This window comes from Sminthopsis crassicaudata, chromosome 4, assembly GCF_048593235.1.
Source record: "Sminthopsis crassicaudata isolate SCR6 chromosome 4, ASM4859323v1, whole genome shotgun sequence".
In the NCBI taxonomy this organism is placed as follows: domain Eukaryota; kingdom Metazoa; phylum Chordata; class Mammalia; order Dasyuromorphia; family Dasyuridae; genus Sminthopsis; species Sminthopsis crassicaudata.
This window is the reverse complement of record NC_133620.1, coordinates 12,597,424-12,854,554: the sequence shown is the minus strand read 5'-3', so window position 1 is coordinate 12,854,554 and position 257,131 is coordinate 12,597,424. Positions and strand designations below refer to the sequence as shown.

The window sequence follows — 257,131 nt, the reverse complement described above, 5'->3', positions numbered from 1 at the left end:
CTTCCTTCCTTCCTTCCTTCCTTCCTTCCCTTCCTTCCTTCCCTTCCTTCCTCTCCCTTGGTTCTACTTTCCTTCTTCCTCTCCAGCTTAGGTGGCCTGGGAGGCCGGCCGCGTGCAGCCCGCAGTCAACCCAGCCCCTCCGAACGTCTGGTCTGTTCATTCTTTTGTTGCTGAGCCGACCGACTCTGCCTTTCCCGGGTGAATGGGGGTTTTGTAAAATGGGACAGATAAAAATGAGCAACATCATATTGTTTGACAGAATGATCCAAGATGATAAAGTGGCGGCTCCGGAGGGGGGTGAAGATAGTGAATTCCTAAAAAACAAGCCCTCTGCTCCGTCTCTAGCCTGGAGGGATGCTGTGAAAGCCCATTCGATGCAAGACTGGGTCCAAAACACCCGGGCTTTCATTTCTGAGGCCGGATCCAGCTCAGGACCTTTCTCTTTGAGGATGAAAAGAACAATTTTCTAGAGAAAGGCTCGTTTTGATTAAATCTGACATGCTGCTGATAACTCCATGCTAATGTGAAATAATTAACATAATAGCCATAATTAAAAGCACGCTAACAATGCCATAAATTTATCACACAATTTTACTAGCTTTCTGCCCCTAACTGCTCTCTCATCGTTAATTAAACGTGTTGCCTTTTACAGAATGGATGTTTTATACATTTCCAATATAAATAAATCCAAAACTGTTCCCCTCTCTTTCCTTCTTTTTTCTCTCTTTCTTCTTCTTCTTCTTCTTCTTCTCTTCTTCTTCTTCTTCTTCTTCTTCTTCTTCTTCTTCTTCTTCTTCTTCTTCTTCTTCTTCTTCTTCTTCTTCTTCTTCTTCTTCTTCTTCTTCTTCTTCTTCTTTTTCTTCTTCTTCTTTTCTTTTTCTCTCTTTCTTCTTCTTCTCTTTCTTTCTTTCATCTTCCTTCTTTCTCCCCCTCCTCCTCTTCTTCCCTCTCGTTTTCATCCTGTGGTGGCCTCCTGATTTTATAGGCAGCGAATTGCAGGAAGGTGGGGGGAGATTTAGAAAACAAATGATATTTTTTAGATGCAGATCCACAAACAAGAACATAAAACCAGCTCTATTCCTACAAGGTGAGAGGGAAGCAGGAGAGAGGGAGGAGGATGGGAGAAACTGAGAGGGAGGGGGCCCTTAAGGTCCCACCCACTATGTGTGGGGAGGGGGGAAATGAGGTGGGTGGATTTGGGGATCTCCTACCATCTTGTCCTTTCCACTCTTGTCAGCTGCAGCAATTCTCCAGAAAGTGGTAGAAAACTATATATATATGGTTGTTTACGATTCACAAGCACACATTGTATATTTAATTGTATATTGTATATACGTGTGTATTTAAAGATTAGAAAGGAAGAAAGGACATAACAGCCCCAGAGTTTTTATAAAGGAATTTTGGTTAATAAATGTTTATTATATACATGCACATATATTTATGTGTATATAAAAATACATACACATATATAAATACATATATACATAGACATATTATATACATATATAAATATATATACATATATATACATACATATATATACATATACATATATATATACATACATATATATATACATATACATATATATATATATAAAATCTTGGGGATGATTGGAGATGGAGGTAGGGAAAGGCAACATCCAGACCCACCTGTAATTTTTCCAGCTCTGCGTCTGATTTCCCCCCTTTCATGAGAAATTGACCCACACCCACACGTTCATAAAGCGGACTGTCCCCCGGATCAGCGCCACGAATTCTCGAAGTCTTTGCAAAGGCAGCTGCTCACAGGAGAGGCAAAGAGAACACTGGCTCCCGCTCCGCTCCCTTCTTTGCCCAGCTTTCCAGCCGCTGGGAAGCCCGCCTGCAGCACCTCTGCCCTCCACCAAAAAACCCACGGTTGCTGATTTCGAATTAAATTGAACTGTAATTAATTTCTCTTTCCCCATCATAAGTTGTACCATCTACTTTTCTCCCCCCCCCTACACACACACATAAACAGTAACAACGACACTCTTGTGCCTAGAAGACATCTCAATTCCCTTTCTATCGATCTTTACTACAGTTTACTTTCTTCTCCGGTTGTTTGAATCTCTGTACTTGAAACCTCCCCACTCTCCTAAAGTGCTCCCCTCTTTTCTTTCTTCCTTTCTATGGCCCAGGTGGGTTCCCCTGGCTTCCATTTCAATGGATTCCATGACTGCACGGGGGGCAAGGAAGGAATTCATTCTTTTTTAGTCCATTTCCCCCACTTTCCACTTCTCCCACCAGTGCTACCCCTCATCTAGGGGAGAGATGCTTAAAAAACCAAAACTAAAACTTCAGCAGATAAGTGGCGGATGCCACCTCTATCCAAACCATCCTGTCAAGTTTGCCTATTAGAAAAAAAAAATAATCTTTCTCTCTCTCTCTCTCTCTCTCTCTCTCTCTCTCTCTCTCTCTCTCTCTCTCTCTCTCTCTCTCTCTCTCTCTCTCTCTCTCTTCTTTCCTCCTTTTCTTCTCTTACATTCTTTTTTCTTTCACTCTCTTCTCTCTTCTCTTCCCTTCCTTTCTTTTTTTCCTTTCTCTCTTCTCCTCCTCCTTCCCTTTCCTCTTCTCTCCCTCCTCCTTTTCTTTTTTTACAAGCTATAATAATAATAACAATAATAATGAATCGAATGTTGTGTTCACTGAAGACACGAGGGGGTTTAGTAGGCAACTCCAAAGAGACTTCAAACAGATTCTAGTGAACACTCAAATTCGATGTGGAAGCTAGCAGCCCCCAAATAACCGTTTTTACATCTAGGTTTCCCCCTTCTCTTGGCTGCTATTTTCTAAAACAAGGAGCACTTCTAAGGGGAAGGAAGTGATCCAGTGCCAACCTTCCCCCCCACCCCCGACCCCAAATGAGAGAGCGCCAGAGGCAGAGGCAGAGAGCTGATTTCTCCCCCTCTGTGCAGGTGAAGCGAGCCCCGGGAGCCGAGATCCGGGACGAGTGAGGACTCCGGCAGGCTGCAGCCGAAGCCGGGTCCGCGGAGCAGAGCGTGTCCGATTGGCAGCCACCTCCCTTTGATCTAAATCGATTTTAAACAGGCGGGCAGGCAGAGGAGCCGGCGTCAGGGCTGCGGCGCAGTGGGTCCGGCACGTCTAATAATTTAGCTAATCGAGTCGAAAAGTTTCTGCCAGGGGCCGGTCCGCGCATCAGATGGTAACACTGATTGAACAAGAGATTAGCACAATAGATCTCTAATCGAGGGGAAGCGTTGCTTTTCACGCTAAAGACCGTAATTAATGGTATGAATCAATTAATTTGACTTTTATTGTGTCGAAGGAAAAAGCGCAACAAATGAAAACCCCGGCTAGGAGTTGATCATTCTCCCTCCCCCTCGCCCCCCCCCCCTTTTCCCCGGGAGATTTCAGAGAGACACTGGAGAAGAGAACAGGATCATCTTTCCCCAGTGGAAAGGAGAGAGCGAGCGAGCGAGAGGAGCTGATGGAGATGCGTGCTCCCGGGGAGCGGGCGCCGTTCTCCCCGCGCCCCGCAAATCCACCGCCCTCCAAATAGAGATTAGAAGCGTTCGGAAGGGACTTGGAGAAGCCGGCGGCCGGCGATCGCTAAGCGCGCGCACCCCCACGCCCCGCACCTGCCCGTAGCGCCCCGGCGCTGGCCTGCACCCCGCGCGGGAGGGCCGGGCAGCCAGGAACCGGGGCTGGGCCGGGGCCGCACCCCGCTCTCTGGCGCTTGGCAATCGTCTCGAGGATGTGTTTGTGGGGGTGAGCGGGGAGGGGACAGGGATTGGGGAATAGCTCTCCAGGCTTCGCCCCACAATGTTCCTCCAGGCTGCTGCGGGTCAGGGGCCGCCCTAAAAGCTCTGCTCTCCACAAAGCCCCCCATTCTCTGATTGCTGAAAGGTTGTTTTGTTCCCTCCACCCCACCCCCTGCCCAGCGTGCACACACTCCACACCTTACAAATAGCGTTTTGAAACGGTTTGGAGCAAGGAGAGTTGAGTGCTGCTGCAGCTGCGAAAATCCAGCCCCTGGCGCATTTCCTTGGCTCAGCTGCCCCCCGGAGCTTGACTCGGGACAGAGATAAATCCTAGAAATGAGTGGCAGCCTCCGGGAGCGGAGCGCTGGCCTCCTCCGCCCCATCTCGGCCACCCCACCCCGCCCTGAGCCCGACTCCCATCTTCCGGCCAAGAAAACCCCGCGAGTCTCGGGGGGAATCAGCCGCCCGGGGGCCCAGGCTCCCTTTAAGAGCACGAGTGTATAGACAACCCCTATGGAAGCAAGTTTGGGCAGACTTCCTTGGCGGAGTTTCTAGGCTAAAAGGCTGAGAGAGAGAGAGAGGCGGGAGCCTGGATGGGGGGGAGGAGGGAGCGTGGGGGGATGGGGGTAACAGCCCCAGCCCAGTACCCGACCCTGAAATAAATCAATCCTTTTGCTCAGCTTCTTCACTCCCAGATTCCTCCCGGTCTCTTAGTTCTTGCCCTTTCCCCTGCCCAAGCCCAGCTCTAGCCGCCAGGGCTGGGTGGGGGCGTGGGGGACGACGGGAGCCCCACTTGTGCTTCCTCCTCCAGCGTCCGCGGCCGGAGATGGGGTTCGAGCGGAGGCAGCGGGCTCGGGGCTTGTGACAGCCCACCGCATCCTCGTCCTAAGTGCTTGGAGAAAAGGGGGCAAGAGAAGAATCATTGGCTCCCACTGGCAATCGTTGAGCTCTATGTTCCTGTGCCGCAAAAGGTAAAAAAAAAAAAAAAAAAAAAAAAAAAGCCCTGCCAACGGAAACGCGGTCCAAGTGGTCCTGGAGTGGTCCGACTTCTTTTTCCATACCTATTCAGCCCATGCGGAGAGTCAGGATTTTATATAAGGCTTCCATTCCAAAAGAAATGTCATTTGCATTTACGACCTGCATCTGCGGGCAGCAAACAGACATCCTCCTTCTGTCGATCGTTTCTATTTATAGCTTGGATTTTGCAGTCCCCCTCCCCCCCGAAAAGCCCAGAATACACACGGCAACGCAGGCAGGTAAGAATCCACATAGATCAGACCCCCCACCCAAAGCCAGGGAGGAAAACAACGGAGCGAAGCCGCTTCCGACCTTGCCTTCCCAGCTGGGTTATTCTTAGTTTGAACAAGGCCCTTGGCTCCAGGAGCACGGAATTAGTCGACAAGTTGCAGCATCCTTTCCAGGGACCGCTCTTACCTTGGGCCGGCTGAATAGAGTCTTCACATTCCCACTCCCCTCATTTCCTACTTTTTCGTATGCTAACTCTGCCAATGATTAAGTCGTTAACACCTCGGAGGAGCCGCTTAAGGCTTCCTTATTTACAGTTTCTCTTTGTTATTTTACGTCTTTTTATTTCTCTCGGCGACTAATCTAATAGATTAATCAATAGTCATTTTCGGATCTTCCTAACCCAGCTGATGCTACCATGGGGAGGGGTGGACACATGTACATGTGTGTGTGTGTAGAACACCCACACGTGTATACATGCATGCACACACACACAGAAATGTCTGCAGGGCCAAAGTTGCTATTTTAGTTGCCTCTCCCCGACCCCCCCCTTCTTTCTCCCCCTAAGCTGGGCTGCAGCATCCGCTGAGGGCGCATTCGGGGCAGAAGGGATGGATCCTGCCCGTGCCGCCCGCCGGACTTGGGAACGTCTTCCTCGCTCAGGCTTTGATCGCCTTTTGAAAACGCAGAGCGATGAACTTTTCTGGGGCGGGGAGAAAAAGCTGAAGGGGGAAAAACTGGGCTCGTGGTTAACTGCTCGGCGACTCCCAGCTCTATAACTGTTGGGAAAGGGAAAATGGAGGAGGGGGGGAAGGGGAAGAAAGAGGGAAGGAAGGGGGAGAGGGGGAAAACACGCGCGCGCGCGCGCACCCACAGCCCTTCGGCTTCCACTGTAATGAAATGAACCGCCTGGAATGTGTAATCTTTAGGTAAAGGCAGACTAATGGGCTTCCCATTGATAGAGTCCCCAGCTAGCGTGAAGGAAGGCTGTGGGCTGAAATGATGCTTGCATGTGATGATAAGTTGTGCTACTCTTGTCTCTTTGTTGACAATTCCATGAAACAACTTGAGTTTTGCATGGCTTAGCAGTGGGGCCCCTGACGTCACGGGCAGTCACGTGGCCCCGCCTCCTGCTATATCTTTAAGTGGAAAGTAATCTATCAGCCCAGTCTTTAAAACAGGACTTTCAACTAAGGGGGCTTTGGAGTCCCTGTGACACCCCCCTCCCCCTTCGGCTCTCCCCCCCCTTCTCTCGCCTTCTGCAGCCACTTGGAGATCACCATCCCACACCCCTCGGTCGCCAGCCAGCACCTCTCCTCCTCCTCCTCCTCCCCCCCCCCCACATCCAGGGGGAGAGAGGGAGAGAGAGAAGGAGAGGGAGGAAGACAGGAAGAGAGAGAAGTAAAGGGGCAAAATCTGGACGCCACCGAGAGCCGAGGGAGACCGAGGGAGCCCCTTCCAAAGAGAGCCGAGCCGAGGACGAGAAGCGGACCGAGTCACCTGCGGCTGCTCACATGAGAAGCGCCGAAAGCCGGGGAGTTTGAGCCCAAGGCAGCCGGGGAGCCACCTGCAGCCCCCTCCTCCCGTCTCCCCTTTCCTCCCTCCGCTTCCCCCTCCGTCCTCCCCACCCCCAGCCCTCGCCTCTCCTTGCCCCCCTCCCCCGATTCGCCCACCTTTCGGGCCCGAGAAGAGCCCCCCTCCGCCGCCCGTGGCCAGCCCAGCCCCGCCGGCCCCCTAACTTGCCCCGCGCTGCCCCCGCCTCCCTCCCTGCTTTCCTCCCCGCCGCCGCCGCCACCACTCCCTCCCCAGCGCCGCCGCGGCCGCCGCCGCCGCCGCCGCTAAACTCGGGGAAGGTATGACCCTCTCCGGCAGCGGCAGCGCCAGCGACATGTCCGGCCAGACCGTGCTGACGGCCGAGGACGTGGATATCGATGTGGTGGGCGAGGGGGACGAGGGGCTCGAGGAGAAGGACAGCGACGGCTGCGGCTGCGAGAGCCCCGCGGGGCCCCCCGAACTGCGCCTGGACGAGGCGGACGAGCAGCCGGCCCCGGCGCAGCAGCCCCAGCAGCCCCAGCCCCTGTGCCTCCCCAAGGAGGCGGCCCCGGCGGCGGGGGGGGACCCGAGCGGCGGCAGTCCGGCCGAGGCGGACGGCAGAGGCGGAGGGGGAGGAGGCGGGGGCGGAGGAGGTGGGGACGAGAGCGGCGGCGGCGGCGGGGGCGGCGGCGGCGGCCCGGCCGCGGGCCTGGCCCCCAGCAAGCCCAAGAACAGCCTGGTGAAGCCGCCCTACTCGTACATCGCGCTCATCACCATGGCCATCCTGCAGAGCCCGCAGAAGAAGCTGACCCTGAGCGGCATCTGCGAGTTCATCAGCAACCGCTTCCCCTACTACCGGGAGAAGTTCCCCGCGTGGCAGAACAGCATCCGCCACAACCTCTCGCTCAACGACTGCTTCGTCAAGATCCCCCGGGAGCCCGGCAACCCGGGCAAGGGCAACTACTGGACGCTGGACCCGCAGTCCGAGGACATGTTCGACAACGGCAGCTTCCTGCGGCGGAGGAAGCGCTTCAAGCGGCACCAGCAGGAGCACCTGCGCGAGCAGACGGCGCTCATGATGCAGAGCTTCGGCGCCTACAGCCTGGCCGCGGCCGCCGGGCCCTACGGCCGCCCCTACGGGCTGCCCCCGGCCAGCGCCTACCCGCACCCGGCGGCCGCGGCGGCGGCGGCGGCCGCCGCGGCGCTGCAGTACCCCTACATCCCGCCCGTGGGGCCCATGCTGCCGCCCGCCGTGCCGCTGCTGCCCTCGGGGGAGCTGGGCCGCAAGACGGCCGCGTTCGGCGGCTCACCGCTCAGCCCGGGCCTGCAGCTGCAGCTCAACAGCCTGGGCGCCGCGGCCGCCGCCGCCGCCGCCACCTCGTCGCTCATCAAGGCCGAGCCCAGCAGCCGGCCCTCCTTCAGCATCGAGAACATCATCGGCGTGTCGGCCGCGGCCGGGGGCTCGGCGGGCGGCGGCAGCCCGGGGGGCGGCCCGGGCGGGGGCGCGGGGGCCGCGGCGGCCGGGGGCGGCCCGGGCGCCGGGGCGGCCGGAGGCGTCGCGGCGGCGGCGGCGGCGGCGGCGCAGACTTTCCTGCGGCCGCCGGTCTCGGTCCAGTCGGCGGCTCTCATGGCCACGCACCAGCCGCTCTCCCTGAGCCGGACCACGGCGGCCATCGCGCCCATCCTCAGCGTGCCCCTCTCCGGACAGTTCCTGCAGCCCGCGGCCTCGGCGGCGGCCGCCGGACAGGCCAAGTGGCCGGCTCAATAGTAGCCCCCGCCGCCCCCCGCCCCTGACCCTCCCGGGCCGGCCCCCGGGGCCCGAGAACTTGAGCTCCGGCTCGGGCCTCCCCTGCCCCGCCCCGCCTCCCCCTGCCAGGCGCTCTCCGACCCCACTCGCCCGCCCAGCGGGCCCCCCACCCCGAGCGGAGCCCCCTTTCCCCGAGGCCCCTTCTCCGGACCGGCGCACCCCGAGGCCCCCACCCTGAGCCGCGCAACCCCTGTTACATGGGCAGCCGAGGGAGCCTGACCTCGCTCCCCCCCCCCCCACTCCCGGCACCCACAGACACACTCGGGGCGAGCAAATAGGAAGGAAGCTGGCAGAAGTGCATTCTGTACAGGTAAAAAGCTACTCAGAACCACCCAAAGGCCCGAAGGCGACAGCACCCAGTACCGCGGGGAGGAATCATTTGTACATATTTGTATAAAAATTATTGACTTTCCTTTTGGGGTTTTTATTTTTTTAAGAAAAACAAATCCGGTAGATTTAGAGCTCTGAACTTTCATTTTTTGGAAGGTTCACTCTCCGCAGTTTTATCTGAGAAAAAAAAAAAGTGTATAAAATCGTTGGGAAATTTTAAATATAAAAAAAATTTTCAAAAAGGCGAAAAAAGTGTCATTCTATTATAGAAGTCTGTTTATATATGAATGAATATATGTTATTCTAAATGTTATTCCATCGTGTCGTACATAACTTTGTAAATAAATTTTTAAAATGCTGACCCCAGTGTTTTATTTAGTTGCCTGACCCACACGACGGGATTTTAAAATAGCGTTTATATTTTAGTTTTCTCATAAATTCGGATTGTTTCAAGTAACAACCTTTTCTAACGTTGTTATTTTTAATTTGCTTTGCAAGAGAAATTTAAATCTGGGGAAGTATAAATAGAGACATCGAGATTTTTTTGGGTCCCGTCTGGATGGTTCATTTCGGCCCGTAAAATCTAAATGGCTGAGAGTTCGCTAGATTAATTCAATTTTTTTTTTTTTAACCCATCTCGGTTTAAAACAATAGGTCACTCGTGTTTTTTGTTTTTTTGTTTTTTTTGGTTTTTTAGATCAGCTTTGTTTTTCCAAACGAGAACTCGAGAGTTTTTAATCATTCCGAATGACCCTTTCAAGTGAATATAAATTTCTTCGTCATTTTAGACTCTGATATTTTTAAAAATTATTTTGGATACCTTATCTTGTCCCATCTGTGTCGGAGTGATAAGTATAGCTGGTAAATAAATCACTCTCCAATTACCTTACTGCATTTAAAAAGAGTTGTAATTAATTTTGCAGTGGAACTGAAATGATTCTCCAGCTCATCAGATTTCCTATCAACTCTAAATAAGGTCATCTGCGAATCCACAAAATGACCAGATTTCCGAAGGCTTTCTATAATTGCCTCCTCCCCTCCTTCTACTTTAAGGTTGTTTAAAGCACGGCTCATTACAGCAGAGCTTTAATAACCTTTTAAAGACAAGAGGCAATGAGACCTATTTTTAAAAATCTTTTGTTCTTTGTATGTGGAGTGGCGGAACAGAGGGGAAAGAGTTGTACGTCAGGGCTGCGGCATCTTGTCAAAATCAGCTTGACAATTTCCCAAAATGTCAATTTCATTGTTTTTGACCAAAAAAAAAAAAAAAAAAATGCCGGAAATATAAAGGTAGAAGGAATAAGCTGAGGGCGTCTCGGGCCACAATCATTTTCTCCGAGTTTTCCACCCAGCTTCCAAAGGTAGCATTTTCTCATCCCAATTATTTTGGGTCTAGCTGGAGGTGTCGAGAGGATGTTTGGGGAAGGGAGGGCTGGGGATTCCCTCGAAAACGGTAAAGTTCGAAAGGTACCATAGGTGATGTCCCTATCCGGGGTCTTGTCCAGTTTGCAAAAGGCGGTAAATTCACCGGGTTAAGGCCATCGCCGCCCCGGATTATTCCAGCTTTCCCGAGTGACTTCTACTCCAGCGCCTCGGCAGCTCATTTCTGGGCTTTCAGAAGTCGACAGCGTTCGGCTGCTTTAAAAGCAACGTCCTGCCCTCCACGTTACATTTGTTTTCCCGGGAAACAGTAAATATTATTGCGTCCTAAGTAAACATTTAGAGCTGGGGATCCAGCTCTACGAAAATAAAACAAGCTGCCTGGCGGAGAGGGTTTGACCTTGATAAATAAGGAGCAGATAATCATCAGACACGAAAGGGGGCAAGAGTCACCTTAAGCAAGGAGAGATTCTGTCTCCTTAGGTTTCCACGCGGGTCCCTAAACGAAGCCCTTTCTAATCTCCTTTTCCAAGGAAAACTAAAGGGCTCTCGATTTGGTTTGCGGGTTGCAGCTATAAAAGTAACAAGTCGTTTCACAGTTGTGTCTAGCTAATCGCTTTTTACACAACAGCAAATGGTACATGATTTGTGCAAACACACAGAGGTTATTTCTATATTTAGCTGATACCCCTGGGAAAAGGGAAAGGAAGACCTTCTTGAATTCACTTTTAGGCTCAAGAAGCTGCTGATCCAAGGCTTCTAAATGACATCGGATAACAGGGGCCTCATTCCAGCCCTGATCCTTTGTTACTTATAAAATTACTCGCTCATATTTCCGTACATAGCAGCCATACCTTACAGCCTTGCCGCCGCCGCCGCCGCCGCCGCTGCCGGGGCCGCTGCTCCCGGCCGCTCGCGCTCCCCGGATTTGGGTCTTGCTATTTATTAAACAGCGGGGTGTGGAGGCCAGATCCCCCCGAGACTTGCTTGCCAACTATCTCGCGCCCTAGAAATCAAGGCCTCCGACCTGAGTTTGCCTGGCTTTCGTTGGGTGGGGGGCCGGGGTCCCCCGAAATCACTCCGCCGCGGGTGTTTAAAGTTTTGGGGGGTGTTTGTAGCCCCGCTGGAGAGCTCTTATGGGGGGGTTCGGCATCTTTGTCTGTATTTATGGGGAATGGGGGAATAGGGAGCTACAATATGAGAATAAGTGGGAGCACAAATCTGTTTCTCCCGAACGCAGCCACACACAAGCAGGGGCACTGAAACCAAGCGGAGAAACGAGATTTGTACTGCAACGAGATCAGGTTTGGCTTTCAATAAGGGGAGAAAGTGGGAAAGATCGGAAGGAAAGGACTTTAGTTTTCTTCTACCCATTCTCCTACAATTCAGACTTTAAAAAAAAAGAAAAAACAAAACAAAACAAAAAACATTTTCTCCTTTTTCTGTTTTTATTAAAAAAAAAAAAAAAAAAAAAAAAAAAAGTCATTCCCTCTTCCCGGACCTGCACTGAATCAAGAAAGAGACCCAGCTCGGCGGTTCTTCTCCATTTAATTAGAATAGACGGAGATGGAGACTGGTAGGGGCCATTAAGTGAAATAAGAACGAAATGGGAGGCAAAGCAAACGGAGGAGCAGATTGGGTCCCACTTGGGGGCTCCGAGGAGGCTCTAATCGTCATGACGGATAGGGACCTGCAGGGGGCGATAGGTATATAGTTCTTTACTCGGTTTGTCATTGGGATAGCCAGGTTTAGACCCTTAGCCTCCTCTCCTTCTCCAGTCCGTTTTCCTCTGGGGGGTTGGGGATGGGGGGTGGGGGATGGGGTGTCCTACTCCCTCTCCTTCTGGAGCTCCCCTAGGAGCACACCGTGGGAGTGAGTGTCCTTTTCCCAGGCCTGTCCCTTGGGAGCGAGCAGAACTCCCCAGAGAGCAGTGGCTAGAGATGGGGAGGCAATAAAGTTGAGTGATGAGAAAACATTGACTCGGAGGCAATTAGTGGTTATATTTGAGGTCATTTATTTTACATAGTTTAGAGGAAGAGCTTTCGTGTAATTGGGGAAAACACCAAAAGCCTGCTGAGCCTTTTTCTCCTAGGTCTGCCTCTGGGAACCGGAAGGCAACTGCATTATCTCTGCTGTCTGTACAGTACGCTGAAGCCTGGCGATCCAGTGTACACTGCGATGTAGACGGGATGAATCCGGATCTACCCGGAGAAATGACCCAACGAATTGACTCTGCGTCCATGAAAGGGAGTGGAATCATCCCTCCGAGGGGCCACCCTAGGGTGCTCGGGGACGTTCTTAAACTCGTGGCCATTCCGGACTCTTGGGGGAAGGTCTGTCCGGATGTCCCTGAAATCTAGGCTGAAGAGAGATTCAGAACAAAGCAAAGTCGATTCTGAAAAATCCGCTTCGGAAAAGGAAGACACGAGTTTTAGAGGAACAGCCAGTGCCTACCTAAGACACTCCTGGTCCACATCCCCCTTGAGGACTGAGCGCAATTCAGGGGTTCCGCTGGAGAGAGGGAGCAGCAGAATTATGAAGCAACTCTAGCCCCTCTCTTAGGCCATCCCCCAGCTCCTGGACTGGCAGGAGATGGTTCTCTCCCACCTGCTTCTCTGCACCCTCCATAGTCATTCCAAGAGCTCTGAACAGCATTTTTCTGAGGGTGGCTTAACCACAGTAGAAAAGACTGATTTGCTGTTTTTTTTCCCCCCTTTGCTTCTACGCAGTATTCAACGCATGTGGGAGAACCTGACACCCTTGTTGACAGATGCCTATTAGTGTAAGACATTGCCTGACGGCCTCTGGGGTGTATTAAAGGTAACCAGATCTGTAACATTGGTAAAATGACCATATCTCAACTGCTCCTCAAACAGTTGGCACATTTATACTGGAGTCAACTTTCCTTCTCCCCCCCCCCCCCCTTCATTCGGTGTTTCTTCTATTTGGAAGTGATGTTTCTCAAAGATTCTTCATTTCCTCCTTCTAAAAATTAGAGGGGGGGGAGTCTGGCCAGAATTACAATTACCACTGGAGTCAACTTTTCTTCCTTCCCCCCCTTCCTCATTTGGTGTTTCTTCTATTTGGAAGTGATGTTTCTCAAAGACTGTTCATTTCCTCCTTCTAAAAATTAGGGGGGAGGCCTGGACAGAATTACAATTACCACTGGAGTCAACTTTCCTCCCTCCCTTTGGTGTTTCTTCGATTTGGAAGTGTTTTTTCTCAAAGATTCTTCATTTTCTTCTAAAAATTAGAGGGGACTCTGGACAGAATTACAATTACCACTCGGAAAGCTTTTTAATAACCTCAAGTTATTTGTCAGGGAGAAAAATGATCTTTTTTTGGAGGGGGGAGGTAGATTTGTCTTTGATAAAACTTTTTTTTTTTTTTTTTTTTTTTTTTTTTTGCAAAAAGAAAAAGGAAAAAAAAAAAAAAGAAACGAAGGAGGAAATCTCTAGCATGTTAATATAAAGTAAATGCTCAAACCAACCTTCTTTTCCACAAGTCATTGTTCACCTCTAAGACTAGTTCTTTTTAATTCAGTGAGGAAATGTGACATTACCCCTGCTTCCTACACAACTCATAAAATAAATGTAAAAAACTACCTTCTGATGTCCACAGCAGCAGAAGGAACAACTGCAACCAAAGTATTCTCAATGCCTTTAAGGTACAAAAGGGAATTTTACACACACACACACACACACACACTCTTCTGATTTTACTAGGAGGAAAAGGAAGCATGCCTTAGATGGAGTAAGGATGGAAAAAAAGGGAGAAAGGGAAAGGAGAGACGACAGACAAACCGGAAGATAAAAGGCTCCAGATGGAGGGTAATCCTTGGACAAATTGTTTGGGCTTGGGTATTGAGACTTGCTGAGGAAGAAAGTTCTTTGTTTATTTGTTTTTCCTCCTGTCCTTGAGGCACTGAGACTTCAATATTTTCATTCCTAATAAAAATAGCAGCCTCCTTATTTCAGACCCTAGGGATTGAACTGATCATCATTGAATTGTCACATAGGGAGTACTTTGGGGAAAGGGGGAGGAAGGGTAAACTCTCTCCAGCCTCACCATACACCCCGAATTTGTATCTAACTGTACCAAATGTTGTGTGTGGGAGGGATCCCCTAATGAGAATCGCTCTCCTGTCCCTTCTCTTTCAAAGGGACTGCTTTTCCCAATCAAAAGCTCCCTGCCCCTCCCTTTCCTTTCTCTCCCTTCCCATCTCCCCATCTTTAGCCTTAAGTGAAGGAGAGTTCTGAAGGTCAGATAGAGGAAGATCCAGTTGGGATGGGAAATGTTAACGATCGTGGGTAGGAAGTTGAACCTAGGAGACGAGAAGCAGATGGAGAGGGAGATGGGCAAAGCGAACCCCCAAGTACAGGTTACTACCTACAACCAAGACACCCTCTGATGCTTCTCTTTTTCTGTGTCTCAAGAGGGAAGATCAAGACTGGGAATAAATCGCCTGTGAATAAAATATAGGCTGCCTAAACACATTTATCCGTTTAACTGCAAGCAAACAATTAGTAAGTTTGTTACGCTCATTAGAGTTAGACAACAGTAGGGAAAGTGTTGCACTCAAGAGAGCTCCCTCCCTCCCTTCGTACAGACTTGTCTTCTGAATTTCCACCCCCAACTTATACCCTGGGCCCAGGCTGCCTGAGGAAAGGTCGGCGAGCGTCTGACTGGAAGGGAAGAATTCACCTCCTGTCATTCATTCCGGGACACAGCCGCTCCCATTTTAATAAGGTCATGTATTTTTTATCAGTTTTTTCCTGTGACTACTAGCAATGAGAAAGAACCACAGTGCCCATCAGACTTAAGAACAGGATCCCCACCCATCCCCGCCTCATTTTCTCCAAAAGATTAATGGAAATGAGGCACGGTTTTGTCCATAAGAGAATTTGAAATTTCACATGAAATCCTCTCCCCCAGAACAGTTTTTTTTGGCAAATGTTTTCTTAAAACGATTTTTTGGGTTCTGGAACTGGAACCCAATTTATCCAGAAGTCCCTAGTCATTGACCTTTATTCTACTTTTTCTCTTCCTAAAATCCTGAGGAAATGAGTATCAGCAATTGAAATGGTGGGAATGGAATGGCTTTGCCCATGAAGACCATAACTACAGCACCTTTCTCCTTCCTTCTTTCCTTCCTTCCTTCCTTTTTCCTTCCTTCCTTCCTTCCTTCCTTCTTTCCTTCCTTCCTTCTTTCCTTCCTTCCTTCTTTTCCTTCCTTCCTTCCTTCCTTCCTTCCTTCCTTCCTTCCTTCCTTCCTTCCTTCCTTCCTTCCTTCCTTCCTTCCTTCCTTCCTTCCTTCCTTCCTTCCTTCCTTCCTTCCTTCTTCCTTCCTTCCTTCTTTCCTTTCTTCCTTCTTTCCCTCCCTCCTTCCTTCCACTCCTTTTTCTCATTTCTGTCCTTCTTTTAGCTTCCTTCTTACTCTTTCTCTTTTTCTTCCTTTACTTTTCTTTCTTTCCCTTCCTTCCCTTAATTTCTTATTTCCTTTCTCTCTTATTTTCTATCTTTCCCTTTTCTTTCTTTTTCTATTCTTTCCTCATTTTCTACCTTCTTTATCTTTCTTTCTTCTTTCAATTTACCTTTTTCTGCTCTTTTTTGTTCCTTTCCATCTTTTTCCTTACTTTGTTTTCTTATACCTTCTTTTTTTCTTTCTTTCTTTTTTGTCTTCTTTCCTTCCTTCCTCTCTCTCCTCTCTTCCTTCCTTTCCTTTTTAATTCTTCTTTTTTTCTTTGTTTCTTTCTCTTTCTTTCTTCCTATCTCCCTTTCTTTCTTTTTTCCTCCTTTCTCTCCCTCTCTTCTTCTTCTTTTTCTCCTCTTCCTCCTCCTCCTCCTCCTTCTTCTTCTTCTTCTTCTCCTCTCTCTCTCTCTCTCTCTCTCTCTCTCTCTCTCTCTCTCTCTCTCTCTCTCTCTCTCTCTCTCTCTCTCTCTCTCTCTCTCTCTCTCCCCTTTCCTTCCTTCTTTTTTTTCCCCAGGTTCCTGACTTCTAGAGATTCACAAGTTACTAGATCTAAAGTCAATTTGAAGTGGTTGATCCTAATTCACCCTGAAGTCTTTTTTATGTGAATTAGAGAATGTTAAAAAAAAAAAAAAAAAAAAAAAGTCTCCTAAAGTCTTGAAAAAATGTTCTCGTTTTAAAATTCCTTTGTGCAAATTTGAACTTCAAGGAATACCAGAAGCTATTTGGGTCTTCTAGATATCATCAAAACAAAACAAAACAAAACAAACCATTTCCACCTTGTATTGACTAAGCCAACTCTAACTCTTTAGAAAAATGCCCTATATTTGAATCATAAAATCTTAGGTTCTCAAAGGATTTTAGAGGTCATCTAGTTTAATATCACACATTTGCTCTAGGATCCCTCCCAACATACACACACACACACACACACACACACAGAGAGAGAGAGAGAGAGAGAGAGAGAGAGAGAGAGATCGCTAGTGTACAATTAGGGATTCATTTGCAGCTCCTCTTTTAAAATGCAAATGCCTCCTTTTGCAGTTGGTTAACCCTCACAACCTCAGGGTGAATTACTTTAGCCAGATTATCAGAATGCTTTGTGCCTCTTACCTAGTAGAGCTAGCTCTCTGAGGGAATGGGAAATTGGATTGGGAGAAAAGTAAGCTTTTAAAGAAGGCCAGGATCCATTTTGCCATGACTTAAAAGAAGACTTCAGTTTAGCCAGCGTGCCAAAATTCTTCTTTTCTTTCAGTATTTGACTCTAGAAGGACCCCTCCTTTATGATCTCCCTCAAATTTTTCTAGAGCATTATATCTGGATCTCTCTTTTACTTGATTCCACTCTTCCTTCTTCTATTAAGCCTGTCTGTAAACAGGCTATAAATCCCTCAAAGGAAAGGACAATGTCCTTTTTTTGGATCTTTGTATTCCAAGCACCTAGCACAATTCTTTGCCCAGTTTGTCGAAGTGAATTGGTTAATCATCTGGGTTGTGTGATTATAGGCAGTCAATCAACTTCTCTTGTCTCCATCCAAAAGTACGGGTCAGACTTTCCTGGAAAGGAAATTGTGTCCTGACAGAAAGGAAATAGTTCTGCCAGATCTAGGGGCACCCAAACCTCAGTTTTTCGTCCACCCCTATTCCTTTTCCTTGAACTCTTGTGTGTGTGTGTGTGTGTGTGTGTGTGTGTGTGTGTGTGTGTGTGTGTGTTTTCAGAAAAGCAGGATTGCCATTTTCTGAAGCCTAATAGATCAGTTGATCTCTCTCAGCACTTTGCCTAGTGTTCTGGCATGGAAAAACATTGCCCAGCCTTCCCAGACGAAGTGGCTTTATCAGTTACAGAACATAATGAGTGAGTGCTTGGAAATCTTCAGAGAAAGGTGCTGTCCAAAATATGCTTAGGTAGACTCCACTGATATTACATATAAAAAAGGGGGAAAAAAAGCCAGAGCCTTTCATGATTTTACTCAGTTTTAAAGGCAAGATAATGCTCTTTTATGGTATATATTTAAACATATATTTTTGTGACCTATTCTCAGGCAATTAGAGTCAGAGTTGGTACTAAAGGCACAGGCAAGGCAGGCAAGCATCTTCAGGACCACAAACAAGGTACTAAATGAAGGAATATATAAAACAAATAAATGATCACTTTTTAAAATGCAATTCCCAAAGTTTAATAGCATAACTATGAAGGACATCTCTCTAGGATCTAAGACAAAATTGCATAGATTAAACAATTCTACAGATTCAGAACTACTGTGTTAGTGTTTTAACCTAAGTAAAAGTCTTCTTTTAAAATTGTTTTACATTTAATGCTAAGAAAACCTAAAGCAGACAGATGCTTTGTCCTGGCTCTTGCTAAAATATTGGTGCAAATGAATAAGAGCAAAGAAGTTCAACTCCCAAGTCCTAAATATTTGGGTCTCCTCTTTTTATAAACAGAGATTTTACCTTCAAGCCCTCTCTTCAGTTGTATCATACCACAGATATAAGTGTTGGTCATGAGGAAACAAGGATGATAGATGGTGAATGACTCAGTATAAATAGCACCACTAACATAAATGCAAATCCTATGAGTATGTCTTAGAAATGGTTCATCTATCTTTGCACAAAAATACCAGGAATTGGGAAATTGGGAAAAACATGGAAAGATACAAAGGGATACAGAACAAGGAGTTGTACCGTATACAACCACACTTATGTAAATGAAAACAGAGCCAAAAAAGGGGGGGGGGGCTCAGATTAAATGTAATGATCAATAGTAATATTGGTAATTTTGCTCAATTTTTTTAATCTATGGTGAGTAAAGACCACTTCTGAGGAATTAATAAAAAATTAAACTTCTGGTGGCTTAAAGAAAAAAAATGGGAATAATTTCTAACATTTCTATGTTTTTAAGACATTTGATACTTTTGAATAATCCACTAAAATCTTTTGCATTTTTCCTTTACTTCCCACTCTTCTTTGCTTTGCAAATTTTATCCAACTAATCTGTTACTCAAAGCTCATCTTTCCCAGGCAGCTTTCTTAGACTTTAATATGTGCACTGGATTCAATTCATCCTCCATTAAATTCCCCATTATGTTGTTATGTAATTGCTCTTATACTCTTATGGCTTCTATATGTTTTTACCCTATAGCTAGACCATGTTCTTCAAAGGGTAGAAATGTTGTCTGATACTGTATCTTCCCCACAACATAGTCTCACAGAGAGAACCCTGCATTTGGCATCTGTGGATGTCAAGTTCAAATCCCAGCTTGGCTAATTATTATCATGAGACTTGGGCAAGGTCTTTCATCTCTTGGGTCTTATTGTCCCCATCTATAAAATGAGACAGTGGAGTAGACAATGTATATGATATTTTCCATCTCTACAAAACAGCCTTCGTTTCTATGACTATCATAGATCGCTCTTCAGTTGGTCACTCCCCCAAATCTTGAATTAACCTAAGAATAGGTTGGGAATGATTAGATTATCACAACATTTCTCATGCTGTAAGAGTTGGCTACGTCCTTGTGGAAGCTAAAAATTATTACATTAAAATTCAAACTTCTTAGCTTGATATTCAAGAGCCCTTCAGACTATTTACTTACACTATTTATATTTGTACCCCTTCTCCCTCTGTTCTCCTACACAATCTGAATAAACTATATTTCAGTTAATTTTTTATTTTAAAAAGTATTTTATTAATGCCTTTTCTTTTTAGTTCACATTCAGGTCTTCTTCTTCTTGTCCCTCTATTGTTCCCCTCTTCCCCTCCCTTTCTCGATGAGTTTTCCCACATATTAAGGGGGAAGTTGCTACACAGAATCCAATGGATACATGCACTGAGTCTTACAGCATATGCAACATTCTGCAGCCATAATCTTCCACCTCTCCAATGCAATTAAGTAGATGCATTTCCTCATCTCTTCTCCAGGGACCAAGAATGGTTATTACAATCACACAATGTTAAGCTTCTATTGTTCTTTTTGTTTCCAGACAATGTTTCTGAAACAAATGACATACATTCCCACCTTCAGACCTTTGCCTTTCTCATGTCTTTCAGTAGTACCATCTTTCTTTTAAATATCACTTTACTCCTAAAGACTTTTTTGCTTATTCCAAATAAAACTGATATTCCATCCTCTGAATTCTAATACCTATATAGCCCCTTCAGCATTTAGCATGTCACTGTGTATTATTAATTTGTACAAATGTCTCTGATTTTATTATAAGTTTTCTTGAAGAAAGACCCTTCTTCTAGTATCCCCAGTGCCTGGTGGAGTCTCTGCTATAGAGCAGTCACTTCAGATCTGTTGACCATGATGCTTAAGTCACTTGGGGCAGACTAGAGTGTAGAACTAACTGCCTATTATGTGCCAGGCACTGGAGACATAAAGAGGTTACTCTCACTTGAGGGAGAAAGCATGCATGTCATATGGACATATAAGAAAGAAACACAAGGTTTTGATGTGCAGGGTACATGTTATCTAAATTCACCCAATACTTAGTCCAGAATTCCCTCTGTGATCTGTTCAATTCTATTGTTCAGTCACTAATGAGAGTGCTTGGGGTGAAAAGGAAAGTAACCTTTCTTCATATACTAGTAGTTTGCACATTTTAGATAGGAAAAAAGTTTCTAAAACCACTGCCCTTTTTCTTGCTTGAGTTTTCTCTGTTCTTGCAACTTAAATGTGAAACAATTTACTCCTCATTGACACCTGGTAAATCAATTTTTAGCTTATAGTGAATTTTTCAGTCCTATGATGAAAGGCCCTGACAATCATCATTAAGAATATGTTAGAGCTTTCATGGGAATACGAATGCTAATCTCAGTAGCTCTTTGTGAGGGTCTGTTCCCGAGCTTATCATTATTATATATAAATATATATTATTATTTGGACTTCCTAAATTCTTCTTATAATTCCACTTGGAGAAGTAATTGACAATCAATCAATGGATCAATAATTAACTGCCTATTGTGTGCCAGACATTGGAGACAGAAAGAGGTTACTCTCACTTGAGGGAGAAAGCATGCATGTCATATGGATATATAAGAAAGAAACATCAGGTTTTGATGTGCAGGGTACATGTTACCTAAATTTACCCAATACTTAGTTCTGAACTCCCTCAGTGATCTGGTCAGTTCTGTTGTGCAGTCACTAATGAGAGTGTTTGAGGATAAGGGAGTTTGATCCTGCAGCAAAATAAAAAAGATTTGAACTTGGAAAATAGGGAAGAAAGGAAACAAGCATTTATTAAGCACTTACTATGTACCATGCAGTACACTAATCACTTTACACATATTATCTCATTTGATCAGCAGTCATGAGAAGTAGGTGCTGTTGTTATTATTATTAATTTTACAATTATTATTTACTTTACAGTTAATATTATTATTTATTACTATTAATAATATAGTTAGTAAATACAGTTACTACTACTATTATTATTATTAACTTTACAATTGAGGAAACTGAAGCAGAGAGAGGCTAAATGATCTAGCCCATGATCTCTAGACCAGGCTTTTCAAGGATGAAATAACTATAAGATTGGGCAAGTCACTTAGTGCATTTGAGTTTCCTTTCCTTACTTATAAAATGAGGCAATAACGTCCGCCCTACCTACCCCCTGTAGGATTGGTATCATAACCAAATAAAATGCAAAATGATTTGTAAACTGCTAGACAACTGTTAGCTAATATCTGTTTAAAGGACATAGGAGGAACATAACTGTTGTTTGTTCTTGAATTTGGCTGAGATGTGATTTCCAGTGGAGCAATGGAGATTCCAGATTTAATAGTGTCACTTAGATAAGAAAGTTCTCTTGATCCTCTCAATTCTCCCTGGAAGGAGACAGAATGCTTTCTGTATAATGTAGCAATCCGGGGGTTTTGAGGAAGGGATATTATCAGTGCTTTATTTTATTTTGGCAGCTTTGCTATTCTATTGTTTTTCAACTGTCCTACTTTGTATGACCCATGTGCAGAAAAACTGGAGTGGTTTTCCATTCTTTCTCCAGCTCATTTTATAGATGAAGAAACGGAGGCAAGTAGAGTGAAGTGACTTGCCCAGGATCAGAGCTAGTCAGTTTCTGAGACCAGGTTTGAACTCACTTAGGAGGACTCATCCCGACTCTAAGCACTCTATGCACTACAGCACCACCTAGCTGCCCCACTCTGGCAGCTAGCCCAAACTGAATCCATATGCCTTATTTTTTAAAATAAATATTTCCAAGTGTATTTTGCCTCTTCCTTCTCCTCTAAAAAAAAAAAAAAAAAAAAAGTTAATTCATTGATTGCTTTATCATGAGTCATCTACTGGTTCAATCCTTATAAAACTCAAATACTTTGCTCCTTCCCTTTCACCTCATCTTCCACTTTTGACTGCTGTTAAAACTTGGAGAGATGTAGAATTTCTCTATGCCATATATATTTGTATGACAAATTTAATCAACTTAAACAGAAAAGAAAGAACCTAGTTAATGTTAAACTCCGGTTTACCCCTTCTTTTCTGATTTTTGTTCATGTATATATGGATGTTTCTATTAATAATATGATCAGTCAAGTAATAATATTAATTCTATTAATAATAATATTAATTCTATTAATAATATAGTCAATTAATAAGCATTTATTAAGCATCTACATTATTCCAATTTCTGGAGATATGAAGAGAAGCAAAAACCAGTCCCTGGTCTTAAAAGAACTCATGTTCTAAAGGAGGGAGACAACACATAAACAGCTATGGACAACCTAGTTCTATTTGGGAGAAATTGAAGTAATCAACAGAGCAAAGACATCAGAATCAAGGGAGATCATGGAAGATTTCTTTAGCCAGGACTACTCTTGTCGTTGTTTAACTTTTTTTTTCATGTAAACATTTCTCTTAAGGTGATTTCTAGAAGCATTTTCAAGGAGGCAAGATTCCTGATTATTCTAACCCTTTTCTGAACTCCCTAATAATAATAATAATAATAATAATAACAAAAAACAATAGTAAAACACATACTTGGATTGTGTAGATTTGTTTACAGAAATGGGGATGGAAGAATTATGATAGCAGCATAAGACCTAGTCCTTATTAATTGATAGAGATTTTGCAATGGTTATTGGAAACTGTGGGTCACTTACTAGCTATGTGACTCTAGGCAAGTTCCTTAATCCTGTTTGACTCAGTTTCTTCATCTGTCAAATGAACTAAAGAAGGAAATAGAAAACTGTTCCGGTATCTTTGCCAAGAAAAATACAAATGAGGGTTACAAAGAGTCAGACAAAATTGAAAAAGAAACTGAGAAACAATTACACATAACTTCAAATTGCAAAACTTTCACATATACTGAATCCCTAAGGCATGATCACATGACCAGAATGAGATATCAGGTGTGTAAAGTAACAGAGGACAAATCCTCATTCTACAAACATCAACTCCAAAAATATCCTTGTAAATTCAACAAATAACCCCCTAGAGGGCATTATCAAAGACAAAACTGTTGTCCATAATCTCGTGGGCCATAATCCTGGCCAAAAGAAAAATCAAGAACATTTTAAATTGAATTTTGTGTACTTAACACTCATAACCAATCTACATGGAATGAAAAGCTCTTAAAATATAGAGACTGAACTGAAGAAATCAAAATCATTGATGCTGATGCTGAAGGACCTACCCTTTCCTTCAAACTGTCCCCAAGATACCTTCAGTGTATCTGCAGAAGGTAAGCTCATACCCAATACTTTATTCAGCTGTGGAAATAAATAACTTTATCCACCTTCTCAATAGTCTATTGATAATTAAACATAAAAGGATGATAGTGACTTATCCAGGATCATTTCTGTCTGAATTCCACCAATTATAAGATAAGAACATATCTTTTGCCTTTTTATTATTCTATAATTGTTTCATGTGCTGATCTTTTCTTTCTAAGTAGATAAGAATTCCTTTGAGATCAGAGATAACATCTTATAATCTCATATTTTCCCATAGTTTCTTGAATGGTACTGAAAACAGAGTGAATATTGAATAAAAATTTGTTAATCAATAGAAGGGACTTAGTTTTCACAGTCTCCATGGCAAATTTCTATTTTGTTAAAATCTACCTTTTAAAATTAATTTTATTTATCTATCTATTTATTTTGCTGAGGCAGTTGAGGTTAAGTGACTTGCCCAGGGTCACACAGACAGGAAGTATTAAGTATCTGAGGCCAGATTTGAACTCAGGTCCTCCTGACTTCAGGATTGATGCTCTATCCACCGCAACAGATGGATAACTGAAAGAGTCTCCAAAAAAGTAATGAGTTCCCCATTTCTAAATTCATTCAAACAGAGGATAATTAATATAGGTAATATTGCTAAGGGTATTCATGCATAACACTTATTGTGGAGGCCTCAAGTAGGGTAGCAGGTAATTTCTGTACCAGTAAGTCCCAGAAGTACAGAACTGAATAGCTGGGAAAGCAGGGAAGGTTGGAATAATGGACAATTATCAGAAACACACCAGGTTAAGAACTCCCGTAGGATGTTTAGAAGAGCAGAGAAAAGGCAGATAGTTGGTGTAGTGCATAGAGCACCAACTCTGAAATCAGGAGGACCTGAGTTCAAATCTAGATCAGACACTTGACACTTCCTGGCTGTGTGACCCTGGGCAAGTCACTTAATCCCAATTGCCTCAGGGGGGGAAAAAAAAAGAAGAAGAGCAGAGAAGATAGATATGCTGATAGATGCTTGTCATCTCTACTACTGAAGAGACTGAGCCTAGTGGATTATTTGTGTTCTTCAGTTCTTAGCTGCTGCTCTAGAACTAGAGACAATTGGGTGTCTTCCCTAAGAAAAACAAAACGGATCGAATCTTTTCTTCCAATAGTATTGGGGTTTGGTTTTCTATACTTCCATCCTGGATGAGATAGGATAGCCCAATCTCTAAAATAAAATAGAATAAAATAAATCAAAATTCAGAGGAAATGCTTTGCCTCCCTCTGCATTGCTTGATCTTTAAGAATTCAACTTTGCAATCATGATTCTCAGCATGTTTTCTCTTCCTGAATGGCTGCCTGCCAGGCCGCAATCCTGGAAGAAATGGAAGTGTCTGATCACAACAGCAGCCTGGGGTGAAAAGTTGCTGTCAGAATAAGGAAAAGGCCACTGAGGGACTGACTTGTCCTCTGGCTTCCATCTACATTGGGCATAAGTGGGGAGGAGATGTGGAGAAGGGAGCTAACCATGGGGTTGAACCTCTGAATCCCTGGGTGTCAGCCAGCTGACCTAGCAGGAAGTAGAGTCACTAACCTGAGACTAGGAGCTGAATGCTGTTCCTACAAGAGTTGCAAGATAAGGGCTAACTGGAGAGCAGGGGACGATTTCCCTAGTCCTTAATGCATTGATACTGGCCAGAAGGCTTGAAGAAACTTCCTTGCAAAGGTCTTTGGCTTGTTAGTTTCTCTCTTTCCTGTGAGACCTAAGAGGCAGGACCTGGAATAGGGTGAAGGAATCCAGGTGATCAAGAAGCAGCGGGGGCCACTCTCACGACTGGGCGATCATACTTTACTTTTACTTCAGTTTTCAGTGTACTCAAATCCATTTAAATCTAAATAACCATCAAGTGGATTTCAGTGAACTTGGTGGGAATGGGGAGAATGAGCTAAGTGAGTTATTATTAGGAGAGCCACACCCCCAGATTGGAACCTTGGAGCAAAAGAGCACAGAAGCAGGTTTGGATGTCTGGTACTGTGCATTCGAGCTGGCAGCTAAAGGCTGGGGGCTGCCAAGTGCATTCAGACATGCCCATTTGAGTAAGCTGGTGCAGCTTGAGCTTGGAGCGCCACCTGGTGGTTCATCCAGGTATGATATGCTGACCAGGGGCTCCAAGCAGACCACCCCCCCCCCCAAATAATATTGTATGTAATCCCATACGTGTGAAGGCAAGAGTGTCTACCAAGGAGTTTAGATTAGAGGATTTCTAAATTCCTTTTTGATTCTAGAATTCCACAACTCTTCAAAATGTTTAATTTGGGCTGAGATGAGCTGTACCCCTAAATCAAGGTGATCACCTTGGGCTTTAAGCTCTGCTTCTCCCATAGGGAGAGTCTCCATGAACCAACTTAATAAATATTTATGGAGCCACTGATATGTGTTACTCACTGGGGAGAAAAAACAAAAACAAAATAATCCTTATCTTCAGGGAGCTTTGGGAAAAGAAAGCAAATAGGGGCAGCTGGGTGGTGCAGTGGATAGCGCATCAGCCTTGAAGTCAGGAGGACTTGAGTTCAAATTTTACCTCAGACACTTAACACTTCCTGGCTGTGTGACGCTGGGCAAGTCACTTAATCCCAATTTCTCAGCAAAAAATAAAGAAAGAGAACAAAATCTGCAAACTGGTGGCCAATGAGCTTGACTTCAGCTCCAGGAAAAATTCATTTGTTGATGAAAATATAAAAGTAAAGCAATAGTTACCAAGAGCCAATTTGGCTTTACCCCAAACCAGCCAGGCCAGACTAATTCCATTCTCCTTTTTGAAAGCATGACTAAACTGAGAGATAAGAGCAACACTGTAGAAAGCAAAGCTTTTAATCAAATGTCTCATGTTCTTCCTGTAGAGAAGATAGATGTACTGCAGTAGAAGAAAAAATCAGACAGATTCAGGTTGGTCACAACATATGTTCAAAAAGTAGTTAGTCATAGTTGTCGATATCAACCAATCTTCAACAAAAGAAGCCTCAGGGATCTGTGTTGGTTAACATTGTTGTTGAAGACTTGGATAGTCACAGATGGTGTGCTCATCATATGTGCAGATCACATAAATAGCTAAGGGACGTGGAGGACAGAGTTAGGGTCCAATATCACCTTGAACTGTTAGCACATTGGGCTAGAGCTAATAGGATCAAATGTAATGTGAAATCACATTTGGGAATAAAAAATCAACTTCCAAGTATAGCTATAGTTAGACGCCAGCTGTTCTGAACAAGATCTGAAGGTTTTAGTGGACCACAAGCTCAATCATAGTCAGCAGAGTAATGTGGTAGCCAAAAAAAACTAATGCAATCTGGAGCTTCATTAAAACAGGAATAGCTTCCAGGAATGAAGAAATGATAGTCCTTGTTAGGTTTCATCTGGAATATTCTGATTTAAGGACATACTTATTGAGTATGTTGTAGTAGGGATTCCAGGTATGTTTGGTTTGGACGAAATGGCTATTGGGGTTATTTCCAACTCGTAAATTCTGGGAAATGATATACCTGCAAACCAGGTACTAATGGAATTTTTTATTTTGATATTTTTGGCATCAGATGTATTCTCACACGATTGCACAGTGACGAGGTACAAACACTCGCCTTTCAAGTTCCGTTCCCCAATCCGCTCTTCGCCCTTCCACATGGACACCTCTGCTTACATTTTATACTCTTTTTTTACATTTTGTATTCCGTTGCTTATTTATTCCCTTTGGAGGTTTGTGAAGATTCTACTTTCTATGAAATAATCTCTGTGATTACTGTCATCCACCCTTTGAACGAGGCTCATTTTTGCTGCCTTTTGCTTCCCCCTTTCTTGTTCTTTTCTTTCCTTCTTCCCGACACAGTACGGCACCCAAAGGTGGAGGAGGGAGAATGGAGGATGGAAGTGAAAAATTATTCATCCAGTTCCCCTTTTCTTCACAGATTAAGATTTGGATATTTACACACAGTGTAGACATTTAGAGAGGCAATAGCATTGGGGAGTGGATAGAGAGCTGGCCATGGATTCACAAAAAACTTGAATTATAATCTTACCTCTGATTCCTATGAGCTGTGACATCCTAGATACACCATATCACCTCTCAGTACCCCCCGAAAACTCTTTAAGATTGAAAGTTGCAAAACATATAGATTTATGCTGATAGAAAGAGGGAAAGGAATAAGCAATTATTAAGCACCTACTATGTTCCAGCACTATGTTAAGCTCATTAGTGATATTATTTCATTAGTCTATGAAGTAAGCACTTATTACTTCCATTTTACAACTGAGGAAACTGAGGCAGACAGAAGTTAATGGCTTGCCACGGTCACAAGGTAATAAATATTGGAGGTTAGCTCTGAATTCAGGTCTTCTTTCTGTCAAGTCAACCTTCTATCTACTATACCACCTAGCTTGAATTTTCTAAAAGAGATTTCTTTACTGGAAGTTCCTAATGTCAATGAAATCAAAGGTCCAGCCACCCTGAAATTATACCCAGCCATTTAGGAAATGGATGGTTTGTAATCTGTATCACTGGAAGTAGCAATAATCATCACCAATCATTATTAATATAGTTACCATATATATGGCACTTTAAAGTTTGTAAAACATGTTATATACTTTGTTTCATCTGATCCTCCCCACAACCTTGAGAAGTAGGTGCTCGCTCTTAATATTTTCATTTTACAAATGAGGGTGATTGAGGTTAAGTGACACACACAGTTAATAAGTATCTGAGTCAAGATTAGAATTCCTCCAATTTTTTGACTCCAGTCTAGTTTTCTTTCCTTTAAAATACCTACCTGCCCTATAGAGGTGATCATGGACTCATTCAGAGTATAAGGTTCTTTGAGCTCATCAAGGTGGATGTTCTCTCCTTAGGTTCAATTTACTTTTTTAAAAAGCCTTTTATTTTCAAAACATTATGCATAGATAATTTTCAACATTCAACATTTGTGTTCCAAATTTTTTTCTTCTTCCCTTTCCCCCACTCTCTCTCCTAGATGGCAAGTAATCCAATATATGTTAAGATTGTTCAATTCTTCCATCCACATTTCCACAATTATCATGCTGCACAAGAAAAAATTAGATAAAAAAAGGAATAAAATAAGAAAGAAAATAAAATGCGAGCAAACAATGAAAAAAAGTTAAAATACTCTGATGTGATCCACACTCAACCCCCACAGTCCTTTCTCGGGGTGCACATGGCTCTCTCCTTCACAAGACCATTAGAGTTGGCCTGAATCACCTCGCTGTTGGAGAGTCATGTCCATCAGAACTGATCATTGTATAATCTTGTTGTTATTGTGTACAATGTTCTGGTTCTACTCACTTCACTCAGCATGTTACTGTAAGTCTCTCTAAGCCTTTCTAAAATCATCCTGCTGATGATTTCTCATAAAACAATAATATTAGGGGCAGCTAGGTGGCGCAGTGGATAGAGCATCAGCCCTGAAGTCAGAAGGACCTGTGTTCAAATCTAATCTCAGACACTTAACACTTCCTAGCTATGTGACCTTAGGCAAGTCACTTAACCCCAATTGCCTCAGCAAAAAAAGTAAAATAAAATAAGACAAGAATATTCCATGACATTCATATACTTAGATTCAATTTCTAACTTATCCACTCAATCAGCTTATCTATGTTATTCTAAAAAGAGAATGTCTTATTCTAAAAGTTTTTTTTTTTTTTTTTTTTCCTTTTGTGGATTCCAGTGCGGCCCTGTGGCCTTCTATCCATTGCCTTACTTCTTCATCTACTAAAGACTATTCTGCTGTCTTAGCTTCGTATTGGGAGTGACTTTGGGTACTGAAAGGCTATAACAGCTGATGGTGCAAAGCAGAATTCATGCCATGCAGGGTCTATCAAACTGGAATGACCTGAATAAGCTGGATGATGTACTGTGCACATTCAGAGAAGCTCATTATTAAAGAATAGACCAAAAAAAATTTTTTTAACTATAGCAACTCATGAAATAAAGATGTGGAGGGGTTTTGATCATTATCATAGTTATAATCAATCCATGTCAAATGAAATCCAGGAACCTTAAAGGATTGAAGAAAAAACTCATGTCTATTTGTGGTATTGTTATTTTTTATTATATTTTTAAAATTAATTTTATAATTATAATTTTTGACAGTACATATGCATGGATAATTTTTTACAACATTATTCCTTGCACTCACTTCTGTTCTGAATTTTCCCCTCCTTCCCTACACCCCCTCCCCTAGATGGCAGGCAGTCCCATACATGTTAAATGTGTTATAATTTATCCTAGATACAATATATGTGTGCAGTGTGAATTTCTTGTTGCACTGGAAGAATTGGTAAGGTAAAAATAACCTGGGAAGAAAGACAAAAATGCAGACAATTTACATTCATTTCCCAGTGTTCCTTCTCTAGGTGTAGCTGATTCTGTCCATCATTGATTAATTGGAACTGAATTAGATCTTCTCTTTGTTGAAGATATTGTGGTATTTTTTTAAAAAGTAAACATTCATTGAGGCTCCTGAGATGCTTAAAATGAGGTGGTTACACTTTTTAAAATGGATTTTATATAGATTAAAATAAATGAAGACTGGAATGTCCTTGATATGTCTATGATTCTTTGCATCAACATTTAAAAAATAAAATGTAGATATATTTACTGATTATGTCATTCATTGAGAACATAGTATTGCATAAAGGAGGATATGAAATCTCTTGATGGCACAAAAAGAATGTTGAGAATTGGCTTTTTAGTTTATTTGTATCACACTCTCTATTTAAGCTCTAATAGTGATTATCTTTTGTTTTTCCACTCCCATTTCCCTTGCAAAATAAAAACACCACCCCCCCTTCAAATTTTTAAGTAAAAAAATATGTCGAAATAGAAGCATCTCATAAAAGTAGGAGTTGCCTAAAATTGCCAAGAGATTGAGAAGTAAAACTTCTATTTTTGTTCAGTGAAGCCCATCAAACCAAAGCATACTCATTCTAGTGCCCCATAATCCTGACAGCAAGCTGTGCCGATCAAACAACGGCACTTTAACTAATTATGGGTCCTGTGTTGGTATACCTCAGACTTCTGACCTTATTTTCTGAAGGACCTTTTTTTTTTTTTTTTCAAATCTTGTCACCCATAGTGCACGTGTGTTTATGGAGCAAATGATAGATGTTATGGTATAAATATGAACATTATATTTTTCTTAAGGGACAACACCCATTCTGGAGACTTTTATTGAGTTACATTTTACTAGTCCTAAAACATTTAGCATTATGTACTTAAAAGATACAGAGCATAGGTATTACATCCACAGAAAGTATTTTAGTCAGTGAATGTTCAATGTAGCAGGTAGAGATGAACTTAACACGTCTCCTAGACTGAACTGGGAACAGACTCTTCAGCCATAAAATGCACTTAACAGTCTATTTAATAGTGGTGAGGTCCTTGAAAATGCAATATCCATGCTAATCTCGCCTTTTTTCTAAATCACAGATGAAAAATAGGTCAGTAAGGTAGTGCCTTCCCTTTCTATTGAAAGTGTAACATTTAATCTAGTTAAGCAACTACCAAAACTTTATTAATTCAATGTGAAGACTGAACTTTGAGTGAGTGGGGAACTTTATTAAGAACACAAACCTTTCCAAAATCTGCGATGGACACCTTGGATCTTCAGTAAAACTTCGACTTGGGATTTAGGCCAAATGGAGAAAGAGAGCCAGAGCAAAGCAGTCTAGAAAGCGATTAAGTTCCACAACACTGCAAGGCTAAAGGAAATGAGATTTGTATTGTGGGAATGAGCAGGGAAGGAGACACTGGTTGCTAGAGGTCTACTTTAGGATGTTACAGGGAACATTAAGATGAACAGCGGGCATCATGGCCTTTCCCTGCTTTGTCTAGAACACCCTGCTGAGAACAAACCACCAAGTTGAGCTGAAGTCTCTTCCCAGGTCTTAGGGGATTTTGCCCAAATCATAATAATGGCTACTTGCTTGAAAGAAATGTCGGAAGTCTGTGAAATGAATGACTACTATCTTTAAAATTGCTTTGGCATTTTCAATTTTTCTCATTTTAAAAGAACTTAATGTTTTCTGATTTTACCTTTCTTCCACACAGATGTTCTTAACTTGGGATCTTTAGAGATCTGTGAATTTGGATGGGGGGAAAAAAAAAAAAAAATATATATATATATATGTATATTTATTAAAAACATGTTTATACTACATATACAATTATATTTATATATTTAATATATATTTATTGTATTACAATTATAATATATTTATACAATATGTATATATAATTACATTTATATATTATATATATTTATTATACAAACAATGTGTATATACAATATATATATTTACTCTATACTCTATATATTTACTCTACTATATAAACATGATTTCCAGAAAGGAACCAGAGACTTCAGCAGCCCCAGGGATCAGGACACAAAAAAGATTAAACCCTTCTGGCATAATGTATAATTAGGTTAGTACAAAGGTGTTTTTTCTCTCCTAAAAGAAAAAAAAAAAAAGACACCATGGTACAGACAAAAAGAAAAAAGATCTTGTTGGAGTCAGAGGCTCCCAGTTCTTACCTTGCTCTCCATCTTACCCTCACTGCCTGTATGACCTTGAGTTAAGCATCTCTTTCTAGTTTCTTTATCGATGGAGAAATCCATGATCCTAAGGAATATGAGGCCATGTGACAATTGAAAAGCAAATGTAACCTATCGGTATTATTGATTTTTAGTCATTTTCATTTATGTCCAACTTCATTTGGAGCTTTCTTGGCAAAAATACTGGAATGGTTTGCCGTTTCCTTCTCCAGATCAATTTGCAGATAAGGAAACTGGGGTCAACAGGGTGAAGTGACTTGCCCAGAGTCACACAGCTAGTGTCTGAGGCCGAGTTTGAACTCAGGAAGATGAATCTATCCATTGTGCCACTTGACTCTCCAATCTATTGGTTCTACAGCTAAAAGATCTTTTGAAAATTTCTCTCATTTTCTATTCTTTATGTCCCCCTTCTCATGCTCAGCACTTTTATGGTTTCAGTAAATCATCTCTCTGATTAACTTTTTTGTATGTACATAATTGAAGTGACAGAATTAAAATCATGCTTCCCCACTCCTTCCCTCCCCCCATCAAAAAAGGGAAGAATCTCTACTTGAAAAAAATCTGATAACTTCGTTATTTCCCTTACTTAGATGTGTCTATTGCTAAAATCTGATCTAGAAATCACCCGTCTCTTCATCCCCTCTGATGTTCTTTTTTCATTCTGTGAATTTTTCTGTAACTAGGTGTTTTGTATCATTGGGTATATATTAGTTGCAGGCTTCTAATGGCTAACTCAAGATGGATGTAAAAAAATTGTGAGATTATACTTCATTCCCTTTTATTCTCTGGTCTGCTTCTTCCTAGTTAAAAATAAAAGAAAATCCCATCTCTCCAGTTTGTAACCCACTGCTTTTCCTAATCAAAGCCCTTTATAAGGGACTGAACAAAGAATTCCCACTCTAGGTGATACAATTAGTTATTCAAACTGATGGTCTTGTGAGTAAAGAAAGGCTCTGAAATCTACCTCTATGAAATCTGGGAAGTACAGTCCCAGATAGGCTTGTTTCTCTTATCTCACCAAAAGAAGAGAAATCCATGTGGGAGCACTATCTGCAACAGATTGTAAGCCCCTCGTAGACAGAGACTTTCGGTTGTTTGACACTTTTTATATTTTCAGAATTTAGCCAGTTGCTTTGAGCTTAATAAGTGGTCACTGATTGGTTGAAATAAATCTGGTTAGCAAATCAGTTCCAATTGAGCAGTAATGAACCAGCTACACCCAGCGAAAGAACTCTGGGATTTGACTGTGAACCACTACATAGAATTCCCAATCCCTCTATTTTTGTCTGTCTATATGTTTTATTTCCTTCATAGGCTAATGGTACACTGTTTCAAGTCCAATTCTTCTTGTGCAGCAAAATAACTGTTTGAATGTGTATACATATATTGTATTTAACTTATACTTTAACATATTTAACATGTATTAGTCAACCAGCCATCTGGGGGAAGGGGTGAGGGGAAGGAGGGGAAAGGTTGGAACAAAAGGTGTTGCAATTGTCAATGCTGAAAAATTACCTATGCATAAAATTTTTGTAAAAATTAATTAATTAATTAAAATTTAAAAAAAGAAATACATCTGGTTAGGAAGAAGAGTCAAAGTGAATCAGAAACAAGTAGTGCAGTTTGAGTTTGAGCTTAGAGTGGGGGAAAAGCAGTAATGGTAATTGGTGAGAGAGAAAGAAGATCCTATAGCTAAATGATGTGAACACAGAGATGAAAGTCTGGACAGTGCAGGCATCTGCTTATTAGAACACCAATTGGGTGGGCAGAATGGACTAAGGATGCTGGTTGTTTCTTCTGAGGATCAAGGAAAGGACAGAATTTAATTCTCCTTACTATTTTCCTTGTATCAAGCAGGCACTTTTAAAACATTTTTCTCTCTTTAGGCTATTTTTAATTTATAATTTGTCTCACAAAAACCTGATTAGTCATAATCTCTTTTAGCTCTAGTCTATTAACTGTGCTTTGGGGATTACAATGGAGAAAGTCAGGGGATAGTTTGTGGTATAGAAATAGAGACATTGAGGATGAATCACACTGTTGGGATAGATGGAAAAGGAATCCTCCTTCCCACCCTCTTCATTAGAGCTGGGCCAAATAAAAAAATATTAACTTATTAATTTTTGTTAGTAAACCAAATTTATGAATTTAAGGTGATGTATGAACTCTGAATGAGTAAGGAACTTAATATTTTAAAATCTGATATAGTCACTTTGTATGTTTACTCAGTAAAACTTCTACTTGGGATTCAAGCCAAATGGAGTAAAAATGGTCAGATCAAAGCATTGGGAAAGCAATTAAGTCCCATGATATGGAAAGATTTGTTCTAAAAGCTACACTAATAATCCCTCCAATAGCAGAGATAGACATATCACATGATTAGAAACATTAACCTCAAGGCAATGCTTCCATTTGTAACCTGGATTCAATGGTTTAGAGTCAGGGATAATTCAATGAAGTTTTCAGCCTCCAAAGTGAAGGGCAGAGTAAAGGCCAAGTATTTAGAGCAAGATAAAATGACTCCTTGGGAGAAGGAAAGTGTAACCTGGGAAGAGAGGTCTCTAGTTAGAATCTAGGATAAGGGGGAAGACTATCAAGGGGGCTGAAAGGGAATAGAGGAAGTTGAGGGGAGAAGTTCCCTAAACTGACTTCCAAACCTTGCTAGATAGTGCCACCTTCTGGTTACCATTAAAAAACAAGAGAAAAGAGGTCTTTTCCATGGCTTTGCCCACTGATCTTTAAAGTTGATTTTATTCTTTAGCTATAAATAACATGGATCTCAAATACTCAGAGGGGTCTGTGACATGATTGAGTCAGGAGTTCCCTCAGAAAAGGCACACCATGATCTCTCCATTCCTACCAGTCTTGTGTGGCTCTTGTCCAGAAGGATGCTGGAGCTGGTTTGCTTGAGGAATCCTTAAATTTTCAGTATGGACATTTACAATTCAGAAATCAGCAAACAAATTAGGGCTGCTGGATTTGATTGGTTGCTCTGCTGATTGTCCAGACTTAAGGAAATAATGGAGAAAAAGTTAAAGTAGTAAGGGTTATCCCCCTTATATACCCTGGGAGTGTGGGCGTTGCCTTAAGGGAGGAAGAATGGGCAATTCCATTTTATTCTCTCTCCCACCCTTCTCCCAGGAAATCTTTACTTCCTGCTGGGAGGGTAAGCAGGAGATTGGGGCCAGTACCTTGAAGCTGTTATCTCTGCTCTGCACCTGGGAGAAAAGGGGAAACCAAGCAAGAATTCTTTTTTTTCTGAGCCCTTAAATATTATTAGTCTTGGGGGTGTGATTTTTCAAATTCAAGCTAAACTCTTGATCATTGTTCATTACTGGGAAAAAGAGGAATCCAAGATTTATATCTAAAGCTTGACTCCCCACAAAATATCAGTTCCACAATGAACACAGTCATAGCAGGGAGCCAAGAAACCTATTTATCCAAGTTAGTAGCAAAAGAGACATCAGAGAAAATAAAAATAGAATGTAAACCAGCCAATACAGAGTGAAGTAGCTCTCTCCTTGGGAGTGAGATAATTTAGCTCAACAGAAAGAGAGAGTGTGTGTGTCCTAGAACTCACTCAAGGCAAAGTTCCTCCAAGTTTCTAGGGTAGCAATCTGGGGAGAGCGACATGATGAACACTGCTAACTCCTTTTGTGTTGACTTTTTCCCAGAGTATTATTTTCTACTCAGCAACTTCAATTGAGGTAAGGATCATCCATCTTCCCTCTGAAAGCTGGAAGCCAGAAGTACTTGAAGCCAAGGAACTTGAAGAGAATCCAAAGAGAGACAGGGGCTCTCCTGAAGCTCTCCTCAACTCCGTGCCGCCCTTCACGCCAATGCATGGCATTGATCTTCACCAGTGAGCAGAGAGTCCCACACCAATGGACTTTGGGAGTCAGCTTACATTGATAATGCAGATTAAATTTAATAGCACTGGGCATTTCAGACACTTAAACATTTCCCGGCACATCCCTACAATTATCCATGTTCTCTCAAAAATTCACTCTAGGGAAACCATTGGGTATTCAGAAGGCTTTCTTACTTTCTCCCAATGCTGTGATGGTCAAGAGTGAAGCACTATATGCTGATGGAAGTGGATTTCTTCAACATAGAGAAGAGCTAATCCAATTCCAATTGATTAATGATGGACAGAACCAGCTACATCCAGAAAAGGACTGGGAAATGAATGTAAACTGTTATTTTTACCTTCTGAATCCAATTCTTCCTGTGCAACAAAAAATTCGGTTCTACACACATATATTGTATCTAAATTATACTGTAATATATTTAACATATATAAGACTGCTTGCCATCAGGGGGAGGGGGTTGGGGGAGGAAGGGAAAAAATCTGAATAGAAGTAAGTGCAAGGGATAATGTTGTAAAAAAAATTACCCATGCATATGTACTGTCAAAAAAATGTTATAATTATAAAATAAAATAAAAAATTAAAAAAAAAAAAAAAAAAAAAAAAGAGTGAAGCACTATGCTTGTTCACCTGGCATCTTACCCTGAGCCAGATTCATCTTCTTTTCCATTATACAATTCCTTGATGACTTCCTTGTGATTAAAGGGCATCATCAATAGAATTAATAGTAAATAAAAGTCTACGTAATCCATAATCTAATAAAGGTCTGTTTTTGTAAAAAATTAAATAGCAGGGAAAATAATTTCCTAGAACGGAAATTGTACACTGATATGACAATCCCATAAACATTTTAGGGGCCTTTTATATGCCAGAAGACAGAAAAGAAAGCATAGCAGATGGTGTGCCAGCCTTGGAGGAAGAAGATAATTGTTCAAGTCTTTAAGTGACTATAGGCAAGTCAATCTTTCAGTAACTTTTTTAACTCTCTAAGAAAAATAACAAAATGAGTTGCCAACCTGAATCAGTGAAGGGATTTTGCACATTGGGATATCTTCACAAAAACCAAACCAAAACTGAAAAGTATAAGGCATAGTGCAAACTGCTGCCCTATTTTTAGTTTTGATTTTGTTTATGGACTACACAAATAATATTGAATATGGGGCCTTTTTTTCTGGTGGAAGGGGAGACAGAGAGAGAAAGAAAAAAAGATAGAAACAGAGAGAGATAGAATTTTTTGTCATTTCCTTTGGGAAGAGATTTTTGGCCACAGAATTGCTCTTATTAGCAGGGTGCTTCTTTTATATTTAAACCAAATACTCATTTTCAAAGACCATTTTCAACAAGTACAATGATATTGCTAAGCCATAGGATCTGCATGACACATAATGGAGTGTGACAATCCACTCAATTGTGAAAGACACAGGAGATAAAGTAGGAAAGGCAGCATTTGTATGATCACATTGGTTTTAAGACTCTTCAGGAAAGAAAATTGACCTAACAATGCAAACTCTTTGTAAATTATTCATGTTTAGAAAGTTTCCAACCAGGATATACTAGCTTACGAGAGAAATGATGTATTTAACTTAAAACTCAAAATCTTAAATGGAGAGAGATGGATTTCTGGCACTCCCTGAAGGTTTTTAGGTCCATGAACCTATGAATAGATTATATTGCTACATTAAAGTAGTCTTTTTCTCCCTCTAAAGATATAAGCACCACTCTATATTTTAAATAACTTTTAAAAATACAGCATTAAAGTCTCAGAATTTTATAGGGAATTTGATTTCTATATCTCACTAAGTCTATTGGGTTTTATTAGAACAACTTTTTGCCTTGTTTATATCTTTCTGAAAATCATTAAAAAGAAATGAGTACACTGTAGTAGACCGTATTCCAGTCTGGAGATTCCTTCTAGATATTGCTGAAATAACAATACTGGAACATTTCATGGCAGGGACATGGAGTAGTTAGTTTACAATTCACACCAATATAATTATTTATTTCATATATTAAGATAGACTAGTGATCAGACCTGTGATTTGGTTGGTATAGAGAACTCTGAGAAGAGGAAAATCCTTCTATAGATGAAGATTAAGACTGTTTTTCCTGCTGCCATTTAAAGTCTAAGATAATTTTGCCAAGAGATTAAAGGACTATCAGCTAGAATATATAGAAAGTGTGATTTGAACCCAGGATTTTCTGGCTTCACATTCTGTTAATCAATGAATTGTTTTAAAAATTATATTTGGATTAGAAAATATTATTAGAAGAGATAGCGACATATAACATTAAAACTGCACAGAGAAGTACGATTATTCTAGGATCTCAAATTGCTAAATAAACAAAGTTGGATTAAATGTATTTAACCATAGGAGCAGTTTTTCAATTATCTAAAAATATGACTGAGAACATGTATAGATTTCACCAGGTTTTCGTCTATTACCAAATAAGATTAAGAACTCTTGATTTTATAACATATATAGCTTAGATTCTACTGGATTACAAGCTCTTTAAAGATACTTTGTGTTATTCGCTTTAATCCTTCCCCTTCCCCATCTCTGCATAGCTCTTACTATAATATATTCTCTATTTTAGACAGCCAATTAAGCTTAAGCTAAAAAAAAATGACTTTGTTAAAGGCAAATTTAACACCAGCTTCTGACTAATGTAGAAAAGTGTTCTGAGACATCTTTGAATGTCCCACCACAGATAAAAGTAGTCCTAAGTTTTTGAGCCTTGACTCTTCTGCTTTTCACTAAGAAAATTCTCTCTGCTTTCACTAAGAATGGATAGAAAGCCTGGATTCTATTAAAATATATTGACTATTGATTCCATATCCTGTACTAGTTCAGCTGTGTGAAAACAGAGGCAGACAATGTAGAAGAAACATGAGAAGACATCACAATAGATGGTAAATGTTTAACAACTGGCTCTCTGAGGAAAGTATTCTAAATGACCATTTTATTTTCAATCTGCATCATTAATATTATGTCCATTACTTTCTTAAGTCTAAACAATTGACAAGACAATCATTTGAACCCTGATTTGTAAGACTGGCCAATTTAAAAAGTGTAAATGTTCACACTAAATAAACGTTTAACAATTGGCTCAGTTTGAGCTAATTTCAGCATAAAGGCAAAAGCCAATATGCTTGAGGCCTTCAGAGACAGGAGCCTCTGGATTACCACTTTACCTCCTTCCCAAATTTGCTTATTATTTGTCCTTCATGAAGCCTTTCCCATCCCCATCCAATAGATTTACTTACTCCATTCACCTTAGCATCAGTATACCACTATGTAATACACTCTTAATATGTCTCCATACTTCCCGAAGCTGAAAGGCACCCTAAAGATCAATTAGTCTACTCCCCTTCTGTCATTTTATACATATTTTTGTTAGAGAGGAAAGAGCTTTACATTGGGAGTAAGGAGATCTGGATTCGAATCTTATTTGCCAGTACTTGGCATGACCTTAGGTAAGTCCCTTAATTTGTTTTCTCTTTTGAAGATCTTATCAAATCCCTTTGGTTCAACTGGTATCTCTATATAGATGACTCCAGCCCATTTTCTCTCCTGAGCTTTAGTCACATGGCAGCATCTGCTTCTTGGATATCTCCAACTGGCTGTCCTCTATGCACCCCAAGCTTAGCATGTTTGAAGGAGAATCTTCTGTTGTTTTTTTGCCTTTTCCTCTTCCCAAGCTCCTTATTTCTCTTGATGGCGCCATAATTTTTCTAGTAATACAAATTCACAACCTCTATTCTTTCTTCTTCTTCTTCACATATCACATCCAATCGGTTACCAGGTCTTAGTGATCCTACCTCCATAATAGAACTCCAATCAACTTTTCTTTTTCTCTATTCACATGGTCATCAACTAAATGTAGGAGCTCTTATCATCTCTCACTTGGACTATTATAATAACCACTTAATTGGTCTCCCTGAATCCAGTTTCTCTTGTCTCCAATGCGTCTCTTTAGAGCTGTCAAATTAATATTTCTAAAACTGATTGACTATCCCACCTCCCTGTACAAGGAGATTCTTTTTTGACATTGTTTTTGTTGTCATTATTATTATACGGGGGTTCTGAAAAGGGTGAGTTCGAGTTAGAACCATCAGGAATCTTGCTTCTCTGAGAATGCCTCTAGAGCAGTGGTCCTCAAACTTTTTAAGTATTGTCCCTCAGACTGTTGGAGGATCGGACTATAGTAAAAACAAAAGCTCACACTCTGTTTCCACCCCTCAGCCCATTTGCCATAACCCGGCAAGCCGAGTAAACGTCCTCAGCAGCCCGTGGCCGTAGTTTGAGAACCCCTGCTCTAGAATAAAAAACACACACTCCTCTGTTTTAATGAGTAGGATTTCATTTTTTTTTAAATTTTTTTTTATTATATATATATATATTTTTTTATAATATTATCCCTTGTATTCATTTTTCCAAATTACCCCCCCTCCCTCTATTCCCTCCCCCCGATGACAGGCAATCCCATACATTTTACATGTGTTACAATATAGTCTAGGTACAATACATGTGTGTGAATATCATTTTCTTGTTACACAATAAACATTAGAATCCGAAGGTACATGCAACCTGGGCAGACAGATATTAGTGCTAACAATTTACATTCCCCTCCCAGTGTTTCTTCTCTGGGTGTAGCTACCTCTGTCCATCATTGTTCAACTGGAAGTGAGTTGGATCTTCTTTATGTTGAAGTTTTCTACTTCCATCAGCATACATCCTCATACAGTATTGTTGTTGAAGTGTACAGTGATCTTCTGGTTCTGCTCATTTCACTCAGCATCAGTTGATGTAAGTCTCTCCAGGCCTCTCTGTATTCCTCCTGCTGGTCATTTCTTACAGAGCAATAATATTCCATAACCTTCATATACCACAATTTACCCAACCATTCTCCAACTGATGGACATCCATTCATCTTCCAGTTTCTAGCTACAACAAAAAGAGCTGCCACAAACATTTTGGCACACACAGGTCCCTTTCCGCTCTTTAGTATTTCTTTGGGATATAATCCCAGTAGTAGCGCTGCTGGGTCAAAGGGTATGCACAGTTTGATAACTTTTTGGGCATAATTCCAGATTGCTCTCCAGAATGGCTGGATTCTTTCACAACTCCACCAACAATGCATTAGTCTCCCAGTTTTCCCACATCCCCTCCAACATTCATCATTATTTGTTCCTGTCATCTTAGCCAATCTAACAGGTGTGTAGTGGTATCTTAGAGTTATCTTAATTTGCATTTCTCTGATCAGTAGTGATTTGGAACACTCTTTCATGTGAGTGGATATAGTTTCAATTTCTCCCTCTGAGAATTGTCTGTTCATATCCTTTGACCATTTATCAATTGGAGAATGGTTCGGTTTCTTATAAATTATGGTCAGTTCTCTATATATTTTGGAAATGAGACCTTTGTCAGAACCTTTGTTTTTAAAAATATTTTCCCAATTTGTTACTTCCCTTCTAATCTTGTTTGCATTAGTATTATTTGTACAGAAACTTTTTAGTTTGATGTAATCAAAATCTTCTATTTTGTGATCAATAATGATCTCTAGTTCTCCTCTGGTCATAAATTCCTTCCTCCTCCACAAGTCTGAGAGGTAGATTATCCTCTGTTCCTCTAATCTATTTATTATCTCCCTCTTTATTCCTAAATCATGGATCCATTTTGATCTTATCTTGGTATATGGTGTTAAGTGTGGATCCATATCTAATTTCTGCCATACTAATTTCCAGTTTTCCCAACAGTTTTTTCCGAATAATGAATTTTTATCCCTAATGTTGGAATCTTTGGGTTTGTCAAAGATTAGATTGCTATAGATGTACCCTTTTTTGTCCTTTGTATCTAATCTGTTCCACTGATCTACCGGTCTATTTCTTAGCCAATACCAAATGGTTTTGGTGACTGCTGCTATATAATATAGCTTTAGATCAGGTACACTTAGACCACCTTCCTCTGAGTTTTTTTTCATTAGTTCCCTTGCAATTCTCGACCTTTTATTCTTCCATATGAATTTTGTTGTTATTTTTTCTAGGTCATTGAAATAGTTTCTTGGGAGTCTGATTGGTATAGCACTAAATAAATAGATTAGTTTGGGGAGTATTGTCATCTTTATTATATTCGCTCGGCCTATCCAAGAGCACTGAATGTCTTTCCAATTATTTAAATCTGATTTTATTTTTGTGGCAAGTGTTTTGTAATTTTTCTCATATAATTCCTGACTTTTCTTTGGTAGATGGATTCCCAAATATTTTATACTCTCAACATTTGTTTGGAATGGAATTTCTCTTTGTATCTCTTGCTGTTGCATTTTGTTAGTGATATATAAAAATGCCGAGGATTTATGTGGATTTATTTTGTATCCTGCCACTTTGCTGAAATTTTGAATTATTTCTAGTAGCTTTTTAGCAGAGTCTTTGGGGTTCTCTAAGTATACCATCATGTCATCTGCAAAAAGTGACAGTTTAATTTCCTCATTTCCTACTCTAATTCCTTGAATCTCTTTCTCGGCTCTTATTGCCGAGGCTAGCGTTTCTAGTACTATATTGAATAGTAATGGTGATAGTGGGCAGCCTTGTTTCTCTCCTGATCTTACTGGGAAAGGTTGCAGTTTATTTCTATTGCATATTATGCTTACTGACGGTCTTAAATATATACTCCTGATTTTTCTAAGGAATAATCCATTTATTCCTATACTCTCAAGAGTTTTTAGTAGGAATGGATGTTGGATTTTGTCAAATGCTTTTTCTGCATCTATTGAGATGATCATATGGTTCTTATTAATTTGATTATTAATATGGTCAATTATATTAATAGTTTTCCTAATATTAAACCAGCCCTGCATTCCTGGAATAAATCCTACTTGATCATAGTGTATTATCTTGGAGATGATTTTCTGAAGTCTTTTTGCTAATATCTTATTTAAGATTTTAGCATCAATATTCATTAAGGAGATTGGTCTATAATTTTCTTTCTCAGTTTTCGATCTACCTGGTTTAGGTATCAGTACCATGTCTGTGTCATAAAAGGAGTTTGGTAGGACTCCTTCATCCCCTATTTTTTCAAATAATTTATATAACATTGGGGCTAATTGTTCTTTAAATGTTTGGTAGAATTCACATGTGAATCCATCTGGCCCTGGGGATTTTTTCCTGGGGAGTTGATTAATAGCTTGTTCTATTTCTTTTTCTGAAATGGGACTATTTAAGCAATTTATCTCCTCCTCTGTTAATCTAGGGAGCCTATATTTTTGGAGGAAGTCATCCATTTCACTTAAGTTATCAAATTTATTGGCATAAAGTTGGGCAAAGTAACTCATTATTTCTCTAATTTCCTCTTCATTGGTGGAAAGATCCCCCTTTTCATTTGTAAGACTATCAATTTGATTTTCCTCTTTCTTTTTTTTGATCAAATTTACCAAAGGTTTATCTATTTTATTGGCTTTTTCATAAAACCAACTCTTGGTTTTATTTATTAATTCAATAGTTTTTTTACTTTCAATTTTATTGATTTCTCCTTTTAATTTTTGTATTTCAAGTTTAATTTTTGGTTGGGGGAATGAGTAGGATTTCAAAAGGTCATGTTAGAAATAATAATAATGAGTAGATTTTATAAAGAGCATCAAAGTTTGCAAAGTACTTTACACTCTCTTATTATCCTCAAAAACAACCCTGAAAAGTAGGTAAAATGATTATCTCCTTTTTACAGAAAAGGCAACTGAGGTAGGCAGAGGTTAAGTGACTTTCCAGGATCATGAATGAAAATAATAATAATAATAATGGTAAGTGCCCAAAGCAGGACCACAAGTCTTCTTGATTATTTACTACACCAGCAGCTCCCTGATTTTATGAATTTGAAGGAGAAAGTTGGGCACAAGAATTCCATGTGTTAATCAATAGAGGAAAAAAGGCACCATTTCCACTTCATGTGAAGGCTCTCATAATTTGATACCTTTCTTTATCTTCCAAAGTTCAATATCAACAGAATCTCCAAGCCACGAAATTTGAAAAAAAAATGGGACGAGCAATCAGTCCATAATGATTGTAACATAAAGCTGACTTGCTTGTGAAGATCATTGAGATTTATGGACATGTGCTCATATAATTTAAAAGAAATCAGGTATAAACTACTGATCCCGAAGATTGTATTCTATTAAAACATGTTGACTATTGATTCCATATCCTGTGTGAAAATAGAAGCAGACAATGTAGAAGAAACATGAGAAAACATCCTAATAGATATTTTTAAGCCCATGAGGATAAAACAGTCCTTTTGGGAAAAGATTTCCACATATGAAATAATCAGCAAATAGTCAATGCCAGAATATTAAGCTATTGCTAAGATGTAGGATGACACGAAGACATAGGAAAAGTAAGGGCAGTTGGAAAGATATGGATGAATACACCAATTTGGGTGAGCTGAAGGTATCGGGCAAAATTTGACAGAGGTGCTAGTAGGCTCCACAGTATACAGAAAGCATGACCTGGAGTCAGGCCTAGAAACTCATTAGTTGTGTGACCCTGAGCAAGTCACTTAACCCGTTTGCCTCAGTTTTCTCCTGTGTAAAATGGAGATAATAATATCTACCTTTCAAGGTAGTTATGAGAATCAAATGAAACCATAATTTCAAAGTGCTAAGCACAATACCTAGCACACAGTAGGCTCTTAATAAATGTTTATTCTTTTCCTTCCAACAGAGGAGGTCATATTTGAGTTGGGTATTGAAGTTGGATAGGATAGACATTTTCTGATTGATGAAAGACAATAAAAGAAAGGACATTTCAGTAAAGAGGAATAGGGTAAGTGTAGGCATGGAAGTGGACTCGTACTAAGGTATTGACAGAGCAACCAAGAAGGAGATCAGCCTATTTGGAATGGAATATTGTCAATTGTTTAGTTGGTTGGTTGTTGTCCTTCATCCTTGAAGACCAAAATGACATCACTATGTTAGAGTCAATGTCCAATTGGGGCCGATCAGACCAACATGAGCTTGGAGTGCTTGGCTACAGGTCGGATATATAGTCCATATGAGCATTTGGGGTGGCTTCTCTTTGTCCATATGGACAATATGAGCATTTGGGGTGGCTTCTTGTGCTTTTTCTGGACTAATTCAATTCTGCTTTGCTCACCAGAGCAGAGCCCCTTCTCTGGGGAGGGCATGCCATGCTGGCTGGTCCTGGGCCAGTGTCTCCCATGTCATAGATCGATTCTCAAGTTCTTCAGAGAGACCTTGAGAATGTCTTTGTGTCACTTTTTCTGACCACCTGGGAGCACTTGCCCTGTGTGAGCTCTCTCTCTCTCTCTCTCTCTTTTTTTTTTTTTTTTTGCCAAGCATATATTTGGCATTCGAACCATGTGGCCAGCCCGCTAGAGTTATGCCCTTTGCAGGAAAGTTGGAATGCTCGGCAGTTTAATTCAAAAAGAATCTCAGTATCTGGTGTCTTAACCTGTCAGGTGATCTTCAGAATCTTCCTAAGATAATTCAAATGGAAGCCATTCAGTCTCCTGGCATGGTGCTGACAGACTGTCCAGGTTTCACAGCATAGAACAAAATGATCAGACCTTCAGTTTGGTAGTCAGTCTATATATCTCCACTTTCCTTCAGTCTCCCAAACACTGAACTAGTTCAGGCAATGCAGCTGTCAACCTCATTATCAATGAACAATTAACACCAAGAAAACACAGTTACTCTATCAGCCAGCACCACACCTTGGAACCATCAGTTATAGCAAATGGAGAAGTTTTGAATGCTGTGGATAAGTTCACTGACCTTGGCAGTATACTCTCAGGGATGTACATATTGAATATTATAGACAGGGAGTCATGGAATAATTTATTTTAGATGAGATTGTAAGAAAGACAATCTGAAGTTAGGATCTTATTTTATAGCCATTTGTGAACTATTTGTAAACAGGGGGATGAAATGATTTGGCCTAAGGCATACAAGACCAGAATTTCAGACCCAGGATTTATCCTGGGTGCTTATCCTGATTCTTCTTCTGTATAACTTTTACCTAGTCATCTCATTTCTATGGGCCTTGATTCAAGTTCTAGCATTTTAGATGAAGGAATAATAATAATAATTCCTTTTTATTATTTTTAATTACTTTTAAAAATTATTTTTGGGGAATGATTACTTTTAAATAGTATTATATTTTTCCAAATACATGCAAAAATAGCTTTCAACAATCACCTTTGCAAAACCTTGCGTTACAATTTTTTCTCCCTCTGTCCCTCCTCTTTCCCCCTTTAAACAGCAATCTGATATAGGTTAAACATGTACAAGTCTTCTAAACATAGATCTATATTCATTAAGCTGCATAAGAAAAATCAGATCAAAAGGGGAAAAACCACAAGAAAGAAAAGTATATATGTATGTATAGTACAATGTAAATTACAACTATTTTATATGTAATATATGTATATATAACATGTATATACATATATAATAAAATAAAATGTAGATTACAAATATTTTATATGTAATATATGTATATAGATATACACAGAGAGATATGTATACTTGTATATATATATATACATATATATATATATATATATATACACACACACACATATATATATATATGTATGTATATATACTTCTACCCTAATGCCTCTCTTGAAGATGAGTAGAACACCCAGCAAAATCCTTCTCCTATTCTACTTTAAAAAAAGATCAAACAACAACAAAAATAGTGAGAATACTATGTATGCTTTGCTCCACATTCAGTCTCCATAGTTTTCTCTCTGGATGTGGCTGGCTCTTTCCATCAAAAGTCTATTGGAATTGCCTTGAATCACCTCATTATTAAAAAGAGCAAAGTCTATCACAGTTGATCTAGAAGAAGGAATTATGAAAGTGACATCTCAGGAAAAATAACCTACCAGAAACATGGAAAATGGCTTAGAATCAGAGCGATCATTTGGATGAAACTGTAAGACCTCCCTCTCTATGAAAGAGAAATCAAAGTCAAAATTACTATGAGGTTTCACCCACATTGTTGGCAAAAATGACAAAATATGACAAGAGTCGATGTTGGAAGGACTCACCGTGGTGGAACTATAAATAAAGGAAGTGGTTACAATGGACTTTGAACCCGGATACCATACTGAGACACACACACACACACACACACACACACACACACACACACATATATACACATAAATATATATATATATATATATATATATATATATGAAATATACACACACATATATTATACTGGTGTGTGCTAAAGTCAGCTCAAACTAGCTTGGGAGATGTAATGATGAAATTATCCATAAGAGCATGAGCATCTACAAATCAGAGCTTAAATTGCTGTTTTGTTGATTGTTTAGACATAAGAAAACGATGGAGAAAATGTTAATAAGGAATTTGATGTTCCTTGAAACTTCAAATATTGCTATGTGTACACGTTGGGTTTTGTTGTTGAAGTTGTTTTGGAGGGCCCGTTTTAAGCATTTACCAGCATTTTCATTGTTCAGTCACTTTCAGTCATGTCCAACTCTCTGTAACCCCATGTGAGGTTTTCTTGGCAAAGATACTGGGCTGGTTCGCCATTTCCTTTTCTAGCATTAACCCGCATACCTCAGCATATATCCCAAGAGGGTTATGAACAAAAAGAAAGGTTCTATATGCACCAAAATATTTATGGCAACACTTTGTGTGGGAGCAAGAGCTAGAAACAACGGAGATGTCCATGAGGAAAAGCTAAACAATTTGTAGTACATGAATGTAACAGAATATTACTGTGATATAAGAAGCAAACATAAAGAGTCCCGAGACACAGGGGAAAATTTATATGAAGTGATTCAAAGGTAAGTAAAAAGAGCCGGGAAAACGTTTCACACATTGAGGACGACAATATAAATGGAAAACACAAGCACAAAACAATAGAAAATGAAGGTTACAAAATTATCAAGAGCGAGAATGTCCTCAAAGAAAAGACAGAAGATATCTCCCTCCACTTCTCAGCAGAAGTGTGTGTCTGTTAGGGTGAGAGGATGTGTGTGTGGAGGGTCCACAAGGGTGGAACACATATGTAATGTCAAAATTTCTTAAACATATTGATCAGTTCTGCCCGTTTTTTCCTTTTTCCTTTTTAAAATTATTTGTTATAAGTGGTGATTTTCTAGGAGGGGGATAAGATACAAAAAGAAAAATAAGCAACGTAAAACAAATCAATAAAAACGTATTTTAGATAAAATAAATGTAATGTCCTTGCTCCCACAGAGTTTAATGGTTCCCTGAAAGAAAACTTTGTGACCTTGGGTACATGGAAAGAGACATGACTCCAAATTGGCTGAAAGATCACTGAATTCATAACTTTCCATATGGTGTATGGGAAGGAGAGTGACATAGAAGAGAGCAGAGTTCAAGAAAGACAGGACAAGAGAAAGAGTGCAAACCTGACTGTCTCATGGGAGTCCTCAGAGCCATGGGCATGTGGAGTAAGTAGATCCCCTAATACATCCCTTGATTAGCAGTGACTGCACTCCAGAGATTGTTAGAGCAGTTTAAGAGTGGACTTTTCTAGACTGATGAACTCATTCTTTCCCTCTCATTGGTTTAGCTGAGATAGATGATACAGGGGATATGATTACAGACCTGAAGTTGGGGAAGACTTATTTTCCTGAGTTTAAATCTGGCCTCAGATATTTCCCAGCTATGTGACCCTGGATAAGTCCCTTGATCTTGTTTGTCTCAGTTTCCCCATTTGTAAAATGAGTTAAAGAAGGAAATAGTAAACTACTCCAGGATCTCTATCAAGAAAACCCCAAATGGGATCACAAAGAGCTGGACACAATTGAATTAACAATTCTGTTTTCTACCCCAAATTATATAGCTCCCCCAATTTCTATTTCCTAATTACTTTAATAAATATATTTGCTTACTATCTTCAATCATATTTGAGCAAATAAGCATTTACTTGGTGGGAGGGAGCTAAGAAATGATAGGAAAATTGGATTTTTATCTTGAACCCCTAAAAGGGCATCCCATAAATTACAAGTATATATGTATGTATAGTACAATGTAAATTACAACTATTTTATATGTAATATATGTATATATAACATGTATATACATATATAATAAAATAAAATGTAGATTACCAATATTTTATATGTAATATATGTATATAGATATACACAGAGAGATATGTATATTTGTATATATATATGTATATATATATATATATACACACACACATATATATATGTATACATATATGTATAGCTACTTCTACCCTAATGCCTCTCTTGAAGATGAGTAGAATACCCAGCAAAATCCTTCTCCTATTCTACCTTAAAGCAGAAATAACAGTCTCTCTCAGAGACATGGAATGGGGATGTTCTAGATCTTATTTATGTAAATCTAGCCCTACAACAAGGGCTACCCTGGGGCCCTGTGACACACTAGAATCTATTATAAAGTTATTGATGTTCAGGCATCTTATGTATTATTCCTCCCTGTGGCCATCTTATACATTATTTTCAAATGAAAATCATTGAATGTCCAAGTGGGAAGGAATTTGAGGAAGAGCCTAAATGCAATCCCTTGAGTATTTTCTTGGGAAATAAATCAGAAGAGGAGCCTCTTTCTTCAAGTCTCAGACAGAGAAGTGACAGTGTTAGTAGTTCCCCCACTGGGAACCAAAGACGGAACAGGTAGTTGAGAATGTGTCTGCCCACATTCTGCCCAAGGAGTCGCCTTGCTGAGCTTGAAGGGGGCCATCATCTAAAGGTTGGCCACCAGATAATATTTCTTTCTTATAGGATCAACAATTTGAAAATACCAGGAGATGGCGACTACATTTACCATTTCTGGAGGGGAACTTATACTGGGGGAAAAAATCATAATTTTTTTTTAAATGCAGTTATATAAAGTTGCAAATTCAACTTTATATAAAGATTTCTGAAAAAAATCTGCATTCCAAAAAGCCACCAATGTTAACTTTACTGTAGTATGTGCAATCTCTCTCTCCACCAAGGCCTTCTCCCCCCAAAATAGTCCCCCCCAAAATACCTGCCCCCGTCATGTCTTTGAGCCACGTACCCATCCATTCACTTCCCTCCATGGTCGTGGCCCAGCTCCTGCCTCTTTCCCCCTTCCTCCTTCCCACAGCCTCTGGCAAATCCAAAATCCACTTTGAGATGGGCAGAATAGGCCACCAAAGTAAGGTGGGAAGTGTCTGCTTGGGTATTTAGTGGAGCAAGATCATCTGGGGCAAACCATTTCTTTTCAGTTTTTGCTCATAATCTGTAAAAGGGAGCCCCCCTAAAACAGAGCATCAAATAGAAATGGAAACTGGAGAAGCTTCTTGGGGCACTTTCCTGCCTCTTGTCTACTAAAATGTTCTGCTTTTGTTACTCCTCCTAAGTCCTGTGGATTTCCCTTTGGGATGGCAGCCGGCCGGTTCTTCTCTCCTCACTCTTTGCCAGCGGTTGAATTCAGAGCTCTATCCGCACAATCTGCAATCATTGCACCATTACCTGATCTCTCTCCCTCTGATATCTCCCCAGTGCAATCCATCCTGCCTCCTGCTGCCAGAGTGTCTTCATATAACACGGCCCTCCCTGGGAGCCTGTGACTCTGCTCCTGTCACCTTATTTATTAAGAACCGACCATGTCTCTCCCTAAATCTAAATTTCTTGGCCTGACTTTCTCTAATCTGGCTAAACCTTTTCAGCTTTGTCTATATGAGTCCCACACTCCTATCCAGCTGGATCAATTGCTCTTCCACAGACCAAGCTTGCACTTTGACTAACTTAATATTTTTATAAAAAGACCTTCCCTTATGATTACCTGGCCACCTCCGGGTGCAGTGGGTAAAGCCCAGATCTGCAATTAAAAAGATCTGAATTCAAATCTAGTCTCAGATACTTGTTAGCTGCTTGACTATGAAAAAGTCACTTAATCTCCACCTGCCTCAGTTTTCTCAGCTGTAAAATGGGAATGATATTAATACCTAGCTTCTCTAGTTGTTGTGAGGATCAACTGAGAATATTTGTAGAGGCTTAGTTGATAATATGTGTAGAATGCTTTGCAGATCTTAAAGTACAATGGAAAAATCAGGTGTGAACATTATTCCAAATAGCTCCTCTTTTGAAATCTTATTCAGCGTTTAAGGCTCAACAGAAACTCCACCGGGGCTGCTGGATTCTTCTGCTGTCGCTTCGGCCAGAAACAAGCTAGCTTGGAGCTTGGTTAGAAGGCACTTCACACCTGGCTGCGTCTCCTGGGGATGTCCAGGTGCCCGCTGGGTAGTTCTTCCTGAGAATTCTACGGGCTCCTCAACATGGCCTAAACTGGCCTTTTCCCTGGTTCTAATGCGGCTCCTGTCTGGTAACAGGGCCCCCCCTGCAGCCTGACATACAGGAAAGAACCTCCGCTTCAGTCAGTCAGTCCCTGAGCACTACTGATTCGTGTGTGTGTGCGCGCGCACACACACACGCGCGAGTGCTGCGGTCACCCTTTCCTAGCATCTCTGCCACAGAACCCCAAATCCTTCCTTTCCCATCCCCTCATTCACACAAGCTCTCTGGTTTGTTTAGTTAAATGCTTTACAAAAAAAACCCACTCATTTGTTTTCACAAATATCCCACGTGACCCTATTTGTCCCCACGACAACCCTGTATGCTCTTCTGGTTCCCATTTTACAGGTGAGGAAACCGAGCCAGACCTATCCAAGGTCTCACAGCTACGGATTGATAGTCTGAGGAAGAATTTGCACTCAGGAGTTTCTGCCTTTCCAAAGAGCCGGGAGCAGCTTCCGCTTCCGGGTCAGACTCATCATCGCAGACAAGTTACAGGCTACCTGGGCCGACACTTTGGGCCTTTCTAGTTCAGTCGCGGAACGTTTTCTCCTAAAAGCTTTTCCCAAAACCTTCACCGAGGGATACAGGGCCAAGGAGCGAGGGTCTAGAGAGCAACGAGGTGACACAGCGGACAGGGGAATCCAGCCTCAGCCGCTTCCTGGCCGTGCGATCCTGGGCAAGTGGCTGCCTGCCTCAGTTTCCCCATCTGTAAGATGACAGTGGTCAAAGCCCGGAGCTCCTGCGATGTCACGTGGTAAAAGGAGACCCCGGCTCTTGGGGGATAGTCTGGGATACAATGTAGCAGCCTACAAAAGCTTGTGGATACAAAATAACCAGGGACACGCCCTCTCGCGCCAGATGCTCCGGAGTCGGACACTTTAGGCCTGGGAGAATTCTCCGGGCATTGAATGCCGCTCTCAGCGGCCGTGCTCGGGGCCAGGGGATTCCCGGGTCACCGCTGGCCAGCCCCATTTAGGAATTCGAAGCCGCTCCTCAGGCCTTGGCGGGACTCCCGCGAAAGACGAGCCGGGGGATTTCCACCTGCCCCGGGGCTCACCCCGCGGCCTCCTCGTATTCCGTGCCCCGCCCTCCGCGTCCAGGCTCGGCTCCCAATCCAGGCCCCGCCCTCCTCTCGGTTTCTCTCTTCCTCTCCCCCGCCCGCTCCGAACTGACGTCCAGCGTGCTCGTCCCTGCGCGTGCGCGTTGAGGGCGGGGCCGAGTACTCGGCTGGGCCGGCGCGCAGGCGCTCTCGAGGAAGGCGGCGGGCGGGAAGCCCAAGGGCCGGTGGGGACTGTGAGCAGCGGGGTAAGAGTTTGGACTGGGGAAGAGGGAGGCCGGGTCGCGAGGCCGGCCCGGCCCCAGACGTGCAAGAAGGGGAAGAAGAGCGGGGGCAGCGCACCCTCTTTGTCTGCCTTGGGCATAAGGGATGTCGTGGCCTCCCGCCGCCGCGGGGGTGGGGAGGGAGGCGGGGCCTTTCAGGGCGCATGCGCGGTGCGCTTCTTCCCACCTCCGAGCCTCTGTCGCTGGCGTCCTCCGCGCCTTCTGTTCCCAAAACCTCTGCCCCAGACCTTCCTGCAGAGCAGGGCCCCTGGCTGGGAGGGACTGGCCCCTGCTCCCATTTTGCAGAGGGGAACACGGAGACTCTCAGCCGTCCCTTCTTCTGGCAATGCAACAAACATCCAGCAGCCCGAGCATTTTCCTTCGGGAGCAAGAGAGAATGGCCTTGGATCCTTGTCAGCGAGGAAGATGAGGGAACTGCGGTCCGGCGGCGCCGGGACCTTTCACGGCAGCATTGACAGCGCCGGTGTCCGGGAGGGCGCGCGCTTGTTATCCCCATTTTACGTAGAAGGAAACTGAGGCGGGCAGGTTAAATGGCCAGGGTCACAGACTTCAAGTCAGCCCCACCTGTGCTGCGGCCGAGCCTCCATCCGGCCTCTCACCTCGCTGAGAGAGGAAGGATTGGCCAGGACGTTTTTGAAGTTACGCGCTTTTTCACCCCTCTCCAAACCTGCCCCAAACCGTGTAACAATTAGGAAGGCTCCGTGGTCGGTCCCCCCGGGTCACCTTGTCACTGTCAGGAGGGGAACCACATGGAGTCTTCTGGAGGCTGTGGGAGACGCGCGGGGGAGCGGCGGAGGCTGCTCCGCCCTTGTCCCCGAGGTCTCCGGCAGTGCGCGGAAACCAGCCCTCTCACTTCCCACAACGCCTTCACTACCGCTCCGCCAGCTCCTGACTGATTAACATCACTTGTGTTTGCATTTATTTGGACAACAAAGTGACTGCAAAGTGTGTGTGTGTCTGTGTGTGTGTGAGTGTGTCTATGTGAGTGTGTGAGTGTGTGTATGTGTGAGTGTGTCTATGTGAGTGTGTGAGTGTGTGTATGTGTGAGTGTGTCTGTGTGAGTGTCAGAGTGTGTGTATGTGAGTGTGAGTGTGTGTCTGTGTGAGTGTGAGAGTGTGTGTGTGTCTGTGTGTATGTGTATGTGAGTGTGTGAGTGTATGAGTATGTGTGTGTGAGTGTGTGTCTGTGTGTATGTGTATGTGAGTGTGTGTGTCTGTGTGAGTGTGAGAGTGTGTGTGTGTCTGTGTGTATGTGTATGTGAGTGTGTGAGTGTATGAGTATGTGTGTGTGAGTGTGTGTGTCTGTGTGAGTGTGAGAGTGTGTGATGTGAGTGTGAGTGTGTGTATGTTTGTGTGTGAGTGTGTGTGTGTGCGCGTGTGAGTGTGTGTGAGTGTATGTTTGAATGTGAGTGTGTGTGTGTCTGTGTGAGTGTGTGAGTGTATGAGTATGTGTGTGTGAGTGTGTGTCTGTGTGTATGTGTATGTGAGTGTGTGTCTGTGTGAGTGTGAGAGTGTGTGTGTGTCTGTGTGTATGTGTATGTGAGTGTGTGAGTGTATGAGTATGTGTGTGTGAGTGTGTGTCTGTGTGTATGTGTATGTGAGTGTGTGTGTCTGTGTGAGTGTGAGAGTGTGTGTATGTGTGTGTGAGTGTGTATATGTTTGTGTGTGAGTGTGTGTGTGTGCGCGTGTGTGTGTGAGTGTATGTTTGAATGTGAGTGTGTGTGTGTCTGTGTGAGTGTGTGAGTGTCAGAGTGTGTATGTGTGTGTGAGTGTGTATGTGTGTCTGTGAGTGTGTGTATGTGAGTGTGTATATGTGTGTGTCAGAGTGTGTGTATGTGTGTGTGAGTGTGTATATGTTTGTGTGTGAATGTGTGTGTGCGCGAGTGAGTGTGTGTGCATGTGAGTGTGTGTGTGAGTGAGTGTATGTTTGAATGCGAGTGTGTGTGTGTGTCTGTGTGTGTATGTGTGAGTGTGTCTGTGTGAGTGTCAGAGTGTGTGTACGTGTGTGTGAGTGTGTATGTGTGTGAGTGTGTCTGTGTGAGTGTGTGAGTGTCAGAGTGTGTGTACGTGTGTGTGAGTGTGTATGTGTGTGTCTGTGTGAGTGTGTCTGTGTGAGTGTGTGCGAGTGAGTGAGTGTATGTTTGAATGTGAGTGTGTGTGTGTGTCTGTCTTTGATCTCTTTGGGAGAAAGGCCTGACGGAGGACTCAGTGGCTGATCCTGCCCTGATGAGCTGCAAACTTCTGCCTAAGCCTTCCTCCTCCCTTCCCTCTTAAGCCCTTCTTCCTTCTCCCTGAACTCCCTGTTTCCCGGATGGTTTCCCACGTGTGTATTCAGCCATTCTTGGTTCAGTTCCGAGGAAAATGAGGTTCATGTGATACTTCCTCCATCTCTTCACGTGTGTACATTTTTTCTCTTGCCCCAGATAACTCACATAAGCCTTGCCAGTTTTCCCTCTTTCTTCCCTAGTTTTTCCTTTTTCCTTTGCTTTTCTGTCTTCACTTAAAAGAATGAAAGCAGAGCAAAACCACCCTTAGGTCCGACCCTGGAAGATACGAGGGTTCTGAAGCGTGGCTCATTTCTTCTTCCTCCTTACGCTATAGATACTTGTCATCTTTGTAGGGAGCTAGGTGGATCAGTGGAGAGAGTGTCTGGCCTTTGGTCAGGAAGATTCATTTTCCTGACACGAGTAGAGGCCAGACCCTTGTTTGCCTCAGCTCCCAGTCTATAAAATGGTTTCGAGAAGGAAACAGCCAGCCACTCCAGGGCCTTTGCCAAGAAACCCAAAATGGGGTCGCTGAAGAGTTGAACACAACTGTCTGACCCTACAACAGCAGTCTTTTCTCTGTCATCCCTTCCAGTTGCTCCAATGTGTTTACCTTCCTAGATTTCAGCTGACTCTTTGCCTTTGCATTTTGAGGATTTATTCTCTAAGCAATTTTAAAATTTCATTAAAGATCCATTTGTCCTCTACGGGATTATATTTAGCTTTGCCAGGCAAGTTATTCCTGGTTTTAAACTTTCATCCTTTGCCTTTTGGAAGATCATATTCCTAGTTTTCCTATTATTTCTCATGCTAGGTGCCAAGTCTTGTGGGATCTTAATTCTGGCTCTTTAGTATTTGAATTCTTTCACTTGTTGCCTTTTTGTTTATTTTTTGTTTTTTAAATCAGAAGCTTTGGGTTAAAGAGTGGCATTTCTGAGAGTTTTCATTTAGAGTTTCTTTTTGGAAATAAATGATAGATTTTCTTTATTTTCACCTTGCCCTCTGATTCTAATAAATCTAGGCAGTTTTCATTTATAATTTGTTTTATTATGCTATTGAGGTTTTTTTTTTTTTTTTAATTAGTTTTCTGGTAGTGTTAATGAGTCTTATATTATCTCCTTGATCCATTTTCTGCATCATTTGTTTTCAATAAGATAATTTAACTTTTTTTTAAGTATTCCAATTTTGTTGTAATATTTCTTGTTTCATAGAATCCTTAATTTTATTTGTACATTCTAATTATCAGGAACCCATTTATTTGTGTAAAATTTCACACTCTCTGTGCTAAACCTTTTTTTTTTTTTTTTAAGTTCTTTTCCTTAAGAGTCCTCATTTCATTTATAATATCCTTTTTAAAAAATCTCTTCCAGAAATTTTAATAGACATTGTGGACAAACCATACTTTTTAATGTATGGATCAGTCTGTAGTCACTATGAAATTATTTGTTTCCCCTTAGGATAGCAACACAGCGTGTTAATAATGTCAATGGATAAACCAGAAGGATTGGGAAAGAGTTAACTTTTTCTTGGGACATTCCTCATCCTACAGGCTCCTCTCCTCAATGCTCATAGACTCAAAGACTCTGCTCCATATTTCCCTTCTTTAATAGAATTTAGAGGGAACCTTTTGCACCATACTTGATCTAGTCTCTCAAGTCCAGATTCTCTATTAGAATCTCTTCTCCCAATTCTGAAGTTGCTTCTTCCTTTTAAATAAAAGGCTGTGACACCCTCCTCTTCCCCATGTAAACAGTTTATTTACTTTAAATTCAGTATGGATGAGAGTAGGACCAGGGAACATAAAAGAAAGGATAATATTGAGAAGAGAATAGGCACCAGCAAAACAAACATCCTGAACCTGAAAGGAGAATTTTAAGAGAAGAAAAGTATAATAGACATAAGGGAAAAAAAAAGAAATTATTTGTTTCCTTGGAGCTTGGCAGCTCTTGCACATTCAGGTGGGGTTACAGGCTCCACTTTGATCTCCATTGTCTTCTTGTTGGCCCCCTAATTTCTGCTGAGAACAAGGTGCTCCAGGTGCCAGGCTCTGGTCATGCTCCTGAGCACAATGTTGAGCTCCTTGAAGTTGGCAGGGGCCCTGGGGCTTGCTGACAGATAAGTGCCTTCTCGGTAGAGGATTTGCCATCTTTCCTCTCAGTCTGCCTTGCCCTGGTGCTTTTGGTGTGGAAGCTCAAAGGCTGCTTCTTTCCTGCTCCTTTGGCTGGGCCCCCTCCTTAGTGACTCCAGCCACTGGGCTATCCCCTTTGGGTGATTCAGGCTGAATGAAGGTGCTCCCTGTAATCTCTCCCTTTTTTGGCTAATCACTAATTGCTCTGGTTCTCGTTTGCTTGATCTTTTCTGGAGGACTTGTGTGGGAACTGGTTTGTTCTGCTCCATTCCTCCTGCTATCTGGGCCAGCAAATGGATCGTGGCCTCACAGACAGGGCAGGACTGATTGCTGATGTGGCATTTGTGTCGGAACCAGCTGCTTTTGCACCTGTGGGAGATGACCACTAACAATTAGATGGATGCTGCTTCCCACCTTGGGCCAGACATCCGTTCAAGGCCCCATCCAGCTCAGAATCTATGATTCTTGAATGCAAGGCTAAAAACCAGTATCAAAACAAGCAAGGATAAAGATGAGAAGACTGGAAACAGCTTTAACAACATCCACCTGACCTGACCTGACTTTAACGTTCTGTCTACTGAGATCTAAATTTTTCCCATGATTGATGAGACCGCTGCCTTCGGGAGTGAAGCTTTGCTTTTGTTCATTTCCTTCTCAAACCCCAGTTTGGAAAAGGACTGAGAAAGTGAGACTCGGCAATAACTATGTAAGTTTACTGCTCTTCTGTGGTTTTCCCTGGATGAAGCTCTGTATTGTTGAAGCATTCTGGGACCATTCTCTGAGCTCCTCATCAGACTTTACCAACATGAAATAGAGTGAAGAAGAAGAAAGAGAAAACCAGAAGTCAAGAAAGTAATTTCCAGGGACTGCTCTGGGGAATTCAATAGCTGCAAGTCTTCATTTCTTCTTAGTACCCAACGATCCTCATCCAGAATTAAGTCTGAGGTTGAGTTCTGCTTGGGTAAAGAAACATCTTTGTAATTAATTGTGCTTTGTGATTTTGTTGCCCAGTTGTCTCAGTCACGTCCAACTCTTTGTGATGTCTTTTGGGGTTTTCTCAGCAAAAACACTGGAGTAATTTGCCATTTCCTTCTCTAGCTTATTTTGCAAATGAGGAGACTGAGGCAAATAGTGTTAAATGACTTGCTCAGAATCACATGGCTGGAAAAACATCTGATAATGAATTTGAACTCAGGCCTTCCTGAGTCCAGGCCTGGCTTTCTGCGTTTTACACCATCCAGCTGCCCCGGAAAATGTGCTTTGGGCTGCATTAATTATCTTTTTTATCCCCTTGTTCTCTAATTCTAATATCAGACATCCCCCGAATTGATCACACTCTTTCGTTGCTGACATTCTTGCCATGCTAGCCATCTCTTCTGTGTTCTGGTTGAAATTTGAGAAGAGAATTGTACATATAGTTCATATTTAGGCTGTGGGATTTAGAGCAGGCTGTCTCCTTTATTTATAAACGAGGAAACTTGGCCCACATAAGTTAGGTGGCTTGTCCAGGGTCACACAGATGGTAATGAGCAGAGCTGCACTTCTCATGGTTCCTTCCCTCATCCCCATTTCCGAAGTCAGGGACTAATCTGATGGCTTAACCCTTGTTAGGCAGAGAAAGCTGAAAGTCTTTGATGTTCAAAGTCATTGAATTGATTTTTGTTTTCTTTTCTTAGACTCTTGCATTGATGTAACAGATAAGCCCTCCTGATTCTGCACATAGAAGCGGCCAGCCCTTGAAATTGGCTGAAATTCTCCACTGCAGACAAGCCATCACCCTTGACTATCGACATTTTTCCCTGGCCAGGAAAAGAGGTGAGGGAAGTGCACCTCTCTCAAAGTACCGAGTGGACATTTGCAAATGTGTCTCGGGCCTGTTCCTTCTTTGTGATCCAAGCTAAGAACCACAATGAAAGAATGGCCCTCGATGACCGTTGCCGTCCTCGTGGGACTCACAGTCCGCTGGGCAGTCTCTCTGAACTCTTACTCAGGTAAGGTGTGCTGACGGCTGTAAAAATGTAAAATGCTCTCTTCTTAATCTCTTTGGTAACAGTTTGCAAATTCAGAGAATAGGACACAAAACATTTAGGTCTCACTGATAAAGTAAAAAAATCGTTCCTGAATTTTCTTTGGACCATTTAATGGGATCCTGCTTCCTCTTTTTGGCTGAGCCCTTAATTGGGTATAAAGCAGATCCGTGTTGCGTGGTGCCAGGGAGGTGCAGTGGGCTGTGGTGGTGAGGGCGGTACTTCCCCTGGGCGGACCCTGGCCCCTGAACCATAAGTACAGGACGGGCTGTCTCAGGACAGCGCCCTGTACCACCTGTGTCACATCACCGCCTGGGGATGTGTTTCTTACTCTGTCAGATAAGAGACTGAACCACAGGTTCTATGCTCCCCTCCAGCTCAAAACCTGTAAGTTGATGCATTAGCCAGAGCCAGGCTGAGCATGAGGGTTCACTGGCAGAATGAATAAGCAGGAGTTGGGCAGCAGTGATCACAGGCAGAGCAGGATCCTGGCCTGGGTGCCCGTCCCCTTCCCTCTAGCTTGTGTGTGCCCCAGTCTTTGCTGTCTGAGCGTCTGAAGGGGTGGGGACGCCCCTCCCCTCTGGGAGCTCTTTATTGCTACACAAGCTGCTCCTGTATTGCTCATTGCTTCCTGTCCACCCACTTTGGGGCAACCCTTTGGGTGTCCCCCAAAGTCCCTCTTTTTAGCTTCTGCAGCCTCAGCCGGAATGTGCCTGGCTGCCCACGTGGTGGGGAGCCATTCTATAGGGATGGACTTTCCCTACCAGGTGAGAGAGCTCAAGGGGCTTCCTCATTTCCTCTGGTCGTCCATTGGTCCCTTTCTGGTGCTTCGTCCTTCTGTGGTTTCATTTGAACTCTTCACAAATGTCCATGGAGTCAAGAACTTAAAGCAACCTCAGGTCCTGGCCTGCCATGGGCGTTTGATCAGTTGTAAGAAAGGAAGAAAAATGAATGAGCAGAGTAGAAGATGTTGCCAACAGCAGCTCCTGTGCCTCTGACCCGCCTCTTTACCTCAGTATCACCTTTAAAATTCTCCAGCTGGTCCTTGGCAGTGAGCTCATATTCTCCTGACCTGCCAATAGTGTCAGTCTCTGCCTGAGGAGGGATGGGCAGTTCCTGGTGGCCTTCTTAGCTTCATGTTATCAGAGCTGAGTGGGCTGCGGCAGGGGGTTCAGGGTAGGGGTTGAAATTTCACTTAGTTATGTCTGTGGCCCATGGAATGAAGGCCCGAGTGGAAGCTGGCTGTGAGGGAGATAGACTATGTACTTTTCCCCTGTGTCCTCCCATAGAAAGGACTGGTTTCTCTCCGATCTTCTGGGTTCTCAGGGCAGTTTCTTAGCTGCCTTAGGGTACTGGATTTCCCTACAGTTTTTCCATTTTGCTGCCCCAGAAGGATACGGCTACTGCTTGTCTTTCCTGTTGGAGTTCATCACAACGCAAAGGGGCGTTTTATTGCGTCCCAGTATTTTGCTTTATGCGGATCTAACGCCTAGTATTCCATAACACTTTTTCACTGTCATTGTCTGATGCGTTTTAACTTCAAAACCTCTGGGAAGTCTGGATACCTGCTTTTCTTGGTTCTTAGTCATTTCATTGACTTGACGCGAGTCTCCATGTTTGACAGAAAAGCATTTATTCTGTCATATTAAGAATCTGCTTGTGAGTTGATAAGGACTTTTTAATAATTAATGAGCAATCATGAGGTCAGCGATCTTTTTCTTATGGGCGCTTATGATATGTAGCATGGTAAGGCTACTCTTTGCCCACTCTGAATTAAAGCCCACCTTTTTTAATTACTATCATGTATTTCCTTAATGCTTGCTTTCATTTACTTTGTCATGTTTTCAGACGACGATTGGGAAGCTTGTGGGTTAAATTTCCTTGGAAACTCCTTTCTTGTCCAAAAATCAAGTATGATGGCAGAGAGAAGAAAACCTCTCATTTATATTATCTTTCTAATTTACTCTCTTCCATTTTTGATTTCAATATGCCATCTGTGGTTACCCTCTGTTCTCTCTGAACTGTCTGAATTTTTCAGATTACCTGTTGAGTAATCATTTCTTTTGACCCTTGTCACAAATAGCCAGCAGATAAAAGTTCCAAAAGTAGTAGTCTGGTGGGTCCTGGCATCTTGTAGGGTCCTGGAGCCTCAATGACAGGGTCACAAGCCACTAAAGTTGATTACATAGTTATAATCTCTCCTAATTATTTCAATTCCTGTATTTTACATAATGGCCACTGGTTAGTGCTTACCATTTAAAACATTTTGGGAAAGAAGCAAGCATAGATTAAGCAACTGTTGTATACCAGGCACAGTGCTAAGGACTTTATAAATTGAATTTCATTTGATCCTTGTAACAGTTTTGTGAGGTACATTTTACAAATGAAGACTGAGGCAAACAGGTTGAATGACTTGACCAGGATTACACAACTGGTGCCTGAGGCTGGATTTGAACTCAGATCTTCCTGATTTCAGGCCTGGCAGTCTTTCCTGTGCCTTGTAGCTTCCTTTAGAATAATTTGTGTTACAGGTATGATAGGCAGTGCTCAGTTGATTATTAATTTCCCTCCATTTATGTTTACAGTATTTCCACTCTCCCTAAAGGTATTAGATTTTATTGCAGATGTTTTTAAGCCAAATTCTGCTCTGTGAGAATGTAAGATTTTCCTTTTTAAGCCATTATCATATGTTATATTTGCAGCCAAGGCAAGTTCTTGTCTCTTCAATTTTAACATAATTCTGCATAACACAATAATCAAAATATGAAATAAATATTAAATGTGCCAAAAACAGCTTTTTTTTTGAGAATAAGACTAGATACAAAGCTGAAGCTATAGAGATACCCAGTACTCTATTTTCTTTGTCTAATTCTGAATTGAGTGTAAATGAATTTGTGGAGTTGATCACAGCGGTAGGAATCCTTTTTGCCCTTCCCAAGGGAAGCTCCCTTAGGTACAGTTCGGTTGTCCTTCTGGGTTGGTTTAAGGGCACTTTAGCAGTTTAAAAAAACTTAAGTACTAATTTCATAGCCAGTGTCAGCTGAATTTATTGAACTAGGTCAGACTCTGGATAGAAACTTGTTTCTCAAGCCTAAAGAGAGTCATTAGCCATTCTTCTATTTGGTAGAGAATGGTGATAAATTCCTCCACATTGGCCGCAAGTCTAGAGCAATTTGGGAAAATCTGGATACTTGGATTTTGGGGGTCTGGGAGATTGTGTAAGATCCATTTTGACCTTAGGTCCTCAACAAGCTGAGAGCTGCAGAAAAGGGATATAGCCTTCTTAAATGATAGAAAGATTATAGAAAAATGTTGATAATAATGGATAATTTTATTTCTGTATAAGAAATGTAATATAAAATTACCATCTGTCACTTATTTCAGGAATAATGTCATTTGTGACTAGTCTGTTTTTTGTTTCTCCTTCAGATTCAGTTTGGTTTTGAAAATATTTTTTTCAGTGTGCATTAATCTATAGTATTTATAAATTATAAAATTATAAAATACAGAATGGTGAAGAAACTTTTAGTTTTGTCGAGATGATGAAACTTATGTGAAATAGCTCAAAGAAAATCCAAAACAGCCTAAGGACCAAAGTGTGTGTTAGAGACAAACGCTGTTGTGAGTTGTGAGTAAATGGGACCAGTTGCTGTTGGTTATTGTCATCAGGCTGGTATACATTAGGGAGGCCATAAAGAAGCCAGAAGGATTTGGGCACTTTCCACTTGCTTTTCTCAAAACTCAACTCCAAATTTCTTTTGGGAGAAGGCTGAGCTCAGGAGATGAAGCTACAACTTTTTCAGCTTCTTTTGTCCTCCTCCCCCCAGCCTTCCAAAACAGTTTCCCAGAAGTAAAAGTCACATTTTTAAGGAGACAGCAAGGGCTCGAGTCTTTTGTTTTCAGCAGCCCTGGAAGCACACGCCTGGCAGGAGGTAATCTACAGGATGCTGCCCTTGCTGGAAGCACCCGTCCAGCTCTTCCTCTGTCTTGCCCTTCTGCTGCCAGCACACCTTTCCGACTAGAACACCAGAGGCCCTGCTGCTCCCCCTCTCCTTTGTACCCATGGCTCCCAAGAACTGTGGTCGGAGAAGCACTGCTATTGTCTCAGACTGGGGACCTCCTTCGGGAGTGCCCATCACCCCTGGATGTGGATGTGAGCTCTCCCAGGGAAGGAGCAGTTTCCTTTTTTGTGCTTGTGTGCCTGTGCTTAGCATAAGCTGGGCACATTCTCTTGTTTTGCAGTTGTCTGACTCTGTCACCCTGTTTGGGGCCATCTCCTTCTCTAGCTCATTTTACAGAAAAGGAAACTAAAGCAAACAGGGTGAAGGGACTACCCAGGGTCACACAGCTAGTAACCGAGGCCAGATTGGAACTCATGAGTAGGAGTCTTGGCTCCAGGATGGGCTCTGTTCTACTGCCCTCTCCCTGCCCAGGTTCGGCATACAGTAAGTGCCAAAGCATTTATTCAGTGCTGTGTGCCAGGGGCCATGTGGAGCCCTGGGGATGAGAGCCCTGCCTTTGAGGAGCTGACATTGTGATGGAGATGGCCCACCTCAGAGGGAAGGGACAGGAGTGGCTGGGGATCCTTTCTAGGAGTGATACTGTCGCTGTGGTCGAGGCTGCTCACGTGGGCAGGAACATCGAGGTCACGCTCAGAGTCTCCCTGTGTCTGCTCGGTGATTGCCACTTAGGGCAAAGAGTATGTGTGTGTATATTAGAGAGAAAGATGTCTGAAGATTGGAAAGATGGCAAGTGAAGGACTGGGGAATTCTGGGTTATGAAAGATTTTGAATGAAAGAGAAAATGTTATAATTGTCCTGGAAGTGATTGGGAGAACTGGAATTTATTGAGAGAAGGAGGAAGGGAAAAAACCCACTTTGACCATTTAATGGCCAGGGAGAGACTAACATACAGTAATGTAGGTGTGCCCTAGCGTGGCGGCAGCAGCAGGAGAGAAGGGAGCAAAGATTAGTGATGTTATAAAGGTAAATTTAACAAGATTTGGCAACAAATTAGATATGGAGAATGAGATAGTAAGGAGTGAAAGACAGCACTGTGGTTGTGAGCCAGGAGTACTGGGAGGGCATTCAGTTCTGGTAGGGAAGTCTGGAAGGTTTAGGGGAAAGAGAATGACTTCAGTTTTGGACATTTTGAGCTTAAGGTCTCTACTGGGCATCCATTTCAAAATATCTGAAAGGCAGTTGGAAATCAGCAGAGAACTTAGGGCTGGATCTGTAGATTTGAGAATCATTAGCATAGACATGATAATTGAATTGATGGGAAATGAGGAAATCACCCAAGTGAAATTATGTAGAAGGAGAAGAGAAGATGGCCCAGGAGAGACCTTGATGAAAATATTACAGAGGGAGATTGGTTGGATAAATTGGGGGAGAGCCAGGAAAGAACATATCCTAAAAACCCAAAGAAGCAAGAGTGTACAGCGATGTCAGAGGCTACAGAGAGAGAGGTCGATGAGAACCGAGATCATTGGTAGCTTCAATGGAATATGAGGTTGGAAGCTAGACTCTAAGAGTTAGGAGAATGAGAAAAGAATTGGAAGCACATAGTAGGTACTTTATGAATGTGGATTGGTTGATTCATGTGGTGCCCCTGAATAATAACACTCAAGTGGTCTGTGGATCATCTAGACATTCAAAGAATCCAAAACCCCCCACGTGCCTAGAGTTTTGTAGCCACTATTCGGCGTTAACTACCTTTAGAAGCAAAAGCTCATGACATAGGATTTCCCACGGGTATCAAAGTAAAGAAATCAGAAGGTCGGTCGAAGTGGTCGTAGTCATTAGCGTGAGAAGGTCCTGTCTGTTCCTTCTAAGTCAGAAGAAATCGATAAAGATGGTGGAGATTGTTTCTTTTCCTAGGTCTCAATAAAACAATGCATCAGTGCTTCAGCCTTTCATTTAATTTTATAGAAATGAAGATATAATTCTCTGTGTCACAGAAATGAGCACTCTCCGCTTCAGATTTGTTCTGTTAGTGCCAGAGGGAAGAACTAAAATAGTAGTTAGGGTAGTGACAATGAGACAAATTCAGGATTGAGTTCTCCCCAAACGCCATCCCTCCCTGGGGGGGCTGAACCCCCCAAACTAAAGGCTTCTAAGCCATAACTATCAGAGCAGGTTGGTGGGTTAGATGGCTCTGAGGACCTTTCCAACTCAGAAATCTTGGGAGTCTCAGGAGGAGGACGAGGCAAATGAAAAGAAATACATCTGTTAGTTTTTCTAATGAAGAAAAGTATATCTTAGGGGGAAGGCATGAGAGAGGGCCCTAAAGAATCTGTAGGCAGTTCCCCATTTTCAAAGTTTGCATTCTGGTTTATAAATTCTTGATAAAAGATGTGATCAAAGAAATGAGTAAAAAAGTGGATGGAAGAATTATTTGGGTGTATTGAGGTCTAACAAGATGGTAGCTTGTATGGCCTATCACTGGTGGTGAAGTGGATACAACGCTGGGTGTAGAGTCAGGAAAACGTAAGTTCAAATTTAGGATACAAGTGGTGTGACTCTTTCTGTCTCAGTTTCTTCAACTGTAAAATAAGGGTAATAATAGTTACCCCACAGGATTGTTGTGAAGATCAAATGGTATAATATTTGCAAAGTGCACATGATGGGAATTTAGTAAATGCTTGTTCCTTCCTTTCTTCCTTCAAGAGAAAGGGTCCAAATGCATGTTGGGTGAAAGGTCAATGAATGAGCCCCACAGAATTCTTGACGGGAACACCCACATTGACAATCATAGATCCAGTATTTGAGGCTTGGAGTCACGGGCTTTGCAGTCCAGTGCCCAATTCTAGTGTGCTTTTGTCAGTCTGGGAGAGTAGTAATAAAAACAGCTCCTCAAGATAAAGGATTAAAGGAAAGATTATGCAAATAAAACTCAATTGCAGATGTGTTCAAACGCCATTTCCCTTTTTTTTCCTCCATTTTCTCTCCAGGTGCTGGAAAACCTCCCATGTTTGGAGATTATGAAGCCCAGAGACACTGGCAAGAAATTACTTTTAATTTACCAGTCAAGCAGTGGTATGGATAATTTAACTTAATCCTATTGTTTGTAGTTCTCCTGTAAGCATTTTCAAAATGAGGAAGAATAACCAGATAAATGAAAAATCTCTCCACTATTGAAAAAAATTGTTTTCTGGACTGTTCCCTGGCATGGGGATCTTCTTCTGGGTGAATGAGTAGACTGCATCGCAAAGATGAGGAAGACTCGACATGTCTGACTACAGCAGAGAAGGAACCGCCACCTAAGAGGAGACCAAAGTGGGGTGATTGATAGGACCATCTGCTAGAGGACCATGTGGGGGGGATCAAGGGCACATGAAGAGGGATTGGCTCAGAAAGGATGAGGGCTACCTCCTCATCAGGTTCCTGGAGGAGCCAGGAGGAGTCAGGGTTGATGCCGTCATGGGGTCCTCAGGCTGAGCAGCTGGGGAGACCTGAGAGGTGAGATTTGGAGATGCTGCCATGGGGAAAGAGTTGGAGAGAGTCAGGGAAGAGGAAGGCCTGCTGTGCCGCAGTGAGGGCTGTGTGGGTGGGAGAGGAGACCCATTTCCTCAGCTTGTCCTAAGCCCTTTGCTTAAACTTCTCCATCGGATCCATCTCCCTGTCTTTCATCTGCCAGGTGTGCAGAGCGGAAATTCCCTGACCAGCCCTAACCCACATTAATGGGTATATGTGCGGGCCAGTGTTTTCTCTTGTAATAGGTGCAAAGTGCAAATTTGGGTTAAAACTAATAGACTAACCCTAAGTGTGACAGGAGGAGGAGCTGGCCTTCTCTAGTCTTGGAGAGCAGGCTGGTGCTTCATCCTCATGGCCGTCCCAGAGGGAAAGCAGCACTGCTCCAGGCTGGGAGGGAGGGGTGTATCTCACCAAGGCCCACCAGGGCACTGATGGCAGCCCATTCACGCCTGCTCGTCCAGTGAGATCCTTATGAAGCCGCTTGGCTCATGCGAGACCATGTGGCCAGTAAAGCCTTAGTTCTAGTGAGGAAACTCACAAGCTCAGAGCCGCCCCGCCATGTGACTGAGACTTTGTCTTGACATCGCCTGGCCTCCTTGCAGCTTCTCCCCATTGTTCTGGGCTCCAGGCTCTGCCCTCACCTCATTGCCACCAACACACACGTAAGCCAAGAAGCCCAGAATGGTCCCTTAGAGCATTGGCCCAGCTTTGCTTGTGACCCTCCCAGCCCTAATCCTGGGTTGTAAGTCCTCAGACCAGTTGCTTACTGGGCACCACAGAGGGGGCAGACTGGCAGCGCAACACTTAGGGGACATGGAAGGTGACATGTGTTAGGCAGGGCACACTAACATCCACCTCTGACCCAGGAGGAGGCAGTTCAAAGTCAGCGACCCCCGATAAGATGGCACCCCAGACCACAAGCCCTGTTGGCAGCCCCTATCATTATCAGGGAGAAAGGGGAATGACATCCTTTCCCCAACCAGCTGCCAGGTGTGGGCGGGGATCCCCAAGATCTACAGGAATATAATGGCACCCTATCAGGCCGCTGCCATGCTACAGAAAGAACCCTAATGCCTTAAAAGTTGCCATAATCCTTGTACCACTCACCCCCTTTCCCACTAGCCATAGCGACTAATGTTCTGGAAAAGAAATCCCCTTCCCCCTCCCAAGTCCTTGGCTCCGTGAAGTGGTTCAGCATTGCAGATAAATGGGATTTTCTCAGTGGAAATAACATTGCAGAAAATGCATCTGCATCGTCTTTCCTGTGCAGTAGTTCTTCCTATCTCTCTGGCATCTGGACCCTTCTAAGCAAATGGTCTCCCCTGGTAGAACTGCTTGAGGCCAGGCTTCTTTTTGTCTACCTAGGACTTAGCACCATGCTCGGCACATAGGAAACCCTTTGCTTTTCATTCATCCTTTGTTCATCTCACCATCCCATGTTGTTTCAAGGTCATGGGCCCAAAGGAGGTTTTCCTGAGTGATAGCCTCTGCTGCTGTTTAAACTGTGGCCATTTTGACCACTTGATACTAGCAACTAGAATGGTCATAGTAAAGTAAAAGGAGTCTTATGAGGGATTTGCAGAATATTCAGGTACAGTTAAAAGAATAAATAGCATCAGCACGAACAGTTTTGAATGGTGAGCTCAGGAATAGAGATGCAGCTCAAAGAAATAAGATTTATTATCAGTTGTTCATAAGATACTTTAGGCAGCTTATGAGGAATCCAAGAAATATCATTTATTGTAATAAATGTCAAAAATTTTCTGCCTCTGAGTGGATAGCCTGGAAAAGCCAAGAACATGCCTCTGGCAATTATGAAAGACTAGTCAGTTTGTTCCAGAGTCTTATTTAAAGGGTCTTATGTCTTATTTTTTAACTTATTTTCTTGAAATAGAGTCCTTTTTCTAGCAGAGAAGGTTTTATCTTAGATGCTCAAAATTATCCTGAAGAAATTCCTTTTCCCTTTGTTTTTGGTATTGTGTTTTATGAGGAGAGTGTTGATGCTGTGAACGTGTCTCATCTTACATTTGTAGGTATCAAGTTTTGCTAATTCATTTAAAATAGTAAAAAAAAAAAAAAAAAAAAAAAAAAGGTTACTTACTTAGTGGCTATTATACATTGATAGGTTAAAAAAGGGAAAGCTCTTTTTAGTTCACTAAGCTTTAGCCTCCCAGTGGGTAATTACTGCAGAGGGCATCACCATTCTCCCAGTGCATCAGGTTCCCAGTCTGGGACTTCTCACTATCTCTCCCTCCTCATATCCAGTATGCCAAAGTCTGTCAGTTTCACCTCTGTAGCATCTCTAGTCAATTTCCCCTTTGCAGCATCTCTGGTCAGTTTCCCCTCTGCAGCATCTCTGGTCAGTTTCCCCTCTGCAGCATCTCTGGTCAGTTTCCCCTCTGCAGCATCTCTGGTCAGTTTCCCCTAACGTCTCTCCACTGTCCCCTTCTCTCTGACTCGCTGCCTTACCCTGGTTCACTTACACCTCACCTCATGATGATCATGGCAGTAGCTTTTGGAGGGTGAGAGGGGCTTTCTCTGCCTTAAGGCTCCCGTCCCTCCAGTTCATTCTCTATTCAGCCACTTAGGTGCTTTTCCTTAAGCTCAGATCTGATAATGTCACCTACTAAATAAACCCCAGTGGCTTCCTACTGCCTCAAGGATCAAATGCAAACGCCTCAGTTTGGCATTCAAAGCCCTGTCTGTATCATCTGGCCTCTCTTCTTGTCCCAGACAATTATGAAAGACTAGTCAGTTTGTTCCAGAGTCTTATTTAAAGGGTCTTATGTCTTATTTTTATAACTTATTTTCTTGAAATGGCCAACCACTCTGGTATCTTTGCCAAGAAAGCCCAAAATGAGTCACAAAAAATTGAACATGACTAAAATGACTGAAAAACCAGCACCTATTACAGTTCTTGACATAAAATAGGTGCTTAATAAATGTTTATTGATTGATTGGGACATTCTTTTCCCAGTCTATTTTGTTATACAGAGTTTGGGGAAATAACCCTTCTTTCTTAATCTACTAACAGTAGTCATATATTATGTATATTATATGAATTATAATATCTGTATTATGTATTATTATATACATTCTTCCTTGAGTACCTATTGCTAGCACATGTTTAAGATGAATTTTACACACCTTTGGGGAAAAAAAGAGGTGGGGTAGACTAAAATGCTTAGTGACAAACTCATTTATGTTATGTAGCATAATTTAGCAGTTTGCTTTATTTGAAATGAAATAAAATGAGATGAGATATTGAATTCTTGGTAAATTTCTTTTTTGTGAACTCGGGCTAATAGAACATATTTTCTTGTTTTTCAGGTACTTCAATAGCAGTGATAACAATTTACAGTACTGGGGACTAGACTATCCACCTCTTACAGCCTACCACAGTCTTTTATGTGCCTACGTGTAAGTTATTCATCTTGAACGTCTTTTTTTCTTCATTTGCTGTCCCGTGCTGCCAGAGTGGGCACACCCACCCATGGGCCTCCTGGCAAAGAAGGCACACGTTGAATCCTTGAGTCTGGCCTTTGGGCCTCTCTCCACACTCGTCTCCCACTTCTCCCTTTCACATACTCTAGCCAAGAGATGAATGTGGCTCAGAGGCCTCCTCACGCCAAACCCAGCTCTTGGTCTGCAGTGCTTCTTGGGGCGGGGCTGTATGCTCTCTAGGGAACCCCCTCCCACCCTGCCCTTTGTGGGGCTCAGCAAGTGCTTTTGGGGACAGCCTCAGCAAGGGCTTTTCAGGCCCTGTGGCGACTCTAGGCCACCCTTCTTCACAGCATGATGGTCTCACAGATCTTCAGTCAAAGCCAAAGGTCTCTCGTGATCATGTTGCCTCAGAACAAACGTGGCTTATTCTCAGCATAAGCTTAGATGTCCTTATTGTGGACGGCACTGATGGCGAAGAGATCAGAGGACATCAGGACTCAAGCACCTCCGTGTTTTCTTTTACAGAGCAGAGTTTATCAATCCAGACTGGATTGCTCTACACACATCCCGGGGCTACGAGAGCGATCAGCATAAGTTATTCATGCGTTCCACAGGTAGGAGAGCATAGTGGTTTGAATTTAAGGAGAGAAGGAGAAGGGAAGAAGCATTTGTGTAGTGCCAACTGTGTGCCGGGCACTGTACCAAGCACTCACAGATATTATCTCCTTTGATCCTGAGAACAGTCCTTAAGGCTAGTTAATGGTGACTAGGTGTTTTTTACAATTGAGGAAACTGAGGCAAACAGGTGAAGTAACTTGCTCAGTCACACAACTAGTAAGTGTCTGGGGTTGGATTTGAACTCAAGTCTTTTTAACTCCTTGTTTTAACTCCTAGTACTATACTCCTTGTATTACCTTGTTGCCAACATAACTCAAGACATTTTAGTTTCCTCATTTTAGAAGCATTAATGAAGGTAAATTATTCTCTCACTTTAATTGTTTGTTTTTTAAATGATAGAGTCACATCTTTTGTAGAGGCTAAATTTTAAAGTTAGTGGAAGGAGAAAATTATCTGTAGTCAAAATTACCTTTGGATATTTCTTCATTTACCTACAAGGTACAAGATAGTACAATGTATAAACTAGACCTACACCTGAAGAAAAAAGGTTAATGTTTCTTTAAGACAGAAATTCTTGACCTTTCTTGTGTCCTGGACTCCTTTGGCAGGCTGGCTGAACCTTAGGCAGCCCTTCTAGCCTTCTCTAAATAATATTTTTCAGTGTATTAAGAGTAATTTATAGGACCATAAAGGGAACCGATTATGTTTAACTTGTTGCTAATTTTTTTTTAAAAAAAGAATTTATGGATCTTAGGTTAAGAATCTGTCCTAAAAGCAGATATCTGTATTAGAGAACAAATGAATCTCATGTGGTCATGATGGAAGCATTTGATATAAATTTTACTTTTAACTCTATCCAGCTAAGCTTTGACCAGGAGAAAGTCAGGAGCCAGGACTTCTACTCGAATAGAAGAAGAAAAAACAGATCAGTACAGGAATGGCAGGAAAACTGAGGATTAAGGCGGTCTGTACTCTCAAAGGGACGTCAGTCAGGTGCTTCCATGGCCACAAAACACTTCCTTCTTCCTGCTTTACTGGGAGATCAGAGAGAGCCCAGCAGGGACGTTCTGGCTGACCAGGAAGGCCAGCTCAGTCCGTGTCTCCCAGTAGTTCTTTCTGCTCAAGGAGAATGACTAGATTCTAGGTGGGTATGCTTCAAGGGGCCCACTCAGCTTATCAAAAAGCTCATGGTACGCAGGGCACTGAGCACTGGAGAAGGCCGAAGCCTGGTCACACCTCCCAGTTTGGCTCTGTCCTGCTTAAAGGATTTATATAATTCTCATTGTTGTAAGTTAAATACAGGGGGAGATAGTGCCACTGAATTATGCCAGTATGATGGTACTATTGGTCTTAAAAGAATTGGTATTAAATCTGATTAGATTAAATAGAAAGGAAAATGGTCATCTTTTTCAAGAGATCAGTGCTTCTGTATAGGTCAGCATTTCTGAATGAATGATGGTTATGTAAACAGTTCTCTAGTCTGCTTGGATAATGGTTCTTATTTTAATTTCAAATGATTTTTATTCTACAAAGTAGGACTCTGTGTTCTTTTTTTTTTTTTCAAGTTAGTTAATTTAAAAATAATTGTAATTTATTTAACATGCATTTTTAAAAATGTTGAATTCCCAATTCTTCCTCCCCCTAGACTCTTTCCCACTTTATTGAGAAGGCAAGCAGTATACTAATAATACATGTGAAATCCTACTAAACATTCTCATATAAGCCTTGCTGCCAAAAAAAAAAAAAAAAAAAGAGCAAGACATTTTAGTAAAAAAAATTACGTTCAATCATCAGTATTCATCGTGGGTCCTTTGGAATTGTCTTAATCCGGGAAGCGGAGTCATTCACAGTTGATCATTCTAATATTGCTCTTACTGTGTCCTGGTTCGGCTCAGTTCACTTCACTTCAGTTCATATAAGTCTTCCCAGGTGTTTCTGAGAACATCCCGCTTGTCATGTCTTAGAGCCCAATAGCATATCACGATATAAACCCAACTTGTTCGGCCATTTCCCAATTGCTAGGCATCCCTTCACCTCCCCGTTCTTCGTCAGCATTAAAAGAGCAACTATCAGCATTTTGTACACAAAGTCCTTTTTTTCTTTTCTTTGATTTCTTGATAGTGCTAAGTCAGAGGGTGTGTACAATTTTGGGTCCTTTGGACAGAGTTTCAAATTGTTCTCCTCAATGCTTGAGCCAACTGCATTAGTGCCCCAGTTTTTCCATCTCCGACAATTGTCATTTTCCCCTTCCGTCATCTGAGAGGGGTGAGGTGGTCCCTCAAAATTGTTTTAGTCGGCATTTCTCTAATCAGTAGTTATTCAGAGCAGCTTTTCGTAGGATTGTAGATAGCTTTGGTTTCATTTGAAGAATAAAGTTAGGCTGTTTATAAGCCAGAAGCAGCAGCTGAGCTGTAAGGCCCAAGGTGGTTTTTGCCCTCTGTTCTCTCTGTGTTGCTTTTGAAGAAGGACTTGGAAGTCCGTGGATCCATCTAGCTTGTTCTGTGTGTCCATCTGATCACTTAGGACGAAGGGAGGTGCCTCTTAGTGGTGGGCAAGAAGCTTTGGCACACCTCCCGAGGGGAAGGCACCTGGAAAGATGGGGGGGCGGGGCTGGCCCGTTGCAGACCCCAAAGGGATGTTCACGGATGGTGTTTTTTGTCTTGCAGTATTGATTGCCGATTTGATGATTTATGTACCTGCAGTCGTTTTATACTGTTGTTATTTAAAAGAAACTTCAACCAAAAAGAAGGCAAGTATCCAAAGAATTTAGTTTACATTTCTCTTCTCATGGAAATCCTTTTCTTGTTAACTTCAAAATGAATGAAGCTGAAGAACAGATTGTATTAGTTCCACGGAGCCATGCTACTTGTTGGAGGACAGTCTATCTTCTATTAAAGATTTTCAGTTAGAAAAACTTATTTTACAGCAGTTGTTTTAATGCCTTCTATAACAATAGCAAGATGAATTCTGGAGGATTTGTGCTCCTTTTGTATTTATTGCTAGGGGAGTGATTATACTGCACCTGAGGATGGTCTCTGGGATTTGCAGAGATTTGGAAAGGGGCTGCCAAGGAGATAAGTTTCTGTGTCCCTCTTTCTCTTTCAGAGACTTTCTTTCCTAAGACAGCCAGGTCTGAGGGGTGACTCTGAGAGTCTCCCCCATTCTTCTCAGCCTTTTTGCTGGTGGCTGCTCTTCTAGAGCTCTGCCCTTTCCATTGGAGGAGAGTGCAGTACTTGGCGGCCCTTTTAAGTCAGGGAGTTAGATGTTTAAGCAGAAAAAGAAACTTTCAGTAGCTGGGGAGAAAATAGCCCCTGAAGGCCCAGTCCTCCAGCTTAGGGGCCATTCTGCTTCATTGGGTGCAGTCACTTTTCCCTGTGCACTGTTTCTCTTTAGATTGCAAACGTCCTTTGCATACTGCTGTATCCGGGCCTGCTTCTGATCGACTACGGACATTTTCAGTATCCTTTCCAAACTTAGAATAAAGCCTTTGGGTGTTCTGAACTCCAGGCTTAGGGAGCTGCTGGGGCTGTGTAGATAATGATTGAATTTCTGTTTTGAGAGAGTACTTGCTTTGAGGCATTTGTCCTATTCACCAAAAACAGGATTTCCCAAAAGTCTTGCCATTCTGGGGTTCAGATGAATTGTGTGTTTTCACGCCTGGCTGGCCTGGAAGGAAAATGGTGGCAAGTATTCAGCTTCCTGTGGGAAGCTGAGGAAAAGTGCGGTTGCTGTATATGTGGGTGTGTGCCCAGGTGCTGGAGAACCGTGCCCTGCGTCGGGCTCCGGGAGTTGTGGGAGGCAGCCGGCATGTCCACGGTCTCCTTTCCTCCCTGGAGGAGCCTCAAAAAACTGACATTCAACCCGAAAACTGCAGGAAGTCACTTCTGAGGCACGAGCCTGGTTCCCATTGTCCCCATCTGTCCCAGAGAAGAAGCCATAATGCACAGCAACGTGATTGCTTCATTAACAGCTTTTTTGTTTTTAATTTTTTAGTTTTTACACATAAAAACGAGTTGGTGGAAGACAAAGTGCCATGAAAATAGGATGCATTTTGGTTACGACAACTGGTAGTGTTTTAATATAGCAGGTTTTTTTCTGGTGATTGAACACACGTAGGAGAAATCAGGGGTTCTTTGTACCTGAACATGTGCCCATTGGGTATGCTTTTTGTTTTCAAGATTTGAATGCACTGAACATTCATTGACTCGGTTGCTTCCTTGCTCCATTATATGAGGAGAAATTTCAGTGTAGAGCTTTTAATCCCGAACAGATCTGGGTTTCCTTACCTTTTTATCACCAGTACTGCTTCAGTGATTCATTTCTATTTGTTTCTATCTTTTAAAGAATATTCGAAGTTTTCTAGAGTACTTTATTCCACCTGAGAAATTGTGCAGTCCTGGATAGGCTTTTTGGCCTCCGGTGGATATTTTCCTTGATATAGAAACATATATAACTGTGTGAGCCTCGGCTTAGCTTTGTGGGCTGTTCTTGGAGTGTCTCACGACTGGGATGTCCCAGGGTCATTGGCATTCTGCCTGGCATTAAATTACAAACAGATGGAACTTTACCATTCTCTGCCATTCTTTTGCTTTTTGCTGGGCAAATGCTTGAAGAAGGGCCTGAGAGGAAAGGGGTGAGTATCAAGAAAATGGCTCCAGGGATACATTTGGTGCCCTCCAAGTTGAGCATCCTTCATTTCCCATGGTCCCACGGTCAGTCGTGCCTGGGGTCTCCACGGCCTCCTGGCTCCCCTTCTGATTTCATTCCCTTGTCACAGGCCACCCCCGGATGTGTGCAGTTTGCATTGTTAAAGTTTGGTCACCGAGTTCTTCCCAGAATGCAGTAAATCTGTTTTGATCTTCCTATAGCAAGAGGGAAATCTGACTGGGTCAACCCTGTCATCCTCCACTCGGTTAATTCCAGTGGCTCCTCTGTCCCCCACCCCAGGATCCAGGATGGAGGGCTCAGAGCCCCCTCCCCTGATGCATGTCTGTCCCTCGCTGCCTCCTCCAGCCTTCCTTGGTTTTCTTCGAGTCCCAGCTGTGTTCCTCCTTATTCTCTTCTTCCTTTCTCACCTCTGGTCACCACGCCTTGGAGCATTATGCCGTATTGTCTGCCTCAGCCTGGAACAGCGGCCTTGATGTTTTGTCCTCGGCCTCCAGGTTCATTATCCAGTTGGCAGACTTGGTTCAGTCAGCTCACTTGGGACTAGTTCTTGCTAGTGTCTGAATCATTCTGGCTTTTAACGGGTTAAATCCTGAGATGGACACTTTAGAGGAGACAGAGAAATGGTTTTCTAGGAAGAGGGGCTAGGTCTTTGAACTGAGGTTCATACAGTAAAAAGAGGGAGTTTGGGGTAAAGGAATCTGAATGATGAGTGGAACCAAGGCATGGAAATGGGGGCCGCAGGGAGGGAAACAACCATTTATTATGGGCCTACTATGCGCCAAATACAGTCTCATTTGGTAACAAAAGGGGATAAGATTAGAGGTGCAGAAGGAGAGATTGGATTGAGTGTTGGGGGGCAGTTGTAGGAACCCTATCAAGTATCTTAGTACATTAGAGGCTAGAGCCTCTCCTGCATGTATAGTTGGGGTGTTAGGAGCGGGGCTTGGAGCACAAGGCAGGGGAACAGAAGAGAACTTCTGAGCAGCAGGGAGGTCCATCCAGTGCAGGTGACTTATCAGGTCATCTCAGGGAAGTGCTGCAGCCTGCAGACCCCAGGGGAGAAGGTCCATCTCCTCAGGGACCACACTCAGTATTTTTATCCTGCTGATGGAGTCACATGATTTCTTAATTCTGATGGCTTCATTTTCTCTGCCCAGTTTTTCCTTTTTCAGACTGAAGCTCAGAACAATTGTTTTCCATATTATTTCCTCTACCTATTGAGAGAATATTGTCCAAAACCCAAAGATTTGCTCATCTGCAGCCACTCTAAGTCGCCAGTTTTGTGATCCATGGTGGGAAGGTATTAGTCATGTCCTCCATCTGCTGGGCTGTCCTTAGTGTAGTCCTTTGACATTCTTCTTTCCTCTCCTCTGCCTTATGGAGCTCTGCTCCCCCCTTTCTGTGAGATGTTTCCTTTAAGCGAGGTTTGCCCCGCGCTCCCATTTTTCCTTCCTGAATTCCACTTGTGAAATGCCCAAAGTACATTTGAAATGTTGGGACATTCTGTGCATCGCTATACGGCCATCCCAATCTCAAAGCTCTCCTTCCGGGCCTTTGCAGGTGTCATCTTTGGGGAATTCTGGAGCCTTGCACTCACCGTTCTGTTATCTATTTTTCTTCTGTTCAGCTTTTTTTTTTTAAATTTTTATAATTTTCATTTACCAGATATATGCATAGATAATTTTACAGCAATGGCAATTGCCAAACCTTTTGTTCTAATTTTTCACCTCCTTCTCTCCCCCCCCTCCCCCCCGATGGGAGGTTGGCCAATACACGTTAAATATGTTAAAGTATAAGTTAAATACATTATATGTCTACATGTCCAAACAGTTGTTTTGCTGTACAAAAAGAATCGGACTTTGAAATGGTGTACAATTAGCCTGTGAAGGAAATCCAAAATGCAGGCGGTGGGACGCTTGGTTTTACAGTTAGAGCTGGGCCATTTTCTTCCCCAGAGCTTCCCAAGCCCCTCTGAGACCATGCTGAATGTTGCTGCATCGTTTTATTGATAGCATTGTTTGAGTGTGAGACAGTGACTGGGGTTTAGTGGATTGAGAGCCAGTCACAAAGCCAGGAAGATCCAAGTTCAGTTCTCTCCTTTGACCCCCACTGGCTACGGGCCCCTGAGTTCTAGCAAGCTCTCCAAGAGTTTAGGGAGATGCTAACCTGTGTTGGTGGAGGGAATTTTCTCCTTGGAGATCCCCATCCCAATTAAAGGAATTAATTAAATCAATTAAAATTAAAGTCCAGTCTCTATGCCCCGTTGTTTGTTTTTTGTTTTTGCTGAGGCAATTGGGGTTAAGTGAGTTGCCCAGGGTCACAGCTAGGAAGGGTTAAGTGTTTGAGGCTGGATTTGAACTAGTGTCCTCCTGACTTCAGGGCTGGCACTCTATCCACTGCCCCATTTAGCTGCCCCTGCCCTCTTATTTGAATTTAAATTTGAGAAATTGTTTTTAAATTGGTTATGCTATTTTTTTCTTCCTGCTACAGTTAAATGGTAGACAGGGAGAACATGTCCTTTGTCTTTGGACCTGGAGATTACATTTTCATCAGATGGGAATTTTTTTGATTGTGTTTTAGATGGGTTACTTCCCCCAGAACCCTTCTCCTCTCCCTCCCTCTCCTGGCCAGCCTCTGGGTGTGATAATATCACTGATCCTCTGCCCTTTTACATTTTGTCCCTTGGCTTTCCATGCGAAGGGAGGGAAGGAAGCAGGAGGGTCTTCTCTAGGATTAACCACCTCCCCCACCCTGTTTGTCTTTCTGCCCCAGGTTGCTGCTGCTCCTTAAACTCACGGCTACCGTGGTTGCCACCTTTGCTGTCTGCTGGCTGCCATTCTGTACAGAAGGGGAGCAGACCCTGCAGGTGCTAAAAAGACTCTTCCCAGTTGGCCGAGGACTCTTTGAGGCAGGTTTGCTGACTTTCCTTGAGCAGCCTCCTCCGTGACTTTAGGGGTTTCATGGGGAAGACCCACAAGGGGTGTAACTGGAGCTGAGCCCTCCCATCCGCCCTCTTTGCCAGTTCCTTAATCCGGGATTTAACCCCGAGCTCCGCTGGCACCTTCTAGGACAGTATATGAGGAGCTGATAGCGGTGCCCTCGTCAGATGCATATCTCGGCCTATGGGAGATGCATCCCCTAGTAAATGGCCGTGTCAGAAGAGGTGGCTCCGAAGGCCGCGGCCCTTGGGAGAGAGGTTAGCCAGCCTCCTGTTTCTTCCTTCAGGCCAAGAAATCACCTGGAAAACCTCAGAAACAATCAGGGCAGTTTTATTGGCGCTCGTTTTTAACTGAAAATTTTGAATCCCATCCCAATTTTATCAGTCTTCTTGATGCATGACAAAAATCGGTGTACATTAAAGTCAGTCATTAGCTAACCTGACCCCCAGCCAGCACGGGGAGATTCCTTCTCTGAAGGAGCACTAGCAGAAGCCAGAGGCGACATGTCCTTCGGGCCTCTGACCCTGAAGATCTGGCCCGTTTTGTGCGGAAAAGAGAAGTTTTAAAGGAATTCTGGTGAAAGATCCAGCTTCTTTATTTCGACTTTTTAGAAAAATAAAAATCTCTCTCCTATTTTAAGTTAATTTTTAGCTCTGTCTGCCCAGGATTTATGAGGAACCCAAGAAGGTGGGAGTTCATGTGGAGGCATGCGTGTTTATGTTATTTTTACCTGTAATTGGCTCAGATGAGTTTTATGGGAGCAGAAATCTATTTCCTTGGCCGTTCGTTGAAATAAATCAGACGAGCTCTTGTCAGCAGAGCCGGGTCCGGGCAGGATCGTGTGGCTCTCGCACGTCGTCTGACTCGGCTTCCATTTCAGAAATGGTAACAAGTGCTGATGGTCAGAACATTTCTCTCTGGCATCTTAAGTGTTTGCTGGCCGGCGTGCCAGGCCCCCGTCCTCCTGATCCCCGGGCAGCAGGAAGACCATCTCCTCGCTGCTCGCACAGGACGGTGGGAGGGCGGCGGCTGCTCTCTCGCTCTCGGCCTTCACAGCTGTGACTGAAGCAGCTGTGGAGAGGGCGGCTTTCAGGCGCGGGAGAGCCGGGGTACAGATTGAATTTTGAAAGTGATCCTAGCACAACTGCGAATGTCCTTAAACCTCCTGATTTATGGGTGGTTAACTCTGTCATTGCCGGCAGCAAGTTAGGCTGTTTTCAGTCAATTCAGGTACGGAATAATAATAATAAATAACAGCATGTGGGGGAACAGCCTTTTCTGAACATTTCCAAAGAAAGTGATTTAGAGGATTATGTTTTACATTTTTTTGCTGCCATCCACAGCCTTGGGAGGCAAAGCAAGGAATCTTGGCTATTTTGGGCATAAAAACTCTCATTAAAAACTGTACCTCAAAAGGCTGGACGTTATCTGCTCCCCTGTACCTTAGGGTAGAATATATGGAAAGGTGGGCTTTCTCAAATTTTGGAAATGATCCCTAAAATAACAGTATCTTAACAACAATCTGTTAATGTAACAAAATCTAAAATGACGATTCTCTTTTAAGGACAAAGTAGCCAACTTTTGGTGTAGTCTCAATGTCCTTCTGAAGATAAAGAGCCTTCTGTCCTCTCACACTCAGCTGCTGCTCAGGTAGGAGTTCTCGCTGCTGAGTGTCCCCATGCGGCCCGGGCTCCTCGTTGCCGGACGAGGGATTGTGCAGCTCACCTAGGGCCCGCCTGGCTGTGGCTGGGCCAGCCCTTTGGATGAGAGCGCTCAAGTGGACTGTTTGCCTTTAAAAAAAAAAAAAAAAGAAGGAAGGGAGGGAGGGAAAGAAGGGAGGAAGGAGGGAGGGGAGGAGAGAGAGAGCACAGACCTGAATTGCCCATTGATGTGTCTTGGGCTGTGTCTTACCTGGTGCCTGGCCCCAGGAGAAGGTGACACCCCAACACTAAAGGGGAGCCCCCCCCAGGAATGAGCACTTCCCCTCCCCCCCACTCTCTGCTTTGGGGGGGTCTAGTCTAGGCTCCCCTTGGAGGTCGGGAGATGGGCCGGGGTGGGCGTGGGGGCTGGGCTCTGGTAATGAGACTGACAATAATAGCAGCCAATAGCTGGCACTGATGTAGCACCGCACCTTATAATGATCACCTCGGGGGATTCTCTGGCCCGGCTCCGAGGTAGGAGCTGCTCCTGTTTCCATTTCAGTTAAGGAACCGGAAGCAGGGTTGGTGACAGGTCCAGGGTCTTGCAGCTGAGCCTCAGTTTGGTGTAGGGCCTTCCTGCCCCGAGGCCCAGCGTGTTTCCCCTGCCTCCCAACTGCCTCTGTCACCTTTGTTGTTATCAGGATGTCCGTAATTTATCTGCTCATCTGCCAAAACTTAAATTTGCTTCCCGAGTTGAAAAATCTGTTTACAATAAAAACTGAGGGATGGATTGTGGGAGTACCAGCCCAGAGACAGGGACTGCTGGGGGCTTGGTCCCGGGGATACCTAAATATGTAAATGCAGTGTCAAGATGGGAGGGGGGCAGGGGGCAGGGGCCAGGCCAAGGCCCAGGCCTCGGTGGGGGAAGGAGTAGGTCGCCATCGTGGGCAGTGGAGATCCTGGCCAACCAGGCCTTTCACCCACAGCTTTGCCCTGACCCTCCTGAGCCTACTTCCTGCGTGTGTCAAACTGACCCTTCAGCCCAGTCTGAGGCGCTTCCGATACAGCCTGGTAAGTCCGCTCTCCGGGCCCAGAGGTCAGCCTCGTCCTCCTGTAAGGAGGCTCTTGGGGGTCTCTGTGGGGGTCGTGCGGGAACAGCCTTTCTCCTGAAAGGGAGTGTATTTTGTGCAAACAGCGCAGCCTAGTGGGGCTGGGTGGGAACTGCAGCCTCGGCTGTGTGGTGCAGGACAGCTCCTGGCTGCTTGTAACCTCCTGCGCCCTTCCTCCGGGGCTCGGCTTTGTGAGGGTCCGTTTGGGGAGTGACAGCTGCGGAGGGGTGTGCGCTTCAGGAATGGCGGGAAGGGTTTGCCAAGTTCCCGCGATAATTCTGTTGTCTGGAACGGGCATTAGATGTAGGGATGGAGAGTGACCAGGGGAGCAGAATTCCGGCTTTGGACAGCAGCATATTGGCCAAGGCCGGGTTAGAAAGCAGGAGTCCCGGGAGTAGGGGAGACGGCGGGGCCCCATTAGGCCTCTCCTGTCATTTTTAGTCCCACTCTTCGTGACCTGGGACACGGGGGGGGGGGGGGTGTTCTTGGCAAAGATGTCGGAGCGGTTTGCCGTCCTCCAGCTGAGGAAACTGAGGCAGCTGAGGTTAAGTGACGGGGCCAGGCTCACAGCTGGGAAGTGACTGAGGCAGGATTTGAACTCGGGTCCTCCTGTGTAAGTCAAACCCAGGCCTGGTGCTTTGTGTGCTGTGGCGCCCCCTAGCAGCCACTGAGGGTCTTAGAGGCCCTTAGCTCAGCTGCTCCCCCCCAACCCTTAAAGAGCTTCTGTTCCCAGTCCTAATTGAGACTGTCCAAGTGTTGTGGTCACCGTCTTCCCCTTCCCCCTCCTCAGGAGGCGCCCGCTGCTTCCCAGATTTCCCAGCGGTCGTTCCATCCTTTCACTTATGGGGTGTTTTCCTTTATTCCGCCCCTGTTGATGTGTTTCCCAAGCATTCTGATGTTCTTACTGCCAACTTGTTTCACGCTAATGTTCTCTAGAATCACTGACATTTATTATTTAGAAGTGGAACTTTATCCACTAGTTTGAGTCCATGTGATCCAGTTTTTAAGTGTCTCCGTGGGGGACTCCCAGCACCCATTTGTTTTCTTAAACTTGAAAAACCAAATTATGAACTTAACCATCTTACTCAGTTTATAAAGAAAGTAGATGTGAGGGATTGCAGCTAATGGTGACCGTATTACTCACCCATACTAAATTTTGCCATCTCCACCCTGAAGGGGAGGCTTTTGTGCTATTGTTTCTCTCCAAGATCTCAGAGGCTTTGCTTCTTACGAATGAGTGCATCGTGAGTAGTTCTGTGTCTCTTCTTTATAATAATGTTGCCTCTAAGTGTTTAGTGCAAATGCCGGAATTGATCTCAGTGAGTTTTATTCAGATCAGATCACGCATATCTTATCAAAGGAATCACTCTTAAATTACCATGTCGATTTTCTACATATTGACTTTATGTCCCATTTTCCTTTTTTTCTTCCCATAAAGGTTGCCTGCGCTTTGTCATTCTTCCTGTTCTCCTTCCAAGTACATGAGAAATCCATCCTTTTGGTCTCTTTGTAAGTAAAATCTTGTAACATAACAAAAGCCATACTTTATAGATGGAAATGTATCCCATAATTTGCACATTAGCATGCCTGGGAAGTACAGTAAGTAAGACAGACAAGTGCGCTTGAGTCCCCCAGATGCGGCCTACTGGTGTTTGATAAACTTTGAAGAACGGAGTGAACAATGAGCAAGGTTGATTAACCTCTAATGGCTGATAAGGTTCTAGATTGGAAGCCGGAGAAGTCCAGGGGTACCGTGTCTGACTTCCTTTTACCCCTCCCTTCCCGGATTTCTCTCTTTTGGGCACCGAATGCCCAGCCGGCTTCAGAGGGGGCACTGCCAGTCTCTGAGTGACTGGTGTCTCCTATTCTTCCTTGGAAGTGACCTCGGTCTGAGTGTTTCCAGAACAGGGAAGCCAGAAGTGCTGAAATCCAGCTGACTGGGGAGGGTAAAAGAAGGAATAATAGCGGATGTTTGAGTTTAAAATCCAGCTGTTTCCTTTCTCCCTTCCATGCTCATGTGGACATTTATCCTGGTGGGCCCAGTTCAGACCGGCTCACAAGACAGTGGGTAGCAAATCGGCAAGCTACCAGTTGGGGCCTGGCATGCCGTTGGCTGCTTGTCTAAACCCGGGGAGGCGATGGAGAAGTGCCAGAAAAGCACCTCAAAGCTGCAATCACGAGAAAGTCCTTCCTGCTTAGGCTTCCTTGCCAGTGGCAGCACAGGCAAACTCCCATACCAGATGAGGAGCCATCTTTGATGACTTACCGGGGAATAGAGAAAGGGTCCAGATGAAGGGAAAATACAGACATGGCTTGTCCTGGCATTGTCTGGGGGAAGCCCTAAATCCCTGGGGGCACATGACAGGCTCATCACCCTTGGATCCTTGGGGGCCACATGACAAGTTCATCACCTCTTCTCATGAGGGGCCTGAGCACAGTCCCAAGTCTGTGGAGTCTCTGTTGTAGCCTTCCTGGGCTTAGCTGTCTCTCTAAAAGGTGCCTTCCATGAGCAGGAGGGAGGGGTGCTTAGAAGATATTTTCTGGGTAATGAAAAACTGCCTTCAGCACTAGCAGAAGCCCAGGCAGCTTATGGGGAGCCGGAGTCTCCCCCATTGGAGAAAAGGAGCTGTGTAGCGCATTAGCTCATGTGCAGTGTTCTGTGTCTCAGGTTAGTGAGAACAAATCAGGGAGGTGGAATCTTGTGATGTTCAGGCTTAAAAGCAAAAGTCGGAAATGCAGTTCTGTTTAGTCAGTACGTTAAAATATTTTTCTTTCTCATTTTAGACCTGTCTGCTTAATTCTAAATGAAGTTCCCCTTATGTCCACATGGTTTTTGATCGTCTCGACTTTCAGGTGAGTCAGACCTTTGTGTGAATAAATGAAACCTTTGGCTTTGGGGCGTTCATCCCTGTTCTACTTCCCTGAGGCTCACCTCCCGGGCCTGGGCCTGGCTTTTCCTTCCCAGCATGCTTCCTCTTCTCCTGAAAGATCAGCTGGTGCTGGCCTCTGTTGTGACCACGCTGGGGTTCTCCATAGCTTGTCTGGCTTCCTTTTCGATATTTGAAAATGTCTCTGAAGAAGAACTGCAGTTAAAGGCTTTTTCCATGTATGTTCGGCGGCACGTTCCTGGTTTCAAGATTCCTGTTAAGATGCTACAAACGTGGGTAAGTCGCTTGGTTACTAGGATTGTCACATTGCCCGTGTCTCTCTGTAGAGGCAGCAAGCCTCTCCTGATCATTACAAGGTATCCCATGGCCCCAGGTGCACCCCTGCCCAAGGATGGAGGCTTGGGCGTCAAGAAAAAACTGAGCTGCCTAATGGTGTGGCTTTGCGTCTGCCCTGAGAGCCACCAGGAGCATTACCGAGGGTCTCTGGGTGCTGAGCATGTTGGGAAAGCCTCCTGGGAGCTGGTCATAATATTGAAAGTGGTTTTCCTCTGGGTCGTTGATGGAGAATCGAGGAAAGCAGGAGCCAAGGGAAGGCGTGTGAAGCTTTTGGCTCCATGAATAAGCCACTTGTTCGATGCATTTTACATATTTCCTTATTACAGACTGGAGCTTTTCAAAATGAGAGCATTGTTTGCATAATATAAGAAACCCCGGCATCGCCCTAAATCATCTGACTATTGCAGACAAGACCATGTCCTCAGAGGCTTTCCTCCGCAGAGTTTGAAGAATATTTTTTCTAGCCCAGAATTTTGTTTTTTCTTTCATTCTCCCCCTGTTCCCAAGGGTCGTTCATTGGACAGTTCTCTTTTGAGCACCCACTGCTTTAAGGGCCTGGTGCAGGGTGAGGGAGGGTCGCAGACCTGCCCTCAGTTTTACCATATCATGTGTCAAGAGCCGCGATAACCGTGCACCTTGAAACAACCCTAAGTTCTGGAAAAGCAGAGTTCTGCTCGCCTCACCACAGCCTTGAGAGGAAGGTAGCGCAAAGGTGGTGATCCCCACTTTATAATTGGACTGACCTCTGGCCCTGGGCAGAGCCAGAACTCATGAGTCCATTCCACTGCCCCTTGGAGCCTTCCCAGCAAATGAAAAAGGTCACTTGGTGCACACTTTCCCTCAAAAGGACAGATTCATCTTGAGCCATGTGGTTTGGGGAAACTCCCTGAGCAGCCCAAGAAGGCTGAGCGCTCGGGCTCTGGGGACTCTTCCTCTTGTAAGTAGGTTTTTTGGGGGCCCTTATTGAACATTCTCCATGTCTGACCTGATATTTATTGCTAAAGGGTTGAAACCCGCTAGCTAGCGGAGAGGGGAGCAGCTGGTGGTTCAGCCCAGCATTCTGATTATTGAGGTGATGCTTCTCAGAGCAGATGCCCCGCCAAGTGGTAACTGCTACCTATGATCTGAAGGCACTGACCGAGTGCCCCCCAGGAAGAAACTCTTTTGGCCTCAGAAGAGGCTGCGCAGTCTTGCCTCGGGCATTCTGGAAGGCAGCTCGTTTTGGGGGGCTGGGTCTGTGCCCCCCTCACTCTCCCTTCCCTTCCTTGGGGTCCTCACCGCATATGCTCACACAGGCCGGATTTCTTGCCTATGTTCCCCACAGCAGCAGGCTGCGGGAAGGTCCAGATACTTCTATTTGTGAATCGGTAACAAGCGTTCTAACTGCTGCCCAGCCTGGACATGGGGACATTGGATGGCCTCTCTATCATGTCCCAGCCAGCCTGGAAACTCGCCGGGGGATTGGGGGAAGGACACGAGCCAGGAAACCTGGATTGGATCCACCTTGTGTCACTCCTAGCAGAGGCCTATGGCCGTTGCTGCCCCGTCTGTCCCACAGGCCCCTCTCCTCAGACCTTTTCTTCTCGTTGCAGTTTGTGGTCTCCGTGGCGACAATGAGCCTGCTGAGCCTCGGGAGCATCACCATGGAGCCCCCCCGCCGGCTGCCGGACCTCTTCCCCGTGCTGGTGTGTCTCTTGTCCTGCTTGCACTTTCTCTTTTTCTTGATCTACTTTAATGTTCTAATTTTATGGGATCACAGAAATGGAAAAAATCAGAAGAAAGTGAACTAGCTGCCCTCAAATGCAGCAGAGCCAGATAACCTTTTAAATGTGACTGTGGCTGAACTTGAATTAACTGGACTATCCAAAAGGGAGAATCAAAACTAGGGACCATGGGTGGAGAGACAGGGAGCCACGTCCACCACTGCCTTCAGCCGAGTGACCCGACTCCTCTTGCACTCCCAGGCACAACCAGCTCCTTACCCTAATGAAATCACAGGCTTGGGTCCAAGTCCCCCCACAGAGGGACCAGAGTGCCACTGAGCTTCTGTTTTCTTAGTTATGCCTTGGCCGGGGAAGGGAGGATCTCCTAACGTTGATCCTGGGAAAGGGGAAGGCGAGCTTCCTGATGACTCCTGAATTGCTGTGCTCTTGGCGTGGTCACCTAGGGCCTGGAGCTTGATGGGATAACGTGTGACCTTCTTTCCAAGAGGACACTCTTTGAGATACCGAAATTCAGATAAAGACTTGCTTGAGTTGTGGCTATCCCAAAAGAGCATGTGCTAACTTTTCTACAAATTTAATTGGTTTCATCAAGCTTTTAAATAATCTGGGAAAATCAGGCATTGGGGGATTTTTTACAAATTAGACAAGAGAAAGTTGTTTGAAGTTTGTCAGGTCTTCAGTCAGTCTCATTTGGACATAGGTGTAATGGGCCCACAGTTATTTTTACAAGGCTGCAAGACTTTTAGAATGCTCATTTATACAACTAGAAATTCGTTTTTCCCAAGTCAAAGGGGTACCTAAGTGCAGGCTCCCTTACTTGAATTCCTCATGGTTCTGTCTCTTTTCATTGGTTTCTCCCCCTTCTGGGGTCATCCACGGTATTTCAGGCTCTGGATCTTCTTGTCATGTGACCAACAAAGACTGCCAAGGCTACTCAGTATCATACTTCATGTTAACATGACCCCTTAATAAGGGAGAATGAGTCTCTACTTGCCAAAGCCCATTCCTACCAAGGAATCCCAGTATGAATGTGCTATCTTTTCCTCATCTTAACCTCTGCCATAATTTCCTGTTGGATTTTGTTTAAAAAAATAAATAAATAAAATAAAGCAAATCATGTCATTTCTAGATCACCAAGAATTAATTTTTTAAAAATATGTTGGTACAGAGCTTCCCGGTCACCCCTGATAGCACTTTCAAGGGTGGCTCTGGAGAATGGCCAGCTGAGAGCGGCGTGCGTGTGGGAAGCGTGTGTGGGCAAGTCAGAAATCTTGCAGTGTTTCTTTCTCAGAGCAAGCACACACAAAGACTCACAGGGCGAGTCAGCACAGCAAGCAGCCTTGAATCCTTGCCGCATCAGCAGGATCCCCGTTCCCCTTCCATGGTCGCTATCCGTAATCACCGGGCCTGCATGTCAACAGCGGGGCTGGTGGGGAGAGCCTTCCAGCCATGGCTTCAGCACCACGTTTGCATTTAATACTGAGAGGGATTGGCACAAGATCCACAAGACCATCAGTGTTTTAAGAAATTTCAAGTTTTATTTGTAAAGGCTTTCATATAAATTGGATAGAAAAATAAACATTTCCATTATTGAAATGGAAAATAATTCCATTACTAAAATGAAAAATAGTTCCATTATTAGCTAAATGAGTAAATAAAAAGGCAGACACCTCTCAGAAAGTTTTCGCATGTCTCTCATGAATTTTTTAACTTGTCTAGAATAATTAACATAGGTTTTTACCTTTGAAAAGTGAAAAATTGATGCAATGATCTGAATAATTCAAGTTGAAAGCAGTTTTCCCTTAACTCTGGATATTTCAGGTCCAGGTAATTGAAAGCAGTTTGATTCTCACGTATGAGCCGTTTGCAAGCTTTGCATCAGGCACCGTGTGAGGTACAAGAGGGATGTGGAGACAAAGGCTGCCAGCGGGTGCAAGCTTGATAACTCGGAATACTGAAATTTCTTCTTTTAAGTGGTTTCTGTGGAATGGATGCAAGGCATGTTTACCTTGAATCCCATCTGAAAGACTTGATTGGGGTTCTGCGCCACAGGAGGGTCAGAAAATGGAAACTCTGATACAGTCCCACAGGATGGATCAGAGTTCCTAAGGAATTACTAGTGCGGAGATTTGCACCATTTCGTTCCTTGGCGTAAAGGGTAGTAAATGAGTGTTTGCTCCGACGTCTGATGGTTCCCCTCTGGGGCATCAGATTGCCGTCATCTTCATCCCAGTAAAGTTGGTTGTGGGCTTATAACGAGGGTGGGGGGGGGGATACCTATGTGTCAGTTACAGGTACAGATGTAAGCCATAGTCCTTTGAGGTAATGGGGAAGAGCTCAATGGCTCGCTCTGTCCAAGTGACAGCCACAAGCCAGGAGTGGGCTGTGCAGGCCCTGCTTGAGGGGCGGTGGTGGGAGACGGAGCCGGGCGCCTTGGTGATGACTGAGCACAATGGCTTCCAACGGCTTCGAGTCTGTCTCGGTTTCTCTGAGAGTCGCTGAGAGACCAGGGCCACGTGCTTCTTGCCATATGAAAACATTATGTTTTGTGTGGGGATATTTTTGTTTTTGCCCTTCATGTGGCCTCCAGGGGTGATAAAGTGAGAGCCACCCGATCCACGCTGGGCCCGACTGGGGAATGGAGCTTGGCCTCCCAGCTGCTCTGAAGCCAAGGCTCAGGATGCCACAAGGTCACCTGGACAGCGAGCACATGCAATAGCTTGAAGCAAGGTAACTTAACCCCTTGTTTCCTGTTGCAGGCAGGCCGCCTTGCGTGTGGGGCCTGAGAGACCAAAGCTGGTCTTGATGCAGAAACTTCACTCGAGGCTGTGCCAGTTTAATGTTTTATGGCAGTCTTCTTAACATTTGGGAAACTACCTAAAATCTAGAGAAAAGTCATTTGGCGCTAGAACAGGTCCTTGAATGTTCACTTGTCTTCTGTAGGGCTGGGGGCCCCAGCTTTTTGCACTTGGCTCCTTTGTGACTAGTCTTTCCACTCCCCCCTTTATACACTGCTTCCCTATGAGAATATAAGCTTCCTGAGGGTAGGGATGACCTCAGTTGCTTATATTTGTGTCCCTAGTGGACTAGTTGTCCTTTTTAAAATACAACATGCTTTTGTCAAACAATTCTAGAGCAGTCAGGCTCAAGGAGAATCCTAGAATCCAACGAAGACAGTCCTTGCCCTGAAAGTTCAGTCTTAGGATCCCAGCTGTGATCAATAATATTCCAGCCTTGAGACTCAAAGCTGTGTGACGGCTTGCACCCCCAACCCCAAATCATCCTCAGCCAAGACCACAGCTTACGACAGTCTTGTGTGAGGGACTCAAGGTCCTTCCCGAGTCCCTTCTGTAATGTTCTTCTCTAGTATATAATGTTCTTTGGGAGCAGGTTTCTTGGGGGGCTTCTGGAGGCAGTTTCAATTCAGTGTAATAATCACCTCAAATGCAGCCAGGAGTTAAAGTCCAAATCTTTTATTTTCTCTTTCCTTCCCTTGGGGCTGGGCTAGCTTTTCTGTAGGCCTTCCAGATCTTGATTTCATTGTTTTCTACAGGACAGCCTACCATCACTTCTCTGTCTTCCTCAGTTCTGCCCAACTGAATCCTGGCTTCTCAATCTCCCAGAGTCCCCTTTGGCTCTGAGAGCTTCTTGCTTATATGCTCTACACTGAGTACACACCAATCATTTCATCACTAGGAAACCATTATTTGTTGTAGGATTAAATCGACGCTAAACTAGATTTAACCATTGTCTCCTCAATTCCACTCAGTACCTTGTTTCAAGTTCGGGCCCATAACTTCTCCTTGTAGGGTCAGATCCATCATACTGAATCATGCTAAATTAGATAATTATCAATTCCACTGTCTTAGTACCTTGTAAGAATCTTAACACCTTCGGTTCACTCATGTCCAGGAGGGTAAACAAAGGCTAGACTGAGCTTTGATCAGGACAGAGCGGGAAACCTTGTTCTGGAAACCACTGTGGTGCAGTCCGAGATTACTCTGGTTTGAGATTTTGTTTTGTGGTGGTCACAGATTATTGCTGCTTCATACTGAGCTTGCAGTCCACTGAAACTCTTGAGATCTTTAAAAGTGTGTATATACATTCTATGTGTTTTATAGATTTCAATAATATAATAGTGAATCACTCAGCACAGTGCTTGGCACACAGTAGGAACCATACTCATTCCCTTACTCACATACACATAGAAAAATTTAAGAAAGACAGAAAGCATGATTGACCAGCAATTCCTGATAATAACATATGGGTTAAGTTAAAAAAAAAAAAAAAAAAAGATGGCTTTTGATACATTAAACAGGAAAGTTGGTGATCCCCGCTGGCCCTGTCCCCCTCAAAAACAAACATGAGTTTGATATCATCTGTTTATTAATCTAGAAATCAGATTTAATTTGTGATAGTCACTTAGTTCTCTAAAACTGGAAAATTCCACCAAGTAGACCATTATGTGTTTTATTAAACCTCCATATAAGGAAACTCCACTTAGTATAAAAAATTGTGCTACAGAATAATAAATCAGGATCCCCTTACATACAAGCTTTCATAAAAGAGTCATGAAGAAATGTATTATTTACATTGAGATTATCTGCTGGTGTGTGTAGTAAAGTTTAAATTAGATGCAAGAAATTTTATCTCGAAGTGCACCTGCCTGGTTCCGTGAGCCATCCTCAACTGGTATTTGCTAGGCAGATTGGTTTACAAACATTTCTTCTGTCCCTTTAAGTAAAACAGATGTCGAATTTGGTGTTCATACTGAATGCATTTCTTCCTAATGCCTGTGGGATATAAAAGATGATTAAGTCATCAGACGCTGGGCACTAAATTAACATATGCATACCACACTTGAGCTAAGAAATGATGGAGCAGCCATTTCCAGATATTAAAAATAGCGTTTACAAGCCGGCAGGAGTACTTCAAAGATGGCTTTGGCAACCCGACATTTTTCTCATACCTCGGAAAATTCAATTCTGGCCAGATCCTCACTTATATTTTGCTTATATTTATTTGTATTTTTTGTTTGTTTGTTTGCTTGCTTATATTTGAGTCAGCTCAAAGATTTGGGAATGCAATCACAAAATACTTTTGCTTAATTAGGATGGTCAATGTTTTTCTTACGATTGGCCCTCTTCACCTTATGCTGATGGGAAAAAAAGCCTGAACAAACATGGATCTTGAAGCGAAAGCCTGTCTCAATCCCCGAGTCCCCGACTAAGAACACCAACCCCATGAGTCCCCTAAGTGGAAGCAAGGAGACTCCAGCAGATGTATTAGCTGAGGCTGTGTGGTCACTCCAGTTTTTCCAAGTCACTGTGTGTCCCACCAGGAGTTCTGCTGGGCAGAGGGCTTTTTGGGGACGCAGCACTAAAGTGCACAGCACCCAGAGAGCCTGCAACTCAAGACGACCTTGAACAAAGGCGATGATGGAATGTGGTCAAAGGAGGATAAACTGTTCTCCAAAAGATGACAAACTATTAACTTTCTGAAAGACTGGTCCAGATTACCGGTGAGAGAAACACAAATCAAAACAAGACTGAAGTGCATGTGAAACGATCAAGGACAAAAAGAGATGGGAAAGAGCATTCTGAAATTATGTTAATGAATAGAGATGCTGCCGCTAAGGCAAACATCTAGGGGAGATCAAAGACAGAAAAAAAGGGTCCATATTCACCAAATATACTCATTACAGCACCTTTTATGGTTGCAAAAATTGGAAACAAAGGTAGGGATCCACTGACCGAGGAACAGCTAAACAAGCCAGATTACAGGAAGGTCACAGCTTAAGGAACCAGCATAATTGTGGCATCAAGATTGGTGAGTACAAGCAATTCAGAGAAACCCAGAGAGAGATCCCTAAAGTAATGCAGAGAGAAGCCAGTCAGCCGGCATCCATTAAGCCACTGTATTAGTGCCAGGTAAGTGTTGCGCACTGTCGGGGATCAGAGTCCATGGAGGGAGAGGTGGGTGTGAGGAGGCCGGAACAAGGAACAGGCCAGGTTATGGAGGGCCCTAAGGCCAAATACAGGAATTTATATTTGATGATGGAAGTAACTGAAAGGAGCAAAACCAGGAGAGCATAGGGAGCTAAAGGGAAGTAGGAGGAACAACAATTATGGTGACCAAGATTGGCCCAAAAGAGTGGAGAACATGGTGTTCTTTCCTTCCTGTCTTGACTTTGCAGCACTTCTTCAAGTTCTCAAAAAATCAAACAAAATCAACAGGACGGGGCCACAAAAGGAGTCTCCTTGTCAGCTCCCTCTTTGAGAACTAGTCACATGATCTGGAGGAGTTGGGAGGACCCTGAGCGTGAGGGCAGAAGTGTCAGCACAGTCCCGGCCCCTCAGCTGCCCACTCCAAAGAGGAAAGGGGAAGATGGCAAGAAGCTCGACAATGAGAATGGTCCCGCCATTTTGGCTTCCTGTGTTGTGTCAGCAGGTTTGGTGAGAGGTGCATGGGAAGACTTCCCTTCACTCCGACCTTTCTTTGGGGCTCATTCATTCAGTCCATGTGGACCATCCAGTGAAAGTTCGGGGAGATGCGATCTGCTGACCTGCAGGCACTCTTCCCTCAAACACGACTTCAATGTTTGCCTCGGTCTTTCCCCTCCTTCCCTCATGCAAGGAGACGACTTCCCCATGCGCACCTATTCTCCTGTGCACCCTGACCTCCATTCCCACTCCTCCCAACACACACACGAGGGTCCTGATGTGGGCAGCACTCACCAACGCTCCCTTTCCACCTTCCCTTAGCTGATCACACCCTGTCATCCTCTTGTCCTTCCCCGCTCTCATTGTGACCTCCAATCCCTCGACCCCTTAGTTCTCTCTCTGGTTATCACTCACTAGCCCCACTCTCGCTTTCCCCATCTTTTATTCTTGATGAACCAGCTCTAGTATAGAGTGTTGTCATTTCTTGGGTCCCTTATCCCCTTATGGCTGAACCTTGTCTGCCTAAGCTTCTGCCTTGGATCACCATCATGATTTTGAAAATCATGAAACTGGATTAGATCCACAATAAATTTCTTACAGAACCTCAAATGGGCCCTCATTATCTCAAGGCAGTCTTTTGACACTACTTCCCTAATCAACTTTCCCACTCAAACCAGGTTTTCCAGATCTTTTTATCCCCAGAGTTGTCTCTCTCCTTCCACCCTCTCAGCTGAGAACCTTGTTCCCCATTTCACTGAAAAGGTGCCGGCTGTTCATCAAGAGCTTTCTCCTTCCTGCCTGCCTGTCACCCAGTTGCTACAATTTCCTCCTTCACTTCTGTCTCGGATGAAGAGACGAGCCTCTCTTGGCAAAGCTAAGCCTGCTACGTGCATGTGATCCCACTCCACGCCATCTCTTCCAGCAGACTGTTACCCACCCTTTCAATTATCTTCAATTTCTCCCTGCTCACTAGCCATTCCCGTCTCTAACAAAACCCATCATTTGCTCCTTCCATCTCTGCTAATGCTCCTCTCTTTGGTGCCTGAACTCTAGGAAGGTTGTCTACAATATGAATCTCCACTTCCTTTCCCTTCACTTAATGCTCCACACTTTGGCTTCTTAGCTCATTATTCTTTCCCCAAAATTGTTACCATGGTCGCCAGTGGTCTTTTCTCCATCTCCATTCTCCTTGACCTCCCTGCTGCCTTTGACGCTGTCAATCACTGTCCGGATAGCGCTCTTCTCGCAGTTTTTGGGTCCACCTATCCTGGGCCTCCCCCTTCTTGGTCTCCTTGGCTGGACCTTCTTCCTGGGCCCTCCTGTCTTTTCCTCCTGTCCTTTCCATTTCCCATCTCTATGTTGCTAGTTCTCTAATCTCTCTATCCAGCTCTAAGCTCTCCCCTGTCTCCAGCTGCCAGTTAGACATCGTGAAGTGGATATCCTGTAGACATCCTAACGAAACTTATCTTTCCTTCTAAACCCTCTGCTCTTGGCTAACTTCCATGCTACTGACAAGGCTCAAACTTGAAATAAAATCACATGTGCTTCAAGTTCCACTTACGATCCCACCTTGTACACACTGTTTCTCCCCATCTCTCTTGATGCTAGCATGGGCAACATCTGTGGCCAGAGTGTGGTCCCCCCTCCCCCGTTAGATTGCGAGTTCTGTTTGCCTTTTTTTGCATCCCCTGTGCTTAGCACACTGGCTGACATATAGTAAGTATGAAAAAACGCTTCTTGTTTCTGGCAGTGGGTCCAACAGGCTTTCATTTGGGTCTGATAACCTGAAGTCATTTCGGGCAAACCTCCAGTTTGCCCAGTTCCATCAACAGGTCATCTAGACTCAGCTGCAGACTTCAGCAGAACCCTGATAAAGATGGGGGGAAGCATGGGTTGACAGCAGTTGGATGAAAAGGATTTGGGGCATGAGCAGATCATGATCTGGAGATACGTCAGAAAGTTAACGCCATCTTGGGCCGCATCCCACAAGTGACGGGGTCACAGAGATCATGGTTCCAAGCAGGCTTCCTCATCTTGGAGCAAAGCGTTCCAATCTAGGTGCCCCATTTTAGAGTGTAAACTGAAAACAGTGAGTGAGCGTAGGACGGCAATGGAGCCTGGGACCTGTCACACAGGAGACGTTCAGCCCACAGAAGAGAAGCCTGAGGTGGGGAAGAGAGAGCGGGCCCCCAGGACCTGAAGGGCAGTCAGGCAGAAGAGGGACCAGACAAGTCAGAGGCCACATGGCACAGAGAATTAGCCACGGGTAAAGATCCTGATTTCTTAGTGTTAGGAAAAGGGGTTGCCTCCAGGAACACTCCCGGTGAGGATGGCCATCAGTTCAGTGCTTGATTCTGGGACACTTGGAACAGAACTGGTGAGAAAGACTCCATGGAACCCTCACAACCCACTAAGACAAAGAACCAGCATGGCATAAGGCAAAGAACCTGGCTTCGGGAAGACACAGGTTCAGGTCCTGTCCCTGACTGTCCAGCCTGGTTGGGCAGCTCCCCCCCCCCCCAAGGCCCCTCTGGCAGAGAATGACCTGAACCTGCCCTGGTGAGGGTCACTTCCTTCCTAAAGGCTGTTTCTCCCACCAGAAGTCCCTGTCCCCACAGGAAAACAATCCTCCCTGAAGACAAGGTGGTGACAGAGTCCAGCCCTCTCAGGCCAGACCAAGGAGCAGGCGCCCCCCCATCCCCCCAGCCACTACTGCCATGGGCCTGACTGAGTATGGCGCTTGGCTGGCCACCATGGTTATCTGACCCTGACTAAACTTTTTCTTTTCTCCCCTAGAGGGTCTGTGTAGTCAGGGCTTGGTTAAGTGCCCCTGATGGGGAGTGACTGAATTTGGGCCCAGCAGAACAGACGTTCCTCTACATCAACGGTTTTTAGTCTGGCATCCATGAACTTTTTTTTTTTTTTTTTAAGCATTTTGATATCTATTCCAATGTAACTGTTTTCATTTGTAATTCTATGGATTGTATTTTATTCATTTAAAGACAGTATTTTGAGGAAGGGTCCATATATATCACTAAGCTTCCAGAAGGGTCTGGGACACAAGAAAAGGGATGAGAACCCCAGCTAAACATGAAAGTCATAGAAATTACTTTCTAAGAACGTTTCCATTTCCTGTAATTTGCTTTACAAACATTTTAAGTGACATTTGTCTTTCTACTGAGGGACAGATATTTCCACACCGCATTAACAAACATTGCTGAATCCTGCCTCAAGCCTGGATTGGAAGTCAGACAGATCTGTAGTAGGCAGAACTGAAACTTGGCCCTCACATCTACTGCCGATGTATTATATAGGCTTTATGGCCTTTAGGTAAAAATAAAGCACCAATCAGAACCCAGCTTCAAAGAAGTTATTCATTAGTCAAAAAAAAAATTAATTATAGACTGAAGCCAAGTGAATAGCTTTTGGGAGCTGAGCTTCGATAAACTCCTTTGCTTAATCTCCTTGCTGTTTCTTATAGGACATTACAATGTAACCTTAGACCCATTTCTGCCAGCCTGATTTGACTGAGAGCTCACACCCAACAAGTAACCTGGCAATTCAGGGCTAGCAGCTCACAACTCAGATTTTTGTTACAATTCCAGTATCCCTTTATAATTATTCATGAGAAAATTGCCATCTCTGAAACTGGTGGTGTTTCTCAAGGATATTCTTTCTCTCTCTGCTTGAGACTTGTTCCTACCATAATTTCTTACACAGACCTCAACAGAATAGCATTAGCTCAATTAAAAGACAATACCTGTATTTTCTGATAAAATAAAAATAATATAAACAATTTTCCCACTTAAACCAAAGACAAGAAAAATTTTCAGAATTCAGCCAAAAAAGCAAAATGTTACCTCAGTTAATAATGGACTTGAGGAATTCATAGCTGTTGAGATGACCAAAATCTGTGGGGAGAAAGAATTTTAAGTGATTTAAAAATGAGAAGTAAATATTTCCAATTAAATCAAATGACAATTAAAATAAAGAACCTACAGCACTAAGTTTGCTAAAGGTATCTGATAAATGTGAACTCCAAAGTAGTAGTAATGATAGGATACAGCTTCTAGGGGAAATATAGCAGTAATCCCGAGGTTCTCTGACCTTATTGAAGTCTATTGTTCTAACAATCTATCAATAATCCTAAAATTTCCTGGCCTTAGGAATCTAATAATACAATTATGTATTTCTTTCCCTAGACTTTAGGGAAGATATAGCAGTAATCCTGAGGTCCCCTGACCTTAAAGTGCTCTTGTTCTAATAATCTGTCTGGCAATGATCCTAAAATTTCCTAGCCTTAGGATAGTCCTGTTAATATTGCTGACTGTCAGATAATCTGTAGGTCATTGATAACCAAGTTCCTGAGACAATAGTGAATAGACCACTCCACAAACCTACCTGTAAGCCATAAAATTAGCATATCAGTGACTCAAAGAATCAGATTTCTCGGTCTTTTCCTTTAAATTTATCTTCTTGCTAAATCCTTTTGGAACTTGTCTGCTTCCATTGGTATTACAATCACAATAAACTTTGTTCCTTGCTTAGAAGATGGGTTCAAGCCTGCAAATTCTCTTGGAACATTTTGCAACATCAATCTGTGACCCCAACCTTTTGGTTTGCCCTTCTGAACCCCAACATTATGGCAATTAATAAGCTTTTATTAAGTGCCTCCTAAGTTCCACACACTTTGGTAAGTGTTGGGGATACAAGGAAGGCTCAAACCATCTCTGCCTTAAAGAGGAGCTGAAGTGGGTTGTTTACATTTTAGCCTGCAAGCTAAAATGCTACTTAAGGCAGCTTCTGTTCCATAAATGATATTCCACAGTCACTTTAAAATATGACAAAAATCAGTGTTTGGTTGCACTTTCACCTTTTGGGAGGTTAAGATTTTAATTCACACTTAAAATGAGAAAAGATGCCTTTTTAAGTAATGGTATGAAACAACTTTGGACTGATTTAGCATCATAGAGGAAGATCTTAGTTCAATGATTTAATAAATCTTGTCTCAGCTTACTTACTAATTGAACCATGGCAGGAATAACTGATCGGTATGGCTAAGCCTGCCTAAACAGAGTTTTGTAATGGGAACTGATAGCTAAACAAATGCAGCTTTGCATAGCCACAACAAAGTTGTTTAGAAATTTTAATGTTGGTGAAGGCAAATGATGCCTTTGGAAAGCTAGGCTTAACAATGCCAAAAATACAGCCATTCTCTGTTGTGTCTCTACTTTTTACTGTTATCATAGTTGAATTTAATCTAAAAGTGATGGATGTGAAAATTCTGATTTTCCTTTGGGATGTTTTCCCTCCTCCTTCCTCCCCTGCTGCCTTATGATTTGAATAAAACCAAAAATTTTCCCTCAATGTGAGGCCAGAAATCAATCTAGTGGATTCTCCATTTCTCTCCCTACTATTAATTACTATGCAAGCCACCAGTTTAATTATGTTCCTTTCACAGATATATAAACCACCTATTCCAAAAACTTGTCTAACCTTTTAAAGTTTTTTTTGGGGGGGAGGGGGGAGAACAGAAGGTGGGGACAGAGAGAGGGCAAGTTCTAGTACTCTATAACATTTACAGAGCTAAAACAGGAAAAAAAATGTTCACCTGTCGAGTGATATAAAACCAATCTTCTCCTAAATGTAGCAGAATAATTTTCTCCACCTCAAGCACAGTTAAAGCCTTTGGTCTATTCATTACTGTCTTTTTATAGTATTTTTATTTAATAAAACCTATTAAGACTACCATACAAATCTCTTTACTTATGCTTTTATCTTTTAACTGATCAATTTTTATATTGCTGACATCCCTTCCTGCCCGTCTGCTCATTTAAACATTCATAGTATGTGAGATATGTCTCTGGAGAAAATGTCGGTAAAATTTGTTAGAGCTGGCAAATGTGTGTGAGTCAGTGATAGCACATGACGAAATGCTTCTCCCAGAATCAAATTTGTTTCTGTAGTAAGCAGAACTGTTTAAATGTTATTTATTTTTATGTTTCAAAGAAAATATATTGTGAAGTGCTGCATTGATTTAATACGCAACAATGTCTGTGTACACGCTGGAGAAGGAGAATTTATGAAACCTTTGCACAAGTCCTTTAATTGAATTTTCCAAATCTCTCACCACACACAAATAATCAATACCTTCTGCAGAGAAAACCAGTCAGAATTATTACAGTCTTTCTTTTCCATTTCGTTGTCATCAGCACATACAGAGCACCTGGATATCTGCAATGTCTGCGGAGTACTTTGTTTAGGCCTCTCCTGCACGTAATTGTTGCTAAGTGATTCTAATCCAATGCTACTTCTAAAAATTATTTACTCATTATTTAAATGATCAAATGACGTTCCTTTTAGAGCAATTATTGACCAGAAATTATTGAGGAGCGCCTGAATATTAATGTAAATTTAAATATTTCATTAAAACCCTGGGCAAGTGGAAAGTAGTCATTTTTTAAATAATCTGTACATCTGTTACAAAAACATTGGTAAACAGAGTACACGAGTTGGAAGCCGAACCATCGCCCCGGGAGTCAGATTCAGGCCAGCAGATGTGCATGAATGTATACTGAAATACTGAAGGGTCGGAAAAAGAAGACTTTCATTTCTCTTCTCCAAGAACACTGACTATAATGGTATTAGAGTAGGCCTTTTTTTTTTTTTTTGTGGTTACTTCCCCAAAATTCATCTTGAAAACTTCAAAACAAGGCTTTTTTCAACTGAAGCACATCTTTGGAAAAAGATGTAGACTAATGTACACATAAAAAAGAAACAAAGAGTCATCTTATGGGAATAAAAGTGTAGCTTGGAGGCTGATTTTTTTCCCTGAAGGCTCTGAGTGGGAGAGAGTCACACATTTTTAAGTTAAAGGGGGTAAAAAAAAAAACCTATTCCAGTGGGTGGTGGAAAGAAAAGGGAATATTCAATCTACAGTATAGCTGGAGAATAATGGAATAATTTGGTCATTTAAAAATCCTTCAACCAACTAAGCCTCTCTTTACAATGTAAAAAGAACAAAGTCAAATGTAAAAAACAAAAATAAGACATTTAGGTTCTGACAAATTTTTTTTCAAACTGAGATTTAGAAATTCTAAAATGTTTTCTGTAATAAACAGCTGAAGCAGTTTTTTTGTTTTTTTTTTTAAAGAATACTGTTTGTTCTCAGCACACAAAGTTTGGCCTTCCATTTTCATTTAAGATATGCATATCCTAACCTACACATTTCTTCTCAGAACAGATAAAATGTGTTTTGGACTGAAGCTCATGGTCTAGATTTCATCTCTTGGCAAATGCTGTGCAATGTGCTTACACTCTCATCAAAAACATTTTGTTTACTCTAAGTGCTAGTCATGGACAAACAATGAAGCCCTTTTTTATGTCCTTAAAAAAATGAATATATCCAGGCAGAAAAATGCTGCCCATTGACTAAGGAATGTTTTGTATGGAGTTGTTTTAAGTAGAGGCTGTTTATGTAAAGTAAATAAATTTCATGCCTTACCATGTGATGATAATGTGACATTCCATCTGTAGCAACCCACAGAATAGGCCTAGGTTTTAAATCTTCAGCATAACTAATTAAAAATAATTATGAAAATCCACATCCAAATCCAACAGTCAAAGGACCTTTCATTCCTCTGTTTACCAAATAGCCACAAAGTTAACATTCTTAGGGAATATGGAGTCAGGAGTACTTCCTACTGTACTTGGCAAAAACAAAGAAATGATCCTTCTTTGATAACAGTTTCTATTTGAAAATGAAATCCATTCTGTGCACTCCACATGCAATTCTCACGAAACTGAATTCATTTGATTATATTTCTTCACACCACTTAGAAGATTCACATTTCCTCTGCCCAATTATACACACTTTGTTCATATGAACTAAGAAGTATCAACTTCTCTGAAACATAATTTCATAATTTTTTTCTTACTGCTCATATAGGAATTGCAACTCTCACTGAACAAAAAAAAAAAATCAGTAATGAAATGGATAAGTAAATAAATGACATGAAAACTCAAAGTTGAGGGCCAGGGGTAGGAATTCTCCTGATGCTGGTAATTCCATAAATGTTTTACAAGTATCCATAAATCTGTGAAAACTCTACCCTTGTCGGATTGTCTCTGAACAGTGAAAATAACCATGTGTTTATTTGGGGCTTCACAATTATGTTAAATGGCAAAACCCAATATGTCTTGCGAGGCTAATTTTTATCATTCCCAGTACTAGTAAGTCTTCCAAAAAACAAGCTGGTATTTCTTCATATAATCCTTGAAATCTTTAATGGTATTATACAGAAAAGAGATATCAAAGGAAAAAATATATGTAAAAGAAAAAGTTGGAAGCTGATGCTTTCTGAATCTGGGTTAAAACTCACTTAAAAGAAAACTCTGTGTTTCTTTTCTTCAGGTCTGCTGATGTCTGACTGAGAACACAGGTAAACATTGTGACTCCTTCACTAACAATGCTCAGAAAAGCATAAACTCCTTGTATCCCCACTGGCCAGAGCACCGGCACGGTAAGTCAGAAAGACTTCCAAAGCATTTAATTAACTGCATTACCTCAGATATAACCCATTGAACAAAACAAAGCTGACCCCTCAGGGGGAAACATTTTCAAAACTATCTGAAAACTGAGAGGCTGAATATTTCAATGCAGGCAAAAGGAGGTTCTCCTCTCTTAGAATCCTAAAGGTTCTGAAGTAGAGGCCTGTAGGATGAGATCTCGATACGGTGGCTCATTGTGAGCACACGCCAAATCCATGCTGAGAAGTTTTTAATTACATCCCAGCTCACCAGATCTTTGTATAGTGTTTGAGGGGTGAAAGTGGGTGAGGGGTAGTTATTTTATGTGTAAAAATGCCCTCCACAAATGCAGGCAGTTTTAGATTAAAAATTCAGAGGTTTAACTTGCCTTTGGTCACAAAACCTGCAACAACTAGGTGAGATCTGAACTCAGGACTTCCTGGGTCAAAGGCCAGCATATTGGCAAGTGAACAAATAGGGCAGCTCTGTCTAAAGTTTAAGTGAGTGATATCATCACTTAATACACTAGCAAACAGGCTCAAGTTAACTGGAAATGGGCCTCATTCATCAAAGATATTGATCCACCAAAAAACAAAAACAAAAAAACAACCCAAACCAGAAAAATCATTGGAGATTATGTGAGATCACAGGGGATAGACACTAGCCAGGAAAACTCACATTTGTGCCTCAGCCTGGGCACGGCACATGGGCAGGAGCACTCCGCGGATGGAATGTCAGTAAGGACTTTTAAATTTCCCAATACTGGTTACAAGTAACTTTGTGGCTCCCCTCTCTGCTAGCAATGCCCATCAAATGCCAATGGCCTGCTGGGTGGCCCAACCGACATTACAAACATGACCTAAGAGGGTTGTCTGAGAGGGACACAGAATCTCTACGGTGTCTCATATGAAGTTCAGTCTTTCCCAAGAATCCCGCTCCAAAGGACTCTGGGGAATGACTATTCCCTCTGCATTTCAGGGATGCTACCATACAGGAGAAAGGACAAGTACTCTTACCTCTTGGTAATGTCTTCTTTCCCAGTTGGTCCCATTTTCTTGCTTTTATCACTGAAAAAAAAAAAATCATCTTTCCAAGTTAATATCCACCAGCTCTCATGCAGCCTTACACAGAAAGAGTAGCTTTTTCAGAGGAAAAAAAAAAAGAAATCATGGAGAATCACATAAGATCTAAGATGCAGAACTTTAATACACATAATTTCTAGGATTTGGTTAGGTCCCAGACCTCTGGGGCTTAGAACACAATAACATGGGAGATAAGGTCTGAGGGATTGGTGCTTTAAGAATCCTCCTTGGAAAAAGAAGAGCTCCAAATTCTTTCAAACACCAAGAGGAAATTAAGGCTATGGGGACATTGAGAAACTGATTAAACAACTATTTCTATTAACTGTATATTTGACATTTCAAACAGAAAAAAACATCACCAGCACTGAAATTCTTTCATGGAACCTAATGCACAGGATGATGACATTAAGGGGCAAAGCACCTTAAGGTTTGCAGTCTGATTTCTAGTCCTTATTTTCTTTAATCCTCAGAACATGCCATGAGACAGGTCTCACACTACCAATATCTCAAACAGGGAGAGTGAGTCTCACGGATCTTCTGTGACCCAAGGACAGCATCAAGGGCTCCTCCAATGCTCTTTGTTAACACTTTTGTGATTGTACCCACTCCACAAGAAATGGCCTTCACAATCTACAAATCTAAGGCCGGTTTTTTCCATTGCACTCTCTGGAAATGCCATATCTCTCCTGAAGAAGTAGTTAAGCATCTCCCTCTCATTTTAACTGGAGCCACCATATTCTTGCTGTCATTGAGAATTATACCAATGGCATCAAGACACATTTGGACATATTTAAGAATTTTATGAGATTAGAAAATAAGAAATCCTTCCCCAGATGGCTAATTAGAGAAGGATTATCTCCCTTTGCACAAACTGTGAAGCTTAAGAAACAATCTGGAAAAATGAAGAAAGTGGATCCCCTCTACTTCTGCTCATGAAAATTCCATAATGATCATTTACTCAATTCTCTCGTCTTCTGCAATTCGCTTCTCAAGTCCAATGACGTACAGGAAACGCCGATGAGATTTTCCAGCTCTGGCTGGCCCATCAAAGTCTAAAAAAAAAAGGGAGAAGATGGCAAAATTCCGTTACTAAGAGCGCCTGCTTATCACTATTACATCTGATGAACATTTTACAGTGTTCTCTCTGCCCAAACAAAATATCCCATGGTCATTTTCTTCATATGAATTTGTAAACTCTTCAGTGTTAAGGAAGGAGCCATCCAAAGAGCTGATAATGTCCCATGCACAGCAGTGCTTTAGGAGGAATCCACTGACTGCTGATGGAGAGCTTTTGCACTGGAGGAGGCAGGGCCTCCCTGGAGCTCACAGCACTGACAGAATAACAGAGCTGCTTTAAAAAGCACTTAATATTGCTAAGTTCAAGGGGACATATAAAGTTAGTTATTATGGTATCTGTCCATACGGTGCTTACTAGACACAATACACATACAAATAACTCTAATTGGAAAATGTATTATTACAATTGAATAAAAGAAAGACAAAGGTCAGGAGAAGGAAAGATCAGAAAACCTAAAAATAGGTAAATTCAAGTTATCAAAAAGTCAATTTTTGGGGGAAAATCCCAGGAAATAAAAATGTTAAGTTTAATAGAATTGTTTACAAATCAAGTTAAAATAAAATACAGTTGTCATCAAATATCATGATATGTACTCTCATCCTCAAAACTCTTTGCTAGTTTAGTTCTCTTTTATGATATCATGCAAGAAAAAATTCTGCTCTTAGTATCAGGATCAAAATAAAACATGAGGGAATGATAAGCAATAAAAAGACAAACCTGTAAGTGTTTTAAACTTTGCCATGTTTCCGTGAATTTTCCTAAGGATTTGTCAATTGTATAGAGTAATATCATGATGCTAGAAAAGGGAAAAACAAAAACAAAAAATTATTCCAAGTAGGGTTATATATTTAAACATCAAGTCGTTTTCACATCTCTTAACATTTCTTTAGAAATGACATGAGATTTAGCTTCCTAGCTTTTCTGCAACTTCCCCCAAATTCAAATTTCTTTACTCCTCAGCACCCATCCTTTTTTGGAGAACCCAGGCAAAAGGCTGCTAGTTTATAATGTGCCGATTTTAGGGGATGGTACAATGGGGAGGGAGTTGGAACTGGAGTGAGGAAGACCTGAGTTCAAATTCAGCCCCAGATACTTACCTTTCTCTTTCCTAATAGATTGTCATTCTATCACCTCACCTCTTTTTCTTAGCAGACCACCCCTCTCTCATCTCTTTTTGCTAGCAGACCACCCTTCTATCCTCTCTTTTCTTAAGGCGGCCCTGCCTTTGAATGGGGGACACAACAAGCAAAAACCTACACACACAAGCCACAAACAGGATAAAAAGCATATAATTAGTACAGGCAGGCCCCCTGGAATGAGGAATGATGCTTGCTCTACCAGGCTGGCGCACAAGAGACCCTCAATTTGTGCCTGTGGACAGAAACTGACATTTTCTGATGACACAATACAAGCATCAGCCTTGGTTAGAGACAGGAAAGATTGCAAAGGGAGACCGAGGACCTGGGCCTTTCAAAGGGCCTCTGAACATCCGAGGGGGAGGGAGGTTCTCCCTTTCTGATTCTGTGCCCTAAGGTGTCAATGAGGGCACCCCTGGGATTCCCCTCCACCTTATGGCACATCTGTCCCACCACCACCCCTGTTCTGGTCAATCTCCTTCCTCAGGGCATCTTTACAACACAACGATGCTATTCCCTCACATTTTGTCTATTAACGTACAAAACCGAGATGAATCTTGGCCAGTGATTACATATCGGACATAAATATATTACCTACCTATGTAAAATGGATTACGTAACTAATACATTCCCACCAAGGTTTATGTGTTTTGTCAGAAAAGCAGTATCTTTTTTTAGATGACAAAAGGACCTTGATCTCACCAGAAATAAGGATTTAAAAATGAGTCTTTTGGAAAATGCAAAGTCACCATGATTATGTTTTCTGCAGCAGCAGATGGTACCAGCGGAGGAAATGCCAACGGTAGTGTATTATATAGTTTCCTCTCAGAACATAAAGTGTATGGAAGATCACATAAAATATTAGTGTGTAGGTGTTTGTTTATAAATGTGCTTTATTGGCGTGTAACTAAAGGCTTGCCTTTGGAAAAATTTTTAAAAATACAGTGCATGATACCAGACTTTTCTGGGAAGAGAATCCCGACAATCTTGTTCTTTAGATTGTTACTCACTTGGAAACACCACATTTTCAGAACACAAGCATAGCTACAAGGATCAACTGGTTTTTGTTTACAGTAAAGTGATAATCATTCAGTTTTTCTATGAGGACATGGAGATTTGAGAGAATCTGATAATTCAAGTTAAAAAAAAAAAAGGTTGCATTGGATATCTGAGGAGAAAGTAGATTATTTTGGGACTAAATTACCTAGATAATTATATTTGAAATAAATAAATGCATCTCAGAAAAAGAGCCATTATTGGCCAGTTAAACTTCCTCAGGCCTTTCTTTTCTTTTCTTTTTCTTTCTTTTTTTTTTTGCTGAGGAAATTGAAGTTAAGTGACTTGCCTAGGGTCACACAGCTAGAAAGTATTAAGTGTCTGAGGACACATTTGAACTCAGGTCCTCCTGACTCCAGGACTGGTGCTCTATCTACTATACCATCTAGATGCCTCAGGCCTTCATTTTCTTACGTACAAAATGAGGATAAAAATATTTTTGACCTTCTACTATTTATATATGGCCACTAGTAAGTGTTAGAAAGATGTGACATAATTCTTCCTTAAGAACTATATTTAATGTGTTCAAAGACAAAAAAAAAATATTAATTGGGGAGGGGGGTGCATAAATCAACTTGACACAATTTTCCTTCAGATCCTTCAGAGCTTAGAGATCCCAATGCTCCTATCCCAGGATCCCAAGCCATCATCCTGGGAAACACAGGAATAGCCATTGCTCCTGCAGGGGCTACAGCCACACCAACTGCAGACCTACAACACAAAAGTTTAAGCCGCTGAAATCGCTGGCCCGGTCCAGTGATTCGACTCCCACGATTTTCATCAGAGGAAATGACATGAGACAAGAGGCTGGACCATCTGCTCTGCTGCCAGACACTGAGGACCACAAATCCTTCCTTTCCCTTTGACTTGCAACTGAAACCTTCCTCTGCCATCGTCTCCCTTGTGAGAGCAAGGACTGTCTTTACTTTTCTATTTGTCTCCCCAGCACTGGGCACAGTATTTTATACACAGCAAGAACTTAATCAGTGTTTACTTCATCCATTCACTCATTCATGTGGAATATTTATCTTCTTGCCTTGGGAAAGGTGGAGATTCAAGCATCAAACAAGAAAATAAATGTGAAAGTTCTTTATAAAAGACTAGAAAATGTAAACAAGCCACAGCATTGAAATCTAGGGTTAAGAAATCTCAAAATTATACTACTCCAGAAGGTAGGATAAGAGAAAATAAAAACAGAATTCAATTAGCTAGCATATAAGTAAAGAGAATACAATCATAATATTTTTCTTCTCAGAGTTAAATTTTATTAAGAAAATAGATATTGCCATTTAACGTGGTTTAATAGTAATTCTCCCTATTAGGAAATTAATTCTATTAAATTATCATTTCAATAATAACGTTCAGTTCTTCCCAGAGAAAGAGATAAATGACATGACTTACTCATCTTTGTCTTCTGCTCGAGGCTGCCCTCTCCTGGGGACTGTGTGGCGCTGATCAGCTTTCACTTGCTCTTTGGGACAATGTAGAAATAAAAAGACACATTTAAGGGAAAATGTAAGATAAGGTGGAAGTTTCAAAACCTTTCTTAAAGAAGCTGGAATTTCCTATACGAAGAAGGCATAGAGTCAATAACTTCTCTGATTGTCATTTGCTTTTTATTCGTGCTCCAAATTGATTTTTTTTTTTCTTCAATAGATCCGCAGGATCTTTCCTATGAAATATCCACTGGAATATATACATTAAATACAAAAGTCAAACAGACTTATGAGGAACGCACTCATACTGACCAGGATTTAGACAACATTGATTTTCCAGAACAGGAAGATCTCCAGATTAGCAACAGAGGAGGCCTAAGATTTCCTCGAACTACCTTCTCTCATTTTGCCAAACAAGGCCCAGGAAAGTTCAAAGATTCATATAAAGACAAATAAGACATAAATGGTCCAGCTGGGATCTCACGCTCTTCCTGAAGCAAGAGCCATAATAAGCCTACTTAGAAAATACAGGAAGCCCTCTTCTCAAATCCCATTTTTCTCTTAAAGAACAACATGGTTGGGATGAAATTATTTTTAATTTTCAAAAGAGAAATTTGTAATTAAGAGACATACCTAATGAATGGATGTCAAGATTAACCACAGTACAATAACAGATCAAAGGTCAAGCTGCTAGTAAATCTTTATTTACTGTATTTTGAAAATTATAATTTTTTACTTTTTTTAAAATGGCCTCAGGATATAAATAAAATATAATATTTATTAGAGTATTTCTTCTCAGATAACAATACTTGTAACAGAAAATAAATCATTTTAACTTCCTTTTAGAAAGGAAAACAAGCCTCTCCCTGTCTTTTTAGCAGTGCAGACAAATGAATCCTAGAGACAAAGGCCCCAATTCCTGCTTCACAAAATAGTAACAAGGAAGCCATCTTTAGGGATGTGCCGATCCCTCTTACCTGCTGGGAGGAGTCACAGGGCTACAAGTGACTCCCTAAGGTAACTTGGACCCATGGCCACTAGGAAGCCCCCATCTGCCTAACAAAGGAATTTCTGGCTGTGAACCAACCCAGGGCCCTGAAAGTTTCTTAAAAATAAATCTTAAATTTGTCTGGAAAAAACCTCTTAAGAGTTAGAGATCCTGCTAAACAATAGGAGTCATGCCGCACTCCCAACATCTCTCTGGGCAATAACAAGCCCGTAACTGCCCATGCTACCCCATACACCTCAAAACCCCCTGGCATCTCATCCACGGTTCCCATAAACACATCCAGGAGCTCTGCCCTGTCCCCAGAGACCCCATAACCGCTCCTGCCCTCCCAGGACACTGGCATTCTGCCTCCCTGCCTGGCCTTTGCCCTCCCCACAGGGCCAGCAGGTCCTCTTTGGCTATAGGGTCTGCTGAGGACATCTTTTGCTCCTGGGCTTCATAACTCCTCATTTGTCAGACTGTCATTCCTGAAACAAATCATTATCTGTGTGACAGTAACTCTCGGTTCTTTGGAGAGTGTACTCCATGACCCGGAGGCCCAGAACAGTGGCGGAACACTGGGATTAGGAAGCTGGCCCTTTGTTTCTGGGGCCATTAGAGCAGCCTTGTAATTGCATCCTATCTACTTCTTTCTCCTGCTTAATAATGATCTGATGTGTCTATCTTCCAAGGTGTGCATTGCAGCAAGAGCCCAACTCAGAGCCAGCATTCTGCCCACTTGAATGCCAAAATCTGGGCACCAGACACTATCTACTAGATCTTCCTGTGTGATAACTGGGCCAAGCTTTCGGAGAACCCAACAGATCTCTTCTTGAGGAAAGAGCATCAATCCAGGCTTAATGCACCCAGCCCAAGCCCAGCCACAAAAAGGAGCCTCTGGAGGTCCTTGTCTGATCAGAGAACAGTTCTTCCCTATCGATCTTGGCTATCCCAGCAACTAGAACCCCTCTGCCAAGATGTGCTTCACCAAGAACTCATTGTCCTTTCCTCTTTAGGGCTGAAGGTCATCTGAGGCAGCTGGGCTTTCCCAGACAGCCCTGTGGGCGCTGCTCCCCACCTGCACAATGCTAAAGGTATGTCCAAGAAGAATTAGCCAAACTGTTAACATGGCAAGACCCATTCTCTCAAATAATCTTCAAACTTTTTAGTGAAGATTAGTATCAGGAATAGCATTTTCACTATTTCTTTACAAAGACTATTCTACTCCAGAAAAGGAGTTTAACCCTTTTTGTAGATCTTGGCCCCTTTTTACAGGTTAGTGAAGCCTAAAAAGGAGCCTTGCTCAGAAGAACTTTTCTAAATATAAAATTAAACTATGTAGGATTCAAATGTAGTTATTCAAAAATGTAAAAGCAAGATCTTGATACCTGGGTAAGATCCCTGGTTTCTAAGATCTGTTGGCTTATGTTTTTCCTTCAGTTCATCCTTCCGACTTGCTCTTCCTATAAGGAGACAAAACAAGACAGCTGCTTTTAATGCAGGATCACCATCTCCTTGTGGACAGTTTGCTTCTGTTCAATCAAGCTACAAAATGTCAACAATAACATACATGACCTTGTTGCATGCTGTGAAAAGCTACAGCCTACACATGCTCCTATAACCTTTTAAATCCAGCCTATATTTAAACTTTCTGGCAGGACTCCAGGCCTATAATCTTTTTTTGTTGTTGTTGAAGAGCATTTTATTTTATTTTATTTTTTTGAAAACAAAGTCACTTTATTATAAAATTTTTCCACAGTACATATGCATGAGTAATTTTTTTTTATAACATTATCCCTTGTAATCATTTTTCTAAATTATCCCCTCCCTCCCTCCACTCCCTCCCCTTGATGACAGGCAATCCCATACATGTTACATGTGTTACAGTATAACCTAGATACAATATATGTGTGTAAATCCCATTTTCTTGTTGCACATTAAGTATTAGCTTCCGAAGGTATAAGTAATCTGGGTAGAAAGACAGTAGTGCTAACAATTTACATTCACTTCTCAGTGTTCCTTCTCTGGGTGTAGTTGTTTCTGTCCATCATTGATCAGCTGGAAGTGAGTTGGATCTTCTTTATGTTGAAGATTTCCACTTCCATCAGAATACATCCTCATACAGTATTGTTGTTGAAGTGTACAGCGATCTTCTGGTTCTGCTCATTTCACTCAGCATCAGTTGATGTAAGTCTCTCCAGGCCTCTCTGTATTCCGCCTGCTGGTCATTTCTTACAGAACCTTCATATACCATAATTTACCCAACCATTCTCCAAAGGATGGACATCCATTCATCTTCCAGTTTCTAGCCACTACGAAAAGAGCTGCCACAAACATTTTGGCATATACAGGTCCCTTTCCCCTCCTCAGTATTTCTTTGGGATATAATCCCAATAACAGCAATGCTGGATCAAAGAAGTATGCACAGTTTGATAACTTTTTGGGCATAATTCCAAATTGCTCTCCAGAATGGCTGGATTCTTTCACAACTCCACCAACAATGTATTAGTATCCCAGTTTTCCCACATCCCCTCCAACATTCATCATTATTTGTTCCTGTCATCTTAGCCAATCTGACAGGTGTGTAGTGGTATCTTAGAGTTGTCTTAATTTGCATTTCTCTGATCAGTAGTGATTTGGAACACTCTTTCATATGAGTGGATATAATTTCAATTTCATCATCTGAGAATTGTCTGTTCATATCCTTAGACCATTTATCAACTGGAGAATGGTTTGATTTCTTATAAATTAGGGTCAGTTCTCTATATATTTTGGAAATGAGACCTTTATCAGAACATTTAACTGTAAAAATATTTTCCCAATTTGTTACTTCCCTTCTAATCTTGTTTGCATTAGTTTTGTTTGTACAGAAACTTTTTAGTTTGATGTAATCAAAATCTTCTTTTTTGTGATCAATAATGATCTCTAGTTCTCCTCTGGTCATAAATTCCTTCCTCCTCCACAAGTCTGAGAGGTAGACTATTCTCTGTTCCTCTAATCTATTTATGATCTCATTCTTTATGCCAGGCCTATAATCTTGATTTTTACCCTCAGCTGAATTCAGTAGTGTAATAGAGTGGTTAGTTGAATCAATCAATCAGCAAGTTTATTTGGACCTATTTCTTTGCTTGTTGTCTCCCCGTTAGACTGAAATCTCCTTGAAGGCAGGATCTTTTGTCTCTTTTTTGCTTCCCAGCATCTTAACACAATACTTGGCACATGGGAGGTGCTTATAAACATTTACTAAGTCAAGGTACCACATGAAGATTACATGTTACTGTCTTAAGTGTGACCGATACATAAATTACATTCTAGGCTATTAAAACAACTACAGACTTAAGAGTTGAATATTCTCCTAAGGGATCTAACCTCTCCCTAAAGACCTCCATCAAGATACTGGAGGCAATCTAAACTACTTTTAGACAGCTCTGTGATACAATTTTTTCTTATCAATCCCAAATCTACCTCCACCATTTCCTCCCATGCTCTCAGTGATGTCTGCTGGGGCCCAGAATACTGCACCCCTCTTTCATAAGCTAGTCTTTCAAATCTTTATGGCTTACCAACAAAATACACATTAGTGTTTTAAAATATAGACAACTGTTCTACACTCATTTCAACAAACTATTTCTGTTCTCTCAAGATGTTAAAATATCTTGAGATATTCATCTGCACTATTAAATAAAAAGCCTAATTTAAAGAAGTCTTTTCTGGGGAAGAAGGCAGGAGATTTCACTTTCCCTCAAAAGTAGTAAGAACTCCCTGGGTGATGGAGATATGGCACACACACACTGCGGAACTGGTCCCTATGCTACCTCATCGAGTTACTAGGTCAGGGATCCTTGGCCAACACTGAATCTGAGCAAAGAGACTAATGAAAGGGATTGGAAGTTCTTCTTTCTTCTGTAACCAGAAAAAGCAGGATATAATTGGGTTTAAGATTAAGTGTTCTACTCATATTAATGGTACACACAAACAAAGCAGTAAGCTTTTAGGAGATTAACAAACCATAAATAATCAAACTATTAATGTTTGTCCAATTTGTAAAAATTAACAGAAGTAAAATTAAATAAAAGAAAATTCTATTTCCCAGAGCCTAGTTAATAGGTTTAGAATGTTGAAGATTAAAATCATAAGTTTTAGAATGTAAGCTAGTTTCTTAAATGTTCAGTGCCTCAGCCATTGTAGATGCTCAATATATATTTTCAGATGCTCTATTTCTTAGTAGCATTTACCTAATGATGAGTGATAAAAATAATCAACTTTTCTAAAATACTATGCCTGTCTCATTTCAAAGAAAACATAATCAGTATCAATTTGTGATGATTAGAGTATTCAATAACGGCCCACTGTATGTAGAGTTTACTTCTGATACCCAAAAATTGGATACGGAAAGTTTAGATGTGCAGTCATTAACCACATAGTACCAAATTGTGCTTGTTACACAATCTGGAATCCAAGGCAAGCCTGCTTTTGGGTCTAGCAGGAGAGGGAGTAAATAGATGAGACTAATGAAATTCCTTTATTTTTACCACTATTCAAGGAATATTCAAGGAATTAAGAATGAGACTCAAACTCAAATTTCTTGACTACATTCATTACTCTTTCTACTAATCATACTGCATCTCAATTCTTAATGTTAAATGAACTCTAAGTTTAAAAAGTTTGGTACCATCTCATACCTATCAAGTTGGTTAAGATGACAGGAAAAGAATTACAAATGTTGGAGGGGATGTGGGAAAACAGGGACAGTAAACATTGTTGGTGGGGTTATGAACTGATCCGGCCATTCAGGAGAACAATTTGGAACTAAGTCCAAAGGGCTAAAAACTGCATACTCTTTGATCCAGTAGTGCTCTGTATCCCAAAAAAGATCACAAAAGAGAGAAAAGGACTCACATGGGCAAAAATGTTTATAGCAATTTTTTTTTATGATCACAAGGAATTGGAAATTAAGTGGATGCCCATCAATTGGGGAAAGGCTGAATAAGTTATGAAATATGAATATAATGGATTATTGTTCTATAAGAAATGATAATCAGGTTGATATCAGGAAAGCCTGGAAAGACTTAACGTGAATTGATACTAAATGAGGTTAGCAGAATCAGGAGAATACCACACTCAGTAACCACAAGATTGTGTGATGATCAACTATGATAGACTTAGCTCTTCTCAGAAACACAGGGATCCAAGAAAATTCCCACAGATTTGTGTTGGAAAATGCCATCCACATCCAGGGAAACAACTATGGAGACTAAAAGCATATCAAAGCACATATATTTCACTTTTTTACTTGCTTTTTTCTTTCTTGTGGTTTTCTTTTGTTCTGATTTTTCTTTCACAACATGAATAATATGGAAATATGTGTAAAATGATTGTACCCTTCCATATCAGATTGCTTCCTGTCTTGGAGAGGAGGAACCTTACTAAGTATTCTTTCTAGTTCAACAGGTGAATTGTCATATATACAACATATATTAAATCAGTTCAAATAAACAAAATCACTGTTTGTTGAAGCATATCTCTCTCTCTCTGTCTCTGTCTCTCTCTCTGTCTCTGTCTGTCTCTGTCTCTGTCTCTCTTTCTCTCTCTCTCTTTCTCTTTCTCTCTCTGTCTCTGTCTCTCTCTCTGTCTCTCTCTGTCTCTCTCTCTCTTTCTCTAATTCTTTATCATATGTCCTTCAGAGTAATTATGGATGAGTGTACTGCTGAGAATAGCAAAGTCATTTACATCCCAGAACATTGCTATTACTTTGTATATAGTTACATTTTACTTTGCTTGAGGTCATGAAAGACTTTCTAGTTTTTGTTTTTTTCTGAGAGCATCCTGCTCATCATTTCCCATAGAATAAAATGACAATAACACGCCACAATTATCCTCTTAATTTCTAAATTTTTACCCTGAGAAGAGATTTTCTATAAATGTTTGTACATATAGGTCCTTTTCCTTTTAAAAATATCTCTTTTGGTATTTGTGCCTATTAGTGATATTGTTAGGTCAAAGGATATATATGAATGTATAGTCCTTTGGACATAGTTCATATCTTTTGATCATTTATCAATTGGGGCATGGCTCTTACTTTTTGTAAATCTGACTCAGTTTTCTTTATGTTTGAGAAATAAGGCCTTACTAGGGAAACTTGCTGCAAAATTCTTTTTACAATTACTGTTGCCAACTGTATTTCCCCCTATTAGTTGTATTCATAATCTCTTTTCATCCTGTTTGTCCTCAAAAGTGTTTTGCTACTGTTCACTCCCTCCCTCAATATGTTTTCTTTTTATCACCGTTTTCCTTTCCCATAGCCCATTCCCTTCCTATTTTCCTGCTGAGATTTCTTTTTTTTTTTCCAGGTAAAAAGAGAAAAAATTTATTTAATCCCTGCAGGGAGAGCCCAGTCACACCTGGGAGCCATCCCAACTCCCGCCATGTGCCCTTGAACCTCCCTGAAGAGATTTCTATACCTATATTGAGGGTGGTATGTTATTTCCTCTTTTAGCCAATTTCCTTTCCTCGCCCTTTTCCCATACACTATAAAAGCTTTTTTCTTGACTCTTTTTATGGCCAATAACTTACACCATTCCATTTCTCCCTTTTCCCTTTCTCCCAGGACATTCCTCTCTTAATTCCTTAATTTCATCACTTTTTAAAAGGATATTATTCCTTCATATTCAACTACCTGTGCCCTCTATATAATACTCCTTCAAACTGCTAAAATGAGAAAGTTCTAATGAGTTACAAGTATCCTCCTCCCATGTAGGAATATAAATAAATAAACCTTATTAAGTCTCTAATGATATAAGTGATATCTTTTTATGGTTCTCCCCAGTCCTGTATTTGAAAATCAAAATTTCTATTCAGCTCTGATCTTTTCATCACAAATGCTTGAAAATTATCTATTTTATTGAATGGATTATATTCAGTTTTGCTGGGTAGGTGATTCTTTGTTGTAATCCTAGCTCTGCTTCTATCCAGAATATCATTTTTCCAAGCCCCCTGATCCTTTAATGTAGAATCTGCTAAATCTTGTGTTATCCTGAATGTGGCTCCACTATACATGAACTGTTTCTTTCTGGATGTCTGCAATATTTTCTCCTTGACCCAGAAGTTCCAGAATTTGGCTATAATATTCCTGGGAGTTTTCATTTGGGGATCTTTTTCAGGAGGAGATCAGTGGATTTTTTTCAATTTCTGTTTTACCCTCTGTTCTAGAATATCAGGACAGTTTTCCTTGATAATTTTTTGAAAGATGATCTGTCCAAGTTATTTTTTTGATCGAGACTTTCAGGTGGACCAATAATTTTAAATTATCTCTCCTCAATCCATTTTCCAAGTTAATTGCTTTTCCAATGAGATATTTCACTTTTTTCATATTTTAAAAATTTATTTGATTTTGCGTTATTGTATCTTGATTTATCATGAAGTCTTTCGCTTCCACTTACTCAATTCTAATTTTTATTTTCCTCAATAAGCTTTTGTACCCAATCAGCCAATTTTTGCATTCTTCTCTTCATTAGCTTTTTATATTTTCTTTTGTACTACTCTCAATTCTTTTCTTAATTTTCCCTCTATCTCTCTTACTTGGTTTTCAAAATTGTAATGAACAAAATTAGAAATTAGGAAAAGTTGGACTGGTGAATTACAAAGGACAAATCCATGGTTTAGTAAAGAATCAAAGTCACCATTTTGTTTCGTATGACTTTAGGAAAAGGGCTCAACACTACGTGTTGGAATAATTATCTACCTAAATGTCAAATGTGAGCATGGGACCAGTCTTTTTATAGTAAAAAGAATGCTCCTTTCAGTTCATATGTAATCTTAGTGAGAAAATACAGCACTCATGCCCTTCAAAGCTATTCCCAGCTCAGCATATGTATATATAATCTACATATTCAGTCTATAAGGTATTCATGTTTATTTTTTGCATGATTATCAGGTGCACACATAATATGATAGAATTATAGGTTGTTTTTTTTAAATGTATAATCCATTATGTGTCTGTGATCATAATCCTAATCAAAATAGCTATAGGATAAAAATGACACTGGGCTAGACTCAACTACCCTCCCCCCCCAAAAAATCCCTACGTTAACTGCCCATTTGCCTCATAGCTGAGCAGTTTAAACAAAAGTTTGGCAAACAGGGATATATCTGCATTTTTGTGTAGTTCCTTGTGAATGTATGTTTATTGTATAAGATATGCTAAACAATAGAATATGAATTAGGCTTACCATATGTAAAAGAGATTTTATTAAATGAACTTATTTAACATATATATTATAAAAATTGGACAACTGAATGGCTCAAAAGATAGAGAGACATGCCCAGAGTCAGGAAGACTCATCTTCATGAGTTCAAATCTGGCTTCCGACAGTACCTGTGCAACCCTTGCATGTTAACCATGTTTGCATCTATTTCTTCATCTTTAAAATGAACCAGAGAAAGAAATGGCAAATCACTCCAGTATCTTTGCCAAGAAAACTTAAAATGGGGTAATGAAGATCTGGATATAACTGAACAATAAATTATAAAAGCTATCAGACATATTACAGATTGACAGTCATTAAAAGTGTCACAATTTAAATAATCCATGAAATCTATAGAGCTGCCTAGATCTTTCTAAATAGATTAACAATATATTACAAAGAAACAACAAAAACTATGTGTAATCTAGTCATACCAGATCTAAAACTATTTTATAAAATGATAATTGTCAAAATAATCTGGTACTGACTAAGAAATAAAGTGGAATAGATTAGGATCAAATTATGTTCTAGTAAATAACCATAGTAATCTGGTATATGAAAAACCCAAAGATCCAAGCTTTTGGAACAAAAACTCATTTCCCACAAACTGCTTAAAAAACTAAAAAACAGTATGGTAGAAACTAGTTATAGATCAATACCTCACATTGCATACCAAGATAAGGTCAAAATTAGTACATGATTTACATATAAAGCAAATTAGAAGAGCATGGAATGGTATATTTGTCAAAAATATGGAGAAGAGAAGAATTTAGAACCAAACAAGAAGTAGAGAGTATTACAAAATGTATTATAAAATAGATAATTCTGATTATATAAAATTAAAGTTTCAGCTCAAAACAAAACCAATACAACCAAAATTATAAGAAAAACATAAAACTGGGGAAAAAACTTCTGCAACAAGTATGTCTGATAAAGGTCTCATTTCTCAAATATTTCCTAGAGAACTGAGTCAAATTTATGAAAATAAAGCTATTCCCCAAATGATAAATGGTCAAAGGATATGAAGACAGTTTTCAAAGAAATCAAAGCTATCTATCGTCATATGAAAATGTTCTAAATTACTACCAACTAAAGAAATGAAAATCAAAATAACTCTGAGGTAAGACCTCACAGACTAACTATCACTATCAGATTGACTAATATGACAAAAAAGGAATATGTTGGATGCTGAAGGGGATATGGGACAATGGGACGGTAATGCATTGTTGGAGTTGTGAACTGATCCAACCATTCCGGAAAGCAATTTAGAACCATGCTTAAAGGGCTATAAAAGTACATAACCTTGGACCTAGCAACACAATTGCTAGGTCTATATTCCAAAGACATCTAAAAAAAATAGTACAAAAAATATTTATGGCAACTATTTTTGTAGTCGCTAAGAATTAGAAATTAAAGGCATGATCATCATTTAGGGAATAGCTAAACATGCTAAAGTATATTAATGTGCTAGAATATTATTGTGCCATAAGAAATGACAAGCCGGATAATTTCAGAAAAACCTGTAAAGACTTACATGAATTAATGCAAAGTGAAGTGAATAGAACCAAAATAATGTTATAACACAATAATACTTATATTGTATGATGACCAATTCTGAATGACTTAGCTATTCTTTGTAATATAATGATCAAAGAAAATCCCAAAGAACTGATGAAGCATACTAACTCCAGAGAAAGAACTGATATTGTTTGAATATGGGCTCAAGCATGCATGCTGTTTCCCACTTTTTTTCATTCATTTTTTAAAAAATTTGAGTCTTCCTGGAAAAAATGACTAATATAGAAAAGTATGACATGATTGCACATGTATAAGCTATTTTTGATTGCTTATTGTCTCAGTGAAAAGAGAGAAGAAGGAGGTAGGAAAGGAAAGAATCTGGAACTCAAAACAAAAAAAAAGTTTAAAATATTGTTTAATTGGGGGAAAATAACATATTAACAAACTAAATCTAAGTAAAATCAAGTTCAAAGTGTTAAATCAAAACATTTTCATATTAATAGACAAGTCTTTCTTTGGTAAATACATAAATCAATTTAAAACCATCCACTTTCAGAATTATAAATATACAGAACATGTTATAGGTTAGGAGGAGTTACTTTGTCAGTGGCTTTTGCTTACATTTTTCTTTGTTAGAAGGGAGAATTTACAAGGGAAAGGTGAATATGAGGATTGATTTGAACATTCATAAATGGGCATAAGTTACAAAAAAGCAAAAAGAAAGTTAAATGAAAAGAGACAATAACAACAATAGCTACCTTTGGATAGCTTATATTATGTGTCAAGCACTGCACTATGTTAAGTGCTTTTGAGCCATTATCTGATCTAATACTTACAACAACTCTGGGAGATAGGTAGTATTATCATCACCATTTACAGATAGGGAAACTGAGGCAGGGTAGCTAAGTGATTTGCCCTGGGTCATAAAGCTAAGTAAATGTATGAGGCCGGATTTGAACTGAGGCCTTCTTGTTCAAGTAACGTAAATGATACTAAGTGTCAAAGAAACAAATATTTAGAAATATTCTAAAACTATGAGCAATAATGTTTGGATCTAGGCTTCCTTCAATGTGTGATTAATAGCTTATTAATTTAAGCACGCTCATCAGTTGGTAGATACATAACTTCTACTTAATAAATCTGATGGTAAAAGGAACCAGTGTTGTGATCGTTGTTTTAATATAAGTGTTCTGAAAGCTTATGTTGGTGACAAAACTGTTTTAATGCATTTTCTCCATGTCTAAATTCTTGTACAAAAACTTTTTAACTTAATATAATCAAAATTATCTGTGTTATGATTAATAATGTTTTCTAGTTCTTCTGGTCACAAATTCCTTCCTTCTCCACAAATCTGAGAGATAAACTACCTGTGTTCTTCTAATTTGTTTATAATCTCATTCTTTACATCTAGATCATGAACCCATTTCGACCTTATCTTGGTGTTACGTGTGGGTCTGTGACTCCTTTTTGCCATACTAGTTAGTAATTTTCCCAGAAGTTTTTATCAAATAGTGAATTCTTATCCCCAAAGCTGGAGTCTTTGAATTTATCAAATATTAGATTGTTATAGTCATTGGCTATTTTGTTGTGTGAACCTAACCTATTTCACTGATCAACCTCTCTATTTCTTAGCCAGTACCAAATGGTTTTGATCCATGTCTAAATTCTTTAAATCAAAGAGAGGAGAGAGAAAATCAGGGTCAATGTGATCCATACATCATATATTCAAATTCTTGATTTAACCAATAACTAGAAAAATTTTACAGTAAATGGAAAAGAATGCTTAACTAACCATTTGATGGTCCATTTCTGAGCTCTCGTCCATTATGACTTCTGGGAGATGAATACGGGCTGATCTGACGAGTTCCTGTTGTTGGTGAGTAAGATGCTATAAGCTGTCCTCTGGATTGCCTAGATTTAGGGGACTATAGCAAATAACAGTTTTCAGAGAAATTTTGAGATAAGATGAAGTAACTTTATATATTTTCCATTGCATGGTAAAATTCATCCCAAGTTACTAATCAAAACAGATTCTACTTTGCTATTTTCAGATTTTAAACACTCATCTGCTCTCTTCAAAGCTAACAAAGACATTTTTACATTTCAGATCAGCTCAATAATTTTAAGATGCCCACTTTCCATCAGAGTACCCCCAAATTGGACGAATAGGCAAGTAAAGGGCAACCTTAGATTTTGATTTGGGCTGAACACAATGCGTGACTGTAATCCTAGAAACTGGACCACTCCATTTACAAACAAAATGCTTCTCCAGGAACAAGATAGAATGCCTGTTTCTAAACAACTGCCTCCTGAAATAATAGCTAACATTTTGTGTCGCTCATTAAAATCTGCAAAGCACTTGACAATTATTATGGCATTTGATTCTTACAAAAGCTCCAGAAGGAGGTGCTGTGATGATTGTTTCCTGAGGTCCCTAGACAGTGTCACAGGGCACAGCATCAGGAATACCTGAGTTCAAATACAGCCTCAGACACTTATTAGCTGGGTGATCCTGGGCAAGTCACATCACCTCTCAGTCTTCTCATCTGTAAAATGGGGATATTATAAGCATTTCTTTCCCAGAGTCATTGTGAGGATCAACTGAGATAATTGTAAAGCACTAAGTATGGTGCCTGACACTTAGCTTCATGAGTGCTCGTTATCATCATCATCATCGTTATTATTTAACAAAAGGCAGCTTTGGATACTGTGGCCTTTTTGTTTTAAATTGGACAGAAAAAATGAACCAGATGATGACATTTCCTGGCTATTTCACTTGTACTTGCAAATCAATTAGCCTTCCAAAACTTTAGTGAAGATTACTTGATTCTTTCCTCATTGCCTTTTATTCATTATCATGAAATCTTCAAGGTTGCCATTTAGAATTGTAATTTTCAAGACCCTTATTCTGCCTGAGTTACTTTCCCTCCACATTTCTGGTCTTCCTAGGAAAAAGTGAGATGGTTTCCATGGCAAACATTAAGAAATGTTTAATCAGTAAAGTCACTGTCTAAAAACTATGTGGACAAAATCTTGTACAAAGAGGCTCTCTAAACATACTGAAGAGTCACCAAGTATTACCATATCACCCTGAAGAGTCACATTCTCATTTTCCAATGAAGCTCATTGGTTTGACAATGGGCATTCTGGACAGCAAGCTCGCGATTGTGACTTCTGTACTACACAAAAAGAATGAACTCTAAAACGCAGTTCTTTTCAGTTCAAATCATTTTGTTCCTATATCCCAAAGAGAGCTTTGGGGCAGGAAAGAACTGCATTTAATTTCTGGCTGGACTACTCATCTCCCAAATCCTCCCCTGCCTCAAGAAACAGATGCAGAATTACAGTCACAGCTGCATGCTGAACCCAACAAGTTGGATAATGGTCCACTAAACTGCTAATTAAACTGCTAATGATTTTTTTAGTGCCATTGCAGTGTTTTGCCACCTTTGTTTAAATAAAAGAAAAGTATCTTGGAGATTTTAAAAATTTCAAGTTTCTGTTTTGCTAAATACCAGAGAGACAGCCAAAGAGGAATTATACATAAACACATTTCTCTAAAATGACATTGCCATATGGGAAAGAGGGGAAGCTCATTTACTGACCAGGCTTTTGTTTTAATATACTTTCACATGAAATGACTTCCCTCTCATCTTGCTATCTCTATGAATGTCCCAGTATTAGGGTTTGAAGCAACACCCACTGTGGAGCTGAGAACATAATAAATTGACATATGTCCTGACATGCTGACACTAAGAATGTACTAACTAGGTTTACAAAAAGGGATTGCAACAGGACAATACTATTTTATTGTGATAACAATGGTGAAATTTATTACAGTATTGCTATTGTATTGTTTAATCAAACCAGGCTAGCTGGTAGAGATAATTAGACATCAAAATGTGTTGCATTTGTACAATAATCTACACAATGTGTATGTTAAAGTATTCTTATGATTCCATAGTTATTTATGCCTTTTTGTGCCAGAACATTGACTCCTACAATACACTAATTTATAATACAGTATTTCAGAGGTTTGTAATTCACATTTGCCTCCTGAGTAATCTAGATATTAACAAGACTGATCAATAATTTTTCTTTATTTATAAAAAAATAACATTATAAAAATAACAGCCAATATGAGATAAGGATTTATCAAAAAACCCAACTCATTTCAGTAAGTTATTTCCCTTGCTTGGTGATCATGCTTTTAAATAAATGGAATTTTAAAAATTCTAATCCATATAATTTTCCCACATATAATAAGAATACACAGTTAGATACTTACATTTTCCTGTAATAAGACATCCAACTTCAGGGATCTTTTAACACTGTAAACAAAATATTTAAAGAGATCTTAAATTTTACAAGCCTCAAGTAATCACATTTTCATAGGCAATATGCACAAGCAAAGGTTTTAGAGTCAATTTTGCAACTCAATTTCATGTATTTTAAAAAACTGGAAGATGATATATATTAGGAAGAACAACTCTCAGAGGGCAGTCGAGTATACCTTGTTTTGTGTTTTAATAATACACGAAAGACAGTATACCTTCAGAAATGATATATCTATAAATATCTCTATTTTGAAAACACATTTATAGATATGACATCATGCTAATCATACAAGCATTATTAAATACACACAACTTCAAAACATCCTCTACTTGTTACCTTCCCAGAAAATTATCCCCAATCAATAACTCTTCACAAGAGTCCAGTCATTTACATACCTTTAGGGTGGGTATTGAAAGTAACTTGTCATTAGTAGAAATAATGCATTTAGCATTAAAAATACTGGGAGAGTCAAGGTGAAAAAAACAAAGTTGTTCATCCCATCCTTTGAGCTCTTAACATGATTCAGTGCTATCAGACTATGGCTTAACTGGGGAACAGATGCTCCATGTCTTTACAAGTCCCCAACCCATAAGAAACTATTTTTTTTGTCTTCTTTACTAAACTGAATCAGGCACATGCCCAGCTTTCCATGTGCAAAATCTGTTCTGCTGAAGTGGATGCCCAGCTGTTCATGGAAATACTCAGAAAGGAAAAGCAGAATATTTATAAGACTTTATTTCGTGCAGCTGTCTTCTAAAGAGCAGTCATCAAAATTTTATTGAATGCAGACTAAATACTCCAAGGAGAAAAAGGTCAACATAAATTAGGTCTAGTTTTCTCAGTGACAAATACAGTTTTAGAAATACCTTTTTGGTCCTTGAAAAAGAGAAATTAAACTAATTACATTAAAATTAAAGCAGAAAAAAGTCAGAAACATTGTGAAAGTTCATAAAGCATAGTTTTAGGGGGGAAAAAACCTCTATTTCAAACCCAAAAGAAAACTACTAAAAAACTCATCCTTGTCTACTGATTGTCTTATCTAGTGATTTGTTGGCAACCACTAGAAAAGGATCCAAGACAATGGTGCTTTGGACAAAAACAAATTCCTTAATAAACAAGAGAGATACCAAAATTGAAGCTTTATCAAACTACAATACACTGTTACTGTAATGTTATCTTAGTTCACAAAATTATTTTAACATTCAAAATAAACTTTTAAAAATATCTCTCACAAATCTATTTAAAATCAAATGACTATATATTCTTAACCAAGCATGGAGAAAATCATGCTATGAATAACTCAAAATGGGAAATGATTTTTTAAAATCCTGTTTACATTTGGTTTAAAATAAATATTACTCTACATTATATAGTTCCAAAAGTTAATAATCTTCACAATTTTTTCAATTAAGTTCAATTAATCAGAGTTCTTTAATGCCAGCTATATGCAAGACACTACATCAGGCCAAGAGAATATAGAAGTAAGGTTCAGATCCTGACCTCAACCAATGCCATCCTAAAGGGAAAGTGATTGTAGTAAAGAAGAGTTCCAGAGTCTGTGAGGGTAAAAGAAGAGATCCCTTCTTCGAAGTGGTAGGAAATGTTTTATAGGGAAGAGGATACTTGAGGCAAGCCCTTAAGGAAGAGAAGCATTGTAACAGGCAGAAATGGAAGGCAGCAGGGGGGCCTCCAGCCTTGAGACATTAGGAAGAATGGCACCCAAAGTCCAGGGCATGGCTAAGGAAAGCAGGCCAGACTCTGGAGGAACAGAAAGGAGATCCTGGCCTTAATGAAATAAAGTGATATTAGGAAGTAGTTAGAAAATAATGTGGGACAGGTTAAGGATTTTGGAATTCTTACATATTTAAAAGTTCTGGTTTTCCTCACATTTACTAAGGTTGGAGAGGTTGGGAAGGGAAACACCAGTGGAGACACACCAAGGTCATAGTTGTCAAGGGGCTTACAGTTGGCTGTCCGTGGGGTATACTACAAGAGAGGTTATTTTTCAGATAGAACTCCAATGCAGTCTCTTGCAAGCTGAAATAGCAAGATTCTACAAAGTATTTGCTACAGGAGATCAGAGAAGATCCTACAATCAAAAAAAGTCAAATAAGGAACAAAAGTCTTCAGATGGACCTTCTAAGCCTAAATATAAGTTGATTTTTGAAAAGGAAAAAACTTTAGATAATACATGGTGCAAAGATAGATGGCTTGCCAGGTGATGAGAACAGGGAGATCCTGGCCTTAATGAAATAGAGTTATATTAGGAAGTAGTTAGAAAATAATGTGAGGTAGGTTAAGTGGGGTAAGATTTTGGAATTCTTACATATTTAAAAGTTCTGGTTTGTTTATGAATACAACAGAATTACATTAAGAATGAACATCACCAATTTTGCCCTTATCTGGTATGTAGTAGGTACTTAATACGTGTTAAGTGATATTAATAATATTTTCTGTCAGATTCTGGTTTATTTTGTTTGAAATCTGATTCATTAGCTCACAAATATCAAGTGAGGCTGCTGTTAAATGCTTCTAGTAGTGAAAAACTTCAATTAGTTAATTCCCAACAAATAAAAATAATGGTCGTCTTAGCTTGAGCTCTCCCTGACATTTTCTGGACACTTCCCAAGCTACTCAATATGAGGTATGGACGCCACCCAGAGGCTTATGAAAAGAATGTGCATAGAGGCGAATGAGGGCAGAAGCCTGGACCAGTATTCTAAACATGTGAAAACTAAAGGCTTCGTCATGGAATTTCTAAAATCAGGGACTGAACATGGAATAGAATATCAGGGGTGACGGTGGTGAGAAGAAGAAATGCAGGCATGTGAATACAACTTTGGGAGCCTTGATGCCGTGCCAAATTCTTCCCTCAAGGTTGGGCAAATCACATAATCTCACTAAGCTTCATAGAGTTGATAATAACACCAGCCTGTAAAGTACTATGAAATCTCTGAATGGAAGATAAAAGTATCACTTAGTATCTCTATCCTTGCATTTATTCTCCACTGTAATGGAGATGATAATATTGCCAGCCACCAACTGCACAGGGATGTTTAGAGGATTACTGAGTGTGCTTGTGAGATGATTAGAAATTCTCTGATGAAAGGCAATGACCAAATTCATATCCCATGTGACTCTTTGTACATAAATCGAGATGTTAAAAATGATTTATTTTCCATCCTACACTAGGAGACGAGCAAAGAAGAAAGGAGGGGCTCTCTCACCCCTTTTATATTATCCCTTTCATTCTTTCACACACCCCTTTGACACAGGCATGTAAAGCACAGAATACATGTGAGTGCCATGTAAAGAGATGCTAGCTCTCTCAGCATTCAGTGGGATTACTCATTTTCAGTTCATGATGGCAAAAGCAGCAACAATTATCATGATCACAAGATGTTTACTGTGTGCTATAGCTTTGAAAATTTGTCCAAAGGCTACCAAAGAAGTACAATTTGTAGGCAGGCACACTATGGATGTGGACATGTTTAGGAAAAGACATTCTAAAGGATAGGAGATTTAATTTAAATACTTAAGGGACAAGTAAAATCATTAATATAAATTATTTCAATCTTAAAGTATCCTCCTAGTTGTAAACATACTTTAATTTTTCAATAGCATTTTATTTTTCCAATTATACGGATAGTTTTCAACATTTATTTTTTAAGACTTTGTGATCCAAAATTTTATCCTTCCCTTACCTCTATGTGCATTTCTTTTAATCATATTTCCAAATTTTTCATGTTGTGCAAGAAAAATCACATCAAAAAGGGAAAAAAAAGCCATGAGAAAGAAAAAACAAGCAAAGAAACAAACTAAGGTGAAAATACTGTACTTCAATCCACAGTCTCCAAAGTTCTTCTCTAGATGCAGATAGTATCCCCCCCCCCCCAAAGTCTATTGGAATTGCTTTGAATCACCTTATTGTTGAAAAGAGCTAATTTCATCACAATTGATCATCACATTAATCTTGTTCCTCTGTAAAATGTTTTCTTGGTTCTACTCACTTCACTCGGCAACAATTTATGTAAGTTTCTCCAGGCTTTTCTGAAATCATCCTGCTAATCGTTTCTTATAGAATAATAATATTCCATTACATTCATACACCATAACTTATTCTGCCATTTTCCAACTGAAGAGCAGCCACTCAAGTTTCTAGTTCCTTGCTACTACTAATAGGGCTGTGAAAAACATTTTTGCATATATGGATCTCTTTCCCTTTTTTATGATATAGACCCAAGAGAGATACTGCTGACTCAAAAGATATATATCCAGTTTAATAGCCCTTTGGGTATAGTTTGGCATTACTCTCCAGAATGATTGGATCAATTCACAACTCCACCAACAATGCATTACTATCAGTTTCCCCCCATCCTTTTCAATATTTATTATTATCTTTTCTGCCATTTTAGCCAATCTGAGAGTTGATTTTCATCCTTTATTTTTTCCTCTCTTGACCACTCCCTACCTCCATCCAAAAAATAAAGTAGTGAGAAGGGATGTGACCAACATGGTGATCTGTAATTGAAGTGATCCGCTGCCACTGTGCTCCTCTCTACCCTCCCCAGACCACATTTCAGGTTCTAACACCTTCTTCTTTGTTTTTAAGACTCTGTATTCTCTCCTTGACCCTATCCCCTCTTCAACTGTTGTCCCCTTTCCCTAACCTGAATGTTTCCCTGTTAAGTTTAAGTTTTACCCTACCAAATTCATACATATGTATGTTCGTATATGTGCATGAGTGTTTTCAATCCTCCTTTGTGGTCCAGGTTGAGAGCACAGTTCACATGATGACTGGTGTCCTCAGCCCTTGCCTCCATTTTTGTATTCTCTTCTCATGTACTCCAATAAAAAGAAATAATATTTTTTCTTCTAATGAATCTCTTTTTCTTTTCCTTTTCTTTCTTCCCAAGCCACCAAAATGGAGTAAATTCACCTTCATTTACCTTATTTAATTCTTTCTGTAAACTCCTGAAATCATGACATGCTGAAGAAAAACTTAGTTTTTCTATTATCTTTCTAGAATTCTCTTACATGTGTTTGCATTTCAAAGTATCTACTAAGCTCTGATCTTTTCATTGTAACTACTTTAAAGTCGTTATTCCACTAATGGCCCATTTATTTCCTTGTAGAATTATGTCTTGCAGGGTATTTTATTCTAGTTATATGATTTTATTTTTTAATAAATTATGTTTCTAGATTATTTCCTTTAGAGTGGTGGTTGTCAGGTTTTGTGTGAAACTGATTTGGCTCCTTAGTTCATGAACATTTTCTTTTTGGTTGCTTCTAGCATTTTTTATTTGATCTGTAAACTTCAGATTTTGGCTATGCCATTGCTGGTTATTTTCAAGTCATAGTTTTGTTTTGTTTTTCCCAAGAAGTGACTGGTGGATTTTATTTTCATTTGGGCCCCTGAGAAATTTTATTTCTTGACACATGGCTTTTCTAGGAATTGGTGGGGGAGATCATAGTTCTTATTAGGGAATCCAAAAATTCTCTCTTCTGGGCTTGTTTTCTATATCAATTGTCTTTGAAAGTAGATATTTTCCATTCATTTTCTTCAATTTCTTAAATATTTGAGTTTTATATCTTGTATCTCTAGTACTTAACACTGTACCTCATATATACTAAGTGTTTAATAAATAGATTATTTGGATTTTCTAGGTAAGTACACTCTTTTAACTTTGCCGTTACATCATTCTAGAAGTTTAGTTATGGGTTTCAAAAAGATCTCATAAGGTGGCTCCTCTTGAAAGACAGTCCTTATGGTTTGATTGATGGGGTAGAAGCTGCAGAGAAATGAGAACTGCCCAAAAGAGGAATCAGCTATTTTCGAAGGTAGTGAGTCTCCTAGAAGAAGCTAGAAGATCAACTGTCAACTAGGTTTAGTTGAACTCCTTTCAGGCACAGGTTCAATTAGATAGCCACTAAGGTCCCTTCCATCTCTGAAATTCTTTAATTCTGAGACTCTACTATAGCATGTCCATTTATTTTTTTCATACTTATATCAAGATAATACACATGCCCAAGCAATCTTTAAAAGCAAAGAAATGAACAAAAGTGTTGGTGATTTAAAGGAACCGTTTGGATAATGGGAATACCACAATTTAACCAGTAAATGTTACTAAGTCCAAAGACCAGAGCATCCCAATAAGCAAAGTTCTCTGCATAGAGTCTGTATGATAAACAATGGCTTGGAAAAAGGAAACACAGAAATTGACTGGAGTAAACTATTTAAAAAATAAATTTGGTGAAATGAAAAAATTTATATATTGAATAAAACAACTTCTTAAAAATTAGAACTGGCAAAATGGAAAAAAAAATCCACCAAACAAAACAACTTCTTTAAAAGTATAATTGGCCAGATACAAAGGATGTTAAAAAAAAAAAAAAAAAAAGCTAACAAGAAAACAATTCACTAAAATTTTGATTGGACTTAATGAGGTATCAAGAATCAGACAAACAAAACCAAAAAATGAAAAAATAAATTAGAAGAAAATGTAAATGTAAAATACCTCATTGGAAAAACAACTGGCCTGGAAAAAAGATCCAGGAGATACAATCTAATAATTATTGGACTACCTGAAAGCCATGGTAGAAAAACAAAACAAAATTGGACAATATCTTATATGAGATCATCAAGGAGAACTGCCCTGATATTCTAGAGCCATAGATTAAAACAGTCATTGAAAGAATCCATTGATCATCCTGAAAGAGATACCAAAATGAAAACTCCAACAAATATTGTAGCTAAATTCTACAATTTATCAGATCAAGGAGAAAATACAGCAAGCAGCCAAAATAAATAAATAAATAAAATAAAACAAAACAAAACAAAAAACAAAAACCATTCAATAATTGAGGATCCATAATCAAGATTATCCAGGATCTTCCACATTAAAGGATCAGAGGGCCTGGAATGACATTCCAGAAGGCAAAGGAACTTGGACTATAACCAGAATCAATTACTCAGCAAAATTAAGCATTATCTTTCTGGAGAAAAGATGGACATTCAATAAAATAGAGGATTTTCAATTATTCCTGGCTTTTCCAATGAGGTATTTTATATTTACATTTTCTTCTAATTTTTTTTTTTCATTTTTTGGTTTTGTTTGACTGATTCTTGATACTTCATTAAGTCCAATTCAATATATATATATATATATATATATATATATATATATATATATATATATATATATATATATATATATATATATATATATATATATATATATATATATATATATATACACACACACACACACACACACACATATATGAAAGGTCCCACATGTGCAAAAATTATTGTGATGAGGCTAGTATCAGAGAGTTATTAAAATCCCTTTGGATTTTAATAACTCTCTGATACTAGCAGAGGTTTTTCATGAAAAAATTCATGAAACCCAAAATATTAACTGGCAAAAATGAAAGTTTGTTGTTGGGCAGGAAGCCAGTTCTGCTAAGAGACTGACTTCTACAGTGGAAAAGTCTTATTAGGGAAATGGAGGCTGACACTGAGAAGAGAATGCCTTCTCAGCGGGCTGGGTCCTAGCAGCTGCTTTAGACCTTCTGCAATGAGTGAGTTTAGAAACTGCCCTTTAAAAGGAGTCTTGAGGCTTTAAAAAGCCAAGGTTCCCAGGCCTAGATGCTTAGTGGTATCCAGCCTAGATCTCCTATTGGAATTAAGAACCCTTCAAAGGGGTGCTTTTTGGCCAAGATTTCTAATTTAATCAAAGGGTCTGGGATCCCCCAAAGATAACTTATCTGGGGGGAGACTCACAGATCAAAAGGGAACACAGTTTCAGAGAGATCATCTTAAGGGAACATAGTTTCAGTAAAGGGAACCAGTTTCCTTCCCCTTCAATTGTAGCCGTCTTTTTGTAGTGGCAAAGAACTGGAAATTCAGTGGATACCCATCTGTTGAGAAATGGCTGAATAAGTTATAATATGTGAATATAATGGAATACGATGAGCAGGTGGAAAGACTTACAAGGATTGATACCGAGTGAAATGAGAAGACCCAGGAGATCACTATAGACTACATGATGATCAACTGTGATGGGCTTGGCTCTTTACAACAATGCCGTGATCTGGGACAGTTCTAACAGATGTGAGATGGAAAGTGCCCTCCGCATTCAGAGAGAACCAAGGAGACTAAACGTGGCTGGAAGCGTAGTATTCTCAGCTTTTTGTTGTTTGTGTTTTCTTGTGCTTTTTCCCCTTTTGATCAGATTTTTTTGTGCAACATGATGGATATGGAAATAAGTTTAGAACTGTACATATATCAGATCGCTGGCTGTCTTGGGGAGGGAGAAAGGAAAAGGAGAGGAGATTTGGAATGGGAATACAAATGTTCTTCCGGCAGCTGGGAAAACAAGGCTGAGCCAGGAGGGAGACGGAGAAAGGCCGATGCCATTACTCCCCAGGAGTGCAAGCACAGGCTATGGAGTCAGCCTCCATCGCCACGTGGGGAAACCTCACGTTCCGCACCAGCAGAACCTCCAGCCCCGCCCGGGGGATGGCTATGGACACCGGAGAGGGGCCCTGCCCGCTCATCCCCTGAGACACTCGGACCTCACAGGCCAGGCTTTCTGGGCTGTTTCAACATCTGTAAAAGGGGATGGGACGGGCGTGGTCTAAACAGTTTCCAAGGTAACTTGGATTTATCCCGGCCTCTGGGATGACTGTGGGCCTCAGTTTCCCCTTGGGAAAGAAGTAGGCCTGTGGCAGAGTGACGCCCCGCCCACCCCAACAAGGCCGCGCCATTCCCTCCCTCCCTCCTCCCCGGGATACTTACGGCATCTCGCGCTACCGGAACCGGAACAGCCGCCAACTCCTCCGAGACGCTCCCGCTCCGCCCCACGCCGGGGCGCTGTTTCTTGACTCTTCGCCGGCCGGAAACCCGGAGCATGCGCATGCGCCTTCGACTCCTTACGCTACTGATAATAACAGCGCTTGCGCAGACTCACGCCTGGGCCGTCCCCCGCCCCCTCGCCACTTCCTACTTCCGGTGGCGACTGTTGCCAGGGTAACGAGAAGACTGAGGTGTTGGAGTCCGGGAAGCAGCTCGAGACCCTGAAGTGAAGAGACTCGGCGGAGGCGCCTTTTCTTCACAGGGGACGCAGGGCGAGGTAGGAAGCCGGTCGCGGCGCCCCCCGCTCGCCCTGCTTCGGGCTTCTCCCTGAGGAGGGGGGCCGGCTAGGAGTCCCAGAGGTGGAAGGGGAGGAGAGCTCCCCACGAGAATAACCATGGTGACCCCACGTGCAGCCGAGGCCCGGGAGAGACGACCGCAGGCCCCACCCCCCCAAACACAGCACGTCAAACACTTGGCGGGGATTTCGCATCCGCAGAGTGCGGGCCGGGTGTGCTGCCTACTCACTGTGTGCGGCCTTTGCAGACCTACTGTGTGTGGGGTGGGGGAGGGCCTGCTTTCTGTGGCCTGTGTAGATTTAGTTAGATTATGTGCTGTGGGGGAGAGGGGGGTTGTATGTGCGGCCTCTGCAGGCCTACTGTGTGTCAGGGCTAGGTGTGTGCGGCCTACCTACTGTGAGCGGCCCGTACAGGCCTTCTCTGTGTGGGGGCCTACTGCGTGCGGGCCTACTGCGTGCAGGTGGGATGCCAGTCAGTACTCTCCACCCTCCTCCTCCTCCTGCTTGTCAGAGGCCTTGTTGCCCTCTTTGCTCCATCCTTCTCCTTCTCCTGAGAAGTAAAGCGCCCCCTGCAGGGAGGACTCTGCTCCGGCCGCCGGCTGTCATGGAAAGGCCCCTCTTAGGGTTGATTCCCAGTCCTGATCACTCCCAGTACTTTTCACCCGAGCAAGGCCGGGCAGGCCCGGGGGCGGGGAAAGGCTTCGGGCGCCTCGGTTCCTCATCTTCTCCATCCCTGGGATGGGGGCAGGGACGTCAGAGCAGTGGGGGGCACCCCCGCTCCCCCTGGGCCCGCACAGCCCACACAGCACCAGTAGGGGGCACCAGCAGCCTCTCCCGCCAGGTTCTCTGACGCTCCGCCCGGTGGTCACAGGCCTCTGTCCTCTGTCCCAGGTGGTTCTCCTTGCTCCCAGCCGCTGCCCTGGGCCCAGGTCCGGCCCCTCCGTCTGTAGGCGGCCTTTTAATTCAGTTTCCGGGGCCCCTTCTGGTGTGGGCTTCTGCCCCCTCCCCCTCCCCCTCACGCCCTGCTGTGCGCCTTCCTCACTAGTCCAGAGGAAGCCCCTTGCGGGCAGGGACTGGCCTTCACCCTCCTTGCAGCCTCAGCCCATTCTCTCGGGAGCTCTCCTCGCCAGTCTCAAGGGGGAGAGGCGGCCTTTCTGAGCTCCCAGAACCCCTCGTCTTCCGCAGTGATTGGGCCCCTCCTCCCCTGGGAGAGTCCCTCTGCTGTCACCCCAGTGACAGGGCCCTGGGCCGAGGGCTGGGCCCCAGGGAGCCCGGGAAAGGCGGCCGCCTCGGGGAGTTCGGCCTCTGCCTCCTGCCCCTCACGCCCCCCCCCCCGCCCCCTGCTGCCCGTGATGACGTCACTGTCTCTCTCCTCCCCCTTCCCCCCAAGCTGCTCCCGCTTTGACATCCAGTCCTCAGCCTCCCTTTGGTTCCAGATCATTCCCCGGTCCTCCCCCCGACTGACTGACTGTGTGCGTTCTCTGCCCATGGCAGCCAAGCCTTTCTCACCCCCCCAGCCCCCTTCGGCTGATCCCGGGGAGCCCTGTCGCTTGTTGCTGCGCCGTCTCCCCCTTTGCCTTTCTTTGTAACCCTGGCACTTGGAGGTTCCCGACACACAGTAGGGCTTAAGAGGGTCCACCCAGAACAAGCTGTTTTCAAAGACAAGTGGGGGTGACTGGGAGAGAGCATGGATGGAGAGTCCTCCCTGACCGGAAGAGGCCTTTGGGATCCCCCCCGGGGAGTTCCTCCAGGTCAAAGGTGGCAGCATGTCCGTTAAGTGGGCGGGGTGGGGGAGCTGCGCAGGTGGGGGCTGGGTCGTGCTGCCGCCTTTGCTGGAGGAGCTCTGGTCCAGTACTCTCCACCACGAGAGACGGCCGGTCTCCTGTTGTGGTCAGGCTTCCTTTCCTGTGTGGGCTGCACCAGGGGCGTCCGAGGGCCCTTCCCGCTTTCCATTTCTGTGCTTTCCCTCCGCCCGAGTGCCGGGTTCACGGGCTCCCTGCCCTCAGGGGCCTGAGGGGGACGTCCAAGCGCACGGACCCGCTCCAGGTTAAGGGGAGCCGGCGCCAGCCTCGAGTCTCTTGTGAAGATCACTGTTGGGGAATGAACATTTGTTTTCTCTCTCCTCCTTGATATTAATAGCTTCTTGTCACCATTTATAAGCCTCTGTGTTTAAAGCGCCGGTTCTTAATTAGAGTGACCCCAATTTGCAGTAACCAGACTGTGACACCACATCCCTGTGGGGTCCTTCTAAATCTGGCCTAATAGGAAAGTGTCAGCCGCGCGGCCTGGCTATTATAAATAGGGTACTTCAGCCGGAGAAGTGATGATTATCTTCCTTTCCCAAGTGTAAAAGGCCAGTGTGCCTCAAGAAGGTGCAAATCATTTAGGCCCCCCGGAAGTCCCAATGAGTCCTGAAGGGGGCCCCACCACTTGGATTGCCTTGTTGTTGAACTTGAAATATCCAATTTATTAGGTTGAATATATTTTCCGAAGTCAACACTGAGTAAAATAATGTTGGGAGCTGTTAGAGCAACAGCAGGATTTAGTGTCCCGCCGCGATGGCCGCCGAAAGCCTCCGTCAGGAAGGATGAAGACACGAACCCGGCCGGCGGACGGGCCTTTCACCCCGAGTAATAACATCGGATTTCTCTACGTCCCTCCTGGGCGGCTCAGAACCCTTCCCACGGCTTGTTGTGGCCTCTTCCCGAAGGACAAATATTCCAGGCCCATGTTCTAGAGGAGCAAACAGAGAGTTTCTTAGCCGCCAAGGGGAGGAAAGCAGCCCAGAGCGGCTGCGCCCTTGGTTGTAAGCAGCCGAGCAGGCACTGGCACCAGCTTCCCCAGGCTCCCGAGACCAAATGCAGGGGACCGGCCGTCCACTCCGCTTAGCGTGCCATCTAAACCGGGTCTCCCGCTCCCTCCACTTCCTTGCAGCTCCGAAGCTTTCCTTGGACTTAAATCATTTGTTAAATAAAATTTTCAATAAAAAGCAAACATAGGAACTGGAAGATGGTTCAATGCCTATTTAACTCTGCAGTCTTTTCCCATCCTTTAGTGGACAACTGTTTTATAAATTTGAAGTTTGTGTACGTTACTCTTCACTCATCTGCCTTAGTCTAGGCCTCCTGTTATTTCTCTGCAGCCCAACTTGATCATTCTTTATGGCAATCATTAAAGGCACTCCCTTGTTAAGTAAGTCTTGGGGACATAGAGGCAAAAACAAAACGTTCTCTCGGAGACAGCACGTCCTCCACATGTGACTGAATGAACTCCAGGTGCTTTGGAAGGGGAGGGGGCCCTGCGGCAGCTGGCATCTTGGGAAGGCTGAATGTGGCCTCTGAACCAGGCTGTGAAGGAAGCCACGTTCTCCCAAGCAGAGGAGCCTGAACGAGGCAAGGGGACGGGCAATGGGGTCATTTATGAAGAGGCATCCAGGGTACTGCACAGGGACCGAGGATAAAAACACAGGCGAGCACACATCTGGGCCTGACGCCTCCCCCTCTGCCTCAGCTCTTCCCCTTCTCTCCTCTGACACCGCCCCTCATCACCTCCTGTGGGGAGAAGCTCTGTCTGCCTTATCTCCCCTGCAGTTCTGACCATGTTACCCCCTCCTCAATAAACTCCTCTGGCTCCCTTCTCAACTTGGGCCATTTTCTGTGGCTGTCCCCCAGGCTCAGAGTGCTTTTCTGCTGGCTTCCCCCATTAGATGGTGAGCTCCTGAGGGCAGCCATTGCCTGTTGCCCCTGTCTCCCTGTCCTTTAGTCCAAGGTCCAGCACAGGGTGGATGAGCGCTTTATAAACCAAGACAGGCTGACTGAGTAGAGGTGACCATTGAGTCCCTGGGCCATGGCAAGATGAGACTGGGGAGGCTCGGGTATTAGAGTGTGGAGCCTTAAGGTTCAGGGACATCCCAAAGTTTTAGGGGGAAAAGTGAAGATGGTGATCTGAACAGAGGAAGTGAGCAGTTTGTACTTAAATGTAAAGGTCACAGGGAGCTTGAAGTTGTTCACTGGGGAATGAGCCGGGCCTGGACTATGGCAGCTTCCCTGAGGATGACAGGAGGGGTAGGGCCTGGAGGGAGGGAGGGAGGGAGGCTCCCACAGGTAAGAAGGGGAGGAGGGTCTAAAGGAGAAATTGGGACTCACCCACAGCTTGTGAACCCAGATCCTCAGAAGAAGGGGGTGGGGCCTTGACCGGAATCGGGAAGTGTGTAGTGGGTTCAGCAGACTTATCCTGTAAAGGACCAAGTAGTAGATATTGTAGGCTTTATAGGCTAAGAGACAAAACATGACCATGGAAACCTTCCTTTTGTTTTAATGGGTTGACATGACAGATACGTGCTGGTAATAAAATTAAACTGCACTATGATGAAAAGCATGGCATTCAAAATATGTCCAATTCTAATTGCCTCACTGCAATTGGTAGCATGCCTGAACACAAGAGGAAGCAGTGTGCGCCACACAACCACCTCTGGCTCTTCCTCAACGCCATGGGTATACCTGGAAAGCAGCCAGACAATACACAAACCACAAGCTTTACTGAAAGGACACAGAAAGGTGAATATCACATAATTCTCATTTCAATGAAGATTACTCTTAATTTGGTCTTTTTTCAAGTATTAAAAATGCAAAAACGGATCTTATTCCTTAGATCTTGGGTAGGAGGGGGCATTTAGCCCTTAGTATACTGGTTAGTGGGATAGAGTCAATCATGTGGTATTCACTTTTGGATCTACCTGGATCTTCTCCTGCCTTCAGCCACTTGGGACTTGTCTAGTCTTTCATTACTGAAGATAGTGACACTATAATACAAATAGGTCTTTTTTTTTTCTCCTTAATTATTTAGTTCCTTGGGAAATATTCTCAGCGGTAGGATTACCAAGTCAAAGGTTATGAGACCTGAGTTTTTGAAAAAGGAAAGACTTCTGCCTTTGAGTTGCATCATGTATTATCTTACAATATTATGTCTACATTATAAAATCAGTGATGATTTTTGTTAAAGCCCAAACAATTACTTTCCTTCTCTCAAGGATATAATTTAGAATCTAGAATTCTTGATGAATTTGTCTATTTAAATCTTAAATTTGAAAATGTGCCTTTTTAAAAAAACGTGCCTTTTAAAAAAAAAATCACTGATTTCTCATTTGTTTCATGTTTAATTGACATTGTTTGGTCTTAAAATATAACAATGAAATTTTGAGCAAAGCAGGAAAGTTTTTGTGTGGCTCTAAAATATCCTTTCTTTTTTGGTGAACATCTTAGTGGCTAACATTTTGAATATCCCTTTTGAACAGTATAGTAATTAAAAATAATCCAGAGAAATGCTGGAATAACACAAATGAAGAAATACACAGAGACCCATTTAGCTGTTTACTATTCATAATGTTGAGACTTTCCTCAGTACTTTGTTTCTCAAAAAACTTTCTCTATTTCTCATTGCAATCAGGGATTATTGCATAATTGAGGGCTCTTTATTAGAAGAGAAGAGAAACACCAGCAAAAGGTTTATTTTGTTCTTGCCATTCCTGTGACCCATAAGATTTTTTTCTTCATGCAAATGTGTTGTCATTAATATGAAAATACAAATGAAAGAAATATACACATACATTTTAATATATTGCTTTGGGGTTTTTTCCCTTTGACTTGAGAAGCAAAATGGAGATTATTTTTAGATTATTAAGGAATCCAACCATGACAATCTTTGCATTTTTTTATAGAATGGCCAGTGGTCCAGGAGGTCATGCATCTCTCTCCAATCAGAAATCGACACCTTGGGAATGTTCTCGAACAAAGAAATTACAGGTCACTGAAGAGGAGCTGTTTTATATGAATTGTAGAGCTGCCTATCTAACTGTTTTTAAAAGCAGTTTAGAAAATATTATGTCAAGAGATCAACTCTGCATAGGTAAATATTCTTTTACTTTTCAGCACATGCGTTTATTTTTTCTGATAAATTGAGAAAAGCAAAAAAAAAAATAAGATTTAGTATTTTAATCCTAAATTATTTTCATTTCTTAATAAAGGTTGACTAATAAAATCATAGTCTTTTTATATGATCATATGCTACAAAATTAAACTCCAAAATTATTAAATAAAATATTGAATTAAATGTCACATTTTAAACCTTAAAGTTTTTGTTTTACTTTGAGTATATTTTCAGCCATCATTATCTAAGGATTAGTGGTTTACATTGATAGGTAAGAGCTTTACATTCTGAGTAAGCTTGAATTTGACTAATGAATGAAAAAGAATTGATTAGTTCTGACCATGAGACACTTAGCAGCATGCTGAGCAAACTCAAAAGAATGGTCTCCAGGAAGTGAATTCAGTCTGAGAAGTAATGGGAATAGTGACCTGATGTATTGGGCAGCCAGCCAGATGGAAGGGGAAGGATGGTCTGGCTTGAGGCCTGAGGTCAGCCACATAGAGTGGGCCACCCCAGTTTGCACTCCTCTCAGTCACCAATGAAAGTAAGTCCAGAGATGAGTGAAATTCCCTAAGAACATAGATTCTGGAGTCCGGTGCAGAAGATGGTGCTCCAGATGGGAAGAAGCAATTCAGTGATAAGGTGGGTTAGGTGGACAAATGGGTAGGAAATCTGTTCAGGATCTGGGGCCAGCAGAAATAGTGGATGAGGTAAATTTGAAACTCCATAGTCACAGTCAAAATGGCTGAGGCCCAGGTTGAGGAAGAAAAAGAGAGAATGTTTGAGTTTTGTCATTGGGTAAAGATTTGAAGAGAGGAAAAGAGAACAGAATGAAAAGACAAGAAGGAAAGAGAGAAGAAAGAGTAGTTTATTTTCGTTGTTGTTATCCCTTTCCTTTGTCGTTTATTACATGGCCCCTAAGGACATGGTCAGCCCCATAAATGTTAAAAAGAAAAAAGACAGCCCTCTAGTCCATTTGTGATGATCAGTAATGTTGGGACTGTCTACAGATATGGCTTCCGGTAGTTTGGGCCTTAAGGCCAGCGATGAACACAGGACCCAATGACTTGACAAGTCATTTCTTTAAAACAGGGCAGTGGTATGGTGCTTGAGTTGCAGAAGGGACTTCTGTTTATGGGGCCATAGGGATTGGGAATTCCTGATGCAGTTCTTCAGTGCCCCCTCTGTGTATCCCAGGGATGAAGAATCTTTCCCTTTCCTCAGAGCTGACATTCAGTCAGGATCATGCCAGAGTCATACTGAAGACCCCCAAGGAGTCAGGCCCCTTTCTCTTTTGGACCCTCTTCCTGATTAGAAAATGTCCCAAGGGGTGGGGGATGAAAAGCTGTGCAGCTCGTGCTGAAGAGGAATGAAGGCACTTTAGGCACAGTGGCCAAGAGGAATGTGAGCCCTCTGCCATCAAGGTGCCCAGGGCCGGAGCCAGCAGGAGGCCGCCATGATCCAGGGCTCGTGGGCAAATCACTGCAGTCCTGAGACCTGAGAGATGGACCAGTGTACCAAGAGAGCCATTGAGGCAGGGAGAGGGCAGCCTGGGGCAGGCCCTCATCACCTGCAGCCTGTTTGGTCATTATTCTTATTGATACCAATAATAGTCAGCATTTACCGGGCTCTTTCAGATGGGCAAAGGACTTTACAGGAAGCATCTCTGATTCTCACAACAGCTCTGAGAGAGAGGGGCTATTGTTATCCCCATCTTACAGATGAGGAAACAGGCAAAGTAAGTTTAAATGGCTTGCCCAGAGTCACACAGCTAGTAAATTTCTGAACCAGAAATTGAGCCTAGATCCTCTTTCCTGCAGGACCCAGGTGTCCACTGGGCCGCCACCTGCATAACCTCCCAATCATTTCCTATATCATCTCCCGTATTACCTCCTAAATTATCTCCCATGCCATCTCCTGTACCAACCTCCCATGTCATCTCCTGCATCACCTCCCATGCCATCCCCTGCATCACCTCCCCTACTATCTCCTATGTCACCTCCTGTACCACCTCCCGTGCCATCAGTGCCACCCTGCTCCCTTCTAATTGCTCTCCTTCATATCTCTTCTCCAGTTCATCCTCCACTTTCTGCCAGATGATTTTCTTAAGACCTAGGTCTCACTGTGCTGGGCTCACCTTAACTTAGCGCTTGTGAACGTGGGCTCCATGAATTCAGAACTTGTTGACCTCTGGTTGCTGCATTTCCATATAAGTGATGTCCTTTGGGATCCTGTGCATTTCATTTTGTGCATTTAAAATCCTGCTTTGGAGAAAAGGCCCCTGGACTTCTCTGGCTTCCCCGACCTGAGCCAGAGGGGTCGGACACAAAAAAAGCTGTCCTGGTCTGAGTTCTCATGCTTTCAAGTTCTGCCCCTTGCCCATTGGCCTTCTCTCTGTGCCCCGTGACACCTGCAATTCTGATGAAGCTGTCAGCCATGCCTTTTATCCAAGCCATTGAGAAGAGCCCGGGAGACCTCCAAGGCCTCTTAACTCCTGAAGCCTACCACAGCTTTATTCAGTTCTGAGAGGGAGATAAGCCCCTGGCATAGGATTGTACCCACCCAGAACATTGTGAGCCGTCCTTTGGGAAGCCTGAGCTGCTTTGGGGCTTGCCTCCCTCACTCTATCTCCCAGGAGATAGATATCTTGGAGAGAACTCCACCAGAAGATGAAGCTGCATTCGCCACCTACCAAATCTTGTTGTCTTTCCCTTTTAAAAAACTGAGGACCTTGTTTCCTTTCTCCTCCTGTGTGGTCTCTCCTGTCCCCCTGCCCCATCGGCCTGTAATCTGGGCTAGACTCTTCAGGGTCTCTGAGTGAGTTCCCCATCTTCTTATCTCGGATATCACCTACTTTTGTCCTGGCCTTTTCTGCCCCGCAACAAAAGAGGGAGTAAAGCACAAATTCAGGCCTCCCCTTGGTCTCCTGCCCTGCCCCAGGTCCTCCCCTGCTCCCCGAGGCTGCTTGAACAGCTCAGTCATCAGGAGCTCTCCTCTCCTGAGCCACTCAGCCGCCCAGGCCACGCTCGGGCTCCTCGGCTTCTTGCTCCTGCTCTCTCGGCCCATCCGGGGCAGCTGCTGAGTTACTCGAGTGGCCATTCGGCTCCTTTCTCACTTTCAGAGTTGCTTTTTTGTCTTCTGAATTCCATTCATGAGAGTTCCTTATCCCTCCTAGGCTAACTTCTAGAGAATTTCCATCATCTCCCCATCTCGCTCTGAGCCCTTGGAAATCCGGGCTTCCAGATCTGAGGTACATTTCAGACAACAGGGGAGTTGCAGTTTACTTACACACATTCATCTAGGCGAGCTTGGGCAGCAGGAAGGAACGGACACATGCAGGAGACAGAGAGAATGAGAGAGAACAGTTTACAGAATGTAGGAGTCTCCCTTGCCATTTTATGTTCTGCTGGTCCCAGTTCCCAAGTGCCTCTTGTAGAGTAGCCATCTTGCGGCCAAGTTTGAGTCTAGATTCTTCTCTTTATCATGTCCACAGGCAGTCTATTCATTTCCTTTAAGCACACTGAACTAAGGTTCATTCTTCATTGGAACTTCTATGGTTCCTGCCCAGTCAGCTGGAAAGCCCCTGCTGGGTTCTTCCCCTTTGACTTCCTGGAGAGGCAAAGAAGAAATGGTTCTGGGCTTTTAATGCAGGCACACTTGGGTGGGAAGCCCTATCAAGACTATTTTGTCCCTAATCAATGATTTTTCTGCTAGCTAAGCCTTAGCTGTTTTTATTTGCTTCCATTTAAAAAGGATTCAAGCCTCCTTCCTCATCAATAGCTTAGTTAAGTATGGAGACTCCAAGCAAATTCATTCTAAGGCTATGCTTTCTTCATTCTGTCTCTATTCAGGAACCTCTTATTAAACTGCGGTCCAGAAATCCCAATCACTATCACAGACAGCTTTTCAGCTTGTAAGTCACTTCCCAGGTCTATTGTTGTCTTTGTGTCCTTTGTCTTTTGTCAATGTTATATGTATATATATGTATGTATGTATATATATATATATATATATATGTGTGTATGTATATGTGTGTGAATATATATGTATATATACATACATATGTCATCTGTTTCCTTTACACTTCAATTTCTTGCTCAGATTTTTTAATCTTTGGCAATGGTTTTAGCGCTCTTTGGAACTGATTTCAGTGACCAGAAATTGATAGTATCTGGTCAACAGAAAGATGCCTCTAGTACAAGCACCACTACCCATGCACTTCCCAGCAAAGTGAATACAAAACACATAAAAGTCACTGGGAATGGAGGCAGAGTCGGCTTATTCTAGGAGGTGGTGCCTGACATGAACTTCAGGGGAAACTGATGACTCTAGAAAAGGGGGTGAGGACCCCAGGCATGGGAGAGGCTCTGCAGAGGGAAGAAGAGGCTCATACAGGATGGGAAGAAAAACTGATTTGACCAGTTCCTTTCATCTTGAATTGTTAAATATTGAAGTGCTAGAAACTGTTCTAAAAAGTCGTATGACCCACAGCAAAGGTGGTGGGTGATCTCTCAGAAAATAGGCTCGCCAAAAGGAAGTCATCAGATGGCTTTGGAAAAGGCTGTAGGACAACTTTTTATTTATTTCCTCAGCTGTATAAGAAATGTTTCAGATTCAAGGACTCATCAGCGTGTCTCATCACCTACTTGACCATAGCACAATTAACTCTTCATATTTCCTTTGCTCTCCTGGGAGGCAAAGACCACTTTGGGGTGCTCTTGAGCAGATATTGCCCAGCTACCTTGGCTCTGCACTCTCTGAGCAACTCATAAAGTCTGTATCTTTGGGCCAGACATGACTGCAGGTTCAGGGTGATCCCCTCAGTGTTCACCTTCTTTGAATGATGGTGTGCTCTTGGGAAGCACCTCCCACCAGGAGCAAGCACCAAGTCAGGTACCTCAGCACTAGGGCTCAAAGGTGACCTCCAAGGATAGAAATGTTTCCCCCTGGCAGAGGCAGCCCTCGAGGTCCGGATCTCAAGTTCACCTTTTCTTCTGCTCTGTGCTTTTAGCCAGGCAGTGGTGAAGGAAATCCCACCCCTACTCCCACAGAAGTCTGAAGCAGAACTGATGGAGGCCCAAAATGTGCTCTCGAATATACTCTCTTTAATGAGCACACAGTAGGCACTCAGTAAATGTTTATTGACTGACTTATCCAGTCTTTTCCTACCTCAGTCATCAGTGATTTTTGACGCAGCCCTCCAGTTGCAGGTGCCATTGAAGTGTTGCTTCACCATACCAAAGTTCACATCTCCTAGGAAGGGGCCATTCCTAATTCAATAAGAAGGCCCTTGCTCAGCAGATGACGACCCCATTCCAACTGGACTGTTTCAACACTGAGTTATTTATAGATCTTAAATGCATTCATTGTATCAAATAAATACGTGCGTATTGATATAACTTCTGACATGTTATTACTGAGCTTCCTTTTGCTGTTATCACCAATCCAAATAAGTTTATAGTTTATACTTTTCCCTTATTGAGGCATTTACTTTAGAAACCAATTGAATATGTATTATGAAGATACTAATTTTACAGACTTATCTGGAAAAATGAAAAAGTTAGCATTCTTCTTCCATCAATTCTTGGTGCTAAATGGAGCCCCCTTTATGACATGCCAGTGATTAATTTCAAATAATCTGAGTGTAAACATAGGCGCAGTGGGAACAAGTGTGAGAATGTTGGCTTTCTTCTGTATCCAGGTACCACAAATATATACCAAAGGTACATGCATCTCTATTTTGGGACTGGATGGACCACAATTATCAAAGCTTGACACGAACATGTTAACAGGAAAATAACAGTTACTATAGGTTCATATCAAAATTTCAGGTATACCTGGCCAAGAGATTAGGTGTGTGGAGTCAGTCTTGAAGTGTCTAGAGTTACATTATGTTAGTACTGTTAGCTACCCTCCGCGGTTCATTCAATACTTATTCATGACAATAGACTCTAATGAATTATTACAAAAGATTTTTAAAACAGTTTCTAACAGTTCATAGAAATAGGAATGCCGAAATAGAGAATCTATCTATCTATCCATCCATATATCTATCTATCTATAATCTATCCATCCATCCATCCATCCATCTATATATCTATCCATACATCATCTGTCTATCTACCTATATTGCCATCCATTCATCCATCTAGCTAGCTAGCTAGCTATCTATATGCATATTTTATGGAGAGAGAGGGGAGGAAGAGACAGAATTCACTTTTGTGAATTGTTTGTTTTCCTTTCTATATACTGTAATTCTAACCTTCAAAAAGGGAAAGTACACAACATTATTTTTTAAAATGTATACTAAAAATAGCAATTCAATTACTTGTTGTTCAGTCTCATCTGACTCTTGGTGACCTCATTTGGTTTTTCTTTGCAAAGAAACCGAAGGATTTGTCTTCTCTGACTCACAGATGAAGAAGCTGAATTAAGTGACTTCATGGGGTCACATAGCTAGTAAATGTCTGAGGCAGTTTTGAACTCGGGAAGATGAGGTATCCTGACTCCAGGCCAGGTGCTCTGTCCACTGTACCACCTAATTGTTTACTTACTTGCTAGATACTTGTTCCCTAGAGTGACCTTGCGAAGGTCCAAGATTGTATTAACAACTGCCCCTGCTTTTAGGGGATGTTTAAGAGAAGAGAATGTCAGCTATTACAATTAAAAGTTCCCTCTTTTCCCAAAGCATCTCTAACCCCGCCCAAAAAATATCTGGCTGTTTCAAAAAAGCTTTTAGTTGGATGCATTAGAGGTGGCAAGTACATTTTTAGAGAAGAGGGAGATTGACCTTGTAATATGGACTCATGAAAAAAAGTAGAAATCTTAACAGTAAGTAGTTTGAGAACTGGGCTTGTGGAGGACTATTTCTTTCATCTTTGTGTTCCTCTGAAAGTAGAATAGTGATATGCCAAGTTCCAATAGGAATAATTTCTTTTTCCTTTCTCTCCAGAAGTCCATTTTTATCCAACTTGATTCTGCTCCAAATTAAATGACTGTGTATATCTGGGTTCCCCATAATCAGCTACCCAGTTTACTTGTCCATTGGTCCTCGACATCTCTGAATAAATAAATAAATGATGAATTAGTCAGATATTTCTTTTCTGGTGTGACTGTTCATAATAACCTTCCATCTAGGCAACACAGACAAGAACCTACACATTTCTGTAAGAATGTATTAAGTTTTTATGTGGGTATTTGTTTTGTCTTTCTTTTTTAGGTTTTTTCCTTCTAGTAAATAACTGGGTTTTTCTATTTTCTAATATTTCCCCAAAGCATTTAGTAAAATATTTTGCACAATGGGTGAAGACTTAAATGTTTTATGATATAAATGATTTATAAGGTCTAAGTGTGCTTCCCTGGATCTAGTTAGTGTATTTGTTGTGCCAAAAACATCTCTTGAGATGGCACATCACTTGAAGTTTATTCACTCAGAGAAAATCATGAAATTAACTATCCAGATCATTTTTCTGAGGTTCTGAGAATATACAGGTAATCCTGTGAAATCTCATTTAATTTGGCTAGTATGTTTTTTTGTTTTGTTTTTCATTTTTCTGTCTTCAGTGCCTGGCATAGTGTTCTGTATATAGGGGTGATTATTAAGGGATGGATTGCAACTGAAATGCAATTCAGTTGGATATGAGATTTCATATGAGACATGAGAATCCCAAATTAGAGCAACTATGCACTTTATTTTTGTGACTTTAAGGGGAATGACCAAGATATTACATGTACTAGATAATGAATATTTTTAACAATCAGACATATGTATGTTCAGCAGCATTTCCCTTTGGGGCTTATGTTATGTGGCCATTATGCAAAAATCTGGCCAGCCTCAATGAAAAGGTCAGCTTGCCCCATTATAGAAAATATTTAAGATTATTTAGAGTCATAGTTAGCAGTATTTCAAAGCGTTTCAGCTCTTGACTTGTCTTTGACTTCAAATGGTTTTTAAATTTGAATAGGCTATCCAGACTTTAGACTTAGATGACTTCTAATCCCAAAATTCTATGATTCTAAAAACAAACACATTTCTGTTTATAGGTTATAATGTAACATACAACTAAAGACCTTGAAAATGCTCATGGCCAACAATAATTAGAAAACAATTTATTCCTTAATTTAACTGTTACTCTTAACCTAATGATTTTTAAATTTAATTCCTTATTTGGCATTTTAAATGTATCAAGGGTATTTGTTGAACCTGGCAAAAGGGTAATTTTTGATGTTTACTTTTTTGTTCCAAGGTCTCAATTGCTTTTGATATTCTGAGTTCTTAATTAATGAACAAGTTTTAGAAAACCATCAAGTTGTGAACTGAAGTGTCAAAATTAATTTTTTTTAATTAATGGACGAGCTTGTTTTTTGAAAAAAAAATTGAATACACAAGAATAACATTTAGTTGTTAGCATTAAAATTATATGTATGTATGTGTTCTCACAATTTTGTAAAAAAAAAAATAACTTGGAGAGGGGAATTATATAATTCAGGACCTAATATAAAGTTAATAAAATTTGAAAAAAAAATTTTTTTTTTACTTGGCAGCACTTCAGAAGGCAGGAAGAAATCCTTCGCAAAAGACAATTGATAAGTACTGGACTCCTCAAACTGCTAAGCTGAATTTTGATGATTTTTGTGCGATTTTAAAAAAAGAAAAGCCTACTTCAAAATCAGAACTATTAAAGGCATTTAAGAAAATAGATGTAAATAATGATGGCTATATTTTACACACTGACCTTTACAAAATTCTTACAAAGGTAAGCCCTGTGAGAAATATTTTTTTCCTAATCTATTTCAGGAGAAATAGGCCTATTTCTGCTATAAAATTGTTTTGGAACTCTGCTTTATCAACCATTTGCATTGGTACCAGAACTAACTGTACTTGAATGGTAAGAGAAATGACTGACAGAATCTTAGATATTGTCATAAAGTGCTTCTGGATCCTTCTAAAGGAAAGGTGTTTTGTAAATGAAAGCTAAAAGAGTCGCTTGGGACCATATCACCATTCCTTTGTGCCTCTGAGTAAGTCTTTGCTGAGCAACTCTTTGTAAGTCAGTGATCGATCTATGTGCAAAGGAAAAACTGTATATATAAATTGGGAGAAGTCACTTTGTTTTTGGCTGTAGGAAGTATCATTACTCTAGTTGCAATGTTGTATTTTATTTAATCTATAATATTCAGTTGTAATTTGTAAACAGAAATTGAATACAACTGCCAAGAATTTGATAGTGTTGCAAAGGAAGTAATAACAGAAACAGCTCTTTTATTCAGAGGGTTAGTGGCTTCCAACCTTTGACAAACATGAGTTTCCAAAATTTTTCATTGCTCTTCTTTGCATGGCTAATTATAAAAATGTTATTCATTTAAAAATTGATATATTTTAAACTATCTCTTAAAATAAACATTGTAGACATTTAAAAATCTAATTTGTTTTCACAGAGAGGGGATAAAATGACACCAGAGGAATTGAGTGCTATACTCAATTTGGCTGATGTAAATGTGGACGGCAAGCTTGACTACAATAAGGTGTGTGTTAAATCAACTCTTGTACATGTGACCTTGTAATATTGGTGAGGAAGGAATATTGTGATAGCATAGGTATCCTTTCGAAAGTCTGCAACAACTTACTCGTTAATATTAACTGATTTATTTTAAATTGAACATGTTTTCAGTTTCAGATTATTTCATATCCTGCTCTGGTACAATAATTGTATTTTTTAAATAACAAGTTCTGGAAACCTACAGAAACTTATCAGAAATGCAGCTTTTCAAGAAAATAAAACCATAAAAATTATTTAGAACAAACCCAAGTCTGTACATGTCTTATAAAAAAATAATAAATCACCTCTCAGGGTGAACCACATTTTATTTTCACTCAGTGTGACCTCCTCATTGAATCATGGCTGCATTTCACCTGGTCACTTGAGAGTGGTCAATCTGATCCAAGAAAATAAAATGAGTAACTCAGTTCCATTGAAAATGTCTTCCATCTATCAGTCTATCCCTTACCTACTAATGCACATTTCTCCCTCCCCTTTCTAAAATGTATGACTGAACATTTTCCCCACTGGATTACTTTTTTATTTTCTATAGTTTTGTAAATTATATGTGACAACCAATGAGCAGTGTCTCAAGACTGCACTAGAAAAACTGGAAATTGATAGTAAAATGAGGCTTCAGCAATTAGGAAGTCACCTGGAAGGATCTCCTGAGAGTGCCATATCACCAATAGCAAAACCGTCCCTGAGAATTCCAAGGAATATTGATCAGGAAACCATGCTCAATAGAGGTATTTACTTTTTTGGCTAATAATTTTCTCTAAAGAAAAAGGCTCAACTTCAAATACGTTTTTTTTAAAATCAGTAATTCTCTTTTCAACTTGAACAAGATTCTTTGTTATTGCTACCATTTATAGACTCTTTTAGTCATAATCCAAATTCTATAAAAGTAAAGTTTATGATGAAACTTAATTAAGGTTTTAGTATTTTCTCTGAGAATCAAATATTTTACCACAGAGTAATAGTCTAGCAAAGGTGTATATTAATATTACAAAATTATCCAGGGAAACCAGCTGTGTAGACAGTTGTATAATTGCTGAGGAAGTCACTTAGCCTTTGTACGCCTCATTTTTACATCTGTAATGTGAAGGAGTTGTCCATTGTGGCCTCTCCACTCCTTTCCAGCCCAATCCCTGATCCTGTGACTCCACAGTAAATACGTCACTTTTGCCTTATTTCCCATAGGGATATACAGAGAGAAGGATCGATTGCCCAAATGGGTCATTTATATTATTGGATGTTAGAGACAAGATTCATATTGATAACCATTAAATAATATGGTGAAATAACAGAATTTAACAGTTAATGAAAATTTGTTGCAGGTGATGGCCGAAATTCTTCTCTACCATTACCAGCTCGAAAGTATAAAACATCTGTTTCTTTTAATATCAGCATGGGGGCTAACAGCTGTAGAAACTCAAAGCTACTTGAGCCAAACTCACTCAAGGTATGGTATTTTAAATCAGAAATTGGGGGATATTTTTTCATATTATCTTAACAATTTTTAGCATTTATAGTATTTCATTAAGGTCTACAAAGGAATCCTTTGACATTTTTTTAGAGGCATCAACACTTGCAGTCTGTATTTAAAACGACTTTTTCTGGTTTTAAAGTAGAAATGGTAAATAATATCTTGATGAGAACTTGAATGGTAATGTGATTTATTTTGAATCGTTTTACCTGATTATCTAAATTAATGCATCATTAGCCCTAAAATAGCTAATTTTATTTAACAAATAATTTATCTAAGTCTTTTCTTTTAAATAAATCACTCATTCGATATCAGTTCCTATGGGGAAAAGATAACAAAGTCACTTTGCTAAGTCAATATTTGTAGAGTGTTAATATTGATCTTTTTCCTTTGTTTTCCCTTTCTTGACTCAACCTTTACTAGTTTTCTTTCAACAGAAAATAATAGCCACAGAAATATAAAACATTAACTGGAAACTGCTAGGATACATTAAAAATGTGCACCTTGAGACCTCTGTTAAAGGGGGAAAAATGGTTATGACCACATAGTATAACTGCTGTTAGAAAACTGAACTGATTGTTCTCATGAGCTACATTTTGTTTCAAATAACAACTCTGTATTTGTTATTGAACTCTGAAGTCCCCTATATCTTTAAATTGCTAGACAGTGACATTTGTTCTATATGAAAATTTTAAAACATCATCTCCAGGGAATTGTTTTCATTCTGTTTTGGAATCCATACCCCCCAAGCAATTTAGTGTGCATGCTCACCATGTTCAAACATAATATTTAGTGTCCAGCAATGTGATTTTCCATCATTAAAGCCTTCTTTTGCTTCCCAAACATGAAATATTTTTTTAAAAATTCCTAATATTTTCAAAGATGTCCTGTGTGTAATAAATAACCAAATGTATAATTACTCACAGGATAGAAATGAAAAAAAAATCTGTACAGAATATCTTTTGTAAATACTAATAAGAATTTTCTCTCTATATCATATTGTTGTCTTCAAAATAATTTATCCCACACCATTGTCAACCTATTGCCTTTAAAAGAGGATTTTACATTGTAAATAGTAAGGATTTAAACCTAATATTCATAACCATTATTTGCAATCATTTTTGTTCCAGAGATACAGGAAAGAGATGTTTGGGTCTGTTTTCCAGTGACATAATTGAAGTTGTAATACTGAATACTGAAGTTAGGCCAAGGCTTCTCTTAAGACGAGGAAAAATCAAGATTATATTAAATTCTACAACATTGCAGGTTGTCCTGTGGTGAAGCTACCCAGATCCATTCAACAAATTACTATATTTATTGATTTGTTTGAATACTTGTGAGAAAATGCCAAAAGAACACAAGTTGTGATGTCAGTCTTTGTTGAGTGATTGCTTAAAGTAGTGGTCTTCAATCTTTTTAAATAGGGGGCCAGTTCACTGTCCCTCAGACTGTTGGAGGGCTGGACTATAGCAAAAACAAAACCTCACACTGTCTTCGCCCCTCAGCCCATTTGCCATAATCGAGCGGGCCACATAAACTTCTCAGTGGGTCGCATCTGGCCCACAGGCCGTAGTTTGAGAACCCCTGGTTTAGAGGGATGAAAAAAGATAGAAATGGTAAGTCCTTACCCTCCACCCCAAAATTAATATACTTCAATCTTGTTAGAATCAACTGATTTTTCAGCTGGGAGATACTTTAAAGTAGAATCATAACATCCGAGTTGAGAATCATTCAAGTATGGTTTCCTATAAAACTTCTCTGGCAGGTCATTATAACTCCTTCAATTAAAGAGCTGAAGTGTTATGCAAGTGCTACAAGCTAGGACAATGCAGCTCGCTTTTGAATAACTCATAATTGCTAGGAATGCCTTCTTTACATTGAGAAGAACTTATCCATTACTCAAAAATTTTCATTCTGGAGTTAAAAGAGTAATTTTTCTACAAGAAATCCTTTTAAAAATTTGAAGACAAATCTCTTGGCTTACTCTCTCCACTTGGTTTTGCCATTCTGGCTTTCTAATACCATTAAGTTTGTTTCAATCTACAAATGGATTCCAAAAATGGAGTCACCCGAGAAGAGGACAAGAAAACCCTCATCTCTTTTCCCATGGACTTTATACCTTTTGGGGGTCTCCAAGCACATGAGCTTTGTTGGATATTCCCTTCTCCTAACAGTGGACTTCTATTGCCTTTTTTACATAACTACTATGTATTTGTACTTCTCCTTTCCTACATTATGTAATTTTTTTCTTTAACTCAAGGAGAGGAATTCTTTTCTATTTCCTTTTCTCTTGTTTTTCCACCTTTCAAGATCAGTTTTAGATCTTGACTTTTTCAATTACATACTAATTATCCTGTCTAGTCTCATTTGGAAGTAGAAAAGAATTCCTGGGAGAGCTCTAGGTACAAGAGTGAGGATCTTAAAAGAATCTTAACAGATGAAAACCTTGGGCTAAATCTGAGGAGATGAGTTGTAGAAGGAATAAACCTGAGGGCTGGCATTGGGATTCAAAAATCATTCCCACAAGTATAAGATGGAGGAGAGATGCAGATTGGCTGGCAGCATGGCCTCCAAGAGCTCTGGGGAGCTTCTGTGGTGGCAAACTCATTATTAGTCATGTAGGTTGTTGGAATAAAGGCCCTTCCTTGCTGGGGCTGGCCTAAGGATCAAAAGTGTTAGAGCAGGGCTATTATAGCAAACAGCCCCACATCCAAACCCAACCAAACAGGTGCACCTGCGTTAAGAGGCGTAACTTCCGAGTCCTCCTCTCCTCTGCCTCCATCAGACCTCATCTAGAGTTTTGTGCCTAGTTTGGAGTCACAGGAGAATTTTAACAAAGGGTGATCCAAGGTAGCTCGCCACACAAGGCAGCATTTAATAGAGGGTCACACTGCCTGTCAGCAAACATGTCCATGGCAAAGCCTCTGGACAAAAGGGCTGTTGCCCTTATCCAGGTATTAGGGCATATAGAGTAGGTGATATAGGATGGGCAACGTGACTGGTTTGGTAAATTTGGTAATTGGAGCTAGCAATGATCCCTCTCCTTTCCCCCCACCCCTGTTTTCTCATGAGACAAAGAAGTGCCCGTTGTCTGAATGCAGGTGTGAGATCATGGGTCAAAGGTTTGGACAGCAAACTAGATATTCTTGAAGGGTAGGCTGGTGGAGGAAAAATATCGGGCCCAGATCCTTTTATTCACACACATTTGACAAAGTTAGCAAAATTTCTTGAGGCTACAATAGATGGAGTTTTAAATTTAACCCATTACAGACCAGCTGAACTCTGAACTCAGTTCAGAGACAAAGAACCATGACTTAAGCAGTTACAGGTAAAATCAATTAATTGTAAATGGGGTCAACAAGAAAATGATGGAGGATCAATTTCAGTCTTCTCACTGGCTTAAAAGGGAGAGGGATAAAGTGGAGAGTGAGTATCCGAGGCAGGCCACTAGGTTGGTGAAAGGCCTGAGCTGGTAGCTTAGAAGGATCTCCAAGAAGACTTTGGAGGATTCAAGAGCTCTGCTGGGTATTGTGCAGATTCCTTTTGTATAGGGCAGAGTTTTGTCTAGCGCCTTTTGAGGCCTTTCCAACTCTCAGGTTCCGTGATTCTGTGACTAAGGGACAAGGGAAGAAGCCATGTCTACTCAAAGGAAAAAAGGATGTCTGGAGAAAAGACGCAGAGGCTGATTGAGCCTGATCTGACCTCCTTTGTGTCACTGGTCTGTGCACCTGTGCAGGTAATCCTGGGATTCCTGCCCTTCAAGGAGCATGCCAGACAAGGTGCACTCAGCAGCGAGGGCCGCCTCTCACAGCCCACTTCCATCCATCATTTGTATTTCTCTTGCCCTCTGAGCCACTGGCCTTTGGGATTCCCCGGAGAGCCCCACATTGATTGCCTGTCTCACCATAGTGCACAGTGATCTTTTACTTACCCTGTGGTTACAACAGAGGGACAAATGCTTCCATTCCAGCAGAGGGAGCAAAGGCTGCTGGGTGCCTGTGGGCTTCCGTGTCTACACGAGGGGTCTGCCAGATTCCCAGAAGGTGTTAGCATGCCCAGTTGGCCTGTTTGTGGGTGACCTGGCTAGTGCTGAGCTGTATTTGACAGCATCCTTCCCTCTCTTAAAAATGGGTGAGCAGGTCTCCTTGCCTCTGTCTCTTTCTGTTTCTCGTCTTCATCCCTGCTTGCTGCTTTCTCTGTCTAGTTCTAGCTCTACTTCCCTCCCTTCTCTCTGTCTCTTTCTCTGTTCCTCTTGTCTCTATCCCTGCTTGCCACTTTCTCTGTCCTGTTCTCTGTCTTTACTTCCTTCCCTTCTCTCTGTCTGTCCCTGTTTTGAGGATCACCCCCCTCATTAAGGAAGATAAAAGCAAAGTTGTACTTTATCTTTATCATCATTGGTTCTTTTTTTCTCTCTCTTCCCAACTTCCCCCAGTCCTCTGTTGTTTTCAGAATTTTTTACCAGCCTGAGTTCATGCTGGGCCTTAGCCTTCCTGACTGCCTTACAGCTTGGTACTAGGTTGGGGTTGTGGGGGGGATGGGGGACTTGCCATTAGTTACTCTGTCTTTGAGCATGGCCCTTTAAAATCTGAAATAAGTGGAAAGCTTTCTATGTAGCTAAATCCATTTTTTATCAGCATTTTACCCTTTTATTTCTCATCTGGCTCATTTTATTTATAGCTTCATCCTCTCTCTTAAGATGGGTCTCCCATTAGTCTCAGACTGTGGGTCTACATAAGGCTATTCCCAATACAACCCTCCTGTTTTTTTAATCATTGGGCTCAGAAAGATGAAGGAACTTGAGTATATAAATACTTGGGGAATAAATTAATCACATTAAACTTTCTGGAGGGCATGAAGGACACGTACTAACCCAGAGCTCGATCAGTCAACAAACTTTTGCTAAGTGCTTACACTGTACTGGGCCTGGTCTAAGCACTAGAGATGCAGAGACAAAGGTGGGGACAGACTGGGTCAGGGACTTAGAGCATCCAGATGCAGATACTGAGGCTCCCAGAAGCTCTCTGGTTTGTCCAGAATCACACAGTGGTAAATAGCAGAACTGTGACTGGAATGTTGGTCCCTGTAACTCAAATCCAGTGGATCTTTCAACTAGGTCATCTAAGAGTACAAAGGAGTGTAGCTATTTGTCATTGAGTCATTTTCAATCATGTCCAGCTTTTGTGACCCCATTTGGGGTTTTCTTGGCAAATATCCTGGGATGGCTTGCCATGTCCTTCTTTAGCTCATTTTACAGATGAGGAAATTGAAACAAACAGGGGGAAATGACTAATCTAGGGTTCCACAGCTAGAAAGTGTTTGAGGTGGGATTTGAACTCAGGAAGATGAATCATATTGATCTCTGGGTCTGGCATTCTATCCATCACACTACTTTGATGCCCTGTAACTGTATTAGGTAGAATATTATTTGATTTAAATATTATTAATGTTTCAATTCTCTGTAGCTTTCACATAAACTTCATAAACTTCATTTTATTCTGAAGTGTTTGATCTTGCACTTCTGACCTAAGTTCTCATTTCACTTCATTTCCTTCTCACTGTCTTTATTTTATTAGCTCCAAACTGTTTGACCCTTTTTATATTTGTAAAGGAAAGGATTTTTTTTCCCCCCTGAGGCTGGGGTTAAGTGACTTGCCCAGGATCACACAGTAGGAAGTGTTAAGTGTCTGAGGTGGGATTTGAACTCGGGTCCTTCTGAATTCAAGGCTGGTGCTCTATCCACTGTGCCACCTAGCTGCCCCCAAGGAAAGGATTTTTTAAAAAAAATCTTCCAAGTAAGTTAATAAAGAGAATATATTATTTTATGTTTGTAATGTATTTTAAAATGCGTTAGTTCTCCTTCCAGCTGTATGGATTGCATTATTATATCTTGTCCATTTTACTAAGACAAAACTGAGATAAAGAGAAGTGAGTTCCATAGCACCAAGCAGTTCTTGAGTTAGAGGGTATCTGGTCCCACTTGCTGCCATCGCATAGAGACTGCTCCTTCGCAACTGCCAACAAATTATCATAATCAGAGTATTCTGAAATGGATGGAAAGTCTTTATGACTTATGACTTTATGACTTTATGACTTCTCAATAACATCGTATTTTACAATAACTTTACAAAATGGTTTCTCTTCTATTCCCTGCAAGAATCCAAATTTTATCCCTGTTTTAAAGTCTACAACAAGGCCCAGCTAATGGAAGCATGTAATACATGGGTGTTGATTGGTTGGTTGGACTCAAACAGCTATTGCTGAGGCAAGAAAAGGAATTAAGAGAGAAAATGGCCTTTTAGGGACTACAAAATGGCTTGAATGGCAGAACATGGACCAGATGACTGATATTAAGGCAGACCAGATGGTTAGACTGGCCCCCATCAGTTGGTTGCTGGAGGATCTATGAAGCACATACTTTGTGCAAGGTACCGTGCTATGCGTGGGGGACACCGGGCAGTACAACAGGGTGGTCTCTCCTCTCCAGAAGCTTACAGCTAAAGGGGAGGTAGAAGGATGATGGAGAGAGCTGATTCTAATCACTATGATGATCATTATACCCTCAGATAAGGAGCACAGCCAGGGGCTCTCTCTTTAAGGGATACTTCACCAGGCCTGAGGTGCCTGTCCTTGGCTCTGCCTCCAAACCCAAAGTGCCCAGCGTCTGAGCACATGGAAGTTCAGTCAGATGGATCACAAGCTTCTTTCTGTACTGTGCTAGGCCCAGAGAAAGGGCTTGGTGAAGCTAAAAAACCACTGGGGTTAAACTAAGCAGAGTCTGTCTCCTTAGCCACCCCATTAGGATGGGCCTGATCAGGGTGATTTCTAGAGCAGAGTTAGCAGTTTTATTTCTAACTTAAGAAGATGAACATAACATTTGCTTCCCAGATGGTATTCTTGGGCTCTCAGGCATGTTGCGGGGTCCTGCTATGGTGAATATGTTGAAAAACGTAGTCATTTAGCAAGGGCAAACATGAGAAGGAGTGGCTGACAATACCTGCCATGATTTAAACACAGAACTCTGGGACTACTCCATAATTAGCCAGCAGAGTACTGTAAATGATTTTGATACAGGAACTTTTTGCTTGCCAATCAGGATAAGGAATTTGCTACTTTCCCCAATTTTAAGTCATAGAATCAGAGAACTTTGAGCTGGGAAGGACCTTAAATATAGTCATGCTGGCCCTTCCACTTATATGTGACTAAACTGAGGCACTTATATGAGACAAAACTAGTTACAGGGCACATAGCAAGCTTGCTTGTAGAATCTAGACCTGCTGACTCCCAACCCATGTCTTCATACTATGCTTAAGCTCTATGGAGAAACATCTAACTCTTTTCTTTCCTTATTTTTATGTTCGTTCTTTCTTTAAATTCACAAATAATATGGCATTGTTTCAGGGACCTACAAACAACTTCCACAGGTGCGCATATGTTTAGATTCCTTTTTTAAATCCAGAGTACATATTATTAATATGTGTAGTTCTTGTTCTAGGATCTTACTTTTCTGATAATTGTAAATTTGATTTCCAAAAGAACAATCTTTTTTTAAATTAATATTTCCCTAATACTAAAAAAGCATTTTCATTGAAAACTTTAAATATATTGGGAGTTAAAATGTGAAGTTTACTGTTTTTGCAATTTCTTCTTTTCAAATTGCCTTCTAAATTATGACCAATAACAGATTTGTATCTTATATATAATAGCATAATGCTTCTTTTTTAGGTTTACATACTTCACCTGATTTGATAGTGTATAGCACCACCTTATGCCCTCTCTAAGGAAAAACAAGCTCCTGTTTTTTTCCTTTATATTGATTAAAAAATAACTAACTTGACACAAAAGTTTCTTACTGTTAACACTTCAGACAAAAAATTCTTCAATGCTGTCCTAGTTTACTTGCTATAACATTCTGGCTCATTGTCTGATCCAGAATTAGATTCTATTATTCTCATTTCAATTGAAATATGCAGCAAAATGTATATAATTATACAAATTATGTCATTTGAGCCTCAAAAATTTACTTGCATTATTTTAAATTTTATTAGATCATTTAATTTATGACTTAATTTTATTTTGTTACAAAGATACTGAAGCTTGACCAGTGCTCCAACTTAAAAAAAATCATCTAAATGGCATTTGATACTGTGGGGAGAGCTGAACTTTTTATTAGGATGTTCTCATCTAGTCAGAGCTGCCTCTGGATTCTTTGAAATGTGGTTGATGTTACTCTGCCCCTTCTCTTCCTCCTAGTTTGAAATTGCTGCTTTTTTCTACCATTCTCCAACCACATTAAATCATGCTTCCAGACTTCACAGATTTACTTGCATTTTTTTTTCTACTCCGCAGAATTCTCCTCCTCAAAAGCTATCCCTGTTTTAGCAAAGAATAAAAACAAAATCAGCAAAGCTAACCACCTCCTGAAAATGTCTTGATGTCACATGTAGTCTTCTACACTCATAGCTACAAATATTATTTCATATTAACTATCCCTACTATAGAGAACCCTTCTTTTGCAGGGGCACAGATTGAGGGACTTGCGCAGGGTCACACAACTAGTAAGTGTCAACTTTCTAAGGCAGGATTTGAATTCCTATCCTCCTGGTGCTCAATTCACTGTACCATCTAGCTGCCCCATGAGTGTACTTTAAACTTGTTTTATCTCCATTGCTTCTCTGTGTTTTACAGGGTATTTCTGCTCATAATTGTCTATCATTCTTCTTTGTACCATTTTACAGGCAACTTTATATTCTAATTCTATTAACTTTATATTAATTCTAATAACTTTATATTCTAATATAGGATTCCCTGTGTTTGTTTTCTCTTTCTGATCGACATTTTAAGATGCTTATGAAATGAGGTGGTTTGGGGGCTCCTTATTGTGGCAATGAATTGATATGTTAGACTGCCTGATGAAATTATCATAGTCCATGTTGATATGATTTCTTTTATCTATGTCATCTTTTATTTTTAGTTCCTTGTTTAAAGAGTTGAGGCTTAAGTTCCCTCGATTGTATTGCATACCCTTTTCTCATTATTATTCTTTCCTCCTCTACCCCGCCATTAAATATGATCTTAGCTCTGATGAAGTTAAAGTGAGTCTAAAATAGATAGATGTCCATCTCAGTAATACATCCCATATCAATGACAAGTCTTTTCCAGTCTGTTAAAATATTTTCAGTTTTCATTCTTTCTGGTGTTATTTGGCGTTTGTCATAGCCATTATTTGTCATTTTTTTTTTCTCAAAAAAAGTACTCATGATATAAAGATACAAGGTTTCATTGTGATTAGTAAGGCTTTATCCTTTCTCATTTATTTATTTTAGTAGCATTTTATTTGTCCAAATATATACTAAGATGGTTTTCAGCATTGACCTTTGCAAAACTTGTGTTCCAGTTTTTTTCTCCCTCTCTTTTTTTCCCCTCCACTCCGATACAGCAAGTAATCTGATATAGGTTAAACAGGTGTAGCTCTTTTAAACATATTTCCATATTCATCATGCTTCACAAGAAAAATCAGATCAAAAAGGTGTAATGTTCTCTGGGCATTTCCTTGAGAGTCTCTGGGAGCAGCCTTTGTTTCAGTTCAGTAATCATCACAAGAGTAGCCAGGGGTTAAAGTCCAAATCCTTTATTGTCTCCTTAAGTCTTGTCTCCTTTCCTGGGGCCCGCTTAGCTTTCATAGAGGCCTACCTCTCTCCTTGGTTCCAAGAGCTTGAGCTCCCGCCTGCTTCTCTGCCCTCTGAATCTCTCCCGAATCCAAAGGTTTGTGCTTCAGCCTCCAGCCACCAGAAAAGTTGATGTTGGAATGAATCTGTCTCAGCCTGTGAGAGCTTCTATGCCCTTGTCTTTTCTGGCCCTGAGAGCTTCTAACTTATATGCTCTACACTGAGTACACACCAATCATTATATCACTAGGAACCATTATTTGTTGTAGAATTAAATCAATCATACCGAACCATGCTAAACTAGATAACTATTATCTCTATCAATTCCACTGACTTAGTATCTTGTAAGAATCCTGTTTCAAGTTCAGAATTTCTGTCCCATAACAAAAAAGAATAAAAAAAAACACAAGAAAATAAACAGCACCAAAAGTGAAAATACTATAATTTAATCTATGTTCAGTCTCCATAGTTCTCTCTTTAAAGTTTTCTCTTTTGGGTGGAGATGGCTCTTTCCATAATAAATCTATTGGAAGTGTCTTGAACATCTCACTGTTGAAAAGCGCTATATCCATCACAGTTGATCATCACACAGTCTTGTTATTGTGTACAGTGTCCTCTTGCTTCTGTTCACTTTTCTCAGCATCAGTCTTCCCAGGCTTTTCTGAAATCATCCTCCATAATATTCCATTACATTTGTCTGTCATAACTTATTCAGCCATTCCCCGATTGATAGGCAGCCACTAAATTTCTCCTTGTTACCACAGAAAGGACTGCTACAAATATTTTTGTCCTCTTTTATGATCTCTTTGGGATATAGGCCCAATAGAGCTTTTCTTTCATAATTTAGTCTGTTTCTGTAAAAGGGACCAGATGCTTAAACGTGACCTTATCCTAGCTGACTATCTGCCTGGCATAGCTCTCATCCAGCTGCCAGATCTTCCCATTTTCACCTCCACAGCCCATCTCTACTCACACTACCTGTCTTCTTAGTGCAGACCCTGATACCTCCCTGTTAGATTATTACAGTATTGTTAAAGTCCTACTATGTGCCCACCTCTGCCAGGCCCTGCTAGGTGGCTGCCTTTATGAAACTTCCTATTTGGCAGGGAGCCCCTCCACAGATATACAGTTCTGTCTGTCTGTAATGCAGAATAGAACAGACTGACATGATGGAAGCAAAGTGCATATGGGGCATAAGTAGGTAATGATCAGTGACCACCCATACTGGGGAAAGGGAGAGCTCCTTCATCTGGAATGACATTAGGAGATGGAACTCCTCAGATGAGGAGTTTCCTTCTGTTGATGGAACGAGATTAAGTGTCTTGTCTAGGGCCATTTAACCAATGTGTCTAAAGTGAACCTTGACCCAAGTCAAGGACAATTCTTTGTCCCCTACATAACCAGGGCTCTCTTATTCACAAATATATTCGCATATTCATATCTGCTCTTAAAAGTATTTAATTAGTATTTAATAGAAAACCATGCAAGTCTCAAGTGGTCTTCAATTTCATAAAGAGCTAAACCTTTATGGGAGAGATTGTAGACAATATAGTTATCACCTAAAAACTAATTGCAATAAATTGTAAATTGTATTTTGCAATATTTGCCTTTGGTTGATAGTGACAGATAAAGCAGAGAAAGAAAAATACAATTATCTGTCCATTTGGAAACATGTTCCATTTGGATACAAGATCTAATAGAATATGTCTAAATAGAGAGATGATTTTATCTTTCTCTACTTTATCAGTCATCCTCATCCAAGGATTCTATTAAGGCCAGTTGTGTTTGAGTTATGTCATCATCTTCTGTTAGTCCATTTCAAATTCGAATCTAGGAGGGAAGCCATCTGAAATTATGGTGTATTCTTTTTTTGCCATTGAACTTGAACTCTGTGTTTACGCCTTTTTTTTCCTGGTCTTATGAAACCTAGTTGGGTTTTGTTGTTGTTGTTGTTGTTCCCTAACTGTATTTTCTTTATGATTAAATGGAAATAGTACTTTTCTAGGAGTGTTGGAATCTAGTCTTAATTCCTTTCTCACCTCCTTATAAAACTTTGAACCCATTCACTGGTGTTTATGTTAGTTTTTTTTTTTTAATTAAAGTAATTAATATTATCTTTCTCTCCATACCTTATAGGAATGTTGCAAAATTGCTAAAATTATATATCTGAAAGTATTTTGAGTTCTTTGGAGAATTTTGAAAACTAAGGACTTCCTTCTTTGCAAGATCTGGCTATGAAGTAATGAGACTGATTTCCTTCTCTGGCTTATGAGAAAAGGTACTCATTACTTTCTAGTCCTATCTTGTTTAGTGAGCAATATGGTGTGGGGATTGAGCAACAGGAGAAAAGGCATCCTCTCAAGTTAGAGAGCCCAGATTCACCCCCTCCATCTATGCAAATTATTTGATCTCTCTGGGACTCTCTAAAATGAGATAGTTGGATGAAATGGCCATTTTAGCTCTAGAACATTGTTATTAGGAACTTAAAGTTGCCCTCTGAATTATTTCTATCTTTAATTTCTACATATTTAAAATATAAATTTTCCTTCCTTTTATAAAATGGTATAGATCACTGAAAACTAACTACTTTTAAACCTTTTTGCTCATTTTAAAATTCAATTCTTTTCAGGCAAAGTGAGATGGTACACATTTTAAAAAAAATTTTCTATTGAAGAATTTATTTTTAAGCATAAGATGGAAAGCTTTGCCCTTGATAATTTGAAGGTGAATTTATCCTCAACTAGATGATGTCTTCCCTTCCTTTTTCTGAACCAAAGTAAATAACAATATTGAATGAACGAGGTTTTCCTGGTGTTGTGGTACACCCATTATCTATCTCTTTCAATAGGTATTAGAAGAGCACTAAAAACTCTATGTAGTGGGAATTCAGATATCCCCACAGAACATTTTTGCAGAAAGCAACCAATTACAATTGCTTTACGAAGGTAAAGCCAATAACAAAGCCTTCTTACTCTTCTTACTCTTACTCTTAGAGACCATTTGCCAGTTGGACAGAAATATGCACATGTCTTACAAAAGTGCTGAATCAAAGGCTCTTTGTGTTCACCTCCCCAATTCCACATTTCTCTTAAGCAACAAGCTGTTTAGTTTCTGCTCATGTCCATGGTCCTATCTCCATGCTGGAGAAAGCTTTGTTCTGAATTAACAGGCACAAAAATTCCCATTGGGGACTCAGGTTTGATGTCTCCAGGTCATTGTGACTGTTTCCTCTCCTTTTCCCACTATCTTGTAACAGCCATCAGCTTCCCCTGGTTTTTTCCATTCCAAGGAATATCCATTCCTTCTTTCTGTTCCTTCTGTGGCCACAGCCAAACACCCCGCTCCCTCCATCCTTTTTTCCCCTTTATCATCCAGTCTCAGTGGGCTTCCTCTTGTCCTCTCCAGGGATGCCTCCTTCTCCAGGGCTTTCCCTTTGATATTTCCTGCTCAGAAAGAGCCTACCAAGTCAGCCCCATGCTCCACAGTCTGCCCTTGGCAACTCCTCACGGGCTGGTCCCCATCCTGCCAATTCTGCCGAAAGCCCCAGAATAAGGAAGCTTATGGTCTAGCAAGACTCATTTCTTTCTTATCTTTTAAAAAATTTTCCCCAAACATCCCATGTGTCTTCAGTCAAGGATTCTGTTAAGAATGTTCCCTCTGGGAAAAAAAAAATACTGTTCCCTCTGTTGTTCCCTGCATTCTTCCTTCCTGCTAATTTCTGCCCGTCCTCTAGCATCTGGCTCAAACATAACTTCTTTTCTCATTTTCAGGAATGGCAATGTGCTCAGTCAAAGGGCTGTTTCTTCTTGGAAGAAAATGGTGAAATTATTAGTCATCAATACAAGGTCCACTTGTCCCAGCGGTCCTCAGTTTATCTTACTATTAGACCACTGAACCTGAGTCAAGAAGAAGGCAAGTTTGTAGTTTCTATCTTTTCTTTTAGAAAGTTGGTGAACAGATGTCAAGTGTCTGAAGCATATTCCATGTTCCTATTTCAGGAAGAAACTGCTCCTATAGTAGTAAGAGTGTATGAATCTCTGGAGTTTCAAAGTCTTGGTACCAATAATATAATTGCTTTAGGTATCTTATTAAAATATGGATTTTTTTTTCATTTTGAATCTATAAAAGCAGGGGGAAAGCTGATGCCTTTTGTTAATTGGTAATTTTTTTTTGGTTTTAATAAGCTTGAAAAAAATGGGAAGCATTGAAAATCCTACTCTCCCCTCAAATTAAGTGATTCTGGAATGATAAATATTGGGTAATATATTTTTTCAAAGTTCAAGAAACCACAAAGTAATGAAATTACCATTATTTTGGACTCTAAAATCTTATGTCAGACTGATTAGTCATAAATGATCCTGCTCCATTATTGTTATACATAAGCAAAGGATTTTATTAAACAATATGTGCTACATGTGCTTTGCATTGCTTGTTCATTTCTTGTTAGGAAACTTTCAACAGCTTGGGATGTAAATATTTCTATGTAAGGAGTCTTCTAATTGCTCTATTATATACACACATATTGTAGCAACATGACACTGGTGTGCATGTATATATGTATATACACATATAAACATATCATATCAATATAACACTGGTGTGTATATATACATACATACACATGAACACACTTTTTTAGTGGACCGTTTTATTCATGAAGAGAGCCCTTCATGTAAAAACTCTTCATTACTGAAAAATGGCAACTTCCCTATAACTTTGGCTGTTTCTTGTGTCTGAGAGCTGCCCAGGGATTCAGAGCAGTCACCTGGGCTTGTTCTTCCTGCCTCTTCCCCATGTGCCCATTTCCTCCCAACCTTGGACCTAAAATGGTCACTATGAAGTGTTTTCGTGGTCCATTAATGGTTCATTAATGTTTTTGTCATGCACGGCACATTTTAGTGGTCTGTGGCAACTTAATAGTTTTGGTCTTTCAGCAAAAATTTCAGGCTGTTACCTTTTTCTCTCCCTACCCTAGAGAGATAGAGGAAAAAATTCTAGTTTCCCCTACTCTCCATTTTTATGGATTTTTTATTTTAATCATAGGGTATGAATTTTATTAAACAAAAAATAATAGATAATGCGAGTAACTAGCATTTATGTTTAGTAACTCATTAAACATTAAGTACCTGCTCTGTGCCAGAGAGTGTGCTAAGTAGGGGGGATACCAAGAAGAAAATGAAAGAAATGAAAGGAGCTTAGAGTCTAGTGGGGAGATGGACAACACACAAAGGGAAGCCAAAAGAGACGTGGGGAGGAGGTGCTGATGAAAAGTACCGAGAGCTCTTATCAGTTATGCTCTCATGGGATCTTCCCAACAGCCCTGGGGGAAGAGTTATCATTATCCCATTTTACAAACGAGGCAACTGAGGTAAATAGATAATTTAGGCAGCTGGGTAACACCTAGATCAGCAGCCCTGGAATCCTGAAGACCTAAGTTCTTTCAGACATGGACAGGTTGTGTGACCCTGGCTAGGTCCATCTGCTCCCCCTTTCCTCATCTATGAAATGGAAGTAACAAGCCCCTCTGTTCCAGGTCTCTGTGAGGCTACAATGAGATGATAATTATAAAGCACTGCGCAGACCTCAAAGCAACGGATTTAGTCTCAATGTACACAAAAGGTTTGATTTGCCACCAAATCAAAAATTATTAAATTGTGATATAGGATTGAGTAGATTCATATAGAAAATAAATTCCTATCTTCTACTTATGACCCTGAGAAGATAATTAACATGGACCTTCTTCCCCACTGTATTATGTATATACCTATGTTTTTATGTCAAATAAAAGGTGGAGTAGACAGTTTTTGTGAGTTTAAACAAATTTCGGTGGGAGAGAACAAGGGTATATTTGCTGACTTGCAGTTACTCAAGCAAAAAACTAACTTGTTGTTTAAAGGAAGGATTTTTTGGTTTGTTTATAGGATTACCATCTCCTTGGTTGTCAGTGGATACTGCTTTGTATCTCTTCAAGGAAAACGAAGGCCAAGCGAACCTACAGCTCATGTGTTTTACCGAATTGCGGAATAGAGAAGTACCCATTTTTCTTTACGTTTCTTATATTAATTTTTAAAATGCCATATGTCCAAAGGTGAGGAAAGTTCAGATGTGAGGTAGAGGGGACGTATTCCATGCATGCTGCGAATTCTCAAACTGCTTGTGGAAAATTTTGTTGAAGGGTGAGCGATGGTCAATTTGGGTTGTGGTCCCAAATGTGCCCACTGGACTAGCTTTGGGGCCATGAACAAGTCACTTACCTTCCTGTGCCTTGGTTTCCTCATTTATTAAAACGAAGATTTGGATCCATAATTCCTAAGACAAATATTGAGTATCTCTGCTCTATGAACGACTATGTGAGATGCTTGGAGAAATATAAACCGTTATTATTCAGTTGCTTCCCATAAGGAGCTTATGTTCTAATGGAGGAAACTGTAAATACAGAATGATTTTTTGGCTGGGCACAACACTAAAGACTTGTTTCTGAGACAGCCCTGAAGCTGAGCCTTCAAGGAAATTGTTGCTTCTGAGTTGCTGACACTGGGGGCAGGGGAACTCCTGCCTTTGTTAAAAGGGATGGGGTGGCTGCAGGTGGGCCAAACTGCCTGAAATGGGGGCTCTGTGGAGGGGGAATGTAGGGAAGAGGCAGAGCCCAAGAGCTCCACGTTCTAGGTCATAGCATTTCCATTTTATTCTAGCACTATGCCTTGGGAAATGGCTCTATAGCTATACCCATTTTACAGCTGAGGAAACTGAGCCTAGCATTCAGTGATTTGTCTGGTGTTGACTCTCAAGCCCAGTACTCCCTTCTCTACATATGGCTGTATACCCAATGTGACTTCTTAAATGACAGCACCTCTACCATGTCTTTAATTATGGGGTTTAGCCTAGTTGAGGAATATAGCATCATACCATATCTATTTTGGCATTTAATGAATTATTACTGAATAAAAGTAAAGGTTCTCTGTAGAGCATCCTGTATACCAGGAGTACTTTTTATTTATTTTTTAGCCTCTGCCCTTTCAATCTCATAGGAATCTAATCTAATATTGGTATATTAGATTGTGTTATGAAATTTTAATCAGTACGAATTTTGCTCAGTATAGCAGCACTACTAAAATATTCTCACACGGACAAAGTTTAGTGTTTTCATGATTGATCATAGTGGCCTTTTTTCCTAAATGAAAAGCAGCTAAGGCTTTGGAAAAGTTAGTTCAGCTGGTTTTCTCAATTATCTGACTAAAAAAGAGAAAAATATCGTGTTCACTTTCTTGACGCTTGATTTATATTTGCAAGCTCCAACAATATCCTGATATGACAGAACGGTTTTTAAAAAACCTCTGTTTTACCCATGGAATTGTTCTGATTTTTTCTAATTATATATTTACTCAGAGGCCAAATATGTGAAGCAGATACATAAATGTGGCCATTTGTTTTATGAGAACTACAAAATACATCTGCTACATACCCGAAATAATACTATTCAAGGACTTACTGCAATCTCATATTTAATCTTTATATAGGCCCAACGACACAAATATTTCCCTGATGTAATGTTATATAAAAGTCTTTATTGTAGGCCTCCTAACAGACAAGTGTAGTTATAGGCAAGGAAATATTAAATGACAGAAGTTAATGTTTTGGCCGAACTCTTCTTCAGAGCTGACTACTAAGTTAAGTTCCAGATAAAGCATTGTCCAAAAACAATAGCTGTTCCCATTTTGTTTTAGGTAGAATGACTTTCATATGAGATTTCTTCTCTGTAAAATGTTAGTCCATCAGAAAGCCTGTAATAAAGTTGGAATGAGATTCTACTTGCCCTTTTATTATACACATTTCTGTTTGTGTGAAGGAGGTATAATTTGTCATATTTACAAAGAATTTTTATTTTTAGTTTCAGAATTACTTTCTTTATAGAGAGTTTAGTAACTGTGAAAGTTGATTTTTTTTTTCTTTTTGCCTTCTACAAGATATTCAGGGTCAGGATGACTTTGGGTACAGAGGAAAACCTTAGGAAGCCAAGGATCAGGGGGGCAGCCCCAAGACTTTCCTTCTATGGCTGACTGCCCCTAAGCCCCCATCCAGACAGACCGAGCCAGCCTTGGTGGGATGCCCCCGGTGATGCTGAATACCTGAGTTGGCTCCAGAGTGATGGTGGAGCCTCTGTCTTTGTGAGAGAGGCTGGACTGGGTCAGAAGGGGTCAGGCTCATATCCTTGCCTGCCTGTGGTCTCTGGGAGGAAGCAGGTGGCTCCCCTGGCTTCTCTAGGCCTCAGTGGGCAGCCCAGAGGAGAGCATGCTGGGCCTGAAGATCCGAGTTCAAATGTGACCTGTGTGACCCTGAATAGATTTCTTGATGTCTTTCTGCTTCAGCTGAAGAATACCTGCCAGGCTGCTCGGGGGGAGATCCTTCTTGTGGAGTGCTTAGTCCAGGCAGAGGACAGGCTTGGCCTTCCCACCAAGAGCCTGGGGATCTGCAGTCCTGCCCTCCCATGGTCACGGCTCTGCCGTCAATCATTTCAAAGCTTACGCTGTTTGGGCCTGGGAAGGTAACATGGAAATGGGCCCCTTTGTGCCAGAGCCCTCAATGGAGGAGCTTTCCGGCCTCACAGAAAGCCATTTTCAGAGGCAGATTGCACTAAGTGAGCCCACTGAAGACACATGGACAGACATGGGCCACATTAGTGACCGATGCAGCTAAACGGCCATGGTGACATCATCAGCCCCGTCAGCCACTACACAGGCTAGAGACTTGGTATGTGACGTAAAGTGAGTTCTTCCTCGATGGGTCCATGAGGATTAGCTCATACCTCCTGCTGGACTTAACCTCTTGTTCTAAAACATGACTGCCCCAATGAAGGCTCACCTACTTCTCATTAACCTGGTTCACCAAACAGGGTGTTCTTTTAAAGACTATTCTTGTAATTCTAATCATTTTACTCATCATAGTTGAAACTCTTTAATTTATTGCATTCTGCTTTGTCTTCATTACATTTTTATCATAACAGGAAATTGCAGCTTTCCTTTAAGAGCAATGCTTCTTATAGAATAACACTCATTTTTAATTAGACATATTTCCATAAAAAAAGGCATTGAACTAGATGATCTCCAATATCCCTTCCAGTTCTAAATCAATATAATATCAAATGGCATTTAAGTCAATGTGAGAGTGTATGGGGTTTTTCCACTGTGACAAAATACCTGTTTGGGGTCAGAATTTATCCCCTGCTAGCCAGCATTCTGCCAGTCAGCCTTTTTTGTAGCTGGGCAGATACAGAGCCTTTTCCCCTTAGTATGGAAGGGTTCAGGACCTCAGGTCTGCCTCCTCGAGACTTCAGGGACCATGGATGGGACGCTGGTGGGTTATGCTAATAACCATTTCAGACCTTCACCTAACACAAGAAGAAGCCGATAATTCACCACTGAGTCATTTGGTTTTTTTTCCTTGAATTCAGCATAGATTATTAGTGAAGTAAAATTCAGACTTTTTGTTTAAGAATTTCGGCAAATGCATGAAAAGGGCAACTCATGCTCCTTACTTCACTGTTTAGCAGCACAAACATTACCGAACATTTTAACTTCTGCTTTGCCACAGGGGAAAGGGGAACAAGCATTTCCGAAGCACCTGCCCTGTGTCAGGCACTGTGCTAAACCCTTTATGAAGATCTTGTTTGATCTTCACAACAGTCGAGCCATGACAATGGGTCTCCAGAATGAGTGGTGATTCCTAATGGAGGGAAACATCCTCCATTCCGCTTGTCCTCTCCCTCACTATGGACCTCGGCATCTTGAAAGCTGTTGCCACATGAAGCAGCTCCAGCAGGAAGTATCTGCAAAGAATAGGAGATCGTGTAAGGATCGGCCTTAACAAATGCAGAGAAGGGCCATTGGAGAAGACTGGATACAACACTAAGAGATATCAGTTATTCTTTTTAGCCACTAAACAGTGGCTCATGGAGCTCAGGAACCTTTGAATCCTGCCTTTCCCACTATGCTTCCTGTATGTTTGGGGGCATGTCACTTCTCCAGCTTGTGCCTCAGTTTCCTCAGCTGTAAAATAAGGGGTTTGGGCTTTATGACTTCTAAAATCTATGCTGTTTCTAACTCTCCTATAAAGTCATCAGTTCCTATGAGGGGTGAATATTGGTTTGAAGCAAACCTAAAGTTAATATTTGTAAAGACTTACAGAATTCCCTTTTATTCTTTTGAAATTAGATGTATGGATGGAGTGGTGAATTAGGATCAGGACTTTATTATTTAATTCCATTCACAACTGGCTGTTGGCTGAAGAAGGAAAAGAAACACATTGCGGAGGAAGCCATGCTTGTGTGCAGAGGCGAAAAGGGAGAGTTGTTTCTTACAAAGAAGTTTAGGTAAGCCTTGTTTCTGGTGCCCCTTTGCCCAACTCCACAGGATAGCCCCACCTGTCAGACCAAGAAAATGGCCTGCCCATGAAGCTGGCACTCAGCTTCTGCCATGTGGCCATTCCCTGCAACAGCACCCACCCGTACTCACCTGTGGGGCTCCCATGTCTGCCCCTGCACAGGAAGCCCTACTCCCATGCCAGAGACATTCCCACGCTCTAGACAGATGTCACGTGTGGATGCCCGGGGCTCTAGCCTGCATTCTTTGGGGACCGTGGGCAGCATGACTTTTACATCTTTGAGTGATTCCCTTCTTGTGATACCCACTCTGTATCTCTACATTTCCCTCCGGGTGATCTTCACTTCTGGTTGATAAGATACCTGAGGATTTCAACCCTTGGACGTAAGGGTATTAAACCCTGTGCCTTTGTTGCAAGGAGAAGCTTGGGGTCATTAAAAGAATCATGCAGTTTTTTTCCAAAGGCAATCCTGGCCTTTCTCTTCCTCCTGCTTCTGTACTAAGCATTGTTAGGTAATAGACCCATTTTTAAATCTTAAATGCTTTATTAATGTTTTTAAAAACTTTTTTTTGGGGGGGCTGGTAACTGTCATTTCCCAATAATCCCTTTCACACTATTGCCTTGTAATGATAAATACAGACAAATAAATCAATATACTGACCATGTTTGAAAACATTTGCCGCCTCCTCCACATGAATGGGGAATGTTCGCTATCTCTTTATCATAAGAAAGGAGCCATAATTCATCATTCAGTCTTCAGAAGTCATCCATTATTGGTCATTGCAATGATTATAGAGTCCTGAAGCCTCTCATTGCTTCCTTTACATTATTATTGGGTTTTTTTTTTCACTCTACAAATGTTTATCTAAATCTTCCCAGAGCCTATTGGGAGAGATTGGCCAGCACCCTTTCTGCCCGAGACAGTCATTACCCTAGACACAGAAAGCACAAAAAGTGTTTAACATTCTCTGAGGAAGCCGGTGGCCCAAAGCCAGCCGCAGACACCCTTCCTCTCCTGGGCAGCCAAACCACTGGTCAGGGAGGCTCTGGAAAGGCTCAGTAGATGGGCCTCTAATAACATTCCAAAGCCACTTTAAATAATATTGTCTTTTTTTCTTTTCTTTTCTTTTTTTATTCTTCTCCTTTCTTTTAACATTGATAAATGAGTCTGTGGCACTTGTAACCCGGCTAACCTTAATGCTCCTCAGCTGCTATATATCTGTATAGACAAAATGTGTCTGCTTTCCTAGGTCACCCAGTGAGCTCTGAGGCTCCTTCTAATTCTAGGGGCTTGTGCATCTCAGTTTGTGTGATTGGGAACTAATGAAAACTGCTTGGTTATAAAACCAACACATTTTTATGTTTTAGGAATAAGACATTATGCTGTTCTTTTTTTTCTTTTTGTATATTTGTTTTAGATCAGCTTTGTCAGACATATTTGATATAATTGATTTAGATGGAAATGATCTTCTTAGCCTTGATGAATATAACTTTTTTGAACTGAGGACAAGTGGTGAGAAATGTGATGAAGACGCTTGGGCTATCTGCAAAGGTAAATACACTTTTGCTTTGTAAAATAGAATGTCAATATAGATAAAATCATGAGGTCATTTTTCTCTTTGTTCCATAGTAATATGACAAGGAATGTCTTTTAAAACTTAGTTGATTTACTGTTTTTCTTATTTTTGTGGTATAGACTGAAAGGGTCTCCAACTGGAAAGGGAGGTTAAAAAGATGTTTGGGGCAATTCCAGTTTTTAGGCCTCTGCCTTAATGTACAAACTAATCAATGCCCATTTATTTATTATTATTGTGCCTTCTGTCAGGTGAGAGTTCATGGAGCTGTAGAACTATATAGAGAATGGATGTATAAAGAATAAAGATGGGGGTGGAGAGGAGGCAATGCATCCCAGATCCAAGGGAGATGAGTGAGCCCACTCGAGATAGATTGGTTGAAGGGCCCTGTCTGAGGGCCTGTGGATAGGGGAGTCCTGGAGAAGCATAAGATAACAGGGAGGATAGAATTGGGGCCAGTCATGAAGAGAGCCAATTACCAAATGGAAAAGGTGATATTTGATTTTGGTGGTAATGGGGAACATGCTGGGGAGCTCCTCGTGTGTTTATACCTGTGCTTGAGGAAAATCACTTTGGCAGATGAATAAAGAATGAATTGGGATAGGGAGAGGCCTAAGGCAGTTAGAAATCTTTTAAAATAGTTCAGGCAAGAAGCAATCAGGATCTGAGTTAGAATTATGGCTATGTGAGTAGAGAGAGGGGAATTTGGACATTTTGGATATAATGAGTTTCCAATGTGTCTAGAAAATCCAATTTTAAGGGTTTACCAGGTAGTAGGTGATGTCAGACCTGGTGCTCAAAAGAGATACTTGGGATAGATCTGGGGGGAGTCTGTTTAGAGATGATTGTTAAATCTGTAGGAGCTGATGAGACCAACCAATGAGAAAGTATAGAGCAGAATGTGTCATGGACTCCTTTGACAATCTATTGAAGCTTTTGGTCTCCTCCATTTTGAAAATGCATAAAAATAAAATACAGAGGATTACAGAGGAAACCAGTTATATCAAAATAGTTATCAATATATTTTTTTAAAAAAACAAATTCATGGACCCTAGATAAGAATCCCTGGTGAAAAGCGTTTGTTATGCCAGATCAGTTAAAAGTGTTTATCAGGGTGGATAAAGTACTGAAGGGGGTGGGGGCCCAGGAGCTGCTACTAAGAAGGGAGGGCATTCCACACAGTTTGTAGGGAAATCTTCATGTTGCTCCCCATGCATCTTTTTTTTTTTTTTTTTTTTTTTTTTTTGATGAAAAAGCTTTTTGGTGCCTTCTTTGTAAATTTATAAATGTCTATTATACTGTTTACAGATGAACACTCATATCTTAATAGTTTATATAAATATTTGAAAAAATAATTGAATCACATAGTGCTTCTTTTCTCCTAAAACTAGAGAATTTTGATACAAAGAAGAATGAACTAACAAGACAAGGATTTATGGATCTCAACCTGATGGAAGCCAGTGATCGAGAAGGAGATCCTAGTGACCTCTGGGTGACTCTGCACTCAATGGGTTTCAACAAAGCCTTGGAAATGGTAGAGGTAAAAAAGTGTTTAAACTTTGCCATGCTTTTCATTTAGAGCCTTTTTCTTTTTCACCCACAAAGCCCCTGACCTGCTAGATGCAGTTTATGTGTCATAAACTTCGGACAGAGTCCCAGATCCTTTCGTCCTGTACCCATTCCCATTCAGTTATGTGTATGAGTCTTGCCCAAAGTGGCAGTCTCATGTCTGCTCCCTTTAATGGGTCTTGCCAAGATTGCCAGTATTTTAAGAGCTACCTCCAAGATGGACAGGACAAGTGGACAGTGCATGACTTCACAGAGATGGACAGTGTAGCCAGAGATGGTTTAAGTTGCTAACACATGTTTGTAGAGACTTCCTCGTAGTCTCTTCTTACCCCCCAAACATGATCTGTGATTCTTGTGATGGGAGGAAGAATGATCCCTTTAGAAATAGGAGAATTCTGATATTTGGAGATAGCTTCTTCCTAACCTGGTGCACACAAAGAGTGATTTATGGCAAATCTGAAATTAAGGTCTCAAGCCTTTCTATTTCTGAACTAGGTTGGCCCATTCTGGCCGGGACCTAGATCAGAACAAGTTTGTGCATTGATTTCTTGAGATGGGAATGTGAGGTTGTAGGATTAGCCCTGGTGTTAATCTATTTGGGGCTTGGATCCTACTAGTTCTTAGTTACATTCCTGTTTGGGAACCACTTAAAACAGTCAATCCAGACATCTTTTAACCAAAGGGCAACAACTGTTGACGGTATTATAGAATTCAAACTCACATGGGACCTAAATGGCATTTAGTTCAAATCAGACCTGAAAAAAAAATCCTGTGTATAGGTCATCTAATGCGTGGCCTGGAGGGGCTGATCAGCCAGGGTTTCCTCAGTCTTCCTGGACTCAGACCCCTGACTCCTTACACTGTTCCTGCTGAGGTTCCAGCCATCTTTGGCACCCTAAGGACCCCACTTTCTTCCTGCACTGCCTGCCGGCTAATCCCGGCCTGGCCCTGGTTCTGCCCCAAGGCCTCTAGATTTTTCCCTATGCTCAGCTGGAGGCACCAATTTGTCCTGTTTATGGAAGAAAGCTGGAGAACTCGGGATTTACTGACTTCCTCTGCCATCTTCCCAGGATCCTCATTTCTTCCGATTTTACTTTGCCTGTCCTTATAAATGCTCCTCCCCTGCCTCCCCTACCCATCCCTTTCAACAAAGAATTAGAGGAAAAGGTCGGGGAATGGCCGCTCCCTGGCTCGGGCTGTTCCCCAAGGCTGATAGGGGTGGCTTTCCCTTGTGCCCCCTGCAGGATTCCCTCCTTCAGTAGGGAGGCTGGGCTTGGTCCTGGTCCCTTCCTCAGGCCCCGTGCCCATGTTCAGTCTCCTTTCTGGGCCTCTGTCCACCTCAGGTCACCTCAGGCTTTAGGAGGTCTCTGAGTTCTTCCCTGGCCTGGCCTCCATAGGGCCACAGAGAAGCAAGTGTCTTGTGGGATGCCTTGCACTTGGCCTCCCCTTCATTCCAGGCCTTATCTCTGTGATTTCCTTCTCATCCTGCATGTTGCATGTATTTTTCGGGGGTGACTTTCCGGGTAGTTTGGGAGCTCCTCAAGAGGAGGGACGGCTTCAGCACCTCATCCAGGGCTTGATGCATAATAGACAATACATGTTGAATGGTTGATGGATTGAGAAAGCCTCATCGAGGATATAAAGGATCTACTCTTTGACTTCTGGCAAGGCCCTGAACTCTGTACATGACAGAAATAGGAGTCCCTGCTTGCAAGTTAGTGAACGGATAGAAATACAGCATGACCTCAGGAACCAGAGAGTGCTGAGACCACCTAGGCTTGGACCTGTGGATCTTGGAGAAGGTACACTTGAGACTCCTCTTAGCAATCTGCATTAGCATCATTTCACCCAGGAGATGGACAAGTAGAAAGAAAAAAGAAATCTAGAAAGTTTTTCTATCATGAAATATTAAAAACCCAAAAAACAGAACCAGAAAATGTTTTGCCTCATCATATGAGGAGAAAATAATAAGAGGTAAGAGATCATCCTGGAAACTTAGAGAGAGAAACTAAAAAGTGATATACTACATGTTGCCTAGAAATTAAATGTAGTCTCTAAGTGCATTTAGTTTTGTATTGATATGTAAAGATTTCACTAATGAAACACTTTAAAATAATTCTATAAATAATAAATATAAATTAAATTTAAAATTAAAAATAACTACTATTAATATAGCAATAAAACTACTATTAAGTTTTTCATTGTGCTCTAAAATATTATTTTTTTAATCCTTACAACAATTCTGGGAGGGAGGAGCTGTTCTTACCTTCCATTTTACAAGTAAGGAAACTGAGGCTAACATTAAGAGACTTGCCCAATGTTTCAGAGTATTTGATCCACATTTTCTGACCTTCCAGGCAGCCCTCTCTTTATTTCACCACCCAACATTAATTTCCCCATCCAACATCTTTCCTCTACACTTTCATAAGTTTGTAGGACTTTTAAGGTTTGCAAAGAATTTTACTAGAATTAATTCATTTAATCATTTTAATTGAAGAAAAATGAGTTAGGATTTGGAAGGGGTTTTTTGGTTTATATATTGAAAAGAGGCCTTCATTTTTGTAACTGTCTTCATGTGCTCTTGTGACCACAAATTTTAAAATAGAAAATTTAATAAGAATTTGTATTTAAGCTCTGTATGAATAAAATTGGCTTTTTAAAATATGTGAAATCTGTACTGAAAAGGTACCTTGAACTGCCTGCCATCTATGGGAAGGGGTGGAGGGAAGGAAGAGAAAAATTGGAACAGAAGTGAGTGCAAGGGATAATGTTGAAAAAATTACCCATGCATACATACTGTCAAAAAAAAAGTCATAATTATAAAATTAAAAAAATAAAAATTAAAAATTGTTTCCATAGGTAGAGATTTTTGGTTTTTTGTTTTTTTTCTCCAGTTTTGAGATGAATATGGTTATTATTGCTTTACTGGTCAGTTTAGACTTTCCCTTGGTTTCCTTTATATAGCCAGAGTGAAACACTTAGCAGAGGTGGAGAACTTGCTGTTCTAAACTCTTGGGCAGGTCTGTGGCCAATATTAGCTCAAATTTGTGAGTGGTTTAAAATCATAAAAGAAAATGTAATAAGATTTTAGGACAGTAAAAGTCTGTGAACCAAAGGAAGCATGTACAGAGGTTAAAAAAAAAGCTGTCCTACCTGAACATCTACTTGTAGCCTTCTCCCTTTTTTCTCTGTACTTATCACCTTACCCAGGTGGACCGTTTTAAAAAGATCAGCAGTCCAAGGCTTGTGCGTTCAGGTTTATCGTGTTCATATTTCCTTGGAAAGCTAAGCTAGCCCAATTTACACCAGCTTTAAGGAAGCCCTGGCTGTGCTCAGAGCCCTGGGCCAAGCACTGGGGACAAAAGGACATGGTTCGTTTCTTTAAGAACATCAAAGAGAAAAGGATGGGCATGTGTTCTAATAAACAGTGTGATAAGAACGAACACAATAGTTTTCATGAATAAAAGCAAAGGGAGTGCAGTGACATATTCTGTCCCAGAACACAAAAATTTTAAATATCAAATAGTGTTTTTCCTCCCTTTGCAGGCTTGCCCATTCATCATTGAAATCCACGCAGAGAAATGCCGGCCCAGAATTAAAGCTGTTCACTTGGGATCAGGCGCTGGTCATTTTGAGAAAGCCATTTGCAAGTCTGTCATTAGCAAAGGTGATGTCAAAACTATGGACAGCCATGAGAATATCTTTCTACATACCTATAAAAGTGATTTCCGGATAACGACAGTTCTTGAAAATAAGGTATTAATTATAACTTGGCTATCTATAACTATTCCACATAAGCTAATATTGTCTCATTTTCTTTTTGTGATTGGCAAAAGAATTAAACTTTGTCATATCGGTATTTATTTTTTAAAATATTTCTTTAAAAAGGCTGTTTTTCCCCTTTCTAGTTCCATGGGATTCATAATTTAGGGTGGTTATTAATATTTTTATTCAGAAAACTTGTCAAAAATTAGAGGAAAAAAGTGTGGATTTACAATCTTTCTTGATAGTTAAATTAATATATATGTTTCAGTTCAGCACAAACAGAATCATTCAGATAGATTTAGAGCTGGGTTTCTGGAAGTTATTCAAGTCACTAGAAAGGTTAAAGGTAAACTTAAGGTGACTATGTGCCCAAGATAGTACGTATTTAGCTGTACCAGCTGCCAGCTTCAGGCCCCCAAAGCCAGGCCTAATTTGGACTCGGTCTTGGAAGGGAAGGGAGTGAGTGCTCATGTGGGGCCTACTATATTCCAGGCACTGTGCTAAGGAAGCACTTTGTGAATATTGCCTCATTTGGCCAATCACTGACTGTCTAGCTCTATGGTCAGTCCTGGGGATGTGGAGACAGAGAGTGGAACCATTCTTGCCCTTGGGGAACTCCAACCTGAGAGGCAAGCATCTTTGCAATTATATTCAGTTTGGAAAATGGAGCGAGGAGAGAGCGGGCCCAGGACAGGACCAGACACTGAGGAATGCTCTGTTAATGGGCGGGACTCGATGAAGTTGGATTCACCTCCTCCTTCACCATCACTAGTTTACCCTGATCATTAACCGTGTTCTAAATATTGGTGTCTCACCCCCATGCATCTAAGGCTGGTCCTTTGCTGACCATGGTCACCTGTGAATTACTTGGCCTTTTTCACTGGCCTTTTTTCTGTGTTATTTCTGGTATTTCCTGGGAGTCCTGGACACCACAGGGTACCCAAGAAGCTGCCCTCTGCTTTAGAAAGCCAGCAGTCTCTTTGGGTGGGTAGTGCTCTCTATAACACCCTGTTGGGTATTCCTGCAAGGTGCAGTGGGATCTCAAAAACAGAAGGCTCCATAGAAGGAGAAGGGAGGAAGGGGAACCAGGCCCCAGAAAGAGCAGTGGCTTCTTCATGGAGGTGGGGGTCCCTGACCATGTTTGGGAAGAAGCAGAAGGAGCATGCTGGGAACTCAACTGCGGGACAGGAAAGCCCCGGATTGTCATGATTATGTCAGAGTTTATAATGTACTAAAGTCTAGAATAAAAATGTCATCTTTCTTTTTTTTATAGTCAGAAAAGAAAGTGATTATTCATGTCAACAATGAGTTAAGTAAAAACTGCTTAAATAACAGAGGTCTCAACATTTTCGCCGTGGAGGTGGCGCCCAAGTCTACGATGGTAAATGATTCTCTTTTCTGTGTGACACTTTCAGAAATGTTTTGGGGCATCTCATTCCTGCTGGGATTATGGTGGATGTTTTGGGGTGTCTTATTCCTGCTGTTATCATGGCAGATGTTTTGGGGTATCTTACACCTGCTGGGATCATGGTGGATGTGCTCAGGAGAAAGATCACAGATCCTAATCTAATGACAGTAATCAGCACCATATTCACATGGATATTCTTAGTGCACTACCCAACAAGTTGGGAATTTTAGGCTGCGCTCTGCTGCTGGTCAGTTCTGTCCCAGGCCATGCAAGTCACTCTCCTCTGTGCCCATTTTGTAATTTGCATAATGGAAATGAAACCTCTTCTACCTACTCCATGGGCTGGTCAGAAAGCTTGAGATGGACCAAGCAATAAGACCTCGTTTTCCTAGAACTCTGAAGTTGACAAAAGTTAGAACAACCCAATGAAATTTATATTAGCTGTTTGGTTTTGTCCATTGCACAGATGGGGAAACTGAGGCCTGAAGGGTGTAGCCCACAGTCCCAAAAGGAGGAGATTGCAGAGCTGAAAGCTGACTAGATAGTGTGGTGGAAATCCCAAATTCAGATTCAGCCTGAGCCACCATGACTGTAGTAGCATATCCTGCCCAGCCCAGCCTCTGAGGTCCTCCCAGAGCTCCTCAGCCAGTCAGCAACCATTAATCACCTCCTGCATGCCGGGCAGGATTCTCAGTATTCCCCCTTGCTTCCCTTCTGCCAAACCTGGTTTGGTTTGAGCACATCCTTTAGACCCTCCATGGTGCATTCTGAAGTAGGAGGTCGCCTCTGTCACAGAGTAGTCAGTGCCAGAGGCGCTCCATGTCCTGGTGCTGACGGATCACGTTTGCCTTCGCAGGTGTGTCAGCACGTGGTGCCGATGAACGAGCGCCAGGAGTGGGTCTATAACTCTGTGTACTCACTGGTGTCTTGAGGGCCCCGGTGGAAGGTGACTGCTCCGAGACTGCCCGAGGGCGCTGACCACTGAGTCGTGAGGACGTACCCTGGTACAAACCACTTCTCTGAGCTCCCCTCCCTCTTAGCTGTTGTGTGTTGTGTGTGTGTGAGTGAGAGAGAGAGAAAAGTGTGTTGCATTTTCCTCATCTGGATTCTAGATCCATGGCATATTTTGCTTTTTTAAAAAAAATGATATAATATTTTCTTCCTGATTTGTAATAGTGTCAACCAATTGTAAATAAGTCTTTGGCACAGCAACATTAAATGATTTATTTTATATAAAATAGCAGATATTTAATTTGTTTTATTCAATTAAAAATATGATCCACAGACCCTTAAAATGTGCTTATATTTAAAATAGGTTTTAAATATATTTAACCTAGTGTAACAGGACAGCACCAGCCCTTGAAAAACTATATTTATCAACTAGCACAGCGGGATTCTGTCCCACATTCTTCTGTAATAGAATACAAGGCCAGTAAATGTCAGCTATGAAACAGGAATACCATTATGGAACCCTTAATTATTTTTACATGCAGTATGTGCTGGTGCTTAGTTTTTGAAAGGTCATTCATTGAATTTTTGTTACACAGTTTAGACATCTGTAAAATGGGTTAATAACGTCTTAATCCTGAACTGAGCCTCAGGAGACTTGGGTCCTGGTTCTGGCTCTATAACCCAACTAGTTGTGTAGCCCCAATTAAATCAGTTAGCTTCTATATCTGCAAGATGGAGGATCTACCTCTCACATAAAGGAAGAGAAAGTGGCAAGAAAATAAAGCTTTAGGTTTTTATGGGATAGGAGAATGTTCCAGTCTTAATCTATACCATTAACCAAGAGAGCAGAGAAGAAAATGGTCAAAATGAAAATAAAATAACTGTGTTTTGTGAATTTTTAAAAAATCCATAAAAATAAATTCATCTCATAAAAGAGGAACAATGTAAAAACTCATCAAAAACACCAGTTTCCATAGTTTCATCTTTCATTTAACTTAATATTTATAACCTATATAAAGATTGCAATTAGAAAATTTTATATGTAGACCACTGCCCAATAAATTATCACTAGTTTAAAAAATACATATTTATGTGATGTGAGATCTATTGTAATAGAGTTCTGTACTTGATTTACAGATATCCTTGCCCTTTTAGATATGGCGTTTGACAAGGTATGGGACCACATGCAAGTCCCTTAACCTTTCTAGTCTGTAGGCATCCTGCTAAAAATATGAATTATAGAAGACAGAGAAACAATGTCAGTGAAGGGTGCTCGTCACCTCCAACAAAATCATAGGTTTTAGGTGTGTAGATGTAATTGTTCTGAGGTAAAGTTTATATAAATTACACTTCATACAGCTAAATTAATGAAAAATCCCAAAACTAATTTTAAGGTAGTTCTAATCATCTAAACTTTTATTTCATTTCCAACTAATGTGCTATTCAGTTTAAAAGATGAATTAGCTTACAGAGACTACAAAAGTAGAAGAAGTGAAGCAAGAGATGAAAAATGAAATTATAAGTTCAGGAGGAAAAATGTAAAGGAGATTACTTTAGAATAGAAGACAGAGAATCTTACCCAGAAGGGGGCTCCCTGAAAAATATAATGGAGCAAGCAAAGCCCAGAGATTCATGACACAACAAGAAATATTAGAACAAAGACAATAAGTTATCAATTATAAATTCCCTGAAAGCTGTAATCAATGAAAAAAGTTTAACACTGTATTTCAAGTAATCATAAGAAAAAACCATCCAGATCTATTAGAATCAGAAGACAAAAAGAAAACAGAATCCACTGATAACCTGCGTATGAAACAGGAAACTGGTATACCATGACCAAGCTGTATTTATACCAAGAATGTCAGTTTGGTTTATTATTGGACCATATTAATTAGATTAAGATCATATTAATAGAAATCAGATAATTATAATTACACACCTAAAACCAAAAACTATTATTTATAATTTAGATACACTAGAGGATTTCCTAGTAAGATCAGGGATAAAACAAGAATTTCCTTTGTCACCATTATTGTTTGACATAGTTCTTTTAAAAAATGCCAGATAAAACAAGAAAAAGAAATGGAAAAACTAAGCATAACCAAAAAGAAAAAAGGATATTTCTTTTTTTGGACATAATGTAATAATTTTCTTAGAGAATCCTAGAAAGTCAACTAAAATTTAATTAAAACAATTCCTGACTTCAGTATAGTAGGATATCAAAAAACAAACAACAACAAAAACCCTTCAAAGATAATCATCTTTTTTGTATGTTACCACCAAATCTATAAAGGAAAGAGGGAAAAAAAGAAATTCCATTCAAAATAACTGCATAATATATAAAATATCTGGGAGTCCAGAAACCAAAATACATAATTTATATGAATACTAGATTTTTTTAAAGAAACAGATCTAATAATTATAGAAATATTAATCACTTTTACTTGAACCTTGCTGATATAATAAAAATAATATCATGTTACATAAATTTAGTACTATACAAATGAATATAATTATTATATTATATATAATAATATTATAATAAAAACATACCATATTGTCCAAAGTAATTTACAGATTTAGTACCATACAAATGAAGTCACTAAAAATTACAGAACTAGTTGAACTAATAACTAAATTTATTAGATAGAAGAATCTCAAGGAAAATAATGAAAAAAGTGAAAAGGAAGCCTAGTAGTTCCAAATGCCAAACTATATCACAGAGCAATATTCATTTAAACTATCTTGTACTGCCTTAAGAAATAATAGAAAAGTTGATTATAACAGAATCAATGCCCAAGACCTAGAAGCAGATATAGCTCTGTATTCCAAAGGCTCCAACTACTAAGATTAAAAATTCATAATTTGAGGAGAAAAAAAAAAAAAAAAAAAAGAGCCAGGTAAGCTGTAAAGCAGTCTGATAGACATTAGGCTTAAATATCTCTTATCATGTACCATCATGCTAAAAAAGCATGGGAGCAAGCACACAGTCACTCCATTAGTAACAGAATGTCCATTAGTAACAGCACTGTCCATTGTCCAGACCCCGAGCAAACACGAAGTTGGAACTTCTCTGGGCTCCCAAATTCTGACATTTTCCCCTGTAAGCCCTCACGAGTGACAGTATCAAAGGCCTTGGTCAGAGCTCCAAATGCTAATACAGCCTCTGGCCTGGCTCTGGCTTTTCTCCTGGAGTCGTTGGGCAGCAAACGCTGCATCCGCTGCTCCTCTCGGTCTCTTCCGCAGCTACTCTGGCTCTCAGGTAGATAACCTTCCCAGGTGTAGGGTCGGCCTAGTAATTTGAAGACTCTGGTAAGAATTTTGGCAGAAATGACTAAGATAGAGCCTCCCTGTGATTGTCACAGGACAATCTATTCCCTTTCCCTTTATAGAGATGGACAGCAGCGGCAGCCTTGAACTCCTGACGCATAACCTGGAAAATTTCAATCTACTTCTGTATGAGCAATGGACCCCTCCCCCTTCTAGATCTCAGATGGAATAGAATCAGCACTCAGGACTTTACTGCAGGAAAAGAGCCTCATGGCCTTCAAAACCTCTTGTTCCCTTGGAACTTCAGTTAGGGAGCAATTGATTTCCACTTGAGGTAAATGGCCAATAGATTCTGCAATGATTGCTGATATCTGTTGAGGACACTATGGAAGTGTTTTTAGCACAATGACTTCAGTCACATTGTCAAACTCCTCCAATGATGACAAACATGGAATCAAAGGGGTAAATTCTTCGGCTTGAAAAGGCTGCAAGCCAGAACTAAAGTGGAGGGCAGGGCGGGGCGTGATTTTGGGTTTGCAGGTGATTGTGCGCTTGATGCAGCCTCCAAAGCCGAGATGCAGCAAAATATGGATCCATTCTCTGCTTCTTGTGCTTGTTTTGGTCTGAGAATTAACACCAAGAAAACACCAGTCCTCCATCAGCCATCACTACACCGTCCCTATGTGGAACCATTGGTTACAGCAAATGGAGAAGTTTTGAACGCTGTGGGTGAGTCCTCTTACCTTGGCAAGATACTTTCCAGGGATATCCATACTGATAATGAAATTGTCTCACATGTTGCCAGAGTCGGCTCAGTGTTTGGGAAGCTTTGAGGGGAAGTGTGAAGAGGAGTGGGATTAGCCTGACTAACAGACTGAAGGTCTCCAGAGCCATTGGACTGAATTGTTGTATGTCTGTGAAATCTGGATACTCTCCCAGCACCATGCAGGAAACTGAATTGCTTCCATTTGAATTATCCTAGGAAGATCCTGAAAATCACCTGGCAAATTAAGCTATCTGACCTTTCTCGGACCAAATATTCTGACTCTACTGCAGCAAACACAACTCCATTGAGCTGGTCACATTTTTTGGATGCCAAATGTACACTAGCCAAAAATGATATTTTGTGGAGAACTCACACAAGACAAACACTCACAAGATGGTCAGAAAAAGCGATACAAGGACCCTCTCAAGGTGTCTCTTAAAAACTTTAGAGCTAATTGAATGACATGGGAGGCACTGGCACAGGATTGCCCAGCATGGTATGCCCTTATCAGAGAAAGGGCTGTGCTCTATGAGCAAAGTAGAATTGAATTAGCCCAGAAGAAATGTGAGATGTGCAGTTAGAGAGTCCCCTCCCCTAAATATTCATAGAGACTATTTGTGTCTGAGCTATAGCAGAACATTCCGAACTCGTGTTCGTCTGATCAACCACAGTTGGACTCCTGTAATGCGACACTAAAGTAATGCCATTTTGATCCTCTTCAAAAATGAAGGACAACCAACCATCATATATCACAAGGGAACAAGCTTTTATTAAAGTGCCTACTAAGTGCCAGGTGGTGTGCTAAGCAATCTCATTTGGTCCAGTAAAATTCCATGTGGATATATGGCCATATAAACAAGGGTGCTACCTTTAACAACTATGACTAAGGGGAAAGTTCTTGACAAAACAAATGATAAAACGGACAATTTTGATTACATCAAATAGAATGTTAATAATTATCAGATTTGTTTGCAAAATCCACTCTTCTACTTGGTCTTTGTGTAGATGGACAAACCAAACTCCTTTGAGTGACATAGATCTTTTCCATTTTCTTTTTTAACATGCTCATAAATTAATATTCTAATATAAAATATTCATAGAGCATACCTACCCTGTCCCCTGGCAGAATACTGTTGTGGTCTCACCCTATTCCAAAAGAAAGCAAAGGATGCTGTTTGTTCTCTCACTTGTGTTCAACAATGCTTGGCTTCTATCTGGTTTGTTTTTTTTTTCTTTTTTAAGAAAAAGATTTCTGCTTCCAATTTTCCTCTACATGGAACACGCTAATTCTCCCAGTATTTAAACACCAAATGCAGCTGATCCTCGAGACAAAATCCTAGACTGCAAGAAGGAAATCACTTCCATCACTAGCCTTAAAGCCGAGTTGGAGAAGACAAAGGTAGACAAGGACCTTATGAGAAAGATCTGAGCAACCCTTAGAATCTGGAGAAGATGGAGATAATGGAGCTGAAGAGAGGGAGAGAAATTCCAAGGCTTTTGAAAGCTACCTGTGAGCTTGGAAGAGGGAAACAGAGAGACACAGATACAGAAACGGGTGGCAATGGGGGTACACATTGTACTCAGTAGTCTCTGTGGTTCCTTCCAACTCTGAGATTCTGTGTTTCATTTACAAGAAACTATATTTATTCACACTTATAAAACTTTCTGAGAAGAATAAACACGATATTCCATATTCCTGTTTGTGGGTTTCAAAATGGAAAGCATTCAACTATCAAGCAAAATCCAGTCTCTTCAAGGATTCTTGTCAAGATTGCTTCCACTCCCACATTAGAACTATGCAAGATTCCATGAGAAAAGTGATTTCAAAGACACCCACTTCACACCATGAGAACAAAATGTGCTCCACTGGACCCATTTAATCAGTGACAAGGAAAGAGGCCTCTGCCTGTTCTAAAAAGAAGACTGGATTCACAAGTGAGTTCATCAGGGACTCTTGTCCCCACTCCTGTAGAGTGCAGGCCCTCAAGCTAGTAAAATAGCTTCCTACCAGATCTTGTCACCTCTGCTCTCTCTCCACCTCTAACCTATCCTTCTCACTGCTACCTAAAGAATCTTTTTTGTATGGATCTGTGATGCTCCTCCGAAATCTTTAATGTTTACCAGTAGACCTATTGCCTGTCAATAGACTATCAATGTGGCCATTTGGACTTAAAAAATTGACCTACAAATTAACTTGAGTAATAGTAATAAAACCAGTTTGAACTCTTTATGGGCTCCTTAACATCAGTGTGCAGTGGAAAGATCATTGGGTTTTAAGACCCACATGTGCAAAAGTGTTTGCAGCAGCCCTCTTTGTAAGGGGCAAGGAACTGGAAACTGAGTGGATGCCCATCAGTGGGGGAATGGCTGAATAAGTTATGGTACATGAAGGTAATGGAATATTATTGTTCTGTAAGAAATGACCAGCAGGATGATTTCAGAGAGACTGGGAGAGACTTACATGAACTGATACTGAGTGAAGTGAGCAGAACCAGATCATTGTACATAGAACAGCAAGATTAGACAATCAGCAATTCTGATGGACGTGACTCTTTCCAACAATGAGATGATCCAGTGATGAAGAGAGCCATCTGCACCCACAGAGAGGACTGTGGGAAGTGAGTGTGGTTCACAACAAGCATTTTCACCTTTTTTTGGTGTCGTTTGCTTGCATTTGGTTTTCTTTCTCAGTTTTTTTCCTTTTTGATTTGATTTTTCTTGTGCAGCAAGATAATTGCAGGAATATGTTTCCATATATTAGATTTAACATATTTTATCATGTTTAACATATATTGTATTATTTGCCATCTAGGAGAAGGGGTAGAGGAAGGGAGAGGAAAATTGGAATACAAGATTTTGCAAGGATTAATGTTGAAAAAATTTATTCAGGCACATGTTTTGAAAATTAAAAAGGTTTAATAAAAACAAAAATAAATGGATAAAATATTGTTTTCAATTATATACAGTTTTGTATTGTATTGAATACAATATTGTAATCAATATTTTATAGAAGTACGTTTTTCCACTGACAACTTACACGGAAGATTCTGAAATGTTAATGAGAAGGTCAAAGATCAACTTTTTGCCCACATGGCCCAGAGACTCTGCTCCGTCCTAATAAGTAAGTGTCCACATCCTGGTTTCATCATTTTGATTTAAAATACAGTCTAACTTTAGAATTCAAGGCCTCAAGTTTTACATTAACTTTTATTCAAATACAAACTTTAGACATCTGATAAACTTCAGGGGAGTAAATCTGATGCAGGGCGCATGTCTCAGATGCTTGTTTTGCTGTGTAGCAACATGATTGGAGCAGAAAGAGTTTAGAGGGGAGGGAGGGACAAGACCTGGTACCTGGTGAGTATGAAGTGGCCAGATGTATAAGCAGGTATCTCATTGATGAAGAGTCCCAGAGAAGGAAAGTTCCTCTACCAATGCAGTTCAATCTAGAGCACAGTAGTGATTTACCCAGAAGGATGTAGCCAGAATTTATTAGAGGCAGGATTTGAACTCAGAGCTTCCTGGCTCAGAGGTCTCTGTTCATTATTTATGCCATCTGTCTCCCACAAACCTAACCCGGGAGTCAGACAGCTCCCATGCTTAACTTAACAAATGGTCCTAAATCTGGGTCAAGGACGAGTCTAGGTGGGTGGGTTGTCTCATGGGGCAAGAAGTGGCAACCCCCTCAGTAATGGTTTGGAGATGGCCCAGTTCCCTCTAAGTAGAGGGTGAGAGGTCACTTAGATGGCCCCTGCAGAAGGCCTGAGGACTCCTCCAGAACTTGGGATTATGATAGGCACGGGGCCAGCTCCAGCTCCATTGGGAGATAGCTGCAGACTTGAGCTGTAGGTGATTTTGAGGGTGCCAGGGCAGGAAGGTGCTTCTTACCCCAGCATAGATTGCCTCCTTTCTGCTGCTGGGAATGGAAATCATCGCACCCAGGGTCATGACTCCTATACCTGATAAGGGATGGTTCATCGTTTTCTGTGGGGGTAATGGTGATCTTGCCTGTGATCATCCCTCTTTATTCCCTTCATCTCCAAGTTAATTTCCTCCCCCTGTGTGTGATAAGAAGCATTTTCCTGTGCCTCAATGCCTCAATGGACCAAAGATGATCACCTATGGGCCTGTAACTGGGAGAGGGAAGCACGATATTGGCTGACTAGCTCCTAGCACAGTATCACAATGTCAGTAGGATATAACAAGGCAAAAGATGGAGTTTACAGTCTAATGGGTTAGAATTCTATTTATCTGCCCTCCACAAATATTGTTGGGAGGCTAGGTTGTATAGCACATAGAGTAACAGACCTGGACTCAGAAACACTCATCTTCCTAGTTCAAATCTGGCTTTAGACACTTATTAGCTGTGTGACTTTGGGAAAGTCACTTCACCTTGTTTACCTCAGTTTCCCCATCTTTAAAACAATCTGGAGAGAGAAATTGTAAATCACTCCAGGATCTTTGTCAAAAAAAAATCCCAAATTGGATCACGAAGAGTCGGACCCAACTAAAAAACAACAAAGCAAACATAAAAAAAGAGCAACTTAAACGTCAGTCTAGGGTAAATTTCTATATTCAAGTTAAGCTTCTGATTGCTATTGCTTATCAATGAAGGAACATCACAAGCTCTATTGCCAAGGCTTACTTCCCTTTCTGCTAAATGCCAGTTCACAACACAAAAAGCACAATTTACCTTAGCTTATAAAAGAAATCAAAGGAGTTATGTCAGATAATCCACAGAGTGAATTAGCTCTCAAACTGGAAGGAAGATATCTCAACTAAGAGAGTCCCAAATCTCACCTACGGGGAAATTCTCCAAAGTCACTACTGAAGGATCAAAGAGGGCCATGCTTCCCGACATGGCAGCTTTCTTCTCAGTCTTTCCCTGAAGAGAATCTGAAACCATGTCATCCTTGGGGATGGGAATCAGTTGAGGCTTAATGATGAATAGGGAACTATATTTAGAAAAGTTACACATATTTAACCTATATCGGATTGCCTGATGTCTATAGGAAGAATGGAGCGAGAGTGGGAGAAAAATTTGGAACCCAACATCCCTCTTCTCCCAAATTCCTACCAACCCTCCCCTTCCATAGGCACCACTGAGGAGAGTCTGAATTGCAGTTACTAAGTAACCATCTCTCCTGTCTTCCTGGAATGCCATAGGAAAGAATCAGTTAAAAGATGAGAAGCTTTGGCAACAAGCATTTATTAAGCACTTTTACTGTGCTGCTTCTTAGTGATGGAGATAAAGATACATCCAAAAAGAAAGACAGTCCCTTGGAGCTTATGTTCTGATGGGGGGAGACAACACATACAAGAGTGATGAAAAGGGGGAGAGAGAGCGGGGAGGTGTATGGAGAAGGTACCTGTGTGAGGCATGGTGGTGAAGTCAATGGAAATAAAAAACTGAGCTGGGAAGGGAATGAAAAGTGGTGGACTTCGGTTCCTTCTCCAACTGGAAGCACCAGGAGGTCCCATAGAACAGAGGAATATTCTGGACTGAGAAGACAGCTGACACAGGGAGGTGCAATCTGGAGGATCCCAAGCAGAGATCAGAATGTCTGGGTGTGTTTCAAATCTCTCCAAGGCACTTTTCCACGTCATCATCCCTCTGCAGAAGCCGACCCCTGGCCTCTTCCACATAATTGTATCAGTCAAGCTTACTGATGCTCCCCACTAACCCTGTCTCAATGTTTGAATCAATGGAATAATCAACTTTAGGAACACAATGCACCCAGTATGGCTAGTTTTGTCCTGCAGCTGAGGATGGACAAATCGGGGAAAGTAGCAAGGGAATGGTGGCCAGGAAAACAAAGATGGCTCCACATTTCTGGATGAAGGAGACAAGGACAGAAGCTCAGGCTGCCTACCAGCCAGGATCATTGCCTCTGTCCAATCAGCTCTCTCAGGCTCTCTCTTTGGCTACCACTCTCACTCCCCAGCAAACAGCATCTGAGGAGGCTGCCCTACCACCAAATCCACCTGAGTCTCTCACAATCTCTGGTTCTCTGCTACTGCTTCTACTTCTCAGGTACTTCTCTTGCCTCCATGTCTGCTCCTCCCAGAGACAGTCGGTCCTTCTATTCCTATCCACATGTCTCTCCCCAAAAGTGACCACACATATCCTTTCCTGAGGCAAGAGAGAAGGGCGCTTTTGTCTCAACTGTTTCACCAACTCTGTCCCTCAAGTCATCTTAAAGGACATTCTTTCTACGTCTTTGGAGTCACATTCCACGTGCAGGACAGGGCCGTCCTTTCCCGGTCTCCGTTCTGGTGTGAGCTGGGTCGGACACTGACAAAGCAAAGTCTTGTCTACACTGACTTGAAGGATTCTAAAGAGGAAGAGAACAAGTATCTAAAGATTACCCACGTGATTTCAGAGAGATTTCTCAGAAAAGCTCAGATTTCAAAAGGACATTTCACTGAGGACAAATGTAGGGGAACATCACACGATTGAAAGGTGAGGAAGCTTGGGGATGGGAATCAGTTGAGGCTTAATGATGAATAGGGAACTATATTTAGAAAAGTTGCACATGTTTAACCTATATCGGATTGCCTGATGTCTATAGGAAGAATGGAGCGAGAGTGGGAGAAAAATTTGGAACCCAAACTTTTGCCAAAGTGAATGTTGAAAACACTCGTGTATTTGGTAAAATAAAAACCTATTTAAAATTAGAAAAAATTAACTGAGGCTTACAGAAACTTCTTATTTGTCTTAAATTCTCAAAGGGGACCGAGATATCAGGTTGGGGATTCCATGGTGCAAGTGGATTAGATTGAAGTGAGGGAGGACTTGGATTAAAAATAAATAGCAATCATTTCAGCTTTGGCTAGAAACCCTGAGGGCGTTCCCCTCCCAGAAATTTAAGGATAAGCCAAAGGGTTTAAAGAAAACATTCAGATTTGTTGAGGGCCTGGAAAGAAAGGAGGAAATGATAAGCCTGCTATGAAAAACAGATCAGTGACAACAACCAGCCCTATTCATTCTAGTTTTTCTTCTCATTGTTAGTTTTTCCTATTAAGGAGATCTATTTTCAGAACCCCTAGAACAAAAATGCTGGCCCTCTAAGGTTGAGGAAGCATTTATACATCTATTATCTCATTTCTTCACCGGAACCCAGTGAGTTGCTATTATTGTTCCTGTTTTGTAAATGAAGAATCTCAGAGAGATTATACTGCTTGCCCAAGGTCACCAGCAAATAACTAAGACAAGATTTGAACTCGGGGCTTTTTGATACCCAGTCTAAGGCGCTCTCTATTGTACCAAAAAGTTATGATTCTATTGAAACCGATACTAAGTAACAGAATACTTTCCATGGAATAAATTACATCCTGGATAAGGATGGGACTTTTAAATGTGATTACTAAACCACTGTCCATTATCTTGGAGCATTTTGGGAGAAGAGTCAAGTTATTATAAGACTTAAAATGGATAAAAGTCTGAATTTCAAAAAGGATTTCAAAGTAGATTTAGTCAATTATTGACCAGTGCAATAATAAAAATAATCACGCTAATAGAAAACATTTTTGTAGAACTTTATTTTCATTATCTCATTTGATTCTCACAACAACTCTTGAGGTGAATCTTGAAGTCTTATTGATCTCCAACCCAGAAAAATCTAGAACAGATTAAATAAATGGTCTGTAATTCCTTAGTAAAGTAGCACTCACTAGAAATCAGAATAGTTCCTCATGAATAAATTATGGAAGATTGACTTTGTGTCCTTAGAATAAATGGCTAGATGGGAAGATCGAGAGAATGCTGTAGACAGTGTATCGGGATTTTAGCAGGGCAAACGGACACCAGCTTTCTTAATTTTCTTATGGACAAGAGGGAGAAACATGGACTTGGTGATATTTGATTTAGGAAGTAATTGAATCACCAGATACAAATAGTGGAGTTTTTAAAAATGTTGGATTGATATAGATTCTAAGTGATGAATTCTATACTTCCTTGCTATAGAACTTTCTCCTTGATCCAGTTCTGTTAATTATTTTTAACAGTGATCTGGATTAAAAATTAACCCCCCCCCACAAAATCCTACTCTATCATGGCCGAAAGATGAACTTAGATTTACTAAGGCACTGGCAACCCAAAACAAGCTCTGGCACACATTACCATGTTGGAAAGGCTTTGGGTATGCTCTTGGCAGCAGACTCCGTCTTTGTTCTGATCACCAGCTTAACTGACCTTGAAAAGCTCATCAGTAGGCTAAGCACTGATGATGAATTCTTCAACTATGGCAGTTCATGAAACCAAGAAAAAGACAAAATGGCCCTTAGTTCTGTGCTACTCCTTTCTATTTCCTTGGTGATGGCGGCAGAGTCTAGGCTGGATACAAAATTAAACTTGACTATTGGTAGGATGGGGGAGCTAGGTGCTCAGTGGATAGAACACTGGATCCGGAATCAAGAAGACTTTTTTTCATGAGTTCAAATCTAGTCTTGGGTATCCCTGGGCAAACCACTCAAGTTCTGTTTACCATAATCAATGGTAGAAGGAAACGACAAATGACTCCAAGCCCTGTAAGTAGTAATGGTATGTGGTGGTCTACAGGGTCACAAAGAGATGGATTTGAGGTCCTTGTCCAATAATCAAGGAGTGAACATACCTTTGGAAGAAATGAATCACACCAATTTGGACTTTCTCATTAAAGATGAAACAAGAAGACAGGAGAAGCTGTAGCCAAATGAGAAGACTGATCACAGGAAAGGAATGGTCAGAATTGGTTTTATTTCAATCAAGAAACATCATTTCATGGGACAGTTCATGTTGTGGTGCTTGTTATAGGTGTCTGCAAAAAGATTTTCATGAAAATAATTACAGACAATGGTCCATACAAATGATGAAGATGCTAAAAATAAATTTGAGGAAGAACTTGATAAGACCCTCCAAAATCAATCAGCATGTGCCATGATAATAACTTCAGGAGTTTGAAAGAAGGAAAGATACTAAGGACATGGAAAAAAATATTGGTCCTTTTTGCATAAAGAAAAGATAACCGAGGGGCAGCTAGGTGGCACAGTGGCTAGAGCACCAACCCTGAAATCAAGAAGACCTGAGTTTAAATTTGGTCTCAGACACTTAACACTTTCTAGCTTTGTGACCCTGGGCAAGTCACTTAACCCCAATTGCCTCAGGGGAAAAAAAAAAAAGAAAAGATAACTGATAGAATTCCAACAAATATGGACATCCAGTTCTGATAAGGATGCACATACTTTGAGGTCATCTCTGATGAGGGTGTTGGAAGAGAAGATACAGGATTTCCTGGGCCATATTCTACAGCAGATCTCATCTTTACCTTCACACAATTAATTGAAAGATGAAAAGAATACTCTGATCCGTGTTTGCTCTAAAAAGTTCTTCATTTAATAGAACAAAATATCTCCTTAAAATGTCTCTTCCAACAAAATATCTTATGTGCATATATCAGAATTGTATAAGTTAGTGAAAAATATAATGACACAGACAATCTTGTTTGATGACTCTCTGATTAGTAAATCAAATAAAGTATGAAATAGGAGCCAGGCTCACATCATCATGGAGGAGAGTCTCTACAGAGTGTGAGTTGAAGAAGAATTCCTTATAAATGAGGAGGTTCTCCTGGTGTTCATTTTCTGTCGATATATTTGTATCATCAAGCTCTAAACTGTTGCAGAGCCTCCTGGATGAGATCCAAGAGAATCACCACTCAAAAGTGTTTGACTAAACTATCCACATTTGGAAAATGACAAGATTAAAGAATATAAAGTGTCTACAATATGATGCAATATAGAACTTAACTATCCGAATCTACAGTATATTCTCCTGTTTATCCAGGCTCACAAGCTGGGTGTCAGCCTCTACTTCCCCCTACTTTTATCTCATGTATCCAGTCTCTTGCCAAGTCTTGTGAATTCTTCTTTCATGGTTCTCTCATACATGTCTTCTTCTCTCCCCTCACACAGCTTCCTCCTGGCTGTAGGCTCTTTTCGCCTCCTTTCTGGATTGCTGTAAACACTTTCTATCTGCCTTCTTACCTCAAGTTGCTTCCAATTTGAATCCATCCTCCATTCAGCTGCCATTTCCCTAATGTGCATGTCCGTCTAAGTCACTCCTATGCTTAAAAACACAAATGAATGGTTCCCCATTGCCTTCAAGATCACATAGAAAATACTCTATTTGGCATTCAACCTTTGCAGTCTTCTTACAATTTATGACCTTCCTCAGAATGGCCCACTCATTTTGTCCCATTCAAAACAAGAACATGGAAGCAGGACTGCTACTCCCTGGCCATTGCCGTGACAACAGAATCTACCCTCCAAAAAAGCAAGTACTAAAGTCGCAAAGTGATCTGCTGGACACTGGCCGGGTAGGTTGTGTGGTCTGGTATGGGAGATTTTCCCAAGAGCAGTTGTGTAGGGATTAGGGTATTGAGGAGTTGGCTACTAATGCAGGATGGGAGAGGTTTAGAGCTTGTACCAAAGAGTTGCTGGAGTCGGGTAGGATCGAAGGAGAAGGCTATGTCGGAGACAATTCCCACTGTCGACTCTCAAAGTCCATTTAAACATTTTATTTCATTGCACATCCCTCAGGCTTAGGCCACACCCTGCTTCAAGTCAGACCATGCACAACCTTGTCTATATATATACATATACATAAGTACATATATATACATATATATGTACATATATATATACATACATATATATTGCTTATACATATATACATAATATATACCTTGCTTATACATACATACAAATATATATATACATATATATACACATATAAATATATATACATATATATACACATACAAATATATATATACATATACATATATACATATATATATACACATACAAATATATATATATATATATATGCATACAATTGGGGTTAAGTGACTTGGCCAGGATTGCACAATTAATCATTATTAAGTGTCCGAGGCTGTTTTTGAACTCAGGTCCTCCTGACTTCAGGATCAGTGCTGCCCTTCTTGCTTGTATTTTGGAGACCTGTTTTAGAGGAAAAAGGCCCATCAATCTTTAAATGTTTGGGAGGGCTGTTAGTTGGGGGATGGATTGGATAGCCCTGTTTGACTTGGCTTTTGAGCAAAATTAGGATCTGGGGGAGAAGTTGCAGAATATCATGTTTCAATGAAACATAAGAACTTCCTAAAAATTAGAGCAGTCCCCAAAGGGAATGAACTGTCTCACTGAAAAGGGAGCCCCTGAAAACTGGGACAATAATTGTTGGTGATCTAAATGTTCTGGAGAGCAATGTCCATGCCCAAAGGAATTTGATCCAGCCATAACCACTACGAGGCTTATATCTCAAAGAAATAAAAAAGTGAAAAGGACTTATTTAAACAAAAACATTTCTTGCAGCCCTGTTTGTGGTAGCCAAAAACTGGAAATGAAAGGGATGTCCATCAGCTGGGCAATGGTTAAATAAGCTGTGGTAGATGATTGTGATGGAGATTATTGTGCTATGAGAAATGACAAGCAGGATGATTTTAGAAAGGGTAGGCTGACATGAACTGAAGCAAAGTGAAGTGAATAGAGCCAAGACAATGTTATATACAGTAACAGCAAGATTGCATAATGAAAAATCGTCAAGGACTTAGCTATTCCAATGATCCAAGGCAATCCCAAAGGACTCAGGATGAAACCTACTGTCTCCAGAGAAAGAACTGCTATTGTTTGAATTCAGACTGAGTATGCTATTTTTTTTTCTTTCATCCTTTTCAGTCTTTACAAAATGACTAACGATATGAGAATGTTTTAAATGATTGCATATATACAAACTATATCTGATTGTTTATCAATTAAGGATGAGGAATGGGGAGGGAGGGATAGAATTTGGAACCCAAAATTTTCTTTAAAGATGTTTTAAAATTATTTTAATATGTAATTGTATGTATTTGTATTAATTAATGTGTAATATGTAATTATATGGGAATATAATAAAATTAGGGGAAAAAAGAGAAAGAAAAAAGATCCCCTGGAGCCTGGCAAACTAAGGCTAGGCAGAAGAACATAAAGCAGCTGAAGGCTTGCCAAGTATTGGGCTTATAATGGCTTGTAGTACAAGGGCAAGGATCACACCCCTGTTTTTTAGATGAGGAGACCAAGGCTGAGAAAGGAAGTGATGCCTCAGTTGGAGCCTGGCAGGATCTCCTAACTCCAAATGCTGAGCTCTTTCCACTCCATTCTATCGCCTCTCACCCCTTTGATGTCATGGTCCCTTACCAAGATGATGGTCCTCTTTGAGAATGAAGGACAAACAACAATCGCCTCTCAGATAAAGTATAAGATTTTACTGTTTAGTCATTTCACTCGTGTTCAACTCTTTGTGATGCCAACTGGGGATTTCTTGGCAAGAGTGGCTTGCCATTTCCTTCTCTAGCTCATCTGACAGATGAGGAAATTGAGGCAAACAAGATGAAGTGACTGATATACAACTAGTGATGTCTGAGGATAGATTTGAATTCAGCTCTTCCTGACTCCATGCTAAGTGCTCTCCTCACTTTACAATTACTTTTAAACTATCAGATTCGAAGTTTTCTAAGGTTCTTTCCAAACTCATCTCCCTTTACTTTTATATTCACAGCTGAGGCGGCAGACATTAGTATTCCTGTCTCCCCAAGCGTCACCCATGTTGACCACTTTTTTCTATTGTCATTTTTATCAGTCAGATAAGTGTGGGATGAAGGCTCAGAGTTGTTTTATTTGCTTTTCTCTCATTAGAATCCAGTGCCTTTTCTCCACACCAAACTGACTTCTGAGCAGTGCTCCAGCATGGTGTCTTTGAAAGGCAAAAGTTACAAGTGACCTAAATTCTGCAAGAGGGGAGAACCTCTTTGTCTCATCAAGCTACGCTTGGAAGAGTCGCGAAGAATTATTCTAACAGAGGACGAAGTCACTCAATCCTGGAAGTGATTCAGACTTAGGGGAAAAGGACATCTCTTAGTAATCCTGAGTAGTTAGCAGAGAAGTCACAAAGGACAAAGCTGAAGATCGCTATTGGATGAATGGAAGCCCTTGTCCTCCGTGAAGACTTTGCATTGTCCCAGATCAACTAAACCTGACGTTGTCTGGATTTTCAGAGTCCTTACTAGCTTCCTGCCTAAAGAATGGGATTGAGGGTCCCAAGGAGTGTGGGATGTAGCTTTGGGCTCCCTCACTTTCTCGCTAGCTTCCTTGCCCAGGACAGGAATGATAGGCAGGGAAACTGAAGGATATTTATCCAGTCAATTTCACCATCAGTAGGTGATGGACATGTATTTCTCATATTTCCATAAAGACATATATATATATATATATATATATATATATATATATATATATATATATATATATATATATATATGTATATGTTTGTGTGTGTGTGTATTCACTCCTCCTCCTCCTCCTCCGCCTCCTTCTCCTCCTCTTCCTCTTCTTCCTCCTCCTCAGATGCATGAGCCAGAAAGGGAGACAAAAAAGAAAGTGCTTCTTAGAAAGCAATTTTGCTAAGAGCAGTAGGGGAAGGATGGGCAGGAAAAGATATTTGTTAAAACAAAGAGGCTGGTTTGTTATCGAGGAAAGTGTCCTTGTAAGCTAATAGACCAATGGAAACAGAACTTTCTTAGTCAGTTAATCAGTTAGCAAGAAGTCTATAGATGTGCACACATTCCACATTCTGATGGAACGGAATCATCATTGCCAAAAGTTTTGTAGGCTTTTGTGTGTGTGTTTTGAGCACAGGGTCGGATCCTCATTGTGAAACCAGTCTACCAGGGCCATGCCAGGAACTGAACTGCTGCAGTGAATTGTCTTAGGAAGATACTCATTTGGCAGGAGAAGCTATGGGACACGGAGATCTTTTTTTTCTAGCTGAACTGCCAAGTGTTCAAACTCAACATCAGAGAGTGCAATTCTCTTGGGCTGGACACCTAGTTCAAATGGCAAACGTACACTTGCCAAAAAGATTATTTTATGGAGAACTCACACAGGGCGAGCACTTGAAAGTAGCCAGAAAATACAAGGACACTCTCAAAGTCTCCCTTAAGTACTGTGGAATTGAATGTGGGTCTGGGAGATGTTGGCACAGGACCACCTACCACGGTGCCCTCCTCAGAGACAGAGATTTGTTCTATGAGCAAAGCAGAATTGAAGTAGCTCGAAAGAGACACCAGATGTGCAGAGTAAGAGAAGTCACCGTACACGTTCACGTGGACTGTTTGTGGACCTGTGGCCCAGCATTCTGAGCTTGTGCTGGTCTGATCAGCCAGAGGGACACTCTAACAGAGTGACGTCATTTTGATCCTCTTCCGGAGCAAAGGGCAACAACGAGCCAATTAGCATTTTTTATGGGCCTAGCCTGGGCTGGATCTGACGAGAAAAAATAAAATAAATGACTTCCTTAGACCATAGGGATCCTTTGAAGTTTTTGTTTTGTTTTGTTGAGATTAGGGGAAAGTTAGGTAAAGGAAGAGAGCCTCTGTATTGTCAGAGGCGTCACTAATAAGTATGAGAACACACAGGAAGGGGAAAAAGGAGCAAAAGCAGAATAAAGTGTTTTTTTAAAAATCCACTTTCAAGACTGAAAGAATAGAAATATATTATGACACTTACGAGGCATCTAGGTGACACAATAGTCACTGCTCACACCGGGTGGTCAGAAAAAGCGATACAAGGACACTCTTAAGGTCTCTCTTAAGAACTTTGGAACTGAAGGTGGGTATAGGAGACAGTGGCACCGGCCACCCAGCATGGTGCCCCCTCAGAGAAGGAGCTGGGCTCTAGGAGCAAAGCAGAACTGAAATAGCTAAAAGAAACGCAAGCTGTGTAAAGTGAGAGAAGTCACCCTAAGTGTTCACGTGGCTCATCTGTGGCCCGACATTCCTAGTTCGTATGGGTCTGATAAACCACAGAAGGACACATTGTACACTCCAACATAGTGACGTCATCTTGGTCTTCCAGAATGAAGGCCAATGAGCAGCCTGCTTCAGTTTCCTCTTCTGTGAAATGGGGATAATAACCCCACCCACTCAGGCTTGTTTTGTAAAGCATTTAACACAATGGCTGACATAAATGCATGGAAATTCACTATGTAAACGTGAGCTATTATTATATTAACTATTATTAATTATATACAAACCCCATTATCTGCATTATTTCATTTGATTTCCACAACAACTCTGGTGTAGGCAAAGTACCATCCTTGTTCTAAAGGTCACAAAAGCCTGGAAAGGGAAAGGGACACTTGTGAGAAAGGGAAAGTGAGGGAGCCCAAAGCCACCTCCAGCACTCTTGGGACCCTCAATCCCATTATTTCACCCTAGACAGAGGCGGAGAAGGTAGGCAGCCCTAAATATTTATCTAGCAGGTCAGACTAAAGACAACCAATCATAAATTGAAAGCTTGAAGTTTGTTCAGAAATCCTCTGGCTCAACCCCCTCATTTCAGAGATAAGGAAACAGAACAGAGGGGGAGGGGAAGTGACCGGTGTCACTCCGAGCAAGCCATTTCCCTTCGTTAAGCCTCAATTTCTTCATCTGTAAAATAAAGGGGTTGAATTAGATGGCCTGGACTTTTGCATGCTTAGCACAGTACCTGGCACACAGTAGGAGCTTAATAATGAGGCAGCTATGTGTTTTAATGCATGAATGGCCTGAAGGACTAGAATTCAGATTCAACTCAGGCGCTTAGGCGGTAAGAACCCAGGCAAGTCACCTATCAGCCTCAGTTTCCTCATCTGTAAAATGGGGATAAGGACGCTACCTGCCTGGATAAAATAATATATGTAAAATGCTCTGAATCGTTAACAGATTGCCTTTGAAACTGTAAGGAGAGTGGAAACGCTTCACAGCAAAAGACCTAGTTTCAAATCCTGGCTCTGTCACTTACTCAAGATCACGCAGACTGAAAGTGGCACCTTTGTCACTGTCCCTGGTGGAGCAGATTGAGAACCTGAAGGCTGCTTAGGGTCCATTTGGTCCATTTTACAGGTGAATACATTGAGGTCCCCAGAAGCCCGGATTCCACAAGGTCTGAAGTCAAGGAGCTTTCTACCTAAACTGTGACATCTTCCCAGCCCCAATCCCACGTCCTTCCCTCCCCCCACCTATAACTGGGAGAGCGCTGGGCACCCTGGGGTAGAAAATAGCCAGCCCCTCCCCTCCGGCCCCGCAAAGGAGACAGTGCGCTTCTTTGGTCTGCGGGGCGTGGAGGGGAAGGGAGGAGAGGGCTGGTGGGAGGAGGAAGGCCGGAGGAAGGCCCCACCCAGAGGGGTGGGGGTGGGGAGCCACCTTTCTCCGTCCCTCCGGGCGGCCGCTGGTGGGTGGGAGGTTCGGGAGAGGGGGAGGGCCCAGCCGCTGTCTCTTTAAGGAGAGCGGTGTCTCGGACGTGTGGGAGAGTGACACGGCCATCGGCGCTCCAGAGCAGCAGCTGCGGCGGCGGCAGCGGGCAGGCAGGCAGGCGGGGCCGGAGCGCGGGGTAGCAGGCGGGGCCGGAGCGCGGGGTAGCAGGCGGGGCCGGAGTGCGGGGGCCGGAGCGCGGGGCGGCAGGCGGGGCCGGAGTGCGGGCAGCACCCCCACCATGGTCAAGATCGTGAAGGTGCAGACCAAGGCGTACCCGGACCAGAAGCCGGGCACGAGCGGGCTGCGCAAGCGGGTCCGGGTGTTCCAGGAGAACGCCCACTATGCCGAGAACTTCATCCAGAGTATCCTGGCCACGGTGGAGCCGGCGCAGCGGCCCGAGGCCACGCTGGTGGTGGGGGGCGACGGCCGCTTCTACATGCAGGAGGCCATCCAGCTCATAGTGCGCATCGCCGCGGCCAACGGGGTGAGGAGGGCCGGCGCGCGCGGGGGGGCGGGGGGGTCGCCGTGGCTGCGGCCCCGATCGCCGGCGTCCCGCACGTCGCCCGCGAGCTCGGGTGGGCCGGAGCGGGGCGGGGTGGGGCGGGCCGTCGGGCTGGGGGGAGGGGACTGCGAGGCTGGGAAGGGGAGGGGCTTGGGGCCGGCTCCAGCCTTCACCTTGGGCGGCCCCTTCCTCCCGCTCCCTTCCTCCCTTCCTCCTCCTCTTTCCCATCCCCCGCCCCCAGGCCTTTGACATTTAAAGTAACCTTTCCCCGAGATATAATTACCGGCCTGAGACCTGGGCGCCCGGCCGACACCCCGGGAGGCATTGGGGCGCGAGCGTGCTCACCCCTTCCCTTCCGGGGTCGTGTATTTACGGGCTTGCCCGCTCTTCCCTCTCGCAGCCCCACCAGCCTGTATCTGGCCCCCCGGGGGAGAGACCATCTCCTCTCCCCTTTCCTGGGGGATTTCCCCCCCCTCCATTTTTATTAAGGCATTTCCAGGCCAGGGGCGTGGGAGGCCGGCTCGGGCCAAAAATGAAGGTAAAGCTTTTCCCCCACGCGTGGAAGCCGAAGCGGGGAGACCTGCCTACCTGCTGCCAACAGACAGCCGGGATAGCGCCAGTGGGTCTGGGTGCCCAAGCTTGGAGCAAGGCCGAGAGCCCAAGATCCGAGGCTCTGCCAGCTAAGCCGGTGCCAGGGAGGCCCCCTAGGGCCGGAGCTGCACTCGGACTTCTTCTGCTGAGGGCATTGAAGCGACTTTTCAGGAATTTTTTCCAATCTAGAACTCAATCTAGAAACTCGCGAACCGAACCAAAGGGCTTGGATGCCTCCACAATGTCAATCTGGCCTTATCACCCCCTCTAAAGATAGCTCGCTCCTGGGGACAGTTTATAAAAGCCGCCCCTCCTCCCCCCCATCCCTGCACATAGTTCTGTGACTTAGAGTCACTTCTCTCTGAGCCTCCTTCTTCCCAAAATAAAGGCATTCTGATAGATAAGGCCCAAGGGTTCCTATTCTCGGTCTGTGATTTCCTCTGTTTTATGGACAGGTAAACTGAGTCTCGAGGAGCAGGTAGAACATTGTGAAGCTGTTAGGCCGCCTTTGAATTGGAAAGTTGCTGTAACATCTCTGATTTCTGCCTCACTCTGGACAGACTGGTTGTCAGTGAGCACCAGGCTCCTGTCACTTCTGATAACAAGCCACTTTTTCTCTTGTTTTAAAGGCCCGGGAACTTGCCACTCCCAGGTCTACCGCAGATTCAGCTTAGAGTCTTCCCAGGAGTTGTCCAGGGCAGCGAGAGGAGAGCTTACTGTGATTTAGAGTCTGAGCCAGGACTAGATCCCAAGATATCCCTGCTCTCTGGGACCAGGAAATGAGAAGGCCCATTAATTTTAAAATTACTTTTGTTAATTGAAAAATGATAAGCAAAAAGAAGACGACTTCCTAGTCCACATGGCCCAACTGACATGTGAGGAGGCCTTAGTAAATGAACCTTGAGCGTGTGGATGGGAGGCTTTGTGCAGGTTTATAGCTGGTAATCATCTCAGGCAGAATTGGGACTGGGCCTTTTTGGTTCCAAGCCCCGCTCCCCATCCTCTTGGTCCCACCACCTCAGAGGTTATATAACTATTTGATTAACAAAGGTTTTGTTTCCTTTCTTGGAATATAGAAGGGGATTTTGGCCGTGCTTATTTATCTGTGCTTTGGCCCTCTGAGATATCACAGATGTTAAGTCCTTTTCCCCCTCCAGGAATCCGTCTCTCGATATCTTCTTGTTGGATATACTTCATTTACTCTCCTGGTTTCTCCCGACCTTATCCTTTCTTATCCTTTCTTAGAGCTACCTCTGGCTCTCACCCAACCTGTCCTGTTTTGGTTCCTCTTCTTCCAGGCTTTAATTCAGTTTGATGTTTTCATCAGCAGCTCTGAGTTCACTCATCATCTCTGGAGATGATTCTCACATTTGTTTATCCAACCCTAACTTCTTTCCTGATCTCTAAGCTTGAATCTCAAATGGAATAGACCATGCTCTCCTTTACCACCTTCTGAGCTTCACCATGACTATTGAAGGCTTCACAAAACTCCCAGTCACCCAAGCTCACAACATAGTATCATCTTCAACTCCTTACCAGCATTACTGGGATCCAATCTATGGCCAAGTATTTCTATTCTTACCATTGAGTAGAGAGTAGCACTAGGCAGCTCTGGTGCTCTCCATTTGTTATCCCTTGCTCCTACAATGGTGATTACTTTTTACTTGTAAGTCACTGTTGGTAATAGAGAGCAGCCTGATGCTGTCTCATCACCATTGGCCTTTGGGAGATCCACAGTTTTGATTCTTGTGGAGTTCTGCCACACTCACACACACACACACACACACATACACATACACACACACATACACATACACACACGTCTTTATCAGAATGCTGATTTTAAATGAAATTTAATATTGGAATTTTCTTGGAAAGAGAAACTTTGGGTTCCTGAAAATTCTGAGTCGTTTCCCAGTCTAGTTCATCCTTGGTTCTGGGCTCAGAGCATTCATTATTCATGTATAGGATCAGTCTGCCATACATGCACTAATGGCTCAGAACAATGGGCTGTCCATCTAGATGTACATCCTAGGTTGGACAATAGGTATTCTTTATCTACCTGTTTTTCTGGTATAGATTGTTAAGCTGCCTTTTTTTGTAGCCTTATGAATTTCAGGAAGCATTGCACTTTCTGGGGTTTGATACAATCAGTAGGAAGTCATCCAAAGATAAGAGCATTTGTCAAATTTCACCATCTATAGAGACATCTTGCCTTCAGACTCTTTCATCTCCCATGATACCTTTGGGGAGCAGCATCTCCTAGTGTTTTGCCCTTCTATAATCAGAGATTAGCTGGACTAGTCTTAACATTACATGGCATATACCTGGTTGATGTGATCTTGCTCCAATGGACAAAATGCTTTCTTATAGACAACAAAGACCAGAATAGGATGGCATTTTCTTTTTTTTTAATATAATATTTTATGTTTCCAAATACATGAAAAAATAGTTTTCAATTTTGCAAGACTTTGCATTCCATATTTTTCTCCCCTTCTCCCTCCCTAAAACATCAAGCAATCTGATACAGGTTAAACATTTGCAATTCTTCTAAATACATTTCCATATTCATCATGCTGTGCAAGAAAAAAGGAAAGAAAAAAAAATGAGAAAGAAAAAAAAGCAAATAAACAACAGCAAAAAGTGAAAATTCAGTCTCCATAGTTCCCTCTTTGGATGCAGATGGCACTTTCTATTGGAATTGCATTGAATCGCCTCATTATTGAAAAGAACCAAGTCCATCACAGTTGATTACCACATAATCTTGTTATTGTGTACAATGTTCTCTTGGTTCTTCTCACTTCACTTAGCATAAGTTCATATAAGTCTATCCAGGTTTTTCTAAAATCAGCCTGCTCAGAATGGCATATTCTTGACACTTTTCAATTAATTGGTTTAATTAATTAATTAATTGGTTAAATTAATTAAATTGGGTGGTTTGTCCAGAACATGTATTCTCTGCATGGGCTCCTTGAACTTGACTTACAAAATATTTAGATAATTGTATTTCAATATAATAGGTGTCCTTTATAATTCTTTGTGCCTTATGTATTTAAAAATACTGAGGGACTGTGTAGACTTTGCTAAAGAAGAGATGGGTCCAGGACATGGAACTGCTTAAAGATCCCTCCTCTAGGCTGTCATTTATGGATGCTCATCTCTTCCATCCTTTTATTTTCACTAAGGCTGCCCTTGCCACATAGGGGCCACTTGTCTATTTAAAGGGTTTGTGGTGTCTGATTAGTAGATATCCACATCCTTTCAGTTTCCTTTGCTTTTGCCAGTAATCTTTTTTGTTTTGTTTTGCTTGTTTGTTTTTGTTTTTTGTAATCAATCAGTAGCCTCATTCTCTTTCAGATAGTTTGAGATTCAATCCAGGGAGTAGAAAGAACTTGATATTTTGAGTCAGGGGACCGTGAGTTCAAAGCCCAATTCTGCCCTTATTACCTGTGAGATAATGACTATAAAGCACTTTCTAAACATTTGTCAGTTTTGAGTTTTGTCCCCATCTCCATCATCAATTTTTTTGAATATCCTATTTCCTCATTTGTAAAATCAAGTGGTTGGACTACATGATCTCTCAGTAACTTTCCAGCCCTAAATCCTTGATATAATGACTCTTTAGTTCTCTTCCCCATGCACAGACTATCTATAAGCACCAGTGCCTGCTATTTCACCTATCTTAGTTTTCCTTAGTGCCCCTTTTCTTCTTTCTCATGAAATCCCAAACATGATGGCTTCACTGCTCTTGATGAGAATGTAGCTTCTCATAGAAATGTTGACGATGTTTTCAATTATTTTCTTTTTGTGTCCTTTTTCCAGTTTTATGGAAATTTTTAAATGCTTTTTGGATGGTCTGATCTAATTGGTTCTGGTGTTAAGCTTTCTTCAAATTCCATCCTGCCCCTCTCACTTTTCACTCTTTTAAAGGTGATGCTGATCATAATCTTCAACCCTCTTCCTCAATAAGATTTTGGAAGTAGTTTATGTTGTTTTAGGTTTTCCCTTTGGATGCTATTTATGTCCCTCCTCTCAGCAAAAGATAAAATGTCTGCTGAATGAGGCAATTCATAGGCTTTTCTGGCCTCCGGGTTGTGGTGATTGCTTTACACTAGGTAAATAGTGATTTTTGTGGTGGTGGTTCTTGTTATTTAGTCATGTTAAACTCTTTGTGACTCCATGGACTTAGCATGTCATGCTTTTCTATCCTTTGCCATTTCTGAAACTCTGTCCAAGCTCATGTTTTTTTTTGTTTCAGTGACAATATCTATCCATCTTGTCCTCTGCCATCCCCTTTTGCTTTCAATCTTTCCCAAAATCAGGGTCTTTTCCAGTGAATCCTGTCTCCTCATTATGTGGTCAAAATATTTCAGCTTCAGCTTCAATATTTGATCTTTCAGTGAATAGTCAGAATTAACTTCTTTAAGTATTAATTGATTTGATCTCCTTGCTCTTCAAGGGACTCTCAAAGTAGTCTTCATCACTGCAGTTCAAAAGCATTGAGTCTATCACACTCAGTTTTCCTTAAAGTCCAACTCTCATAGCCATATGGAAAAACCGTACCTTTGAGTATATGGTCCTTTGTTGGTGAGATGATCTCACTCTCTCTCTTTTTAGCAAGCTGCCAGATTTGCCAGAGCTTTCTTTCCAAGAATCAAGTGTCTGTTTAATTTCATGGCTGCAATTGCTTTCTACAATGATTTCTGAATCCAAGAATATAAAATCTGACATTGCTTCCATGTCTTCTCCCTCATAGTACGTGTCATTTTATTTATTCATTTTCCCTTTCAAGGCATCAGTTTATTTAAATAGTTCTCTTGATATAATTGAACTCTTTCTTTATTGGCCTTAAGTTTTATTACATATTGTTTGCCTTTTTTTTTTTAAATCACATTGATTTCCAAATATATCTTTCTTCTTTCCATACCTTAAATGTTTTCCCTTGTAACAAAGATTTCTTTTTAAGTTTAACTAAACCAACCAACACAATGATTATATTGGACAATATTCTATACTTTCAACCCATGGAGGGAGATACATTGCTTGTCTCTTCTCATGCATTTCTTCTCCTCTTTATCCTTCTAATTTGAGGCTGATTTTGATCTTTGCTCTAACAAGTTGATATTCTGACTTGCTGGATAGCTATTCATAGCTTGGATAGCACCTGTTGCATCCCTTCTTGCTCATAATCATGTTGCAGTTGGTTGACACTCCCTGTATGTCTTCTTGTTGCTCTATTGGTTGTCACATTAATTTTTCTGAGAATATGTGTTCCTAAATTCACAGACATAAAACCCTGGAACTTTTTCATTTGTTTTGTCTTTGATCTGAATCTGTTATGTCATAATCTAGGGAGCACCCTAATGAGGAAAAGTCCTTCATTAATGCAGATTGCTACTTGTTGGTCATTTATAATCTTAGAGAGTTCCTTAAGGCACTGAGAGATGACATTGCAGAGGTGCCATGAGCCTGGGGCTTCCTATTTTGATCAGTTCTCTATTAACTACACAGGGGTGATTTCTTGATATTAAACTGATGGGCATTGCAAGGTCTACAGAGCTTCTCAGATGCCACCCAGCCTGATCTCCTTCTCCTGTTCAGTTCTGATCTCAGTTATTTTATTATTTTTTTTAATTAAAAGCTTTTTATTTTCAAAACATATGCACATATAATTTCTCAACATTGACCCTTGCATAGCCTCGTGTTTCAGATTTTCCCTTCCTTCTCCTCACCCCCTCTCTAGGTGGCAAGCAATCCATGGTATACATGTTAAAATATATGTTACATCAATATGTGTAAACATATTTATATAATTCTCTTGCTGCACAAGAAAAATCAGATCAAAAAGAAAACAAAATGCAAGCAAATAGCATCCAGAAAAAGTGAGAATGCTATGTTGTGATCCACATTCAATTCCCACAGTCTTCTCTGGGTGTAGATGGCTCTCTTCATCACAAGATCATTGGAACTTGTAACGTGCCCTCCTGGCAGTTACAATTACTAGTCTGTCCTAGACCCACCAGAGTACCTTTGACCACTGTCCTTTGCAGTGGGAACTCTACCCGGCTCGCCTCCTCTGAGGCCTTCAAAGGTCTCTGGCCACGATCTCTTGAATCTATAGCTTAATAACCGGTAGCGCGCTCAAGAACAGCCACGTGTAATCTTAAAAGCCTTTATTATACCTACTCATATAATGCCCTGACTTGATGCCCTGACTTGTTGGTTCCCGAGTGAACACCTGGTCAGAAGACCCACGTTTCACTACCAAAACCCTTTCCTCTTTTGGCTACCCATCTTGGCTTGGCCACCCAGGCTAGGGAGCCAGGGTGAAGAGCGCCAGGTTAAAGAGAGCGACTGCTGCCTGCAGTGGGCTTATAAAGGGCCTGTGAGGTCACACACACAGCCAATCAGCGAGAGAGTCACCCATTACGAAGCTATCTCAATGTGGCCAGGATCCCACCCACAGGGCAGTCCTAATATCCACAGAAATTACTTCTGGGCCTCAATCTCCCGATGCACTGTGTCCGCCCATTTAAAGGGCTTTTACAGGAACTGGCCTGGATCATCTCATTGTTGGAAAGAGTCACGTCCATCAGAATTGATTGAGGTATAACACTGATGTACAATGATGATCTCAGTTTATTTGTGTAGAACTTTTTCCAGTGACAATAAGGACTCATTTTGATATTGACTGGCAAGATTTAGACACCACTTTCTTTGCAGCCATGTTAGGCAGTGTAAAAATTATTTTCTCCATTTTACAGCTGATGGATCCCGGGCTCACAGGATTAAAGAGGGAATGTCAGAGTCCCTCTGGTCCCCAAAGCGACTTAACTGAGTAGCAAAGGTGGGATTTGAATCCAGGCTTTCTGCCTTCAGAACCAGGGTTCTTTTCCAAGGCTCCTATTCACATTTAGCTCTTAACAGATGAAGCTGAAAGGAAATTTAAGATCACGCAGCTACAAAGTTACAGACCTAAATCTAGTTGCTTTTGTAAACTTCCATATCTGGATGGGCTACATTGTTATCAAGGCAGAAAGTGCCCTCCCCCCTGTCCCAGGCAGGAGAGGAGTTAGGAGGATGAATAGCACAAGCTTCTTTCTGAGCCTTGGCATTTCACTAGGAGGCTTTCTAGTTTTTCTAAAACTCCTAAGATCGCAGATTTAGAAGGGACTGATCGGATTCATTTACCAGTGTGGACACTGAGGCCAGGGAAGTTAGTTGACTCACCAGGATCATTGAGTCACATGTCTAGAGCCGGATGGGGATGTGGAGATCATCTTTACCAAAGCCTTCATTTTAACCAGTAAGGAAATCAGGGTGGCAAATGGCAGAGCTGAGAGGTGAACCCCAGACTTCCTGACTCTATTTCCCTTATTCCTTCCCTGACAATCTTTCCAGGGGATTGGAGAGCCTCCCTTTCCATAGGAAGTCCCCCTTTTGTTCACCCTTTACCGTGGAACGCCTTTCTGAGACCCTTTGGCAAACGTCTATTTCCTTGTTGAATGCCCGGCAAAAATTAATTAATATTAATTTATCAATATTAATACTAATAAAATAATTATTTAATAAATAATAATAAATTAATTAATTAATGAAAAATAACTGCCACTCCATCAATTATTGAACAGTTTTCTCTGGGCTTCCTTCTGTCCTGGCATTCTGGACATGAGAAAGTACTTTTTGTTCTTGCAAGTCAAATGATTTCTTCAAGTCAATAAATAGAGAGCTCAGGGGGACCTTGTATCAGCTGAGGGACCATGTGGATGGGATCCATTGGAGAGAGTTGCCCCCCAAACACCCAACTTTCCCTTTTTGATTTCTCATTAAAGAGCTGCTTCTCATGATGAGGAAAGCAAGCATGGGAACAAATAACTGTCAATGTTTCTTGGTTGTCTTTTTAAAGAAATATTTTGGGATTTTTCTCTTTTAAAAATATCATTTGGACTTATCCCTGAGAATTCTCTAAACCGTACCTATATAATATATACCTACATAGTGTGACCCACTAGAAAGGGTTAAATGTGAAGTTAAGAGACTGGATGAGAATTTCAGCAAGTGAACATTGTGAGCTTCAATTTCTTCATCTGTAAAATGGGATTAAGAATAGCTGAATTGCTTGAAGGCAAGTTTGTTGTGAGGAAAGTGCCTTATTCATCTTAGTGTTCTGTGGAAATGTCGTATGGTTTTTATAAGCAATGATGGATTTGGTGAGGTCCTGCTACCCTTGAAAAGTCATCTTAATTGGCATTGCCATTTATTCACTTTGTACCCAACCTGATGATTTCATGACTGTGACCCACGAGAGCAGATTGCTTCCAAATGCCAGCAGACCTGTTCTAATTCCCATCTCTTTGTTTCCCACATTTTCTTTCCCAATCTTCCCCTTGGCCTTCTCATGTTCTGTCTTATATCGAGCTCATTTACGAATCTCATGCTTCCAGTTAAATTGTGAGCTTCTTGAGGGCAGAGCTGATGACACTTTTCATCTTATATTTCTACTTCCTAATACAGGGCTATGCCTGAGTCTGAAAACTAGTTTATAAATAATATAAATAATATATATGTCATTATAATATAACATGATATTATAATATTATATATATATACATATATATATATATGTATATATATATATATATGTAGTTTATAGTTTAGAGAGCAGGATTCTTCTTATAAAGATGGTGCTCTTGTTGATTTCTTATTCTTTATTGTCTTTCCTCTGTATACATTTGGTAGATACTTATCATCCATGTATACCTGTTGTTCTATTTCATCTTCATTTTTGAATCTCCAGTGTCTAGATTGGTAGCAGGCACTTATTAAGTGCTTGCTGAATTGAATTTCCTTGTTAAGTTCCCCTGGCTTATAATAAAAAAAGTTATCTTAGAAGGAAAAATCTATTCAATGAACATTTATTAAGTATCTACTGTGTGCAGGCTGTGCTAGACATTGGGGTTCTTGCAAAGTTTAGGGAAGATGGGCTTCTGCCTTCATGGATCATACTTATCTATAGTAGGGGGGTTATTAAAATCAATTGGTATTGTTAAATAATATTAAGTTCAAGGTGCCCCATGCTATTCACTGAGGCAGAAACTCAGTAAAAACACACACTTTTTAGTTTATAAAATAAAGCAAGCATGCAAACTCTTTTCAGACATTTGAATGGTGGTTGTGTAGACGAGTGAGTGAGACTTGTTTGCTTAGCTCTGAAAAGCAGACACAGGAACAGGAGCTGGAAATTGCAAAAAAAAAAAAAAAAAAATGGCCATTTTAGAGTAGGCAACTTTCTAAATAATGAGAGCTCCCCAGAGGACAGGGGCTGCTTGAAGAGGGGATGGCTTTCCCCTTGATGGAGGTCTTAAAGCAGAGGCTTGACAGTTACATTCTAGTGAGGGTGTTTCATTTCTGGATTGGAGTCCCTGCACGTGAGGTCCCTTCTTGTCTAATTCATAAATTCTATGAATAGCATTAATACGGGAGGGAGGGAGAAAGCAAAGGGCATTCTGGTTTGGCAAAGCTAGAATTGGAACTGACCTCTGATCCCAAACCAGTGCTCTTTCCACATTGTCATCTCATTGATTTTGCTGCTGGGATATCCAAACAAAATTGTCCTGGAGGCTCTTGGAAATTCAGGTAATAAAGAATTCAGAAAGGAAATTAGGAATTACATGTATATATGTACATGCATACATATGAACCATCTTCATAGAAGTGATGTTTGAAACTAGGGAGGGAGTGTAGAGAGCAGAGTAGAGGGCCAAGGCTAGGACCTGCTTTTTTTTTTTTTTTTTTTTATAAATTTTTGCTGAAGCAATTGGGGTTAAGTGACTTGCCCAAAGTCACACAGCCAGGAAGTGTTAAGTATCTGAGGTCGGATTTGAACTCAGGTCCTCCTGATTTCAGGGCTGGTGCTCTATCCACTGCGCCATCTAGCTGCCCCTGCTATAGCTTTTACAAAGATGAGCCAGTGTAGAAGATCTAGGAAGAGTAGTTATTGAGGTGAGAGGAGAGGAAGATGAGTTTAGTATCTCTAAAGTCAAGGTTGAAGAAAATAACTAATAAATGGGAGTGTCCAACAGAAAGATCAAGGAGGGTGAAGACCGAAAAAGAGGCCTTGGACTTGACTCGGATTATCAAGTCAGAAATGGACTTGGGATCTAAGCAAGGAACTCCTTCGGTGTTGTAGATGCAAGTCCAGGACAAAGAGTGCAAAACTGAAAGGAAGAGCTTTCTCTCTCTCCGCTCTCGATGAAGGGATCAGCTAGATGGAATGAATGAATGGATGAATGAACGAATGAACAGCATTTGTTAAGCACTTGCCAAGCGTTAGCCCTGTTTAAGATGGTAGCCTTTGGGCTGGGTTTTGAAGAATGGTCAGGAACGTTGCAACTGGTGTAGATAGGATGGGGAAGGGCTCTCTACTCATGGGAAATAGGAGTGAAGGTGGTCTTGGAAAGGGAATGGCCAGCCCCGCGCATACAATGACCTATCTTGAGGACAGGAACCGGTCTCCATTTTTAAAAAATCTGCTTCTTTGTGCTTGCTTGGTAAATGATTGATTGATGAGAGACGACATATATTCGACTGCGATCCCCTTGATGACAGGAACTGTCTTTTGGTGGGTCCCCAACTTCCCTCTTTATGCCTCTGGGCCTTGATTGCTCTAGCTCATCTTCACTTCTGAGTGGACTCGCTCAGCTCCAGGGCTTCCTCCTCCATGAAGCCTTTCTTGCTTTCCCCTGCTGTACCTGCTCCCACCTGCCAAATGCCTTTGGGTATATTTTCCATGTACTTTCCTGGCCCCTGGACCCAAATGTTCTTTCCCCCCATATCACTAAACTTGTGGAGAGCAGAGCTGGTGCATTGTTGTCTCTGTAGCCCCAGCATGGAGGGACGGCTGACTAAATCCTGTGACCTCCTGAAGGGGAGACGTGTGTGGGGATGGGAGGCAGGTACTGTCACGATGCTTATTTTACAGAGGAGGAAGTTGAGGCAGACACCCTTCAAGTGACCTGCATAGGGTCAAGCAGCTCCTAAGTATCTGAGGCTGGATTCGAGTCCAGGCCCTGCATGCTCCCCTTGTCCTACCCTGGTGCCCTTCAGTGAGGAGGCTTTCATTGTCTTTGGGGGATTTCTGGCCACCGACAATTTATTGTCCCTCCTCTCTGCCACTACTCAGAGTCCTGGTTGGCTACAACCATTCTGTGGAAACCAGGAGGGTATCTGTACCCCGCCTGACAGTGGATGTGCCAGCCCTAGGGAGTTCCCTTCAAAGGAAAGAGAGAAAACCCTGCCCTCGCCAGGACTCCAGTGCTCTGTGAGCTCATCTGTGGAGGCAGCTTGGGACTCAGCCCCAGGCCTGCCCATCCTGCTCATTTCTAGTTCTACTCGTTCACCAGACTGGTCCATCCAAAAGCCTCCAACTTTCCCAGAAAACTTGGAGTTAGGGGATCAGAGTTCAGTTCCCGGCTCGGTCACTTCTCCAAGTCACTTGTTGTCTCTGGGCCAGTTTCTTCCTCTGTAAAATGAGACGACTTCCCAAGGCTTTTAGGCTTTAAATCTATAATCCTGCGATCTTGTGATCCTGGCTATCCTTCCATGTTTGTCTACCCAGCGATCCGTTTCTTGTGACAAAGAGTAAAAAAGAAAGAGAAAAGAAGCTGACTTTCATAAGTCTGACAGTGTATGCAGTATTCCACAGCCATGGTTCCCCACCTCTGCAGGTTCAGGTTTCCTTCCCTCCACTTTGTATTTACAATATGATAGCCATTAGCTGCGTTGTCTCAGTGCATTGTGGCTTAAATCCGCACCGACATTTGGCCCACGCCATATTCAGCCCTTCCTAAGGGCCTGACACGGTATCCTCTATGAATGGATGACCTGCAGGGCATGTTAAAGTTTATAAATAACTTCTATATAGAGTACTCTGGTTCACAGGGCCTCATGACAATCTCGTCTGCTGGGGAGTACAGATATTAATATCTCCACCTCACTAAAAAGGAAACTAAGGCTGTGCCTGATGGGTCTTGTCTATGTTCTCTGCACTCATGTCATGCTTCTCCCTCACCTGCAATTCCCTGTGTTATCTCAGCCTGCCTGGTATTCCCTCACTCCTTATCTGTGCTTCTTGGAATACCGGCTCCCCTCAAGGCTCAGCTCAGGGGCTGCTTCCTCCAGGAAGCCTCTTCTTCCCAAATTAGCCCTCTCTCCCATCTGTATTTATTTCATTGTACATATGTGTTCTTTCCCTGGAAGAAGGCATGTTCCTGAGGGCATTTTTGTCTATTTCCAAGCACGGGGATACTAGCCAACTGCTCAGTATGTGACCTTAGTGGGACTAGGTGAAAATAAAAATAGTAAACATTTATTAAGCACCTACTGTGTACTAGCAGTGGATGGGATTCAGACCTACGTGCCCTGATTTCAAATCCAGGGCTGAAGGTTAAAAATGGCCGGGCTGTGATTCAGCGCCTAACCTTTAGGCAGCTGAGCCTCGGCAACAGGTGGTGAGCATGAGCGGCCGATTTGGTGGGAAGCCAGCAGGGGAATCATGGGACTGGACTGAAAGCCTGGGGCATTTTGAGCCCCTCCAAAGAATAAATGAGAAAACTGCCTGAGTGTTCAGTGGCAGATTACAGTAACAATAATTTTCAGTTCCCAGATTCTTAAGTAATTGCCAGAAATGTTCTCCTCCAGCTAGACAAGCTCAGGATTTTTTCCCCTCCTTTGGTTTTCTATTCTTCTTTTTAACCAAAGAATTACCAAAGAATAATTAACGAGGAAGCACTCTGGAGAATCTTAGATCTGGCCACGGATACTGGGGCAGGGGGTAGAATATTGGGCTTAGTGTCAGGAGCTCAAATTAGTTCAAATCGAGTCTCAGATACTTTTAGTAGCTGTGGGACCCTGGGCAGGTCATTTAAGTTCTGTCTGCCTCAGTTTCTGATCTATAAAATGGACATAATAATAGCACTGACCTCCCAAGGTTGTATCAAATAAAAGAAATTGCGCACTCCAAAGACAGATTAAAAATATGGTCTATTTTTTATTATTGTTTACGGGTCTGGCCAGTGTCCGGCACACGGTCCCTGCTTAGAAGTGCTTGAGCCAAGCCAGAATTAGCTGCTAGAATTAGAACAGCAGAATTAGCAGAGTTAGAACTAGAATTCAGGGCACCTAATTCTTAGAACTGTTTCTCCTAAGCCCATTATCTCCTTTGATTAAGAAAGAACTAAAGTCTGGGGCGCAAAGGAAAATCGATTACCATCTGGTGGGGGACACAGGGTGTGGACAGTGACACAGCCCCTAAGTGCAGGATCTATGGGACGTGCTGGTGAGGAGGGGGGTACCTGAGGGAAGCCGGGAAGTCTGGAGGCAGAGGTGGAAGGGAGGGAATCCCAGCCATGGGAGATGGGGGTGGGGGTGGGGGGGTGAAAACTGGAGTCAGTGCTGCAAGGGAGCTTAGGGGCCATCTCATCCTACATTCTCATTTTAGGCTGAGCCCAGAGATTTTAGCTGGTGTTTGGCAAGCAGTGATAAAAGTGAGGTTTGAACCTTGGCCCACTGTTTCCTGATGGACCCTCTGATAAGTGGGAGGGACGTGCAGGAGGAAAGTGGTCGATATTTACCCACCGCTGCCTCCTCTTGGGCCACTGCCCGGCAAGGGCAATGGAGTTGGCTGGCTCTGTTTAGTTTTGAAAAGTTTATCATTTATTATTCATTTTTAAAAATACACTCATTTTTAATAATAACATATTTATTATTCATTTTAAAAAATATTTAGAACGCCCACTTAGTTCCCTGCAGCTCACACTGCACAGGATAAAGAAATCAAGTTTGCCCAGGGGTAGAGCGTCAGGAAAGTCTGGAAAGATGGCGGAGCCTGACCACGGCCTGACCTTGGCTCTCTCTTTCCCAACAGTGGAGCAGTATCGGGGGGAAACTTTGGGGGTTGGCATGAGTATGATGAATTAATGCCCAGAGAGGTTGGACAGGCCCATCAGGGCATCTCCTGGCAACTGAGATGGTCTTTCTATGCTCACTCTTGATAGTCGCCCCAGCAGCCTCCTTGGGAAGGGACTAGGGCAGTGTTAGCTCCAATTCTAGGAGAAAAACCAGGCCCAGATGGTAAAGTGACTCGACCTTGGCTGCACAGCTCTCAGGTATAGGGGCAGGGAGTTAGGACTCCATCTCTAAGACCACCACGCACACTCCTCTCCGGTCCATAAACATGCTTACTCTGGAAGGCAGACGCCATATTCTTCATATCCTTGCCTCTCTGGATACCTGGAAGAAATGTTTTCATCAAGTAGAATGTAAAGTGTTTTTAAGGTAAAGATTCTCTCTTTCTCCCTCCTTCCTCCCCTCTCTTTTCTCTCTGCCTCTATTTTCCTTCCTTTCCTTCCTTTTCTTCCTCTCCTTCCCTCCCTTCCTCCCTTCCTCCCTCCCTCCCTTCCTCCCTTCCTCCCTTCCTCCCTTCCCTCTCTCCCTCTCTCCCTTCCTCCCTCCAAGCAGAAGTACTTTGGGAAGCTTACAGCCACATTCCTCCTCCTTACTGTAACTCCCGGATAAAGGCACTCCCTAGAGCAGGGGTTCTCACACTATGGCCCACGGGTCAGATGATGCAGCTGCTAAGGACGGTTATGTGGCCCACCTGGTTATGGCAGAGACAGAGTGGGAGCTTTTGTTTTTACTCTAGTCCGGCCCTCCAACAGTCTGAGGGACAGGGAACTGGCCCCCTACTTAAAAAGTTTGAGGACCACTGCCCTAGAGCAATGCAGACCAGCCCCTTCTCTGCCACTTAGAGCTTGCCAAAGGGCACTGGGAGATTTCTCCCAGCTGGGATGTGGCACAGGACCCTTGTATCCCTAGTGCTTAACACAGTGCCAGCTCTTTAAATCCTACTGCCTCCCTGCCCGCCTTCCTTCCTTACTTTAATGTCTGCTTTTACAGCTATTCAAGGTTATCTGCCTCTGATTTGGCACACAGTAGGTGCTTAATACATGCTTATTTTTTAAGGAGAAGCACATGACCAATGCTTGTTGAGTGAAGGATCAAAGTGGTTCACTGAATTTGGGCTCCGAGGGCCTCAGCTGGAATCCCGGCTGTTCACGCGCCGTTTCGGTGGGTGCTGCTCCAATCTGTGGCCCGGTTTCCTGTGAAAGGAAGGGGTCCCTTCCAACTCTGGGAAGTTCTCCGTGTCATTGGGTAGGGATGCTAACATGTAGCCCACCTCCCTGTCTTTCTTGCTTTGACCACGAGAGGGAGCCCTAGGCTCACGAATGATTTAAAAATCACTCTAATTCACTTTTTTCTGCACTCTCTGTACAAAGGGATGCATGGAAATTTGGCTTGTTGCAGTAGCAACAGGAGGAGGAGGAGGAGGAGGAGGAGGAGGAGGAGGAGGAGGAGGAAGAGGAGGAGGAAGAGGAGGAGGAGGAAGAGGAGGAGGAGGAGGAGGAGGAGGAGGAGGAGGAGGAGGAGGAGGAGGAGGAGGAGGAGGAGGAAGAATGATTCACTTTGTTCCAGACTCATGCCCCTAAGGGCCCAGAATGGAAGTGAAGTTTGCTGGAGAACGTGCTCCGAGCCAGTGGAGTTGAATGTTTGATTATGTTCTCGTGATCAGATGCCTCTGTTTGACCATGGAGGGAATGTCAGCGGGGTCATTCCTATTTCTTGATACTATTCTATGAAGAAAGAGCTAATGGGAGTGTTTTTATGCCTATTTTGCAGATGAGGAAACTGAGGCAGGCAGAGGAAACAACAGAATATGGGATCTGGAGGGAGAGTTCTGACTTCAAATCCCACTTTTACATTAATCACATGTGACCTTCACCGAGTCAGACGGCCTCTGAGGTTCCTTTCATCTCTACTTCTAGAACCTAGTGAAAGTGGAGACATAAATTGACTTAATGTGGCCTTGTCTATTGAGCTTTAATTTCTGCAAAGCACTCTGCATCTTTTATCTCACTGGATCCTCACAACAGCATTGTGATGTTGGTGCTTTTATTATCATACCCATTTTACAGATGGGGAAACTGAGGCAGCCAGAGGTGAAAGTGACTTGTCCACTAGTAAATATCAAAAGCAGGATTTGATTACAGGTTTTCTGACTCCCAACCCAGCAATCTATCCATTGGTTCAAAGCTAATCATCATTCCACTGTCTGACCCCCAAGGACAGTACGTTTGCTAGAGTATCATGGTGCATCTCCCGGGAGAGCGGTCACTCCCAAACCATTGGTTTTGGGATATTTTTGATAGTGGTGGTTTTAGCATTCACTCAGTGGTTAACGATGAAATTTGTGCTTGTTACCGAGGGTGCAGCTTATCCCCCACGAGGAGACTCCGGTTGAGGTGTTTTCTTGGCTTAAAGACCCCAACGATCTTTCTGAGTCTCCACAACTCAGCCCTTCCCGTAAACCTGTCAGCCCTCCTGCAAATCTTCCCCGAGTTCCTCTGATCTTGTCCCTGCTTTTAGAACACAGGTGCATCCATCCATCCTCCAAGGTGCATCTCATGAACGTATAAGTGGCCATTACCCTAATGACGGCCCCCTTTTATTAGGGCTGAAGCCCTGTGCATGGGCAAAGTAGTACGCCTTTGCTGTTGGCCTTTTAGTCTCTGAAAGGAAGAGAAAGAGAGCATTGTTGGGAGAAAAACAGGTTGGGGCAGTTCTGAGGACCCAAGAGAAACTGTCCTGGTAAAATGGTCTGAGAAAGTCGCTCCAAGGACCAGAAGGGGGGCAGCTGCACAATGGATCCTGCTTTTATTGGCAAATGGCTGTTTTCAGGTTCCTGAAAGATATAACTGTTACTGTTCGTGGCTGATGAGAAAACTTTTTAAACTTACTAGTATTTTTTCCAGTTACCTGTAAAGATGGTTTTCAACATTTACTTTTGTAAGATTTTGAGTCCCCCCAATTTTTTCTTCTGTCCTTCCTTTCCTCCCCAAGCCAGCAAGCAATCTGACACAGGTTATTTATTTATATATTTAAGTATTTTTTTGTTTTTATTTTTATTTATATTTATGTTTAAATATTTATTGTTTATATTTATATTTCTTTGTTTAATATTTATGTTTAAATATAGAAATATATTTAAAATGATAATGCATTTTAAATATATTTCTATATTAAGTACGTTATGAAAGAAAAATGATTACAAAAGGGAAAAAACACTAGAAAGAAAACACAAAACTAAAAAAAGGTGAAAATAGTCTGCTTCGATCCACATCCAGTCTCTAGTTCTTTCTCAGAGGCATATGCCATTTTCCATCCCAACTCTATTAGAATTCTCTTAGGTCATTTCGTTGCTGAGAAGCGCCAGGTCTGTCCTAAATGATCATAGCATAGAATTGCTGCTGCTGTGTACAGTGTTTTCCTGCTTCTGCTCACTTCACATAAGTCTTTCTGGGTCTTTCTGAAATCAGTGTACTCTTATTTCTTATAGAACAATAGTATTTCTATTACATTCAAATATCACAATTTATTCCATCATTCCCCAATTGACAGGCATCCGCTCAATTTCCAATTCCTTGCCACCACATTTTGCCACAATAATTTTGCACATTTAGGTCGTTTCCCACTCTTTTATGAGCTCTTTGGGATACAGACTCCGTAGTGGGACTGCTGGACCCAAGGGCACGTACATTTGACAGCCCTTTGGGTATAGTCCCAGATTGCTCCCCAGAATGGTTGGATCAGTTCACAACTCCACCACCAATGTATGTGTCCCAGTTTTCCCACCTCCCCCCCACATTTATCATTATCTGGATAAAAAAGGTGCATGTTTGTTTCTGCCTTCTACCGAAGTAAGGCTTGAGTTTTTGGTTGTGCTTTGTTGTTTATGTAGGTTGGCTTGATGTTTATGAGGAGACCCCAACTCGAGGCTTGTTTTCAGTCATTTTCCAGTTGTGTCTGACTCTCCGTGGCCTCATTCTGGGTTTTCTTGGCAAGGATACTGGCAGTGGTTGCTATTTCCTTCCTTATTTTACAGATAAGGCAGATTGGGTTCAGGGACTTGCCCCTGGGTCATACAGCAATAAGTATCCGTGGCTGGATTTGAACTCTGGAAGATGAGGCTTTCTGCCTCCAGGCTCATAGCGCCACCTAGCCGGCAGGCTTGAGACATTAAAAGTCAAAGGAAGATAAAGGATGAAGCCGAAGTACACTTTCAAGTTTGCAAAACACTTTTCCTATTATTCCATTCCATGTCCTGAGATTCTTCTCTGCATTTAACTAGTATAGAAAATAAGACTGACCAAGGTAGTTAACTTGTTCAGGGTCATACACAGAACCAATCAATAAACATTCGCTAAAGGCCTACTGTGTGCCAGGCTAAAGGCAGTCCCTCAATGAGATTTACAATCTAATTGTCTGACACAGGATTTGAACCCAAGTCTCTCTGGATTCCAGGTCAAGTTCCCTATGTACTGTGTCATCTAGCTCCTTAAAGGCTTAGAACAGTGAGAAAATGAGGTGCCTGAAGCGAGAGGCTGACAGAGGGAACTGCCTTCTGCTGCTTGGACCGGGCAGAGGGGGGTCAGGGGACAAGAGCAGGTACTTCTAGCTGAGGTGGTTGGAGACGCGACTGAATGTTGCCGGGTCTTCAGTTCCTGTCCTCGGTAGGGGAGAACTCTGTCGCTGCTGGAAGACGATTGGCAAAATGAGAATCGTCCCCCTTCAGAGCTCCACTGGGCTTGTCCCGTTGCCCTTTGGGGCCACCTCCATCTGAAGAGGGGAAGCCCTCGAAGCCTTCTCTTTCTTGAGCCCGTCTCCCATTTTGGTCTTGAAAGGAAAAAACCTCCCAGAGCCCTTTGGAAGCAGATTGCAGGCGTTGGGCGCTTCTCTAAGGAATGCCCTTCTCCTGGCCCCTCCAATTCCTCATAGAACATGAGCTGTAGAGGAGAACGGACCCATCCAAAGTCACTCACCGGGATTAAGATTCAAACTCAGGTCATGGAATTATAGGGTTGCAGATTTAGAGCTGGCAGGAAGCCTCTAAACAGGATTTGAAAAGGGCCAGATTGAAAACTGGAAGGGACTTAGCTTATTACCAAGAGCCATTCTTTCACTTTACAGATGAGTAAACTGAGGCCCCACACATTGTGGTCACTTTTTCCCTGTTTGGGGCTTTCCTCATCACTAACACATGCAGACTCAGCCTCAGGTGGGACACGATTGTACAAAGAAGGATGCCGGTGCTCCTAGCACACTCAGGGCGATTGAATATTCCAAAAGAGAAAAATAAAGGTAGGGCAGGGGGTGAGCCCACAGCAACAGAGGGGAGGCAGAGGAGCAGAGCTAGAGAAGGGCCGGGGTGGGAGTCCTCCCTCCCAGCTGGGAGTGAAGGGGCTGAAATCTGGTAAGGGGAATTAGCTCCCTTTCTCATCTCATTTCCTGACCTGCTGTTTCCCACCGCAGGAAAGAAATGTGGGAGCAGGCATTCTTCTCCCCAAGGACGCACATGGGGGAGGAGAGCCCCGGGCGAGGCGTTTCCAGCTGGAGGAAAGCTGTCATTAACTGGTCACTGCGTGTGGAACACTATATGGCTCAGGGCAGGGGTCATGTTGTGGTCCCAGCTTTGACAATGGGCAGAGAGCTTCCTGTCCGCTAATCAGGTTTGACCCCGGGTGCCCCTCGGCCCCTTGTCACCCGTCTTTCTATTCTCTTGAAATCATTCTCTCTTGGATCATGGGGGACCTCTTGGTCCCCAGCTCCGGGAGCTTTTCCCTTAATCCTCTGTTTTGACCCCTCTGCTGGATTTGATATTTGAAACCATGAGCATCCTCCTTTGTGCAATCCGGTCCCACCTGAGGCAGGGTCTGCATGTGTTAGGGATAGGAGAGCCCCAGACGGGGAAAGGCCGACAGTACCTGGGCCACAGGAGGCCCAGGGCCCACTGAGTGTTTGTGGGATAAATGTCTTTCCAAAGTCTAGCTGCCATCCGTGCCAGAATCCGCAGGCCGAGATAAGCAGGGAAGCTGGTTGCTAGATCAAGGAGTCATTCAGTTAATCAATCAACAAGCATTTCATTCAATGCTTAATGTGTTTCTGACACTAGCTGGGGGCTCAGGATGCAAATTCCGCCTAGAGAGCAACGGGTCCATATAGAGGAATATAGGAAATATATGGAGAATTGATTGATCATGACTTTCAGAGGAAGGAATAAGGAGGTCGGGTAAGGCTTTGGGCTAGAAGTGGAGCTTTAGCTGAGTCTCCAAGGAAGCTAGGACTTCTAATAGACAGAAATGAGGGGGAACAGACTCCTGGCATTGGGGACAGCCATGGCAAAAGCATGGAGTCCAGAAATGGGCTGTTCGGAGTGCTGAACAGCAAGAAATCCAATTGTTTTTGTAATCTTATAATTAACAAACTTAATCAGATATAGAACAGAAGGAGAGAATTGTGTGTGAGACTACAGATTGTAAACAAATTATATTATAGGTAGTTTGAATGTTTAAAAGAATATGATAAATTCAGTGCTAGTTTCAAAGTTGTTCTGCTTGTTTATGTCTCCTTTGTGCCTAAAAAATGCTACCTTGGCTCCTTTCTCTCTTTTCCTTTTGTTTCCCTCTTGCCTATCATAGCCTCTCTCTCCTTCCTTCTTTGCTTCATTTGTTTGTTCCTTCCTTCCTCCCCTCTTCTCTCCTTCCTTTCTTCCCTCCTACTTTCCTCCCTCTTTTCCTTTCTCCTTCCTTCCTTCCTTCCTACTTTTGAAGACTTCAATTGCAGGGGAGCAACCCGCTCTTTGAAGGGACTAGTTCCATTTTGGATGCTCCTAGTTGGAGGAACTTTTCTATGTTTAAATCAAAATTCACATTTGTTGACTGTCTTGCTGGGCCTTTTCTAGATTTCTAGATGTCTCTTTGCTCATTCCAAATGCAAGGCTTACTTTGTTCTATCCATTCAGTTCTTTGTGTCGTTATCCGGCTCCCCACCATCCCTTAGCACAGTACCTTGGGCCGAATAGGCAGGTGCTCTGTCACCATTTCTGGACTGAACGTCCTCCCTGGTGGGTTGACCTTTCCCAACTCTGGGTCTAAAGTTGCGAGCCTGGCCTATTACAGAGTTTCCATTGTATCCTCCTAGAAATAAAATCAGGACCTGGGTTCGGATCCACTTCTGGTGCTCACCCTGTTAACTCGGACCAACCACTCAAGCCTGTGGACTTCTGTTGCCAAATTCATCAAACGAAAGGCCTTCCAATCGTGGGTCTGTTGCTCTCTGATCACATCTGCTCCTGTCTGTCTCAGCCTGAGCCTGATTAGGAGCCGGAGCCCCAGAGAGAACGGCAGAGAAAGGCTTCATAACTCTGCCATCATAAAATTGATTAGACCTCCGATTGATATGAAAGTTCCCTGTCTGAAGGGAGCCATCTTTAACTGGCCCATATGGGCAAAATGCAATTTCTGTCATTGTGAAGGAGTACTGGCAACCTAGGAGAATTCATTATACCAAATTGGGTTTGCTATGCTCAGCAGCAATGTTTCTGAAGATAAAGTTCAACCTTTGGGTGAGAGAGCTAAAACAAATGAGTTTCTTAATAGCTGTCCCACTTAGCGTGTGCGTCTAAGAGAGCTTAATGTTTTAATGCCTTTCCTTTTTTACCATACGTCACAGTCCATCTAGCATCGCAGTTTCAGTAATATTTTTATATGGTGTGCAAGAGTGTCCCTGAAATTATGAGCCAGCCTTATTTTGGAGAATCAGAGCAATTGAGTTTAGTTTTGTACCGCACGCCTAACTTGGCAGCGGGCACATGCTCCTAATGCGACTCTGAAAGGTCCACCCTCACTCAAATACCACTCCTTGTGGGTAGGGGTTGGCAAGTAACCAGCACCAAAAAAGCTACCAGTAGCATGATACTTCAGTTGGGAGGATCAACTTTGGCTTAAGATAGAAAAGCAAGACTCTGCCAAAGGGTCCTTGTATCTGTAGTGAAATTTCTTTTTTTCTGAAAGTATTTGTTGTTGTTTCAGATTTATTTAAAATTTAAAAAAAAAAAAACATATTTCGTGATGCTTTTTTGGTGTTAAATTCCCTTCCAAATATAGTTCTTTTTCTACTCGATGAGCCATCCCTTGGATCAAGATTTAAGAAGAAAGGGGAAAAAAAAGAGCATTTCAGCAATACCAAACGATACGTCATCTGCGTCTGGCGTTATGGGTCGCTTCTAATCCCCTTCGCCTCTGCTGCGAAAGGAGGGAGGTGGATTTTTGTCATGGGATTTTGGGGAATCTGGAAACTGGCTTTTTATAAGCTACAAAGGCCAGTCACTGCATCCATCCAGCTAGGTCCAAATTCATATGTAGAATCCATCAGAAGATTTTAGAGCTCAGCAGAATCTTAGAATCATCTGGTTCAATCCCTTGCTTTTATCATGAAGAAAGTAAATATTAAAGCGTTTAAGTGACTCTCCTAAGCTAGCTAATGTCCGAGCCAGGAGTGGACCCCAAGTAGGCCGGTTCCCAGATCGCTGCTATTTCCATTACACCTGACCGCAGCTGTAATCTTAGGAATGGTCTTGGGTGAAAGCAATTTGACCTCTCTGTAAATGGCCACCCCAGAGCCTACCCAAATTTTAAGAAAAGCTTGATTTGAAATTTAAAAAACAGTGGGATTAATTTTTGAAATATATAATTTTATTGCTGACTTTTATTTTAATAAATAATTTTAATACCACCCCCATTTCCCTATGTATCTGTTACCCCTTCTCCTTTATGGCGTGAATAAAAAGTAGAGGGGAAAAACAGTTCAGTAGAACACGTCCCCCAAATCTGACACATGTGATGTTCCACACTCTAGTCCCCCTTCTCTGTAATGTGGTAGAAGATGCTTTCTCCTATCTCTTATCTCATTATAATGTCAAATAACTCAGTTTCATGGTTTAGCTGTGGTCTTCCTTTGCATTTTTTCAATTTTTGTCATTGAGTATATTGTTTTCCTGGTTCTGTTTCCATTGTTGTGTCTCTATGAGTCAAGTTCTCTCACACTTTTCCATTTTATCATGTTCATTTCTTAAAACCTGGTAATATTCTCTTACATTGTGTACCACCATCTGTGCTCGTTGTAGGGTTTTCTGGGTTTTTTCCCTATTTTCCAGAGTGAAATTTTGGTGTATCTGATTGGTGTATCCAAAAATTAGTGGATCCACGGGCTTCTTTTGTCCTTGATTTCATTGCTGTCCGTGACTAGCTCTAGAATCTCCAGGGCAAAGGGTAGGACTATAATTTTTTTTAACCTAATTCTGAATTGCTCTCTAGAATGGCTGGACCAATCCACATGTCCACCTACAGTGCATGAGTATGCCTGTCTTGCCAAAGCCCCTTTAATACTAATTCTCCCCATTTTTTGTCATCTTTGCCTTTGTGCTGAGTGTGAGGAAAATCTCAGAGGTATTTTGATGTTTATCTCACTCATTTTTTAGTTTTTTGCAAACTTCTTTCAATATGTTCATAATAGGCTACCTTTCTTCTTTTGAGAACTGGATATATTTCAAAAGTGAAATGTATTTCAAAGCCCTCTTATTGAGTTTCAAATAAACTGCTATGTTTCATAAAACAAACACCCGACACCCTAGCTAATAGAATTTAAACTCCTTGGGAGCAGGGACAGTTTTATTTCTTATATTCTGCCCTTAACCCTCTCTGCACCCCCCCCCCCCAGCATCTTGAATGTTTGCACATGATTATAACTTAAGAAGTTCTTGTGGAATTGAAATTATTAAAAAAAATCTAATTTTTAAAAAATGATTCTTAAAACTCTCCATCTGTAAAATCAATAAAAGATTAAAATTTTTTAAAAAACCATTTGAGAAACAGTAAAAGCAAATAAATAGAGAGCTGCTTTTGGAGTCAAGGAAACCTGGATTCAAGACCACATACATACCATGGGCCAAGAACCTTTCTCTGAAACTATGTAAGGTTATGGGGGGCGGCGCTCTGCATGGATTTTTGTCCTCTGGGAATTCCTTATTCTAGTGAAATGCCAAATAGAGATCCCCTTTCCCCTTACCTAATAAATTAAATTGATGCTGAACTTACATGATTTCAATTTTATTTAAAAAATTAGAGTTGCTATCTTTTAAAGTCAGGAACCAAACTATGTTTTGCACTGCGGCCCACCTAGCCTCATGTTTGCAGATGGCGGCCTACAGCTCCATAGGCCCTTCGCTTCGCCAAGGCCCCAGCATATGTACTTTTAGCTGTGTTGTTTCAGGCTCTGAGCAGCCCCTCCGATACACATCCTTCCTTGCCCGAGAGATTTCAAGGAAACATTCGATGTCTGTTTTCTTTCTAACCTTGGCTTGACAGAGCAGTTAGCATCTAGCTAGCTAGATTTTTGTTTCCCAAAGGGTTATTTATCCTTCCCTAGAAAACCTCGACTCCTCCAGGCATTTCTTTCAAAAGCTTTTAAATATTGTATAAATAGCCTCAGTTTGCTTTTGCTATAGAAACATGCTCGGGTCTCGGAACCTTGAAATGGAGACTTTGGGTTTCCAGCTGCTGTGTGGGTTCAAATAAAGAGATGATTAGTGTAATATTGATGATTGAGCAGTAGTGAAGGCAGAGTCACAAAGGCCTGAGTTCAAATCCTGCTTCCAATTTTTTACAAGCTGTATGTAAGACTTTGGACGTGTCTTCTCCCATCTGTAAAAATGGAACTACTGTTTTTATTGCTGTTTTAAGAATGTGACTGAAATGCTAGCTGTCCAAATGGGCTGAGAACCTTGAGCTAATTAAGGCATTATTTCTTAGAACTTTATAGACTTTTTTGTTTTGAACAGACCTGTGATTTTATGGGTAGAAGAATACACACACATGTCCATGTATATGTATATAGATAGATATTTCTCTCAGATATATATCTAAATAGATATAGATATACACACAAAATATATATCTATATCTTAATAGACATCTAGCCATCTATCTGTCCGCTGTCCATCCATCCATCTACCTAGAGATCTCTCGCTCTCTTTTCCCCCATACTGATGTAAGTAAGCTGGGGCTTTTCTATGCAATTTAAAGCCTGAGATTGTAGCCTTAGGCCCAAAGGCCCCGAGGCAGTATATGTGCCAGTCTGGTCTTCCTGACCCGGGGGCAGCTCTCTAGCCATAGCTCCTCACTGCCTCCCTCTTGGGCCATTTCTCTATAGAGCTTTCAGGCCCTTCTCTTTGGCCTTGGGTTCATGTCATTTTTCCCTCTCTCAAGCAGATTAAATCCCATAAATTTAGGAAACTTGGCTTTTATTTCGTTATTACTTGAGTTTTCAAATATTTGGTCTGCTCTTACCCCCCACCCTCTTTTCCCATATGTTAGAGAAATAAAGGGCTGTTTCAGCACTTGGGGAACATTTGTACATCACTAATCTTGGAGCGCTGAATGCCATTTTGTTCAAACCTTTGGTGGTGAGGGAATAAATCTGTTTTGTGAGATGTACTCCCCCACGCCTGCTCTTTAACTCTTCACGAACATTTGGACCGGGAAGCTCTTGGCTATCTCATTGACGAAGCTCTCTAGAAGGGAACCCGAGGCCTCGGAGGCGCCTCTTCCATTTTAAGAGTGACCTTTAAACTTGCTGGGCTGCACAGGACAACTTGAGCCTCAGATGCCGTTCCCAGATGGCCTTCCCCAGGCAGGCGCAGTGCAGGGGGTGGCGGGGCTGCTAGAGCCACGAGAGGGTTCCTTATCCTTGCTGAGCCGGGCCAGGCCGGCAGGCGGAGGCTGGCACCAGTGCGGTGTGTGTAACCGAACCCTGATCCCAGCGCCACCCTCCAGAGCCATCTCCACCCCGGGGGAAAATGAGGCAGAAGTCAGTGGGAAGCATTTGACCGGGATTGCAGAGGCTGTTTGCAGGAGTAGCTTGGGGGCCCCAGAAAAATCTTTTTTTTTTTTCTAAACCGGTGCCCCTCCTTTCGTATCAAGTAGCCGGAACACCGGAGTTAGCTCCATTTACTTCCAGGGCAAGTCAAGGAAAGCTTTAGCTCCTTTGGGTGGGGAGCCACGGAGGGACTGGACAGACAGTCCTCTCCGGGATAGAAATAGCCATTGCCAGACTGAACCAAATGGAAGATAATGTGTGCTTTCCACTCTGATTTCCTCACAAAGAGAAAAATGGAAGACGGGCCCCTCCCACTGTTGACTTTTCTTACTGCTCCTTATCATGACCAGAAACCGGGAACCAGTGGCTTGAGGAAGAAGACCTATTACTTTGAGACAAAGCCGAGCTACCTGGAGAATTTTATCCAAAGCATCTTCTTTTGCATAGATTTAAAAGACCGACAGGGCTCCTCCATGGTGGTTGGCGGAGATGGGAGATACTTTAATACATCAGCTGTAGAAACAATAGTGCAGATGGCTGCCGCCAACGGGGTGGGTATCTTGATGGAGCCTTTGCTCTCCCGATGATCTGTTCATTTTATAAATAGGAAAAAGGAGTAGCCTGGGCTAAGCGTGCCCAGGTGGGGGTGGCTATTTGGACACGCATCCCCAGCCTTCTAATATAGAGGAGTTGTAATGTCGCCTCTCATGTCAAGGGCTTTCATTTTTGTCTTTGGGTGTCCGGCACACAGCAGGCATTTAATCATTGCTTATTGGATTGAGTTGAATCGAATCATGTAAGTAGTCTTTAAGTTGCTTTCTTTTAAGAAAAAAAAGTTGTGTAGCTATTTGCTTTAGAAGGTAGAGTTACAGTGCCGTTTGTGGATTCCTGTGATATTTTCATCTGTTATTTATGTGTGTTGTTCTTTTTGGGGGAGTAGGGAATAAGGAAGAGAAAGAAGAGAGATTAGAAAGAAAAAAAGAAAAATGAGAAAACAAAGACTGGGGAAAGAGAAAAGAGAGAGGGACAAATAAGGGAAGGAAAAGAGGAAAGAGAAATGTGTAAAAAGAGGAAGAATGAAAAATAGAACTAGAGAGGAGATGAGGAAATATAAGATAAAGACAAAAGAATGATAAAAGAGAAGAAATAAAGGACTAAAATGGGGCAAGAGAAAAGAATAGAAAGAAAAGAGAACTTTAGAAAAGAGAAAATAGAACTAAATAAAGAAAAGGAAGATAAACGCTAAAAAGAAAAAATGGGGAAAGGAGAAGAAAGAAAAGAGGTAGAAAAAGATAAGTAAAGAAAGAAGGAAGGAAGGAAGGGGAAAAAAGGGGAGAGAGAAGGAGGGAGGAAAAGAAAGAATTTGGAAGAGGAGAAAAGGGGAAAGACAGAAAAAGATAGAAAGAATAAGAGAAGCAGAGGCAAAGGAGACAAGAGAATGAGAGAAACGAGAGACATATACACAAAAGATGAGAGATAGAGAAAGAGAGAGACAGAGACAGAGAGAAGCCACCCCCAAACTTCCCTGTGAACTGTCCCCTTAACTTTTCTAAAGGGCTTCGAGGACGAATGTATCCTCTGTGGCTGGTGCTAATGAGTGGTGGGGGGAAAAGGTTTTTCTTTTCTTTCAATGGCCTCCTTGTTATAGTTCAGCCACTTGTCAAAGAGGCAAACAAAACCCAGGACCTGCAGCTTCTTGCGGATGGGGCTGTGCTGCAGAAATCCTGGGAGGGAACTGGAAAATCTTCGGTGTAAGCTTTCCAAGTGGCCCTTGTGCCAGGGGACCTGCTCCTAAGAACCTGGTACACAAAGAAGGCCTGTTTATAGTGAGCTTGTGCAGTGGGATAGAGATAATAGCCCCTAAAGGTCTGGGGAAGGAGCCTCAGCTCTGGCTTTGTAGCATGGAAAAAAATTCATATTGGCTCAGTGAACGGGCACCCGAGGACTCCAACTCTTGGCTTCTGTGATTCACGGGAACAAAACCCCTGCTCTTAATATAACAGTTGCCACAGATGCCCTGGTTGGCAATGATGGCTGTCCCTGGTACATCTCTTGTCTGTCCTGCAAAGCCCTTGTTGGATTAAAACACGTCGCCATCCCCTTTAAATATCGGAGGCGATGCATCGAAATGTCAGCCAGATGCTCACCTCCCCAAAGGAGCATCTTTAATGGTCTCTGCTTGGGGAGGGGGCGGGCTCTGCCCTTGGGAGCAAAAGACGGCGTATGGGAGCCAAAGCAGCCTTTCATTCATTAGACTTCAGCCTGAGCAGGTGTGATCACAAAAGCTAGATTGAAACTGAACCAAAGGCCGACCCCCGAGCATCCGAGCCCTTCGAGATCTCGCTATTTGTTCCCGGGGCCCGCACTCGGGGCGGGGGGCTGGCACTTGGCTCGGGGTCTTACATCGCTGATGAGGCGCCCTGGTGCAGAGTGATTAGGAGGCGTCCACATCTTTAAGCTAAAATATGAGGTGCTGGAAATTTCATCTCGGAAGGGCGCCGGGCAGGGAACAACATTAAGATGCTTTTCATCTCTGGAGCAAGATGAGATGGAACGTTATTCTCGAGCATCCATCTCGACCAGTGAGGGGGGACAGAGGACGCTGTCCGTCTCTCCTTGATCTATCTGGCCTCGTTTTAGCTCCGCGTGGAGCTAAAGAGCGGGGAGAATGTGTAATTCGGGCAGCTCCCGGAACTTGTCTTACTTAGGAGGCAGAGGTTTGCTAAATAATACATTTAAGTGATACTCATTGGCTAAGCTCTGCCTTGGGTCCGGCAGGCCCAGCCCTGTGCTCTCCCTGCCTTTTTTCAAGGTCACAGCTCATTAAAAACGGCCTCTGTGATTGCAGGAGCCAGAGCTCGCCCAATAGGCCTGCACCTGAATTATTGAAGAGTTAAGGAAGCATGTATTGGAGGGCAAGCGGGTGATAGGACGGGTTCGACTTCAGCCCAGCCACATGCTGACTAGGTAGCTGTGGACAAGTCATTTACCCTCATAATGCCCCAGGCAACTCCCCAAAGCCCTGAGTTCCAGAACTCAACTACAGTGGTGGAGAGAGTGTCTACTCTGGGAGTCCCCACCGATAAACAGTGACAATAATAGCAAGGATAACACTAAAGGCATTTACACTGTATCGTACATGCACTTAAAGTTTACAAAGCATTTTACATATATCTCATTTGATGGTAGTTACAATGATCATAATAAGAATAGTGGTAATAAAGCACTTATAGCATAGCTTAATTCCCTCATCTATGCTATGTGAATATCCGATTCAATGACAGCTCACTTGAAGTCAGGAAGACTTGAATTCAAATCCCGGCTCAAACGCTTATGGAGCAAACCACTTAATCCTATTGGTCTTGGTTTTGTTGTCTGTAAAATGGGATAATAATAGCACCTACCTTCCTCACAGGGTTGTTGTGAGGATCAAACGAGATCATATCTGCAAAACATACTGTTTCTATCATTTAACATTTGCGATTAAACGATCCAATCATAGCATAAAATTTATTATTTATCATTTTATTATTACCTCTGTCTCAGATCTAAGTCTTTTGACTTGATCAAACTCAGTGGGGTGTGTGTGTATGTGTAGAAGGGCTATTTATGTGTTTCATATGCCCCAATTTTAGCCATTTAAACCTTTAGGAGATGATAAGTCATTGGACAGTTGTGATGGCTAAAGACCGTGAGGAGAGGGAGCACCAAGGTGGGGAAGGCTTATTCCCAAAGACTACAGTAGTAGACGCCCCCCTCCAGGATCTCAGAGATTATTACATATGGCAGTAAATTAGTGTTCAGCTTGCCCTTCCCTTCTCCCTCCCCCAATACTTTAAAATGAATTACAGAATATAAAACATAAGCCTCATGAATGCTAAGTTTCCCTTGGGTCTTATGTGAATTCACACTCTCTCCATATTCAGGGAATTATGATGCATCCAAGATTGGCAGGACCCTTTTGGAATAGTGATGCCCCCTCTTGCCCCGAGAGCACTTAGTGTGATGTATTTTGACATGAGAAAGGTACCACTGTGTGCAATCAGTGGGACAGAGAAACCCAATCTTTGCTATTCCGTGGGGTTGGGGACTAGTGAAGGCGACCATCCATTAAAAAGAAGACTTCACCATTCCTTTCTGCCCCCCGGGCTTCCCTGCTGTATCCCCCAAACCCCCTGGAGGTGACTTCTGAGAACATTCAGCTCAGTCTTCCAGCCTGGGTCTGCACGGGGGGCTCGCCATGTTGTCCAGTCCACAAGCTGAACATGGAGTCTTTTAATACGCTCTCTTGTCCCTCTTTATGGAGGTCGGAGAGTTCTTACCCTGGGCTCTGTGGATTTGTTTTTACAATATTTTAATGGTATTTCAATATACTCGATTTCCTTTGAGGGCCTGTGTATTTCATTTTAGGCAGCACAACCCCCATTGGGGCAAGGGCTCCGTTGGCACCAGGTGCCAGAGCGGGCAGTGATGTGCAGAAAGGGTTAAGGAGCCCGCTAGCACACTTCAACCTTTTTGTAGGATCCTAAAGGTGGGAAGGGCTTTCAAGATCATTCAGTTCCTGCCCCTCCCCTTTCTTTTGAAAGTTGAGGGAGCTGAAGCCCTTAGAGATCGTTGACTAACCCAAAGCCACACCAATGGGAAGTAGCAGAATCGGATTTTGAACCCAAGTCCTCGGACTTTCAACCTCATTTTGTTCCATTTTTATTGAGACTCTAATATGTCGGGCAGTGTGTTAGGAGCTAGGGTTACAAATGAAATGGGGTTTGCCCTCAAAGATCTTAAAGTTCAACTGAGGGGAAATAAAACATGCTCACACTAAATGCAAGTAGCCCTACTGAGGGGATGACCCTCTAATAATCAGGAATGAGTTCCCACCATGTGAGGTGGGATTTAAGTGAAAAGGCTGGAATGGAAAATCCTGGAGGGCAGAGATTTTTGGTTTTGAGGCAGCAAGGTGGCCCAGTGGGTAGAGCACTGAATTTGGAGCCAAACCTCTTCTCAGATCCTTTATAGCTGGGTGACCCTGGACTAGTCATTTATCCTCTGAGGTTGCCCATGGGTGCCGTGTTTGTTCTTCCCTACCAAGGCAGAGAATGCCCCCCTTCCAAATGGGGCTCAAACAACACCTTTATTGTGGAGCCTTTCCTGAGCTCCTCAGCCGCTGGTGTCCCCTCCCTCCAGGGTCAAGCTATTCATTTTTCAGCAGTGTCTGACTTTGCCAAGAAAAACCCCAACGGGGTCACAAAGACACTGGAGTGGTTTACCATTTCTTTCTCTGGCTCAAACTGAGAGAAATGGGGAAAATGTCTTGTCTGTACTGATAGTGAGTATTTGAGGCCAGATTTGAACTCATGAAAATGTTTTCCTGACTCCAGGTTCCTCACTCTACCCACCGCCCCACCACCCCACACCACCTTGCACTTAACTACTTTGCATTTTATTCTCCTTATTCTATATGTCATAATGAATGTTCTTGTTGACTCTTCTGTGTGTTTGCCCAGTTTGAAAAGGGGCTTGTTTCATTTGTTATGTTTGCCTTCTTTCTTCCTGGCACAAGTAAATTATTTGTTGATTGCTTGATCCTCCATTTCATCCTTCCCAAAGCAACCAAGGAATTCTTATTATCCATAGGCCTGAATGTCCCACTTCATTCAAGTACCTTCAGTAGATCTTTCCTACCTCTAGAATAAGAGACATGCTTTCCCCTGGCCTTTCAGAGATCTTCCTCCCTGGATCCAGCGTACTTTTCCAGGCTTATTTCAGATTTCTCCATTTTCCACGTGTTTCCTGTTCTTGTCTCCATCTTGTTTTTCTGTCTTGGGAATCAGGAGAGCGTGTCACTGGATCTCTGTGAGCATTGTTTATAGTGAAGAGGACCAGGGGCTGCTTGGTTGAATACTAAGATGCAATTGGAATAAACTACCTGTTTAGTAAGGAGCAAATTTAATTATTGGGTAGCCAAGGTTTCAGTGGCCTGGAAGAAAGTGTCCCATTCACAATCCCAGAGAGGCCTTGAGAAACTTTCATTGCAATGGGAGAGACAACATGGAAACAACTATGGCCATGGGAGACATAAATGGGAGGTGATATCAGAAGGGAAGCACTAGGACTGTGGGAGGAATGAGTGAGGTTTCTGAGAGAAGGGGGACTTTGAGCTGGGATTTCAAAGAAGCCAGGAGGGAGAGGTGAGGAGGGAGAGCATCCCAGTTGTACGAGGGCACCTCAGAGCCCACACTGCCCCTCGGCAGATTTTGAGTCTTTTATCTGTTCTGTGCCCTCTGCACATAGTCCATTCAGTTTGCTGCTTGGGGTACCCAAGGTCTTGACCTCAAATATGGCTTGGACTTTTTCAATTAATTGAGGATATGAAGATCAGGAAGGACCAATCAACCAAATAAGAATTTATTAAACACCTACTATGTGCAAGGGGATCTCCTAGGGGCTGAAAGGATAAATTATAGAATGCTATTTTTCTTATCCAAGGTCACATAACTAGTGTTTTGACTCAGTGGTTAGAGTGCTGGCCTGGGGTCATTCAAATATGGCCTCAGATGCTTATTAGCTGGGAAAGTCACTTCTCTTCTATTTGCCAAGGAGAAGGAAATGGCAAACCACTCCAACGTCTTGGTCCAAAAAGCTCCACGAATGATATGATCCATGAAAGTCATACGTGGCCGAATGACTGAACAGCTACAAAATGTTCTGCCATTTTGCAGATCAGAAAATTGAGGTTCAGAATAGTTTAATGACTTGCCCCAAAATGGTAAATAGCAGAGTCAGAATTTGAACCTAGGACCTAGGAGCCCAATCTACCCTCTTTCTATTGTACTTTGTTGACTTCTAGGAAGAGAGATCAAAGAACGGACTCTGATTTAGGAAGTTTTTTTTGTTTTGTTTTTTTTAATTGATATCTTCTGTTTTTATATTTCCATTATTTCCCTATATATCTTACTTCCTTTCCCTCCTAGGGAGCCTTCTCTATCACAAAGAATAAAAAAAAAAGAGAAACTAAACAGCCCAGCAAAACTGACCAATACATTATTATATGTCCAATAGTCCGTGTCTCCAGTCTTCCATCTTTGCAAAGAAGTAGGAGGTGACTTCTCACGTCCCTTCCTTGGGGCCAGCCTTGGCCATTATAGTTTCACAGCGCTCAGTTTCAATAGTTTCCTCGTTTTTTCCATTTATATTGTAGATCTGGAATACGTTGTTTTCCTGCCTCTCCTTCTTTCACTCTAAAACAGTTTCTCTAATTTTCCTTTGCTTCTTTGAATTCTTTCTATTCATCTTTTTGTCAAAATCCCTTCGTCCATGAACTACAGTGGCTCCCAGCCATTCCCCAATAGGCAGGCATCTGCCTTGTTGCCAATTCTTTGTAACTACCAAAAAAAAAGTTGTTATAAATAAGTGATTTATGTGGGACCTTAGAAAGATTATTCCTTGAAATGAATACTTTCATTTGCTAAGGCTTTCCTCTTCTCCTGGGTCACTCTGTTCTGAAATGACACAGTCTGAGAAATAGCCTGAGGTCTGAGTGATGTTGTTCAACTCTTGCGGCCACACAGAGGACGCCATTCAGACATTTTGTCCCGGCTTTTATGGGGATGTTATTAAGCGAATTTCCACTCTCTATTTGGTGGAAAAAGAGATAGACTTATTTACGTCTCTTTCTGGCACTTTGTTCTGGGCTTGTTTGTCTCAAGGAGTGTAATGAAATAAAAAATAAAGCACTGAATTAAGAATCAGAAAGAATTTGGTTAAAATCCCACCTCCCTGGGCATGATTGTTTTGATCTGGGTTTGTTATTTCATCTGAAATGGAAACTTCTGAGTGGAAAATCCCTCTACCTGTTTAGATCTATAGCTCATCTACAGTTTTGAAGGTTGCTTGGGGCCTCTAGCACTTCTTCGAGCTTAAGTGACTTGTGTGTGTCAGAAACAAAACTTATTCCCAGATTTACCTGGCTGAGACCAAACTGCTCTTGGCTCTGCTGTCTTGCCACTTAGTGTTTTTGATTTCTCTTCTAGATTGGAAGATTAGTGATTGGACAGAACGGCATTCTCTCCACCCCAGCTGTGTCCTGCATCATTCGGAAAATCCAAGCCATTGGCGGGATCATCCTGACAGCCAGCCATAACCCCGGCGGCCCTAATGGAGACTTCGGGATCAAGTTCAACATCTCCAACGGAGGTGAGTTCATTCATTTGTCAGTGGATGAGCCAATGGAGAATGATTAAGGAGACCTGGGTTCAAGGATAAGGTTCTCAGTAGGATTCTCAATCTTTTTGTCTTTTTGCTTCCTTTTCAATGAAAACCAAGAAGATCTTCATTCCTCTTTACCTGTTTGGGATCAACCATGCTACATTATAAGCATTATTTTATTTTATTATTATTATTGTTATTATGAGAAAATGTGGAATTTGAAGAGGGAAAAGTTGATATAAAAGGCATGAAATCCATCCAGGGTCATGAAAACTGAAGGGAAGCCCCAACATGTTGGGTAGGATTCCTTGGATCACAGCTAAGTGGTTTAGTGTATAGTGTGCCTTTGTATGCAATATAATAAATATGTTATTATATTATAATATGTATTATATAACATGATATATATATATATATATATATATATATATATATATATATATATATATATATATATATATATATATATATATATATATATATATATATATATATATATATATATATTATAATATAGTGTGTGCCAGGCTGGAGTCAAGAAGTCTTAGCCTCAGTTTCCTCAACGGTAAAGTAGGGATAAGAATAGCATCTAACTCCCCAGGTTATTGTGAGGATCAAATGAAATAATATTTCTGATGTGCTTGGCACATAATAGGTGCTTAATTAATGTTTGCTCCCTTCTCCTTCCTCCTTTCCGATTTCTGGGTACATGGCAGAATTGCCCTGCAGGCATCTGTGTATGAGATGGATTGAAGAGGTGAGAGATTTCAGGTTTCCCTTCTCCAGGCCAAGCGTCCCTAGGTCCTTGTCACCTTGGTGTCCTTGTATAAATCACTTCATGCTCTGGTCTCAGTTTCCTTGTTTGTAAAACGAGGCAGACGGACTCCACGTTTCCTTTAACTCCAACTTGTGCGGTCTCTTTCCTAATGAATGTGATGGCCCAATGAGCCACTGCCCAGATGTGCTCCCTGTAAGCCTCGTTCTCTCCATGCCCACCCCTTAGTGACCCAGGATTTGCTGTCTAATTCCAGGACCGGCTCCTGAAGCCATCACGGAGAAGATCTTCCAGATCAGTAAGACAATTGAAGAATACGCCATCTGCCCGGACCTGAAAGTCGACCTCAGTGTCCTTGGGAAGCAGCAGTTTGACTTGGAGAACAAGTTCAAACCGTTCACAGGCATGTAGCCCTTCCCCAGCTCCTCCGCTCGTGGCTGGGAGCCTCCACCCTCAGGTGCCCCCGGGAAGCTGGACTTTGCCATTCTAGAAGGCAGATTGCCCCTTCAGATGCTTCACCTACATTAATTCAATGAACTCTGGTTTCTTTATTGAAAAATGTCTTGCTGCCCTTTGTTTGGTAGCACGGCCCTGCGTTTGGGGTTTCTGGACTCCCACTGATTCTGTCCTGGTAGGAAGAGAAAACACAGTGACCTATGCAAGCAGCATTCGGGATCTCCCACAGAGAGAAGGCTGGGCTCCAATGGCAAGAGCGCCCTGTTTGGGGATGAGCTTGATGACCTTGAGTCGGACCTGGCTCCTCAGCTTGGTCCCCTCTCAAGTCAGGGCTGTATCACCTCAGAGGTCCCTTTGAGTGACTTTGAACTAGACCTGTACAATGGATACGGGCAGACATTGGAGCTGCTAGGTGGTGCAGTGGGTAGAGTGGTGGACATGGAGTCAGGGCCGCTTTGGGGCAGAGAGGCTCAGTGGTTGAGATGTAGAGACAGTTTTAGACCTCAAAGCATCTGAGTAATGCCACGGAGCCAGCCTGGGCTTAGAATCAGGAAACCTGTGTTCTAATCCTGCCTGAGATACTTCCCAGCTACGTGGCCTTGGGCCAGCCACTGAGTAGTTCTCAAACTCAGTTTCCTTATCTCTAAAATGGGGAGGTTGGACTCGGTGGGCCCCGAATCTGTAAATCTCCTTCTTTCATGCTCTGTGTCTCCTCTCAGATATGTATTTGTAGCTCTGCAGGAGTTAACCTCTCAGTGTCCCAGACAATTCTGAAAGTACTACCTGTACTGATAGAGGGCATTTCCTCTTCTGGGAGGGTCTCTATAATATCACAGCTCTCTCTTTGAGATAAAGTTCAGGCTTTAAAAAACAAGTAAGTTTCCCATTTCTCCATCTTGTTTTATTTCCTCAGTGGAAATCGTGGATTCGGTGGAGGCGTATGCTACCATGCTGAGAAACATCTTCGACTTCAGTGCCCTAAAGGAGCTGCTCTCAGGCCCCAACCGGCTCAAGATCCGCATCGATGCCATGCACGGAGGTAGGAAATGATAGTCACGGTCACGAGGGCATGGGTACTTGGCTTGGGTTTGGGTGACTATGAACACTTTGGTCTTCTTATCTTCCTTTTATATTTTTGTTTTTCAAACGCCTAGGATCAGAAACTTAAAACTAAAAGGTGCTGTGGGGCCATTGGGTCTAACCCTCTCATTTTACAGATGAGAAAACTGAGGCAGATAGAGGGTCGGTGATTTGCCCAGGATCACACAGCTTGGAAGTGTCTGAGGCAGGGTGTGAATTCAGTTCTTCCTGACTCCAAGATTTGCACCATTTGATTGAAAAATTGTGTCGGAATACAGAGTCACTGTGGGACTGCTTGGGGAGCTGTTCTACTCCCACTGATGAAAATCATTCTCTCTGGATCATGAAAGTGGGGGCTATGCCCATAATAGGTTTGTCCTCCATTTGGAATTTTTTCATTAAGAAACAGGAACTAGGGGCAGATAGGTGAACAATGGATAAAGCCCTGGCCCTGGAATCAGGAGGACCCGAGTTCAAAAGTGACTTCAGACACTTACCAGCTTTGTAACTCTGGCCAAGTCACTTAACCCTGATTGCCTCCAAAGAAAAGAAAAATAAATAAATAAATTAACAAACAAGCAAACAAAAGAACCCAAACTAGATTTTGATGAGAACCAATATTATGAAACCTCTCAGTCAAAAAATATAGAACTTTTTTTCTAAATAGTATCCTCCATCTTTCTCCAAGGGTCAGTCCGTTGCTAGAGATGGTAAATATTATCTTGGACCACCCAAATGTCCTCTTTCTTTGATGAAAGAAAGAACAAGTTGGTAATCGACAACAGGAAAATCAAAATGTAGCCCTACTTTTCTTCCTCCTCTTCCTTTCCTTCTCTTTGAAGGTATCTCCTCATTCTTCTAAGTCAGCCTGGCAGCTATGGGTTAGTAATAAGTGGAAACTCAAAGCATTAGACATTTCCCCTTTTTACTCAAGGCCCGTGGCTATTGCTCAGCCTCCCACCCAACTTTGAGTTCAATGGCATCCTTCTTCATAGAAATCTAAGGCTCTACTTTGTACATACTTTGTTTCTCCTCTCTCTCCCTCTGGAACCTTGGACTCTGGATAGATGGATTCTGGTAAGTGATTTTTTTGTCTCATCTGGCTGGAACCCAGATCTCTCCTTCATTTCTCAATCCCATGATGCCCTTGTCTATGTCTACTCTTAATTCTTTTTTTGATATTCTTTCCTATGTAGTCTTTTTCCATTAGAATATAAGTTCCTTACAGGCTGGGACTGTCTTGTGTATTTGTATCCCCAGCACTTAGCAGATGGTAAACATAATAAATGTTTTATCTTTATCTAATAAAGTATTTTTTGGGATAAGGAAGCAATCTAGTTATTGTAAGTTCTTAATTTTGAGTTAATATCATACAAAAGGAATCTTTTCATGTTTTTAAAGGCCAATCTTATGCTAGAAATGTGCCTGGCAAAAAAAGAAGTGTTTAGAAAATATTTTTTGGAATAATTGATTGAAATCTCAGTCAAGGGGGCATTGTTATCAGTGAGTCCAACTTTAATCCGGACAAAAATTCACTGAGACAATAATGGCTCATATAGCCTATGCTTGAAGCCCTCTGGTAGGTAGGAAACCTCGACATCTTTTTTTCCCTCTGTCTCAGGTGCTAATCATGATTCTGATTCCACCTCTGATCCCTATGGGAGCTTGATCTGCTCCATTTTTAACTTGAGCTGCTTTGTTCCTTCTCAGGTACCCTGATAGTCTTAATGATACTGAACTTGATTAAGCTCATTGAAGTTCAGAACTCCTAAGTTCAAAGATTTCTCCTCAGAACTCCTAAGCTCAAAGAATTCTCCTACCTCAGTTTCCCCAGTAGTAGGGATGACAAGTGTGGGACACCACACTTGGTGAACCTTCCACCTCCTGAGACAGGCAGCTGTTTGTATTTTGGAGCAGCTCTCATGGTTAGCAATCTTTCCTGACTTCAATCTTAAATCAGCTTCCTGACCACTTCCTTCAGCTTTTCCTATTTCGGTCTTCAGGGGCCAAGCAAGATCATCCCTGACCTCTCCTACCACATGTGACTAAGAAGGAAGGAGCCTGCCTTTTATCTATCTATCATCTATTTATTTATTTATTTATTTATTTATTTATTTATTTATTTATTCATTCATTCATTCATTTATTTATTTAGTTGTTTGTTTGTCTATTTATTTGTTTGTTTGTTTGTTTATTTATTGTAGCTTTTTATTTACAAGATACAGCATTGACAATTGGCAAGCCTTTTGTTCCAATTTTTCCCCTCCTTCCCCCCTCCCCGCCCAGATGGCCGGTTGACCAATACATGTTACACATGTTAAAAGTATAAATTAAATACAATATATATACATGTCCATACAGTTGTTTTGCTGTACAAAAAGAATCAGACTTTGAAATAGTGTACAATTAGCCTGTGAAGGAAATCCAAAATGCAGGCAGACAAAAATAGAGGGATTGGGAATTCTATGTAGTGTTCATAGTCATCTCCCAGAGTTCTTTTGCTGGGTGTAGCTGGTTCAGTTCATTACTGCTCTATTGGAACTGATTTGGTTCATCTCATTGTTGAAGAGGGCCTTATCCATCAGAATTGATCATCATATAGTATTGTTGTTGAAGTATATAATGATAAGAAGAAAGGAGCCTGCCTTTTAAACCTGAGGACCTCCTTGATTAAATTACTGATGTTCTTACCAAGAGACCCTTTTGAGACTTTCCCCGTTTATTCCAGTGCTACTAGTCTCACATTAGTCATTTGGGAGGGGGCTCTTCCTCTGTGACTCATACAAGAAAGATGGTCTCATTACCTGGCAATAATCCTTTGTTTTTGACCCAAACCATGCTTCCTCAGCTTGATCTCACATTTTATTTGCCAGACTTGGCTCCAAAGCACTTTCAGTTGTGTCCAAAATTAAATCCATCCTCTAAGATGTCAACTTACTTCCATCATAGATATTCAAAAAGATGTGCCCCAGGTTATAAAGCCAAATAGGACTTATTGAGTGATTTCTATGTGCCTGCCATTTAGGATGCTGGGGTCTGGCTAATAAGATGATCTTGGGCCAGAAAACTTTTGCCCTGTCCTGTGAGCCCTCGGGGGCTTCGGAAGATGAACTGGTGCCAGTGAATAGTTGTGAAATAACAGGGCCCAGGGAGCAACTGAGCAAGTAGTTGTGAAGTCCAAAGAATGGAGCTATGAATTCATCTGTCAAATGAATCACCAAATCTAGGGGCGAGGCAGGAAAAGGAGGCATCAGAGATTTGAATAGGATTTTATTCTTCCTTCCCCGCCCCGTTATATGTCCAAATTTTTTTTAGTATTAATTTTTACAAGATTTTGAATTCCAAAATTTTTTCCCTTCCCCTTCCAAAGATGGTAGGCGATTTAATATAGTTTATACATGTGTTGTCATGTAAAGCATTTTTTCCATATTAGTCACAATTGTGAAAGAAACTGATCGAAAGGGGAAAACAAAGAAAGAATAAAGTAAATGAAAAAAAGTATGCTTCAGTATCCATCAGTTCTTTAGCTGGATTTTGGATAGCATTTTCTTTTGTGAGTCCTTTGTACATGTCTTGATCGTTGTGTTGCTAAGAAGAGCTGCGTCCTTCATAGTTGATCATCACACTGTATACAGTGTTTTCCTGGTTCTGCTCATTTCACTTTGCATCGGTCGGTACAAGTGGTGATTTCTTTGAAAATTATTCATTCAAATCCTCTGTGAACAAATCAACTCAACAAACATTTACTATACACCTACTGTGTGTCAAACATTTTGCTAAGTGATGAGATACAGTGAAAGGGACCTTTCAGGGGGTAAAGATTATTTTTGTCTTAGGATCCTTGGTGGCTAGCATAGTATCTGGCACATAGAAGGCACTTAACAAGGCTTATTGGATTGGATGGATTTAAACTCTTGATTTTGTTAATTAACATTCCATGCACGTATATGGCCTTTCCCCCCCTCCAACTGTATTGGAAGCTTCTTTACCCAAGGTAAGAGTATAAAACTTCTACCTGTTTCCAATAGCTTTGATCAGTCAGCCAGGCAATGAGTATTTATTAAGGGCCTACTATGTGCCATATTGCTGTCTGCTGAGAATACAAAGGCAAAAGTAACAGTTCCTGCCTTCAAGGAGCTTGTATTCTCTGGATAAGAATCCAAGCATTGATGAAACATATGAAGAGCAAATAAAACATTTGCAGTTTTACATGCGATCATCTTTTTCATTATGTTAAAATATGGAAATGCTCATTTTATTCCTTAGGTTTAAAAATAAAATAAATGAAAATTTAAAAAAAGAAAAGAGAAGGAATGAGTGAATTTCACTTAAAGATGTTAATTTTCACGATTGGCTTGTTTTCCTTTCCTGCCTTGTCTAGTTGTGGGGCCGTATGTTAAAAAGATCTTGTGTGAAGAGCTTGGTGCTCCTGCCAACTCAGCTGTCAACTGTGTCCCTCTGGAGGACTTTGGGGGCCACCACCCTGACCCGAACCTGACCTACGCATCTGATCTGGTGGAGACCATGAAGAGTGGAGAGCATGACTTTGGTGCTGCCTTTGATGGAGACGGGGTGAGTCGATTCCTTTCAGTTCTAGCCTTTATCTCGCTGCCAGGAGCTGGGCTCGATGTCATGGGTTTGAAAATAAGGGCACACCGTCAGGGTAGGTCCTAGTGCTTCCATTCTGATGGGGGAAATCATATGCACATAGTAAATCCTACTATGGAAACAATAGGGGGACAGCATTGACACTTGTGGTGGGGGTGAGATTGAATTCTGAAGGACTTTGGGGAGATCCTAGAAGGTGGAGAGGATGAACATTTACCATTTATTGACCTCGCCCCCTCCCCTTCTAAAATAAAACATGGTGCAGGCTGGGTTTTACCCCAGAATGGGAAGAGCTCATGCATTCACCCCTTCACTTCTGGTCCTCCTGGCTCTGTGACCTTGAGCCAGCCCACAATGCATGGCAGACTGGCAGAGATGTCCAAGGTTCTCTAGTGCCACCTTTGCCCGTCTCTGGAAGAGATGGTAACCAGCCTGGTATCTGCAGGGAAATCTTTAGAGCTAGCATGTCCTGGGGTCAAATCCTACCTCTGACATATATGAGAGTTGTGACTCTGGGTGAGTTATTTCTCATCTCAGGAAACTCTCTAAGGCTTACGGATTGCCGAGCAGACATTGATCTGCCTTGGTGGAGGGAGTTTCTTCATCCCGGAGATCTCCATGCCCATGAAATCGCAAGTTGGGACCAAAAAGAAATTCCCTTTTGTGTTTGTACCTCCAGTGCTTAGCACAGTACTTGGCACATTGTAAGGTTTGGTTTTTTTTTTAATTTTAAATTTATCCTTTTATTCTTTCATATTAAATACAAAAATAATTTTAAACATTGTTTTTTTTTTTTTTAATTTGAGTTCCAAATTCTCTCCTTCCTTTCCCCACTTCTTGAGAAGGCAAAACTTTGGTCTAGATTATACACTTGAGGTCCCACAATACACGTATGATTCCATTATTGCTGTTATTTCTCTGGTAGTGGATAAAACATTGTAAGTTTTTAACATAGCTTTTTATTTGTTCATTCTTTTCTCTTAACTGAGCTGAAGAATTGATCCTTTAATTTTCCCATTTGCCCAATTCCCACAGAAGCTACTTGTTTTTTCCTTAAAACTTAATGCTAAGCAAGATGTTTTCAGATCCAGACTAAAGGACTTCTGAGGTTATGGCGGCCCATTCTCTTCATTGTATAGAAGGGGAAACTGCTGTCCAGAGAGATTGGGGGTCATAGATTTGGAACCTGAAAGGACCCAGAAGGCCAGGGGGGACTTAATAATTGAAAGAGATAAATGCTTAGAGAGCAGCTGGAGTATATTTTGAACTCAGATCTTTGGTATATCCTTTCTAATACAACATGCTCCTCCTTCCCACACCTTTTCGTGAGTGAATACGAAACAGCTTATCTTTAAAAAAAAAAAAAAGAAAAGAAATAAACGAAGTATTTTTTAGCACTTCCTGTAGAAAAAGCCCTGTGCTCAGTCCTGGGGTTACAGCCAGGACATCAGAGCTCACAGGAAGCTCACCCTCTAGAAAATGACTGAGATAGTGATCTTTTCATAATCATACTTTACCTATTGGGTCTCAGAGACACTCTTCAGTAACTGTTGTCAGAATGATAACGATGACTAACATTTATCTAGGACTTGCCTTGTTTTGGGCACTGTGATTAGCTCTTTACAATTCTTTTTGATTCATACCATAACCTTGGGAAATAAGTGATATGATTATTGCCACTTTACAGATGAGGAAACTAAGGCAGTCAGAGCTTAAGTGACTTGTCCAGGATCTCCTGCCTAGTAACTATCTGAGGCTGGATTCCTGACTCCAAGCCCCCTCGCTGCCTCCAGACAGTCCCTTGGGGAGGCTTTGTCCTGAGCTCTTAGCAGAGTCCCACGGCCTACTGGATTGGAGGCAGAGCCTTCTGCAAATAGAGATCCCATCTTTAAAGAAATCTACATCCCAGTTTCAATTGGACAGAAAATGTCATCTGCAACCAGAGAAAGAACTGAGGAGACTGTTTCTTTTTTTTTTTGCTGGGACAATAGGGGACAAGTAACTTACCCGGGTCACACAGCTAGGAAGTGTTAAGTGTCTAAGTCCAGATTTGAACTCGGGTCCTCCTGCCCTCAGAACTGGAGACTGAATGTAAATGCACACATGCCACGTTCACTTGTTTTTTTTCTGTTTTTTTATGTCTCCCATGGGTTTCCCCTTTGGCTCTGATTTTTCTCCCTAACATAATTCATAAAACAATGTATATTAAAAATAAACTAAAAAAAAAATAAAGAAATTTGCTTTTAAACAAAAGGAAAGAGAGAAAGATCTGCTTTCTTTCCATAAAGGATGGCTTCAGGGACCAGCAAACTGGGTAAACATCTCTTACTCCTTCTGTCATCAAGGTCTCATTTCTTCTAGGCCAGAGGCATGGTGGGTTTCTGAGACGGGAAAAGGTCTTTGGGGTTAAAGGTTAGCAGGTCCTGAGAGGCAGCGGGAGAGAAGAGAGCTTTCAGCTCTCACTGAGTTTGTTTCTGCATTTTAATTGAAAACATTTTCCAAAGTGTACGCCATTGATGGAAGGCTTGGCACGGTGGGTGCTATAAAAACCCAGTGAGCAACAAACGTCCAACGGAGAAGGAATTTATCCATTTTCCATTTTATAATTTTATTGCGAAAAATTATTTTTGCTGAAGCCAGGCCCCTCCGTCCCCTTTTTAAAATGTTCATACAGTTTGATGCAGATGCCTTCCTTTCAATGCCCTTTCTCCCAAAGGATCGAAACATGATTCTGGGAAAGCACGGATTCTTTGTTAACCCTTCGGATTCCGTGGCCGTCATCGCCGCCAACATCTTCAGCATTCCGTATTTTCAGCAGACGGGCGTTCGGGGTTTTGCCCGCAGCATGCCCACCAGCGGGGCCCTGGACCGGTGAGTGCCCCCGCCTCAGGAAGGGCTTGGATTTGGAGGGAGGGCAGAGCAAGCCCAGCATCCCCAGCATCCCTGCACTGAACCCAGCAAGCAATTCTGACAACTTCCGTTCACCCAGAATGGGAAGGACTGCTTAGCTGCAGCCACCCAGCAACCTCTAGGATCACCCATAATGCTCCACGGGGCTTTTGTAGCCCTTTCCTACCTCTCCAGGGATCCCGACTCTGTGGTCCAACAACACTTGTCTCCTAGCTGTTGTGCCCACAGGAGGCTCTGGCTCCTAACTCCATTCACACCTTTTCCCTGGGGATCCTTCCACACCTGGAATGCTCTCCCTCCTCTCCCCACTGAGGAGAAAGGGAGGGTCTGAGTGGCTGCTATTTCTCATGTTTGGTTTATGGGCCCCACTCAGCTTATCCAGCATATAATGGGAACTCTACGGCATTTCCAAAAATGTTTATTTGAAGCACACTGAAAGGCCACATTTCCCTAAATGGTTATATAAAGCTCTTTGGTCTACAAAGCATCTTATATAGTATCTCAGTCCTCCCGGAGATAGGTGCTATTATTACTGTACTTTGCACATGAGAAAACTGAGTCAGACGGAGGTTAAGTTAATTGCTCAAGGTCAGTCTGTCAGTTAAGAAATATTTATTAGGCATGTGCCAGGCTTTGTGCTAATTCTTGGAGCTAGAAAAAGAGGCATAAGATAGTCCCTGCCCAAGAGCTTACTATTTAATGTAACATGTAAACAAATACACACACACACACACACACAATATACACACATATGTGTGTATAAATATATATTTATGTAAGGAGTAAGAAGGCTGGTCATGCAATAGCAAGTGCATGAGCATTCCTGTGGAGTAATGGCTCTTTTTCTTGACCACCTCCTTCCCCAATGGGGACAGTACAGACTGTTGTGCTCATAGAATTGGGTCCGCTCCTGTATGTTATCAGCTCAGGGGGTGCTGGGGCTAAAGTGACCGGGACTCCCCTCCTTCCCATGAATCCTCTCTCCATCCCAACGTGATGCAATTTTCCCGGGCCTCTGCAGGGTGGCCAACGCTACAAAGATCACTTTGTATGAAACTCCAACGGGCTGGAAGTTTTTTGGGAATCTGATGGACGCAAACAAGCTGTCCCTCTGTGGGGAGGAGAGCTTCGGCACGGGTAAGTCAACGTTGCTGCTCTGTAAACACTGTGCCTGTGAAAGATTAGACTGCTAGTGGCCGGACAGAAATAGCCACTGGGCTGGATGCCCCTTCCGTGGAGGGCCCATTTATTTATAACTGCCCTGGCTGACATCTCCCCATCTGAAAAGCTCCCCCCACGTTGATTGCCCAGAAAACGTGTTCCTCATGTACACCCCATCGTCAAGTGCAGGAAGTTTGGGGCCTCCCCCACCCGTCCCCGAGCCCAAACACATTCTTCATCCTCCTGGTGGTCAGGAAAAAAATATAGAGGCCGAGGAAAGTTTCTCGTTTTTCTTTAAGGAGCGGTTTCAGCACAGCCTTAAATCTTCTCTTTAATGGACCTAAGTTTTCTCTAACAACAATGTTATGATTTATTACCATTAAATGAAGGGAGGGCGGAGCAAAGTTGCTAGGCAACCGTTAAGGGAACTTTGTCTCGGCCCAGAGCTGCCGGTCTGATTGGAACCGGTTTGGCCATGGGCTAGTGGCCCTTCTACCTGTGGTAGGGCACTGGCTCGTACTTGAAAGCGCTTTCCAAGCATATCTCTTTGTACTCTCACGGCCAGCCTGAGAAGTGGGCCCTGTGATTTTCACCCCCATTTTACAGGCAAGAAAGTGAAGGTGGCCAGAGGCTAAATGACCTGACTGGGGCAAACATCAGCTACTAAGAGAATTTGAATTCAGGTCTTTCTGCCTTGAGGTCTGTCCCGGGTAGCCGTGTGTCCCCTCCCCAAAATGCACCCACTCTTCCTGCAACCAAATTGAACTTTGGAATATAGGATCATTCAGCAATCAGCAGGCATTTCTTAAGCACCTACTATGTGCCAGGCACAGGACTGAGGGCTGTGGATACAAAGAAAGGCAGAAACGGCCCCGGCTTCGAGGCACTCACATTCTAATGGGAGAAATGTCGTATAAATAACCATATACAGACAAGATCGGTTCGTGTGTTTATATGTCTATGGAATAAAATATAAATACAACTTATGGATAACATTGCTATAAAAATATCGGATATATTTCTATATGTAAACAAACATATAAACCCATATATATATATTATATATATATACTACATCATTTATATGCACTTCAACTTTATAAAGTTGAAGTGCATATAAATGATGTAGTAATTTAACATATACTATATATTTATGTAAAAATATATATAAAATAAAAAAAATATATATATATAAAGGGAGATATACATGAGTATATCTTGGATGTATATAGTTGTTTGCATGTTGTCTCTCCTACAGACTATGAGTATATATGCTTATATAACAATATATATCTATAAGTATATGTATTATATAAGTTATATATGTAATATATAAGTACATATTATATATGTATTATATAAGTTATATATAATGCATATGTTTATAAATTAAATATATATTCAATACACTATATATTATATATAAAAGTATATTTATGTATAAATAAATATACATCCTAATGGAAGATATCTATATATTTATATATATATATATATATACATCTATAATACATATGCACATATACATGTATATGTATACATGTATACATATGATATATAACTAAAATATAGATTTATGTAATATATATATACCTCATTCTAAAGGGAGACATTATATATATATATATACACACACACACACACACACACACACAGAGTTCTAAATATATCTGCCTCTGTGTGTACATGTAGATGTGTACATATGTATATGTATTTATGCACATACACACATATAAAATTCAAGCCCTGACTATAAGCTCAGTGCTCCATTCACTTGTCCCATTGACTCTTGCAAAGGGATACTGGCTTATTGACTTTGGCTGATTAACAGCCTCTGCCAGGCAAGCAGGAAAAAAGGGCAGTGTTTTATAGTGGAAAGAGCTCTGGATTTTGCGTTGAAGGACCTGGATTGGCATCCTAGCTCTGCCATCTGTGAAATGTGTGGACTTTGCTCAAATAATTTCACCTCTCAACTTCCTCATCTTTAAAATGAGGTGATTGGTTTTCCAATAAAGGTTTTTTTATTTAAAATATACAAGGAACTGATTCAGATTTATAAGTATACAAACCATTTCAAAGGCAATTTTCAAAGAAAGAAATGCAAGCCACATACAACTGTGTAAGGATAAATGAAAGCACTAATAATGTGAGAAATGCAAATTCACTCCACTCTTAAGCTCCATCTCATACCCTTCAGATGGAAATGTTACAAAAAAGGAAAAAGACTTTGGAAGAACTATGGGAAAGTAGACATACTCGGTCCCTGTTGCCGGAGCCAGGAATGGGCCTGGTTATTCTCTAAGAGAATTTGTGACTTATGCCATAGCGACAGCATGCCGTCTGACTCAGAGAGTACCATGGCCAGCTTATCGTCTCACTTGTCAGATCAGATGTATCATAGATCAAAGAAAGAGGGAAAGGACCTGTAGGTATAAAAATCTTCTTTTGTAGTGAAAACAGCCGGAACCCAAAGGGTGCCACTTAATTGAGGTGATGACTAAATAAATTGTGGAATAATACATGACTAAAGGAACAGTGTCACAGAAATTTGGGAACTGATGCACGGTGATATGAACAGAACCAGATTAAAAAAAACCCAAAATGTATACAATAACAACTTTGTAAATGTACATTCGACGAGGGAGACTCCATTGATGATCCCATAAAAGTAACTACCTTTGTCAGGTAACAAGACTGTTTGACTGGATCAGTGATTTAAAACCTATTTGAGTCGATAAAAATCACTCCACAAAAATAACTGGAGCTCAAAAGCTGCCAGGAAAGGGACAATGAGGATGTAGGTTGGAGCCATGGGTAGAGAAGGCAGATTTGGCCCCTCTGGCATTTGGTAACAGAAGCCTCTGGTGCCTTGCCACTGGTGTAGCTGTTTTTCTCAAGGATTGAGCAAAGGCTTAAGACAGAAATCTTCCCCCACAAATTTCTGGCCTCTCTTTTCAAAGATGTTAACATTATTTAAAGATCTCTAGCAAATCTCCACCACAAAAAGGCCATAGATAGATATAAATGGGAATTAAGACAGAAAGCCTGATCTTAGCCACAATGCCAGGAATTTTGCTAAGTGGGGCCTTGGAATGATTATGATTGAACTTGTACCTTTTTATCTTAAAAAAGAAACAACTTCTTAAAATCTCAGAGGAGGGGACCTAGTAGACTTTAGGGCCCATTATACTGCCTCTCGATTTACAACCAAACTAATTATAATAATTTGTTGGTGTTGCTCAGTCATTTTTCAGTTATATTTGTCTCTCTGTGATCCTATCTGGGGTTTTCTTGGCCAGGATACTGGAGCAGTTTGCCATTTCCTTCTCCAGCTCATTTTATAGATGAAGAAACTGAGGCAGACAGGATAAAGTCACTCAGCCAGGGTCTCACAACTAATAAGTGTCTGAGGCTGAATTTGAATTCAGGAGGACCTGAATGCCGTGATATTCTGGGGGGACTGGTGATAAAGCATGTTAATCACTCCTTGACAGAGAAGCAATGGGCTCAAGATGCAGAATGAAATACACGGTTTTGGATCTAGGCAATGTGGCAGTTTGTTTTGCATTTTTGTTAGAAAGACTTTGTTTTTCTTCCTCTTTTCTTCTATTTGATTTGAATGGGAGCCAGAGATAGGAAAGCAAAAAAGAAAAGAAAAAAGAGTCATTGAAACATGGTTATTATTATTATTGTTATTTTGGCAAGGTAATTGTAATTAAGTGACTTGCTCAAGATCACCCTGCTAGTAAGTGTTAAATGTCTGAAGCTGGATTTGAATTCAGGTCCTCCTGACTGCAGGACTGGTGCTCTATCCACTGCCTCCTCTAGCTGTCCCTGAAATATTATTTTTTCAAACCCACAGAAGAGAATAGATGAAAGGCCAGAAAGAATCACAGACAGATAGGATAACTTTGAAACTTATATATTTAAAAAGAAATAACAGGATGTATAAAAGAGATTGGCAGTTTCACATGTGATATAATTTTCTGCTGTACAACTACATTACATGGGTGCAAACACCTAGCTTATTTGATGTTTTGTGTTAGACTTGTTTTTAAAACAAGAAGTTTGGACTCCTTGACTACTGAAGTCTTGTCCAGCTCTGGACCTGTAGGCCTAAGGATGGTGTCATTGGTTCCCTGTGAGTCCAGCACAAGCGTGCAGGTCCTTCACTTCTTTCCAAGGGAATGAGCTATTGGATATCATGGGGGGAGCTGCTTATTCATTTGCCTTGGAAGTTTTGATAGCTCTCTCTGCCCCGTGCAAAATGTTGCGTTTAGTGGGGATTGTTCTGAAAGACTCGACCATCCCAGCCATGAATCAAATCAGAGAGTAAGTCTTTGGCTGGTAGGAATTGAGCCTTTTAAGAAGGAAAGGTGAGACTCAGAGTTGGGTAACTTCCATTAAGCCAACTGGACAAATACCACTGATACTGTATATGCTTACACATCAATTCCAAGGGCAGGGAGCCATTGCTTCTCCCTCCCTCAGTCCCAAAAGTGCCAGAAATGTGATATTGCTACAGGACAAATGCCTGATTGACCTCTCCAGTTTTGCTCTGCTGGGAGACCTCCAATGTTATGGTATTTAGATATCATGAAGAAGAAATCTATGACCACTGTTATTAGTGAACTTTCTACAGTGTCTAGCACTGTGCTAGTGAGTGGTCAGCCCTGAGAAGTTAAATTAGAGGCATTCCTTTTGGATTGGGGTCCCCAGTGTTTTCCAGGGCTTCGCTTTTGGCCCTATTTCTGTTTAATCTGTTTTAATCAGTGGCTTGAAGAAAGGTCATAGAAACCAGGATAGATAACATAAAAGACGGAGATAGATTCTATATCAGTATCAAGATCAGGAAAATCTCATGAGCTTAAAACAATGGGCCAACTCCAGCAAGCTGCAACTGAGTGAATCATTGTAAAGAGAACTGTTGCGACCTGCACAGGTCATTTAACCCGTTGTTTCCTTGGATTCAGACAGTGAATTGTCTAAGGGATAAGATATAGCACAAGACCTGGTGATTTTAGTTAATTGTCGATATATAAAGGGTTTTAATTTTGTCACTATAAGAGATCCCCGAAACCATCTCAAATGGCAAACCTCAGGCATGGAGAGGGGAGTTGTCTTCCTCAGTGATAATAGGTAGGAACTATCAGATTTGAATCCATGTCTTCCTTATTTCAGAGCCAACACTATTCAATATTATCTCCAGGTAGTCCCCTAGGAGCTCCAAATATTTTCATATACATTTTTAATTGAAACCTAAACATTAGCAGTCATCAGTATTTCAGTATGCAAAGGTGAACAGAAAAGAAGATTGTACAAGATAATAGTAGTGTGACATGGTGACTAAAATAAGCCAGTTCAGTTGTAGACTCATTAATTGAAGTCTAGTCTGACCAAAGATGCTCAAAAGCATCATGAGGAATGAAGGACCATCCTTTACAAAATGCAAATGGAAGAGAGATTCTTCTGACAGATAGAATCTAATCACTAAACATTTAAGTACCTCCTAGCTCCTGTTTGCAGATGACAATTTGTTGATCCTTTCAAGCCAGGAACCCTACAGGGCTTTCACAGGGGGATTCTAGGCCATCTGAAGGGATCCATGTAATAATCCACACAATGAAAACAAAATGGATGAAGAATCCCTATTTTCTGGGTTAAGTTATAACTTAGTGAATACAGTTGGATGAACAAACCACTGACTAAGTACATCGATAACTTTTATCTTATAAAGTCTCGACAGAGAGTGAGCTGGATTGCTTTGGGGACAAACATGGCCATGAAGGAAGTTGTGTCAAGATTGGTTCCTGAAATGAACATGGGATCACAGGAAGTAAAGGGAATGCTTGATGGTGGTTGTCCAGGTGTTTTGCTCAGAAGCGCCCGACTGATAGATAAAATGTTGACTGTTAACAGTAGAAATAGCAAGGTAGCACAGAAGGTCACCTCTGAAGGTTGCCAGCGCTCAAGGCAGACGCAGGACATAGCCACAGTGCACACACAGCACCTGTTTTGCTGTTGACAATGGATGATCTGCTCTGAAGGGAGATTGCATTAGACCCTCCTAGAGTTTCAGTGTAGCAAATGGGAGTGAAATGAAATTTGCTTCAATTCCAATGGAAGCTCGGTGGCTAATCGGGAACAGTTGTTTGGCATTGAAGGGATGAGAAGATGAGATGGTTTCAAGTTGCCTGTTGTGGGACGTTGATGAGTTTTATAAATTAGGTTGGATTTCACACCTTATAAAATCAGAAATTGAAAGAAAGATGAAAGTAACTGGGGTGAGACTGTTGATAAATATACAAATTTGTACAAATACAAATTAAAACTGTTTGTGGCCCTCAAAGAACATACTTTTGTTCTATTTGAAGAGGAGTTGGCACAGCACATAAAAAGATAAAAATAAATATGATAATTTGAGAAGGGAGACAGAGCCGAAAGTTACAGGAAGATTTGAAAAAAGGGCTTCTAGAAGGAGATAGCAATGAAACCGTGAAGGTAGCGAAGGATATTAAGAGGCAGAATTGAGGAGGGAGGACTTGTAAAATGTGGACCCTGCCAGTATCAAGGACACAGAGGCAGGAGAATAGCAAGGAGCACAATTTGAATGGCACAGAGCCCTAAAAGGGCTGTTCCAGCTGGGTCTGGAAAGGCTTTAGATTGCCATCAGGGGGATTGTCTTGGAGCCATTGAAGGCTGTTCATTTAGCATGTGACGATATGGTCGTGCTTCTGCTTAAGACAGATTATTTGGGCATCTATAGGGAGATTAAAATGAGGAGAGAGAAAGAGAATGGAATCTGGAAATCCAATTAAGAGGATGTTGCAATATCTATGACAAGGTCCTAGGCCAGACACCTGGCCACGTGAGGGCAGCGATGGGGTTAGGATCCACACGACTTGGACTACAATTTGGAAAAGTCAAGGATGACCCTTCTAAGGGACTGAAAGGTTTCTGGATTTCTTCAATAGCCAGAAAATTTGAGCAAGAAATAGCTTTAAGGAGAAAGATGATGAATTCTGTTTTGTACCCACTGAGGGTGAGCTGTCTGGGCAGCCAGTTGAAGATGTCTAGTTGGTGGCTTTTGGCTAAATCTCAGATGAGAAACTGTGGCCCAGATGGACAGATCTAAGAGATACCTATATGCAAGAGATTTCTGAACACAAAGAATAGATCCTTGTTGGGTTGGAGTGATAAGGAGAGCAAGTTTCCCATAATGTACAAGATCCCCATCTACTTTCGCTTCCTAGCCCTGACAGACCTAACTCAATTTGGATTTAGCAAATTCTGCTTGAAATTCTGTTTCTAATGATGGCCACCTCACTGCTTCTCAAAGCAGCCCATTCTGAGGGTCAGATAATAATTTGTAGTAAATACACATTTTGTTTGAAAATCGGTATGATTGTTTTTTTGTTTATTACTTTGGTTTCTGAATATGTCCCTGTGAGCTGCCTCTCATGACAAAGATCACATAGCTGGTAAGTGATGGAACTTCCTTCCTTCCTTCCTTCCTTCCTTCCTTCCTTCCTTCCTTCCTTCCTTCCTTCCTTCCTTCCTTCCTTCCTTCCTTCCTTCCTTCCTTCCTTCCTTCCTTCCTTCCTTCCTTCCTTCCTTCCTTCCTTCCTTCCTTCCTTCCTTCCTTCCTTCCTTCCTTCCTTCCTTCCTTCCTTCCTTCCTTCCTTCCTTCCTTCCTTCCTTCCTTCCTTCCTTCCTTCCTTCCTTCCTTCCTTCCTTCCTTCCTTCCTTCCTTCCTTCCTTCCTTCCTTCCTTCCTTCCTTCCTTCCTTCCTTCCTTCCTTCCTTCCTTCCTTCCTTCCTTCCTTCCTTCCTTCCTTCCTTCCTTCCTTCCTTCCTTCCTTCCTTCCTTCCTTCCTTCCTTCCTTCCTTCCTTCCTTCCTTCCTTCCTTCCTTCCTTCCTTCCTTCCTTCCTTCCTTCCTTCCTTCCTTCCTTCCTTTTCTTGCCTTTCTATATCTCTAATTTTTTCTCCCCTTCCTTTTCTCTCTGTCTCCATCTCTCTCTCTCTCTCTCTGTTCTTTCTGCTTCTCTGTCTCTGACTTTGTCTCTCCATCTCTCCCTCCCTCCTTCCCTTCCCTCTCCCCTCTCCTCAGAAATGTTTCTTTTCAGTCCTTCGAGGATAATTATTTTTTAAAGCAAGTTGCGTGGCTCCATCGCTGAAGTTTGCTGGGATGGGTGCAGCTGTACATATTTAACTGAACTTTTGATCTTCTTATTTATAGCTGATTTCATTCCCACCCCACAATTTGCATGTCAGGAGGCTCTTTGCAGAGTCCCCAGAAAGGCTGAGGAGCTGGCCTGAAACCTTCAGGGACTGGAGTTCTGTAGCTTGCTTGGAGGGAAGCATGATTGATTTTGTTAATTTTCTAGTCCCTCGTGGAAGTTATTTTATATGCGCCACCTATTAATTTATGGAGCTTTCAAAATGAGGCTATTGAAGTCCAGGCATCCAGTAAAAACGGAGGGAGAAAACATCCTTCCCTTGGAATTCTGCCCTTTTGGAGGGATCGGCGCCCACCCCCTGGGAGGCAGTGGCTCAGTTTTCCTAGGCTGCCTTTTGGGGAGCAGGGCTCACTCTTCATCATTGCAGCACCTGGGGGGGAAGAGGTCTAGTATAATGGCAGGGAGTCCTTGGGGGTCATGCTATTTATCAGCTGGGTGCTTCCAACTCTAAGACTGTTTCCCTTTCTGTAAAGTGGCAAGATTGGCTAAGATTGCTGGATGATTCCTTCAGAACTATGAGGCCCCGGAGGCCCTTACATAACTCTCATTTTGCCCAGTTTGAGTCTCTCTGACCTCACTCTTCCAAACTGAGGCTGATTTTGTCTACAAGGGCACAGGGATGTCCCTAGGTCTAAGGGCACAAGGACGTCCCTATGTCTAAGGGATTTTGTCTGAAGGGAGGTAGAGTTTTCTTGTACTATAAGTTTGAGTCCCACCCTTCTCCCCACCTCTGCTAGGTCACTTTCCCTACCTTCCTCACTTCAGTTGCCGATGATTAGCTTCCCAGATCCTTTTAAACAATCAACTCAATTAGTTTGTAGTTTTTAGAAAGGGATTTTTAGCAAGAACAGATGAATAAACATTCCTGTGACCCCCAGCACGAGGGGAGCATACGCTCCCCTTTCCCTCTGCAATCTCTGGGAAGGAGGGGCTCATCTTAATGCAGTTCTTTCTAGCATTGGGCCCACCAAGTTTACTTCTAATAAGGTGGGAGCCCTTGTTTTAAATGATAGTGGCCTGGGGGCTTTAGGTCCCTATCCACTGGCCGCAGACTCTACTCCCAAACCCCCTGGTAGTTTACTCTCCTGATCTTCCATAATACCTATGGCCACTGCTTCCAATCTCTTTCACCTCAAGCGAAAGGCATTCACTAAATGCTGCAGATCTTCCGATAATTTACCATCCGGCTGGACCTTCCCCATCTTGACTCACGTGGTTGCCTTTATGAACCCCAGTGCAAGACCACCTTTGCTCTATCGAATTTCTTCTTCTATCCAGCGTGACGCTTGTTCATTGTGTTGGAAATCCCTCCCAGTTTACCGACACATGAGCACGGCGTCCCTTCCTCTATCCAAGCCATCGTTCTGACTATTCTGGATCCTCCAGAATATTCTCCATCTTCTCCCTCTAGACTAAGCATGCAAGCAGACCATCCCAGGCCATGGACTCATGTCCTCTGCCATCTTGGATGCTTTCCTTTCACGTTCTCCAGCTTCTCAACGTTCTTCCTAAGTATGTGGCCCAGAGCTGAACACAAAGCTCCACGCTGGGCAGAGCAGGGCAGAATACAAGAAGGCTTTCATTCCTATTTCAGCTGCCGGGTCTCAGCTCTCTGGGGATTCCCTGGCTTTGGTGAGCCCTGTGAGCTTGCAGACCACAATGAACCTTTAACAAACACTTGCTGGAAAGTGCCTCCCCTTGCTCTGTGACCCCTGCTACCCTCAGGTCCCCTAATATTATAAACAGTGACCCAGCTGACCTTGAAGGGCCTTCTGGGGTCCCATCCAGCTGTGCCTCCCAGATCGAATTTGGGAATCCACGAGCTAGGTAGACAGCAACAGAGCGATCCCGAGTGTGTGCAGAACCAACTGCCGGGGAATTATTGAGAGGAGTGAGCTCACCGGGGCTGGGGGTCTCTTGGATTTTCATGGCCCCTCTTCCAGGGAGAGACTGTTCCTCTGGGCAATGCAGAGAGAAGTCCTCATTAGGCAGAGCACTGGCATTGCCCTGGTTCCAGGGTGGCAGGAGGCCCCCTCCCCCCAAATGCTGCATTCATGAGTGTTTTGCAATTTGGGAACTGTTAGGACTCGGCTGCCTGAGCCAGAGCCGATATTTCTCTTGGCTGGGGACCAGGCTCTGCCCTGGCCGAACCGCTGCTGTCCCGGTCACAAGGAGCTGATTAGGCAGACGCTGAGGGACAGGTGCTGGAAGGTGCTGAATGCACACTATTTCCATCAGGGTCTGGCAAGTGAGAGTCCACTCATGGAGTGTGTGTGTGTGAGTGTGTGTATGTGTGTGAGTGTATGTGAGAGTGTGTTGTGTGTGTATGTGTGAGTGTGTTGTGTGTGTGTTTGTGAGTGTGTGTATATGTGTGTGTATGTGTGTGAGTGTTTGTGTGTATGTGTGTGAGTGTGTTGTGTGAGTGTATGTGAGTGTGTGTGTGTTTGTGTGTGTGTGTGTTGTGTGTGTGTATATGTGATTGTGTTGTGTGTGTATGTGTGGGTGAGTGTGTGTTGTGTGTGTATATGTGATTGTGTTGTGTGTGTATGTGTGTGAGTGTTGTGTGTGTGTATGTGTGAGTGTGTGTTGTGTGTGTATGTGAGTGTGTGAATGTGTGTGTGAGTGTGCAGCTCTCGGGCTTTTGCCTTTTTCTGGGGCTGGGGGGATTCTTGCATTTGTTTACATCAGCTCCCTTCCTGAGATTTTATTGCCGAGGTCCTGGGGGGGGGGAGCAGGACAGCGCCCCGGTGTTACGGTGCCCAGGTAAGGGCGCGGGCTGGATGAGATCAGGGGAGGAAGCTGAATTTAAGGGATGCGTGGGGAGTGTCCACCGGGTTCCGGGCACTGAGATACTCCAAGGGAAGGATGGCCGTGTCTGCGCTCAGGAAGCTCGCGGTCCTAGAGTAGAGGAATCTTGGATCTTGGGATCTTGGAAGCTTTGATTCCAGTCCCCTCATTTTACAAGCGAGGAAACTGAGGCAGGGGAAGACACTCGTAATAGTGACTTAGGCAGTGGAGCTGAAGGTGGTGCAGATTCAAGGTGATCGGGGCTCCAGAAGGAAAAGGACAGGATATGGAGTGCCGAGAGTACTCTGGTTACCGCACCATGACGGCAGCTCCTAGGACGTCAGGAACAGCCGAGAAATGGCCCTGGGCTTGGAGGCTAAGGCGGAGAATGGGGTGGGAGGACTAAGCCCTGATGGCACTAAAAGGACCCTGACTGGTGAGGGCTGAGAGGTGTTGGGCAGGCCGCTTCCCCCGTCTTGTTTTCTTCATCCTCAAAATAAGGAGGCTGGAGCAGGGGACCTCAGACACTCTGCAAACTGAGAGAGCTAATGTAGGAAAACCCTGTGAGGAACATAAAACCTGTGCAGAGGGAGGCAAAACTGTGAGGGGGAAGGCAGCCGGCAGGAAGGCCGTCTTGTTACTGGGCCGTGTCCGGCTCTTGGGACCCCATTTGGGGTTTACTTGGCAGAGATGTCGGAGGGGTTGGCCATTTCCTTATCCGGCCCATTTTACAGATAAGGAAACTGAGGTAAACCGTGACTTGCTCCAGCCGAGGCTGGATTTGGACTAATGAAGACGAGTCTTGCCGACTCCAGGCCCTCTGCACAATGGCGCCCCAGGGGCCCTGGTTAGTGCCCCTCCCGGGGTCCAGCATTCTTCTCCGGGTTTCTCCCAGGATCGCCTTGGAATTGTCCTTTAGGGGGGCAGACACTCTTAAGCTTGTTTTCACTTCCCTCTGCTGTTCTCCCCAGGCTCTGACCACATCCGGGAGAAAGATGGCCTGTGGGCCGTGCTGGCGTGGCTCTCCATCATTGCCAACCGCAAACAGAGCGTGGAGGACATCCTGAAGGACCACTGGCAGAAGTACGGGCGCAACTTTTTTACCAGGTGAGCCCCCTTCAGGTGACTCGGTGTCCCCGCGAACTAGCCCAGCCTCGCAGCAGACCGAACCTTCATCCGGCTCCGATTAGGAATTGCCGAGACCCCATTTCCTGCAATGACGTCCCCCTCCATGTTATCCGTGAAAAGCTGGTTCAGTTCAGCCCCACTGACGCCGAGGATGGTTTGTAGTTGTTTTATCATTGGAGCTCCGGAATCCTTGCACAGGGGCAAGACGTGGGCACAGAGTCCTGCAGATCGACTGCGGTGATTATTTGCTACAGTGAGCAGAGCCGAGATGGTGCCAGGGAAAGAATGTTCCTCTCTCTGTCTCTGTTTCTCTGTCTCTTTCTGTCTCTCTCTCTGTGTCTCTCTGTCTCTCTCTCTGTCTCTCTCTGTCTCTGTCTCTCTCTGTCTCTGTCTCTCTGTCTCTGTCTCTCTCTCTCTCTCTGTCTGTTTCTCTGTCTCTATTCTGTCTCTGTCTCTCTCTCTGTCTCTCTGTCTCCCTGTCTCTTTGTCTTTCTCTGTCTCTCTGTCTCTATTCTGTCTCTATCTCTCTGTTTCTATTCTCTGTCTCTGTTTTTCTGCCTGTCTCTCTGTCTCTCTGCATCTCTGTGTCTCTGTCTCTCTGTCTCTGTCTCTCTGTGTCTCTATCTCTCTGTTTCTATTCTCTGTCTGTTTTTCTGCCTGTCTCTCTGTCTCTCTGCATCTCTGTGTCTCTGTCTCTCTCTCTGTCTCTCTGTCTCTATTCTCTGTCTCTGTTTTTCTGCCTGTCTCTCTGTCTCTCTGTGTCTCTGTCTCTCTGTCTCTATTCTCTGTCTCTCTGTGTCTCTATCTCTCTGTCTCTATTCTCTGTCTCTGTTTCTCTGTCTCTCTGTGTCTCTATCTCTCTGTCTCTGTCTCTGTTTTTCTGCCTGTCTCTCTGTAAATCTGTCTCTCTGTCTCTGTCTCTCTCTGTATCAGATGAGGGAAGATGGAGTTAAGACTTAGAAAATGAGAGTGAGCTGCTTTAAAGATGGGGCTCCTCCCGCCAAGGTTAGAAGTCTTCAGGTAGAGGTTGGTGGCTCCCTCGTTCTCCAGCTGCAAATGCTTCTGGGAAGGGAAAGTCTGGATAAACTCTGTCCCCTTTCCAGAAGGCAAGATACTGGGCCCAGCCCCCCAAGTTTGCCCTCAGGTGTAATCTTGTTTGCCTTATGGACTATAGGTAAATGTTAGCCAAGCCCTGATCCCCATCACTCCCTCCCACAACTGAGAGATCCCAAGTTGTCCTGGCTGATTCTAGACTCCTCCTAGAGCCCCCAGCAGGGCTAATCACAGGGGGCGGCTGTGATTCTCCGGGAGCTGGGATTGTGGAGAGCCGGAGGCCCAGGGGCTCCCTGTCCTGACCAGCATCGGGGCCTGGAGCTGTTGGCTCATCCCGCCATGTTGCCTGGACTCTCCCCATCGGCTTTTACTCCATGGGATTTACTGTTACTGAAAACTATTCAGGGGATTACTGGCTCTTTCACCGCCTTGAATCACCCAGGAGAGAGAGCCAGGCCTGGGTATTTCCAAAAGGATTTTAGAGGTGTCTTAGAAATCCCGGTCACGTCCCCTGATTCTGGGCCCAGGTCATGCAGGCAGCGGTGGAAAATTAGGGGAGCAGACCCGGCCCG

General features: G+C 41.9%; 5 protein-coding genes across 8 annotated transcripts in view; 4 read left to right on the top strand and 1 right to left on the bottom strand.

Annotated features, from left to right (window-relative positions):
- Nucleotides 1–4,381: 4,381 nt before the first annotated feature.
- On the top strand, nucleotides 4,382–9,021 carry FOXD3 (forkhead box D3). Of its 2 annotated transcripts, none has more exons than XM_074264608.1 (2): nucleotides 4,382–4,716; nucleotides 6,256–9,021. In XM_074264608.1, the coding sequence occupies exon 2, from the start codon at nucleotides 6,846–6,848 to the stop codon at nucleotides 8,289–8,291; it is 1,446 nt and encodes a 481-aa protein (XP_074120709.1). In that variant the 5' UTR covers nucleotides 4,382–4,716; nucleotides 6,256–6,845; the 3' UTR covers nucleotides 8,292–9,021. The 2 variants fall into 2 exon arrangements, with proteins under 2 accessions (XP_074120709.1, XP_074120710.1); XM_074264609.1 differs by lacking the exon at nucleotides 4,382–4,716 and adding an exon at nucleotides 4,945–5,001.
- Nucleotides 9,022–52,167: 43,146 nt separating this feature from the next.
- On the top strand, nucleotides 52,168–86,718 carry ALG6 (ALG6 alpha-1,3-glucosyltransferase). 2 transcript variants are annotated; one of them, XM_074265753.1, is made up of 16 exons: nucleotides 52,168–52,309; nucleotides 58,413–58,727; nucleotides 65,716–65,800; nucleotides 69,569–69,658; nucleotides 70,208–70,296; nucleotides 72,967–73,049; nucleotides 73,694–73,758; nucleotides 74,742–74,933; nucleotides 77,741–77,876; nucleotides 79,472–79,557; nucleotides 80,534–80,618; nucleotides 82,095–82,165; nucleotides 83,441–83,509; nucleotides 83,622–83,820; nucleotides 85,473–85,565; nucleotides 85,939–86,718. In XM_074265753.1, exons 2-16 carry the CDS (start codon nucleotides 58,646–58,648, stop codon nucleotides 86,059–86,061), a joined length of 1,548 nt encoding a protein of 515 aa, XP_074121854.1. In that variant the 5' UTR covers nucleotides 52,168–52,309; nucleotides 58,413–58,645; the 3' UTR covers nucleotides 86,062–86,718. The 2 variants fall into 2 exon arrangements, with proteins under 2 accessions (XP_074121854.1, XP_074121855.1); XM_074265754.1 differs by having other exon boundaries at nucleotides 85,473–86,718.
- A 404-nt stretch (nucleotides 86,719–87,122) lies between these two features.
- On the bottom strand, nucleotides 87,123–130,393 carry ITGB3BP (integrin subunit beta 3 binding protein). Its single transcript, XM_074265755.1, has 10 exons — nucleotides 130,255–130,393; nucleotides 121,402–121,444; nucleotides 118,906–119,038; nucleotides 108,741–108,815; nucleotides 106,330–106,399; nucleotides 103,454–103,532; nucleotides 102,617–102,710; nucleotides 101,593–101,643; nucleotides 95,908–95,958; nucleotides 87,123–90,397 (listed from the first exon to the last, which is right to left on the bottom strand). The coding sequence occupies exons 1-9, from the start codon at nucleotides 130,257–130,259 to the stop codon at nucleotides 95,909–95,911; spliced, it is 600 nt and encodes a 199-aa protein (XP_074121856.1). The 5' UTR covers nucleotides 130,260–130,393; the 3' UTR covers nucleotides 87,123–90,397; nucleotide 95,908.
- Nucleotides 130,394–130,453: 60 nt separating this feature from the next.
- Nucleotides 130,454–177,155, top strand: EFCAB7 (EF-hand calcium binding domain 7). Of its 2 annotated transcripts, XM_074265749.1 has the most exons (14): nucleotides 130,454–130,588; nucleotides 136,323–136,510; nucleotides 145,076–145,287; nucleotides 145,970–146,056; nucleotides 146,624–146,819; nucleotides 147,411–147,535; nucleotides 160,995–161,136; nucleotides 163,146–163,255; nucleotides 167,433–167,590; nucleotides 169,020–169,153; nucleotides 170,567–170,715; nucleotides 174,291–174,500; nucleotides 175,783–175,890; nucleotides 176,774–177,155. In XM_074265749.1, the coding sequence occupies exons 2-14, from the start codon at nucleotides 136,324–136,326 to the stop codon at nucleotides 176,846–176,848; spliced, it is 1,893 nt and encodes a 630-aa protein (XP_074121850.1). In that variant the 5' UTR covers nucleotides 130,454–130,588; nucleotide 136,323; the 3' UTR covers nucleotides 176,849–177,155. The 2 variants fall into 2 exon arrangements, with proteins under 2 accessions (XP_074121850.1, XP_074121851.1); XM_074265750.1 differs by lacking the exon at nucleotides 136,323–136,510 and having other exon boundaries at nucleotides 130,476–130,588.
- A 20,234-nt stretch (nucleotides 177,156–197,389) lies between these two features.
- Nucleotides 197,390–257,131, top strand: part of PGM1 (phosphoglucomutase 1) — a 68,984-nt gene continuing 9,242 nt past the window's right edge. Inside the window, exons 1-8 of the mRNA XM_074265752.1 lie at nucleotides 197,390–197,719; nucleotides 232,186–232,348; nucleotides 233,392–233,538; nucleotides 234,505–234,630; nucleotides 239,053–239,243; nucleotides 241,996–242,150; nucleotides 243,211–243,326; nucleotides 255,350–255,485. Of these exons, the coding sequence (XP_074121853.1) occupies nucleotides 197,474–197,719; nucleotides 232,186–232,348; nucleotides 233,392–233,538; nucleotides 234,505–234,630; nucleotides 239,053–239,243; nucleotides 241,996–242,150; nucleotides 243,211–243,326; nucleotides 255,350–255,485 (1,280 nt within the window). The 5' untranslated portion in view covers nucleotides 197,390–197,473. The remainder of the gene's footprint in view (nucleotides 197,720–232,185; nucleotides 232,349–233,391; nucleotides 233,539–234,504; nucleotides 234,631–239,052; nucleotides 239,244–241,995; nucleotides 242,151–243,210; nucleotides 243,327–255,349; nucleotides 255,486–257,131) is intronic.

Bases quoted from the DNA above. Each gene is read 5' to 3' on its own strand.
- ITGB3BP (XM_074265755.1), bottom strand. The intron at 103,533-106,329 runs GTAAGTCATGTC...TCCCTTTTCTAG, and splicing joins CGAGCAGAAGACAAAGATGA to CATCATGATATTACTCTATA. The intron at 102,711-103,453 runs GTTTGTCTTTTT...TTTTTTTTTTAG, and splicing joins AAAGTTTAAAACACTTACAG to ACTTTGATGGGCCAGCCAGA.
- EFCAB7 (XM_074265749.1), top strand. From the start codon at position 136,324: ATGGCCAGTGGTCCAGGAGGTCATGCATCTCTCTCCAATCAGAAATCG. The intron at 136,511-145,075 runs GTAAATATTCTT...TTTACTTGGCAG, and splicing joins AAGAGATCAACTCTGCATAG to CACTTCAGAAGGCAGGAAGA. The intron at 174,501-175,782 runs GTATTAATTATA...TTTTTTTTATAG, and splicing joins CGACAGTTCTTGAAAATAAG to TCAGAAAAGAAAGTGATTAT.
- ALG6 (XM_074265753.1), top strand. From the start codon at position 58,646: ATGAAAGAATGGCCCTCGATGACCGTTGCCGTCCTCGTGGGACTCACA. The intron at 77,877-79,471 runs GCAGGTTTGCTG...TTCTCTTTTAAG, and splicing joins TTGGCCGAGGACTCTTTGAG to GACAAAGTAGCCAACTTTTG. The intron at 79,558-80,533 runs GTAGGAGTTCTC...TTTCACCCACAG, and splicing joins CACACTCAGCTGCTGCTCAG to CTTTGCCCTGACCCTCCTGA.
- FOXD3 (XM_074264608.1), top strand. From the start codon at position 6,846: ATGACCCTCTCCGGCAGCGGCAGCGCCAGCGACATGTCCGGCCAGACC.